Source organism: Megalobrama amblycephala, linkage group LG13, assembly GCF_018812025.1.
Source record: "Megalobrama amblycephala isolate DHTTF-2021 linkage group LG13, ASM1881202v1, whole genome shotgun sequence".
NCBI classification, from domain to species: Eukaryota; Metazoa; Chordata; class Actinopteri; order Cypriniformes; family Xenocyprididae; genus Megalobrama; species Megalobrama amblycephala.
Window position 1 is genome coordinate 37901519 of NC_063056.1, and position 242755 is coordinate 38144273.

The 242755-nt window shown below is 34.2% G+C and overlaps 12 protein-coding genes across 20 annotated transcripts in view; 1 reads left to right on the plus strand and 11 right to left on the minus strand.

Moving 5' to 3' along the window:
• Nucleotides 1-1010, minus strand: part of nod1 (nucleotide-binding oligomerization domain containing 1) — a 16066-nt gene extending 15056 nt beyond the window's left edge. The window contains exon 1 of the mRNA XM_048152722.1: nucleotides 492-1010. Within this exon, the coding sequence (XP_048008679.1) occupies nucleotides 492-665 (174 nt within the window). The 5' untranslated portion in view covers nucleotides 666-1010. The remainder of the gene's footprint in view (nucleotides 1-491) is intronic.
• Nucleotides 1011-3282: 2272 nt separating this feature from the next.
• Nucleotides 3283-7980, minus strand: ggctb (gamma-glutamylcyclotransferase b). The gene is made up of 5 exons (XM_048153494.1): nucleotides 7848-7980; nucleotides 7048-7202; nucleotides 5726-5871; nucleotides 5493-5625; nucleotides 3283-3629 (listed from the first exon to the last, which is right to left on the minus strand). The coding sequence occupies exons 1-5, from the start codon at nucleotides 7918-7920 to the stop codon at nucleotides 3453-3455; spliced, it is 684 nt and encodes a 227-aa protein (XP_048009451.1). The 5' UTR covers nucleotides 7921-7980; the 3' UTR covers nucleotides 3283-3452.
• Nucleotides 7981-14998: 7018 nt separating this feature from the next.
• Nucleotides 14999-36332, plus strand: LOC125243690 (sodium- and chloride-dependent transporter XTRP3-like). Of its 2 annotated transcripts, none has more exons than XM_048153492.1 (11): nucleotides 14999-15444; nucleotides 19144-19284; nucleotides 19382-19473; nucleotides 20630-20857; nucleotides 24018-24128; nucleotides 24220-24461; nucleotides 27422-27584; nucleotides 29133-29337; nucleotides 32298-32457; nucleotides 33079-33244; nucleotides 35662-36332. In XM_048153492.1, exons 1-11 carry the CDS (start codon nucleotides 15321-15323, stop codon nucleotides 35833-35835), a joined length of 1806 nt encoding a protein of 601 aa, XP_048009449.1. In that variant the 5' UTR covers nucleotides 14999-15320; the 3' UTR covers nucleotides 35836-36332. The 2 variants fall into 2 exon arrangements, with proteins under 2 accessions (XP_048009449.1, XP_048009450.1); XM_048153493.1 differs by lacking the exon at nucleotides 14999-15444 and adding an exon at nucleotides 18825-18885 and having other exon boundaries at nucleotides 35662-36331.
• Nucleotides 36333-44961: 8629 nt separating this feature from the next.
• sacm1lb (SAC1 like phosphatidylinositide phosphatase b) lies at nucleotides 44962-62071 on the minus strand. Of its 2 annotated transcripts, XM_048153389.1 has the most exons (20): nucleotides 61937-62071; nucleotides 59758-59855; nucleotides 59053-59127; nucleotides 57234-57361; nucleotides 54647-54796; nucleotides 53994-54053; nucleotides 53786-53819; nucleotides 53504-53605; nucleotides 53345-53430; nucleotides 50790-50876; nucleotides 50224-50292; nucleotides 50057-50136; nucleotides 49873-49971; nucleotides 49640-49778; nucleotides 49286-49355; nucleotides 49130-49202; nucleotides 48948-49041; nucleotides 47009-47101; nucleotides 46600-46657; nucleotides 44962-45610 (listed from the first exon to the last, which is right to left on the minus strand). In XM_048153389.1, exons 1-20 carry the CDS (start codon nucleotides 61963-61965, stop codon nucleotides 45474-45476), a joined length of 1761 nt encoding a protein of 586 aa, XP_048009346.1. In that variant the 5' UTR covers nucleotides 61966-62071; the 3' UTR covers nucleotides 44962-45473. The 2 variants fall into 2 exon arrangements, with proteins under 2 accessions (XP_048009346.1, XP_048009345.1); XM_048153388.1 differs by having other exon boundaries at nucleotides 50057-50292.
• Nucleotides 62072-64116: 2045 nt separating this feature from the next.
• Nucleotides 64117-71088, minus strand: gpatch3 (G patch domain containing 3). The gene is made up of 7 exons (XM_048153777.1): nucleotides 70662-71088; nucleotides 68132-68589; nucleotides 67836-68010; nucleotides 67689-67748; nucleotides 67487-67608; nucleotides 65257-65384; nucleotides 64117-64439 (listed from the first exon to the last, which is right to left on the minus strand). Exons 1-7 carry the CDS (start codon nucleotides 71029-71031, stop codon nucleotides 64253-64255), a joined length of 1500 nt encoding a protein of 499 aa, XP_048009734.1. The 5' UTR covers nucleotides 71032-71088; the 3' UTR covers nucleotides 64117-64252.
• Nucleotides 71089-72349: 1261 nt separating this feature from the next.
• smpd5 (sphingomyelin phosphodiesterase 5) lies at nucleotides 72350-83278 on the minus strand. 3 transcript variants are annotated; one of them, XM_048152180.1, is made up of 9 exons: nucleotides 83067-83278; nucleotides 81970-82075; nucleotides 78854-79946; nucleotides 76791-76866; nucleotides 75862-76002; nucleotides 75645-75734; nucleotides 74682-74745; nucleotides 73389-73548; nucleotides 72350-72913 (listed from the first exon to the last, which is right to left on the minus strand). In XM_048152180.1, the coding sequence occupies exons 3-9, from the start codon at nucleotides 79877-79879 to the stop codon at nucleotides 72812-72814; spliced, it is 1659 nt and encodes a 552-aa protein (XP_048008137.1). In that variant the 5' UTR covers nucleotides 79880-79946; nucleotides 81970-82075; nucleotides 83067-83278; the 3' UTR covers nucleotides 72350-72811. The 3 variants fall into 3 exon arrangements, with proteins under 3 accessions (XP_048008137.1, XP_048008136.1, XP_048008135.1); XM_048152179.1 differs by having other exon boundaries at nucleotides 81958-82075; XM_048152178.1 differs by lacking the exon at nucleotides 81970-82075 and having other exon boundaries at nucleotides 83067-83277.
• A 2573-nt stretch (nucleotides 83279-85851) lies between these two features.
• Nucleotides 85852-90353, minus strand: LOC125243003 (speriolin-like protein). The gene is made up of 4 exons (XM_048152182.1): nucleotides 90117-90353; nucleotides 89418-89591; nucleotides 87422-87546; nucleotides 85852-86244 (listed from the first exon to the last, which is right to left on the minus strand). Exons 1-4 carry the CDS (start codon nucleotides 90226-90228, stop codon nucleotides 85921-85923), a joined length of 735 nt encoding a protein of 244 aa, XP_048008139.1. The 5' UTR covers nucleotides 90229-90353; the 3' UTR covers nucleotides 85852-85920.
• Nucleotides 90354-90398: 45 nt separating this feature from the next.
• On the minus strand, nucleotides 90399-103472 carry grinab (glutamate receptor, ionotropic, N-methyl D-aspartate-associated protein 1b (glutamate binding)). The gene is made up of 7 exons (XM_048152181.1): nucleotides 103317-103472; nucleotides 99421-99727; nucleotides 99214-99326; nucleotides 93944-94144; nucleotides 93729-93857; nucleotides 92309-92452; nucleotides 90399-91912 (listed from the first exon to the last, which is right to left on the minus strand). The coding sequence occupies exons 2-7, from the start codon at nucleotides 99710-99712 to the stop codon at nucleotides 91763-91765; spliced, it is 1029 nt and encodes a 342-aa protein (XP_048008138.1). The 5' UTR covers nucleotides 99713-99727; nucleotides 103317-103472; the 3' UTR covers nucleotides 90399-91762.
• Nucleotides 103473-106854: 3382 nt separating this feature from the next.
• Nucleotides 106855-120472, minus strand: rbm24b (RNA binding motif protein 24b). 2 transcript variants are annotated; one of them, XM_048153986.1, is made up of 5 exons: nucleotides 120070-120471; nucleotides 119305-119428; nucleotides 118933-118987; nucleotides 116635-116694; nucleotides 106855-107376 (listed from the first exon to the last, which is right to left on the minus strand). In XM_048153986.1, the coding sequence occupies exons 1-5, from the start codon at nucleotides 120238-120240 to the stop codon at nucleotides 107040-107042; spliced, it is 747 nt and encodes a 248-aa protein (XP_048009943.1). In that variant the 5' UTR covers nucleotides 120241-120471; the 3' UTR covers nucleotides 106855-107039. The 2 variants fall into 2 exon arrangements, with proteins under 2 accessions (XP_048009943.1, XP_048009944.1); XM_048153987.1 differs by lacking the exon at nucleotides 116635-116694 and having other exon boundaries at nucleotides 120070-120472.
• Nucleotides 120473-123378: 2906 nt separating this feature from the next.
• Nucleotides 123379-215711, minus strand: kif13a (kinesin family member 13A). Of its 4 annotated transcripts, XM_048153982.1 has the most exons (40): nucleotides 215172-215711; nucleotides 214865-214955; nucleotides 187598-187610; nucleotides 178506-178566; nucleotides 173765-173857; nucleotides 171788-171968; nucleotides 170692-170779; nucleotides 169903-170037; nucleotides 168932-169044; nucleotides 166961-167072; nucleotides 166152-166364; nucleotides 164187-164297; nucleotides 163677-163811; nucleotides 162866-162996; nucleotides 160377-160463; nucleotides 159954-160129; nucleotides 158644-158863; nucleotides 158114-158276; nucleotides 156207-156350; nucleotides 155696-155845; nucleotides 155454-155618; nucleotides 153801-153974; nucleotides 153449-153600; nucleotides 152166-152298; nucleotides 149743-149889; nucleotides 148569-148601; nucleotides 144721-144820; nucleotides 140657-140783; nucleotides 140302-140357; nucleotides 140040-140164; nucleotides 139775-139951; nucleotides 137826-137918; nucleotides 137592-137744; nucleotides 137425-137502; nucleotides 137288-137338; nucleotides 137105-137210; nucleotides 134659-134810; nucleotides 131274-131441; nucleotides 127204-128125; nucleotides 123379-125001 (listed from the first exon to the last, which is right to left on the minus strand). In XM_048153982.1, the coding sequence occupies exons 1-40, from the start codon at nucleotides 215224-215226 to the stop codon at nucleotides 124868-124870; spliced, it is 5718 nt and encodes a 1905-aa protein (XP_048009939.1). In that variant the 5' UTR covers nucleotides 215227-215711; the 3' UTR covers nucleotides 123379-124867. The 4 variants fall into 4 exon arrangements, with proteins under 4 accessions (XP_048009939.1, XP_048009940.1, XP_048009941.1 ...); XM_048153983.1 differs by lacking the exon at nucleotides 148569-148601; XM_048153984.1 differs by lacking the exon at nucleotides 131274-131441.
• A 2161-nt stretch (nucleotides 215712-217872) lies between these two features.
• Nucleotides 217873-219944, minus strand: LOC125243558 (E3 ubiquitin-protein ligase NHLRC1-like). The gene has a single exon (XM_048153299.1). It carries the CDS (start codon nucleotides 219640-219642, stop codon nucleotides 218434-218436), a length of 1209 nt encoding a protein of 402 aa, XP_048009256.1. The 5' UTR covers nucleotides 219643-219944; the 3' UTR covers nucleotides 217873-218433.
• A 1673-nt stretch (nucleotides 219945-221617) lies between these two features.
• On the minus strand, nucleotides 221618-240042 carry ptdss1a (phosphatidylserine synthase 1a). The gene is made up of 13 exons (XM_048152696.1): nucleotides 239246-240042; nucleotides 237558-237649; nucleotides 236318-236362; nucleotides 235999-236123; nucleotides 235484-235642; nucleotides 233886-234037; nucleotides 233663-233804; nucleotides 231225-231337; nucleotides 229587-229652; nucleotides 229055-229154; nucleotides 228785-228853; nucleotides 226705-226768; nucleotides 221618-225173 (listed from the first exon to the last, which is right to left on the minus strand). Exons 1-13 carry the CDS (start codon nucleotides 239422-239424, stop codon nucleotides 225085-225087), a joined length of 1395 nt encoding a protein of 464 aa, XP_048008653.1. The 5' UTR covers nucleotides 239425-240042; the 3' UTR covers nucleotides 221618-225084.
• Between the last annotated feature and the right edge of the window lie 2713 nt (nucleotides 240043-242755).

Genomic DNA, 242755 nt, shown 5'->3' on the forward strand with positions numbered 1-242755 from the left:
TTGTGTTGATAAATGGCATGCAATTAATTTTAAAACGTATTGTATGACATAAAACATGTAAATATTAAAGCGATTTGGTGTTTCCATGGTTTCTACAAAATAAAACGGAAACCGAGGGTATGACGCAATAGCAGGCGACTCCTCACACGTCCCGGAGCCTTGGTTAAAATTGCAATTTTCTCACGATTTACAAATAGTTGGAAATATTTGGGATATTGTAAGCACTCAAGTGAACAAAACACTGGCCTAGTGGTTTCTGGATATTTTACTGCAAAATTCTTACATATTTCACCTTTAATTATAAACAAACAAAAAAAGTTAAAAAAAAAAAATGTTTTTAAGTTCTCAAGTAGCATACTTTATTTTGTTATAAATATTGTACTATTTTTGTACTATCAGGATGGTACAGTATTAGATCAGCAATATCAGTAGGCCTACTTTAATAATGAACTAAATGATTGTTATATTCATGTTCCTTCAGACATTTTTACCTGGTCAGTTTTGGTGGTGCTGCGCTGTATAATCTCGATGTCTTCAGTGCAGATGAAGCCATTCATCTGGAGATTGTCCAGAATACACTGTGTGTTCTTCACCTGCTCCACCAGCAGCTCGCGGTGTGAAGTGAGCAGCTTCAGGTGAGACCCCTCCTTCTTGAAAGACCCCATTTTACATTAGGACACTGTAGTCAACCCTAATAGTAATCTAAAGCAGTCTCCTCTCAGACATGCGGACAGGGTGTAACCGGACTGCTCCCGCAGAAATCACGCCATGATCGGTGTCTCTGAGCAAAATCAGCACGAGTCAAACAAATCCTCTCAGATTCAAGAAGACAGATGAGTTTTGCAATGACGCTATGTTGTATTTAAAGAAAGTTTAGCCACCTCAACCTCCTCACTCAAAAGAAAACGGAAAATGAAAGAGGCGACTAACTACAGAAACTTGGCGAGGTTAAACGGACTGAACTGAATGTTGTTTAGTTGTTCCGCACCTTATATGAACTAGGAAGTGAAACTAAAACCATGGCGAAATTAAAATGAACTATGACTGGATAGGTGAAAACCACCCAGGATTTGCTCATTTCTGCTGTGTAAACATTGTTTGAGTAGTTGTGTGGCGAGGTCAGAGAAATAAAACAATCCTTCTAGTTTTGCTGTTGGTTTTAATGTTGCTAGTAGCCTGTATTACCCAGTTGGAAAGAAAAGTACATTTCTATAATATACTTAAAGTGCTCTATTTTCGTGCACTAATTTTGTACTTAATATACTAAAAATTCTTCTTTAGTACTTCTTAAGATCATCTTAAGAACATCTAAGTGTACTCAACTGTGCTATTTTGAGACAGCATGAAATATGAACTAAAATGTGCTTTTAATATACTATCTCTGTTTTTAAAAAATATATTTAGATACCACTTATAATACATTTGAACCCATAGTGTTCTACAAGTGGTAACTAAATACATTTTTAAACACAGAGATAGTATATTAAAAGCACATTTTAGTTCATATTTCATGATGTCTCAAAATAGCACAGTTGAGTACACTTAGATGTCCTTAAGATGATCTTAAGAAGTACTACAGAAGAATTTTTAGTATATTAAGTACAAAATTAGTGCACAAAAATAGAGCACTTTAAGTATATTATAGAAATGTACTTTTTTTTTCACCTGGGTAAACCCGGCCAACAAAAATTTGTTCTACGAACGTTTCCCATTAAGTTATAACACCGTTATTTCTGTATATAACGTTTAAAACATGCAATAAAAACTTAGTTTTTTCTGGTGAACAATCCGTTTTATCATTTTGTAAATTATGGGAACATTAGCCAACTTTAAAGGTCCCGTTCTTCGTGATCCCATGTTTCAAACTTTAGTTAGTGTGTAATGTTGTTGTTAGAGTATAAATAAAATCTGTAAAATTTTAAAGCTCAAAGTTCAATGCCAAGCGAGATATTTTATTTAACAGAAGTCGCCTACATCGAACGGCCAGTTTGGACTACATCCCTCTACTTCCTTCTTTAATGACGTCACTAAAACAGTTTTTTGACTAACCTCCGCCCACAGGAATACACAAGAGTTGCGTTTGTAGAGTGTGTTTGTCGCCATGTCGTCGAAACGCTGTTATTTTCATCCCGCAGTCCAATCACCGGGTCTGATTCCGGCTCAAATTGATAGGGTAAAATTAAAGACATGTTTACAATAACACTGAGCGCGTGCAAACATGAACACATGTTATATTGCACACTATAAACACAATCAAAGCTTCAAAAAACCACGAAAAACGGTTAAAATTTAAATGTTAACGAAACACTCTGAAACAAGTAACATAACAAAAACGTTAGGTAAACATTCAACTGAACGTTTAAGGTAAAACAAAAGACGTAAATAATGCTAACATTTTGAGAACATTATTAAAGACCAGATCATTTTGAATGAATTTTGAACATTAACTAAAGTTCTAAAAATGTTCCCTATTGCTGGGAAGTTTTACTAAACTGCTAAATGTGATGTATATATTCTTACAAAAATATACCTCGTTCATCTTCTGAACACAAATTAAGATATTTTTGATAAAATCCGATGGCTCAGTGAGGCCTCCATTGACCGCAAGATAATTAACACTTTCAGATGTCCAGAAAGCTGCTAAAGACATATTTAAAGGGTTAGTTCACCCCAAAATGAAAATTCTGTCATTTATTACTTACCCTCAGGTTGTTCCACACCCGTAAGACCTATTAAGATATTTTTGTTGAAATCCGATGGCTCAGTGATAGGGAGCAATGCCATTGCCTCTCTCAAGATCCATAAAGGTACTAAAAACACATCTAAATCGTTTTTTGTTTTTTTTGTTTTTTTTTGGCGCACCAAAAATATTCTCATCGCTTTATAATATTAATATTGAACCACTGTACTCACATGAACTGATTTAAATATGTGTTTAGTACCTTTATGGATCTTGAGAGAAGAAATGTCATTGCTCCCTATGAAGGCCTCACTGAGCCATCGGATTTCAAATAAAATATCTTAATTTGTGTTCTGAAGATGAACGAAGGTCTTACGGGTGTGGAACGACATGAGGGTGAGTAATAAATGACAGTTTTTTCATTTTTGGGTGAACTAACCCTTTAAGTCAGAGGGGAATAATGAGTTGATAAGAATATTGTTCAAATCCCAGACCTAATGCTATAATACGATTGGTTGAATCAGATCTATTTTGTTTTAATTCAATTTTGGCACATGACTATCAGAAGTGAAAACAACATAAGAAAAACACAACACAATTAATGCTGGCAAGAAATTACTTTTATGGAATTTCATTGTTTTACTACCATACATTACGAATACTGCACATTTTTCTTGTTCTGCATAAACAACATAACTAACCTGTTTTTTAGCATTGTGATGTGCTGTACATTCTGTAGACTACAGACAGATAATGGTGCATATAGATACATTTATGAGGGCAAATCATCAGATAGAATCTCATCTGTCCTTTCTTTGGATTTTTTCAAAGCTTTCTCCAGTTCTTCCATCACAGGCAGATGTCCCTCGTATTTGTTGGTTTCGATAGACCTGAGTTTCACCTGGTAGTCTTCCGGCAGCCCGTTCTGCTCCGCTCCCATCACAATAACCTGCAAGTATTTGATCGAAAATACAGTAAAAACAGTAATACTGTGAAAAATTATTACAATTTGAAAGAACTATTTTCTGTGTGAATATACACTGCCCTCCAAAAGTTTGGAAACACCCCTGGCAAAGTGTGGTTTTGGACGATATCAGCATAAATCCTTATCATTTTTTGGTGCAAATACATTAAAGTAACTTGACATTATCATTGAAGACCAGCAATAATAATTTTCATTTTGATTACATAATAATGGCAATATATACATGTCAAAGTCAGACATGCCCCTTTGCCAGCTGTGATGCTGGTTACTGGTTTAAACTTGGCCCAGGTTTGTAAAAGATTTTTGGCTCAGCACACCTTAATAGCTTCAACAATTGATTGAAAATTAAGTTTAGAATACAATGAACCAATCAGAACCCAGTTTAGGTCAGATATTTTGATGAATCAAACATTTAAGCTTTTTCTATGTATAAACTGTTTATGTAATAACATATGTTTTCGTAGTTTGTGTTGTCCCTTATCAGTGCAAAATTATCACAAATTAAAAAGGATTCATGCCAATATTGTCAAAAACCCCACTTTTCTAGGGTGTTTCCAAACTTTTGGAGGGCAGTGTATTTAGTATAAAATGTAATTTATCCCTGTGATGCAAAGCTCAATTTTCAGCATCATTAGTCTTCAGTGTCACATGATCCTTCAGAAATCAATTTTCAGCCTCAAGAAACATTTCTGATTATTATCAGTGTTGAAAACAGTTGTGCTGCTTCATATTTTTGGGAAAACTGTGATACATTTTTTTTTAAGATTCTTTGATAAAAAGAAATAAAACAGCTTTTTTTTTTCTAAATTTACATTATGATCCTGCAGTGTCACAAACAAATTTTTACATGCACAAATTGTTTTGTGCATGTGACAAGAACAGTGTTTCCACAAAGAGGCTGTAAATGCTCAGGACAGCAGAGATTTATTCGAAAGCCATAACAAGCACATGTTCTGGTTGCCTAATTCGTCTACTAAAAGTGGCATGTCCAGTGGATAAATATAGAAGTATTATTTTGTGGCAGAGACACTTGTATGAAAATTATAGTGCATATTCCAGATGCTTCAGTTTAATGTGTTGTTTGTTGTGAAGGGCAGTCTCACTGACCCAGTCGCTGGTGGTGCTCTATTGTCTTATACCACACAAAGCGCGCTGGGGTAAACGCCAGAAAAAACACCACAACATTGTCCTTTTGCCAGCAGCACAAATAACAAACTCATTCTGTTTTGAAGAATGATATCAGATTACTCTGTTTAGAGAAGCACAAGTTTCTGTTTTTGTTGTTTTAATTGCTTCGACACACAATAGATGCAGGGAAAACAGAATCGTCTTAATTGATTTATTATTTAAATCCTTTCTTAATTCAGTAATTTTCGGATCTTTCAATGATTCGGTGGATCCAGTTCACAAATTGAAATGATGAGAGTGAGTAAATGATGACAGGAAGTTTCTTTTTTGGGGTAAACTATCCCTTTCATGTAAGCACAGTTGGTTTGTCTTAAGTGAATGTCAACAGGTGGGACCAAAACATTGGATCAGGGTCAAAATATTCAACATGTGCATTAGGACTCGCAGTGTAAATGCAGCCAAAGATCAGATATATTTTTCATGAGATTATAAAGTTAATTTGATAGATAGATAGATAGATAGATAGATAGATAGATTAATTTAATGCTTGTTTAATCTTATTTATAGTCATTAAGAGGCCTGCGTGGAAGTTTTCTGAGGCCCCCTAGTGGCCCCCGGACTCCTGGTTGAAAACCACTAAGCTAAAGTCCTCATAAAAGCCGCATGTTGTGATTTATTACAGGAAGCAGGAGACTGTACCTGTAGATACTGTGGTGAAGGTGGCGCATACACGCAGCTGTTCATGATGTATGTCCGACAGTTGAAATCCTGGTCACTGGTGGACACGGACACCTCCATTGGGCTGTAAGTCCCCATTTTCACATTCTCCTGCCTGCAGAAGAACATATGAGGACCTCCAACATTCATTTCTACTGCTAATTAGGTATTCATTTGTCTTTATAAGTGTGGGTTGTGGGTCTGAAAGCTCCTACCTGTCCAAGGACTCAAGGTCCGACATGTTCATCCTCCACACGACCCCCCACACCTCATCACCTGGGCTGTGCTCAATGGTCGCAACACCACCACGCCAGCGCTGACTCGCTAACCCTTTGTGGTTGCCAAAGACCAGTTTATAGTCCTAGAGAAGTTGACGAGTTAGTAATGGATGGATAGATAGAAAGAAAAAAGGGTGAATAGACAGACAGATAGATTGTGAATAGATAAAAAAAGAGTAGATAGATAAAAAGGGTAGATAGATAAAAAATGGTAGATACAAATTGTAGATAGATAGATAGATAGATAGATAGATAGAAATGGTAGATAGATAGAAAAAAGGGTAGATAGATAGGTAGATATATAGAAAAAAGGATAGATAGATAGATAGATAGATAGATAGATAGATAGATAGATAAAAATGGTAGATATATAGAAAAAGGGTAGATATATAGAAAAAAAGGATAGATAGATAAAAATGGATAGATAGAAAAAGGGTGGATAGATAGGTAGATAGAAAAAAGGGTAGATAGATAGGTAGATATATAGAAAAAAGGATAGATAGATAGATAGATAGATAGATAGATAGATAGATAGATAGATAGATAGATAGATAGATAAAAATGGTAGATATATAGAAAAAGGGTAGATATATAGAAAAAAAGGATAGATAGATAAAAATGGATAGATAGAAAAAAGGGTAGATAGATAGGTAGATAGATAGATAAAAATGGGAGATATATAGAAAAAGGGTGGATAGATAGGGAGATATATAGAAAAAAGGATAGATAAAAATGTGGATAGATAGATAAAAAAAATGTGTATAGATAAAAAAGTGGATAGATAGATAAAAAAAGAGTAGATAGATAGATAGATAAGAATGGTGGATAGATAGATAAAAAAGAGTAGAGATAAAAAAAGAGTAGATAGATAGAAGGTTAAATAGATAAGTAGATAGGTAGATAAAAGTGGTAGATCGATAAAAAGGGTAGATAGATAAAAAAGGTAGATGGATAGATAGATAGATAGATAGATAGATAGATAGATAGATAGATAGATAGATAGATAGATAGATAGATAGATAAAAATGTGGATAGATAGATAAAAAATGTGAATAGATAAAAAAGAGTAGATAGACAAAAGGATAGATAGATAGATAAGAATGGTGGATAGATAAAAAAGAGTAGATAGATAGAAGGTTAAGTAGATAGGTAGATAGATAAAAGTGGTAGATAGATCGATAAAAAGGGTAGGTAGGTAGATAGATAGATAGATAGATAGATAGATAGATAGATAGATAGATAGATAGATAGATAGATACCTTCAGTTTGGCCACACAGTGAACAGTTGCTGATGGGTTCTTCAGCTGCAGTCGCTCCTTCAGCAGGTTACTGCCGTAGGCAAAGTACAGGAAGGTGGATCCGTTCTTGTGGTCAGTGCTGTTGTCCATGGTTGAGGCTTCAGAGGGCAGAGGGACTAGGAGGATGAAGAGGAGGAAGAGGAGGGACAGGGTGAGAAAATGGAAGAGGGACAGATTTCAGTGGAATCAGTCAGCAGGGCTCAGAGCAAAGCAAATGGCGTGACAGAGATGGAAAACACCTCTGTTACAGGACCTTTCAGCAACTCCATTCTCATGCAAATCCATTGTGTCCCATACCACTGCATTCATCTGACACTAATGACTGGAAGCAAGAACTTTCCCAACTGTCCCTCTAGTGGAAGTAGCCGGAATAACATGTAAAGTGGTGAAACGACTGAGCATTCACGCCTTAGAAACCAAGAAAACTGTCCTGTTTCTGGCTTTTAAACACAATTAATATCATAAAGAATTCATTTCAGATAATAATGTGATTTAAGAAGTGATGATGCATTAATGTTGATCATTATGTCTCACAAGTGTTTAACACATAAACGTGCAGAGTAACTATCAGTGTAGGAACACAGTGTTTTAGTTTTAAAAATATAAGAACTGATTTATTTAGAGTTTCTTGGTTTAGCTTTGTTGTTTCTAGACCCAAAATATTAATCATCCACCCATATGCATTTGATAAAAGAGCTTAAATAATGAAAAACTGACATAAAGCAGACCTCTCAAAGTTCATCAAGCATTTTATCACCCACCTGCTGAACACAGAATGATGAATCCAGCAGCGAGCAGCATGAGGCTGATGAAGAGGTTTCCACAGGAGGACATGGTGTTTGTTTCAGGGTTGAGCTGGTTCTTTGTCGATGGAGAGACGGCTGGAGCGGGACATATGGACCAGGGGAGGTTCCCTTCCCTCCCCTTTTGGTCTCATCAGACCCCCGAGGGGGAGAAAGCTTTTGCTGAGTCATGAAAATGTGATCCAGTCGTGTTGATTTACACATCTTCACATAGACAAACATTGAGTCTCTAAAATGGGCTTTGATGAACCTGAAATGCAGAAAGATATGTATTGAATAAACATCAGATATGTTTATATTGGGTATAATATAAATGTGACTGTAGATATGTATTTTGTAATTGATCAGGAACTGTATTAATCTTGATGTGCATTAAAAACAAAACATTGTTCACTGAAGCCAGCTGATATTTGCCTGAATGTTTGTATCGACTGATTGTACATCAAGATTGTAACACTTCTGAAGATTGATAGATACTGATTTGCACGTGCACTCTTGATATGCAATGCCAGTAGATGGCAGTGTTACACAAACATAATGCACTTAAACAATTACAAGAATATAAATGAGACTTGATCAGTTTTTAATGATGAATAAATTGATATGGGTGGCTTTTAACTATAATTATAGAGCTTTAAAGGATTAGTTGACTTTCAAATTAAATTTCCTGATAATTTACTCACCCCCATGTCATCCAAGATCTTCATGTCTTTCTTCAGTCGAAAAGAAATTAAGGTTTTTGATGAAAACATTCCAGGATTTTTCTCCATATAGTGGACTTCAATGGAGCCCAAACGGTAGATGCTCAAAATTACAGTTTCAGTGCAGCTTCAAAGCGTTCTACACATTCCCAGACGAGGAATAAGAGTCTTATCTAGAGAAACCATCACTCATTTTATATATATATATATATATATATAAATTAAAAAAAAATTATAAGTTTTAACAATAAATGCTCATCTTGAACTAGCTCTCTTATTCTTCTCTATTAGAATTCAAGCAGTGTAGACACTGCTAAATGTATTACTGCCCTCCACAGGTCAAAGTTTGAACTAATTGTTATATACTTGCACTATCATATTGAATATGACAATCTAGTTCAAACTTTGACCTCTGGAGGGCAGTAATACATTTAGCAGTGTCTACACTGCCGGAATTTTAATAGAGAAGAAGATGAAGAGAGCTAGTTCAAGATGAGCATTTATTGTTAAAACTTATATATATAAATGAGTTATGGTTTCTCTAGATAAGACCCTTAGGCCGTGTGTCCACCAGAGCGTTTTTTCCAGCTGCTAGCGTACTTTTTCAATTGTTTTCAATGGGAACGCCGCGTTTTTTAAACGGCAGGAGCGTAGCGAGGCGCTGAGCGTGTTTTTCACGCTCAAGCGCTGAGAGCTCTGCGTTTTTACTGGTCGCTTCGAGTTGAAGAATGTTCAACTTTGAGTAAAACGCTGCGCTCATCACTGTCACTTTTTAGCCAGCCGTCCAATCAGAGTGGAGGAGGGGCGGGACAAATACTACACCGGCCAACTGTCACAACATTCTTGCTGTACAACGACATCAACAAGCAGAGAACGGAATAAAATGAATGAGAAATTAATATTGCTGCTCTCCGAAAATACATAGCAAGTAATTTCACATTGTGTCAACATTTTAAGTCTGAAACAAATTACCTGCAAAATCAGTTCTAAGTAACAGTGCCGCAGATATTCCGTATCATAGCAACAAAGCGTCTCAACGAAAAAAAAAACGCTGCGTTGCAGAAGCGCTCTCAAGCGCTCACAGACGGGCGTTTTAAGCAGAGCGCCTAGCGTTTTCAGCTGGCTATAAACGCTCTGGTGGACACACGGCCTTACTTCTCATCTGGGATCGCTCTAAACTGTCATTTTGACCTTTAACCATTTGGGCTCCATTGAACTCCACTATATGGAGAAAAATCTTGGAATGTTTTCATCAAAAACCTTCATTTCTTTTTGACTGAAGAAAGAAAGACATGAACATCTTGGATGACATGATGGGGGTCAGTAAATTATCAGGAAATTTTAATTTGAAAGTGAACTAATCCTTTAATTCTTTTCTTCATTATAATTCTGTAAACAGTTTTTGCTTTAGTTTTTACTTTACTTTAGAGGACGAACTAGTCTCTAGATTTGACTACATTTTCCATGTTAATAGCGTCAAACTGTGAAAGAGTTTTGTTTGGGGCATGCGTTTCTGGGGTGAAGATCAGTCACGTGAATCACGTTTTGTACAGAAAACTGGGGCGCAACGTTTTGCTACGTTTTCCGGGTTGAAGGACATGTTTCCTGGAAACGGTGTGCAACGGGTTTGAGATACGTTTTCTCTTGTTTGGTGGGTGTGTCAGAAATGTCAGCCCAATCAGCGGCAAGATGTATATAAACCACGCGGTATTAAAGAGACAGCTCGCACAATGGGTATTAATGTAACATAAAAATACTATACTTATATATTTTGCTGTTGTATTGTGAAGTGACACTTTCATAAACTTTTCTATACTCTTCTGATTATATAATGGTAAATATTACAATGTCGTAGCGAGACAACAGTGATCAGCAATAATGATAAGCCTAATACTCACAATAAAAATAATATAGATCAACAAAGTCTCGGAGGTAAGAAGTGGATTATCTTTCACCTGAAATGTTTGTCTTTTCATGCTGAAATGCAAGGCAAATGTTGTACCTCAATAATTAGAAGTTTCCACAAATCCCTTCACTCGATTGGGATGTTCTCTTTTATTCTGGACGGCAAGGGCAGTGACTGTAACATCGAGTGTATTTTGTAGTATTAAACACGAATTTATACCGACTTCATCAGGCTCTGAAAATTCTTCAAAAAGAACACAAAGAATGGCCTTCTCAGCTGCCATAGTGTCAACACTTGCGTCATCAGAACAGGGTGTTCAACGCACCACCGTTTCCGTTTAAAAAACGTTTTGCAACGTTTTGTCGGGGATGAACGCAGCCCTGGTTTAGTCAGAGCCAAGCACCAACAGTCGATTTTACAATTTGGCAAACATTACGGGAAAGTTACTTTCGAATGTTCTCTGAACGTTCTAAATCAAAGAGTAACGTTTAAAAATGTTAGAAGAACACGAACGTTCGACAAAAACATTTCAGAAAAGATACGTTCCATGAACGATGGATTTAATGGGTGTTTCTGCAACTACGGCACTTTTGACTCTCCCAAATTTTAAAATTCAAGCCCTGTGAATTTCAAACATCACAGTTTGTAATACATATAAAAAATACATATAAAAATGTACACAAAATTGAATGCAGTCGTTAAGCATCCAGAACATTATTTATTTTTTATGGTTTTCGTCTCTTCTTCTTACCGCAACATTACAATAATGTTAATTTTATACACTTTTCTTTTTTCATTTCTATAAAAATGTAATACATTTACATAGTTACTTTCAATATTTATAAATTTTTGTAAACACTGATATTAAAAAATTATTTAAAATTAGGGGATTTTATGACTTTCTTTGTGCCATGGAAAATTTCGACACTATAAATTGTTTTAATACACGCCAAAGATAAAATATTTCGCATTTTATGTCAAATATTGTCATTTTAATGTGTAAATCATCTCTACTTAAGTGTTAAAATAATTTTTGCAAACAAAAATCTGATTAATAATTAAAATAAATCATTGCTGCAACAAACTAATTTCATACCGTAAAACACCTAAAAATGCTGCCGTAAAAACATGACATTTTTGATAATATTGCTGATAACTGGCAGCTATCAAGGTCTGATACATCAGTTTTTACTTTTAGCTCCAAATATACGTGTATTCAACACTAATATAAATTCATTTTTAAAATGTAGTTCAAAATACACAATTACTAAGCTGAATGGTAAGGACACATAATAAATGCTTATGAAGAAAAGATGATCTTTATTTTAGTTTTCTGGATCTTGAGAGCTCACATGCTTATTTCTGTTTCTATAGAAACTAGATTTGTTTGGTTTTGAACAAATCTCATATTAAGAACTTTTTTCAGTTTTGCAGTAACGATTTAAAAGTGTGGGACAGGTGTATTTAGATGGGGGAAAAAATCATATGAATGAACAGTAAACAAAAAAAGAATAAGATGGTGTAAAGTAATATTTATATGAAACTAATTCATTTGAAATAATGTCATATTGTAAAAGAATTAGCTAATATAATTAGATAATATTAGCAAAAATGGTGTTCGGACCTAAAATGCTTCATAATTTTTCATTAAATCACATTATTCATTCATTATTTTTTATGTCAAGGTGTGTAATGACTTTACGTTTATATTTATAAAGCACCAGATGACAAATTTTAACAATCAAAAATTTTACTACTTGGACTTAAAAATACCCATAGTTGCACTTGAAACACTCATACGGCGTTTTTGTGATATCATTCATCTGAATGAAGGTTTTGTTAACTTTACCTGAAGAATGTTTGCTCATTGTTTACAGTCTCTTCCACTCTGCATGACCCGGGTCAGTGTGTGTGTTCCTGTTCTTGTTTTGTGCGCCTCCCATTGAGCGGCTTGGATCCTCCAACTGTTTAGAAGAATTTTGTTCCAGAACAATTAGCGCGTCATCACTGCGGGACAGAGCGGCTTGATCAGTGAGGCCGCTGAGACATCAAATAAACCTGCACATCGGAGGGTCACTCCTGGAGCAAATAGATGCGTTTGGGTGTCCTACCAGTGGGATGCATTTGGAAAAACAAGTTTACATGCAGTTATACAGCTGTGTCGCCTGCTGCGACCCTCCAGTGAAGCAAGCATCGGTCACACTGTGCGACTGTCCAGTGTGATGAAACGTCCACAGATGGGACGCACCTGTCACTGAACGCTTCCATTGCATTGGGGAGATGTTTCCCTTTGTTTTCTGTTCCCGATTTGACAAGCCAAATACTACTCACATTATCTTAGTAAGCATTTAAAAATGTCAATTAGTAGATTATTAAAGGACATCCACCTGTTAGCTTGGAAATGTTTCCCAGCATGTGTTTGCATTCTCATTATAGATGGTTAAAGGTAAATGAGGTTTTTTGAGGTGTGTTTGACCTTCATGACCTTTGTCATCCTGATGGGGTCGTGTGACACGTGAGTATGTATGTATGTATATGTATGTATATGTATTTATCAGGGAAAGACACTGGTTTGAGGCTTATGTCAACACAATACTGAATACAGGGCAGAGGATTGCTGGGAAATATGGGAATGAATGAAGGTTAGTGAGGACAGCAGATGCTGGATGGTATACGTCACCATAGTTCATAATGTGTCAGCATGTCCATGACACTAATTATATGCATGTTTGATCTACATGCTCTCCAGTAGGCTTTTTGGTCACATGCAGTAAACATTTTGCATTTCAAGACCATGTGTCAGGGTTAAGATAGGTCAGAAAAAAGGTCAACCTGCATTCTGTTTCATTCTGTTTGCATTTTTGCAAAGTGAAAGTGTTTTAATTTGATTTTTATTTAAAATTATTTACTTAATTTTTACATTTGTGTAAAAATGTCACAGAATGAAACAAAATGCATTTTTGAAAAGTGTTTGATTTTGATTGATTGATTTCATTTGTCCAAAATGGAACGTAATATGGAATGCATTTTTGCAAACTGTTTTGATTTGTTTTTATTTAAAATTATTTATTTATTTTAATTTTATATTGGTGCAATTGAATGGAACAGAATGTTTTTTTTTAATTAGGTGTTTTTATTTATTTATTTATTTATTTCAAAAATTTGAATTTGTTTGTAAAAATGTCAAATTAAAATATAAATAAATATTAAACCAAAACAAATCAAAATGAAACACTTATACCTTGCAATAATGCATTCTTGTTCCATGTTCTAGATTATGTTCCATTTTTGCAAACATGTACAATTAAAATAAATTATTTTAAATAAAAACAAATAAAAATAAAACACTTACACTTTGCAAAAAATGCATTCTAGAATTAAAAAAAATTCTGCATTCTGGCTAATTGAAAAAAAAAAACATTGTGACATTCACTGTGACATTCAATTGCACCAATATCCAATATAAAATTAAAATAAATGATTTATTTATTTTTATATGTTTTTTTTTAATTAAGTGTTTTATTATTTATTTATTTGTTTATTTCAAAAATGGAACAGAATCCGGAATGCATTTTTGCAAAGTGTAAGTGTTTTATTTTTATTTGTTTTTATTTAAAATCATTTATTTATTTTAAATGTACATGTTTGCAAAAATGGAACATAATCTAGAACATGGAACAGAATGCATTTTTACTAGGTATAAGAGTTTGATTTTGATTTGTTTTGGTTTAATATTTATTTATATTTTAATTTGACATTTTTACAAAAAATGGAACATAATCTAGAATGCATTTTTGCAAAGTGTACATGTTTTGATTTGTTTTCATTTAAAATGATTTACTTATTTTAATTTGACACTTTTACAAAAATATATGACAGAATGAAACTGAACTTTTTTCTGAACTATTTTAAACTTGACACGTTACTTATACACTATCTACTCATCCATGTAGTGTGTGAATTTTATAAGGTTATTTTGTCATTAAACATCAGAGTCTGACAGCCCCTCCCCCTCTGCAATGTAATTAAAGCTGCGACAGCTGAGTGCATGAAGTGTCCAACATTCCACGCTTCGTTTTTTTCCATTATAATTTAGTGCATCAAATGTTAACTTTTTCTTTTTGGAATTTTCTGTGTGAACGCACTACTCGCACTTTTTGCACTTAAAAACGTCATTGAATAGTGCATAAGTATGCGAACTGGGACACACCAGTTGTCTTTAAATGCAAAATGTATATTTCATGTGACTAACAAGCCCACTGGAGGGGAGGCGTTCTCATTCTACATTTGATTGGACAAAAGTTGTTCAGGATGATGTCATGAATATTTATGCAAGTCAAAAGTTTTCAAGAAGAACAAGATTATACATTTTAAATGGATAAACCCAATACAAATATAGATGAGCCTGGCAGACATTAACTAAAGCCTTGTTTATGCTCAGGTTATTTCCGCTAGCAAGCTTCACTCAGAGCTTGTTTTATTACCTCTGTGTATCTGCTATCACAGTTATAAACTCATATTTACAATATGCACTTGGCTCTTTCATAAACTCTGCAAAAAAGACGTGATAATGAATGTCCGAGGAGATAACACCATGATCAAACATTCACCTGAATGACATAATTAAATTCAGCCAGTTAAACTCTGCGTCCCTCCCTCCTCATTAGAAAACTCCCACTTTACGCTCCAAGTTCAACTTCACATTTACACACTGGACTTTGAAATAATCCCAGACTCTGTCGTTCACTAGGGATTTGTCTGTTTCCAGAGTGCAGTGTGACTGATCTCCTCCTGTTGAAGGACATTATCATCATCATCATCATCATGAGCAAGGAAGCCCGTCCGTCCTGGGACAGTCCCATGCAGTTTGTCCTGGCGTGTGTGTCTTATGCAGTGGGACTTGGGAATGTCTGGCGTTTTCCGTATCTCTGCCAAATGCATGGAGGAGGTAAGATGATTAGTATCTTACTTTTTCTCCTCATGCTTGCAGATTTAGTTCTTGACAAAGACCTTGATGTTCCCTATACTAATGTGTTACCAAAACAACTATACTTTGTTATAAAAAAAAAAAAAAAATGGTTGGTTCTTAATAAATTAAATGTAGATGTATTTATAAAGAATTTCCATGGATGATCATGTATTTTGCACTACACTATATTCATCATCTATATCCTCCTGATGATGCAGGCTCTTCAATAAAAGTTTAATCCTTTTAATAACTTCTTTATGAAGGTCTGAACATTTGGAGATGATATGAAAATGTTATGTGAACAAACAATACTTCATGTGGCAATGGCTAAATGAACTCATTTGTATTTAATAACTAGGACTAAATTGAGCTGAATATATTACATTAATAAAAGTTTCTTTACAAGTTAGATCAGGTACACTGAAAAAATTATTGTTGGTTTAACTTAAAAAAGTAAGTTACCTGGTTGAGTTCATTGAAATAAAAAATTTGAGTTAATACAATAAAGGCAATTGGTTTAATCAACAGAAACCCAAAATATGTTATCTGATCCACATTAATTATTGAAGTTGATTTGACAAAAAATGTGATAGAAAAAAAAAAAAAATTGAGAAAAAATGTGATAACAAATCATGAAAAAAAAATTTTACACTGTATAAATAGTTCATTATAGTAACAAATGGCAATATTTACTTTTTACACTGGTTTTTATATATTATTCATTAATAGCAATTACATTGATTTTTCTCATTTTAGTGTCATTTTAAGTTATAAAATCCTAAATCATGATGTTTGTTTTTATATTTGTGTGTGTATGAGAACATGCAGTTTTTGTTTGAATGAAATAGCAGTAAAATAAGTGTTATAAGTAGTAGTTTCTAGATATTTCTCTCTCGTTTACTGCAGACTGACAAGTGTAAAAGTGACCAAACGTCTCTGGATTGAACTCAAGTAACAGTGTGAGATTGTACAGAAAGTCACAGTGTTGGCGTTTTATCGTCCGTGAACTTCATTGAACATCTCATCCAGATTCTCAGCACATATCAGCTGTTCTACGGTCAGATTTACTGTTGGAATTTTGTGTGGAAGCGGAATGTCAAACTGAGATTTCTGCGTTACTTTTCTGAGGAGAAAACTGATTAGCATTTCTCCTCCGTTTCATTCGTCTGCTAAACGTCTCTGGTTATGCATTCAGTGCATCTTTGAGGAGCATCACCTGAATAACAATTCACAAACCTTTTGTTCACCGTTTAGCAATGTGATCAAAGTACAAACGTAAAGGAGGCGATGTTATGCGCAGTCAGTCACTGCTGATTTGCATGATGCTGTCAAATATTCCAAAATTCCTCATTATCCAGAGTAATCCTGTTTTCCTGTGAGGATTAGAGAGAGTTAGAGGTGCTCAACACTGTTTCATATTTACACTGTATACAAATAACATGGAACGTACCCTAATGTAACGTGACATTCAGTAAATGCACTTTTGTTATTAATCGCATTATGCATGACATAAATGTATTGAGTATTTGCATATTTTTATTTCCAATTCCATATCATGAAAATCATTTCAAAATGGTGATTTCATGAATAATAACAAACTTTTTGTTCATTTAAATCTATAAATTCCTGATATGCGCTTCTTAAATCTCTATTAACCGATTTGTGAAAGTCCTCCAATAATTACAAATTGCTGAAAAAGTCATGGAAATTCTCTGGTAAAAATGCATGAAATCCATACAGTGATATTTTTCAGTATCAATGATATTCTATTAAAGTTTTTGTCAATATTTTGAATTAGATTTTTTTTGTATTTATCTTATTTTTTACTTTTAAATTTAGTTAAAGTTTTGTTCATTTTTATTAGTTTTTTTAAGTATGCCTATATAGTTTTAGTTTATTTTAGGGCTGTCGAACGATTAATCACGATTAATCTCATACAAAATAGAAGTTTGATTTTTCCTAATATATGTGTGAGTACTGTGTGTAATTAATATGTATATATAAATACAAAGACATTCATGTACATATTTGAGAAATATTTACAAGTATATGTATTTATTTATATTTTTATATAATTTATATTATATAAATATATAAATAAAAATATTTTGTACATAAATAACATAGTTCTCTTAAATATATACATATTTGAATATACATACATATATACATATTTGTATATATATATATATATATATATATATATATATATATATATATATACAAATTTGTGTGTATTTATATATACATATTAATTACACACAGTACTCACACATATATTATGCAAACTCAAACTTTTATTTTGTATGTGATTAATCGTGATTGATCATTTGTCAGCCCTAGTTTATTTAGTTTTAATTATTTTAGTACTTCATCTCAACCTAAATTAAAATTAGAAATGCTGCCTTGGCAACTATAGCTGAAATGAAATGTTTGAAGTATATATATATAGAGAAAAATTATTCATACAGTGGATTACCAGTAAAATTTATACAAATTTGGAACCAAAAATTATTCAGACACTTTGACCTGACCATGTTTTGCATGTTATCTGACATAATTAAGATTGATTTTTTCTGACAGTTTAACTCTTGAGATCTTGTCATATTTATTACTATTTTTTAACTATAGTGAATAAACTGTAATAATGAATGAAATGTTCATGGTGTCTGAATAAATTTTGGTTTGACTATGTGTGTTTGTGTGTGTGTGTGTGTGTGTGTGTGTGTATATATATATATATATATATATATATATATCAGGTAATGTTTATTTTCATACCAACTTATGAAAATGTTTTTTTTAATGGTTTTAGTTTTAGATAAGTTTTAGTCCCTCGTCATAAAGCCACGTAAAAGTGTTTCTGCATATAAAATGATGAAATATATAATGACAAAGAGAATTGGTTAAAGGCACCATGAAATCAAAATTGGCAGTTCTTGTTTTTTTATGGAATATTGCAGTAATTATTATAAATTATTTATCCATGCACATCACTATTTTTTTTTTTTTTTTTTTAAAAGGGATCTATTGTGGCCCTTTTACAAGATGTAATATAAGTCTCTGGTGTCCCCAGAATGTGTCTGTGAAGTTTCAGCTCTAAATACCCCACAGATCATTTATTATAGCTTGTCAAATTTGCCCCTATTTGGGTGTGAGCAAAAACATGCTGTTTTTGTGTGTGTCCCTTTAAATGCAAATGAGCTGCTGCTCCCGGCTCATGTTCCAGAAGAGGGCGGAGCTTTAACAGCTCGTGCTTCGGTTGCTCAACAACAACAAAGCTGGAGAATCTCACGCAGCCAAAATGAGGATTGTCAGTAACGGTGTTCAGCCTTACATTGTTCAAACCGGAGTCGACACTGATGGAGAGACTCAGGAAGAAGTTACAACTTTTAGAATGAAACTGGACGTTTCTGAATGGTTAGTGGATGAATTTATGTAGTTGCTGTGGAGTTGATTCAACTCATCCACTAGCATGTGCCGTCATGTTAATCTTTTGTGTTGAATTGACCCTCGTTTGTGAAGCAGTCCGGCGTAAAATGACGGCATGACAACAACACTCTACTACAACAACTCTTCCTCTTCTCTAAGGCCCTGTTTACACTGGGGAAGAAAAGACGATCACAACTTCTATTTCATTTAAAGTGTTTCTCTGAATGTATGTTTGTATTTCTCCAGGTGGGTTTCTGATCCCGTACCTGCTGATGTTGGTGCTGGAGGGGATTCCTCTGTTCTGCATGGAGCTGGCCATCGGTCAGAAGATGCGTCTGGGCAGCATCGGAGCGTGGACCGCCATCAACCCGTATCTGGGTGGATTGGGTGAGTTACCCGTACTTCATTTACGAGACATTTAATGCCATACAATGATCTGATATCATCTTTTATTTATATGATCATCTGCACATGCATTGTACAGGCATTGCAAGTGTTGTGACCTCCATGTACTTGTGTCTGTACTACAATGTCATCAACGCCTGGAGCTTCTGGTATCTCTTCCATTCATTTCAGGTTAGTCTACTGAAAAATAAATGTAGATGTTTATATCCCAATACTGATATTACGAGATGAGGAAGGCTGATGTTTGAAACCGACATTTTATGTTCTTAATTGTTCTGATTATAAAATGGATAGTTCCAGTCCTTGATTCTGATTGGTTGAGCCATGCTTGAAAAATGTTGTAAATTACTCTACAAAAAATACACCTGTGACCTCATTACATCAGTATTAAAATAAATATTTTTATAGACTAGGCATTTTATAAAAGCAATATTCCTATGAATCCGTGGTTTACAGTGAGAATTTTAGGCCCCTTTGCTGTTCTAAATTCACTGTAAACCAGTTTCATGGGACATATTACTTATTTACTACACTTTTTTGACAGCTGAAAGCATTATCAAATCCATCAATATATGTTATGCATGTATATGTTTGTATAATTTAATAATAGTGAATAGGATGCACATAAAATTAAGTGAACATATTTTCTCAGAATGTGGTCAGAAGTATTTGAAAATAGATAAAATGTGCAATTTTCATTGAAAATGTTGCAACTGACATGAGATTTCATTGGCTACACTGCAAAAAGGGATTTTCTTCCTCAGTATTTTTGTCTTATATCAAATATCAAAATTCTTAAATCAAGATACATTTATTTGAGATGCAAAATAACATTTGTTTTTGTAGATATTGATAAATTAAGTGATTATTTACGCTTAAATCAAGAAAAAAAATTAAATTAATTGGATGTTTGTTTAAAACTACATTTTTAAAAAATCTGTCAGTGAATATTGATCAATTTCTCATAAAACAAGACTTCTGTCATTTTGCATCTAAAGTAAATATATCTACAGTACATAAGAATGTTTATATATATTTACTGGAAAACAAGACAGAAATATTGAGGAAGAAAATCACTTTTTGATGTGTAAACCAAACTAAACTTACTAAACTAGTTTATGCAAAAAATGACTAAATAATCTAAAAATCAGCCCAGAATAAAAGTTTTTTTTTTTAGTAGCTTATAACTAATTTCTGAAATGAATTGCTTGACTCTAGTGGAACTACTTCATATAATGAGTATGATGGTGTTGTTGAGGAAGTATTTTCCCCATCTGTAGATCAGAAGTGTCTTCATGTGTTTTATCATGTGTTAATGCGTCTGCAGTCAGTGCTGCCCTGGGCCGAGTGTCCCGTCAACAGTAACCGGACGGGGTATCTGGAGGAGTGTGAGGTGGCTTCACCCACACAGTACTTTTTCTACCGCGAGACGCTGAACATCTCATCCTCCATCGATGAGAACGGAGGCATCCACATGGGCCAGGCGCTGTGTCTTCTGCTGGCCTGGATCATAGTCTACCTGTTCATCGTCCGAGGGGTCAAATCAACCGGAGTGGTGAGACTAACCATCTGATACTGGTGACCAACACAGTACCAAAACTGTCTGTTGTACAAAAGTTAAAGGATTAGTTCACTCCAGAATTAAAATGTCCTGATAATTTACTCACCCCCGTGTCATCCAAGATGTTTATGTCTTTTCTTCAGTTGAAAAGAAATTAAAGGTGCCATCGAATGAAAAATTGAATTTATCTTGGCATAGTTGAATAACAAGAGTTCAGTACATGGAAATGACATACAGTGAGTCTCAAACTCCATTGTTTCCTCCTTCTTATATAAATCTCATTTGTTTAAAAGACCTCTGAAGAACAGGCGAATCTCAACATAACACAGACTGTTACGTAACAGTCGGGATCATTAATATGTACGCCCCCAATATTTGCATATGCCAGCTCATGTTCAAGGCATTAGACAAGGGCAGCCAGTATTAACGTCTGGATCTGTGCACAGCTGAATCATCAGACTAGGTAAGCAAGCAAGAACAACAGCGAAAAATGGCAGATGGAGCAATAATAACTGACATGAACCATGATATCATGATATTTTTAGTGATATTTGTAAATTTTCTTTCTAAATGTTTCGTTAGCATGTTGCTAATGTACAGTTAAATGTGGTTAAAGTTACCATCATTTCTTACTGTATTCACGGAGACAAGACTGTCGTTATTTTCATTTTTAAACACTTGCAGTCTGTATAATTCATAAACACAACTTCATTCTTTATAAATCTCTCCAACAGTGTAGCATTAGCCGTTAGCCACGGAGCACTATCAAACTCATTCAGAATCAAATGTAAACATCCAAATAAATACTGTACTCACAGGAATCGATGTATGCATGACGAACACTTTGTAAAGATCCATTTTGAGGGTTATATTTGCTGTGTGAACCTTGAGTTTATGCTGTTTAAAGGTGGTAAAGAGGATGTTTTGTTTTATACATTTTTTCAATATTACTTGAAACTGTCTTTACTAACTGATAAAAGACTATTTATAAGGTGCACTGAAAGGAATATTATTAATATACATCATCTGTGCACGAGGTAGGGCCTTAAAAACATCAGCCAATCGATTACGTGATCATAGCGTAAACGATTGGCCCTCTGGCTTGTCAATTACTGCCATGACGTTCCTTGTGAGAGACGCGCGGCTGCGCGCTCTAGTAACTTTCCACACTCCGCATGCAATGTTTTTGTCAGGAGACAGGAGTAACAACTGCAGATTATGAGTCACCTAACCATACTTATGACTGATCGCGCTCAAATGCGTCCAGTCAGAGCCAGTTGCTTTCAGTCTGCGATTACAGTCGGTGTTCAAATTCCATGTGAAAGTATATAAATCTGCTTCAGGAGCAGGAAACTATCGCTGTATGTTGAGCACAGTCAGAATGTTTTAGCTAGTCGTAAAATGTGTGCCCGGCTTAATAACACAGCGAATGATAAACACTCGTATTCCGATACTCGTGCATGAGTTTTGGGAGGCGTTCACGTTCTTCCGCATTCGCTCATTTCAAAAACTCAGTCGACGAAAACATCCCCTGTACCACCTTTAAGGCAATCGAGAGCTCGCGGGGGAGCGGGAGCAGGAGATTTAAAGGGGCTGCGCGCTTAATCGGTGCATATGTAATTATAGCTCAAAATAGGCAGTTAAAAAAATTTATAAAAAAAAAAACTATGGGGTATTTTGAGCTGAAACTTCACAGACACATTCAGGGGACACCTTAGACTTATATTACATCTTTTGAAAAGAGGTTCTAGGGCACCTATAAGGTTTTTGAGGAAAACATTCCAGAATTTTTCTCCATATAGCGGACTTCACTGGGGTTCAACGGTATTATCTAGCGAAACTATCATTTTCTAAAAAAAAAAAAAAATTTAAATTTCTATTCTTTTTAACCACAAATGCTCGTCTTGCACTTTACATTACGTAATCATGTTAGAAAGGTCACGTGTGATGTAGGCGGAAGTACCACGGTAGGGTGAAAAATCTCATTTTCTCCTCCAACTTCAAAATTGTCCGACATCGTTGTTTTACCTTAGTCTTTGCACGTTCACTCTGTAGACACTGGATCTGTACTTTAGCCTACATCACGCATGACCTTTCCAACATGGTTATGTAATGCGTGGCGTTTGTGCAACACGAGCATTTGTGGTTAAAAAGTATATACATTTTTATTATTTTTAGAAAATGACCGATGGTTTCTCTAGATAAGACTCTTATTCCTCGTCTGGGATCATGTAGAGCTCTTTGAAGCTGCACTGAAACTGTAATTTTGACCTTCTACCGTTTGGAGGCCATTGAAGTCCACTATATGGAGAAAAATCCTGGAATGTTTTCCTCAAAAACCTTAATTTCTTTTCGACTGAAGAGAGAAAGACATAAAAATAAAGATAAAAAATGGGGGTGAGTAAATTACCAGGAAATTTTAATTCTGAACCGAGCTAATCCTTTAACAGAAATATCCTCAAAATCAAACATTGAAATATATTTAGAATGTTTTAAGACTTTCGTTCATCTTTGGAACAAAAATGTTTCTGAAAAATCTTTTTAATGAAATCTAGGAGCTTTCTGTCCCTCCATTGACAGTCTACGCAACTACCACTTTCAAGCCCCAGAAAGGTAATAAAGACATCATTAAAGTAATCCATGTGACCTAAGTGGTTTAACCTCAATTTTATGACGTGCCACGAGTGATTTGTTTGCACAAAAAAACATAATTTACCACTTTATTTACAAAATATTAATCTCAAACATGCGTCACAAGAGCACCACGACACGTGCGCGATGTATTGATGTGAGAGCAGATGTTGTGTGAACGCGCATCTGAGTTTAATATTTTGGAAATAAAGTGGTAAATGATGTTTTTTGCACAAACCAACTACTCGCATCGCTTAAGTTAAACCACTGGAGTCACATGGATTACTTTAATGATGTCTTACTACCTTTCTGGGGCTTGAAAGTGGTAGTTTTATATTTAAGTTTAGAATAAACACAAATTATTTAAAAGGTTAGTGAATGAGACTCTTTGAGTGTAAAAAATTATAATGTTTTAAAAGGTAAATCTGTCATTATTTACTCTCATTTAGTTTCAAACCATTCTCTTCACTTCCATTCCTTTTTGTAGTCTAGTCTAGTTAAAAATGTCCACTTTCCTCCACAGGTCGTGTATTTTACAGCTACGTTTCCATATGTGGTTCTGATCATCTATCTGATCCGTGGTATGACTCTTCACGGAGCCTGGAACGGAGTGAAGTACATGTTCACGCCCAAGGTAAGAAAGTCCTGCTCGTTGTTTGCTTCTTCATTGATTTTTCTAAATGTTCGGTTGTAGTTGAGTGTGCATTAAACACACGTGTGTTTAGCTGGAGCAGTTGGCAAACCCTCAAACGTGGATCAACGCTGCCACTCAGATCTTCTTCTCTCTGGGTTTGGGCTTCGGCTCTTTGATCGCTTTCGCCAGTTACAACCACCACAACAATAACTTTGAGAGGCAGGCCGTCGTCGTGTCACTCATCAACAGCGGCACGTCTGTGTTCGCCAGCATCGTGACCTTCTCCATCTACGGCTTTAAAGCCACGTTCAACTACGAAAGCTGTTTGGAAAGGTGAGATGCCAGTGATGTTCCATCATGCTGTATGTCAGGTTTAGTCAATCTGTGATCTCATCAAGAGATGCACGAACACAAACCTCTTGGGTTTTATGATGTGCAGAATGAATGATCTCATTATTCCATCAAACATTAAACTGGATGTTGGCTGTAAGATCATTTTACGATCTCTTGGCTTTTCTCAGAATGTCTTTCAGAAAGTTTTAGGACACTAAACTGTCATCTATATAAACTATTCAGAGTATTATCCATTGATTATTCACAGAACTAAACGGAAAGAGTAGAACTTGTTATGAAATCTAAACCGCAATTGCAAAAAATAATGATGGATTTCAAATAGGTTTCCTAAAACACTCCCCTTATCTGTCATTGGACTCATTGACTATGTTTACATGCACATGAAATTCTGTTTAAATTCAGGTTGCAGCCTTATTCTGAATATGTGGCCCGTGCTGGCAAAATGAGTCGGGATGTGCACAGGCTAATTACAGGCAATACAAGTGAAAAATTAAGCAGTAAGCCCCAAGACCCTGTGGTTTACAATGAATTTATAGCAGCTAAGGGGCCTTGTTAGGCACGATGCTAAGCGGAGTAAAACGTTTTTATATATATATATATATATATATATATATATATATATATATATATATATATATATATATATATAATATATATATATATATATATAAAAACGGTTACCACACAATACAAATATTAAAGCCAAAAAATATGTATCAATGCAACTTTCATGAAGTAAACTCTTACTAAAACCCTTCCTTCCACTGGAAAAAATAGTCCCTGACCGTGAACAGCAACAGAAGTTACATTATTACGCCATTAGATGGCGGCAAAGACTGTCTTTATGAGTGAATCACTCAGTTTCAAAGACTTTTATTTTGAAACTTGTTGTGAACACTGAACAAGACGCAAATGACAAATGCTTTGACTAGCGCTGTCAGTGTCAGCGGGGCACGGGAAAACATATTAACTGTTAAAAGGACAAGATCGCAGCGGACATTCAATCAGATTTTTTATTATGAACATAGGACTGACCTGAAGGAAAATGCTAAATCTGAATGCAGGTAATAAAGTCAGTCACTCGATATCTCTCTCTCTCACGATACTCTTCTACATAATACAGTAAGCTTCAATGAACAAGATCAATTGAGAACAAACATGTTGTTAAGAGTGGTTGCTAAGACAGACGCAGCAACATACACACTCAGTGGCGCAGCGATACTTATTTAATGCGGTCAGTTTTCGGGAAGTTTACATCGGCTTCGAATGCAGCTTGAGACCGACCAATCAGAATCAAGGGCCGGAACTATCCGTTGTATAATGCAAACGTAATTACCATCATTCAAGGTCCAGAAAAGCAGTAAAAACATTGTTAAAATAGTCGACATGACTACAATGGTTCAACCTTAATGTTTGAAGCGACGAGAATACTTTTTGTGCGCAAAAACAAAAATAACAACTTTATTCAACAATATCTTCTCTCCCATGCCTTGCTGATACGCTGTTTACGTCCAGCGCTTCCAGGTTCTACGTCAGAACGCCGGCTCAGTATTGGCCAATAATGAGTCAACATTCTGACGTAGAACCTGGAAGCGCTGGATGTAAACAGCAGGCGCGTCCCTGTCATGATCATCAGTTGGAGTGCCCTGGTTGGTCACTAGAGGGCACTCCAACCCGGACTGTTCCTCACCACACTTTTGGACTGCATTTCCCATAACCCACTTCCCGGACTCATTATCCCGTTCATTGCACCCAGCTGTTTTGTGTTTGTTCATTAGTGTCTGTCTATTTATACCTGATTTGTTGCTGCTTTTGTTAGGTTGGTTTCATTTACGGTCACCGATTTCACTGTTTGTTTTCTGTTGACTGCTCTGTGGATTTTTGACCCCTGCCTGTCTGGTTACGTTTTGGATTACCCATTAAAGCTGCTTTTGGATCTTAGTCTCTGTGCATTACGTGACAGTCCCAATTCGCGTACTTATGCACTATTCTATGATGTTTTTAAGTACAAATAGTGCAAGTAGTGCATTCACACAGAAATTTCCAAAAAGAAAATGTGCACTTTAAATAACTGGATGATGCACTAAATTAATGGAAAAAACGAAGTGTGGAATGTTGCACTCAACTGTCACAACTTTAATTACATAGCGGAGAGGGAAGGGCTATTGAACTCTGTTGTTAAATGACAAAATAACCTTATACAATTCACACACTACATGGATGAGTGCATAGTGTATAGTGCATCATTTGGGACGCAACTAGCTTATCAGTAAGCGTATCAGTTCTGATGCTCATGTGTCCACTGTTGGCTCTTTCGGCGGTGGACAGGGGTCAGCATGGGCACCCTGACTGGTCTGCAGCTATGCAGCTGAGATGCACTGTGTATTCTGACACCTTTCTATCAGAACCAGCATTAACTTCTTGAGCAATTTGAGCTACAGTAGCTCATCTGTTGGATCGGACCATACGGGCCAGCCTTCAGTGTTATTCACAGTGTTATTCACTTCACCTGTCAGTGGTCATAATGTTATGCCTGATTGGTGTATAAAACATTAAAACAAGCATATTCCAGAGGTGGGAATCAAAAACTGAGTCAGGCAATCATATTGCACCGCTTACATGACTCAATACTAATATTAATATATTTGCTAAATTCCAAATTAATATCCGAATATTGATGTGCATGTAAACATAGTCATTGGTTGAGTGAGAAGTTGTCATGACAGGCCGCTCAAACAAAACAGATCCATGTTTTGAAAATGTCACAGTGTTTCAGACAGGAAGTCAAACAACAAATGACGACTTATAGGGACTCTGAAAATTAAATTCTGATACAAAAAAGTATTTGATGCTCAATACACAATGCAGATGAAGCTCTTCAGATCAGAACACCCATTTTTTACTTTTTCTCTGCTGTTTGCGTTCCTCTGTTGATCCAGGATGAGGCTGTTACTGCTCAACACCTTCGATCTGTCTGAGGAGACCATCAGCGTTGAGAACATCAGCTCTTGGATCAGTCATTTGAACTACACTCATCCTGAGAGGTTTGCGGCCATCGCTTCAAAGATCGAAGACTGCAGTCTAGAGGCTGAACTGGACACGGTAAACTGACCTGTTTATTACCCACATTACTACACAGCGATAGTGAGATTGGTACCAATTTATCAGATTTTTAGACAGTAGGTTATTGTTTTTTAATAAATTTAAAAATGTGATCAAAGCTGAATTTTCAGCATCATTACTCCAGTCTTCAGTGTCACATGATCCTTCAGAAATCATTCTAATATGATGATTTGCTGCTCAAGAAACTATTATCATCAATGTTGAAAACAATTGTGCTGCTTAATAATTTTGTAGAAATTATGATACTTTTTTCAGGATCCATGATGAGTCAATGAATGATTCAATGAACAGCATTTATTTGCATTGATTTATTTTTTAATTTTTTAACATTATAAATGTCTTTGTCACTTTTGATCAATTTAATGCATCCTTGATGAATACAATACATTGATTAATTTATCTCTTTTTAATCTTATCACAAATGTTTGAATAGTATCATTGTTTCCACAAAAAATGTTAAGCAGCAACATTGATAATAATAATAATACAAATTCAGATTTGCATCACAGGAATAAATAATTTTTTTATAGAAAACTTTTAATTTGTAATAATATTTTGCAATATTACTGTTTTTACTGTATTTAAATAAATGCAGTCTTGGTAAGCAGAAGAGACTTCTTTCAAAACATTAAAAAGTTGTAATGTTTCCAAACTTTTGACAGACAAGTTTACCTATATTTCCTCATACATTTTTGGCCATTTTTAATATATTTTCAATATATTATACATTTCTATATATACTTTCTCCTATTCATGTGTGAAGGGACCTTACCCTTATAGCAAAAACATATATTTTCTGTTATATTTTTAAAAAATATTCCAAAACATTTTTAAAAAAAAAATCAATATGGATGGTACAATATATTTGTATAAATATATTTTGAAAAGTTTACCTATATTTTTTGGCCATTATTTGTATATATTTTATAAATTATAAATATATTTATATTGTCCAAAATACATTTTAAAAATACATTGCATTTAATGTATTATTAATGTAAAATGTATTTTCTTGCCCCTTGAAGTTCATACATTTTGCCATTTGAAGGTTTAAATGAAATCTATTTAAAATGATGTCATATTTTCTCAAGCCATGCTGTTTACAACATGTATTTAGTATATATTATACATACATACATACATGCATGTATACAGGTGCTGGTCATATAATTAGAATATCATCAAAAAGTTGATTTATTTCACTAATTCCATTCAAAAAGTGAAACTTGTATATTATATTCATTCATTACACACAGACTGATATATTTCAAATGTTTATTTCTTTTAATTTTGATGATTATTACTGACAACTAAGGAAAATCCCAAATTCAGTATCTCAGAAAATTAGAATATCTTGTGAAAAGGTTCAATATTGAAGACACCTGGAGCCAAACTCTAATCAGCTAATTAACTCAAAACACCTGCACTTTTTTATATTGTATATAGCATATATATAAATCTCCTTATGTTTCTGCTTCTACATTTTGGCCAAAAAATCAGTATTTTTTGATGTGTGTGTGTGTGCAGGCGGTGGAGGGCACCGGTCTGGCGTTCATCGTGTACAGCGAGGCCATTAAGAACATGCCTCTGTCTCAGCTCTGGTCTGTGCTCTACTTCATCATGCTGCTGCTGTTAGGGATGGGGAGCATGCTGGGAAACGTCACGGCCATCATCACCCCTCTCGGAGACCTCAAGTTTCTGTCACGCACCCTTAGCAACGAGACCATCAACGGTAAGAAGGACACGGCAGACTTGTGTTTAGACCAGCTGGCATTTCAAGATTAATGCTGCTCTGTAACTGGAGCAAGCTGGTTAAGGCCTTTATCTAAACACACCTTGTACTGGTCAGTTATGTAGACTGAACTAGTTTAACATCAGATATGCTGATTAATTGGCTGATATGTGGCCACTTTCAGATTACTGTCAGGTGAAAACATTGTCAGCTTGACTGATTATCAATGTAAAATGTTGATATTTAAAATATTTGTATTGAAATTTGAGTGATTATTGTATTCATTCATTCATTAATTCAATTAATCATTCATCCATTTATTTTAATTTTTATTTAATATTTTTTTTTTTTTTTATTTGATTTGTATTACAAAACCATCCGAATATTCTTGATGTTGCTTAATTCTTCCTTCCTTCCTTCCTTCATTCATACATACATTTTTATTTTTTATTTATTTTTTATTTTATTTGTTTTTATTTGTATTACAAAACCATCCAAATATTCTCGATGTAGCTTATTCATTCATTCATTCATTCATTCATTCATTCATTCATTCTTTCATTCATTTTTTATTTTTTATTTATTTTTATTTTATTTTATTTGTATTACAAAACCATCACGAATATTCTTGATGTAGCTTAATTATTCATTCATTCATTCATTTATTTATTTGTTTGTTTGTTTGTTTGTATTACAAAACCATCCAAATATTCTTGAACCATCCAAGAATTCTTATTCATTCATTCATTCATTCATTCATTCATTTGTTTTTATTTTTTATTTATTTTTATTTTATGTATTTTTTTTTTACAAAACCGCCCCAATATTGTTGATGTTGCTTAATTGTTTCTTTCATTCATTCATTCATTCATTCATTCAGTAATTTTATTTATTTTTTGTTATTTTATTTGTATTACAAAACCATCCAAATATTCTCGATGTAGCTTATTCATTCATTCATTCATTCATTCATTCATTCATTTGTTTTTATTTTTTATTTATTTTTATTTTATTTGTATTACAAAACCATCACTAATATTCTTGATGTAGCTTAATTATTCATTCATTCATTCATTCATTCATTTATTCATTTATTTATTTATTTATTTGTTTGTTTGTTTGTTTGTATTACAAAACCATCCAAATATTCTTGATGTAGCTTATTCATTCATTCATTCATTCATTCATTTGTTTTTATTTTTATTTATTTTTATTTTATGTATTTTGTTTTACAAAACCGCCCCAATATTGTTGATGTTGCTTAATTGTTTCTTTCATTCATTCATTCATTCATTCATTCATTCATTCATTCAGTAATTTTATTTATTTTTTGTTATTTTATTTGTATTACAAAACCATCCAAATATTCTCGATGTAGCTTATTCGTTCATTCATTCATTCATTCATTTGTTTTTATTTTTTATTTATTTTTATTTTATTTGTATTACAAAACCATCACGAATATTCTTGATGTAGCTTAATTATTCATTCATTCATTCATTCATTCATTTATTCATTTATTTATTTATTTGTTTGTTTGTTTGTTTGTTTGTTTGTATTACAAAACCATCCAAATATTCTTGATGTAGCTTATTCATTCATTCATTCATTCATTTGTTTTTATTTTTTATTTATTTTTATTTTATGTATTTTGTTTTACAAAACCACCCCAATATTTTTGATGTTGCTTAATTGTTTCTTTCATTCATTCATTCATTCAGTAATTTTATTTATTTTTTGTTATTTTATTTGTATTACAAAACCATCCAAATATTCTTGATGTAGCTTATTCATTCATTCATTCATTCATTCATTCATTTGTTTTTATTTTTTATTTATTTTTATTTTATTTTATTTGTATTACAAAACCATCCAAATATTCTTGATGTAGCTTATTCATTCATTCATTCATTCATTCATTTGTTTTTATTTTTTATTTATTTTTATTTTATTTTATATATTTTGTTTTACAAAACCACCCCAGTATTGTTGATGTTGCTTAATTGTTTCTTTCATTCATTCATTCATTCATTCAGTAATTTTATTTATTTTTTGTTATTTTATTTGTATTACAAAACCATCCAAATATTCTCGATGTAGCTTATTCATTCATTCATTCATTCATTCATTCATTCTTTCATTTGTTTTTATTTTTTATTTATTTTTATTTTATTTTATTTGTATTACAAAACCATCCAAATATTCTTGATGTAGCTTAATTATTAATTAATTAATTCCTTCATTTATTTATTTATTTATATTTTTTATTTGTATTACAAAACCATCCAAATATTCTTGATGTAGCTCATTCATTCATTCATTCATTTGTTTTTATTTTTTATTTATTTTTATTTTATGTATTTTGTTTTACAAAACCACCCCAATATTGTTGATGTTGCTTAATGGTTTCTTTCATTCATTCATTCAGTAATTTTATTTATTTTTTGTTGTTTTATTTGTATTACAAAACCATCCAAATATTCTTGATGTAGCTTAATTATTAATTAATTAATTCCTTCATTTATTTATTTATTTATTTATATTTTTTATTTGTATTACAAAACCATCCAAATATTCTTGATGTAGCTCATTCATTCATTCATTCATTCATTTGTTTTTATTTTTTATTTATTTTTATTTTATGTATTTTGTTTTACAAAACCACCCCAATATTGTTGATGTTGCTTAATGGTTTCTTTCATTCATTCATTCAGTAATTTTATTTATTTTTTGTTGTTTTATTTGTATTACAAAACCATCCAAATATTCTTGATGTTGCTTCATTGTTTGTTTTTGTTTGTTTGGCAGGGGTAATTATTGCACAATATATCAGCAGATGCTCTTCATATTTCTGCTTCTTTCTAATACCTAATCAAAATCCTCAATGTTCAGCAGTTTATGCGTTTCATTCAGTCGAGTCTGAACAGTTTCTGACTGTAGTTTCCTCTGGTTTCTGGCAGGTCTGGTGTGTCTTCTCTGTTTTCTTCTGGGTTTCGGCTTCACCAGCCGCTCGGGAAACTACTGGTTCACCATCTTCAACGAATACGCGGCGACATTTTCTCTGCTCTTCATCGTGTTCATTGAAGTCGTCAGTGTGTGTTACATCTATGGACTGAGAAGGTGACAAATTCAATGGCTCTTTAGTGTACAGACTTCAATGATGAGGGCTCAATTCACTTTAACAGCACAAACAAGGTACAAAATAGGGTGAAAAACTCCTCAAAAGCAAGTAATTTTCTTGTGTTTTTCTTAATGGCCAGTAAAAGTCTTCAGGAATCCTTCCAACCTGAGAAGGTCAAAATTAATATTTTACATTTATATGAGTAAAACAGCTTCGTCAGGACTAAAGTCTGCAGCATTTAAACTCATAATACACTTACTGTTTCATAATTCTTCACTGTACGTTACATAATCATCTGTAAATGTGTTCATAAACTCTGCACAAATGAAAACTCTTTGAGGATTATAATAATCCTTGTTATTATGGTTGTTTTGTATGATCAATGTGCTTTCAATACTTGTATTTAACCCTTAATATTGTTTGTACTGATGAGAAGACTGAAACCTCAACATGAATGCAGTATATGGGATGTGTAAAATATTACCTATGACTTTACATTTTTTGTTCTTTTTTCTTCCTTGAACCTTGTTAAACTAAAAAAAAAAAAAAGGATTTTCGTGTCTCTGATGGTTTTGATGTTGTAGATGTTTGCACTGATTATTATTGTTCATCATTCACAGGTTTGAAAAAGACATCGAGGACATGTTGGGGCATCGGCCGAACTGGTACTGGAAGGTGATGTGGGCCGTAATCAGTCCGGTGCTCCTCATCAGCCTCTTCATCTTCTACATCATCAACTACATCCAGGGCGGCACACCCACCTACCAGGCCTGGGACAAAGATCTGGTACGGCACCATTCAAACGGGCTTCATGAGAATTTATGAGGATTTATGAGTTGATGACAATTAAATCATGCAAATGTAAAAGTAAAATAAAAGCAATCCAAATAAAAGAATTACTAAACATTGAACAATAAAAATGTAAAATCAAAAGAAATATCAAAATAAACCACTTACTAAAAATTCATTTAATCATGAAAATGTAAAAAATACATAACTTTAAAATAAAAACAAAGTAAAAGACTTATAATAATTAAATCATGAAAATGTAAAATAAATCATTATAAAATGAAACAATCAAAATAAAACACTAAAAATTATTATTATATATTAATATTAAATAATTAAAATGTAAAATTAAAATAAAAGCAATCCAAATAAAACAATTACTAAACATTGAACAATAAAAATGTAAAATCAGAAGAAATATCAAAATAAACCACTTACTAAAAATTTATTTAATCATGAAAATGTAAAAAAATACATAACTTTAAAATAAAAACAAAGTAAAACACTTATAATAATGAAATCATGAAAATGTAAAATAAATCATTTTAAAATGAAACAATCAAAATAAAACACTAAAAATTATTATTATTATATATTAATATTAAATCATTAAAATGTAAAATTAAAAAATAAAAACAATTAAATACACTAACTAAAAACTACTTAAATTATAAAAAATTGTACAATGAAAATAAATAATTTTAACATAAAAACAATCAAAATTAAATGCTTACTAAAAATTAAATCATGAAAATATAAAAATAAAAAATACATAACTTTAAAATAAAAACAAAGTAAAAGACTTATTATAATTAAATCATGAAAATGTAAAATAAATCATTATAAAATGAAACAATCAAAATAAAACACTAAAAATTATTATTATATATTAATATTAAATCATTAAAATGTAAAATTAAAAAATTAAAAAATAAAAACAATTAAATACACTAACTAAAAATTACATTAATTATAAAAACATAAAATGAAAATAAATAAATGTAAAAATAAGACTTACTAAAAACTACTTGAATTATAAAAAAATTGTACAATGAAAATGAATAATTTTAAAATAAAAACAATCAAAATTAAACGCTTGCTAAAAATTAAATCATGAAAATGTAAAATGAAAACAGACATTTACTAAAATTACATAAATTATAAAAATGTAAAAAAATGATGAATTATAAGCTGTAAAATGAAAATAAATCATTTTAAAATAAAACACTTAAATCATGAAAATATTAAAATAAATCATTTTAAAATACAAAAAAAATAGATAGTAAAAAATATTTAAATTGTAAAAACCAAACAAATAAATACAGTACAGTCCAAAAGTTTGGAACCACTAAGATTTTTAATGTTTTTAAAAGAAGTTTCGTCTGCTCACCAAGGCTACATTTATTCAATTAAAAATACAGTAAAAAACAGTAATATTGTGAAATATTATTACAATTTAAAATAACTGTGTACTATTTAAATATATTTGACAAAGTAATTTATTCCTGTGATGCAAAGCTGAATTTTCAGCATCGTTACTCCAGTCTTCAGTGTCACATGATCCTTCAGAAATCATTCTAATATGCTGATTTGCTGCTCAAGAAACATTTATGATTATTTTCAATGTTGAAAACAGTTGTTTTCAGGATTCCTTGATGAATAGAAAGTTCAAAAGAACAGCATTTATCTGAAATACAAAGCTTCTGTAGCATTATACACTACCGTTCAAAAGTTTGGGGTCAGTAAGAATTTTAATTTTTATTTTTTTGAAAAGAAATTAAAGAAATGAATACTTTTATTCAGCAAGGATGCATTAAATCAATCAAAAGTGGCAGTAAAGACATTTATAATGTTACAAAAGATTAGATTTCAGATAAACACTGTTCTTTTGAACTTTCTATTCATCAAATAATCCTGAAAAAAAATACTGTACACAAATATTTTGTACAATTGTACACATTAAATGTTTCTTGAGCAGCAGATCAGCATATTAGAATGATTTCTGAAGGATCATGTGACACTGAAGACTGGAGTAATGATGCTGAAAATTCAGCTTTGCATCACAGGAATAAATTACTTTGTCAAATATATTCAAATAGAAAACAGTTATTTTAAATTGTAATAATATTTCACAATATTACTGTTTTTTACTGTATTTTTAATTAAATAAATGTAGCCTTGGTGAGCAGACGAAACTTCTTTTAAAAACATTAAAAATCTTAGTGGTTTCAAACTTTTGGACTGTACTGTACATAATTTTAAAATAAAAACGATCAAAATAAAACATTTACTAAAAATCAAATCATGAAAATATAAAATGAAAATAATTTAAAAATAAAAACAATCAAAATAATACATTTACTAAAAATGATGTCAGATGAAGAAATAAGCACATAATAGTGTTTGTTTCCCAGGGTAAGTCTGTGGTGAAGGAGTATCCGGTGTACGGTCAGGCCTTCATCGCTCTGCTGCTGGTGTCGTCGGTCAGCTGCGTCCCGCTGGCGGCTCTCTACGCCTTCTGCAGGAGGAAGCAGCGAGGGACGCCGATCCGTCAGCAAAGCGCCAGCGCCGCGTCCTCTGACATTTAAACTCAAAGACTCTTGGGAAATGGACATTTTTGGGACCACAGAGGCCAGAGCAAAATTATTTTTATTTTGTGAGCTGTAGAAATATATGAACATTTTCAGCTTTTGGTTGGTTGTACAATACAGTTAGTTCTGAAAACTAGCTATTAGGACTAAAACATTTTACATTTACATTTCCTGCAGAAAATATGAATATCTGATTAAGGATGTTTAGAAAAGGACTTTATTTTTACATTTCTATGAACAGCAGATGAATATCCAAACACTGAAGACCTGGACTGTGAACATCAAATGCAACCTTATGAAAATGTGTAAAACTATGTGTAAATATCTTTTTACATCAGAGCTTGTATTATTTTAGTAGTAAATAACATTTTGTAAATGTCAAATCAATATTTTTTATTATGAATGTTTTCCCCTGTATGTCATTATTTTTTGCTCTTGATTTTTAGAGATATATATATATATATATATATATTAGATATACTGTATATTAGTGCTGTCAAACAATTAATTGTGATTAATGGCATCCAAAATAAGTTTGTTTTCATAATATATTTGTGTACTGTGTATATTTATTGTATATATAAATACACACACATGCATGTATATATTTAACAAAAAATATATTAAATACTGATATATATATATATCTTAAATGTATGTGTTTATATATATATATATATATACATAATTATACACAGTATACACATATTATGTAAACAAACTTTTATTTTGGATGCGATTAAACACGATTAATCGTTTGACAGCACTAATATATAGTGTGTATATGTGTATATATATATATATATATATATATATATATATATATATATATATATATATATATATATATATATACACACACAGAGAGAGAGAACATGTTCGACTTGTTTAAACGACTGTGTCTGTGGTATAGTTGGAGGAATGAAATATCTATATTCTGAGGAATATCAGTGAATTATTGATAATAATCATTTCTTGCCAAAATGTATTTTAGTGGGCTCAACTGAGTTGAAGTCCTGATGAACTGTTTTTCTGGTCTTTATCAATATCATGTTTGCCAGCATTTAATAAAGAGTTATACAGAATCATATCAAAGAGGGTTCTTGAATTTGTACACTTGTGTAGTTTAATGTTAAATATAAGCTCTTTAGTTCACTGTCTCTTTTTATATTTGATATTTTTTGTATCCTTTTCTGTAATATTTACTTTATTGACAAGCTTTCTGGTCTCTTGAAAATGTATGGAAACTATATGTTCAAGTAATCAAAGGCTGTGCCAGTAAATGAAGCACATCATCACTACACAAAAATCAGAAATAAACTGAAATAAATTTCAAATTTTATATTTGTGTGTAATATTCAAACAAATGCATTTTCATGTTTCATATTGTTTCTTAGCCATGGCATTAAAACCTGTTCATTAAAGTCAACATGAAAAGGCATTTGTAGCAACTCATAACGTAAAAACTGCACATAATGTAATCATTTCTCAAAATGTAGTAAAATCTTGAGCTCATAATGTACTAACAATTTTTACATTATGAGAAACTTATTATGAACTCACGGAAAACGTCATATTTTCATAATTGTAATAGCTTTTAAAACAAAAAATAGTATTCTGTACTTACTGTATGTTTTTAAAAATCTAAATCCAGTCTTAAAATACCTGCGAAATTTAACATTTAAATATTCATGCAATAATTATTATTCTCATATTTTGATTAAACAAAGTATTGGTATTCCTTTACAGTACATTTTAAAAATCTAAATCCAGTCTTAACCTGCCTACAAAATCCAACAGATTACTGATACTACTACTATTATTATTAATATTATTATTATAACTACTACTACTACTACTAGTATTAATATTATTATAACTACTACTACTATTAGTATTATTATTATAACTACTACTACTATTAGTATTATTATTATAACTACTACTACTACTAGTATTAATATTATTATAACTACTACTACTATTAGTATTATTATTATAACTACTACTACTACTACTACTAGTATTAATATTATTATAACTACTACTACTACTACTATTAGTATTATTATAACTACTACCACTACTAGTATTAATATTATTATTATAACTACTACTACTACTACTATTACTATTATTATAACTACTACCACTACTAGTATTAATATTATTATTATAACTACTACTACTACTACTATTACTATTATTATAACTACTACCACTACTACTAGTATTAATATTATTATAACTACTTCTACTACTACTATTAGTATTATTATTATAACTACTACTACTACTAGTATTAATATTATTATAACTACTACTACTATTAGTATTATTATTATAACTACTACTACTACTACTACTAGTATTAATATTATTATAACTACTACTACTACTACTATTAGTATTATTATAACTACTACCACTACTAGTATTAATATTATTATTATAACTACTACTACTACTACTATTACTATTATTATAACTACTACCACTACTAGTATTAATATTATTATTATAACTACTACTACTACTACTATTACTATTATTATAACTACTACCACTACTACTAGTATTAATATTATTATAACTACTTCTACTACTACTATTAGTATTATTATTATAACTACTACTACTACTAGTATTAATATTATTATAACTACTACTACTATTAGTATTATTATTATAACTACTACTACTACTACTACTAGTATTAATATTATTATAACTACTACTACTACTACTATTAGTATTATTATAACTACTACCACTACTAGTATTAATATTATTATTATAACTACTACTACTACTACTATTACTATTATTATAACTACTACCACTACTAGTATTAATATTATTATTATAACTACTACTACTACTACTATTACTATTATTATAACTACTACCACTACTACTAGTATTAATATTATTATAACTACTTCTACTACTACTATTAGTATTATTATTATAACTACTACTACTACTAGTATTAATATTATTATAACTACTACTACTATTAGTATTATTATTATAACTACTACTACTACTACTACTAGTATTAATATTATTATAACTACTTCTACTACTACTATTAGTATTATTATAACTACTACCACTACTAGTATTAATATTATTATTATAACTACTACTACTACTACTATTACTATTATAACTACTACCACTACTACCACTACTATTATTAATATTATTATTATAACTACCACTACTACTAGTATTAATATTATTATTATAACTACTACTACTACTAGTATTAATATTATTATTATAACTACTACCACTACTATTATTAATATTATTATTATAACTACTACTACTACTAGTATTAATATTATTATTATAACTACTACCACTACTAGTATTAATATTATTATTATAACTACTACTACTACTACTATTACTATTACTATTATTATAACTACTACCACTACTATTATTAATATTATTATTATAACTACCACTACTACTAGTATTAATATTATTATTATAACTACTACTACTACTAGTATTAATATTATTATTATAACTACTACCACTACTATTATTAATATTATTATTATAACTACTACTACTACTAGTATTAATATTATTATTATAACTACTACCACTACTAGTATTAATATTATTATTATAACTACTACTACTACTAGTATTGATATTATTATTATAACTACTACCACTACTAGTATTAATATTATTATTATAACTACTACTACTACTACTATTACTATTATTATAACTACTACCACTACTATTATTAATATTATTATTATAACTACTACTACTACTAGTATTAATATTATTATTATAACTACTACTACTACTAGTATTAATATTATTATTATTATTATAACTACTACTACTACTAGTATTACTATTATTATAACTACTACCACTACTAGTATTGATATTATTATTATAACTACTACCACTACTAGTATTAATATTATTATTATAACTACTACTACTAGTAGTATTAATATTAATATTATTATTATAACTACTTCTACTACTACTATTAGTATTATTATAACTACTACCACTACTAGTATTAATATTATTATTATAACTACTACTACTACTAGTATTAATATTATTATAACTACTACTACTACTACTACTACTACTATTACTATTATTATAACTACTACCACTACTATTATTAATATTATTATTATTATAACTACTACTACTACTAGTATTACTATTATTATAACTACTACCACTACTAGTATTAATATTATTATTATAACTACTACTACTACTAGTATTAATATTAATATTATTATTATAACTACTTCTACTACTAGTAGTAGTATTAATATTATTATTATAACTACTTCTACTACTACTATTAGTATTATTATAACTACTACCACTACTAGTATTAATATTATTATTATTATTATAACTACTACTACTACTACTACTATTATTATTATTATTATTATTATTATTATTATTATTATAAATATTAATATTATAACTACTACTACTAGTAGTATTAATATTATTATTATAACTACTACTACTACTACTATTAATATTATTATTATAACTATTAATATTATTATAACTACTTCTACTATTACTATTAGTATTATTATAACTACTACCACTACTAGTATTGATATTATTATAACTACTACTACTACTAGTATTATTATAACTACTACCACTACTAGTATTAATATTATTATAACTACTACTACTATTAGTATTATTATAACTACTACCACTACTAGTATTAATATTATTATTATTATAACTACTACTACTACTACTACTACTACTATTATTATTATTATTATTATTATTATTATTATAAATATTAATATTATAACTACTACTACTAGTAGTATTAATATTATTATTATTATAACTACTACTACTATTAATATTATTATTATAACTATTAATATTATTATAACTACTTCTACTACTACTATTACTATTATTATAACTACTACTACCACTACTTCTTCTTGTAGACATACAGTATACATAATGTTAAATGACAAACAGTGTAAATACCAACACTGTAAAATGCTGTAAAAAAAAAAAAAAACACCATATCAATATAGCTATGAGGTGTGTGTGTGTGTGTGTGTGTGTGTGTGTGTGTGTGTGTGTGTGTGTGTGTGTGTGTGTGTGTGCGCATGTTGCATTTCGCAGGTAGTTTAAGACTGGATTTAGATTTAAATGTACAGTAAGGGAATACTATTTTTTATGTTGTAACAGCTATTACAATTAAGAAAATATGACATTTTTGGTGAGTCTGTAATGTAATAAATTTCTCATAATGTAAAAATTGAGCTCAAGCTTTTATTACATTTTGAGAAAATTATTACATTATGAACATATTATTACAATAATAATGTAATACTTATGTGCAGTTGTTACATTATGAGTTGCTACAGCATTAGCAATACATTTTACTTTTGTAGTGTGACAATTGTGAGAATAACATTATTCAGCTGAGTCTGACTTAAAGGGTAAAAAACAAACAAAAACAACTTTATGCAACAATTTCTTCTCTACCCTGTCAGTCTCCTACACTGTTTACGCTGTAGATGCAGTGAAGTGCTTCAGGGCGCTATGTCAAAACGGCAACTCATTATTGGCCGGTTATTTGTTTTTTGCACACAAAACATTGTTGAACCACTGTAGTCACGATTACTATTTTAATGATGTTTTAATACCTTTCTGGGCCTTGAAATTGATAACGTTGCAGTCTATCTGAGGCTAGAAAGCTCTCGGATTTCTTCAAAAATATCTTAATTTGTGTTCTGAAGAAGAACGAAGGTCTTAATGAGGGTGAGTAATTAATGAGAGAAAATTCTTTTTGGATGAACTAACCCTTTAAATTTCAGTCTGTTTCTCACACAAACCATTGTATGACTTCAAAAGACTTGGACTCACGAATCATAGTAATGATTTATAAAATGATCATTTTTGCAGGTTGACAGAATTGTTCACAATGAATTATCGCTATGAAAACAGCAAAAACAGCATGAATGTACTTAACGTCTCATTTGTGTTACGCAAGTTTGGAACGACTTGCGTAAATGACAGAGTTGATCATTTGCAGGTGAACTTTTTCAATGCAGTAAGATTGAAGTTGACTGGCCATGGAGTTCATGTGGAGAAAGCGCTGTTAATTGGATGAACCCCTGCAGACATGCACACGGGTCAAGCTTCGCTCTCTTGCTTCGGCTGATCTGCTGTGGCATTTTGAGCCTGTTATTCCCATTCAATTTGAGCTCGTTCAAAGCAACACACTTTTCGAAATTCCTACCAGGAATGTCCACAAACATGTTCCAGTCAATGCAGATCAAACTAGTGTGAGTGACATCAAGCGAACAAACTGAACACAGTCCTCAACAGATCTTCAATCATTTTGTAATGCATTTTTTGCAACGTCCATCATTGCAAGAACACTGCTTGTGCTCGGGACGTTCGTTCTTTTGCCCGACGCAAGAGCATCATGATAACTTTAATAACAATAATACACGTCATTTTAACATTCTCCGATAAGCAGGTTCCAGACACGAGAAGAACGTCCTGCAGTGAAGATACAGAGAGATCAAGTGAAGAGCACAGCAAACATAAGGCATCATTCCTCCGCAGACTCGTGAAAGAAACACAGATATGGCACAGCGGTTCAGTGATGGGACGATCCTGCTGTAAACTCCTTTGGCCAATGAGACGCTGGTCCCAAGTAAAGATTCATATGAATCAGTTTTGATTATGAACAGAATCAGTTCATTAAGCTCCACAGAATGCCTCGAATCACTAAATAAACAGTTCATTTGTAAAAGCTCCCAATTCTCTGACTGAGGAAGACCATGATATTAAAGGCGAGGATAAAACGAGTCCATTGAACTCTGGGTCCGTCTCAAATGCTCGAATTCACTACAAAATGCTGAGACATGCAGCTGCCGCAATGCAAAACGCTATGTTTGTCTTGTTTTCCAGTAAAAAAAAAAAAAATTATTAAGTTAAATAAATAAATTTAAGCACTCTCAGAACAAAAAAAATTAAATTACGTGTAATCCAGAATTAAATAATTGAAGATATTAAGATGTTTTTAAAAAATTACATTGATTTTTGTAAAAAAAAAATTCTTGTTTCAAACATTTTCTTACTGAAGCTCATTTCCGCTACTGAATTAAAAAAAAAAAAAAAAAAAAAAAAAGGTAATTTCGACTTTCTCACAATTGTACGGAAGAGGATTAGGGCCTCGAGATTCTTGAGATTAAAGTTTCGAGAAAAAACTTGTTAAATTTCGAGAAAAAAGTCGAAATAAAATGTTGAGAATAAACTCGTTAAATTACGAGAAAAAACTCGTTAAATTTCAAGAAAAAAGTCAAAATAAAATGTTGAGAACAAACTCATTAAATGTTGAGAATAAACTCGTTAAATTACGAGAAAAAAACGTGTTAAATTTCGAGAAAAAAGTCGAAATAAAATGTTGAGAATAAACTTGTTAAATTACGAGAAAAAAAACTCATTAAATTTCGAGAAAAAAGTTGAAATAAAATGTTGAGAATAAACTCGTTAAATTACGAGAAAAAAACTCGTTAAATTTCAAGAAAAAAGTCGAAATAAAATGTTGAGAATAAACTCGTTAAATTACGAGAAAAAAACGTTAAATTTCAAGAAAAAAGTCAAAATAAAATGTTGAGAATAAACTCGTTAAATTACGAGAAAAAAACTCGTTAAATTACGAGAAAAAAGTCGAAATAAAATGTTGAGAATAAACTCGTTAAATTACGAGAAAAAAAATCGTTAAATTACGAGAAAAAAGTCGAAATAAAATGTTGAGAATAAACTCGTTAAATTACGAGAAAAAACCTCGTTAAATTACGAGAAAAAAGTCGAAATAAAATGTTGAGAATAAACTCGCTAAATTACGAGAAAAAAACTCGTTAAATTACGAGAAAACTCGTTAAATTTTAAGAAAAAAGTCGAGATAAAATGTTGAGAAAAAGTCGTTAAATTACGAGAACAAATTCGTTAAATTACAAATTTGTTCTCATAATTTAACGACTTTTTTCTCGTAATTTAATGAGTTTATTCTCAACATTTTATCTCGACTTTTTTTCTCGAAATTTAATGACTTTTTTCTCATAATTTAACGAATTTGTTCTCATAATCTAACGACTTTTTTCTCGTAATTTAATGACTTTATTCTCAACATTTTATTTAGACTTTTTTTCTCTAAATTTAACAACTTTAATCTCGAGATGGTTTTATTTTTTTATTATTGCTTGGCCCTAATCCTCTTCCGTACAATTGCTAGTTTACATCTTGCAATTTTGAGAAAAAATTCTGAGAAAAAAATTGACTTTAGAACTCACAATTGCGACTTAATATCTCACAATTCTGAGAGAAAAAAAGTCAAAATTGCGAGTTTATAATTCTGAGGAAAAAAGTCAGAATTGTGAGATAAAAAGTCGCAATTGTCTTTTATTATTTTTTATTCCGTGGCGGAAACAAGCCATCATATTTTCTCGCTTAAAACAAGAAAAAACGTAAAATTTAAATAAATCATTTAGCGAAAGATATATTTGCAGAGAACAAAACTTAAAATAAGTTTCAGTTTGTTTACATCAAAGTTTCATCAACTAAGAATGAACATTTTTACAGGTTGAAAATAATAGATTAAATGTTAATTCATGTTCATTCATAATATATCAGTTCATTTTAAAAATGCATATGTATATTAAAATGTATATGCAGAAATAATAAATGCTGTAAATGTATTGTTCATCATTCATGGCATTAGCCAATGCTAACATACAAAACCTTAATGTAATACAGAACATTAATTTGTTTACATTAGTTAACATGAACTAAGTGAACAATATATTTTTGAAGTATTTATTATCTTAGTGGATGTTATTCTGTAAAAATATAGTTGTTCTTTGTTTGTACATGTTAGTTCACAGTGCATTAACCATAATGTTAACAGACACAACTTTAGAGTTTAATAAAGTATTAGCAAATGTTGAAATTAACATTGACTAAAATCTGATCATTGATAGTTCATGTTAACTAATGTAGTTAAACCTTATTGTAAAGTGATATCAATATATCTTATTGTGTACATATCTTTATTAGAAAACAAGACAATGATTTTGAGGTGACGGCAGATGTGATACAAATGCGTTTGGTTTTACACAAACAGTCCGAGAGCTGCGACTTATGAGAGCCGGTGGAATATCGGCAGGCGTGTGCGTTTAGACACGGGCGTCTATGAAAAACGCCTTCGGGACGTGTGAACCATGAGGACGGGGCCGAGAACCTCACGGACGAGTATAAGGTGCTTGATTTTCCAGCGTTGCTCCTGTAAAGCTGCCTATATGCAGATGGAATTATGGGATCTCTGTGAGATGGTCCCGCGTGATACGATTCCCGTGTGGAGAGCAGCGGGCGCGTCCATGCGCGTTCGGTCCCGTCCGGCCCCCGGCCTTCGTCCTCTTCCTCCTCGCCGCGCGGCGTCAGTACAGGCTCCAGGCCCGGTGAAGCTGAGAGTAAGACAGGACTGAGGATGAGGAGGAGGAGGATGAAGACTCGGTGGGACCAAGCTGCTTCCCACACACGCAGGTTCAGTCCATCTTCTCCTTCTGCACCAGTTTGGGCGCATCGACGAAGTCCCGGCCGTTGAAGAGGATCACGCCGCCGGTCACGACACTCGCCGAGCCCCAGAACAACACGTATGCCAGAGTCTCCGTCCAGGTGTCGCCTGGGTAATACAGTGAGAAAGGCACTAATGTTAATTAAAATATTAGAATATTAATATTAAGGCAAGACATTAGGGGTGAATGGAGTAATAATAATAAGAATAGATATCACCATGCTTCCACTGTTGATTAATTACAATTGCAAACATTTTTTTTGCATTAAAAGTTTTCTGAAATGTTATGTTGAAATATGCAAATGAGGCATTATCTAATTAAATTAGCACATATTTGCATGTATTTCCAGATTTGATATTATATGGATATCTCTTTTTATTACTCCATAAATCAGAATATACTGTTAACGGACAGAAAACGAATACATTTTCATCATAAAATGTTATATATATCAGGCAAATGATATATGAAGAAACCTTCAGAATATAGATAAGAATAAAACTGTAAAGTTTGGTGTATGTAAAGCTGCAGAAGTGGAGATCTCTTTTGTAAAGACATGTATTTATCATTGAAATCTACAAACAGATAAAGTGCAATAAAATAAACATTTAAAAGTATATTTTGGATGTTTCCTTTCCATTATTGTGAGAAGACATGTTATGGAAACAAAACAGTCCAGAATCTCAAAATTGACAAAACGTGGTTTTGCCTTTAGCGTCGTGCCTTAAAGGTGCAGTGTGTAAATTTTAGCGGCATCTAGCGGTGATATTGCGAATTGCAATATAGAGAAGCTACGGTGGCCAACACAGGACAAAAATGTCGCCATCTGAGACAGCAGAGAGTAGCCAGTCATGCAAACATGCTCTGTAGTGCAGTTTGTCTGTTTAAGGCTACTGTAGAAACATGGCGGCGCAAAATGGCGACTTAACATGTAAGGGTGACATAACACCTGCGGTGTATGTAGATAGCAATGGCTCATTCTAAGGTAATAAAAACATAACGGTTCATTATGTAAGGTCTGTCAATAGATCCTCCTAAAATTTACACATTGCACCTTTAATATTTACGCTAATATTAATGTTAATCAGTGTCTTACCAGCCATGAGGAGACATATGATGCACATTGAGAAAGCAACCACCATGATGATCGGCAGCTGAAAGTGAGGGGTGAGGGGAAAAAAACGTTAGTGCTGATTGTGATCATTTTCAGCCTTTTGACAGTTTTAATCTCAATCTCCATATCAATGCCAAAATGAATACTGATTCAAAATGTTTAAAATCAAGAAGAAACAGAAGTGACAGATATTTTTTCCAAATTGTGACGTACATCGTAGTGTAATTGATTATTGAAAGGAAAAAAAATTAGGATGGGTCTTGGTTCTATCTGTCAGTTGTTGATTGGATGTTGAGATGTGGGCATGACACTCAAAAATGGAGTCTGAGTGGATTGTAAAAACAAATTATACATTAATCTGGCATTGGTTTTTCTCTAATCTTGTTCTTACCGTGAGGAACTTCCAGTCTTTGGGCTCGTGTAGAGGAGTGTTTATATCCGCCTCTTCCACAGCATAGTTCCCCAAGAACAGGTCAATGGAGTCCTGGAGAAAACAAATATTTATTCACAGCATGAACCTCCATATCAGGGTGAGTTTTTGTCTCATATTTATTATATCATATGATATAGTTAAGCAATATCACACAAGTGCTGTTTTGTCTTGAATGGCAAAAGTGCAAATGTAATATTGATTTTATACAACAGTTCAATAAATATGAAGTTAATATTGTGTTATATTTTAGACAAATACTGCCTGTTTTTGCTTAAAGGGGCTCTATGTAAGATTTTTACTTTAATAAAGCATAAAAATACCACGATATGTTTGCAGATATTTAGGAAACATGCTAAGTTCATCTACTTGTTTCTCTGAAAAACAACGCAACAGTCAGATATTCTGCTTTGAAATGTGTGTTCCGTGTCGGAATGTCTGTCTTTGTTTTGGTCTGTGGAAACCGTGTGCTGCAGTTTATCCAATAGTATTTCGACACCACAGGTTGCCAGTTGGCGGAAAACAGCGCGTATTGCAACCATGGAAACCAGCAAACAAACTGGGTCAGAGAATCGCAGATTTTACCTGACCTAAAAAGCCTCTGAATCCATCTAAATATCTCTATGAACAACAGCATATTAAAACAGATAAATTAACTCATCAGCTTACAGTGTGTAAGTCTCCTCAGCTTTCATTGTCAATTCCGCTCCCTACGGTTGCTGGCAACCCGCGTCTTTGAACGAGGGGGCAGGGCAAACAATATTTTGAATTCGGACTGCAGTACCTATTTTGAACACTGGGTGTCATTATTACATCCCCTTTAATTTTGACAATGAAAATATTACCTAAAGCCAGAGCAGAGCTGTTGTGTGTCTCCGAAAAACACACAGCGGTGTTTAATTTCTGAATGAATCCACGTTTTGAGCGAATCAATCGGGTGAACCAATGATTCAATGGCCTATTCATAAAGAGAGCCATTTACTTAATTCCTGAATGAATCATATGAATGACTCAACTTACTCATTTAGACATTTACCGCCACCTACTGGCAGTTTTAATTTCTTATTTAGAGTATTATTTCATTATTATTTAAAGGGTTAGTTCACCCAAAAATTACAATTCTGTCATTTATTACTCAGGCTCATGCCGTTCCACACCCGTAAGACCTTCATTCATCTTCAGAACACAAATTAAGATATTTTTGTTGAAATCCGATGGCTCAGTGAGGCCTGCATTAACAGCAATGACATTTCCTCTCTCAATATCCATTAATGTACTAAAAACATATTTAAATCAGTTCATGTGAGTACAGTGGTTCAAAATTAATATTATAAAGCGACAAGAATATTTTGTGTGCACCAAAAAAATAAAAACTTATTTAGTGATGGCCGATTTCAAAACACTGCTTCAGGAAGCTTCGGAGCGTTATGAATCTTTTGTGTCGAATCAGCGGTTTGGAGCGCCAAAGTCATGTGATTTCAGCAGTTTGGCGGTTTGACACGCGACCCGAATCATGATTCGACACACTGATTCATTTATGTTCCGATGCTTCCTGAAGCAGTGTTTTAAAATCGTCCATCACTAAATAAGTCGTTATTTTGTTTTTTTGGCGCACCAAAAATTTTCTCGTCGCTTTATAATATTAATATTGAGCCACTGTACTCACATGAACTGATTTAAATATGTTTTTTGGTACATTCATGGATCTTGAGAGAGGAAATGTCATTACTGGCTATGCAGGCCTCACTGAGCCATCAGATTTCAACAAAAATATCTTAATTTATGTTCAGAAGATGAACGAAGTTCTTACGGGTGTGGACCAGCATTGAGCCTGAGTAATAAATGACATTATTTTCATTTTTGGGTGAACTAACCCTTGGTTTGTCCATGTGATGCTCACCTGTCTGAACCCATCTGAGAAGTTGTTCTTGTAGTATCTGATCATGGAGTTCCATCCATCCATCAGCAAACCCCACTGGGTTCTCTTTCCCGTCCTGAGGACACAGAGAACCAATCATTTTCTACAATCCAATCAAACATTTACTCTCAAACACAAGCAGAGCGGAAGATGGTCCTGCTTACCGTGTGAAATCAGTCTTCAGGGCTCCTGTGCCAGCGTACTGTTTGGCACACGCATTGGCGTTATCTGCCCATGCTGCAGATAAAGAAGAGAAAGGGTATGAATGAGACAGTCTCACACAGCCAGACTACTGAATATCAGTGTTAGTGTTTGCTTACCATTCTTGTATATTTTTTCAAAATCTGCCTGATCTTCAATCCGTTGCCCCATATGTAAAACTCCCATCCTCTACATATAAACAAGACATGAAATATGTGGTAACCTCACAGCTAACAGACAGGAACTAAAAGCTCATCTAAATGTTTGTGTACTCCTATAAGCTGAAAAAAATCTACTTTTAGCAGACATTACTGACAATTCAAACCGTCTTTCCCATCGGACCACAAATAATGACTAATCTTTTATGTAGGGCTGAGCAATACAGCTAAAATTTCTCAAATATATTTCCATTTTTTGGTGATATTCACAATGATGTTCCCATAGATGATAATAAATCGTCTCATCACACACACCTCTAACTGTGACTGCAGCGAGCGACGGGCCAGCAGACTCTGGATAACATTGGTTCGGTCCAGACAGTCCATGCAATTGCTTCGGAACGTCCCATCCTGCTGCATTTGGACCGACCCATCTGAATCCACCAGGAAGTAGCTATTGAAAAAATAAATAAGAGCATTCAAATTACGCCCAGGAGCAACAGATTATCACAGATAACCATCACTTTTAGCATGCAAACACCACATACCCGAACTCATCCTGCATTTCTGCCACCATGTCCACCAGGATCTGCAGGCGATGCCACCTCATACGGCTGCACTCCTTGTGAAAGTCAAACGCGATGTACCTGCGGAAGAACACAGTCTGTGAGTTCACCATTTGCGCGTCGGTATCATCAATGCTTTATGAGATTTCCCCATCAATTCACTCACTTGATCATGCCGTTGCCCAAACTGCCCACCATCTTTGCAAAGGCCTGTTCCAGTGGCTTTTCTGAGCCTTTCTGATTGACCTGAAGAATAAAAACAGATCTTAATGAGATATTTCCAGCCTGGGAGCGACACCTCAATGTGAACGGAGCAAATACATGGAAACATACCAGGTTCAGAATCACTTGTTTGCCGTATGTGATGATCTGAGAGTCAAAATGTCTCTGAAAACCATCCAGCTGTGAGAGGAGAAGCGGTACACAAATGAAGACACATAATAAATGGAAGATTGATTATTATAAGCAATTTAAAATTGCTTATCTTGGTGGATATTTTTGGTACAGCGCCTAAACAAAATCTAAATTTTTGTAATCTCAACTTCAAATTTGGAACAACTTGTTTAGATAGGGCTTTGATTTGATAGCAATTTCAGAGTAAAAAATATTTGATAAAATATTTTATATAAAATAAATATGTTAAGGCACTTTTGTTAATCACAGGTTTCATTTGCTAACATTAGTTTGCATGAACTAACATTAACAAAGATTAATAAATTGCTCACTATTTGTTTTGTTTATATTAGCCATAAGCCAGTGCATCACTAATACAAAAAAATTAGACCTTATTATAAAGTGACACAACCAGATGTTCAAAACAATATTAAACCATCATGAACACATTGTTTTTCGTCAATGACCCTCAAACAAAACAAAGTAAAGTAAAGAAAGCATCTCACGTGATTGATGCTTTTGCTGATCTGTGGTTTTGGTTTGTATTTGAGGTTGGGTCTCTGAGACCAGTAGAACGGGATGGAGCCACGAGTCTGTGGACAAAGATTAAAGAAATGTACTGGATTATTCACTCATTCATTCATTAGCAGATATGTAAAGAAAAGACAACTTTGTGTTATAAGAAATCTTGTGATCCTCAAGCGACACTGAAAACAAGCAACCTGCATTCAGAATGGAGACAAATGCATGAAAAATAAAACAAGAACCAAGCAACATTCTGGTAAGTTTCCCGACCTCAGGGTCTGAATCTGTTTTTTTTTTTTTTTTTTGCAAAGTATCATGACTTTGTACGGCTGCACATCTATTCATGGATTCACAGATCAAAAATAAGCTTGTATTTATTTGATATCTGTGGTTCATGATCCATCAAACCACTGTGATATTATTCTCCACTGCCCACAGATGCTGTTTGCCTTTGTACCCTTGAGAATCAACCCGAAATATGGACATTTATGAGCGATACCATAAAGATCATGGCTGCATTCTTAATTAATGGTTTCTAAAAGTTTATATAAAGGGATCATATCATAAAAAATTTATTTTTCTTGATAGTTTGAAATAAAGCAGTTTAATGTGCCATGTAGAGCAACATTAAGAGCTCAGTATACACAGTCCGCAGAAACTACACTAGATGAAGAAAATATGTTTGGAAGATGAAGATGTTCACAAAACACAAAGTCTGTGTCACAATTCACATACTATCTGTCCTAAATAGAATTTGAAATTTGAATTAGTGAGTCTCAAATCGTAGTATGTTGAAATAAGTATTCCAAAGAGACACGGATGGTCTCCTTTTTCCGGTTAGATCCATGCACTCTCTAATGGCTAATATTGCCCACAACCCATTGCACGTTAGACAAGGTTTCGATTAGAACTACAAAAATGAACAAAAAAACTTACAAACATGTCAGATGACATCTTTTCGTCGACTGAGAAACCAAAGACTGTTAGTGAGTTTTTGAAATGAGCACATGCGTAAGAACAGCCCCCCTCCTTCACAGCTCATTTTGAGGGAACGCCTCCCAAAACTTGTGCACGAGTATTGGAACACGAGTGTTTACCACCGGCATTCGCTGTGTCGTGTTAGTGGATTCGTTATGTCGGACTCACCGCAAGTAACCCATAATCTGCAGTTGTCACTCCTGTCTCCTGACAAAAACATTGCATGCGGCGCCTGTAGAGTGTGGAAAGTTACTGGAGCGCGCAGCCGCGCATGTCTCTCACAAGGAACGTCATGGCAGTGATTGACAAGCCAGAGGGCCAATCGTTTACACGATGATCGCATAAATAATTGGCTGATGTTTTTAAGACCCTACCTCGTGCACAGATGATGTATATTAATATTATTACTTTCAGTGCACCTAATAAATAGTCTTTTATCAGTAGTAAAGACAGTTTCAAGTAATATTGCAAAAATGTATAAAACAAAACATCCTCTTTAGCACCTTTAAGTAGAGAGATTTAGAAAAAGGGGTTTGGGGTATTAATAATCACTATCTAAACTGATGAAAAAACATTTATTTAATGTTATCCACATTATATTTAATCTGTAACAGCACTGAAAACTTTCATAAATATACATTTTGTCATTAACTTTTAAATGCATCATTGCGCAAAGACATGAGGAGAGACAAACGACTGGCAGATCAGTGTGCTACTACATTTCCCTCTTATACAGTAGGAATTTAAATTTAAAAAATGGATTTGGATCCCATTTCTATCCCATTTTTCTACAGAATTTTAACTATATTCCTGATCATTTCAGTTTGATTGGAACAGTTTTCATTATTTTGTACTCCACTCACAAGTTGACAAATTAATGAGGAACAAAATAATTTTCATGAAAATCGCAGTTTCCTTGATTAACACTTTATCAACAAAAACTGTTCAATTTACAGATTGAAACATCAGAGAGCTAATTGGAAAGTTTCTGTATTGGAAGAAATGAGAAAAACGTAATTCCTGACTAAAATCAATACATTTTTTATGCAACATACATGCATCTGTAATACCACAAAACCATTTTAAAGCCACAAAAGTGTGACTTCTTAAAAACAATATTACAGTGTTTCTCTAGTGAAGTTTGGTTGATTTATTTGACAAGCTAAAACTGTAAAAAAAAAAAAGTAAATCTCACAAAACCCATCAAGAACATGTCAAATATCACCCTAAAATCATAAAAATATTATCCTGCTTAAAGAAAAAGAAGCCTTTTAAAGAACACATTTTGCAATTTATTTATATAATATTATATTGTTTTTCATTGTTGGGGTAAAATGTGACCTAGACAACTTTTTGAGGAACAAGATCAGGATTTTCATGTGCTGTTTTCATGACTATGGCATTGACAAAAACTAGTTGATTTACCGGTTGAACCATCAGAGAGACGTCTGGAAAGTTCCCATATTGGCAGAAATGTGAAAAATGTATTTCCTCAACAAATGGATCCACATAACAGCATGAAAACTGATATATGGATGCTTACATTTCAAAGGCTTACCTGAACAAATGATGCTTTTCCTCCATTATACTGAACAATCTGTTCTGTCTCGACAAAGTTGGCCGCATGACCCTCAGAGTCGATACCTGGAAGAGGAAGAGATCGTTTAGTAGTGTATCAAGCAAAAACAGCCACAGCCTCAAACCGCACCAGCGTTACCTCTGACGTAGTAGCGGACACCAGCGCGGAAGCAGCTCCTCCTGGAAACGATGATCCAGTCAAAGATTTTGCCATTGATGCAGCACGACTTCATAGTGATGACTGAGAGCGGAGATTAAGGACTATATATCCAACTGAGAGAGTTCGGACAATGACATAATTATGAAGATAATGCATCACCTAACAGTGTTCATACACACAAAACATTAAAGGCCCAAAATCACACATCGATGTGATCTGAAATGTGTCAGAGATGACAATGTTCGTCTGGTTAAAGGATACAGCCGTGAACAACCGGGTAGACGAATTTGTGTAGCTATAAGAGAAAATGAAATAATTTAAAGAAATGAAATAATTCCTTCTTTAGATAAAGATTTTTCAACATATAATCAGGTCCAGAAACACGTGGCGTTTCCTGCAGAATTCAACACAATGTCTAAATGAGTTACTCTTAAAATAGTAGCTCGACCTAAAACAATCCTGCATTTACCTCAGGCTGTGCCATGAATTCTCTGAGAAGGTGACCGTTCCACACAAATCTCTGATCCGCCTGTATAAAACAATAATATGAGGCTATAATTACAGTTTCACCTGTCATACCTCATACCAAATTGATGAAACATGAAATAAAAACGGTAACACTTTACAATAAGGCTCCATTTGTTAACTACATTAGTTAGCATGAACTAACAATTAAATGAAAGGTTGAATTCAACATTTACTAATAAATAATTAAAATCAGTTGAATCTGTAAATATTATTTAATGGAACTGAGCTAACATGATCAATGATCAATAAATGCAGTAACAAACAATGTTCATTCTTATTTAATGTTAGTTAATGCATTATCCAACGTTAATCAGAGCTCACTGCGCTTTTCAGAAGGAGGGGCTTCATAGAGACAGGAACTAAACAGAGCGTTACTGACAGACTGGGAAGAGAGGAGCTGCAACAATGTCAAATACGGGGAAAATAATGTGTTTATTGAACATTCAAGCATGAAAACGTATTCTAAACTTTACAAAAGGTCCCCTTTAAAATGAATTGCTTTGTGTATTCCTCATTTGTATGTCACTTTAGATTAAAGCGTCTGCTAAATGAATAAATGTGCATGTAAATGTTGGAAGTGAGCATCTCTCTCACCCGCTCTAGTAAGGTCATCTCCTGAAACTCTGGGCTGGTGTTGGCCAGGCGCTGTAGCGTGTGCGTCAGGTCATAGTCTGTGGCAAAGTAGAAACCGTCTGTATTCAGGACGCTGTTGATCATGGACAGGAAGGCTTTGTTGTCTTGCATCTGGAAGATCCATAGAAATATTATTAGTTTCAATGAGACAGAGATTCGTAGTTAGGCTGCATCTAGGTATATTCTGAGAAAGCAGCCCAGCTTACTTGAATAATGTTTTTAATTCTGCTGACTAAAAGCGATACAACATAAATACACCTTAACCAAGAAAATATTAACATTAAAACCACAAAATGGTGTTAAAGATGAAGTATGTAGTTTCTGCGACACTAGTGGCAGCTAGTGGAATTACAACCTTGTGTTGTGCAAAAACATGTTCTGTGTGATCTTCCCTTTACGCCTGTCACTCGGAAGTCAAAAAATGTTGTCAAATTGAACAGACTGAACAAAGCTTCTCCTCAAGCGGGAATGAAGACAACGGCGCAGCATTTCCGATGACTGACATCATAAAATAAACCGGTATTTTGGAGCTGATGTGTGAATGGTCTCTTAACAGTGTGAAACAGCATATTCGTGTAGTCATTCATGTTTACCCTTTTGGGGGAGATAAACACATTAATGGCATACTAATAGTAGTCAATGTTAAGAGAATGTATTTTAACATAAAAAAAATCGTACATACTTCACCTTTAAAGCCACAAAAGTATGGCAAGCCGTTTTGACTTTTATTCACATCTCAGGATATGAATTCTTGATATCAATAATTCAATTGTTGATATCAGGAATTACATTTCCACTAGTAACAATGGTAATTCTTGACATCAACATTTGAATTTCCACTAGTAAAAGCTAGAATTCTTGATATCTGTAATTGTATTTTCACTAGTGAAATGTCACCATAGGCTGCCATTCAAATTCAAATGTTGATATCAAGAACTGATTTCTTACTAGTTGAAATTCCAATTTCACATATCAGAAATACAATTCTTACTAGTAAAAATCCTTTTTGATATCAATAATTACATTGCTACTGGTAAAATGCAAATTTTTGATATCAAGAATTCAGTTGTCACTAGTTGAAATGTCAGTTCTTGATATCAACAATTGAATTGCTACTATTAAAATATCTGAAAATGTATTTCTGATATCAATATAATTTCAGATATCTAAAATGGCTTTCTTAAGAGTAACAATCTATGGCAAGCCGTTTTGACTTTTATTCATTCTCCGGATATGAATTCTTGATATCAACAATTCAGTTTTCACTAGTTAAAATGCTAATTCTTGATATCAGGAATTACATTTCCACTAGTAACAAAGTTAATTTTTGATATCAACAATCGAATTTTCACTAGTTGAAATGCTAATTTTTGATATCAAGAATTATATTTCCACTAGTAAAAACTATAATTCTTGATATCTGTACTTGTATTTTCACTAGTGAAATGTCACCATAGGCTGCCATTCAAATTCAATTGTTGATATCAATAATTACATTGCTACGAGTAAAATGCACATTTTTGATATCAAGAATTCAGTTGTCACTAGTTGAAATGTCAGTTCTTGATATCAACAATTGAATTGCTACTAGTAAAAATGTTCATTTTTGATATCTGAAAATGTATTTCTGATATCAATATAATTTCAGATATCTAAAATGGCTTTCTTACTAGTAACAATCACATTCATAATATCAGAAACTAACATTGTCACTAGTGACAATCAATTTTTACTAGTACCAATTCAATTTTTGATATCAAGAACTGACATTTCAACTAGTGACAACTGAATTATTGATATCAAAAATTAGGATTTTTACTAGTAAGATTTGTATTTCTGATATGTGAAACTGGAATTTCAATTAGTAAGAAATCAGTTCTTGATATCAACAACTGAATTTGAATGGCAGCCTATGGTGACATTTCACTAGTGAAAATACAATTACAGATATCAAGAATTATAGTTTTTACTAGTGGAAATATAATTCTTGATATCAAAAATTTGCATTTTAACTAGTGAAAATTGAATTGTTGATATCAAGAATTTATATCCTGAGAATGAATAAAAGTCAAAACGGCTTGCAATACAAAAGTGTGACCTCCAAAACAATGTCAAAGTCACATTGAAATTTGGTTGATTTATTTGACACACTAAACTATAAAATGGTGACTCTCACACAACCTGTTGAGAAACTGGTCATGCATCACCCTAAAATCATTAAAATATTAATTTGCTTAAAGAAAAAGGCCTGTTTAAAAAAAAAACACATTTTGCATTTTATTAATATAATATAGTTTTTGTTGAAAAATGTGAGCTGGACAACTTTTCTTGAGAAAAGCCAACAAAAGTATACACGCTCCAAATTTCCAGCAAAACAAAAACATCTCAGCTCAAAATACATTTTGAAGCATTCACTGGTTCAAGATCGTGGTTTGGTTCTGTTTAAATAAAGAGATGCTCAAAAGTCCTATAAATACTGAGGGCAAACATGCAGTCAAAATAACAACTCCCTGCGGTGACACCAGAAACATTCAGCCAACAAACCGACCTGATTATCAGTCAGATGCAGAACTGTCTTCTTGTAGGAAATGATGTCAAACTCAGCTGCTTTCCAGACCGCATGGCCAAACAGGTCACCCACTTTCTTCTTCTTTGTAATGACGATGAGATACGTGCCTGAAAAAAACAGAGAGAGAGGGCTCAGAATGCAGTTTAAGGCAACACTTTATAATAAAGCCTCATTGATACATGATTTAGCTAAGATTAACCAACATTGAGCAATCTATTTTAAAGCAGTTATTAATCTTTCTTAATGTTAGTAAAAATCTAATAGTTCATTGTTTGTTAATGTTAGTTAACATTAGTGCATATAAATACAGCTGTTGATTTTAACAGTGTACTACTAAATGAATTTAACATTAACAAAGATTAACAAATGCTGACAGATTAAACATTACTGTAAAGTTATCCATTTTAAATTCCAATTCAATTCCTTGAATTAAATATGAATTAAGGTAGTGAACAGGAAGTTGAGTAATGATTTAAATTAAGGAAAATGAATTAAAATAGAATGAAATTCATAACTGCTGTAGGTATTGTTATGTCATTTGTCATTATGACTACGAAACAAAAAACTTCAGATGATATTAAGAATAAATGTTTAAAAACACAGAAATTAACAGAAATTAAATAGATGGTCAATAGAATACAATATTTGCAATGTTTTTCATTATAATGATTAAATGAACTTTTATTGAATGGGCCATGGTGGAAGAAAATTGTATTTCCCAGAATGCTCTAATTTACCTCATACTCCTCAAAATGGAGCCGAACATCAATACGTAATCAATAGAGTCACGAGATTTCATTATAGATATTATATATACGGTTAATTGACGAATAAGGTTTTTAAAAGTGTAAAAAACTAATGGAGATATAATTCAATTTGAATTTTTATTAAGTGTTAACAGTGAGATTATGTGGTTTTTAATATCAATTAACACTGCTTTTGTCATTTTTTTACAAGATGGACAAAATGTGTCACCAAAAAAGTAATTCGTTTTAACCAAAATTTTGGTTATACGGAATGACGATATTTTCAAAAAGCGCTAACAGGCTGATATCTAGCTAACTAGCAAACAAAAGGACAATCAAACATTTTATATTTAGTTAAGTTTTTAAAATATTACAACATTTTCCATGTTTTATAGCGGTTGTACCAAATGACCTGATGTTTCGGGACATGCGTATGAAAAAGTGAAAACATGAATTTTTCAAATAGCTAAAAGAGTGATAATGATAATGATGTCACATCCTGTCACATGATACTGACCGCATGACTTGAACCAAAATGGTCCCTTCATATGACATTTTTTCTCATATCAAAGCAACGACTTCTACACATAATTTTAATACCATTTTGCACTATGTTGATTTATGATGTTACAAAATCATGCCAGAATAAAAAATATATACATTTATTACATTTTTAGATATTTTAATCACAAATGAAATGGCTGTATTGGCCTTTGGACGGTTAAACCGAATGACCTTTTGACACTTCAAAATACCTTTATATGTAGGAAAATATAATTAAAACCTTTTGGAGAGATCTAATTGTACTACCTCACATACTTTGTTTTTTATTATTATTATTATTATTAAGGCCTTTGGACAAAAAAAATTTAATTGACCCATATATATACATACATATATATTGACATTTTGTAGCGCTATGTGACAAAGGTACAATCTGTTAATTGTTTAGTCGATACTTCCTGTGTGTTGTGACCAATTTGATTCAAATACACACTTTTTGTCCAACTCATGACAGTCAAACCATTAATACATAAGGAAAGAGATCGTACCGGCCACCAGCCGTATGGTTCCCATGATGCCACATATTGGTCGTGTCACTGCTGAAGGAGGGACGTCCTTCCTCACTGAAAGAGAACAGAACACAGAATATTAAGAATATATTTTTTAATTATATTACATGAAAAACATATATTTTGAATTATATTATTATATTAATTTTATTTTATATAGATAGATAGACAGATAGATAATTAATGCTTATTTTTTATATTATAGGAAAATATATCATTTTATTATATGATATCGCACTATATTATAATATTAAATAATAATAATTTATAATAATGATTATCATCATATTATAATAATCAAAATATATACTTTTAATATTATTTAACATGTTGATGTTGGATATTTAACTGTGAACTATTGACACCCCTGCAGAATGAATTATGATCTACCTCTAACCATTTTCCAAATACGACTTTTTATTTGCATCCTAATTTGGGATGAAAATTCTGCTGACATTTTAAGGAATGACTCTAGAAACACATCATTCATTCAAATGCTTCTGTGATCTCAAAAGAGCCTTCAACTCAAAACATTTATGCAATAAGCACCCTCATAAAATAAGGCAAGTTACTTATCAGCAGATAAAGCCTTCAGTGTGTACAGATACAGATAGTGTCTGTCCTTTTATCAATCGCTACAGAAGCAAAAATTTGCATTTCAGCCGTTCCAGTTCTCATTTGTACCTGTCAGGGTCATTTCTGTGGACACCCTGTCAATGGCGAGGACATCTCCAACACCATCATCACAGGCTTCGATGTAGAACTTCTCAGGGGCCGTGTGCCTGTGGATGGAGAGGAAAGTGAAGATTATTAGACTTAAAAGGTGCAATATGTAAGATTTCTGTCCGCTAGTGAATCTCAACCTTTTTTGAGTAATGGACCCCTGTTATTTTTTGGAACCATCCTCAAGGACCCCAGAATAATATTGGCTCATTGGTATCATTAGTGTCTTTGTGACAACCAAATGCAATAATGTATATTTTACTATTACGTTAGTTGACTTGTCCAATAATCAGTAATATTGTCAGTTATATTATATATATTATCTTCTTCTTTTATGGGAACATGTCAAATGTCAAAATATACAAATATTCATATTCAGATATTTTATAAGGACCCCCTTGCATTACATCAAGGACCACTAGGGGTCCACGGACCCCTGGTTGAGAAACACGAGGCCTGTTCAAAACAAAGGCATAGCTTGATGACGCCAAGTTTGAGCGTGGAATCTTGGGACATGTGGTCTTCACCTCACAGCCGGTGGAAAAGAATCGGGATAGGACTCGGGCAGAAATCATGTTCATGGATGAGATTATTAACGTTACTGTAGTATGAAGCAGAGCATGACGAGTGTTGTGGGAGCTGAACGAGGAGCTGGAGCGATTGATCAACACACGCCTCACGAGCAGCGGGACTTTTATTATGACACAGTCGCCGGCGCCGCTTCCGCTGTTCCTGTCATGAGTATGAGGTGATGCAGCTCTGTTTATCATATTAGATACATTTGAGTGTGTTGAAAATGATGTTATAACGTTACTCTGTGTGTTCGCTCGGCGGCTGCTGTGAGACACTGTTACACACTGCAGTAAGATAGATCGATTTTACAATATCATATTAAATGCTGGATGGCTTGTGTTAAATAATGGCATGCAATTCATTTTAAAACGTATTGTATGATGGAGAAAATGCTGTATTACTGTTACTAAAAATAAAGCTGCATCTGATTATGCTATGTTAGCTACTTCACAAAATAGTGTTTTTCTCTGAGGCATGGTAAAGCATGGTACTCGCAAAAAATCAAGAAAATTAGATTTAAACAATAAGACTAAACGTGTTGAGCTAATATAAAAACAATTAGTTTTCTGTCTATAAATATATCAAAACAGTTGTTCCCTTGTCTATTAAAACATGTAAATATTAAAGCGTCTTTGGTGTTTCCATGGTTTCTACAAAATAAAATCGGAAACCGAGGGTAACGCGGGAATGACGCCATTGACAGGCGACTCCTCACACGTCCCGGAGCCTTGGATAAAATTGCAATTTTCTCACGATTTACAAATAGTTGCAAACATTTGGGATGTTGTAAGCACTCAAGTGAACAAAATATATAACACTGGCCTAGAGGTTTTTGAATATTTTACTACAAAAATCTTACATATTGCACCTTTAATGTACAATGTAGTAAAATCCAGTTTAAGGAACAGGGCGTAACACTCACTTCTCATGTCCATATTATATTCATTTGTACCTATATCTATATATCTATATATATATATATATATATATATATATATATATATATATATATATATATACATATATGTATTTTTTTCAAAGTATGCTGCTTGGATTATATGGTTCATTATTTAATTACTGTAATATGTTGGCATCTGCTTCATCAACAACAACAACAAAATGAGGTAGATGAACTGCTAAAAGGTTCAAGTAATCTACTGCTGACCATCAATAAAACAATATAGTTTCACATTTTTAGTTTAAATTAATTGATTTTTGATATGAATGGACTGGAATCTGATCACCATGATTGATGACCAGCAAAACAAAACGAGCTGTCCACTTACTAACATTTAAGGGAATAATAATGCCTTTACATGCTGTTTAGACAAGCACTTCACTAGAATGCTGCCCAAAAAAGTTGTCTATGTAGGCAGCTCACTAGGTTTTGAGACACAGCCACAGGCACAGACAGGGCGCCTGTAGTTCACTGAACATGCAAGTCACTGCTGCTTCCTGAGACTATTTATAGACTTCACCAGATCAAAGATGAACAATGATATCTCTTCAATTAATCTAATCGATAATCAGTAATCAATGATCATCAGAGTAGTGAATTAATACTCACAAATTGAAGGTGTTGTAGGTGGTCGCCATTTTTCCATCAGTTCGTTCCTGACCTTCGTGACGTGTCAATACGGCAGCGGGAATCTAGCGACAATCAGCGACCACTAACAGGAAATGACCTCTGGAGTATAGATAAAAGTCCCATTTTATAATAAAAGTCCGAGTGTATTTTTTTTTTTTTTTTTTTTTAGAACCTCTCTAGAATGTAAAAAATAAAATTGTTATTAATAGTTATTTTGCACGTCAGGATGTCTGAGATTAGGCTGGCTGCCATTAGATGGTGTGTGATTAAAGTTAGCAAACTAAAATAATATTTTAATTAAACACTTTACATTTATAATAAGGTTTCTTTAGTTAACATTAGTTAACTACTTTAGTTATCATGAACTAAGAATAAACAATACTTCGACGGCATTTATTAATCTTAGTTAATGTTAATTTCAACATTTTCTAATACATTATTAAAGGATTTGTTCACTTTCAAATAAAAATTTCCTGATAATTTACTCACCCCCATGTCTACGGAAGAGGATTAGGGCCAAGCAATAATAAAAAAAATAAAACCATCTTGAGATTAAAGTTGTTAAATTTCGAGAAAAAAGTCGAGATAAAATGTTGAGAATAAACTCGTTAAATTACGAGAAAAAAACTTGTTAAATTTCGAGAAAAAAGTCGAGATAAAATGTAGAGAATAAAGTCATTAAATTACGAGAACAAATTCGTTAAATTACGAATTTGTTCTCATAATTTAACGACTTTTTTCTCTTAATTTAATGACTTTATTCTCATAATTTAATGAGTTTATTCTCAACATTTTATCTTGACTTTTTTCTCGAAATTTAACGACATTTTTCTCATAATTTAACGAATTTGTTCTCGTAATTTAACGACTTTTTTCTCGTAATTTAATGACTTTATTCTCAACATTTTATCTCGACTTTTTTCTCGAAATTTAACAACTTTAATCTCGAGATGGTTTTATTTTTTTTATTATTGCTTGGCCCTAATCCTCTTCTGTACATGTCATCCAAGATCTTCATGTCTTTCTTTCTTCAGTCGAAAAGAAATTAAGGTTTTTGATAAAAGCATTCCAGGATTATTCTCCATATAGTGGAGCCCAATGGAGCCCAAACAGTTGAAGGTCAAATTTACAGTTTCAGTGCAGCTTCAAAGGGTTTTAAACAATACCAGACGAGGAATAAGAGTCTTATCTAGCGAAATGATCAGTCACTTTCTAAAAAAAATTAAAAATTATATATGTTTTAACCATAAATGCTCATCTTGAACTAGCTCTCTATTTCTTCTCTATTTGAATTCCAGCAGTGTAGACACTACCAAGTGCATTACTGCCCTCCACAGGTCAAAGTTTGAACTAATTGTTATATACTTGCACTAGCATATTGTATATGACAATTTAGTTCAAACTTTGACCTGAGGAGGGCAGTAATGCACTTAGCAGTGTCTACACTGCTGGAATTCTAATAGAGAAGAAGACGAGAGCTAGTTCAAGATGAGCATTTATGGTTAAAATGTATATCATTTAAAAACATTTTTAGAAAATGGCAGATGGTTTCTCTAGAAAAGACCCTTATTCCTCGTCTGGGATCATGTAGAGCTCTTTGAAGCTGCACTGAAACTGACATTTGGACCTTCAACCGTTTGGGCTCCATTGAATTCCACTATATGGAGAAAAATCCTGGAATGTTTTCCTCAAAAACCTTAATTTCTTTTCGACTGAAGAAAGAAAGACACACATCTTGGATGACATGGGGGTGAGTAAATTATCAGGAAATTTTAATTTGAAAGTGAACTAATCCTTTAAAATCAAATGTTGTATTTGTTAACATTAGTTAATGCACTGAACTAACAATGAACAACTGCATTTTATTAACTAACATTAACAAAGATTAAACATTGTAACAAATGTATTGCTCATTGTAGGTTTATGTTTGTTAACACATTAACTAATGTTAACAAATAAGACCTTATTGTAAACTGTTACCATATAGATTATAAAATATGACATTGCATTAGAGATTTTTCATACATTTTTTACATTTGTCAATACTTTCTGTAACACATCAACCATTTCATACAGTTGCTACTATGTAATAATGATGATGATACACATCTACACAAAATTCATAACAGTGTAAAGCTTAATCAGACAAAACCAAAGTGTGTTTCTTTCCTTTGAACACTTTTAATACAGAAATCACCGAAAAATCATTTACAGCTCTGTGTAAAAACATTCTTTGACAGATAATAAATAAGCAGTCTTTATAAAATGTTAGTGAATGTCACTAGAAAGCAGCGGTCAGCTGGTTGAGTTAGTGCTGCCCCCTGGCCGCCAGGGTCTGTGCTTCATGCTGGTGCTGGGCTGACGCCGCAGGACTTCGTCACCTTTATCAATGTCTTTAGGTTCATCATAAATTGTTGATATATGAAATTCTTTTCTGGGTTTTTTAAGTGGAAGGAATGAGCTGAGCTTCTCTCCATGGTACCTGCAAAAAAATATATGAAATCAAATCATCAGTGATAATGTATCAGTCTAGCCTAAATGTGTCACAAAAATGTTGAATATAAATCCTTTACTAAGTGGCAGTTAAAATCTAAAAGAATACATTACTAATGTGGGTAAAAAGTAGTAATTTGCAGACTTTCTACACCATTTGACCAACACATTTGCACGACTTTTCCAATAGTTTGTGATTACCCATATATATATATATATTTATTTATATAAAAGTTTGGATATGTGTTTTTTGTTGGATACATCACAGTTTTATGGCTCATATAGTATGATATAGTGAGAATATGGAGTAAAAAACACCTCAATTTTATTCAAAGGCCCAAACTGAGCAAAAATATGCAATTTGGTTCAGATGCTGATATTTATATGGCCAAAAAGATGAAATTCTGATAGCTTGTAATACATATAAATTAGATTACTTACATAAAATACATATAAATATCAGTCGTCACTCTACATCTTAGTAAGACATTTAAATGCTTAGTTTTATGATCAAGCCTCTGTAATTTCAAAACATATAATGCAATGCAATACAATGATGATTGAGAGATTGAAAGATGCTCAAAAGCCTGATGGATCATATTTGATACTTGCATTTGAACAAAAATGATAATGTATGGATAATCAAGTGAATCTAAGTTACTTCAGTAAGTGTTCATCTTGAAATATTACTAACAATATAAAAATTATTGTTATATTTACTTCATAAAAATCAGTAAAGATGCAAAAAGCATCCATTGTGAATAAAGAATAGTAGCAGGACATCTTGTGTGAAAGTCCACACTCACCCAAAGCCTCTCTTACAGTTGGGATGCTGCCCTTCGCTCTCTAAAGCCTCCGTCAATCCCACCTGGCTGTTCCCGAGCCCTTCTCCGTCCTTCCAGCCCTGTTTCTCCATTACACGCCTGCCGAATCCCTACAACACACCAAAGCTTTTTAGCACTGGATGCAACAAAATATTTCACAATTTAAAAGGTGCGACTGATAAATAATGAATGCTTTCAAACATGCAAATAATAAAGTAATTGCCTCATCTTGTACCAATGAATTATGCTACACAAAACAAGATAAATATGATGATTATCTGCTCATGCAACAATCTGGACCTTGTTAAGATGGTGTTACATTCACTTTTAGTTTAGAGACCTGTTTACTTGACAATGGCATCTGAGAGATCATAAAAGCTGTTTTTAATTTTTCAGGGTGACCCAGATTTTTTTATTTTATTTCTAAAAAATTAAAAGTGTATACATATAAAGGTAAGTCCCAATTTCTGAAAAAAATTAATTATGAACAATGATAAATGTAAACATGGTAAATTTAAATTTATGAAAAAATACATTTATATATTTTTTTAATTTTAAATAACTAATAAATCTTAATTCATGAAAATTACATTATTAATGGTTTTATTTTAATAATAAAAATATGAATAAATATAAAATGGTAAATTTAAATTTATGAAAAAAATATATTTATAATTTTTTTTAATTAAAAAAATAAATCTTAATTCATGAAATAACATTACTAATGGTTTCATTGTAATTATTCAATATAAATGTAAATATAAAATGGTGCATTTTAATTGATAAAAAATACATTTATAATTTTTTATTTTAAATACATAAATCTTAATGCATGAAAATACATTAATAATGGCATCATTTTAACTATAAAATATAAATATAATATAAAATATAAATATAAAATGGTATATTTTGATTTATGAAAAATAACATTTATTTTTTATTTGAAATAAATAATAAATATGAATTCATAAATTACATTAATAATAGTTTCATTTTAATTATAAAAATATCAATGTAAATATAAAATGGTGCATTTTAATATATAAAAAATATATTTTTTATTTTAAATAAATAATAAATCTTAATTCATGAAAATTACATTAATAATGGTTTCATTTTAATTATTAAATATAAATATAAAATATTACATTTAATTTTTTTATTTTAAATACATAATTCTTAATTCATGAAAAATACATTAATAATGGCATCATTTTTAATATACAATTATGAATGTAAATATAAAATGGTATATTTTAATTTATGAAAAATTACATTTTGTTATTTTAAATAAATAATAAATCTTAATTCATGAAAATTACATTAATAATGGTTTCATTTTAATTATTAAATATAAATGTAAATATAAAATGGAACATTTTAATTTATGAAAAAAATACATTTATAATGGTTTTATTTAAAATAAATAATAAATATGAATTCACGAAAAATACATTTCATTTTAATTATAAAATATGAATTTAAATATAAAATAGTACATTTTAATTGATAAAAAAATGCATTAATAATGGTTTCATTTTAATTATAAAAATATGAAAGTATAAAAGTACATTAATTTATGAAAAAATTACATTTAAAAAAAATAAATAATAAATATTAATTCATGAAAATTACATTAATAATGATTTCATTTTAATTATTAAATACAAATGCAAATAAAAAATGGTGCATTTTCATTTATGAAAAAATATATATTTTTTTTTATTTTAAATATTAAATCTTAACTTATGAAAAATACATTAATAATGGCATTATTTTTAATATTAAAAAATGAATGTAAATATAAAATGGCATATTTTAATTTATGAAAAAATTACATTTATTATGTTTTTATTTAAAATCAATAATAATAAATATGAATTCATGAAAAATACATTAATAATGGTTTCATTTTAATTATAAAAATATGAAAGTATAAAATAGTACATTTTAATTTATAATTTTTTGTGCCACTTTTGTGAAAATATTGGCAGGGCAAATAGAAATCTGAACTAATGAAAAAGAAAAAACCCTTATTGTAGAGCCCTGCTATTTATCGTTCACACTAGTTTTTAAAATGTTTCTCTATTTAAGGTGAGATTAACGGTACAAAAGTACCGAATGCTTTCAAACATTCAAAATGATAAGTGAAGAACTATCACTAGTCTACAGTGCTGAATTGAGCAGTGAATTATAAAAACATGCAAACCTTTGTAAACCTCTCAAAGCTGCCGATTTTTTGTTGCCGTCCCGGCAGCCCATCCAGACCCTCCCGCAGTCTCCTTTCAGAGCGCATGCGCACGTAATCTCTGGCATCCATGTCGCCTCCGTCTGAGGAGGACCAATCACAGTAATGCATCACTACAGCTTGTGTTTGATGTCATATAACGATCTAATCGTGAAGCGTTTACCTTTATCATAATAGACACTCATATCCACGTCCCAGTCATCCGCTGTTTGCTCATCGAAATCTGGGGAAAAAAATCAAAGGGGTGAAATGAGCATCAACTGGATGGATGGACTATTTTATTACAACTTGGGCTGGAAATACATGGTACCTCCTTCTTCCTCCTCCCAGAACTGAGCGTCTGTGTAGAAGACGAGGCCCGATCCGCCCTTCTCCCACTTGAGCTCGATCTCCTCCTCATACAGCCTCTCTTTGGTGCGCTCCTGGCTGGTGACGTCATCGTGGAGGGCCTCATGACGCTCCCACTCCTCACAGCGGTCATCATCCTAAAGAGGACACGTGTTCAAAATGCAGCTTTTTGATCAAATATGATTCATCTAACTGCAAAAACTATGACATTGTGATATTTCATTTTTTATTTCTACATATCAGCCAGCCCTAACTCACATCATCAGGGCCTGACAGCTCCTCTTCACTTCCTGCTTCCTGTGACTCTTGATTGACAGGTGGAGAAGTGGGCGTGTCCTCGTCTTCCGTTAGTGTGGTTGAGGGCGTGTCCAGGCCGCCGGGGCCCGAGATCTCCACTCCTCCGGCGGTGAACACGCTCTCCTCTGCGGGCGTCACGACTGTGCTGTTGCGATACAGGTAGGGCACGTTGCCGTAGCGCCGATTCGAGCCCGTCTTGGGAAAAGTGAGACCCAGCTTGCGGATGAGGCGCGGCGGCAGGCGACAGGACTGAATGAGCTCAAGGAAAACAGTCACGGGGGTGCCGACGTTCCCCGCTGGCATGAGGGAGGGCGGATTGAGCTCCGGCAGGCCCTTGAGGTCAGTCATGGTGAAATGCTCTGATTGGGCAATGTGGCGTCTCATCTCACTCTTCGTCTTGTAGGGGAATGAATTATGCTCTATAAACAGAGATAAAACATGATGATTATCTGCTCATGCAACAATCAGATGGGTGTTGACTTTTAGTTTAGAGCACCATTGGCATTTTAGACCGATTGTAAGTGACATTTCAAACCGGGTGACCCTTGACCCTTATCCATAATTCCCATTTCCTCTTTGTAATTTAATACCATCAGATGGTTTATGTTCACCCTCTTCACAAACATTTATAAGAACATTTGTTTGTCTAACAATCTTATTAATTTATTTATTTTAATGATAGAAAATACAAATGTAAATAGCATGATAAAACATTATTGAAAAATTATGAAAAAAATAAATGTATAATTGTTATATTAAAATATTGTTATTAAAAATACATATTAATTTATATATAAAATGATAAATCTATTCTAAACATTTATAATTTTTTAAATTTTAATTATAAAAAATGTAAACAAAGTGATAAATCCTAATTTATGAGAAAAATACATACATATTTTAATTACAAATAAATGAAAATAAAAACAATTAGTAATTGTTTAATTTATGAAACATTACATTCATATTTATTTTCTTTCAATTATAAAATATATGTAAATATTAAATGATAAATCTTAATTTATGAAAAAAATACATTTATATTTTTTATTTTAATCATAAGAAATTATAGATGTAAAAAAAATTATAAACCTTAATGTATGGGAAAAAAATCATAATTTTATATAATAAATCTTCATTTATGGAAAAAAAACTAATATATTATTTAACATTTTAATTAAAAAAATATAAATGTATCTTTATATTTTTTAATTAAAATGTTAAATAATATTAGTTTTTTTATTTAATTAATCTTAATTCATGAAAATTACATTTATATTTTCTTAATTTTAATTATAAAATATATAAATGTAAATATTAAATGATGTATCTTTATGAAAAAAATATATTTATTTTTTTTATCTTAATCATAAGTAATTATAGATGTAAAGATAAAAATATAAACCTTAATTTATGGAGAAAAAAATAATTCATAATTTTTAATGTTAATTATAAAATTATACATTTAAATATATAATAAATCTTCGTTTATGGAAAAAACTAATATATTATTTAACATTTTAATTAAAAAATATAAATAAAGATACATTAATCTTAATTTATGAAAATTACATTTATATTTTCTTAATTTTAATTATAAAATATAAAAATGTAAATATTAAACGATGTATCTTTATGAAAAAATTACATTTATATTTTTTATTTTAATCATAAGAAATGATAAATGTAAAGATAAACCGATAAACCTTAATTTATGGAAAAAATAATTCATAATTTTTAATGTTAATTATAAAATTATAAATGTAAATATATAATGAATCTTCATTTATGGAAAAAAAATTATTTTACATTTTAATTAAAAATATAAATAAAGATACATTAATCTTAATTCATGAAAATTACATTTATATTTTCTTAATTTTAATTATAAAATCTATAAATGTAAATATTAAATGATGTATCTTTATGGAAAAATTGCATTTCTTTATTTTAATCATAAGAAATTATACATGTAAAGATAAACCAATAAATCTTAATTTATGGGGAAAAAAATAAATGGATACTTTTTAATGTTAATTATAAATTATACATGGAAATATAAAATGATACATCTCAATCAATGAAAAATGCATTTATGTCATTTAACATTTTAATTTCAAAAATTTCAAAAATTATACAATTATTCATCTTAATTTATGAAATGTTTATATATATATATATATATATATATATATATATATATATATATATAAAACTGTAAAAATTAAATATTGTAAATATTGGTCAATCTTAATTTATGAAAAAAATAATATTTTTACATTATGATTATAAAACATTGAAATATTAACATAAATAAGATATGTTAAATAAATCATTTATAATTTGTGTGTGTGTGTGTGTGTGTGTGTGTGTGTGTGTGTGTGTGTGTGTGTGTGTGTTAGGGCCAGTGAAAACATCAGCAGCAAAGCAGAAATCTGAACAGTCCAAAACATCGTATATCGAGGTACTTTTATTTTGAAAGGTCCCTCACCGGCCTGCTCCGACACTCTGATTCTCCGAATCAAACATTTTCTCCGCAGCCAGTTTCCTTTCGAGTCGATCCACTGGTTCCCTGAATACATCTTGACGAATCTGTCGGACTCCTGCGAGCGAACCGACACCACACAACAACACAAACCCGCTTGTTTCCCAGCAGGAGCATCGGAACCCTCCGCCCGCTCGTTGGCTCCAACGTCTGTCGCGGGGAACGGCACACTCACCTCCGGCCGATGGCGATAATGGAAACACACGAAGCCTTTACTTTCTATAAACTGACTGAAATAGTTCCTCAGGTCTGCGGATCGGAGCCGGGCAGGAATGTTGTTTACAACGAAATACGTCACCTCTTCCGACGCCGCCATATTTGCGACTGTGAAGCCAGAATTCACGCCTCTGATACACCAGGCGGAAGTTGTTTCAAAATAAAAGTTAAAGCAAAACAAAAAATGTGGATATTTTATTTAATACAGGTTATTTTTGTAATCTCCTTAAAAGTATGACTTTGTATGTCATAATTTAGTCTTTTTATCACATAATTATGACATAAAAAGTCAAAACTATTACTTTTTGTTAGAATTAAGATACAAAAGTTATGTGGCGGAAATAGGCTTCCATAGTTCCATGTATTACAGCAAATAATATATATATATATATAAAATGAAACCTTATATTTGTGAGTGTTCAAATATTTGTAAATTGTAGATTTTAAATAAAATATTTAAAAATATAAACCTTAATGTATGGGGGAAAAAAATAAATTTTAATGTTAATTATAAAATTATAAATGTAAATATATAATAAATAATTTATGGAAAAATATATATATTATTTAACATTTTAATTAAAAAATATGAATAAAAATACATTAATCTTAATTTATGAAAATTACATTTATATTTTCTTAATTTTAATTATAAAATATATAAATGTACATATTAAATGATGTATCTTTATGAAAAAATACATTTATATTTTTTATTTTCATCATAAGAAATGATAGATAAAGTTAAAATTATAAACATTAATTTATGGGGAATACAGTTTTATGTTTGTAATCTCCTTAAAAGTATGATTTTGTATGTCATAATTTAGTCTGTTTATCTCATAATTATGACATAAAAAGTAAAAATATTACTTTTTGTCATAAGTTACAAAAGTCATGTGGCGGAAATAGGCTTCCATAGTTCTATGTATTACAGCAATTTTATATATATATATATATATATATATATATATATATATATATATATATATATATATATATATATATATATAAAAATGAAACCTTATATTTGTGAGTGCTCAAATATTTGTAAATTGTAGATTCTAAATAAAATAACAAACCTTAATGTATGGAAAAAAAAATCATAATTTTTAATGTTAATTATAAAATTATAAATGTAAATATATAATAAATCTTCATATATGAAAAAAACTAATATATTATTTAACATTTTAATTAAAAAATATAAATAAAGATGCATTAATCTTAATTTATGAAAATTACATTTTAAAATTGTAAATTTTAAATAAAATATTTCAAACATGTTCTTACAAGAAAGAGCAGGTCCAGGTGATAATACTGTGGTGCTTTTATATAAACATATTTAAATACCATGGGTTTAAATACCCATCTCAGAGAGAACTGCAAATATCACCAAAAAAAAAATGTAAAGAGTGTTATGAAAAAGAATTCTACCTTTTTATTAAAATATATTTCCAAAATCATTTCTGTGTTGTAATGAAAAAAAAGTGTCATAAAAAAACAGAAATTAAACTATGTGTGTAATATCTATCAACATTACTGGCACTGTACAGAGAAGATATGCATAGGAAAGAGTGACAAGAGTGTCAGAACTATTGCTTCCTTTTTCAAATAGTGAATCATAAAGTGATATTTGGTGTTTTCTTTACATGGCAAGTATTTAAAAATGATAGGCCTCCTCTTTTATTGATCCTTAAAAAAAAATAATTCTTCACAAAATGGTTCTCTCATCCCTCATGTTATTCCAAACCCATATGAGTGTGAATGAATAATCATTTTTGGCTGAACTATTCCTCTAAAGCATTCATTACATTATCGTAGATATTTTAAAGTGTCAGCAGCCTGGTCCACTGAAAAGCACACATGGCCTGATGTTTTTACATCTCTTCTGAATCCAGAGAGACAGACAGTCTAAAGCCCACGGGAATGTGATCCGTCAGGCCAGCCAGCTGAGTCACGTATGTAAACTCTTCCACCTCCTACACAGGAAAAAGGCAAATATTTAAATACTTCAGTACAGTTTTCTTTTCCCTTTAAAATCTCAAAGTACTTTTACGGCAAGTGTATTGCATCATTATTTTAAAGGATTAGTTCACTTCAGAATTCAAATTTCCTGATAATTTATTGTCATCCAAGATGTTCATGTCTTTCTTTCTTCAGTCGAAAAGAAATTAAGGTTTTTGAGGAAAACATTCCAGGATTTGTCTCCATATAGTGGACTTCAACAGTTACCAACGGGTTGAAGGTCCAAATCACAGTTTGAAGAAAGAAAGACATGAACATCTTGGATGACATGGGGGTGAGTAAATTATCAGGAAATTTTAATTCTGAAGTGAACTAATCCTTTAACATTAATAAATATAAAAAACTGTAGCAAATGTATTGCATTGTCAAACATTAACCAATGAGACCTCATAGTAAACACAAACACGTCATTATCAGCAGGAAACGCACCGTTTTGCAGTGACTGGAGACAGAGCTCTCTCGATACAGAAGATAATCGATCCGTCGACCCACCCAGGGTTGATCAGGCTCAGGGTAAACCAGAGGAACGCCGTTGAGCGGCACCGGCGGAGATAAATAGTCCTTGCGCAGTTCTTCACTTTCCAAAGTTCTACAGAGAAGATCAAAGACTGATTACAGAATGCTCTGACTGAAGTAAAACCTGTTCAAACAATGCAGATTTTTGTTTGTGAAAGCATCATATCATCATAAACTTGATATACATGAAATCGTCTCTCAGTATTAAAGGTCCCGTTTTTCGTGGTTTTTTGAAGCTTTGATTGTGTTTATAGTGTGCAATATAACATGTGTTCATGTTTCGCGTGTAAAAAAACACAGTATTTTTCACATAATTTACTTATCTGTATACCGCTGTTTCCACTGTCATAAAAACGGGCTGATGACTTCCTTGTTCTATGAAGTCCCTCCTTCAGAAATACGTAACGAGTTCTGATTGTGCCAGCGGTTCCTGTGTTGTGATTCGACAGCAGCTTGAGCACTCCTTGCCCGGAAAGGTCACGCCTCTTACCGTAACGTGGAGATGCATACGCTCAGTGTATTTGTAAACATGTCTTTAATTTTACCCTATCAATTTGAGCCGGAATCAGACCCGGTGATTGGACTGCGGGATGAAAATAACAGCGTTTCGACGACATGGCGACAAACACACTCTACAAACGCAACTCTTGTGTATTCCTGTGGGCGGAGGTTAGTCAAAAAACTGTTTTAGTGACGTCATTAAAGAAGGAAGTAGAGGGATGTAGTCCAAACTGGCCGTTCGATGTAGGCGACTTCTGTTAAATAAAATATCTCGCTTGGCATTGAACTTTGAGCTTTAAAATTTTACAGATTTTATTTATACTCTAACAACAACATTACACACTAACTAAAGTTTGAAACATGGGATCATGAAGAACGGGACCTTTAAATTAAGTTCTTTTTTGCCACTTATTGCACTCAAACAGTCAAATACACACAAAATAATGTCAAAATGCTGGTCTTGATGAGTATTCACATAAACATGTTTTAAGTTGAGAAAGAAAATGCATGTGTAACAGTATAATGATCAGTGCATCGGGTCTTAAAGTGACAGCAGCCTAATATACCTGCTAACAAATTATAAGATAATATTAAAAATATCTTTATGGCAGTTTTTCCCCATGGTACTGATGTCAAAATTGTGGACAGTGAAAATGCTGTCACAATGGCTGGTGAACAAAAAAAGTTAATGTCAATATATCTCACCGCTGCAGGTTGTCTGGGTTCCTCATGTTCTCATCATAGAGCGTTGGCTGTTCCAACAGGGTTCCTACAAATAAAACCACAATACGATTTTAGAAACAGCAGCTTTCCACAACAAAATGTGCATGTTAAAGGGTTAGTTCACCCAAAAATGAAAATTCTGTCATTTATTACTCACCCTCATGCCGTTCCACACCCGTAAGATCTTCGTTAATCTTCAGAACACAAATTAAGATATTTTATTTGAAATCCGATGGCTCAGTGAGGCCTCCATAGGGAGCAATGGACACTTCCTCTCTCAAGATCCATAAAGGTACTAAAAACATATTTAAATCAGTTCATGTGAGTACAGTGGTTCAACCTTAATATTATAAAGGGACAAGAATATTTTTGGAGCGCCAAAAAAAACAAAATAATGACTTATTTAGTGATGGCCGATTTCAAAACACTGCTTCAGGAAGCATCGGAGCACAAGTGAATCAGTGTATCGAATCATGATTCAGATCGCGTGTCAAACTGCCAACGGCTGAAATCACGTGACTTTGGCGCTCCGAACAGCTGATTCGACACAAAAGATTCATAATGCTCCTGAAGCAGTGTTTTGAAATCGGCCATCACTAAATAAGTCGTTATTTTGTTTTTTTTTGGCACTCCAAAAATATTCTCGTCGCTTTATAATATTAATATTGAACCACTGTACTCACATGAACTGATTTAAATATGTTTTTAGTACATTAATGGATCTTGAGAGAGGAAATGTCATTGCTCCCTATGGAGGCCTCACTGAGCCATCGGATTTCAACTAAAATATCTTAATTTGTGTTCTGAAGATTAACAAAGGTCTTACGGGTGTGGAACGGCATGAGAGTGAATAATAAATGACAGAATTTTCATTTTTGGATGAACTAACCTTTTAATTTCATAAAGTGTGTTCAAATGTGCTTAAGAAGCAAATGAGAGCGTTACCAATGACCCAGGGCTTCTCTTTCCCAGGTCCGGCTCTGCAGGGGTCTGTGTATTCCTCAAACACACTATGGCTTTGCTCCAACCTGTCATCTAGTAAAAACACGTGAAAGACACATGAAAATGATGATTTAATAAGTCATTTTTTTTCTGAACTTCCTTTGCAGAAATATTTATCTTTAATCAAGACATACAGTATGTGTTGTTGTTCAGTACATACCAGGAGAGCAGTTATCGAAGTTAAAATCCCCACAAAGCACGTCAAACATCACCATTTCATCTTCTCGTCTGGTCACTGCTTGAAACTCACTGATCCATTTGGTCAACATGTTAAGCTGCTCAAAGCGTATCTCTCCGTCCCCTGATCAAACACCACAAATGTCTTAATATTTGATATGCTTCAAAGCATATTATTAGACACATTTGTGCAATTATATCATTTGCAATTATTAGTATTATTAGTTGTGCAATTATAATTTGTACATGATTCAAACTTACGGCAAAACAATAATACTCAAGTATGCAAAAAACAATCAAATTGAATTGGATTGGATTACATTACACAAATTATCCAAAAATTAATATTCTGTCATTATTTATTCATCCTTATTTTGTTCCAAACCTGTATTTGAGATCTGAGAGCTTTGGTGCAAAAGTGATTTAATTTTTATATAAAGCTATCATATGGCTCGTAATATAAAACACAAGTCATGTGGATGGATGCACTTCTGGTATGATGCTTTTATGGCACTTAAGAGATGTTCACCATGATCTCTTGTTGTATGGCAGAGTTTCTCTAACTGGAGTTTGTGAGTTGATAAAAAGCTAATAACTCAAATTAAATTATGAAAAAAAAGTCAAAAAATCTAGATAAAACACTAAAAAGATAAAATATTTTATGTGTTTGTCTGCATGTAATGCAAGCATTAACTGACATCAGAGAACTATTAACGTGAATGTGTTGTTGAATTGTTGAAATATTATTAAAATATATAGTAAATATTTCAGCTCAAAAAGAGTTTGAGAATCCCTGCTCTAGAGAAGAGACATGTATAAATAACAGTTTGGAACATCATGAATGAATAAATAAACAAACATTATCTTTATCGGTGAACTATTAATGCATCATAACAATTAAAACACACTTGCCTTCAGGAGCGTGCAGATGAGTGCAGTTAATATACCCAACCATTTTCTTTTGACCTTTTTGTAACCCTATTTCCACCTTGTGAGAAAACAATTTTGTTTATGCACACTTTTTAGTTCAGTTAGTTTAAGGCCCTGATATACTTCAGGCAAAATAGAAGAACAAACTGGTGTGACTTAATTTCGAACAAAATCATGCCAAAATACAACTCGTTTTGAGTTTGTTTGGGAGTTTGAAACAAATTCCAAACTAACTTCCCGCTGGTTAACACCTTCGAACTACCACTGGTCCGTGGCAATTACATAATAGGCAGGTGTGGCTCAGATGCGAGTAAAAACATGAACACACTGGAGAGCTGCTTCATAGAAGATGTAATTCTAATTGAAAGTGACACAGAGACTTTTTTTTTCATGTTTAATATTGTAAAGCTGCTTGCTTTTTAAGCAATCTAAATAAATGTGACATGACTTGACTGGAGCATGTTGCTATAATCAGATGTTTTCTTAGCTGCTGTTTTCTCACCGCTGTCATATTAGTTGTGTTTATTTTGTTATTGAGAGGAAAGTGCACAGCACGTATTTCATGTATTGACTCTGTTCTACTGTGAAGCAGCTTTGAAACTGCATTCTGTATTAAATATTCATCAGCGGTAATAGCGTCTGAATGTTCTCAGCTAACAAATATATGTTCTAAGAATGTTCTGCTAATGTTCCCATTAAGTTATGAAAATGTTATTTCTGAATGTTCTCTGAACATTCAAAAAAATCATTTCAAAATCAACATTTGTTTTTTTTCTTTGTGCAATCGTTAAGGAAACATTCCATTTTATCATTCAACAAACATTTTTGGAACGTTACTTCTAAATGTTCTGAACATTCTGAAACAAGTAGTAACAGTTAAAAAGTGTTAGACAAACATCCAACTAAAATGTTTCAGAAAAAAGAAGTTGCATAAACAATGTATAAATAACATTTTTGTAGCCTGACTTCGTCATACTCATATTCTAGGCAGAATGTGAGTCTGATACTGCTCCATTGCACTTGAATTATGGGGCGTGTCTTAACCGAACCAGTAAAAAAAAAAACCTCTGCACTCAATTGGATAGACCTACAACCAATCAGAGCAACGCAGTAAGTGACGTATGTTGAACTTGTACTTAAACTTTTGCCGAATCCCGTTGGAAGGACGGCAAACACATCTTTCCCATCGACAAATGCCTTGATTGCGGTTCTTTGTTCGTCTTTTAAAATTAATGCGCTGCCGATTTCTTTTATTACAGACGTGATAGCGGAATCTAAACATCTTACTTCTCCAGCTGCAGTCATCGTTGGTGAAAACCAATTCAACCCAAGCGCTCTTTGATGACGTGGGTGGTTACATAACCGCAGATAGCCTGTCCATCATCGATTAAAGCCCGCCCTGGCAATTTGATTGGCTCGGCCTTCTGGGAGCCGAGCATAATTACTCCACAATGGATCGAGTCCAGACCGAACTTCCCGTCCAAAAAATGTTGTGGGCGGGGTTCGGGCTGGCACCCAGTTTTGTCTTAAATGTCTTAAATGAATAACGTCTTAAATGAACTTAAAGAGTTCAAGCCAAAAATATGCATTAATGCAACTTTCATGAAGTAACCTGTAACTAAAAGCCTTCCTTCTGCCGGAAAAAAATAGTCCCTGACCGTGAACAGCAACGGAAGTTACATTATTACGCCATTAGATGGCGGCAAAGAGTGTGTCGGTCAGTAGAGAAGACTTTTACATAGAAAAGACTGAATTGTTGTGAACACAGAACAAGACACAACTGACAAATGCTTTGACTAGCGCTGTCAGTCATGGGAAAACCCCTTAACTGTTAAAAGGACAAGATAATACATTGGACTATTAAACAGATTTTTTATTATGAACATAGGACTGACCTGAAGGAAAATTATAAATCTGAATGCACGTAATAAACTAAAGCGAAGAATGAAAAGAACTTTGCCATGAGTATACCAGGGCCTTTCATTTCCAAACCGATATAAAATGTATAAAACATTCTAGATCAAATACTAAACTGAATGCCGTACCTTTACAGCGAGCAGGCCTTTGGCAGCCAGTGCGTCCTCTCCTCGGCCGTTGGGAAAGCAGTGGTACTGAGCCTCCATAACGGGATATCGACTGGCCAGGAGCAAACCACTGTTAAAAAACTTAAAAGAGGAGCAAGTTCCAGCAGGCGGACAGGCGTAAACGCCGACGTCATAGAGAATGTGTCCGTAGAGAGGCCCGAGAGCCCGCGCCAGCTTCAGAGCGGCTCTCTTATCGAAAACCTCCTGGAAGCAAACTATATCCACAGAGGACGGGAACAAAGAGGACACCTCTATCAGCACATCGCCGTCTCTTAGGGGACGAGGCGGATGCTTGTGCTGGTTGGAGTTCTGGTTGCAGTTGGGTTTGGGAAGCTGCTGCTGGTTTGGGCCATTGGCTTCATCCGCTTCAGTCCCGTCCTTCTGATCTGTGACGGAAAAGTCTACAGATCCGTATGAGGACGGGGTCGGTTGCGGGATCAGGCTGCTGGATGGTGTAATGGTGCCGCAGCTACTAGGAGAATCTACGAAAATACGAATGTGCGGGCGAGTGACACCCTGCACGATGCTTTTCCCGATGAACGATGCGCGCTTTTGAGTATACCCGAGGTTGTTGAAGCGAGCTACTCCGTCGGGCAACAGGCACAGGTTGCCTGTCAGAAACCCAAAACTGACCTTCCTCGTCTCCTCCCATCTTGCATTACGATCTTCCGCGTGAACGCTCTGCACCTGATGGTGGTACGAAAACGGTCGGCGTACGGCCTGAAGAGGTGCCCATAGTACGAATCCCAGGAGGGCGAATGGTGTAGAAATTATAAACAGGATGAAGAACAGGACGGAGCCAAAGACGACCTTAAGCGGGTGGAGGTAGCACTCCTGTTCGATCCTCCACATGCGCTCCAGACTGGTGGAGACGCAAACGGCGAGGAGACGGTCCAGGAACCAGAAACAAGGGAAGATGAGACCCCATCCTACAGCATGGAGACCTTCCAAAAAACAGTTGGGGAAAGGCGACTCTCTTAAAGACATGCCTCAGCACCGCACGCCACGGAAAGAAGCTTTCTCATCTCAGATCTTCCACATAACCACTTGAACTCTGTAGCAAAATGACAAATAAGGTGAAAATGTTAGAATGTTTGCAATGTTAGGAAAGTGAAAAGCTATATATTTATTTACCTAATCAACTAGTCAGTGAATTGTATGAACCAGGGTTATTATTGTTAAAGGAATAGTTCACCCAAGCCATTCTAGGTGTATATGACTTTCTTTTTTCAGCAGAACACAATTGGAGTTATATTAAATAATATACAGGCTCTTCCCAGCTTTGTAATGGCATTGAAGTTTTTTAAGCTTGAATAAGCACATCCATCCATCATTAAAGTAATCCATACAACTCCAGTGGGTTAATAAAAGCCCTCTGAAGCAAAAGGTGACCTATAATGCCCCTTTTCACAAGATGTAATATAAGTCTCTGGTGTCTCCAGAATGTGTCTGTGAAGTTTCAGCTCAAAATACCCCACAGATCATTTATTATAGCTTGTCAAATTTGTCCCTATTTGGTTGTGAGCAAAAACATGCCGTTTTTGTGTGTGTCCCTTTAAATGCAAATGAGCTGCTGCTCCCGGCCCCCTTTCTAGAAGAGGGCGGAGCTTTAACAGCTCGTGCTTCGGTTGCTCAACAACAACAAAGCTGGAGAATCTCACGCAGCCAAAATGAGGATTGTCAGTAACGGTGTTCAGCCTTACATTGTTCAAACCGGAGTCGACACTGATGGAGAGACTCAGGAAGAAGTTACAACTTTTAGAATGAAACTGGACGATTCTGAATGGTTAGTGGATACATTTATGTAGTTGCTGTGGAGTTGATTCAACTCATCCACTAGCATGTGCCGTCATGTTAATCTTTTGTTTAAATCCAGAGTTGAATTGACCCTCGTTTGTGAAGCAGTCCGGCATAAAATGACGGTATAGCAATGACACTCTTCCTCTTCTCTAAAGCAGCCCAACGTGGCCTCACCCCCTTTGTTGTGTGTTCTCGGGGGCGGGTTTTATGTAAATTTTGGGGTTTGTGATGTCACCAACCCAGGAAGAAGCTCGTTGTAGTCCCTACCAGCCGTTTGTTGTAGTCCTTGAAAATTGAATTTCTGTAAAAGAAAATATCTCCCTTTGCATTGAACTTTGAGCGTCGTAACTTTGCAGATGTTGTTTATGCTCAAACAGCAACATTACACACTAACTAAAGTTAAAAAAGTGAAATCATAATCAAGGACCCCTTTAAAACTTTATAAAGTATAATCACTGGCAACAGCTGTATGCGTTTTATTTTATTTTAATATAAGACATTTTTGCTTACAAAAAACGTTTTTCAAAAACTCGGACACTATTCAATGCCACTACAAAGCTGGGAAGAGACAGGATTTTTTTTAATATAACTCTATGTTCGGCTGAAAGAAGAAAGTCATATACACCCAGGATGGCTTGAGGGTGAGTAAATTATGGGATAATTTTCATTTTTGGGTGAACTATTCTTTTAACTACATCTAAAACCATAAAAAAAAATTGTTTTACTTGAAATAAAATAAACATTAACTGAAATAAAATACCCTGAACCAGGGTTAACTAAAACCATTAAAAAAATGTGTTACTTGAAATAAAATTAAATTGAACTGAAAATACAATATAAAAAGTTTAGTTTAACCTGAAGTACTAAAATTACTAAAACTAAAACAAAAATAAATAACACTATAGACATAAAAAAATTACAAAATGACAAAATAAAATAAATACAACTATAAAAAAAAATTGAATAATTAAATATAAAAATATTAATAAAAACTATTCTAATAAAACTTAGTATCTCAGCGATACTAAAACAACCCTGTTTCACACAGCAGTCAAAACTTCAGACACACAATTCTGAAAATTGTAAAAATGAAAAACTATAATAGTATCTCAATGATACTAAAATAACACTGGTTTGAAGTTTGAACAACTAACTAGTGTCTTAATGAAAGCTCAGAAAGATAAAGCTAAAATCCTCTCAGAGAAGTTGCGTCTCTCAATAAAAATATTAAAAATGTGAAAAATAATATAGATAAACGAGTAGACCTCTCTATACACCTCCTAATCAGTTGGTGGGTGGCTGGTTGACTATCCCTTTTCATTTCAATGCATTTGTCCCATGAATGGCTTTGACAAACACAATGATCTCCATTCTCCACATAGCCTGTTGAACAGGAGAAACATGTTTTCATAACCTTTGGTTGGATTTTATTTTCATTTGTCTACTCATGTCCGTGAATTGAAGAGGGTTTCAGTTCTCAACTGGCAGTTTTCAAAATGTAGGTCATAAATTTTGTGGATTTATGCATTTAGCAGACTCTTTTTTTATCAATACATTTCCAAAGAATCGAACCCATGACCTTGGCGTTAAATGTAAAGACAAATGTATAAAGCAAAAACATAAACGCCTCCTTCCACTCCACAATTGTGTTTCGACTTTTCACAACTGTCTGTATCAAATATCATGTCTCATGGATTATGTCTGACTCATTGAGTTTCTGAATGAGGGAACTCACCCATATGTCAGCAAAACAACCCTGCCCATAACTACAACAGGATATTATGAAATTTATATTATATTTATAATTACAATACTGTTACCCAATACTGTTATATATATTTATATAACAAATATTTAAGAGGATCTTGGTGCATTTGCTGGCAGAAATGCACCAAGAAGCATCCCTGATTAATTGGTGATGAGTATGTACTGCAGAAACTGTAGTATGCTGTTCTGGAGCCAATAGTGCACTAGAGATTAGAGACTTACAGCAGGGATCTGCAGTTTAACCGCATACTCCACTGGATTAATGCATATTGATGTATTGATCGAGAGCATTTACGACACTAATGCACAGTGATCAATAATGAAATCAGACGCATGTAATTGCACTGCAGGAAACGGGTCAAAACATGCACTGGATTCAATGCCAAAACATGAACTCCACATGTGTGTTGACGTCATCCTGCATCTGCGCGACATTATCATATTATTATCATATCATTCTCTCTCTCTCTCCAGTCTAAACCCTGTTACAGCTTTCTGTAATCTGCCTACAATCACGTGTCACTGGTGACCAGATCCCGGTTAGCAGGGCGGATAATGGCAGCAGTCGCGAGCTGGTAAAGTTTACCTGTCATATCTAGGCACTTACCTGACTCGGTTTGTGGCGCGCGACAGGCTTTCTTTTGAACATGAGCTGCTGTTGTGGTCCGTCCGTGTGTGGTGGACACCTTTCTGATTCAGTGAATTCGGCTCATTTAGTCTCTCTGCTGCTGCTCGTGTGTCCCTCCAGCGGTTTCTACACGCACGCATACAGTATAATGGGTCATGCGCGCGCCCGTTCACATCCCCGCGTGTGCGCGCGCTTCCGCAAAGCCTTTCTGCGGAAACTGACTTTACTTTTTTTTTGGATGTTGTGGTGTTACTGCTTGCATACAGTGCATGAAAAAATACTATAGTAATTTGTAGTAAAATGATAGTGTTTTTGAACCACATTACAGTAAAGTAGCTACTTGAATTAATTTGTTGTGGTAATATAACAACTATATAGTAATATAAACAAATAACTTTACAAAATACTGTAAGTTTTCTACAACTATAGGCTATATTATACTACAGTGAATACACTACAGTTTACTGTAGTAAAAACTAAAGTATACTACAGTGTTTATTACAGCTGATCAGTTTAGTATAGTTAATACTACAGTATTCATTAACAAAGTGTTGTAAATACTATATTATATACCGTAGACTAATAGTAATTACTACAGTATTGTTGTAAATACTATGGTATATACAGTATACTATAGTAAATACCGTATACTATAGTAAATACTACAGTATTGTTGTAAGTGCTATGATACATACCGTAGACTATAGTAAATACTACAGTAATGTTGTAAATGCTATGATACATACCGTATACTATAGTAAATACTACAGTATTGTTGTAAATGCTATGATACATACTGTATACTATAGTAAATACTACAGTATTGTTGTAAGTGCTATGATACATACCGTATACTATAGTAAATACTACAGTATTGTTGTAAATGCTATGATACATACCGTAGACTATAGTAAATACTATTGCTGTAAATACTATGATACATACTGTAGACTATAGTAAATACTACAGTATTGCTGTAAATGCTATGATACATACCATAGACTATAGTAAATACTACAGTATTGTTGTAAATACTATGATACATACCGTAGACTATAGTAAATACTATTGCTGTAAATACTATGATACATACCGTAGACTATAGTAAATACTACAGTATTGCTGTAAATGCTATGATACATACCGTAGACTATAGTAAATACTACAGTATTGCTGTAAATACTATGATACATACCATAGACTTTAGTAAATACTACAGTATTGCTGTAAATGCTGATACATACCGTAGACTATAGTAAATACTACAGTATTGCTGTAAATGCTATGATACATACCGTAGACTTTAGTAAATACTACAGTATTGCTGTAAATGCTATGATACATACCGTAGACTTTAGTAAATACTACAGTATTGCTGTAAATGCTATGATACATACCGTAGACTTTAGTAAATACTACAGTATTGCTGTAAATGCTATGATACATACCGTAGACTTTAGTAAATACTACAGTATTGCTGTAAATGCTATGATACATACCGTAGACTATAGTAAATACTACAGTATTGCTGTAAATGCTATGATACATACCGTAGACTATAGTAAATACTACAGTATTGCTGTAAATGCTATGATACATACCGTAGACTTTAGTAAATACTACAGTATTGCTGTAAATGCTATGATACATACCGTAGACTATAGTAAATACTACAGTATTGCTGTAAATGCTATGATACATACCGTAGACTTTAGTAAATACTACAGTATTGCTGTAAATGCTATGATACATACCGTAGACTATAGTAAATACTACAGTATTGCTGTAAATACTATGATACATACCATATACTATAGTAAATACTACAGTATTTTTTCATATGTTGACATGTCCATACTTAAATTTACATTTTCTCAATAATATTTTAACAATTGTAATGAAGGGACCCAGAAAATGCCTTTAAAGTTTAACATTTATTGAGATTTCAGTTTTGTTTTAGCTAATGGTGGGTAGATAAAATGGACTAGCAGCTAAAAAGTCTTTCAAAATATAATTCATCATATCTTAAAGCATAAGAGCTGCCAAAATGTCTTTATTTATTTATTTATATTTATTTTGGCTATGTATGCCCACATGAAAAAATACTACAGTAATTTGTAGTAAATACTATAGTGTTTTTGAACCATACTATATTAAAGTAGGCTACTTGAATTAATTTGTTGTGGTAATTCTATAGTTGCTGTGGTAATATAACAATATAAACAAAATTATATAATATAAACAAATGACTTTACCCAATACTGTACTAAGTTTTCTACAACTATAGGGTACATTATACAATACACTACAGTTTACTGCAGTAAAACAAATTAAAGTATACTACAGTATTTATTACAGTTGTTCAGTTCACTATAGTTAATACAACACAGTATGCTGTAGCATTCATTAACAAAGTGTTGTAAATACTATAATATATACAGTATACTACAATTTACTATAGTATGGTTCAAAAACACTACAGTATTTACTATAAATTACTATAGTATTTTTTCATGTGGGTGTATAAAGTTTTAGCTGAAACTAAACAGAAAATTCTAGCTTTTTTATAGATATCAAGATAAAATTCATGATATTGTTTTACTTTCAATAGTTTCTTATACACTATATGAGTGAAGAGTTACTATTAGCATGTCAGAACAATGATTTGAAGTTATTCCCATCCAGTTTATGTTACATTAATGTTACATTTAACACCATTCGAACATGTGTTTTCTTTCCATTCACCTCTAGACTCAGTGTTTTCTTGCATTTCTAAGTTGTTTATTTTCAGAAAGGAGCAAATCAGGGAAGGGACGTGTGGATTGAGACATTTCTACCACAGGAACAGACTCCGTCCATCCAGTCGTGCCATGAAACACAAGCAGCTGAGCAGCAGCAGAAGATCCTTCAGCAACCTGGACGGGGCAGTTTCAACAATCACCCTGCGCAAGAACTCGGGGTTGGTGTAGGCCGGTTCCCGGGCGTCAGGCGTCTCTTTCAGGATCCCATAGGTGTTGACGATGAACTCACTGAAGGCAGGGTGGAGACTCATGTTATATCCCAGCGAATGAAGCCTGTCCGTGATCTCTGTGTGTCGCTCCAACAGCTGGAACTTATAAGCTTCATCCACTGTCCCGGTCAGGGGGTGAATGGAGACCTGATGTTAAATATTGAATGAGACACAGCATATACTGTCAAAACATCCCACAGGTTCATCTCTGAATCTAGAGCCACCAAACACTTTGTTTAACATCCAGTGAACAACCACACAATCCCACTTGCATTTGAAGAGGAAATATGTTGTTTCTGCATATTAAACTGAGAAAAAAAACATTTTAAGTGTCACAAAATTACACATTTCAGCTTTAAAGTTATGATTACAAGATTTTGCAATTGCAAGCATGCAGCCACATATAAATAGTTAAATAGTCTGCATGTATAAATATTCTTGAAGCAAATTAAAGGATTAGTTCACTTCAGAATTCAAATTTCCTGATAATTTACATTCCAGGATTTTTCTCCATATAGTGGACTTCAACAGTTACCAACGGGTTGAAGGTCCAAATGTCAGTTTCAGTGCAGCTTCAAAGAGCTCTACATGATCCCAGACGAGGAATAAGGGTCTTATCTCGCAAAACAATTGGTCATTTAAAAAAAAAAATAAATAAACATTTATATACTTTTTAACCACAAATGCTCATCTTGCACTGCTCTGCAATGCTCCACGCATTACATAATCATGTTGGAATGGTCATGTGTGATGTAGGCGGAAGTAACGCAGTATGGCGGAAAAATCCACTTTTCTCCTCCAACTTCAAAATCATCCGGCATCGTTGTTTTACCTTTTTTTTGTAAAGGCCGTTTGACTTAGCCTTTGGACGTTTGCTTTGTAAACACTTGCTCGGTACTTCTGTCTACGTCTCACGTGACCTCCAACATGATTACGTCATGCGTGGAGCATTGCAGAGCAGTGCAAGAGGAGCATTTGTGGTTAAAACGTATATACATTTTTTTTTTTTTTTTTTTTAAATCTTGTCTCTAGATAAGACTCTTATTCCTCGTCTGGGATCATGTAGAGCTCTTTGAAGCTGCACTGAAACTGACATTTGGACCTTCAACCCGTTGGTAACTGTTGAAGTCTACTATATGGAGAAAAATCCTGGAATGTTTTCCTCAAAAACCTTAATTTCTTTTCAACTGAAGAAAGAAAAACATAAACATCTTGGATGACATGGGCGTGAGTAAATTATCAGGAAATTTGAATTCTGAAGTGAACTAATCCTTCAACTTTCTTTTCGTAGTCAGTCTATGTCTTACTATCATGTTCCGCTCACCTGCTCTATTTTATCTCGGATGTTCTGTACGGTGAATCCATACAGTCTAGACTGTTCCTGGAAAACATGTGAGAGGATTCGACGGTCCAGCTGGAAGGCAATTTCACCCAGTAACCTGCTGTGATCTGTGGGAATTAATCAGATTATCCAGGAGTACACAGGAGACCAGATAAGGACTGTGCTAAAGCTTTTTGCTTTAAAAGTTCAAATTCATTTTCCGGGGTTCACTCAGGGTTAACTAGAACTATTTAAAACACTTTACATAAAGCTGAAATAAAGTAGGGTGAATGCAGGTTGATTGAAACACTTTTTGGCATTGAGATGAGTTGGAAAAAGTGTCCCAATCAACCTGAAGTAATAGAAAAATAACTAAATTTGAAGTGATTAAATGCATGAAATTAGTTTTGTAGACAAATATAAAATATTTTATGAAAATAGAATAAATGTTACAAAGTATAATTATTTATTTTTGAACTCGAGCAGTGAAAGAAAATAGTGCAAGCTATGAAGCCCAAATATAAGAGACTTTTGTTTTGATCATTACATCATTTGTGTTATTTCAGAGTTTTCGACACATTACTGTTATTCTAAGATGGAAAATAGTCAGAGTTGTGCGTCTAAACTTTTGTCTGCTGTGTACAACAGTTTTACTATTATAGGTACTATTATTGTTTTTGTTTTTTACTAATATTTTGAATTAGTTTATATTTTTATATTTTCCTAATACATTTTTTATTGGTTTTTGATTTAATAAATAAATAAATAAAGTCTATAGTCTATTATTCACATAGTTATTTTAGTACATTAAAGTTACACTAAATGAAGAGAAATGTTGCCTTTGCAAATAATTGAAATAAAATAATATGTTTATTATATATATATATATATATATATATATATATATATATATATATATATATATATATATATATATATATATATATATAATTTTTTTTTTTTTTTGTAACACTTTACAATAAGGATCCATTTGTTAACATTAGTTAACTACATTAGTTCTACAGAATTTATTAATCTTAATGTTAATCTCAACATTTATGAATACTTTTTTTACGATCAAAAGTTGCCATTAGTTAATTAATGCACTGTGAACATAAACAAATAAATGGGTCAATGACATGACGGGTCATTTTTGGTCCAAAGGCCTTAATAATAATAAAAAACAAAGATATGACATCCAAAGAATGTAAGGTAATACAATTAGATCTCTTTTATTGAATCCAAAAGGTTTTAATTATATTTTGCTACATATAAAGGTATTTTAAAGATTTTGAAGTGTCAAAAGGTCATTCGGTTTAACCATCCAAAAGCCAATACAGCCACTTCATTTGTGATTAAAATATCTTAAAATGTAATAAATGTATATATTTTTTATTCTGGTTGATTTTATAACATCATATATCAGCAAAGGACCACATGGTCATGAAGCAAAGTAACTAACTCTCTCTTAACTATTTGAAAAATTCATGTTTTTACTCATATGCATGTCCCGAAACATCATGAAACATTTGGTACAACCGCTATAAAACATGGAAAATGTTGTAATATTTAAAAACTTATACAAAATATAAAATGTTTGATTGTCCTTTTGCTAGCTAGCTAGATATCAGCCTGTTAGCATTGTTTGAAAATATCGTCATTCGGTGAAACCGAAATTTTGGTTAAACCGAATGAGTTTTTTGGTGACAAATTTTATCCATATTGTAAAAAATGAGAAAAGCAGTGTTAATTGATTATAAAAATCTCATAATCTCATTAACATTTAATAAAACTTCAAAATGAATGATGTCTCCATTATGTTTTTTTACACTTTTAAAAACCTTATTCGTCAATGACCCAAATGCTGTATATATTGCTTATTTTTAGTTCATGTTAGTTAATGCATAACAAATGAGACCTTATTGTAAAGTGTTACCATTTTGTTTGATTTTAGTTCAACATAAATGTTTTGTATGGTAACCCTGTGTGAAATGCACACCTCTGAGTGTGTGGTGTGTGAAGGAGCAGCTGGGCAGCTCCTCGTGATTGACGGCTGAAGCGTCCGTGTGCAGCAGGCTGAGCGGTGAGGACGTCTTATGGGCTCTTTTCAGCAGCTCCTCACTGAATCTGCCCTCATCCACAGTGGTGCTCCATTCAATATTTGATCTGCTGCCTGAATTACAGTCACAGTGACGTTTACAATAAAAATAACGAATGAACTCAAAGTCTAACATACATTTCCCTGGACTGGGTGTAGGAGAGATTAAAAATATGTGAATTTATAAAGGAGGCCATATGCTTTATGATATGCATTATATATTTACAGAATGGCTGCATGATCTATTCAAGTAGTTTCATTAATATTTTGAATAAGCTTTAATTTTTATATTTTTAGTTTTCATGTTAATTTTAGTTATTTCATTTTATTGATTTTATCATTTTTTTAAAATATATTGCTGATTATTTATTTATTTCCAGTTAATAATTTCAGTTCTTCAACTTATTTTTTGCCTAGGCAACATTTTTGTTTTTCAACTAATTTTTTTATCTTAAACAGAAATGCTTTTTTAATAGTTTGTTTTAGGTAACGAACACAACTTTTATCTGCACTATATCAGCTTTGGCTGCACAACCAACATAAATTAAGTTTCTTTGTATATTAAAAACACAATTTTCTATGGGGCAAAACAATTCCTACCAGTTTGAGTGATCAGACCATCGTTTGATGTATATATGTTGGGTTCTGATTGCAGATCAGCATTTTCTTCATTCAAATGATCCATTTCATGCCTCCGTTTCCCAGCATCCATTCTCAATGAACCGTTTTTGACCTTATCCACTTTTACTCTCCACCAGATCAAACACAAATGATTTTACTTCTGTCTTCGACACAAGAATCAGAATCAGAACACTACTATGACGTCATCAATGGAAGCTAAATGTAACTGTAGTTGAGAAAAAAAAATTCCAAAACAACGAATTTGTACATTAAAATGTCTTTATTCCCTTTTCAAAAGTACAATGGAATGTATAAAAATATCAAGAATGGGTAAACAGAAGTGCAGCAAAGGGGAAAAAGAATCAGTGTATTTTCTCAAGATTATCTTAATAACACCGATTGACAGGTTACACAAATATATAAAAGATCATATAAATGAGCACTAGAAGCTTCACATTTTTCTTAGTGCTGTCAAATCAATCACATCTAACATAAAAGTCTGTAAATATATGTGTGTGTGTGTATATTTGAAACTCTAGGGGTCCCATTTTAAGATCTAAGCTCATGGTCTGAAGCACATGGCACAGTTGCAGTTACGGCGTGTCCGAATCCACTTTTGCTAATTTAACAACGCGTAAAGTTGTCGGCGCACCAGATGCATGGTCAAAAAGGGTTGTACCTAGTCTCTTAATGAGTCATGGGTGTGTTTTGAGCGTAACATGCAATAAACCAATCAGTATTTGTCATGTTTGCGCGTCCCTGTGTGTGTAACAAGCAGAGTGTGCTCACGTTGTGCATATAGATGTATATTACTAATGTTCCCTTTAAATAAAAAAAACAAAAACTGCGAGTCATTTTCAGTTGCCTCTAAATAGCAACACACCAACGACGCGCCTGAACACACCTCTTTTTCAGATCAACACGGCCATGGGTGAACAGATGGGTGGAGTGCATTTGTGCTGGACGTGAAAATGATAACTGCGTCGGGCTGAAACAAGCAAAAAACACCTGGCGTCGCGTTGCGCCAGATGTATGATAGGGCCCTAGATGTGCAAGCTGATGGGTCCAATTCATTTTATAGTGATTATGTCATTATCTACATAGCAGCTGATTGGTTGTTGTTGCATCAGAGGCAATTGAACTGCGGCTTAAACATTCAAACAAACACCGGTATGTTGCTGGTCGTAGTGTACAGCACGCTTCAGAAACCCTCCACCTCCCCAGCTCCACCTGCACTCGGGTTAATTCATGTATGTTACATATGCAAGTCTCTGTACTTGTTCTGCAGCAGCAGTGTAGCAGATCTAACCCACCAGACCAAATACATTAACATTGCCATATCCATAAACATGCAATCTCCATTACTCCTGAGAGTTATGACAGAACTATATATATATATATATATATATACAAACTTTTGCGTTAGATGTGAATAATCAGTTCTTTTTTCTTTTTTTAAATGTGACAGCACTAATTGTTATACATTTCAAGAAGTACAAATGACTTAATCATAGTTGTGTCTGCATATCAAACTGGGACACAAGAAAGCATTTTAACATAGAAGAAAACACTACTGCATGTGTTTCTGTACGCACAAACACATGAGGTTCCCATATGGTGGAATTTTAACCACGGCTTCTTCCCAAGATTCGCAAAATGTATAAAAAGATCTGGATGATGTCCATATACAGATTGAGTGCAGCGTAGACATATTCTTCGGGACTCAGGGACAGATTCTTGTTTCCCAGAAGCATCTGTGTGTCCACGGCCAAGAACTGCAATACAATCGTGACGTTATTTCATTTATTTTGTTGTAAGACGTAAGAGTGAAATGAAGCATTTATCTGCATCAGGGATTCCTAAACTATTTTGTCACCTGAACCCTTTTGACCTAAAATACTTTCTTGAGATTTAATATTTAGTAATAGCTTTGTTTGGTTAATATTTGGCATGTCAAAACACCTCCAGGGCCCAGAAAACATTTCAATCATTTAACTTAATATTTAACAAAATATGTCTCCACGGTTCTCTGATATAATGGTCATGACATGCAGGTAAATAAATAAAATAATTCATGTTTTTTAGTAAGTGTTTTCTTCTGATTATTTATTTTAATTGTACATTTTTATGATTTAATTCATTATTATTAGCTAAACAAATCGAGCACTTACACAGGTGAAGATCAGCGCACCCAGCGACGCATAGATGAGGTCCAGAATCCTGCTGTACAGGAAGATGCAAAGGATCCCAAAGAACAGAAAGACGATGAAGCACACGAACAGCACCCCGTAACAGGAAGTGAAGTCATACTTGGTCTGTGATTGGACAGGAGATATTTATGAACATCAGCTTATGTAAATGACAGCACTAACAATAGATATGGGATTCTTAACTATTCTGGTTTTGAATCTTTTATTTCTCTAAAAGATGTGTTTACTAAATAAAAGTACTGAACAATACAACAGAAACACTATTTTAGTACATTGTTCTGTAAACATCAGTGCAGGAAAGCAGACGCAAGGTTATTATTGATAACTAACGCTAAAACCATAAAAATAATGTTACTTGAAATAAAGTACTAAAATAACTAAAACTTAATAAACTAAAACTAAAAAATAAAAAAGGTCACACATTAGTTAGGGGTCCAATTCTCACTATTAAAGGAGACCTATAATGCCCCTTTTACAAGATGTAATATAAGTGGTGTCTCCAGAATGTGTCTGTGAAGTTTCAGCTCAAAATACCCCACAGATCATTTATTATAGCTTGCCAAATTTGCCCCTTTTGGTTGTGAGCAAAAACGCGGCGTTTTTGTGCGTGTCCCTTTAAATGCAAATGAGCTGCTGCTCCCGGCCCCCCTTCCAGAAGAGGGCGGAGCTTTAACAGCTCAACAACAACAAAGCTGGAGAATCTCACGCAGCCAAAATGAGGATTGTCAGTAACGGTGTTCAGCCTTACATTGTTCAAACCGGAGTCGACACTGATGGAGAGACTCAGGAAGAAGTTACAACTTTTAGAATGAAACTGGACGTTTCTGAATGGTTAGTGGATACATTTATGTAGTTGCTGTGGAGTTGATTCAACTCATCCACTAGCATGTGCCGTCGTGTTAATCTTTTGTGCAAATCCAGCGTTGAATTGACCATCGTTTGTGAAGCAGTCTGGCGTGACAACAACACTACTACAACAACTCTTCCTCTTCTCTAAAACAGCCCAACATGACCTCACCCCCTTTGTTGCGTGTTCCCGGAGGCAGGGTTTATGTAAATTTTAGGGATATTGATGTCACTAATAATGAAAGTGAGGTCAAAAATTATGTCAAAGAATCGACTCCAGGCACAGCTACTCAATATGCTGACAAAATTGTTTATAATATTTGAATAAAGGTGTCAATTTTCCTAGGCTGGACATCACGTTTGACCACTACTGTATATATCAATGATACTAAAATAACACTGAGCAGATGTTCATGACTGTCTTCTTTTAAAAAACCTTGCAATTATTCAAAAAACATGTAAATCGAGAAGCGTTTGTTGCACGCAACCAGTTCTCAATTTCCAACCCTATTGAGACGGCAAGATGAGCGCTGACCTGTAGAGAGAAGACCATCACAGTAACGCAAACCAGCACCGTAATGCCGACAGCCATCATCACGATGTCAGTATCGTAGAAGCTGGAAATCACCCCAACCATGTAGGACATCGCTAGAGTCAGAATAGACTGAAATGAAAGAAATCATTCATTACAATGCATGAAACAAGAATTGAAAATGTTCTCAATTTAAACCTGTTACATTAAAGATTCACCAAAGAAATGAGGTTCCACGGATGCTTCCTGCGAAACTCTCCGCAGCAGAGGATGACCAGGTAGGGCACGAGGAAAACCATATAGCCCACCCAGTACGTCCATGTGTTTTTCAACACAAACAGCTTGACGTGAGGTTCAAAAGTGAAGAGGGCCACGAAGCCGCAGGTCACTGCCAGCTGCACACTTAAAACGGCAAAGACCTGAACGCAAGAACAGAAATAAAACAACATCAACAATCACTGTTGGGTTTTAACAGGTCAAATACCAAGGCTAGTATAGTTAACTAAAACTAAAACATAAGAAAAAGAAAAAAATACTACTGAACATTGCCAAAATCCCATAGACTCATTGAGGGGGTCAAAACTAAGCCATCTATCACTAGCTTAACAGCTAGTCATGTGCTAACAACGTGCTAAAACATTCTAGTAACATGTTAAATCATGCCAATGAAGTGTTAAACCAGCTAGAAACATGTTGAAAACTTGATAGCAACATGCTAATTCATGTTATGGTCATGCTAGCAACATGCTAGTAAATTCTTTTCAAATTAAAAGCAAGAGATAAAAAAAATAAAAATAAAATCTATCAATGGACTATATGCACAGTTACTTCCTGGTTGTCGTTAAGCCAGCTCGGTCATTTCCGGGTGAACTCCCAGATAGCTAGGTGACATTGATTCAATGTTGAAATTCTATCAGAATCATCATTTTGGTTGAGATTGAAAATTCAATGCTAAATAATATTGAATCAATGTTGAAATTTCAATGCTTTTCAGTGTTGAAAAAGACAACATTGAATCAATGTTGATTTTTGGTCAGCTTCATCACTGGTGGAACTTGACTATGTCAATCCATCTGTCCCCTCATTCAACACTTTATTCACATTAGCATTCATGCTCCTCATGACCCTTCCCTCTAGTCCCACACAAAAAATAAAAATAAATAAATAAATCCTGCGGGCCCTATTTTAACGATCTAAACGCAAAGTGTAAAGCGCACGGCGCAGGTGCACTCAGGGCGTGTCCAAATCCACTTTTGCTATTTTAACGACGGAAAAACGGTCCATGCGCCGGGGCGCATTTTTGAAATGGGTTGTCCCTATTCTCTTAATGAGCAATGGGCGTAACGTTCAATAAACCAATCAGAGTGTCATCTCCCATTCCCTTTAAGAGCCAGATGCGCTCGCGCCATGGCGGAATTTGTTGGCGGAAAAGCTGAACGCTTTTCAAGCGAAGAAACCGATCTGCTCGTGCGATGAGTCAGTTAAAGGTCCCGTTTTTCGTGTTTTTTTTGAAGCTTTGATTGTGTTTATAGTGTGCAATATAACATGTGTTCATGTTTCGCGTGTAAAAAAACACAGTATTTTTCACATAATTTACTTATCTGTATACCGCTGTTTCCACTGTCATAAAAACGGGCTGATGACTTCCTTGTTCTATGAAGTCCCTCCTTCAGAAATACGTAACGAGTTCTGATTGTGCCAGCGGTTCCTGTGTTGTGATTCGACAGCAGCCCGGAAAGGTCACGCCTCTTACCGTAACGTGGAGATGCATGCGCTCAGTGTTATTGTAAACATGTCTTTAATTTTACCCTATCAATTTGAGCCGGAATCAGACCCGGTGATTGGACTGCGGGATGAAAATAACAGCGTTTCGACGACATGGCGACAAACACACTCTACAAACGCAACTCTTGTGTATTCCTGTGGGCGGAGGTTAGTCAAAAAACTGTTTTAGTGACGTCATTAAAGAAGGAAGTAGAGGGATGTAGTCCAAACTGGCTGTTCGATGTAGGCGACTTCTGTTAAATAAAATATCTCGCTTGGCATTGAACTTTGAGCTTTAAAATTTTACAGATTTTATTTATACTCTAACAACAACATTACACACTAACTAAAGTTTGAAACATGGGATCACGAAGAACGGGACCTTTTATATGTATATATATATATATATATATATATATGTGTGTGTGTGTGTGTGTGTGTGTGTGTGTGTGTGTGTGTGTGTGTGTGTATTGGCACGATTGTTCAATTAATTAGCCAATTTCGTTCATCATTATAAGTAGTAATAGGCTGAATTGAAATAGGTAGCCTAATTCTAATACACGCAATGACTATTCATCATTACATTTTTATATTTATGTAGCCTACACAATAATATTCTTTTACACTGTAATCCTTTTGTTTTTAATATTTGGCATGTTTGTGTGATGCGCATCCCTGTGTGTAATAAGCAAAGTCAACGCGCACTGTGGACGCGCCCAGAGGCGCAGTTTCTACCAACGCGCTCTAACAAAAAAATATTGCGCCATTGACTCTAGACTTTAGACCAGGTTTGAGTTGGTCTATGGCGCAGTCTATTTTGAGCTCCTTAAAATAGCAATGCGCCGGCAATGCGCCTGAACACACCTCTTTTTTAGAACTGACGCAAACGCATTTACTAATTTAAGGACGTGGCGCTGAACGGGAAACGCGAACGGTGCCGGACGCAAACTTTTATTTATTTATTTATTTTTGTTATTGAATGAATAACAATTACAGAACATGAACACAGAAAATACAGGGAAAAAAAAAAAAGAAAAAAGCCAGGGTTAAAGATACACAAATGCAAAATACAAACTGCCGGACGCAATCTAGCAAACACACTTGCGCTGCGCCTTGCGTCACATTGCGTCACATTGCGCCGGGTGTATTACAGGGCCCTGCCAACTGAAGTGTAGATAAACTCCAACCAGTTGAAAGTCAGTGAGATGAAAAAGTTGGACATTATTAATTTAATAACGTTACACTCTTTCAACTTAAACACTAAATTCACAACTACTCAAACATCTCATCTTTAAGGATCCCGCGTCAGACGTTTTTCTGACGTCACGACGCATGAGCGTCTTGAACTTTCTACACGAATCGATCGTTTTTCTCGGACTGAAAGGTAGGTTGAATTTGGAAATTTGTTTTACTCTATATATTAGATAATGCAGCGTTTGAATGAGTGTTTTACAGTTCATTAATGTTGTTTGTGGACATGATTCCTAACAGAATCGTAATTAATCGAATTCAAAATAAATTCCTCCTTTACCGTGTATGCAGCGCGAGATATTGATGTTGAGATAATGATGATCCAAATCTGTAAGTAAAAACATTGAGAGCTAACGTTACATTTGCCTAACTTGGTGTTTTGCTTCGCCCAGGGAAAAATGTTAGGATTTTTTTTTTTAGGATCATGGTCATGATTTTTTTTTAGTAGTAGTAAAAATAGTAGATTATAATAATAGTATTTGCACAACTAATTAATTGACCTGGCAAACAACTATCGACCACTAATAATGCTGTAAGAATGTTTCTCCCCTTAGGACCTAAAGCTTTTCAATGATGTTTGATGACCGAGGACACTTTACAATACATGGTAAGTAATTTCTATAAAAACTGATATAGTTGATAATAGATAATGAATTACTAATGTCCATACCAGATGTTCATTAACTCACCTTTATGCCATCCCAAATGCATGTGACTTTTGTGTTTTGTTTTTCCTGTGTTCCCATGTGTTATTTTTTCATAAAAAAGTATAAATTTGTTTATTTTGAAGTCATTCTAGCAAAAGGCAATTAAACTGTATGATATACATCAACCTGTAATGGTTTATATTAAATAGTCATAAATTTGAATTCAGTGTGTTTTAACTTGAACCATTTTTTTTTTTTTTTTTTTTTTTTTTTTTTTTTAAGTTCCACTTAATTTTGTAGTACATTGTAACAGTCACATTTCCAAATATATATGACCCACCTTCTGTCAGTCATACACTACATTGTGTAATTCTAACTTCCTGTTGGTTTTTGTTTTCTTTAGATGCCTTACATCAAGTGAGGGCTGAAAAAAAGAGGCCTCAAAGTTTGCATTTGCTGTTTCTGCAAAACTGACTCAGTTATGCTCCTGATCAGCTTGCGGGCATTGCTCGTGGTGGAAATCCCTGAGTTTGTCAGAGTATCAATTTAATGAATAAGGACATACTTTTTGCATCAGAAGAGCTTCAATCCTTAAAGCTTCAAGTCCTGAACAGTGAACTGTGGTAGTGTTTCAGTCTGTAGTACTGTGTTTCTGTCTTTGTTGGTGAGTTTCCATTTGTATTTACTTAAAATGTACAGATGCATATTGAATTTATGTTGTCACAGTTTTCCAGGCTCTTTTTCCAATGACTAAAATGCATGTTTGAGCTGTTTTAACTGAAAGTAAGTTGCACTGACATCTTACAATTTGTCTGTGCTATTGTTTTGTCTCAAGATGAATTTTTTTTTTACTGCTTAACCCCTTTCACAGACAAGGCTTAAATCTAGTCCCAGACTAAAATGTATGTCTGAGCAGTTTTAACTGAAAACATATCTTAAAATATCTCACTGCCATTGTTTTGTCTCAAGTTAAACAATTTTCTAAGGCATGTCTATAAAATCTACTTAAATAATTGAACGAAGGTCTGATCCTGGTTTAGCCTAAGCTCTGTCTGTGAAACCAGGTCTATTTGTTTTACAGCCACTTGTTTTTCCTGAATGTGATGTTAATTCCTGTTCAAACAGTGTGTGGTTATAAATGAATACATTTGTATGTAAACTGAAGGAAGTTGTGAATTTTTCATTGAAACCATATTAACTGCTGCCCTTACATTGTCTCTGATTGAAATTAGAATCTTGCTGTACATAAAGCAAGATTGATTTGATATTGTTTCCACGTTAATTCAATGTTAAATAGGTGATTTAATTAAGGTTTATTCAATTAATCTAACTAAAGTGCACAATAAATATTTAATTTTTAAAGCATTTTTTCACATAAAAGTGTGAAAACTGTGAAAGTTTGTGAAACTTGTGTTTGAATAACTAAATGAATGCTATGCCTGACTATTTAAGTGACTATATTCTGATTATAAACTAAGTATTACACTATTGATGCTCAACACAAAAGAAAATTACATTTCACCAGAAGTTTTCGAACTGGCTTATATTATTAATGCGGAAGCTCTAAAGAATGCTCCGTGCATATAGTCCATTAGACAAAGGTCTGATAAAAACTGGTATTATTTCTGTCTCCCTCACTTCTGAAAATGATGGCTACACCCCTGACCCAAGTATAAATGTAGTAATCATAATAGTAAATTAATAATCATAATGCATGAGAACATGATGCTGTTTATGCTTTCCAATGAACCTGAATCTTGTTTCGAGGGTGTTGATTTTTTTTTACTGGTGCTGTCATGAAGGATTTTTCCCATATCAGTGTTTACCTTTCGAATGAACATCCTTCTGACAGATTTATCATCGAGTCCAAAGCTGACGAACTGCTGGTTTTCATAGTCTGGAGGTGGGTCGTTTTGCACTGGATCAACCATTGCCACTACTTCACAACACAAAAAGGATAACTAACTTAGTCAAGAGCTTATTAACAAAAAGCATCTATTAAAATTCCCCTCATGTGAGATTGAATCTCTTACCATATGAAGCCGGTTGTCCGTATGGTCCGGTACTGTAAGGACCTGATTGAGGATACGGTTGCTGTGGATATCCAGACCCTCCCTGTCCGTACATGGGATTCCCAAAAGCAGTTGGTGGTGCATACGGGGATCCAGCATATACAGTGACGGGTACGCCAGGATCCACTCCTCCATGAGGAACACCAGCATCATAAGCAGGAGGCATCATAAAGCCTGGCGGAGCAGGCTGATCCATGCTGGTGACATGCGGGGGGTTATCAAAGCGAGTGTATCCGTCTTTGTTTTGTGCCATGACTGGATCTCAGTGCTGTAAAAAATAAATTATAATAATAAAATACAGCAAAAATATATTTAGAACGTAAAGATTTTTTAAATGTTTTAAATTAAGTCTCTTCTGCTCACCAAGGCTTCATTTATTTGATCTAAAATACAGAAAAAACAGTAATATTGTAAAATATTATTGCAATTTAAAATAATTGTTTTTGCTCCAGTCTTCAGTGTCACATGATCCTTCAGAAATCATTCTAATATGCTGAGTTTCTGCTCAAGAAACATTCATTATTATTATCAATGTTGAAAACAGTTGTGTACAATTTCTTTTCAGGATTATTTGATGAACAGAAAGTTCAAAAGGAACAGCATGATTCTGTCACATGATTCTGAAGGATCATGTGACACTGAAGACTTGAGTAATGATGCTGAAAATTCAGCTTTGTTCACAGAAATAAATTACAGTTTAATATATATTCACATAGAAAACAGCTATTTTAAATTACAAAAATATTTCACAATATTACTGATTTTGCTGTATTTTGGATCAAATAAATGAAGCCTTGGTGAGCAGAAGAGACTTCTTTTAAAACATAAAAAAATCTTACCATTCTAATAAAATGGCCAAAAATGGCCAGAATGGCCAAAATTATTAGAATGGTAAGATTTTTTATGTGTATAAATATATATATATATATATATATATATATATATATATATATATATATATATATATATATATATATATATATATATATATATATACACACAGTATCTCACAGAAGTGAGTACACCCCTCACATTTTTTGTAAATACTTTATTATATCTTTTCAAGTGATAACACTGAAGAATACGGAAGAGGATTAGGGCCAAGCAATAATAAAAAAATAAAACCATCTCAAGATTAAAGTTGTTAAATTTCAAGAAAAACCTCGTTAAATTTCGAGAAAAAAGTCGAGATAAAATGTTGAGAATAAACTCATTAAATTACGAGAAAAAACTTGTTAAATTTCGAGAAAAAAGTCGAGATAAAATGTTGAGAATAAACTCATTAAATTACGAGAAAAAAGTCATTAAATTACGAGAAAAAATTCGTTAAATTATGAGAAAAATGTCATTAAATTTCGAGAAAAAAGTCGAGATAAAATGTTGAGAATAAACTCATTAAATTACGAGAAAAAAGTCATTAAATTACGAGAACAAATTCGTTAAATTATGAGAAAAATGTCATTCAATTTAGAGAAAAAAGTCGAGATAAAATGTTGAGAATAAAGTCATTAAATTAACAAATTTATTCTCGTAATTTAACGAATTTGTTCTCGTAATTTAATGTTTTTTTCTCGTAATTTAATGAGTTTATTCTCGTTATTTAATGACTTTATTCTCAACATTTTATCTCGACTTTTTCCTCGAAATTTAACGAGTTTGTTCTCGTAATTTAACGATTTTTTTCTCGTAATTTAACGAGTTTATTCTCAACATTTTATTTAGACTTTTTTCTCAAAATTTAACAACTTTAATCTCGAGATGGTTTTATTTTTTTATTATTGCTTGGCCCTAATCCTCTTCCGTAGAAGAAGACTAACGAGTCACATGACAATGGGGAGAGAAAATGGATAATTGTGCCCAATTTGGATATTTTCACTTAGGGGTGTACTCACTTTTGTGGCCAGCGGTTTAGACATTAATGGCTGTGTGTTGAGTTATTTTGAAGGGACAGCAAATTTACACTGTTATACAAGCTGTACAGTCACTACTTCACACTCTAGCAAAGTGTCATTTCTTCAGTGTTGTCACTTGAAAAGTTATAATAAAATATTTACAAAAATATGAGGGGTGTACTTACTTCTGTGAGATACTGTATGTATGTGTGTGTGTGTATGTATTTTATATATAGGGGAGAGTGGGGTAAGTTGTCACACGAGTAAGTTGTCACACTCTTCATAACTTCAAAACTAGAGGCTCTATCTCAAAAATCAAATAGCCACTTTGTGTGACAACTTCCTGTTCACATGTGGTTTAGATCGCTCTAATCTGAGGTTAGCACATTTTTCTTATTTTTTGGCTTAAAAAGTAAAACATTTGCACTTTAAATTTTATGCAATACAACTTTGTTAGATATGAATGTTAAAAATTATTATTTTGCACAACATAGAGGAGACAATAACGTGTCTTTTGATACTTTAGCTGACGTGCTATGTTGAGCTCACCTTGACATTTACCAACATTAGCACACGTGTCAGTTTGGGGCAAATTGTCTCAATGACTTTGGGGCTGGTCATCACATGTAACAACTTGCCCCAGTACAAATAAACGCATAGAACATGCTCAAAAAAGAGTTTAAAGTAAAGTGGTCTTGCCACTTAATGTGTTTTGATTGAAATAATTGTTTTTCCAAATTCTCTAGGCATGATTGTTTATATTTCCAGTTCTGGCTTGAATTTAAAAACTAAAATCAATAATAACGATTAAGTAGTTGTGTTCTTATTTTTTAGATAATCTAGTGTGACAACTTACCCGCCGATGGGGCAAAGTGCACATTCTCTATTCAACAGTCTACAACTCCTTAATGAGATAAGATATGAAAATGTAATGAATACAACATATGTGCCCAAGACTTCTTTCTTTCATTTGGTATGACATTTATACCATTGTGATGTATGGTGCTCAGTAAATGTTAGACAGTGTGAAAAGTGTGACAACTTACCCCGCTCTCCCCTAAATAAAATATATATATATATATATATATATATATATATATATATATATAAGGTTCATTAGTTAAACATTAATGTATTAACTAACATGAAATAACCATTAGCAATACATTTGTTACTGTATTTACGTTAGTTTTATTGGTATTTATAGTATTTATTGTTTGTTCATGTTAGTTCACAGTGCATTAACTAATGTTAACAAGATAATACCTTTTATTTTAATAATACCTTTATTTTATATAGCGCCTTTAAAAGTGGCTTTCTCAAAGATTTTAATAATGTACTAGTAAAAGTTGAAACTAACAAAGATTAAAAAGTGTTGTATAAGTGCAGTTCATTTTAGTTCATGTTAACTAATGTAGTTAACTAATGTCAACTAATGAACCTTATTGTAAAGTGTTACCAAAAATGTATATAAAAAAATCAAGTTGAATATTTTCCCAGTATGACCATCAACACTTCATTGTTCACTGAATGAAAATCTTACAGTATCTAGTATCCATACAGCATATTTACAGCATAAAGACGAAATACATTCACAATAACAAGTGTACATTCACTTTTGACATGTTTTAATCACTTCTATGCATTTCCAGGCCTCAAAAATCGCCATTCCCAGAAATTACTTCCCTTTTAACAACGTCAAAAAGTTGTGTAAAACTATAAAATAAATATCTGGTAACACGCCGTAACAAAGAATAATAACGCTAATTAATATCCCAATATTCAATACGAATATATAAATGGTTACAGTAACAAAATAACAATGTAAGAGAACAAAAGAGGCAAATCAGTGTAAATTTGCGCAACATGACACAGTTTCGTTTTTACTTCAGTGATGAAGAAAGTATCTGTACTTACATGAAGCTGCGCACCGAAGAGTATCGTTTACACTGTTAACTAACTTACCTAATCAACTTAAGCTTGTAGATTCTTGATAAAATAAAACCTCTTCTCTTCAGTAAACAAACCACGATTCCGACTCTCGTGAACGCGCTTCCCGTAAAAGAACAGAAAGCAGCGCTCCGCCTCCGCCTCGCGGGACACAGATGTTGCTGAATCGGTTTGAACGTTGTATTTTATGTTTTAATATTATGCATGGGTTTATTTTGTATGTTTTTATCAAAGCGACTTTAATACAAAAAACTATCTAGATAAAATAAATAATGTTGATTATAAAGAATAAACAGTAATTTGACATCCCATCCAGCAGGTGCCAGTGTTAACCACTTGTTGCTGCATAAGGGTTACCTAAAAATGAAAATAATGTCATTAATTACTCGCCCTCATGTCGTTCTACACACGTAAGACCTTCATTCTTCTTCAGAACACAAATTAAGATATTTTTGATGAAATCCGATGGCTCAGTGAGGCCTGCATTCACAGCAATGACATTTCCTATCTCCAGATCCATTAATGTATTAAAACAGTTCATGCGAGGTCAGTGGTTCTACCTTAATATTATAAAGCGACAAGAATATTTTTGTGCGCCAAAAAAAATAAAAAAAATAACGACTTTTCAACAATATAGTGATGGGCGATTTCAAAACACTGATTCATGAAGCTTTACGAATCGAATCAGTGACTCGGATCTCCTATCAAACGGCTAAACTGCCGAAATCACGTGACTTTGGCGCTCCGAGTCACTGATTCGATTCGCAAAGCTCCGAAGCAGTGTTTTGAATTGGCCCATGACTATATTGTTGAAAAGACGTTTTTTTTTTTTTTGCGCACAAAAATATTGTTGTCGCTTTATAATATTAATATTGAACCACTGTACTCACATGAACTGATTTAAATATGTTTTTAGTACATTATTGGATCTTGAGAGAGGAAATGTCAATGAAGGCCTCACTGAGCCATCGGATTTCATCAGAAATATCTTAAATTTGTGTTCTGAAGATGAACGAAGGACTTACGGGTGTAAAACGACATGAGGGTGAGTAATTAATGACATTATTTTCATTTTTGGGTGAACTAAACCTTTAATTATTCAGTCCTTCAATAAATGGTAAAGGCATATTACCTGCTAAGGTTATGTTATACAAAGGTCTTCATAAATCTGTCTTATTAATTTATTATTTATTTTAAATATAGACCAGAATATGATCCAAAACTCTACCATGTTGACAGTTACTACAAAACGGCAACAAGAAAAGGTTAAAGGAATAATCTGTTCTACAAAACTAGTTTTTAGGCATCATACTTAATGCAGAAAATAACTTCAAAATGAAATTAAAGGGATAGTTCACCCAAAAATTAAATTTTTGTCATCATTTACTCAGTTTCAAACCTGTATGAATTTATTTGTTCTGCTGTACACAAAGAAAGATATTTAGAAGAATGTCAGTAACCAAACAGATCTCGGCCCCCATTGACTTCCATAGTAGGAGAATTAAATACTATGGTAGTCAATCTGTTTGGTTACTGAGATTCTTCCAAATATCTTCCTTTACTTTACTTATAAAACTCAATGTGCTTACACATAATCTACCTACTATATTTGGTTGCAGTGAATTACTAATAATAAAGTGTTCTAAAAAAAAAAAAACAGAAAATAAGTGAGACCTGATACTTTTTTAATAAATCATCAGAATTGCTTTTATACACATTTTATCAAATGTCAGTCATTCAATGTGATACTCCAATGTTTTGCAAATACATTTTCATCAACAGAGAGCAAAGTGTAAATAATGACCTACAGGATGACTAAGACAAAGCTTGTTTAACGAAAAGCAAACTTTGTTGCAAGTGGACTGGTGTTGTTAGATATGGCCTTTTAATACACAAATACATCAATTCTGTAGCTGCACATATGATTGCAATAATTTCCTTTCGCCACATTCGTTCCGTTATTAACATAATATTAAATAACACAAAGGCAACAACAAACCCAATTCAATAACATTCACTAAACCATAATGAAGGCACATTAATCCAGAGTAGTGTGATCAGTAGGCATACACTAATATTGAAACATACAGGTGTCTTTCAGTAGTGCTCATAGCTTTCGAATATTTAGTTCTAAATATAAAAATCACCTTTTCGATAACCTCAACCGATGTGCAAGTACAACAAAAATGTCCTATCAGTGATGTAAGGCACAGTAGTGTAAATGCTGAACACTGTTTGCTGTCCTTTAAGGCACTTTGTCTTCTTTCCTAAGTCAAATATATGATAACCATTTCAACAGTCACATAAGCAGGCTCATGAGGTTATAACAGGTCATAGTCGTGAAATGTCAAGGTGCAACTTTTAAATAGCTGTGAGTTTATGAAAATAACCAGGCATCCATCAGCATAAATACAGATGAGGCACAAATATTGGTGACATCTGAAGCATGTGATGCATTAAAGGAATAATTCACCTAAAAATATCAATTCTGTCATGATTTACTCACCCTCATGTTGGTCAGATTTTTGTTCGGTGGAAAATAAACGCAGGAATTTTGAAGATTTGATGTGGTTAGTGCATTATTTCTGAATCTGAATGCAAATGTGAATATGATGGTTTTACTTTTAAGTGTAAATAGCCAAACCAAAAAAATCTCACTTATAACAATATGGTTTCATTAGTTAACTACATTAGTTAACATGAACTAGCAATGAAAATACTTCTACTGAATTTATTAATCTTAGTTAATTCCAACATTTAACAATATATTTTTAACATTAGTTAATGCACAAAGTGAAACAATGAACACTTAGAATTTTATTAATGCTAACAAATATTAAAGGGTTAGTTCACCCAAAAATGAAATTTCTGTCATTAATTATTCGCCCCCATGTCGTTCCAAACCTTCATTCGTCTTCAGAACACAAATTAAGATATTTTTGATGAAATCCGAGAGTTTTTATTTCCCATAGAAAGCAACTGTCATTCGAGGTCCAGAAAAGTAGTAAAAACATTGTTAAAATAGTCAACGTGACTACAGCGGTTCAAACTTAATGTTATGAAGCGACGTAAGACGGGGGGGAGAAGATATCGTTGAATAAAGTTATTTTTGTTTTGTTTTTGCACACAAAAAGTATTCTCGTCGCTTCACTGTAGTCACTTTGACTATTTTAACGATGGCTTTACTACTTTTCTGGACCTTGAATGTGGTCATTACGTTGCTTTCTATGGGAGATAAAAAAACAACAACTCAGATTTCATCAAAAATATCTTAATTTTTGTTCTGAAGATGAACGAAGGTATTAGAGATTTGGAACAACATGAGGGTGAGTAATGAAAGAAATTTCATTTTTGGGTGAACTAACCCTTTAATAAATGCTTTAAAATATATTGCTCATTGTTAGTTCATTTTAGCTAATCAAATAAGACCTTCTTGTAAAGTGATACTGTAAGGGTTTTCAATGACATGAGGGTAAGAAAATTGTATAATATTCCTTAAATGCTGGTACATAAGAAACTTGGTGGCACTGAAGAGTTAATTAACAGCATTGTGTTTGACAAGCTACAGCCTACAGCTTTCTTCTCCGTAATAAATATTAAATACTACAAATAAAATGATGAGAACAGCAATAATAACAGTAACAGAACAATAAAAAAGTATATCAGTTTCTTTGGCTGACACTGTAAAAAGTGGCACAGTCATAAATGGTCAAACGACCAGCTTTTCTTTTCTTCATCTCACTGCATGCGGTCCGTCTGGAGCTGCTGCGGCTGGTATTGACCGAACGCGGCCGCCGTAGCCCCGGGCGCAGGAGACGCGAGAGGCTGCTGGACGTAACCGTAGCCGGTCGTGGCGACGTAACCCGTGGCTGCTGGCGAGGCAGCGTATGGGTACTGATCGTAAGCCGCGGCGGCAGCAGCGGTGGCGGCAGCGGAGTACTGCGCGTAGGCTGCGCCGGTGTAATCCAAGTATGGAGAGGCTGCGGCCGCCGCAGAGGCCGCGGATGGCTGGACGTGCGGGATCACGACGCTGGGCTGCACGAATGCCTGCGGGTACACATAGTGAGCAGGAATCCTGAGGGACAGAGAGATACTGGGATTAAACGGGGAACGAGAAAAGCATTCTGCGCACAGCAGCTGCACTTCAACAGAGAAACAGCACAGTGCATTAAAGGGTTATTCACATAAATAGGATTGCCACAATAGAGCATGCTGGGAAGAGTCAATGATCAGCTGTCAGCAATTCTATCATTTCATATAAGAAGATGCAACTAACACAATATTTTCAGGCGTTTTACAAACTAAAAATAAACTGCCTTTTTGTTTTGTTTTCTGAAACTCACTGCAGATGCTAAAAAACACCAATAGGCCTCATTAATGAAATACAAGCAGAATGAATTTGTCTAAATGATCAATTAAAAAAGTGAAATGATTTTTTAATTGATCATTTAGACAAATACAAGCAGAATGAATTTGTCTAAATGATCAATTAAAAAATCATTTCACTTTTTTTTTAACTTTTGTTAGTGTGTAACGTTGCTGTCTGACATCTGCAAAGTTACGACGCTCAAAGTTCAATGCAAAGGGAGATATTTTCTTTTACAGAAATCGCTTTTTAAGGACTACAACAAACGGCTGGAAGGGACTACAACGAGCTTCTTTCTGGGTTGGTGACATCACAAACTGCACAATTTACATAAACCTTAAGACAACGCAACAAAGGGAGTGAGGTCATGTTGGGCTGCTTTAGAGAAGAGGAAGAGTTGTTGTTTTACGCCGGACTGCTTCACAATCGAGGGTCGATTTAACGCTGGATTTGCACAAAAGATTAACATGACGGCACATGCTAGTGGATAAGTTGAATCAACTCCACAGCAACTACATAAATTTATCCACTAACCGTTCAGAAACGTCCAGTTTCATTCTAAAAGTTGTAACTTCTTCCTGAGTCTCTCCATCAGTGTCGACTCTGGTTTGAACAATGTAAGGCTGAACACCGTTACTGACAATCCTCATTTTGGCTGCGTGAGATTCTCCAGCTTTGTTGTTGTTGAGCTGTTAAAGCTCCGCCCTCTTCTGGAAAGGGGGCCGGGAGCAGCAGCTCATTTGCATTTAAAGGGACACGCACAAAAACGGCGTGTTTTTGCTCACACACAAATAGGGGCAAATTTGACAAGCTATAATAAATGATCTGTGGGGTATTTTGAGCTGAAACTTCTCGGACACATTCTGGAGACACTAGAAACTTATATTACATCTTGTAAAAGGGGCATTATAGGTCCCCTCCAGACATCAATTTTGCCCTCTACTGTACACAGTATGTCAAGTGAGTTTATTTTCTAAGTCTACAGGGACAAACATGCCCATAGTTTTAGATTTATGAATGTTTTACACAGATTCTTTCTGCTTGTGCTTCATGAATGAGGCTTAAATGCCATTAGTGCTGCCACTAACAAGAGTCCATCTTTAGTCACTGAGCTGACCATTTTAGTTTCTAATGATGATTCAAATGAATGCTTTTGTATTATTGATATCATGGCAAACCTATTTCATTTGCAAACTCAGCATTCAATCATGAGTTCACATCCTAATATTGCTTAACCCCCCACTCCAAATGCCAGGGTAAAAAATAACTATGGATATCAAAGCAGATCGATCAATATCACAGCAGAAAAAAACCCTTCCAAAAAAAAGAAAGAAAAAAAGAATAGAGCGACACCAATTCTGCAATCATAAACAGGGTCAATGTTACTGTCACACCAAACAATATTTAAAAAGAAAGAAGAGAAATCCAGTTAACTCACACACGCACACGAAAGAAAAAAAACACACTTGCGTGCGTTCACACGTCACCGCGTCCACTGCACACAAACACAACGTTTGAAGAGTGGAAATCTGCTGCTAAACACACCGAGAGACACCAAATCTAACACATACTACTTCTGTTTGCTGCTGTGCTGATGTGAAAATAAGCAGCAAGCTCTTAAAAAGGATAGTTCACCCAAAAATGAAAATTCGGTCATCATTTACTCACCCTCAAGTTGTTCCAAACCTGTATAAGTTTATTTCTTCTGCTGAACACAAAAGATATTTTGAATAATGTATGTAACCAAACAGTTGATGGTCCCCATTGACTTCCATAGTTTTTTTTCCCCCATAGTAGGGCTGCACGATATATCGCATGAGGTTGTCACGCGCATTTCGTCAGTAAAGCCGGTTCCCTGATTACCGCTAAATCGCCATCACCTGCTTTCAAATGGAGCGCCATTTAATAGACAGAGCCGTAGATCACTGAAAAGCCACGCAATATCGCGTTCATTATCGAAGGCGATTCATCTGCGATATGAACGCGATATTGCGTGGCTCTTCAGTGATCTACGGCTCTGTCTATTAAATGGCGCTCCATTTGAAAGCAGGTGATGGTGATTTAGCAGTAATCAGGGAACCGGCTTTACTGACGAAATGCGCGTGACAATCTCATGCGATATATCGTGCAGCCCTACCCCATAGTATGGAAGTCTAAGGGTACCATCAACTGTTTGGTTACATACATTCTTCAGAATATCTTTTGTGTCTTTTGTATCTTTTGCAGATGAAAGAAACTCATACAGGTTTGGAACAACTTGAGGGTGAGTAAATTATGAAAAAATGTTAATTTTGGGGTGAACTATCCCTTTAAACTCTGTGTATTCAGCATTTTTACACTGCAAAGGCGGCACAAAAGCTGCATTTGAAGTGACATGAAGTATACAGGTAAAACACATTTCACCCCAAAATAAAATGAAAATCAAAACTTTTAAAATTACTTATTTTACATAAAATGTTTTGTTTTACAACAGTGACCTTATTTTCAAGAGAATTAAGAATTAATGCATCTAGACATCTTTCTTAATGATTCTTGTTACTGTAATACAATACAATATATTTACTGTCTTAAAGTATTTTTATTTAAATTATGGCTGCACGATTTTGGAAAAAAATGACATTGCGATATTTTGTTTTTCTGCGATATGAAAATTTCACCAGATGATTTGAATAGCTCTATTTGTAAAGAACTAATTCTTTACAACTCATTCTAGGATGATTGGGGTGATTTTGTAGGGCAGTGCATCGGCATAGAAAATAATAAACAAATTACAACTTAGATAAATTAAATAGAACAAAGATATATATTAAATAAATAGTGCCTTATGTTTTTCTGATAAATCTACCTGTATTTAGGTACAGACATTGAATAATCAAATGTAAAATAACACTGAATAGTCTTCACTGAATAAATTAAAAAGAATTAATATAATTAATTAATACAATTTATTTTTGTTAAAGCAACAAAAGTGATTTTCTCTTTTGTTGTTTGATTAACATTGGTGACACAAACAACTGCGGGTTTATTAGGCTGCTATCACTTTAAGAAAAATGCATGGAACCAATTTGATATGCATCAATTTTCTTTCTCAAATATTTACGACACATAACCAACTGTGTTCATGAGGGTGCTCGCCGAGATGGGCATTTTGACTTAAAGGGTTAGTTCACCCAAAAATGAAAATTATCTCATTAATGACTCGCCCTCATGTCGTTCCAAACCCGGAACACAGTTTAAGATATTATAGATTTAGTCCGAGAGCTTTCTGTCCCTCCATTGAAAATGTATGTATGGTATACTGTCCATGTCCAGAAAGGTAATAAAAACATCATCAAAGTAGTCCATGTGACATCAGTGGGTTAGTTAGAAGTTTTTGAAGCATCTAAAATACATTTTGGTCCAAAAATAACAAAAACTATGACTTTATTCAGCATTGCCTTCTCTTCCGGGTCTGTTGTCAATCCGCGTTCACGACTCCGCAGAGACGCTGCTGATGTAAGACGCTGCTGACGTGTTATCCGGTGCGCCCGAGCTTCGTTTACAGTCTGAGGGAGACGCACGCTGTATTCAAGCTATTCTACATTGTTTGTATTTTGGTATTGCTATATTTTTTAAAATGGTGCGTAAATGTGCATGTCGCGGATGTCCTAATCGCCAAAAACAACCACGGCGACGTAAAAGTGCATTACCAACGCCGACAGATGAAAGGATTCAATGGAATCAATTCAATGGAAAGGATTGCGGAAGAGAATACAATGCTGAATAAAGTCGTAGTTTTTGTTATTTTTGGACCAAAATGTATTTTCGATGCTTCAAAAACTTCTAACTAACCCACTGATGTCACATGGACCACTTTGATGATGTTTTTATTACCTTTCTGGACATGGACAGTATACCGTACATACATTTTCAATGGAGGGACAGAAAGCTCTCGGACTAAATCTAAAATATCTTAAACTGTGTTCTGAAGATGAACGGAGGTCTTACGGGTTTGGAACAACATGAGGGTGAGTCATTAATGACATCATTTTCATTTTTGGGTGAACTAACCCTTTAATTTTGCGTGCACGCATCCGTTCAAGCTCAAAAAGAAGAGAAAGAGAACTGAATTTGTTGTTCTCGTGCTGTCAGCGCGGCTCTGTGCGCGTGCACAGAAAACAGCGCAAATTACAGTCTTCTTGCACTTGATGTTTAAACTGACAGAACTTAAAAACACATGCAAATGATAAACTTTCACTCTATTATGGTTAAACTTTGCAGTTAATCTGACTAACCGATTACTACAATCCCTATAGGTTACTTGACATCGCACATCCTCCTGTGTGACTATCGTGGATGCTATTTCAATGCTAAAACGATATATCGTGCAGCCCTAATTTAAATCATTATAAATTAAAGGCAGCACAGAAAATACTATGGAAGCTTGTTTCCTCCACAGAATGAAAAATAAGAAGAAAAAAAAATAAAATTTGATCTTACAATTCTGACTTTTTCCCAGAAATGCGAGATATAAATGTGTAATTGCAAGTCATAATTACCTTTTTTATTTTTTTATTGCATGGTGGAATTTATTTCATTTAATTATTAATTGATTTATCACAATTCTGAGTTTATATCTCGCAATTCTGAGTTTCGGAATTTTGAGATAAAAAGTCGCAATTACCTTTTTTTTTTTAGTTTTTTTACTTGGTGGTGGAAACAAGCTTCTATAAAATACTACAATGTTTGAAAATAATCATTTTTTTGAGGAACCAAAAAACGCAAATGTCACAATGCAAAAAATAAGCAAATAAATAAATAATATGCTTGAAAATTGATCGTTGATTCTTGTGCACAGCTGTCATTAAATGGGACACACGCTTAGTTTTAGGACAGCGGCCAGCGCTTTTATTTTAGCCAATCAGAAACATTCTTCATCTGTGAATCATTTTGCACATAAGGAAACGAGTCTCACATAGACTTTTGACTTCAGCAAGTCTGGTACACACTGCAGCTATGAAATAAGTTATCTAAATGGCTAAAATTGCTTAAAGGATTAGTTCACTTCAGAATTCAAATTTCCTGATAATTTACTCACCCCCATGTCATCCAAGATGTTTATGTCTTTCTTTCTTCAGTCGAAAAGAAATGAAGGTTTTTGAGGAAAACATTCCAGGATTTTTCTCCATACAGTGGACTTCAACAGTTACCAACGGGTTGAAGGTCCAAATGTCAGTTTCAGTGCAGCTTCAAAGAGCTCTACATGATCCCAGACGAGGAATAAGAGTCTTATCTAGAGAAACCATTGGTCATTTTCTAAAAAAATAAATAAAAATAATATACTTTTTAACTACTAATGCTCGTCTTGCACTGCTCTGAGATGCGCCATGCATTACGTAATCACGTTGGAAAGGTCACACGTGATGTAGGTGGAAGTACCATATAAAAGTATATACTTTTTTTTTTTGAAACTGACCAATTATTTCTCTAGATAAGACCCTTATTCCTCGTCTGGGATCATGTAGAGCTCTTTGAAGCTGCACTGAAACTGACATTTGGACCTTCAACCCGTTGGTAACTGTTGAAGTCCACTATATGGAGAAAAATCCTGGAATGTTTTCCTCAAAAACCTTAAAAAGAAAGAAAGACACAAACATCTTGGATGACATGGGGGTGAGTAAATTATCAGGAAATTTGAATTCTGAAGTGAACTAATCCTTTATTGGACCTTTAATTTGACAGTGTAAAGATGCCTGAAGTCATAAATACTAAAAGTGGAAGGGCTTCATTTCTCACACACACATTTAAAAAATAATACCCCTCTATGTTGCCGGGCAGATTTTATATTTTATTTTTCCTTGGCTAAAAATGAGCCCTAACCAGCAAACATGCAAAAACAACAGGTGTTTGTGTTAAATCTGTCCATAGATTAGTTCAGAGTCTCTAACACACCATTCCTTACTGTCAATCTCCTGGAGTGACAGGACAGGCTGTGGTGAGGCTATTTTCTGCTGCCCTTGCCTTCATAAAAGGAGAGCCTGAGCAACGCTATCAGCAACAGATGGCCCAACACTTTAACTCAGTCCTGAACCCTTCATTGCCTGTAAACACACAGGCATTACTACACACTATAATATGTGTTTGTAAAGACAAAACTGTCTGTGGTAAACAAATTAGATGTAGTAACAACTGGCCACATCTTAAAAGTTCTTTCAATGTACTTAATTATACCGATACTCACTTTACTACAAGAGTTGCATGTAGTGTAACACTTTACAATAAGGTCACTTTAGATTAACTAACAATGAGCAATACATTTGTGACAGTATTTATTCATTATTGCTGACGTTAGTTAATCAAAATAACAGTTCATTGTTAGTTCATGTCAGGTCAGGTCCATTAAATAATATTAACAGACACTTTATTGATTTTAATAAAGTACTAGTAAATGTTGAAATTAACCTAATGAATGCTTTAGACGTATTTTTCATTTTTAGTTCATGTTAACAAATGGAACCTTATTGTAAAGTGATACCGCATATAGTATATAACCATTTTCTTGTTAATGAACAGTGATTTCCAGGAACTTCGATTAGGTTAGATTTACTGTAATACAACATACAATTATGAATGTGGTATAAAATTCGACCTAATTTAGAGCGTGTCATTGTTAAAAATACCCCTGTTACTAAGCTGCGCCGGCAATTTTCTTACTACGGGGGTTGCCAGAGTTCAGGGCTAATTTAAGGTACTTTGTAAATCACAGAAACAGAGGGACTGATCTCTCGGATCTTGTGTCTCTGAACACCTGTTGTCTCGTGGGCGCTCTGAATGTCGTTGTGTTCCAAACTAAAGTACAGCGCCGCAGCTGTTCTCTTTGGTTCAGTCCTCTGTGAGAATATATATTGTCCTTGATCGGTGCGAGTTGACTGAATCTTCCTGGAAGGACAGAAGTAACTGTGTACTGGATCAGTCAGCAGTACAATACAGTGAAATACTGTGGTTTCTTAGGCCCAAAATGTTCCGAACTCACTTTTAGCTATGCAAACTCGATTTTTGTTGCATTCTGAAATGTATAGAATGGAACGCATAACATATGTGTTGCATTCTAAGCATTGCTTTAATAATAATAATAATAATACATTATATTTATAGAGTTCTTTTTAAGTTAGCTTACATAAGATAAAAAAAGCATGTTTGTTGCAACTACCTGAATAATAATATATCTGGTTTAAAGACAGACTAATGTTTGAAATTACCACAGTAATTTACTTTAAGGCAGTATCGCATGCATCCATTGCAGATAAGGCAATTCCAGAGTGCATTGCGACAAGCAATGAAGTGAAAAATGTCAATTATAAATAAAGTAGTGGCCAAAAGTGATAGGATATTTGTTTTTAATGACCCTACAAGTTCGATTAAACCATCAAAATATGAGGAAAATATTTTAGATTTTTTAAAATATTTTAAATATGAGGCAAAAACACTAAACTTAGTTACGGTATTTATCTGACAAAATTATTTGGCAAAATGTAGTGCTGTCAAACGATTAATCACAATTAATCGCATCCAAAATAATTTATAAATAGAAAGTGTGTGTGTGTAATGTGTATATTTATTATGTATATATAAATACACACACATGCATTTATATAGTTAACAAAAAATATGTTATATTTATGCATAGTACACACTTATATTATGTAAACAAACATTTATTTTGGATGCGATTAATCGCAATTAATCGTTTGACAGCACTATAAAAAAAGGCAAACTACTGCGGCAGATTTTATTTTACTATGCAAAATAATGCACAAAAAAACTAAATATACAAAATATACAATATACATTGACTATAACATAATAAGTTAGTTTTCTCTGGTTTTTGCATGTATTTATAGTTCCTTTGTATGACAGCCTGGCCAAAAATAATGTCGGGACAAGTTGGCATGTTTCATTGCGTTATCACAAATAAAACGATTGACTTCAGGCACAACTACGCAATATGCTTACAAAATCTTTAATAATATATGAAGAAAGGGTGAAGATGATGTCTACTTTCTTAGGCTAGACATCACTTTTGGCCACTTCTATATACTTAGAAACTACTATAACACTAGAAAATCTTGTTTTTGTTGTTTATTTTATGCTTATTAGAGAATGTAGACTTTAATTGCATTAAAATAAATTGAATGTCCGGTTACCCGCTATATTTAAGACATACAATTGGCGCTAATGTTTCTAGCCTTAGTCAATTCAGAATGATTGTAAGCAAATGAATTACTTGACATCTATTTTTCACAAAGAGGTTTAGGGAAAAGTGAATGTAAGACACTGTCAGGGGAAAAGCCAAACGATTCATTAGTAAAATAAAAGAACAGAGGCACATGAGATACACTGCAACATGCAAGCCATGAGTTGTTTTGAAGGTGCGCCAGTCAAGAAAGACAAACTTTGACCCCTTCAATACCAAAACACTGAAACGTCTGTTCAAATGAATAAAAATCAGTAAGAACAAGCTGTGCACAATCATCAAGAAAATGGAAAAAGGCGTTCCCAGCACCCCAAGACAAAGATATGACCGTCTCCCCGAATCCTACTATACACTCATTTCTATTAAAAGCACACGGTTTAGCTATGAAAACCACTTCAGACAGGTCCAAACGCACACAAAAGCTACTCTCCAAAAAAACAACAACAACAACAACAACAACAACAACAACAACAACAACGTCCATGCAAGCTAATCACCATTTGAGAGTGTACATGATTGAGTCTACTGGTAGAGCTTATGAATTCTGACTTTGTTCAGCTCGTTCACCTCTTAGGTTATGTTAACCGAAAGCGAGCCTGTCAGATCAGAGAGAGACACATTACATTGAGTCACGCTGGAAAGAGGAAGTGACAGACGTAGACTTTTCAGGAGTTGACAACAGTGCAAATAAAAGCACACAACAACAACAACAAAGATAAAATGCACACACACACCTCATAACCTGGCGGAAAGGGGGAGGATACAGTAATGGGGAATGATCATCCTCACTATCTCTATGACACAAGGAGAACAACATTTTATAACACAGGAATCCATCGAAAATGCACAGAAATCAATACAATTATGCTTTACAGAATATTGCAGCATGTAGGAATATGATATTGTTGATCATCACACATTTATCTTTAAAGGTGAAGTGTGTTATTTTTGAGCATCAAAATAATGAAATTTCCAGTATCTATAAATCATGCTATTGGGTCAATGTTACTACCTAGCTAACAAACGTTTTGCTAACATTCCCATTAAGTTATGAAAATGTTATTTCTGAATGTTTCCCGAACATTCTTGGTTATGTGAATGTTAAAGGGTTAAGTTCACCAAAAATGAAAATTCTGTCCATAATTACTCATTAATTACGGAGACTTTCGTTCATCTTCGGAACACAAATGAAGATCTTTTTGATGAAATCTGAGAGCTTTCTGTCCCTCCATTGACAGTCTACGCAACTACCACTTTCAAGGCCCAGAAAGGAAGTAAAGACATCATAAAAGTAATCAATGTGAGTGCTTTGTTTGCACAAAAAAAATAATTTACCACTTTATTTACAAAATATAAATCTCCAACATGCGTTCACGCAACAAGGTCTGCTTTCGTGTCAACACAACATGCATGCGTTTTGGTGCTCGCGTGTTTGAGATTAATATTTTGTAAATAAAGTTTTGAGGTTAATCCACTGGAGTCACATTGATTACTTTAATGATGTCTTTACTACCTTTCTGGGGCTTGAAAGTGGTAGTTGCATAAACTGTCAATGGAGGGACAGAAAGCTCTCAGATTTCATCAAAAATATCTTAATTTGTGTTCTGAAATTGAACGAAGGTCTTACAAATTTGGAACAACATGAGGGTGAGTAATTAATGACAGAATTTTCATTTTTGGGTGAACTAACCCTTTCAGCGAACATTCCATTTTGTAATTTTGCAAATTTTATGGGAATGTTACTTTTGAAAGTTCTCTGAAACATTAGCAAAAAAGTCCAACTAAAACGTTTTGAGAACATTATTAAAGGCACAATATGTAGTTTTTCGCCACTAGAGGTCGCTTTTTCAAAACAAAGGCGTAGCTTGATGACGCCTTGATTTCGCAGAATCATGGGAGGTGTTGTCTTCACGTCTACAGCCGGTGGAAAAGAATCCGATGTGACTCGGACAGAAATCATATTCATGGATGAGATAATGTATTAAAAATTTATTAACATTACTGTAGTATGAAGCAAGGTGCGGCTGAAAGCCGTTGGAGTGGAACGAGGCTGCTGGAGCGATTGCTAATGAGAGACGAGCGCGACACACGGCTCGAGAGCAGCGGAGCTTTTATTCTGCTTCTTCCGGCACATGTGAGGTAATGCAGTCCTGTTTTATCATATTAGATACATTTGTGTGTTGAAAGTCGTTATAGTGCTACTCTGCGTTCGCTCGGCGGCTGCTATGAGACACTTGTTGCACACTGCAGTAAGCTAGATCGATATTAGGCATGGTAAAACATGGTAATTGCCGTAAATCAAGAAAACGAGATTTAAACAATAAGACTTACTGTGTTGAGCTACTGTATATAACATGATTAGTTTCCTGTCAATGAATGTATCCAAACAGTTGCTCACCTGTCTAATAAAACACATAATGGTGTTTCCATGGTTTCTACAAAATAGAAAATCGAGGGTAACGCGGGTATGATGTGATTGATAGGCGACGCCTGCTTATTTTTCTGGATTTAAACATTCTTGGAAACATTTGGGATAATGTAAATAAACAAGTCAACAAAATATATAACACTGTTCTAGTGGTTTTTGGATATTTTAATCTAAGAAAATATTACATATTGTGCCTTTAAAGATCAGATAACTGAACAAACGTTCTATTAACGTTACTGGAAGAACGTCTGTTCATGACTTGCCAGATTATTAGCCACAGTTCTGAAACTGTTATCTGGGTGTGTTGTGATGCTCAAATAAACAGATCAATGTTTGAAATCATCACAGTCACAGTGTTTCACTCTTCAGGGGAATTAATCTATTAATTATTTACTTATAGTGACCCTTAAGGTGTGATACATGAAAGCATAACAAAAATCACCTTTAAAGCAAGGCAAAGGTAAAAACGGTAAAACTTTGTCTAAGATGACAAAAATCAATGATACAATATCATATTTTTACATAAGAGAACAGATAAAATGAGCCTAAAACTAATCAAACTACACAAAAAATATACAGTCATCAATAGTTTTGTCACACTCACCCATAAGGCCGTTGAATAAACGTGGGGTGTATTTGAGGGACACCAAATGAAAATCCTGTGGAAAAAGACAACCATATTGCATTTATTTTTAGATTTCCATTATACAATCACATACAATGATCAAAATAATAGGCATTGTTTCTACAAAATATATGTATGCCAGCAAACTATGCTTTTTGCATTTTTCTTTATTGCATTTTACAAACAATCCTGATGTGACAATTATACAAGCATTACTGTATTCTCTGCACGTAATCTCAATTTAGGAGCCAACGTGTGATTCTCTGAGCCATGCATGGTTTCTATTACTCTACATAGGTCCGCCAACAGCGTGAAGCTTTCGGTCTGTGGCGAGTGACCGGACCCTCTTACCTGGCTGCATGATCCGTGGTTTGGCCCCCAGGTACGCCAGGTTAACGTTGGCTTTCCTACCATCTATGATGGGGTTTGGGTCCTTACAGGCTCTTTCTGCTGCAGCTCGATCAGCCATCGTCACCTACACATACACGAACAGAGCAACACAAAAATACATGCGGTATTTTCAATGATGTTCCGTGTGAATGGGATGTGTTGATAGTTTAATGTTATAAGCGACTGCAAGCAGTGTTGGGTAAGTAACTCTAAAAAATTAATTAATAACTAGCTACTAATTACATCTTCAAAAGTGTAATTAGATTACTGTACTAATTACACTCTCTCTTATTACTTTCTAAATCCCATATCAACCCTTTAGCAGTTGAACAACACAAGGATAGACACGAAACTGCTCTTTTAATTCTTTCAAATGCATACATTTTTCTTGAGTATTTAAAGGCAGAAGGTTACATTAAAAACATAGAGTTTATCATTAGACTTTAAATTTTGATGTTGAATACACTATTGTTTTTATATAGAATTGTTCTGTGGTCTATTCAGTATGCAATTACATCATGAGTAACTGTAATTAAATTACAGAATAAGAGTAATACATTGTACTTTACACTGTCAAGGGAAAAGCAATTAAATTACAGTAATTCATTACTTAGTAATCCATTACACCCAACACTGACTGCAAGTAAATACAGACAGATAGATAGATAGATAGATAGAGAGAGAGAGAGAGAGAGAGAGAGAGAGAGAGAGAGAGAGAGAACTTACAAAACCATAGCCTCTGGATTTTCCAGTTTGCCTGTCAGTAATGACAACAGCCTCCTCTATTTCTCCAAACACTTCAAAGTATTTTCTGAGGCTTGAGTCGGTGGTGTGATACGGAAGACCTCCGACGAAGATCTTGGTGTATGTGGTGTCCTTCTGAGAGCTGTGCATCATCCTCACGATGGGTCGCGCGCAGTTCAGCGAAAACAAACAAACAGTGCAAAAGTTTCACTACGACTGGTTAAATAAATAACAACTCGTATTCCTGGAAGGTAGCAGTAACAAATGTATATGACAGAGCGCAAATGATTTGATATGAGGTAGAATAAACCACAGCAAACTAGCGCGTCTGTCAGGCGACAAAACTTAACATGCCATATGGTTTTGGTGGCTCTCACTCACACGCGGAGAGACCCCGCCCATTGCCAATTTAACCCCGCCCACGATTATCATTAACCACGCCCACCTCATAGGAGCCTCTCCTGTTCCTTGACCGAGGTTGCTGCTACATTTATTGCTTACTCACTTTCATGTGACTAATGAGTTTGTAGTTTCAATTTCAGAATATTTTTGGTGCCTGTTGCCGGTCCAAATGGTCTATTTTAACTTCAGCAATGATTTAATGCTTTGTCCATCTTTAATAATTATTCGAAGGATTGTTCAATGTTGTTCAAAGCTGTTATTTTATTTTATGCTCAGTGCTAACAAAAATTAGAGGAAACTTTAGGATGTTCTGCCGCTTAACTCCAAGCCATGGGTTTAATCCCTTAAATACAGTGTTAGTTCCTTTAGATGAGAGCATCTGGCAAATGCATAAATGTGTGTTGTGTTCCAGAAGTATTCAGAGATTCTATTTCAGATGTTCTCTGCTTCAGTCTGACACAATGACCTAGTGACCCAGGAACTTAACATGATAATGTAGGTCAAAGTTCAGACTCAGAGTTAGACAACATAATTCTTGTGAAGAGTTGATAAAATCAGCCAGTCAAACACAGCACAGTACTCTTGCCGAAACGCACACCTTGGTAGCCATTTCCTTCAACAAATTATTCATTCATTCAAGATAGTTTGCTTGTCTTTTTGTTGCATGAGTCTAAACCTGAATACTAATGTTCTCAATTCAGTTGTGCAAAGTTACAATGTCCATTTTGGTGTGTGTGTGTGTGTGTGTGTGTGTGTGTGTGTGTGTGTGTGTGTGTAAAATATATAAGATAATCAGTGAATAATTGTAGGGGCTGAGGTTTTGTTTTTTTAAATGTAGCAACAAAATACAGTAACAAAGTCGGAGAAACATTGGTTGCTAAATTTTGCTATGACATGTATTAAAAGTCCCCCTGTTGTCGACAGTTTTATCCCTTAAATCTCATCTTTGATCACCAAAATTACATATTTAAATGTTTTTTCCTTGGAAAAAAAAAAATTTATGATGAGCAGGGTGGGCGAGAGCCATGAGGGAACGGTGCGAGGCCGGTGGCGCGAGTGTTAATGAGCGTCAGCTGCGCGTTGCACCGGTCTCGAATTTCTCACGGAGGAGCTCCGGAAGCATAAAAGGGGAGCGACGACAGTGAAGGACGAGAGAGGACCAGGCCTGGATTTTATGTTATGTTTTATTATGTTTGTGTGGCCGGCAGATGTCCGTGAGGGTTCTGCTAGCATTTACTTTTGTTTTGTATTTGTTAATTTTTTATATTTAAGTTATGTTGAACGTTCGCCGGTTCCCGCCTCCTCCTTCCTGTATCTACAAACATTACTACAGCCTTACAATAGCTTAAATGTACACCCTTGCCTCATTTAGTATATGCGGTTCTATGAATATGCAAATTAGCCCCACCTCCACTCACGCACACCAGCTCAGAGATCCACTTGTTAAAGCCCCGGATATACTTCACTTTCCGGGCCCGGACGCATCTCGCCGCGCAGTCGTGTCTGCGCATCTTTCAAAGTATACTAAACCACGGATGCACGTGGATGACTGAGATTGACACATGTGCAGTACAATTTTTTTCTATATTTTTTCTACCAGACATCGTGTCATCAACCGGACATTCGCTGGGCAGGATCGGAGAAGAAAAATAGTGCATCCACCATAGCAACATAGTTCAGAAGATACACCAAGAGAAGAAGAATCAAAAACGATGGAGAAGGCATGCTTCTGAGTTTAATCATCTTGTTTTTGACGACTGCAAATTGTACACAGTACTGTGCGTATTGCCACCTAGTGGACTGTTCTGTCCTGCTTGCGCATGCGCTATTGCACGCGCACCGTCCTCGCGGTCTCGAAATTTGGGCTGCATGCGGACGGGGTGTGCGGCCGGCCAAGAGCCCTCCGCATAACGGAAATTACGTCATGCGGATGGTGCACGAACGCTGACAGCCGAAGTATACCGGGGGCTTACCGATCACACGTTGACGTGATTGGTTACAAGGTAGTTTGGCCCTGTCCCAAATGGCACCCTAAACACTTGCGGTTTTCCCACGTGTCTGCACTTTCATGATGTAATGCCGCTTTGACATCTTGTCTGCTGTGGAGCTTGCAGCAAAAGCGCGCATCAAGGGCGCATATCGACTGCAAAGGGGGCGCTCGCGAGCACCCTTCTGAAACCTAAAATTGACAAATGGGACACCCTATGGTCTCATGGGCTTAACGGACACACGCACGCAGCAGCCATCGTAAGTCCACATTTACCTAAAGGGCTATGAAGTGTGCCATTTGGGACAGGGCCTTTGTAACATCACGTTTTTGAGACCGTCTTTGGTTCACTGCAGTTTTAAAGATGCAGTGTGTAAATTTTAGTGGCATCTAGCGGTGAGGTTGCGAATTGCAATATAGAGAAGCTACGGTGGCCAACACAGGACAACAATGTCGTCCTCTGAGACAGCAGAGAGTAGCCAGTCAAGCAAACGCGCTCTGTAGAGCAGTTTGTCCGTTTAGGGCTACTGTAGAAACATGCCGGCGCAAAATGGTGACTTAACATGTGTATGTAGATAGAAATGGCTCATTCTAAGGTAATAAAAACATAACGGTTCATTATGTAAGGTCTTTATACACCACTGAAAACATAGTTATGTATATTATATTGCATTTCTGTCAATAGATCCTCCTAAAATGTACACAATGCACCTTTAAGGAGAAAATACTCAGCAATGGTGTTGACTCATGAATTTGCACATGGTTTGTCTTAAAGCATATTAAAAACAGCACATAAACATTAAAAGCTTGATTTTCACCACTGGGGGACTTGAAATTAATAGTTCAGATAAGCAAATCTCTCAAATAAAAAACAACCAATATAAGAACACACAAAAAACAAGTGTTTGTAAACGTTCTGTAATCTACAACATCTTTGTACCAGCATCTGCAGAGATACAATATAAATACAATTCTGTACATTTTATAATATTGTAAATACTATGTTCATACATTTTATGTACAGCTCCTTGTCAAGGAGAGCAGCTTTGTTTTCTTTTAAGTAAGGTCTTGGGTTTTTATTTTACCGTCTCCAATGACAGCAACAGTATTCACTTCTTATGAGATCCACAGTTCTTCAGGTAAAACAGAGCAATAATAACAGCACTGGTCATGGCACTAAACATACTAGCATTATTCAGGCTATGTCCCATTCCCCGATATTGCCCGTCTCCCATTTATACCTATAAAAAAAAAACATTAATATTGGCTTTAGTATCACAAACTAATAAAATCTTACTTAACAGTCAAACACACATGGATTTAAATGCTCGAAAGCTTCATTATTAGGCGGGTAAACCTAGAAGTCGACTATCTAAAAAGTCCCCGTCCATGTGGGGCTTGTGTCAGTACTTTAGGGCATTTCTTGTCTATAGCCGATACAAAGCAGATCAGATTATCGTCATTTTACAATAATACCGGCAAGGGTCTGATAAAGAAAACAAGGTGCTCTCCGCATTAGGTGACCACAAGAGTTAGTCACTTCTGTCAACCTCCTGAGAAGCGTCAAATCAGTATCTGAAAATGCGCAAAAATTCGTGCATTATGTAACTTAATGTGCATCCAGGATAAGTTACTCCAGTGCAAGCGTTCAGACAACTCTGTTAATAGAAATATCGGCAGTCCTTTAACAGTTACAGTACTCAACAAGCCAATTATGCAACAGAGTACGAGCAAGAGGCTTGCCGTCCGTTCAAAATACCATTACACTCAAAAAAAAAAATCAACCACAAGTTTGAATTTCCGATGGACATGTTGGCCTTCCAATCAGAAATATGGCACTTAGCATATTAGCATAAATCAGTCGAACAAATATTAAAGTACACAAGCATGAAACTCATGTTGCCAAAGTAAGTTTGCACAGCAGATTTGAAAGGCTATGTCTTTGGTAATACCTGATATAATCACACAAACAAAAATGTTCATAAACAGTAGTACATTCTTACCTAGAACAAACATCCAAATCTCAAACTCACTCAAAGTATATTTTGTGTTAGGCATTGCTTGATTAATACATTTAGTCATATAAGAAGTGGTAAATTAATGAAGATGGAAATTAGTATTTCAGCTATATCAAAGCTAACATGATATATAAAACATGTTTGTGCAACTGTGCAACTCTCGACATTCAAAGATGATACTGAAATGAGCCTATAACTTCAACACAACACACACAGGTAGTGTTTATTGCCACGGAATAAGAGGAATCAGTGAATCTCTGATGTGACGAACAAATCAGAAGGATGGATTCTGTTAGCACTCGGTTTGTCCAGGCGGTTGCTGGTGCTGGTGTCGAAGAGATCGTCTACCAACTATTGGGTCAATGTCCTGCCCCTACTGGAGCACAGGTTGAGGTTCGGTGTCTATGGACGGAGGCCCTCGAGTCAAACAGGATGGCTTCACGAAGACGCCATGACCTGTGGCACACCGGAAATACACCCTTCCCTGGACCGTACCATTGTGCTTGCCTTTGGAAGGATGAGAAAGGTCTAAGGTTACAAGGATTTTGAGTTAAGATTCAATTCAAGGGCCCTGTTTACACCTGGTATTAAAGGGTTAGTTCACCCAAAAATGAATATTATTACATTATTAAAACACAATGGCCAATCAGAGGTGTTTAAGAATCTGCTCAACAGCGGTATCGTCAAAATTTTTTAAATTTCAGTATCAAAGTCGGTACTTTTGACAATCCTACCGAGCACAATGTTCTCTAACCATTCGTTTCTCTCACTGTTCGGCATGGTCTTGCGCTATCAAGAGCAGAAATGAAAGCTGATGCTCTCTGTATATTTTTCCATCATCTGTGCTTGTTCACATATACAGTGCTCAGTGTAAATAAGTAAAGTAACATTTTAAACAATATCTCAATGAACACAAAAACAATTTCCAAAATGTTGACAAGATTAAGTTTTATATAACATCTGTTTAACTTATAACATGAAAGTAAGGTTAATAATATAACTTCGAGAACAGTTTTACTCAAATCAGGGTGATGCAAAAATGAGTACACCCCACTGAAAGTCTCTGGAGCAAAGCTAAATTTTAGACTACAAATGTCTAATTTAACAAGAATTCAACCACAGATGAGTCTAATTATTCATTACACAGGCGTCCGGCAGACAGTTGACTATAAAAGGGTGTTAAAACCCCTTCCCATTTCATGCTGTCAGCAATGGCACCACATGGAAGAGAAATGTCAAGACCTGAAAAAGAAAATAATTTCTTTACACCAGAAAGGTGAAGGCTACAAGAAGATCAGCAAAGCTTTACTTATCAGTCAGAATACTGTAGCAAAAGTGGTACAAAAATTTAAAAAAGATGGAACTGCAGCGATCTCACAGAGACGTCCAGGTCGTCCACGGAAGTTAACACCTCGACAGGAAATCGGCATGCAAGTTCACTGCAGTTATCTAAAGAAGTAGAAAGCCAAACTGAGGTGCCTATTTCCCATGACACAATATGGCGTACACTGTAGAGGAATGGCATGCATGGGTGTCGTCCATGAAAGAAGCCTCTCCTAAAGCCCAGGCACAAAAAAGCCCGCCTAGAGTTTGCCAGGGCCCACGCTGACAAAGATGAAGACTACTGGGACTCTATACTCTGGAGTGATGAGACCAAGATAAATGTTTTTGGAACTGATGGCTTCAAAACTGTATGGCGTCGCAAAGGTGAGGAATACAAAGAAAAATGCATGGTGCCTACAGTGAAACATGGTGGTGGCAGTGTCCTTATGTGGGGCTGCATGAGTGCTGCTGGTGTCGGGAGCTGCATTTCATTGATGCATCATGAATTCACGGATGTACTGCTCTATACTGAAAGAGAAGATGCCACCATCACTCCGTGCCCTTGGTCGTCATGCACTTTTCCAACATGACAATGATCCTAAACACACATCTAAAGCCACTGTTGGATTTCTGAAGAAGAACAGGGTGAAAGTGATTCAGTGGCTCCTGATCTGAACCTAATCGAACACCTATGGGGAATTCTGAAGAGACAAGTTGAGCATCACTCTCCATCCAGCATCCAGTCTCTAAAAGAGGTCATTCTTGAAGAATGGAAAGAGATAGATGTTGCAAAATGTCGCCAACTTGTTCATTCAATGCCTAGAAGACTTGGTGCTGTCATTAAAAATCATGGAGGCCATTCAAAGTACTAGATGTAGTAGTTTTTGTTGTGGGGTGTGCTCATTTTTGCATCACCCTAATTTGAGTAAAACAGAAAAATGTGTAATCGAAGTTATGTTATTAACCTTACTTTCATGTTATAAGTTAAACAGATGTTATATTAAACTTAGTCCTGTCAACATTTTGGAAATTGTTTTTGTGTTCAATGAGATATTGTTTAAAATGTTACTTTTCAAAGGGGGTGTATTCATTTACGCTGAGCACTGTAAATTACGCAAGCTTATTTCATCCATTAGATCTAGGTATATCTAAAAACCCATACATTTACCCACCCATAGACCCTCCCCTTGAAGAAATCAGGACAAAAGTGGTTGAAAGTGGACAAAAAGAGACTTATTAAAATACCAGGTGTAAACGGTTATGTCTCTCTCGTCTACTTGTGATCCGATCTACCAAAACGCATCTTAATACCAGGTGTAAACAGCGCCAAGTTCACAAGGATCTTGAGTTGAGATTCAGCTTCAAAAAACAAGTAATTTCACTTACCTACAGCAAGGTCCAACTCCACTCCAACCCAGATGCCTTTGGCAAACTCTACCCCTCCAACATAATGCACCATCCCACTGCGTTTGCCCACCCACACTTGCTCACCAGGGGCCATCCAGTCCGGCAACTGAGTAACTGGTGCATTCTCGTCCTCATTTGAGTCTACTGAGAGTTCTGCATCCTCAAAGAACTCAAGACCTCGAGTTGCTTCCAGCTCTGGGTTGGCATGAGGTACAGGAACACTGTGAGACTCTTTTCCATTGTGGAGATGGCACTGGGACGGAGGATCCATGTCTTGCGTTTTAGCTGGGGGAATTGATTCTGCCTTCCAACTGAAGTTACAGATTTCGTCTACTCCTACACCATCATCTGCACCCTTAAAGTCTGTGAATTCTTGACTGATGCTCAGGATACATTTGCGGGGAAGCGGAGGGGAACAGTCCTGGTCGGTGCAGAGACGGGAACAGTGCTGAGCGGGAATGGTCTGGGCTGGATAGGAAGATTGTGAGGGAACGGCCTCGGTTCTGGAAGGATGTAACCCTCTTCCGTGCTCCTGAGAGTCTGCGGCTTCTCTGTTGTTGAGCTGGTCGCAGCTATCGCTGCCGCTGAAGAGCACATCGGACAGTGTGGCATTTGAGGCACTATGGGAGAAGTAGCCGCTTGTGCAGCTGCTGGCCGTGGGACTACGGGACACTTCTTTATCCACGACCCGTGTCCCTGTTAACGCCCCGATCCCGGGCGCCAACTCCCCTCGCACACAAACAGTCCCCCCCTGGGGCTCAAGACTGGCGTTGTACACCTCAAAGTTGGCAAAATCCTCTGGGATGTAAGGCTTGAAGTTTTGGAGCTCCAAAGACCCGAGACCTGGAACACTGGAACGGGTGAAGGCTGAATCCATGTCGGGATCCTCCTCCTCTGAATCCTGACAAATCATCAATGACCAGACATGAAAACAAACAGCAAAATAGTGATCAGGAGGGACTGTACTAACCCATGAAAAAGATCTGCAACTTTGTGTCTACAACACTGGATCTACACTTGATATATGTGTGTGTGTATCTTATAAAAATTATAGGTAACACTTTAGTTTAGGGTTCAATTCTCACTACTAGTTGCTTATTAGCATACAGTACAGTCCAAAAGTTTGGAACCACTAAGATTTTTAATGTTTTTAAAAGAAGTTTCGTCTGCTCACCAAGGCTACATTTATTTAATTAAAAATACAGTAAAAAACAGTAATATTGTGAAATATTATTACAATTTAAAATAACTGTTTTCTATTTGAATATATTTCACAAAGTAATTTATTCCTGTGATGGCAAAGCTGAATTTTCAGCATCATTACTCCAGTCTTCAGTGTCACATGATGCTTCAGAAATCATTCTAATATGATGATCTGCTGCTCAAGAAACATTTAATGTGTACAATTGTACAAAATATTTGTGTACAATATTTTTTTTCAGGATTATTTGATGAATAGAAAGTTCAAAAGAACAGTGTTTATCTGAAATCTAATCTTTTGTAACATTATAAATGTCTTTACTGCCACTTTTGATTGATTTAATGCATCCTTGCTGAATAAAAGTATTAATTTCTTTAATTTCTTTTCAAAAAAATAAAAATAAAAATTCTTACTGACCCCAAACTTTTGAACGGTAGTGTATAATGCTACAGAAGCTTTGTATTTCAGATAAATGCTGTTCTTTTGAACTTTCTATTCATCAAGGAATCCTGAAAAAAAAAGTACAGTTTTCAGTTTTCATGTTTTCAACATTGAAAATAATCATAAATGTTTATTGAGCAGCAAATCAGCATATTAGAATGATTTCTGAAGGATCATGTGACACTGAAGACTGGAGTAACGATGCTGAAAATTCAGCTTTGCATCACAGGAATAAATTACTTTGTCAAATATATTTAAATAGTACACAGTTATTTTAAATTGTAATAATATTTCACAATATTACTGTTTTTTACTGTATTTTTAATTAAATAAATGTAGCCTTGGTGAGCAGACGAAACTTCTTTTAAAAACATTAAAAATCTTAGTGGTTCCAAACTTTTGGACTGTACTGTATATATTACTAGGATTATTGGCTGTTTATTAGTACTTATAAAGCACATATTAATGCCTTATTCTGCATGACCTTATTCTGCATCCTTTAATCCTCTCCTAAATTTAACAACTACCTTGCGAACTATTAATTAGCAGTAATAAGGAGTTTATTGAGGCAAAATTCATAGTTAATAGTTAGTTAAAAGTGAGAACTGGACCCTAAACTAAAGTGTGACCAAATTATATATAATTGTAAAATGTTAACATTAAAAATATCTGACTTTTTTCTTCATTGAACAATTATGAGTTTATATCATGCAATTCTGAGAAAAAAAGAATTGCGAGATGTAAGCTCACAATTGCGAGTTATAAAGTCAGAATTGTGCAATAAAAAGTTGCAATTCCCTAATTATTACTATTTTTTATTCAGTGGAGGAAACAAGCTTCCATATTTAACTCAGATGATATATATATATATATATATATATATATATATGTATATGTCAGTAAAATCATTTTAATTAAGAAATATGTGGAACATAAAGTGGCTGGATTAGCACAACAGCACATGAAAAATAGAAACGGGAACCCATCAACTGAAAGTGTGTATCGTATCGGCATTTCCAGTGTAGACAACTCTGCTGACTATAAAAGGAGTGATCTTGTTTTGTCACGGCACACTGTTCACATCTGGTTACACGGTGTAAACAGTTTATTGCTTTGTAACTAGCAGTGTGATATGTGATGCAGTCAGTGAGTTAAACACAAGCTGAGGGATTCATGCACACACTCATCATAATGAGATACAATGAGATGCAAATGATGCGGAGATGATAATGATGACAATGATGAGGCAGTATCATAAGCTTCACTCAAAAAGAAACAGTTTTAAAGGCATGCAATGCAGAAATTCAACCTTCCTGGACATTTGTATGAATTGTTTGCCTGTGTATGTAATGAATTTGGTTCTGAGACCTTAGAAAGAGACCCCGCGCCACTAGGGGCAAAAAAAAAGATCTGATCTGATTTGTGCCCTCTCAGTTTCAATTTGTGCTCCCAGTGTGTTCATGTTCAGTTCAGGTTAATACACTACAAAAAATATATTTTTAACTCAGTATTTTTGTCTTGTTTTCCAGTTAAAATATCATGGTTTTCTTAAATAAAGATACATTTACTTGAGAAGCAAAATGACATAAGGCGTTTCTGAAAAAACAAAATTAAGTGAGTTTTTTTTCTTAAAACAAGAAAAATATCTGCCAATAAGTCAAGAAAAATAATCTTGTTTTCCATTTGAATTAAGTGTATTTTTCTTTCTCTTCTTGTTTTAAGAAAAAACTCACTTAATTTAGTTTTTTTTTTTCAGAAATGTCATGTAATTTTTCTTCTCAAGTAAATGTATCTTGATTTAAGAATGTTTAGATATTTGTTCTGGAAAACAAGACAAAAATACTACGTAAGAAAAATCTTTTTTTTTCAATAACTAATATCAAGGTTTGCATATGTGGGATTCTGTCAATTACTTGTCTATAAGTGCAATAATTATGCAAAAATAAGTTTGAAGTTTTGCAATAGCTTTTATTATTTAAAAACAAGTAAAATGCATATAATGCATATATATATATATATATATATATATATATATATATATATATATATATATTTTTTTTTTTTTTTTTTATAAAAATATGCTTAGCATATTATCAAATTTGCTTGAAAAGGGTTTGAAATTTCAAAAATATACAACACAAATAAATACAAAAGTGTTTTGCTTTTTATTGTCTTGGACAGATTTATTCATCATTGACTGTTATATAATGGATTGAGGGGGTTGAAAATGATTAATGGGTTGAAAATGATTTCTGTGGTATTTGATACACACCACAGATGTTGTACAAAAACCCAGAATATTCCTGTGTTTTAACAGGACCATGCCTAGTAGTACAAACTAGTATGCATATGCACGCCTGTCCAGGTAGCGACATGCATCAGGTTGGTTATGCGTGTGTTCACTTACAGCAGCGTGTGGCAGTGTGTGAGTGAGATCAGTGCTGAGTCTGGGCTGTCTGTGATTGGCCCTGCTGCTGCTGATGTCACTGCTGCTGTGGCCCTCGCTCTGAGCCCTGGGTCTGGACCAGGGGCCGATGGGGCCCAACACGCTGCTCTCCACAAACCAACGCATGCTCTGCAATCAGGTCACAAAAGCACACTTCACACGGGCCATGCAGCACAACGAACACTCACACAGGCTGTTAAGTTAGACGTTATCATGTGTGAGGCAGGCGAGTGCACATGCGCTAGATGAGGTCGTCAGCCATAGATTCAGCTCTTTTAAAGGAATAGTTCACACAAACGCTCATGACATTCCTTATATTATTATTTTACACAAATACAGATGTTGTGTACAATGTCAGAGCTGCTCTTTTCCAAATATTGCTAGTGAATGGTGACTTAAAAAGCACACAAGTCATATAGACATTATGTGAAAGTAAATAATACTGCATTGGAACGACATGAGGGTAAGTACATGAAGACAAAGTGAATTCACATTTTTAGGTGAACTATTGCTTTAAACTCAGATTTCTGGTTAACAGGTTCAGTATCATGTGCAGGTCAGTCGGAATAAATTTGTGGTTGTATAAATGAACAGGCTTGAGGGATTGAGGCATGCTGGGTACAGGGTCCTCCTACATCATTCCATTTACATTTGGCCACATAAATGTGTTTTTGCAAAACGAGTTTAAATCCGATCTTCAATTCCCACGCTATATGCAAATTTAACGGAGTTCGCATCAGCGAAAGCCACAGATATGAGCAGCATTTTATCATCAGCTAATTTCAAGATCAAAGACCGCAATAGGAGAGAGAGCGGCATAAGCACTTATAAGATCGTTTAGTCTCACTACTTTTAATGAAGACAATTGTGTATTGAGCTTCAGGATGTGATGCCAAACTTTCAGCTTTGTTTGCACATCAGATTGCTGAAAAGATCTGCGGCGATGCATGTTGCATGTCATATCTGGCTCCAGTAGCCGGTATAACACGATCTCACACCTTGTTTTTTTTTTTACAGTTTTGGGAGGATTACAAATTTAAAAATGTGGTTTCAGCAACCAAATGCATTTACACTTGTCCAGTTTTGTCTGGAATGTCTCTCAAACCACATCCTGAAGTGCCTATTTACATCTGGTCACTTGCTATGTGAAAATGCCAGGTGTATATGCCCTCTGAAATGCTTTCCAGACAGACTTAAATCCACACTTCAGGATGTGGTTTGAGAGACATTCCAGACGAAACTGGACAAGTGTAAAGGCATCTCGTGGTTGAATCCACATATGTAAATTTTACTCCTCTCAAAATGGTAAAAAAACACAAATGAAACTGAAAGTTTGGAGTTGCAACCTGAAGCTTAACACACAATCATCTTCATTGAAAATAGCGAGACTAAGAGTGTGTTCACACTTGGCAGATTTGGTTTGATTAAAATGAACTCTAGTGCAATAGAGTGCCTCAGGGATGACGTGTTTTTGTAGGCAAAACCCGGAAGCGAGTTAGCATTTTAGGACTTCCGGTTCCATTGCCACAAAGTCTTTGAGTTTTTTGAATGGGTTTTTACTAAATCGCCTGAAATAAGGTCTGTGGTTAACAAGGCCTCTAAATATTTTTATGTTTTGATCTATGACATAAAACACACCAGTTAAAACCCACTTGTGATTATTTAAACCTTTATTGTGTCTTAAAAACGGCGGTTGCTAACAAGTTGCTAAAAGGGGCTATTTCCTTTGGCGAGGACTTTAGACGTCATCATAAACAGGACATTTGGACAGCATTTCTCATGAAAAAGTGGATAAATATTCATAATCAGCGAGTAGGTTTTTAAAAAAAGTTGTTTTTTAAATAAAGTTTGAGTAAGCTTGGTGGTGACGACGTTGATCCGTGACCATGGTGTGCTGTAGTCCGTTTATAGCCTACTGTTAGCTTTTTATATCTGACGACTTTATTTAGGCTTCAAAATGTATAAATGTTGTGTTAACTTGTAAAGATTATCTTGATAGACAAAACGTGTAAGTGTCATAACCCTTTGTTAAACACAGAGCTTATTTTCTGCGAATTTCCAAAAGTCTATGGGAAAAATGCATAGGCTTTTGTTCGAGGGAACCCGTGCGCCGCTAACTTCCGGGTTGGCCTACAAAAACACGTCATCCCTGAGGTACTCTATTGCTCTGTTAGTGTGGTTCAATTGAATAAGTGTGAACGCTGCCAAACAGACCGAGACCGCTGAAAAGACGGGTCTCGATCCGCTTCCAAACAAACTCTGGTGCGGTTCGACTGACATATGAAAGCAATACGGACTAAAAACATCTAAAGTAACCAAAAATAGGACGTGATGTCACAAGATGTGTCACTAAAAAGGACAAAATGCCAAGCACACTTGTTTTTAGGGAGCTACAGTTGTGTTTAGAATTATTAGCACCCTTGGAAAATATGATCAAAGGTGACTGTAAAAATAAATCTGCATTGTTTATCCTTTATTTCATAAAATTAGCAAAAATATAACCTTTCATTGAAGGAAAAGAATTGAAAGTGGGGGGGAAATCACATTATGAAATAAATGTTTTTCTTCAAAGCACATTGGCCACAGTTATTCTTTGTTCATATTTACCAAGGGTGCCAATAATTCTGAGCACCACTGTACGTTGCCCATTACAGTTCGGTCTCCTTGCAGCAGATCTTCGTTTGTGTGCAATTCCTTGCACTGTTTTGACTTCTTCACACATTTTATAAGCTCTTCACAAGTTTTTCACTGGTAAAAATACCATCATACTGTAAGTGCGCACATTTAGCCCAGAAAACAGCACTGTTTTGGATGTTCGCTAGGGTCTGTCTCAAAATATATGTCATAAAAACCAAAGTTTTTGTTTTGTATCTTTAGGTTCTGTCTTAAAAATGACTGTGAATGCTAAACAAACCAGGACTAAATGTTTTGTCTGGACCAGAAGAACCAAGAGAACCCAAGTACAAGTGTGAACACACCCTAAATGATCTTACCAGCGCTGATGCCACTCTCTCTCTCTGATTGTCATCTTTGATCTTAAAATTAGTTGATGACAAATAAAATGCTGCTCATATCTGTTGCTCTCAGTGATGAACTCCATTGAATTCATCAGCGTGGGAATTGAACGAAGATCGGATTTATATTCGTTTCGTTTTATGTGGCCAAGTTTTAACAAATCAGATAGCTATCTGATCAGTAAAAACGCATCAGAGCCTGGAATCATTGTCAGGTCATAAAATATAATGAAACTGTGTGTGGAGGGTGGAAACACAATATGAGTGATGTGTGAGGGTGAGACACATAATGAGAATGAAGCATCATGTGTTTGTGTCTGTGTCTGTGTCACCTCCTGTCCCAGAAGTGGCCGCGACTCCAGAGAACGCTTGACTTTGTTTTCCTCCTTCACTGGCATGAGCGATTTGAGGAACTTGGGCGGTTGAGGCGACAGCACTTTAAATGGACTCGAGTTGAAGAACGTCGGACTCTCTGGTACCGACCCTGAGGAGAAAGTGTGCATGAAATGATGCATGAGACAGTTTAAATGTAAAGAAAAATGTAAAAGGTCTGGATGGCAAGCCTACAATGGAGAAATCATGGTAAATTTAGCATTTCAACCCTACTGAAAATAAAATGAAAAATACACAATATATTTTATTAATATTATTAATTTTATTATAAGATAATTGTTAATAATCATAATTTGTATTCAATTATACATTTTTAGAAGTTTTGAAATGTTTTTTCTTTTTTTTGAAAGAAATTAATACTTTTATTCAGCACAGATGTGTTTTGATAAAAAGTTGATAAAAATTGATAAAAAGTCATAGTAAAGATTTATATTGTTAGAAAATATTTATATTTTGAATAAATGCTGTTCTTTTTAACCTTTTCTTCATCAATGAATCCTGAAAAAAATCACAGGTTCGAAAAAAATATTAAACAACACTACTATTTCCAACATTGATAATAAGTATCAAATCATCATATCAGAATGATTTCTGAAGGATCATGTGACACTGAAGACTGGAGTAATGATGCTGAAAATTCAGCTTTGATCACAGGAATAAATTATATTTTAAAGTATATTAAAAGAGAAAACCATTATTTTAAATTGTAATAATATTTCACAATATTATTGTTTTTTTCTGCATTTATTATTAAATAAATGCAGCCTTAATGAGCATAAGAGACTTTGTTCAAAAACATTAAAAATAGTAATGTTTCCAAACTTTATTTTATATATATATATATATATATATATATATATATATATATACACTATCGTTCAAAAGTTTGGGGTCAGTAAGATTTTTTAATGTTTTAAAAGAAGTATCTTCTGCTCACCAAGCCTGCATTTATTTGATTAATAATACAAACAAAAACAGTAATATTGTGAAATATTATTCCAATTTAAAACAGCTGTTTTCTATGTCAATATATAGTAAAGTGTAATTTATTCCTGTGATCAAAGCTGAATTTTCAGCATCATTACTTCAGTCTTCAGAGTCACATGATCCTTCAGAAATCATTCTAATATGATGATTTGATGCTCAAGAAACAGTCATTATTATTATCAATGTTGAAAACAGTTATTTACATTTTTATTTCATGACGCTATGATGAATAGAAAGTTCAAAAGAACAGCATTTGTCTGAAATCTAAATCTTTTGTAACATTAAACACTATCGTTCAAAAGTTTGGGGTCAGTAAGATTTTTTAATGTTTTAAAAGAAGTATCTTCTGCTCACCAAGCCTGCATTTATTTGATTAAAAATACAAACAAAAACAGTAATATTGTGAAATATTATTCCAATTTAAAACAGCTGTTTTCTATGTCAATATACAGTAAAGTGTAATTTATTCCTGTGATGCAAAGCTGAATTTTCAGCATCATTACTCCAGTCTTCAGTGTCACATGATCCTTCAGAAATCATTCTAATATGCTGATTTGATGCTCAAGAAACATTCATTATTATTATCAATGTTGAAAACAGTTATTTACATTTTTATTTCATGACGCTATGATGAATAGAAAGTTCAAAAGAACAGCATTTGTCTGAAATCTAAATCTTTTGTAACATGAAACACTACCGTACAAAAGTTTGGGGTCAGTAAGAACTTTAATTTTATTTTTGGGGGATAGAAATAAAATTAATCAATACTTTTATTCATCAAGGATGAGTTAAACTGATCAAAAGTTATAGTAAAGACAATTATAATGTTAGAAAATATTCTATTTTAAATAAATGCTGTTCTTTTGAACTTTCTATTCATCGAAGAATTTTGAAAAAAATGTATACACAACTGTTTTCAACATTGATAATAATAATGAATGTTTCTTGAGCATCAAATCATCATATTAGAATGATTTCTGAAGGATCATGTGACACTGAAGACTGGAGTAATGATGCTGAAAATTCAGCTTTGATCACAGGAATAAATTACACTTTACTATAGATTGACATAGAAAACAGCTGTTTTAAATTGAAATAATATTTCACAATATTACTGTTTTTGTTTGTATTTTTTATCAAATAAATGCAGGCTTGGTGAGCAGAAGAGACTTCTTTTAAAACATTAAAAAATCTTACTGACCCCAAACTTTTGAGCGGTAGTGTATATATATATATATATATATAGTGATTTAATTCTAAATATTCAATTATTAAATTATTTAGTAATAATATTCAACAATTTCATATTTTAAAAACTAGAATGCTTGCTTAAAAAACATTTTTGTCTTTCAAATCCTCCCAGGAGAAAGAAAAGTTCACCATTACACATAACTTTACCATGATTCTCTTTGTTTTTTACAGGCGTTTCTTTCGAGAGAGAACTGTTGAGTGAAGCTTCATGAAAGTTGGATTCAGTGACGTCCACATGACTGTCGCAGTGAGCCTGTGGAAAAGGAGTCAAAACTCAGACAGACATTCACAACAACACACGGGCTGTGAACGTAGTAAGTGTTCACTAACCTTCAAGTCTTCATCCTCACATCCTGTCCCATCTGATTTACAACACGAGGTCTAAACAAATATATATTACAGATTTGCTTAACACAATGAAAAGTGTTTTGTTTCTATACATGAGCAAAGAGTAGATCAGGTCTTACGTGCTGGACGTTTGGCGTGCTGAGACTGCGCCGTATGTGTCTGCCTTTAGCAGAGAGAGCTTCCTTCACCGTCACGGCCTGAACGAACACATAAACACACACTAAACACTCCAGCTGCATAAAACCAGCAGCTAGTGAGTGAAATCTGCCTGAAGGTGAAGCCGTACCTGCCGGAGTCTCTCCAGACACAGGATATTGTCCACCTCCAGCACTCCTCGGGTGTATTTCTCGATGTACGTCTCTCCATCGAGAGTCTCCTCGCTCTCTCCTCGCGCTGCCATCAAGGCCAGAGTCTCACGCTCCTCCGGCTCTTCAGACGCCTGTTCACAAACACATGTGTCTATCTGTGTGCTCGGTGCATTCAGAAAGAAGAATATGAAGAGAAAACAATGAATTTGTACCTTTGGTATGTTAGACACAATCTCATACGTCACTCCACAGGAGTACAGGATGTTCCTCAAAGACATCCGTCTCTTCAGACTCTGAGTGAAACTCTACGAGACAGATATAGTTATTTATTTACATTATTAACATTTACATGCTAATCATACATCTCATTAAAGCAGTGGTGTAATGTAACAAAGTAATAATACTTCGTTACTGCACTTTTTTGGGAGAATCTGTACTTTACTTGAGTTTTTATATTTCTGTCAACTTCTACTTTTACTCCACTACATTTCCTAAATAAAATGTATACTTTTACTCCGATACATTTTTCCAAAGCATTTTCGTTAAAATAAAGTTGGAAGAACACAGACTGCAAGCAAGCATGTGCAAACAAATGCTCGCACAACCGCGGTTGATCTTATTTTCCAGGTTGCGTCCGTTGCTGGAGCGTCGGAGAAGAGTGCGCTGTCATTATACAGTATGAGAGCGACCTCTAGAGGCGAAATAAAAACTATCACTGATGCCTCGAAGAGTTTGTTTTGACACGTGACGTGAGGCTGCGCGCTGCACAGAGCGGGACACTTCAAAATTGATTTAAAACCGACAACAAAATGGCATGTTATACAGTGTACACTACAGTACATGTTTTCATATCACTATAAAGTAATTAGTTTGTTGACTAGATGCTGCATTAGCGGAGAACAGTAGTATGTTTGCCGTCGAGGCTGAGAGGATGCTAACATTAGTAGTACCTCAAGCGGTTAAAACAATGTGACAAAAACACCAACTGTTTAATGTCACGATTGTTACCATTCATTTGCATTAGTTTATATCTCTTTGTTCGCTGTTATGTATTCATTATCCAGCGAAGTTTCTTATTTAAACTGTATTCTCATCATGCAGCGACAGAAGCATAACAAATCAGAAATATATCCAATTTCAATTCTTTTTTTATCGGCACTGTAACACATATTTTGATTAGATAATCATCAATTTTTCTAAAATAGAGCCAAATAATGTGTGAAAGTATACATATAATAGACCCATGCTATGCCTTTGTGTGTAAAGATGGTCATTTTTAAGTTTGGATTTATATGAAATAGTAACATTCTACAATAAGAGTACATTTGTAACATTAAATAAGGTTAATAAAAGTATTGTTCATTTTTAATTTCAACATTTACATTTTAACATTTTAAAGCTGTCTCTTACATTAGTTATAATGCACTATGAATTAACATGAACAATCAATGTATAATTAATAAATTAGTATTTTTATATTTAAAAATTACAATAAACATTTAGCCATTTTTTTAATTCAAAGAAACAAAATGTAAGAGAGTTAAAACTGAACACAATCTTGCTGCTCAAACTGTGTATAGAACATTTTCATTATTCTTATTAATTAGATTAACATTACCATACTTTATTTGTCCTAAAATGAAAATAAATAAATAATAATAATGATGATGATGAGAAGAAGAAATAAAGATATAAATGTAAAAACAATACTACCAAACTCTGTAAATTTGCTCAAATTAAAGAAGTTCAGTAATTAATAATAACAATACTTTATGGTACATTTATTTAACTTGGCATATTTTTTTTTAAAGTACTCTACCATTAAATCGTAAAGAGATGTTCTAATCCTACACATTAATATCATGGATAAAGCAGCATCTTAAATATCAGTACCATTTAAAGACAATGTAAAACAATTTATAACCCATTTTCCGTCAGTAATGTGAGACTATTGAGTGAAACAAAACAAATACCAAAAAGAAATGTGAGACAGAACTTGATTTTATCTATTGGGAATTGACTGGAAAGAAGGCAGTGTGAGTTGATTTGAAAAATCATGAAGAATCAATGCACAATAAGACCAGGTAGAAGTTTTAAGAAAGTGATTAAGATCAATCACGTTGACATTAACGTACGCAAGCTGTTTGACTGTTTTCCAGACCTGTTTGTTGTAGATGTTGACGGCGATTCTCTTGCGGAGGACCAGCTCCATGGAGGCTGGATGACTGAGCTGCACCGTGGCTTTCACGATCAGATAGATCCGTTCGTTGGGCACCGTGATCCGGTTCAGGTGGATGGAGTCGTGGATGGACGAATCCCAGGAACACACAGCCGACACCTGAGAGTAATCGTGTGTACGTATGAGAAATCATAATATATAGACTCTACAAGTCATTATTTCCGTTGTTTTCCATAATATCCATTACCTCGTCATCGCTGTGTCTGATGATGGGAAGGTAGAAGAACGGGCTGCCGTGCTCTTTGGGAAGAATCGAGTTCACACCTGCGGCGTGAGGACCTGTCAGCTGATCATTCACTGTCAGGTTATCAGCTGCAAAACAGACATTACAGCTAAAATAACAATCACACACAAATGCCTCCTTTACAAGCCTAAATTATTGATGTAACAGGGGCATGCAAATCAGCAAAACCTTGAGCTCTTGAAACCTGAAGATCAATATATCTCACCGTTCAGATCCAGGAACAGCACAGGAATATGAGCTTCCATGCCAGCAGGAGGAACCCTTGAGCAGCAACAACAAAGAGTTTAATATCTAATCTCACTTTTCCCTTAAAATGCTTATTCAATAACAGGTTTTCATCCTTGCTGACATGTTATGAAAACAAAATAGCCCACAATTGACCAGTGCATTAAAAACACTGGTTTCACCTGTAGTGTCTGGCCTAAATAACAGCTAGTAGACATATAAGTACAAAAGCCTGACTGAGGAAAATTTCATTTTTAAAATGTGTTTCTCAAATAACTTGGCTCCTGAACTTGCTGAGGTTGAGTAGCACTGGTTTGCAGTGGTTAAGTTCTCACCAGTGCGCCGGGGCCCCTGGGATTCCACTGCCAGGGGCCGGAACCAGCACTGCGTTCCTCTCCTCCGTCAGACCCACCCACTGCTCCACCAGTCTGGCCTCTCTTTCCACGTCCTCCTCGGACTTCTCTGAAAGTCACATGCACAGGCATGAAACTATCACCATGATGCAATGCAGCCCATTATATAATAATAATAATACTACATTTTGTTTATAATGCACTTATCACATACCCAGAGCGCTACAAAACAGATAATGAGAGGAAAGGCCTAATTCTGGCAATTTTGCTGAGGTGAGGCACTCTTAAGGTTCTAAATAGAATCTTCACAGGATCTCTCAGGCACTTCATATATAGAACCTTTTGGGGGTTCCATCATGGAATCATTTTATGGATTTAGTTTTAAAATTAATCAATTTAGTTTTTTTATTTTGATAAAATTTGATCAATTAAGCAGCACATAAACGCACTTTATCACTATGAAAAATGGAAATAAACCTGTTAACCATGAAAGTATTATGCAGTCATTTAAGACATTTCTCCTTATATTTGAGTATTTGGAAACAGTGATGATGTTTCTGTGGGCGGAGCCTACCTGGTAGCAGAAAATGACAGTTCTGCAATAACAATCTATGCAAGCCATAGAATAAAAGAATTAAAAAAGGTAATTTCAATCTCACAATTCTGACTTTTGATTCACAATTCCCAGTTTGTATCTCACAATTCTGAGAATAAAAATCAGAAATGTCTTTTTTCCTCAGAATTGAAAGTTTATATCCCACAATTCTGACTTTTCCCCCTCAGAATTGTGATATAAAACTCGGCAGTTGCAAGTTATAAAGACCGAATTGGGAGATATAAACTCATAATTGTGAGAAAAAAAGTCAAGAATTGTGAAATAATTTAAATATTATCTATGTAAAATGTTATGCGTTTTAAAGGTGCCCTAGAACTTCTTTTTAAAAGATGTAATATAAGTCTAAGGTGTCCCCTGAATGTGTCTGTGAAGTTTCAGCTCAAAATACCACATACATTTTTTTTAACTGCCTATTTTGGGGCATCATTAACTATGCACCGATATATAGGTTGCGGCCCCTTTAATTCTCGTGCTCCCCCGCCCCCGGAGCTCGCGCTTGCCTTGAACAGCATAAACAAAGTTCACACAGCTAATATAACCCTCAAAATGGATCTTTACAAGATGTTTGTCATGCATGCTGCATGCATACATCGGATCATGTGAGTATAGTGTTTATTTGGATGTTTACATTTGATTCTGAGTTAGAGGCTTTGCTCTGTGGCTAACGGCTAATGCTACACTGTTGGAGAGATTTATAAAGAATGAAGTTGTGTTTATGAATTATACAGACTGCAAGTGTTTAAAAATGAAAATAGCGACGGCTCTCTTGTCTCCGTGAATACAGTAAGAAACGATGGTAACTTTAACCACATTTAACAGTACATTAGCAACATGCTAACAAAACATTTAGAAAGACAATTCACAAATATCACTAAAAATATCATGACATCATGGATCATGTCAGTTATTATCGCTCCATCTGCAATTTTTCGCTATTGTTCTTGCTTGCTTACCTAGTCTGATGATTCAGCTGTGCACAGATCCAGACGTTAATACTGGCTGCCCTTGTGTAATGCCTTGAACATGAGCTGGCATATGCAAATATTGGGGGCGTACATATTAATGATCTCAACTGTTGCGTAACAGTCGGTGTTACTGTATGTTGAGATTCACCTGTTCTTCGGCGGTCATGAAATGAGATTTATACAAGAAGGAGGAAACAATAGAGTTTGAGACTCACTGTATGTCATTTCCATGTACTGAACTCTTGTTATTCAACTATGCCTAGATAAATTCAATTTTTAATTCTAGGGCACCTTTAAATATTTCATGCTGCAACTGTAGGGCTAATACATTATGTCCCCTATGAACTGCATGTGTGAATATTATGTGGACCTATTATTTACATCAAATTCATACTTTAATAGTAGACTTCATCAGTCCAGTCTGCGGCTTGCAACCATAAACGTCTGCGTTTAGCTTCAAAAGACGTCTTTGACAGCAGCATTCTATAAAAATGAAGACTTTTTTTGCACTCAGATTTTGACATCCAAAGGAAAGTTTTTTTCTCTTATTCTGTGGATTTTGCCTGTTTTCGTCCACTTGTTACCACAGTTTTTCTGCCATCACAATGCACACGCAGATGCAAGTTACGTAATTGTGACGTCTGCTCCCAAATGGTGTATATATATATAGAAACGTTTTCACATAAAGGGCTATTTAAAATTGAGTCAAGAACCTTAGGGTTCTACATAAAACCATTTTTTTTAAGAGTATAGAATGCAGATTTTGAGATACTCCTAATATGTGCATCCAGTACCAATGAACATCAAAACTAAAGCTTGAGAAGACAGCAATACCAAACTGTTATCCAGAGTCTAATTAAAGTTTCCATCTTTGTGAGTAGCTGCTGGTGTACCAACAAGAAGAACAGTAAAATCTATTTATCAGTCTTCCATGATGAACACATGCTTTAAATTCCTTTCAAGAAAGTTTTATTGAAAACATTTAAAGGGATAGTTGACTCAAAAATTCTGTCAACATCTACAAACCCTCAAGTTTTTCCAAACTTGTATGAGTTTCTTTCTTCTGCTAAACAAAAAAGAAGATATTTTGAAGAATGTCAGTAACCAAACATTGACTTCCATAATATTTTTTTTTTTTTCTCCATACTATGGAAGTCAATGGGGTCCATGAACAGTTTTTCAAAATATCTTCTTTTGTGTTCAGCAGAAGAACAGAATTCTTCTTAAAATATTCCCTTTCTTATCAGGCCTGTTTTACATTCAAATTAAAAATCTATTGGGGAATAAAAAATGTAATGGTGAAAATATATTAAAGGTGCCCTAGATTCAAAATTTGAATTTATCTTGGCATAGTTGAATAACAAGAGTTCAGTACATGGAAAAGACATACATTGAGTTTCAAACTCCATTGCTTTCTCTTTCTTAAGTAAATCTCATTTGTTTAAAAGACCTCCGGAAAACACGCGGATCTCAACATAACACCGACTGTTACGTAACCCAATATTTGCATATGCCAGCCCATGTTCCCAACATTATGAAAGGCATTAGACAAGGGCAGCCAGTAACGTCTGGATCTGCACAGGTGAATCAACAGACTAGGTAAGCAAGCAAGAACAACAGTGAAAAATGGCAGATGGAGCAATAATAACTGACATGATCCATGATAGCATGATATTTTTAGTGATATTTGTAAATTGTCTTTCTAAATGTTTCGTTAGCATGTTGCTAATGTACTGTTAAATGTAGTTAAAGTTACCATCGTTTCTTACTGAATTCACGGAGACAAGAGCCATCGCTATTTTCATTTTTAAACACTTGCAGTCTGTATAATGCATAAACACAACTTCATTCTTTATAAATCTCTCCAACAGTGTAGCATTAGCCGTTAGCCACGGAGCACAGCCTCAAACTCATAGAGAATCAAATATAAACATCAAAATAAATACTTTACTCACATAATTCGAATCATGCATACAGCATGCATGATGAACATCTTGTAAAGATCCATTTGAGGGTTATATTAGCTGTGTAAACTTTGTAAATGTGCTGTAATATAATCGAGAGCTCGTGTGGCAGGGAGCACGCGAATTAAAGGGGCGGCGCGCTGAAAAAAATCAGTGCATAGTTAATGATGCCCCAAAATAGGCAGTTAAAAAAATTAATTAAAAAAAATCTATGGGGTATTTTGAGCTGAAACTTCACAGACACATTCAGGGGACACCTTAGACTTATATTACATCTTGTGAAAAAGCATTCTTGGGCACCTTTAATGCATTACAATTAAAGTAGAAAAATGGAGGCAGATTTCATCAAACTGTTTGAGAGGTGGTATCTAATTTGTTTCAAGTTCTTTAAGCCATGATTTGACGTTTTTCTTCAAAAACAGTGATAACAGCTTTGTAAACAACAATAAGCTTAGTGTATAAGGTCAGAAAATCCCAGAATGACACGCTTTAAACTCCAACCTGACTTGTTGATGATCTTCTTGATCTGCTCCTCCAGATATTCCCTGCGCTTGATGAGGGCATCAGACCAGCGTTCCCGCACACAGTTCAGGTCCTCTTCCTATTCACATACAGCAGAAGAACATTGAGACCTCAGCTAAACTGGATTTTCAGACCCCCGTTTAATTTGCCATCAGTGGGCGATTAACACCATTAGGCTCATTTCAATTCAAAATTTAAAGCGACTGGAAAAGAATCTGAAAATCGGAAGTACATCCCAATGATCAATTCACTGCAGAGATCCATCTCACACCGTGTCTACAGTAAATGCGAGCGGCATGTCAAAATGAAACAACTCTTTTAATATAATCAACAACTCCTATTATACGGGCCGTGACACACCAATTTGCCGTCGCCGGTGAGTGTCTGTCCGGGCTAGTTTTTGCAGTGTGTTCCTTAAGTGTGTACTTAAGTATCTTTTTGGCTACTTTGTAGTTGTATTGAGTATCAAAGATATGGGCAACTTTTACTCTCTACTTGACTACATTTTTGAGCAGGTAAATGTACTTTTTACTCCACTACATTTGTGATTAATAATGCAATTACAAATTACATTTTTCATGACACCTAACTTTTTCTGCAGCAGTTTGTTTCTGATATAAAGAAGATATTGCCATCTAAGTGCATTGAAGGTACTATATCTTGTGCATTTTGTCTTCACTCCCCCAAAACTTGGATACTTTACGTGAATGTGAGTGCATCAGCAGGTAGTTTCTGATCGCAGGTGTTTGATTTATTAGATGAGGAAATGACTGCAGCTGGTGATGAGGCTCAAACCAGCACATACAGTAGACTTTGACTATTTGATTTTACTTAACATTGTTTTATTTATCCGCTATATTGACAAGACCGTTTTGAAGGATATTGGTTTACTTATGACCTTTGTGTGCACTTGAGCTCAACTGAGACTTGAGAGTTTGTAGACGTTTAAAAGGTTGTTGTGTCGACTGTGATTTATTGCATCATTGAGGTGTTCAGTTTTATTTCGATTTTAGAAAATAAACTTGATTTCTCATCTTACAAATCAATTGTTTCTTATTTTCACTGGCATGTCTCTCAGGACTAGTGCATCTCTGAGCCTACATTCAGCATGAGTAAAATACTTCAGTACTGTTAAAATCAGATAGATACTTTAAGACTTTTACTCAAGTCGTATTGGAATTGGTTACTTGTAACTTGTAGTGGAGTCATTTTCACAGTAAGGTATCAGTACTTTTACTCAAGTATGGTTTTCAGGCACTCTTTACGCCTCTGTTCGGGAGTGAGATCACTCTGATTGGCTTTTTTGAGTTTGGCGAACGATTCCGTGCATGAGAATAACAGCAACAGTGATGAAAGCAAGAAAAGAAGTCAAGATGGTGTCATGAGAAATCGGAATCGGGTCTCCTTTAGGATCCAGGCAGTAATGCCTGATTAAAAGTTGTTATCGCAATGTCCTGACTAATTATAACCTATTTCACTATTATATGATGTTTATTACATTAAGTGCACAAACAACATGCTTGAAATATATTGCATAATAAGACAAACTGGAAACACAACCATGCCTAATTTTTTTTTTTTTTATAAGGATAAGGATTGTTGCAACATACTATGTTCTGTAAAAGTAATTTAATATTAATTTGACACAATAATAGCAATGTGGTATAGTATATAATAATAATAATAGGTCCCACTTTATATTAAGTGGCCTTAACTACTATGTACTTACATTTAAATTAATCAATTGATACAATGCACTTATTGTGTACATACACGTTTTTACATTGTATTTATAGTTTAAAAACACCTGCATGTAATTACATCTGTAATTAATTTCTGTAATTACATTTATAATTACACTGTTGACCCAACCCTTACACCTTACCCCTACCCTTAAACCTACCCACACTACCAAGGCTTTCCCTAACCTTACCCGTATCCAACTCAATAGCAGCAAAAGTGATTTGCAATTCAATATGAACCCAGTAAGTACATTGTACCTATTTTTTGATGTAAGTACTTAGTAGTTAAGGCCATTTAATATAAAGTGGGACCATAATAATATTATAAGAATTTTTTTGGTTACGTTTATTTTACAGTGCCGTAGTTACATTGTAATTACCCAAATAAGTAATGAGTAATTAACTACATGTACTTACTATAGAATTACATTTAGGGTTTGGTTTAGGGTTAGTTACTTGTAATTATGCATAATTTACTGTCATTACTATAGTAAGTACATGAAGTAACGTGTAACTACGACACTAAAATAAAAATGTTACCAATTTTTTAATAAATTTTTAATAAATCATGCTAAGTACACACAAACATCATTAATTTGAAACATGTAATTGGGAACTATATTGGAAGCAAAAAACATACCTAATATAATATAAGCTAAGCTAGCAGGCTAATCGGGTAGATGTATGCAATGCTAGTATATAAGCTAACTAAAAAACAGTAAGAATGATAAATGCTTGATTTCACAACCTAAAGCTTCTGTTAAATACTAGTATATGAACCATGTAATTTAAAAGACATTAATGGTCATTATAATGCATTTTAAATGATATAAATCATAGCGTGATTTTGCGGGAATTATAATCAGGTGCTTAAAATATCAGTGGAATCACTCGGGGAGCTAAACAAGACCCGATTCCTGGGGGGACTCGATTTATCACCACAACGGCACAGACTGAATTTTACTTCATCTTATTTGAGCATTCCAATACTTAATAATTTTGATAACAACATGAGTCATCTTGAATGAAGAAAGTGATCAGCATGATAGATATTTAAAATGGTAATCAAGCTCTGCTTAGTTTACAGATTGCATATCAGCAATCCTAGTTTTGGTTTCCATTTTTTACTGACGAATATAGACTATTGATACCTGTTAGTTGACAGTCATCTGTAGTCCTTCTGGTGTGTTTCAAGCACATCTTTTCGGCTTGGTGTGTCACGGCCTTAAGTCTACATTAGATAAGAATGTTGCTTCTGTTGACAGATTTTCACTCTCTAAAATTACATAATTTGTGCACATTTATTTTGATCTTTTTTTTTTAAATTGAGCATTTTATCTGTTCCTATTATTACTATTAAATTAGGCATTTACTTACTCCAAAATTGTCTTGGCCTTCAGTGCATCCAGCTCTATAGTATTTTGAAGTATTTCAGTAACATCTGAGCATTTGATCAAGATCAACATATTTCTGGTTTCTGGTCTTGTTTTTAAGCGTATGTATGGACAGTTGTAGCAATACCTACATTATGTACTATTTTATTTTCAGTCGAAAATAAAAATGTTACTTTAATTTTACTGATTATGAGTTTCAAGCTCACAGCTGATTCTGATACAGCCGCCTGTAGCATCCAGTGTAGACATGGTGTCAGGTGCAGATTTGGAGCCAAGCATCAAATTTTAATGTAATACTTACACAATACCAAAATAAACAAATAAATTGCATTAATTAATAAAGGCAGATTAAATCCAGTGTGCCGTTTTTACACTCAAACCCACACAGATAAAGCCGCAGCTCCATCTAGTAGGGTTCAAATGGATTTCAGCATGCAGAAATCATGCAGCCATGCACTGATCATGTGACAGGTAGCCGTGTGTTAGTGCAGGAATCTCCACACTTAAGGGTTTAGGATCTCACAGCTTCTTTGGAAGCATTTCTCAAATTAAAATCAGCAAAATTATAATATTAGGCTTTCAGACACGGATTATTATTATCATTTCATCCAGGTGACCCATGTACTGTCCTGTCTGAAAGCACATGTTCTGTCATCATGCGTGTGGGACAGACAGCAGAAAGTCAGAATACCTGATAACTATCCATATCGTCGTCTTCCTCCTTCTGCCAGGAGAGAATACAGTCTGTCACACACTCCGCGGAACTGACTCTCACATGACTCTAAACGCCACGTCTTCACACAGATGTTAAAGTGCCCCTATTATGATATTTTAAATGTTCCCATTTTTGTTTTGGAGTCTTCTACAATAAGTTCACATGCATCCAAGGTCAAAAAACACTTTAATTTTCTCATAATATACATTTTATCTTCACCTCTTTTCTCACAGTGGTCCAAAATGGTTTGATAAAGTATCCGGTCTCTCTAAACCCCTCCTTTCCGAGAGCCTGTTCTGCTCTGATTGGTCAGATGGCCCAGTCTGCTGTGATTGGTCTAAACGAAGCTCCCATTACCATATCTTCCTCAGCACTTGATAGGAACCATAACAATGGTGTCACCTTTAGCGTATCAATCTCATTCTTTAGAAATGCTTGCAAAGTGGTTTTGCCCTCGTAGCGCAGAAAACAGCATCTTCTTGACATGGCATTATGCACATTTGTAACAAACCTATGTAGGTTTGATCAGGAAGTACGTCTGGAATAATTGACGACTCGTTTCAGACACTTCAGAACCGGTTCTTTCTTTTGGAAGATAATAACTCCATTTAAAACTTCACAAACAGCTATATTACACACACAACACAGGCAATAATCATAATAGGGGCACTTTAAAATGAAGCAATGCATCCCTACAAAGTTGAAAATTGATGATGAAAGGACAATATAACAACTGATCAATCAAATATAACTTTTTTGGGGGTCATTTTTCTAGAACCGCCATTCAAGAAAGATGAAGACCAGCTATGAAGATCAGCAAGAGATATAGTGACAACAAACAGGAGCCGCAAACAACAAAGATATCAGCAGCTTAACTTTCATACCCCATGTGAAGGGCTCCACAGGGATGCATTGTGTCATTTTAACATGTTGAATCAGCATTGAACTAAATAGCTGAAATTGAAGGTTTCATAGTTGATGAACTTTGCGACACTGAAATGAACTGAATCAATATCGAATTGAATTTGTGTTTTTGTCAAATTTTTGAAATATGTCCATATAGTTCAGTTTTAGTTTTCATTTATTCAGTTTTGATAATAGCCCTGCTCCAGATTCTGCTCTAGCAGTGTGTTGTGTCAGTCGTACTGACCTGATAGCTGTCCAGAGGTCTCTGTAGTTTTGTGGAGCGAGCGGAAACACAGCCGATAGAGACGGACAGGACAGCCTCCACCATCAGCGGCAAAGTCCCCGAGTGCTGGACCGGCTGGACGCACACCTGAAGCCTCCGAGAGTGACCCTGAATTAAACAAACACACATTTGCATGCTAAACTTTGAGCATCGCAAACAGTCGCTGTCACTATTCAAAGTAAATCACTTCGGGTCACTTTGGCTACGTCTACACTAATCCAGATACATTTAAAAATGCATCTTTTTCTGTTTTGGGCTGTCTTCCACACTGAAGCAGTGAAAAAAAAACAGCTTTTTGAAGACACTCTCCCAAGTGGATAAATTGCAGTGTGGCCTGTGAAAACAGGTATTCAAAAAATATTTTGTTTCTTTTATATAACTTTTATATGTTTTGTTTTTGTGCACATATTCTTGTCAATTTGTAACATTAAGGTTGAACCACTGTAGTCACGTTGACTATTTTAACAATGTTTTTACTACTTTGAATGTGGTCATTTCGTTGCTTTCAATGGAGGATAAAAAAAACTCTCGGATTTCATTAAAAATATCTTAATTTGTGTTCCGAAGGTGAAGGTCTTACGGGTGTGGAACGACATGAGGGTGAGTAATTGATGACAGAATTTTCATTTTTGGGTGAACTAACCCTTTAAGCTCCATCCGCGTCTGGGTTTTATTCGAATATGGATACAAATACTTTTGAGATTGCTACAGATACAGATATTGGCTCTGCTGCCCACCCCTAGAACTTTATATTATCAGTGAGCTTTTATATTTTGTATTATGCAGTGGTGTATAAAGTACTTGAAAACCATACTTGAGTAAAAGTACAGATATCTTACCAGAAAATGACTTTGGTAGAAGTTAAAGTTGCTGTTTAGAATGTTACTTGAGTAAAAGTTTTAAAGTATGTGATGTATACGAAAAGTATTTTTTTGATATTAAACGTACTTAAGTATTGAAAGTAAAAGTACAAGTAAATGTAAAATATAAAAGGAGCAAAAAAAAATTAAAAATTGTTCTATACAGTTTGAGCAGCAAGATTGTGTTCAGTTTTAACTCTCTTACATTTTGTTTCTTTAAATTAAAAAAATGGCCAAATGTTTATTGTAATTTTTATACATAAAAAACACTAATATATTAATTATACATTGATCGTTCATGTTAATTCATAGTGCATTATAACTAATGTAAGAGACAACTTTAATATGTTAAAATGTAAAAATGAACAATACTTTTATTAACCTTATTTAATGTTACAAATGTACTCTTATTGTAAAATGTTACTATTTCATATAAATCCAAACAGTCATGCTTAAAAATGACCATCTTTACACACAAAGGCATAGCATGGGTCTATTATATGTATACTTTCACACATTATTTGGCTCTATTTTAGAAAAATTGATGATTATCTAATCAAAATATGTGTTACAGTGCAGATAAAAACTGAAATTGAATAGGCTACATTTCTGATTTGTTATGCTTCTGTCGCTGTATGATGAGAAAACAGTTTAAATATGCAACTTCGCTGGATAATGAATGCATAACAGCGAACAAATGGATATAAACTAATGCAAATGAATGGTAACAATCATGACATTAAACAGTTGGTGTTTTTGTCACATTGTTTTAACCGCTTGAGGTACTACTAATGTTAGCATCCTCTCAGCCTCGACGGCAAACATACTACTGTTCTCCGCTAATGCAGCATCTAGTCAACAAACTAATTACTTTATAGTGATATGAAAACATGTACTGTAGTGTACACTGTATAACATACCGTTTTGTTGTCGGTTTTAAATCCGTTTTTGAAGTGTCCCGCTCTGTGCAGCGCACAGCCTCACATCACGTGTCAAAACAAACTCTCCGAGGCATCAGCGATAGTTTTTATTTCGCCTCTAGAGGCCGCTCTTGTAATGTCTCGTAATGACAGCGCACTCTTCTCCGACGCTCCAGCAACGGACGCAACCCGGAAAATGAAATCAACCGCGGTTGTGCGAGCACTTGTTTGCACATGCTTGCTTGCAGTCTGTTTTCTTCCGACTTTATTTTGTAGTAAGTAACGAAAATGCTTTGGGAAAATGTATCGGAGTAAAAGTAGACAATTTATTTAGGAAATGTAGTGGAGTAAAAGTAGAACCTGACAGAAATATAAAAACTCAAGTAAAGTACAGATTCTCCCAAAAAATAAGTATTATTACTTCGTTACATCACAATACTGGTTTTATGCATGCACATAAAATGGATGAGAAATTTTTGCAAAACACTAGTGTAAATGGAGAGCATTTAGAAACGAAAAGGCCGTTTTCTAATGCATGTGGATTAATGTAGACGTAGCCTTTGTCTGCATCTTTGTGAATGAGGTTGAAGTGACAGTGCCGCACCTGCCGCAGCTGAAACACGCCTCCAGTGCTGATGTCTTTGTTGGGATGCAGCTCTACAGACGAATACTCGCCCTGCTCATTCAACTCCTGTATGGAGACCCACAGCTCTATCCTACGAGACACTTCACTCCACCTGTCAAACACACACACACACACACACGTAGATGAACACAAGTCTACATGAATGAAAATGTTGACACAATACCAAAAGTTCAGTAATCGCTACCAATACCAGTAAAATTGTATGGTCCTCTGTATCAATTTCGGTACCATTGCAAAATCTATAGTTTTTTTTTAAAATAAATATATTAATTTATTTATTTATTTAATGAGGGACAATACATATTAATAATACATGGGGGAAAAAAGTAAAATGTGCCAGATTTAGCCACACTGGCTAATTTTCATCTGTAGTCCCTAGTTTAGTTAATATAGTTTTAACTATTTGAAAATAAAAATATTAAATTATTAAAAATATTAAATTCGATATTAATAGTAAATACTACATTAAAACATTCGTGTGTAGCCTTCAAATATTGTTCAATTGCATTAAAATGATCAGTAACACCTTACAAGTTCTCATTAGTTAAAGCATTAACTAACAATAAGCAATACATTTGCTACAGTATTTATTAAGCTTTGTTAACATTAGTTAATAAAAATATAGCGGTTTATTGTTCGTTCATGTTATCTCAGGTCCATTAAATAATATTATCAGATACAGTAAATGTTGAAATTAACATTAACTAGGATTAATAACTACTTTTTCATTGTTAGTTCATGTTAACTTATGTAGTAAACTCATGTTAACAAATGAAACCTTACTGTAATTCAAATTTATTACAACTTTTTTATATCAAATATTAATGGGAGCATTTGAAAGGTAGGTTTTTTGGAGTCACAATGAAATTAAAATTGGCAATTCTTATTTTTTTATGGAATAATGTAGTATTTTTTATAAATGATTTATCTGTGCACATCGTAATTTTTTGTAATTCACGTGTCCTTGTAATCTTTAAATAACTTCCCGTCCCTCTTGCAGCGACATCTCTTCTCTGATGGTGTATTTACTGGCATGAGGGCGGGGCAACCTGTCACTCACATGAGATCCACCAATAGCAAACCACAACCATCCAATCAATTCCCCATGGACAAAATCAAGCCCCGCCCTACATGTGTTCTTATCCCTGAAGCTGTTTCACACAGATATACATCATAATAGGGAATGCTGACACTAGTCTACATGCATGAAAAACTGTGACCGTATCTGTAAGTAAATGCACCTGTCTCTGAGCGTCCGCGTCTTGGCCTGCAGTGCATCGAGCTCCCAGACGGAGTGACCGTTACCCGCGTACCGGTGACCCCAAACCTCGATGGCCAGAGCTCCATCTGAGATGAACTCCAGAAACTCCTCCGTCACATGCACCACGAAATCCTGCCAACATAAGCAGAACCTCACTAGAGTTTTACAGCTTCTGAAGTGGAAATGAGAGCTTGATTGTACAAAACTTGATGCTACAGTGTTCTGGGTGCGTTGCCAGGGTGTCCTATTCAAAATGTCAATAAAAACTATAATAGTATCTCAATGATACTAAAACAACACTGCTTCTTTAGTAAATGTCTGCTGTTTTTTACCCTGCAGTGGTCAAAGCGCACAGTGAACTCGGCGTCAGGGGTCCGCGGGGAGGGCGTGTCTGGGCTGACCATGGGCGGAGCCACAGTGGGCTCTGATTGTTCCCAGAAGGTGTACTGACAGAAGACGAAGTTGGACAGGTTAAGAGGCAAACCTGACGCCTCTCGGATCCGCACCTGACACAAGTAGACCGCTACAGTGAGTGTTTATGATGACACAAAACCAGGGTTACTATAGTTAACTGAAACCAAAACCATAAAAAACATTTTGTTGCTGAAATAAAATAAATGTTAACTGAATAAAATAAAACATAAAATACATAAACTTATTTTATTTTAGCTAGTTCCCAGGGCAACATTTTTCATTTTCATTTAGTTTAACTAAAACATCTAAAAGAGATAAAAATTAACCCCTTAAATGTTCAAAGATCGTAATATAGACTATACAGACATATTAACTATATGCAACTATATAGACATTTAAAAAAAAAAAAAAAAAACATTTAAAAAAAAAAGACAAAAACACACAAAAAAATGATTAAAAATCCAACTAAAATTAAAATAGAAAATATAAAAATAGAAACTTTAACAGTATCTCAATGATTCTTTCTATTAAAGACAGGACTAGCAGATCAGATTTGTTTTATTTCACCAAAAATATGATCATATTTTTGTATGTATAAAAATGATTTTCATTAAAAAGCTATAATTAGACATGATATTCACAATGGCAGGTTTGCTGTGCTTGTTTATAGGGCTGCACAATTTGGTCAAGAAATATATACATATATACAGTATGTATATATTTCACTATAATATTATTATATATTATAGTAAATATTATTATATTTATATATTATATACAATAAGTACTTAAGAAAATAATATTTAATATATTTAAATATATTTAAATATAAATATATTTATTAAATATTTAAAATTTAATAAATATATTTTACAGCAAAATTGTAACATTACAATACAAATATTTATGGCTGTTTTGATTTCTTAATTTTCAATAATGTTAAACCATCAACCTTTTATTTTGGCAGAAAACCGCAGGGAGCCCTTAAAGAAATTTTTCACCTAAAAATGAAAATGATCCCATAATTGACTCACCCTCAAGCCATCTGAGGTGTATATGACTTTCTTCTTTCAGATGAACACAATCTGAGTTATATTAAATAATATCCTGGCCCTTCCCAGATTTATAATGGAATTGAATAGTGTCCGAATTTTTGAAGCTCCAAAAAGCGCATCCATCCATCATAAAAGTAATCCATACGACACCAGTGGGTTAATAAATGCCTTCTGAAGTGAAGCGATGTGTTTTTGTGAGAAAAATGTCCATATTCAAAACTTTATAAACTATAATCACTGGCTTCCGGCAACAGACGTATGCGCATTCACGAGAGAGGCGACCTCTGACCCGATGTATGACGCAGGAAGTAGGCATAGCATAACGAAACTCTCTCGTGAACGCTCTATTATTATGGGATCATTTTAATTTTTGGGTGAAACATTCCTTTAAAGCTTCTCTTTTGTTGCCAACAGCCGGTTTATATGCACTATTCATTACAATTTTGGGAAGATGGCTGTCGCATGTTGCGTTCCCAAATGCACACTAAAGTTTGATCAAATAATTGAGCCCTTTACCCTGCAGGTGAGTTTTTTGGCCATGTGGACGATCTCTCCATTATTGTCCATGACCTCATATCCGCTGCTCTCGCTGGAATTCTCAGAGGAATCGTCTCCTCCGGCCAGACGCTCGGGCACGACTCCACTCACACGGACCAGCTCCACATGCAGCCGACCGGCCACCTGCCAAAAGAGCACGACGGGTATGATAGATGCCGTTCAACAGCTAGATCAACAGGTACATGTAGACGCCTGCTCACCTCTCCCTGCTGGCTGATGATGGGAACGGCATACTGCAGCTTGATGTCATGAAACAGACACTCCAGGAAGACGTTTGCTACGCCGATGAGGTTGTGATTCTCTTGTGCTTCATAGAACGGATCTCCTGCCTTATTGTGCAGCCGGTTAACCTGAAAAAAAAGTGATTTTTACAGAAACGTTCAAAAGTTTAGATTGTGAAATATTGTTGAAAGAATTGTTTTCTATTGTAATATGTTTTAAAATGTCATTTATTTTCAGTATCATTACTCCAGCCTTCAGTGTCACATGATCCTTCAGAAATCATTCTAATATGCTGATTTGCTGCTCAAGAAACATTTATGATTATTGTCAATGTTGAAAACAGTTAATATTTTTGAAGAAACTGTTATACAGAAAGTTCAAAAGAACAGCATTTATTTTTGGGGAACATTATAAATATTTGTACTGTCACTTTTGATCAATTTGATGTGTCTTTGCTGAATAAAGTATAAATTTCCTTCAATTTCTTACCACTTCCTGTGTGCCTTCCTTCCAGTCCCTGTAGTGGTCTCTCATGTCCACTAGTTTGTTCTCTAATTTCTCGATGGTCCACACCTGTGTTCCCTTCCCTTTACGTCGCACCTGGATCGCTGGTTCACTGACTATAGCGCCACGCTGGGGTTCAAATAAATACAGTACATCAATATAACATTACAGATGAAAACAATACAGCGACTGCTGCACATATGGTTTGTTTTTAATATAATCAACATGAACATTTTATGTACTGTCATAATGTATATAAATGTATAACAGAAAGTGTACAGCAAACAGCAGAGTGTGACGCTAACAACGCCAAGGTCATGGGTTTGATTTCCAAATAATGCATGAACTGACGAATGTATACTTTGAATGCAATTCAAGTCACTTTGGATAAAAGCGTCTGATAAATGCAAAAGTGTAACTGTATATTTTAAGGTGCTTGAACTGGTTGATCATAATTTTTAATCCATGTTTTCTATTTATGTGAGATCATAAAACTGCACGCCTAATAATGATAAAAGAATTATAAAATGTTGTTTAAAATAATTAGACACTCCTGTCATTGTTAGTCAACTACCTATTAAGGGCTCATCGGTGAAGACACCGCTAATGCACAACCATAAATGAAAGCGCTCACTATAACTCCTATTTATCTGTCTAAAAAATAAAAATAAATTAATTAATGACAAATATTAATAAATAAATAAATAATAATTTAGTAAATAAATAAATGAGAAAAATAAATAAATAAATCAGTAAAAAAATAATTACAAGTAAATGAATAGTAAAATAAATAAGCAAATAAGTAAATAAACAAACAAATAAATAGTATAAATATGCAAATAAATGACTATAAAAGAATAAATGAATGAATTAAAATAAACAAGTAAATAAATGAGAAAAATAAATAAATTAGTAAAAAATTAATAAGTGAGAAAATAAGAATTATAATTATAGAAATAAAAAAATAAATAAATTATAATCAAGAAAAAAATGAGTAAGTAAACAAATGAATAAATACAGTAAATAAATAAGTATTGAATGAGTAAACGAATGAATAACTAAGTAAATAAATGAGTAAGAAAACAAATGAGTAAATCAAGTAAATAAACAAACAAACAAAAATAATTTCAATAAGTAAATAAATGTGTAAATAAAAGAATAAATTAATTAATTAAAATAAATAAATAAATGAGTAAATACGAAAAATAAATTACAGAAATAACAGCTAATAAAAATAAAATTAAATATAAATTATGAATAAATAAATAGATAAAAAGCAAGCAATCAAATGAATAAAGTAAATAAAATAAATAAGCAAATAAATAAATGAGTAAAAAAAATGGCTGGTTTTCTCCAGAAAAGAAACACTTCCTTAAACATCCTTAAATTTGAGATGCAAAATTGCATAAGGGTTTGTTTTCAGATAAAATATTCAGAAAATATACGTGTTGCATTGGCAGATGTTTTTTCCACATGTTTGTACTTAAAGATTATCAGGTAAATTTAAATAATTATTTTATATATTAAACATAAATTATCAAATAAACAAATAAACAAAAATAATGTCAATAAGTAAATAAATGCGTAAATAAAAGAATAAATTAATTAATTCAAATAAATAAATAAATGAGTAAATACGAAAAATAAATTACAGAAATAACAGCTAATAAAAATAAAATTAAATATAAATTATAAATAAATAAATAGATAAAAAGCAAGCAAACAAATGAATAAATTAAATAAAATAAATAAGCAAATAAATAAATGAGTAAAAAAATTAATAAATGAGAAAAGATTATAAGAAAATTATAGAATTAATATTAGCAGACGCTTTGGATAAAAGCGTCTGCTAAATGAAGGAATGTGAATGTGTGTGCTGCGTCAGCTCTCACTTTGCGGTTGGCGCTGAGGTTGGCGGCCGGTATCTGCAGCGTGACCTGGTAGTCGGTGAGTTTGTGCATCTCCTCGGACAGGAAGTTGGCCTCTCGCACCAGTGCGTTTGCTCTCACCACCTGCTCGCGCAGCCGAGACAGACTCTGGCGGAACAGCTCGTCCCTGAAAAACACAGAGGCACATTCACACGAGCCCTTCACTGAGACGGTGCCACACTAGAAAGCGTGGCTGGATGAATGGAGCAAAAATGTCCAGGGAATGTTAAATGTGAGTGTTATAAGGATTCGCTTCTCTGTGTGAGAAAGTGTGTGGATGTTTGGGTGAGATCAAATGTGAAATGACAGGTTTAAAGTAGTTTCATTTTGTAAACAATACGGATCTGCTCCAAAACCTAGTGAGCTGCCTATGTAGACAGCATTTTAAGGCATCATAGGCACAATCTCCAACATGAAGGCCGTTTCAAAGTACCTTCTTTTGACCTATGCATTGACATGGGATCAGAATTGAAAGGCCGGCTCTGCGTTCTCACCTCTCCTCCGTCCACAGCCGCAGTTTGTTGTGTGTGGAGTGTGTGGGGAAAGGCAGGCGGTCGCTGCTGCAGCGCTGGTGCTGTGACACCTTCTCCGGAGAGAGCCGTTGCCGCAGGGACTGAAGCTCCCGCTCGTACATCACTCGCTGCTCCTCCAGAGCCAGACGCTTCTCCTCCAGATACTGCTTCTCCAGCACCTGCACCACGTTCTGCATGGGGTCTGTGAGGAGACACGACAACAACAGCTTTACAGACACACAGATGCATTTTGTAAATGTATACATTTGTAGATGTAAATGTATTTGGACACATTTAATAATGAGTGTTACTAACAATTCAAACTATTAAAAACCCTTTCTGTTAACTGAAATAAAGCTGAAATATAAGAAAATGTAAATATGAGATGTAAAACTTAAACTTAAATGGACATTAGGAAAAAAAAAAAAAGTTAAATTAAAACTGAAATAAAGATAAATAGAAATATTTTTATAAAAACTAATAAATATGGCACATAACAAAATTACTAAAAGTTAAGTTAAATTTAAAGTATAAAAAGTAAAAGCTAATTCAATATATATAAATAATAATAAAATAATACTGCTATTAATGGCTGGTTTTCTCCAGAAAAGAAACACTTCCTTAAACATCCTTAAATTTGAGATGCAAAATTGCATAAAGGTTTGTTTTCAGATAAAATATTCATAAAATATACATGTTGCATTGGCAGATGTTTTTTCCACATGTTTGTACTTAAAGATTATCAGGTAAATTTAAATAATTATTTTATATATTAAGCATAAATTATTATTTATTTTCATTGCATTTTCATACTAATCAGCAATGAAAATACAAGCAGATACATTCATTTTGTTATAGGGATGTATAGATGTGAAAATAAGCTAAATTAAATTTAAATAATGATTTATTCATAAAAAATTATATATATATATATAATTTTTTATGAATAAATCATTATTTAAATTAAATATATATATATATTATTTTAATTAGTTAATATTAACTAATTAATTAATATATTAGCAAAAAAAAAAAAAAAAAAAAATATATATATATATATATTTATTTATTTTTTTGCTTTTTTGCATTTTCATAACAATCAGCAATGAGAATACAAGCACGTCAATTCATTTTGGTATAGGGATGTATAATTCTGAAAATCAGGTCAATTTAAATAATGATTTATTTATTTAAAAAAAGGATTCATCTTGTTATAGGAATGTATAGATGTGTTTCATATTCCATATACTGACACTGAAGTATTGTGTAGTAAAGTAGGCTCTAGCGTGTACCGTTGTTCCCCAGAGCTTTCATCATGACCTCCATCTGTGCGAACTCGTAGCTGTAGTCCTGCTCGGACGAAGCCTCGCTGGCCGTCTCCACGTCAGCCTCCACGAAGCTCTCGCGGGAAGAATCCCTCTCCATCTCCTTTAACCGGTCACGCCGCTTGCGCTTCGGCAGGTTGATTCTGAGGATGACACGTTCATTCTGATGAGTCTGTACATGTGAAGGCTGTGACATGCCAAGCCGACGTAAAAGAACTGTCTATATCAGTGGGTATCATAGTCTATATATACAATCTAGTTTTCTCTCTCACTGACGGCACAACAGCGGTTCAACATGCTCAATCAGGCAAAATAGCCCAGATGATGTCCAACTAGTGCCAACGTTGCAGAACTCAAGGAGACGCCTGGATGTGCAAATCTGCAGCTTACCTGAAGAAGTGGTTGTTTCCCCACAGGATGCGATCTCCATGCCACAGGTGAACCTTGGAGAAGAGCATTGTGCCATTCACGCAGGTCCTGTGGAGGAAAATGAGGTCCACAATCAGAATGAAACACAATATTTGATTGGAAGCGAAAAGTATTTAAAACAAAGGCCCAAGACTGTGTTCTTGAATTCCTTCATAAGGGAATGAACATCCCATAAAGCACTGCAAACGACATGACAGAAAAAAAAAATCCAATATAAAATGCATATATATTTATATATTTTAAAGCCACAGTATGTAGTTTTTCACCAGTAGAGGTCGCTTATTCAAAACAAAGGCGTAGCTTGATGACGCCTTGATTTCATGGAATCATGGGAGGTGTTGTCTTCACGTCTACAGCTCTGTTTTATCATAATAGATACATTTATGTGTTGAAAGTTGTTATAGTGCTACTCTGCGTTCGCTCGGCGGCTGCTATGAGACACTTGTTGCACACTGCAGTAAGCTAGATCGATATTAGTCATGGTAAAACATGGTACTCGCGGTAAATCAAGAAAACAAGATTTAAACAATAAGACTTACTGTGTTGAGCTATATAACATGATTAGTTTTCTGTCGATGAATGTATCCAAACAGTTCGTCTGTCTATTAAAACACATAATATATTAAAGCGTCTTTGGTGTTTCCATGGTTTCTACAAAATAAAACCGGAAATCGAAGGTAACGCGGGTATGATGTCATTGATAGGCGACGCACGGACACTTATTTCTATGGATTTAAACATTCTTGAAAACATTTGGGATAATGAAAGTACACAAGTCAACAAAATATAAAGGTGCCCTAGAATTAAAAATTGAATTTACCTTGGCATAGTTAAATAACAAGAGTTCAGTACATGGAAATGACATACATTGTGTTTCAAACTCCATTGTTTCCTCCTTCTTATGTAAATTTGATTTGTTTAAAAGACCTCTGAAGAACATGCGAATCTCAACATAACACGCTCATGTTCAAGGCATTACACAAGCCAGTATTAACGTCTGGATCAGTGCACAGCTGAATCATCAGACTAGGTAAGCAAGCAAGAACAATAGCGAAAAATGGCAGATGGAGCGATAATAACTGACATGATCCAAGATTACATGATATTTTTAGTGATATTTGTAAATTGTCTTTCTAAATGTTTTGTTAGCATGTTGCTAATGTACTGTTAAATGTGGTTAAAGTTACCATCGTTTCTTACTGTATTCACTGAGACAAGAGAGCCGTTGTTATTTTCATTATTAAACACTTGCAGTCTGTATAATTCATAAACACAACTTCATTCTTTATAAATCTCTCCAACAGTGTAGCATTAGCCGTTAGCCACGGAGCACAGCCTCGAATTCATTCAGAATCAAATGTAAACATCCAAATAAATACTATACTCACATGATCCGATGTATGCAAGCAGCATGCATGACGAACATCTTGTAAAGATCCATTTGAGGGTTATATTAGCTGTGTGAACTTTGTTTATGCACCGTTTTATAGTTGAGAGCAATGGAGGGTTGCAGGGAGTGTGAGGATTTAAAGGGGCCGCAGCCTGAATTGGTGCATAGTTAATGATGCCCCAAAATAGGCAGTTAAAAAAATTTATTTAAAAAAATCTATGGGGTATTTTGAGCTGAAACTTCACAGACACATTCAGGGGACACCTTAGACTTATATTACATCTTGTGAAAGAACGTTCTAGGGCACCTTTAATCTGAAAAAACATTCAGAATTATCAGTGTTGTCATCGTTAACAAACTAAAAACATTTATATTAATTGATATCAATGATAACAGAATTAAAACAAAATAACTTAAATTTGTATTCTATTTCAGTTAGATGGTTGCCCAAGGCAATATTTCTAATTTTCATTCAGTTTAAGTAGAAGTACTAAAATTGCTAAAACTAAAACTGAAATAAAAATATGAATTATGTGGAAAAAAGTAAAAGCAAACAAACAACAACAAAAAAACAAAACAATAAGCACACATCAAGTTGACTAACTAAAACGAAAATGGAAAATATAAAAATAAAATATAAAATACTATAATAGTATATCAATACTAAAATAACCCTGAGAATTACACAAAAAATGGAGTGTGTACAGAGACAATTTTGTCATCTGCAAAGCTTCGTGTAATGCGAAAAAAATACAAAAATATAATTTTTAAAAAAGCATGATTTACTTTCTGCAAAAAAAAATTTTTTTTAGTTGATTTTGGGGTGAAATGTGACCCAGAAAAACAATGTTTTATTATTATTAGTTTTAACTTCGCCTTCTTTTTTATCTTTATTTGTCAATTACAACATATTCTTTATTTTTTAATTTTTATATATTTCTTTTGTTGTTTTAACTGTACATCTGCATGCAAACGCTTTGGCAATACGAATGAAAAATATTTGTCATGCTAATAAACAGAACTGAAGAAACAGGACGTGTGCTTGACAGGTTTCTCTTACCTGGCGTTCTCCAGCGGCGTGAGCGTGACGTCTCCATCGGACGTGATGTCCAGCACACAGTGCTCAGACTGGATCCCGATGCCGAACAGCTGGATGTCCTGAGACGTGTCGGCACCCACACGCGTGTGATCCTGAACACACAGAATGAGCCGCTCTAAACTACACAGCACCACATCTGTAGTTGACAGTAATAACCCTGTTCCACATGAGGTTTAACACAGTCTCTGTTCTCAAACCTAGTGAAGCTGTCTACATAGGGAGCATTCACGGCATCAAAAGCCTTCTAAGATATCTTGTTTTTGCCAGTTTGGCAGTATCGCTTGCATCTTTAACATGAAGGTAATTACAGAACACATTGTGATAATAACCCCGCCCTAAATAACACACGTCCAGATCGTCTTCACATTATTTGACACAATAACAGCCATCAAAGGAAGGAGTAAAGAGGGCTGTGCGTGTTTTCATACATGTGGGTTCAGTTACACAAACATTGCTCTTCCAGAGGGATGTTGTTCATGCCCACAGCTGCACTATTCCTTTCACATTAACATGCTAATTCAACATTGGTATGCCAAGCCGACTGGAGGCGGCAGACAAAGGCCTGTTGTTGGTGCAGACGAGGCCTGGCTGCTGTTCTCACAGGTCTCCATCAGAGCTCAGGGCCGCCGTACACGAGAACGCACCTTATATTTTATTGAAATATTGATTGACTCGTTCTTTTGAGTCAGAAAGAATCGGTTGCAACCGTCCAATGAAAACGAATAAGCAAAAGTAACAGTGAAGCAGACCTCACTGTGTATGATCAATGTACCTTCAGGTAGTAAACCAGAAGTTCATTAAGAGCAGGATCAGCGTTCAGGTTGACCAGGAAGCACTTGTCCTCTCCGACCTTGATCCCTGATGACTCCAGAGAGATTCCCATGCTCTCCAGCTGCTTCTGACGCTCCTGCAGAGAACAATGACAGCTGTCAATCAAATCTGACATGTTCTGTAAGGATGTCAAATGTGCTCTTTCCTTTGTCTTGTTTCATTTCAATCATCTTTGTCTCAGATATTTCTCCTAAATTTAGATTGAAAATGACTTTTTATTGAGATCTCTGACTTTTGATTGTTGGCAAATCATTCTTGACAGCAAAAGTTCTCCATTTCATCTCAGTCTAGGAGAAATGACAGATATTTAAGAGAACTCATTTGATGATATGTCTTTTCTAAGGAAAACTGAGACACAATAAAATTCTACACCAGTAATTTTTGACCTTGTGGACCTTTAGGAAAACAGCCTATAAATCATTCTAAATGCATGAGTGTGTGTGTGGCACACCTGTGCAATCTCCTCTGTTTTCCGGAGTTTTTCTTCCCAGGTGACCGTCATTTCCTGAATGAGCTTCTCTGACTCTTGGAGTTTCTCCTTCAGCTCAGGAGCCTTCAGAGACTGACAAATATAATACAAACATTAGCATTAAAAGTCTAATCATCTCCCTATCAGTGTTATTTTAGTATCGTTGATTTACTAATATTTTGAAGTAGTGCTTTCATTTCCCATATTCATTTTTTATTTTAGATTAACTTTAAAGTATTAGTGTTTGTATTTTTTTTTTAAATATCTGTATAGTTCTTATTTGTGTTTATTTCAGTTTTAGTTTCAGTTTTAGTACTTCAATTTAAACTGTTTTAGCTGAAATAAAATAGGTTAAAACATAGTTGACAATAATAACTGGTTTCCCCATAAGGTTTAACACAGGCTCTGTTCTAAAACCTAGTGAAGCTGTCTACATAGGGAGCATTTTAAGGTATCTAAGGGATGTAGCATGATGCCTTCAAAGATATCTTGTTTTGGCCAAATTCCAAGGCAGTATCACCCTGACTATTTCAATATAGACTGATGCTACGGGGTCCATGAAAAAGTTTAGAGAAACAGTGTAGAAAAATGTTAAAATAAATAATAAAAAATAAAATAAAACAAAAATTTGTTTCAAAATAAATAAATCTATTTAAAATATTTGCTTAAAATATTTTTTAAATATTTTATAAAATATTTTATATAAAAGTTAATATATAAAACAATATAAATAATTTACATGAAAAATATTTTTAATATTATTTAAAAAAATAAATACATGAAAATAAATAAATAAAATTAAATAAATAAAGTGAATAAATAATGCAGTATAGTATTGTAGTGAGTAGAAAAAAAAACATGTAATGTAATAGAAACTAAATATTTTATATATACAGTACAGTCCAAAAGTTTGGAACCACTAAGATTTTTAATGTTTTTAAAAGAAGTTTCGTCTGCTCACCAAGGCTACATTTATTTAATTAAAAATACAGTAAAAAAACAGTAATATTGTGAAATATTATTACAATTTGAAATAACTGTTTTCTATTTGAATATATTTCACAAAGTAATTTATTCCTGTGATGCAAAGCTGAATTTTCAGCATCATTACTCCAGTCTTCAGTGTCACATGATCCTTCAGAAATCATTCTAATATGCTGATCTGCTGCTCAAGAAACATTTAATGTGTACAATTGTACAAAATATTTGTGTACAATATTTTTTTTCAGGATTATTTGATGAATAGAAAGTTCAAAAGAACAGTGTTTATCTGAAATCTAATCTTTTGTAACATTATAAATGTCTTTACTGCCACTTTTGATTGATTTAATGCATCCTTGCTGAATAAAAGTATTCATTTCTTTAATTTCTTTTCAAAAAAATAAAAATAAAAATTCTTACTGACCCCAAACTTTTGAACGGTAGTGTAAAATGTTACAAAAGCTTTGTATTTCAGATAAATGCTGTTCTTTTGAACTTTCTATTCATCAAGGAATCCTGAAAAAAAAAGTACACAACTGTTTTCAACATTGAAAATAATCATAAATGTTTCTTGAGCAGCAAATCAGCATATTAGAATGATTTCTGAAGGATCATGTGACACTGAAGACTGGAGTAATGATGCTGAAAATTCAGCTTTGCATCACAGGAATAAATTACTTTGTCAAATATATTTAAATAGTACACAGTTATTTTAAATTGTAATAATATTTCACAATATTACTGTTTTTTACTGTATTTTTAATTAAATAAATGTAGCCTTGGTGAGCAGACGAAACTTCTTTTAAAAACATTAAAAATCTTAGTGGTTCCAAACTTTTGGACTGTACTGTGTATTTTCCAAATTGTGTTTATATAGCTGCATTTCAATTTGTAGCTCAAACATTTGTGTCAGAGATTCACGGTGTGGTGTTATCTCCTGATAATCTCCCATAATTCTCTGCTCACCTCAGCCTGAGAGAGCTGCACTTTCAGCTTCTCCACTTCCTCCCGGAGCTCTCTGATGATGCGAGCGTTGGGATCCTCATTGACCACGGCGTGGTTGACGATTCTCTTGGCTCGGTCGGCGTACCGCAGCGTCGACAGCGTCTCCTCGTAGTTGTCAGCAGCTGGGCTGATGGTGGCGATCATGGCCGTCTTACTGTTGCCACCGAGATTGTCCTGTAGTGAGAGTGAAAAAACTCATTAATTTTCTCCAGAGGGAAATAGATTTGCAACAACAGCCTTTAAGGACAGAACAATTATGAGCTGTGAGGTTGTAATATTAATTAATATAACATTATTTTAACTTATTTTTTAAGTAATCATGTTTAACAGCTGAATTCATTAAGTTCACAGTCTTGTACTTTTGTGTTTTTGTCTGATTTTTAAACACATTTTTGCTTCAAATCAAAGTTTGAAATGTGATGAACCTTGGCATGGTTCATGGCTTATAACGCTTTAACAAAGACTTTTTAAAAAATCCCTATGGGAAAAATTAATGAAAAAAAAAAAAAAACTTCTGGAATCAACAATCAAAAAGTGGGAGGGCACAAATGCACTCTATAGAAGAAAAAGTCTGAATTTGAGGGTACAGACGACAACTTGTCAAAACGATCCCCGTTCACACGGACCCACGAAAACAACTAAAAATGCTGTATTCTGCTGCCAGGCCAGTGGTTGGCGATGTCACTTTGTAAAGAGCATGCTTATAGACTGAACACGTAATACACATGCACATGTCATTGTAGTTCACACAGAGACGCAGACATACTCACCTTGAGCAGCCACGTCAGCACTGAGTCTCTGTAAGGCACAAACTTGCTCTTGCCCTTCCCTGCAGACTGATCAGCCAGAGCAGAGATCACACAGCCCAGCGTGGTCAGAGACCTGGAGACACATAAAACACCAGAGAAACATCTCATCAATGGGAGGGTCACAAATAGAGCTGGTAGGCTGATTATATGATTTTTTTTTTTTTTTTTTTTTTTCCCAATTAAAGTAGGGATTCCCACACTTTTTTTGTTGAGTTAAAATATTTATTGAAGTATCCCTGAGACTTAACACATTTGCATGGCTACTGTTCTCTGATGTCGGAGAGTGGTCACATGCCATGCAGGTAAACAAATAAAATTATTTTTAGAGAGTATTTTTATGATTTATAAGTTTTTATTGTTTTTATTTTTAAATTATTTTAATTTTACATTTATGATGTATTTTATATTTAGATAGTATTATTTTTTTTAATTGTTTTTATTTTAAAATTATTTATTGTAATTCAACATTTTTATGATTTATTAAATTCTTATTAAGTGATTTATTTTTAAATTATTTATTTGAATTATTTTACATTTTTTATTTAATTAACTTTTTAGTATTTTATTTTGATTGTCTTTTTAATTATTTATTTTAACATGACTTAATGTTTAGTTAATATTTTATTTTAATTGTTTTTATTTTAAATTACATATTTAAATTCAACATTTTGATTTAATAAATTCTTATTAAGTGTTTTATTTTGATCGTATTTTATTACTTATTTTTATACGGAAGAGGATTAGGGCCAAGCAATAATAAAAAAATAAAACCATCTCGAGATTAAAGTTGTTCAATTTCGAGAAAAAACTCGTTAAATTTCAAGAAAAAAGTCTAGATAAAATGTTGAGAATAAACTCGTTAAATTACGAGAAAAAAACGTGTTAAATTTTGAGAAAAAAGTCGAGATAAAATATTGAGAATAAAGTCATTAAATTACAAGAAAAAAGTTGTTAAATTACGAGAACAAATTTGTTAAATTATGAGAAAAATGTCGTTAAATTTCGAGAAAAAAGTCGAGATAAAATGTTGAGAATAAACTCATTAAATTATGAGAAAAAAGTTGTTAAATTACGAGAACAAATTCATTAAATTACAAGAACAAATTCGTTAAAATATGAGAAAAAAGTTGTTAAATTACCAGAACAAATTCGTTCTTTCTGAACATTTTATCTCGACTTTTTTCTTGAAATTTAACGAGTTTTTTTCTCAAAATTTAACAAGTTTATTCTCAACATTTTATCTCGACTTTTTTCTTGTAATTTAACGAGTTTTTTCTCAACATTTTATCTTGACTTTTTTCTTGAAATTTAACGAGTTTTTTCTCGTAATTTAACGAGTTTTTTCTCAACATTTTATCTTGACTTTTTTCTTGAAATTTAACGAGTTTTTTTCTCGAAATTTAACAAGTTTATTCTCAACATTTTATTTTGACTTTTTTCTCGAAATTTAACAACTTTAATCTCGAGATGGTTTTATTTTTTTATTATTGCTTGGCCCTAGTCCTCTTCCGTATTTTTATTAGATTTTTTTACTTAATTTTATTTTTTATTTATTTTAATTTGACATTTTTATAATTGAATTAATTATTCATTTTTCCATCAACTCACTCCTTGCAGTTCCCTCACAAACTGGGAAACCCTGAAATAGAGGATCCATCATTGCACATGATGCAGTTCTTTCATACAGAATCTATTAACCTTCATTTGAAGATGCTCTTATTCATGTAGGTTTGTACAGACGCCTGCTTTATTCTTTTTGTTGATCCAAGCGGCAGCTTTTATCCTGTTATCCTTTATTCTTTCATCCAAGCTGAAGTTCCCAGATTCTGCAACTTGTCAACATCTTATTCGTTTTTCAATTATTATAAGCAACAGACACATTTCCTTTGAAAATGGCGAGCATCTTCAGTCTGGAGTCAAAGGTGCTCTTACTTGTTGATGTTGCTGCCTTCCTTCAGTCTCTCTCCAGCAGCTCCAGTCTTTGACACGCGCTCGCTGCCGGCCAGATCAACCAGACTTATCTTGCTTACCTTCTCTCCAGAATTCTGCATTCACACACAAACACAGACATAAAAGCAAGTATTACAATCAACAACTTCCTAAATCGGCACAATTCAGCCCAACATGTGTGTCTGGTATAGATCAGGGCCCAAAATTTACACTTTCCAAGCATTAACTGGATATAAAACTTTATTAGGAACTGCAAATAAAATTACTGCACTGTTTAAATCATATTTAAGAATGATAAATCTGATGGAAGTGATGTGAGCAATTGAAATAAAACTGTCTACTAAAGAAATTACGTCGAAGTTAGTGAAGTTAGGATGAATGACATGTTTTTGTGACTGACTCATATACAGTAGAGGCCAAGAGTGATGTCCCGCCTAGGAAAATTGACATCTTCACCCCTTATTCAAATATTATAAAAGATTTTGCCAGCATAATGCATAGTTGTGCTCTGAGTCAAGTGTTTTATTTGTAATAACACAATGAAACATGCTAAATTATGCAAACATAATTGTATTTATACAAAGATATTATGAACACATGCAAAAACTGATTATGTTGTAGTCAATGTATGCTTTTTCAAGTCAGCTTTTTGTTTTTCTATGCATTTTTTTGCATAGTAAAAAAATTGCCTTTTTTGACAAATAATTTTGTCAGATAAAATCCTTAACTAAGTTTAGTGTTTTCTTCATCCCTCATATTTAAAATATCTTCCTCATATTTTGATGGTTTAATCAAACTTAAAGGGTCATTAAAAACAAATATCCCCTTGGGACATCCCTTTTGGACACTACTGTATGTGAAAAGCATGTCACAAATAAACATTAGGGACAAAATATATACTGTAATAAAAACAGCGTAAGTTTCATTGCCATATTTTTGAGTGAACCACTGACCCCAGACTGCAGGTCATACAGCGTTTGTGTGACGATGACGCTGAAGACGGCATGCGAGCGACTGCTCTCCTCGTTCATGTTGGTGGCGGCTACTGTGCGTGATTTATTCCCCTCCGACATCAGAGATTCAATGTCCTGCGTTGGTGGGAAATGAGAGAAAACATGCAAATAAATCATGTGCTGGACTCACAGAAAACACGGAATGTTCTCAGAACTTTGGCTAACGTTCTGGCAAGGTTCTCTCAAAGTTATGATCAAACGTTCTTCCAGTAACGTTAACAGAATGTTCAGTCAAAGTTCTCAAAACGTTAGCACAAAAACATTATTTATACATTGTTAGTGGAATTTTTTTTCTGAAATGTTTTTTTTTAAATGTTACTACTTTTTTCAGAATGTCTAGAACATTCAAAAGTAACATTCTCATAATGCTTTCAAAATGATCAAATAGAATGTTGATGTTCACATAACCACAAAAAAGCATTTTTAAAACTTTTAAAAAACTAGGGGTTATGTCAAATGTCACATATTTTACTGTAAGTGGAAAGAGTGATTTCTAATCACACAAATGTGATTTGGTCTGTGATTTTACTCTTTTTTTACAAAGAAATTTGCCTGTCTGAATAAAGCCCATACGACACTGTCAGGGACAGACAAAGGCTTCCTACAGAATTTTGAGAGAAACATCTAAAACAAAGTTGAACCTTAAATGAATCAATGAAACAACTGAGACTTTCATGAATCTCCTGAGGTCCGATTTCAGAAGAAAACTGCTTCATCAATCATGTTTACCTCAAAGCTCATCACAGCCAGCTGAGAGAGCCCGTCCACATACGGACCCAGGACTTTATGTTCTCTGACCTTCAGAGATTGTCTGCTCCTGTACGCAAGGAAGAGAAGCCATGTGAGAAAATACCATTGCAGTTTCATTAGGACCTTATTAAAGGGGACCTATAATGCCCATTTTTACAAGATGTAATATAAGTCTCTGGTGTCTCCAGAATGTGTGTGTGAAGTTTCAGCTCAAAATACCCCACAGATCATTTATTATAGCTTGTCAAATGTGCCCATATTTGGGTGTGAGCAAAAACACGCCGTTTTTGTGTGTGTCCCTTTAAATGCAAATGAGCTGCTGCTCCCGCCCCCTTTCCAGAAGAGGGCGGAGCTTTAACAGCTCACACTTCGACAAAATAAAATTTAAAGATTAAAAAAAGTAAAACAAATAATAATAATTCAGGTAAAAAAGGCAAAAATCAGAATTGAAAATTAAATAATAATAAAGTTAATTGCTATAAAAATGGAAAAAATAAAAATAAAAGATGTAAAGTATAAAATTATAACAAAAAAAATGCAAAACAATTTTTAAAATTAAACTAAATAACAAAATTAAGATTTTAAAGCAGGACATGACATAATTTGCTAATTAAATTATAACTATTAATTAATACAAAAAATATATAGCCCAAAATAAGAAAACAATTAGAAATGTTGATTTATATAAAATGTAAAAATTAATTTATTTAAAAAAGGCACAAATAAAATTATAAATATTAATAAATAAATAAAAATATATAGCACAAAAATTGTAACAAAAACAAGAAAAACTTGATAAATTTAAACAAAAAAATTATTGAAAATGTGTAAAGCCATAAAAAAGGAAGTGATGGACTTTAAGTTAACTGAAAGTGTGAAAACAAGCGCTGTAAACTCTCACTAGATGGTGCAGACGGGCTCCACGCGTCAGTCTACGACAGATCAATGACAGCCTGCAGATTTAAAGACAGCTCTTGTGGATCATGTGATCCTCTACACCTGTGTGAACTTGAGGAAAACTGAGAACTGAACGTTTGTGCTTTTTGTGCCCACTGTACATCATGAATCCGCTCACCCTTTGGGATCCAGCAGGTCTCGGACTTTTTCGTTGTAGATCTCCATGAACGAGACCTCCACCTTGAAGGAATGGGCCTCGTTCTGCTCTTTGGAGACCCTCTCGAACAGCGAGCAGCAGAGTCTCGGGATCAGTCCTGGCTGCTCTCCATTGCCCATCATTGAGAAGGATTTCCCAGAGCCTGCCAGACCACCAACACAACGATTCAAAGGTTAGAGGACATTATCTCACCCAGCAGGCGTGTTCGCACACGTCAGCCCACATGTAACGCTTGTGTCGGAGGACAAAATGCCGGCCTGAGAACTAGGACAGGAAGGCAGAGGAAAGACACAATGCGGTGTGTCTGCGGAGGAAAGACAGACACTGAGCGATTCAACAGTATGATTGGAAACACAGAAGCTTCCTGTTCATGAACGCTCAAACATCAGGCTGATATTTACTTATTAAACGTATATGCTTTTAAAAACATATTTTGATTGAAATACTTCATTTTTTATTCATTTTGATTTATAGATTTGAACAGCACAAATAAAACAACAATAAAAAAATCCCAAATGAGCCCGTTTATTCATTACAGGTCATTTTCAACTGAAGTGACTGGGCAAGATAATATAATTAAAATAATATAATAAAAAATAATTAAAAAAAAAAAAACCTAATAGATCTGAAACAAAGGGAAATATTTTTTAATTATTTTAATTTTTATTATTATTTATGTAATGAAAAATAAGATTCAATCTTTTTGTCTTAAAAAATGTTTAGACTAAAAGAAAAGATAAATTGTAAATTATTTTTCTCTTTACATAAAAATAATTAATAAAAAATAAATTAAAATAATAAAAAATCTGAAATAAATCTTAAAGGTCTGAAACAACAGAATTTTTTTATTGTGTTTTAATTAATTTATTATTATTATTATTATTTATGTAATAAAAATAAAATAAAATATTATTTCTATTCTTTGTTTACTGCTTTTTGTCATAAATGTTTAGACTAAAAGTTAAAAATTAATTTTATTTACATAAAATAATTATTAAATAAAATATAAATTAAAATAATTAAAAAATAAATACATATGAAATAAATCTTGAATGTAAATGCTTAGACTAAAAGAAGAAAAAAGTATAAATTGTAAACTTTTTTCTTTACATAAAATAATTAATAAATAAAAATAATAATAAATAAATAAATATGAAATAAATCTTGAATGTAAATGTTACAAAGTAGAAAAAGATAAATTGCAACTTATTGTTTTCTTTACATAAAACAATGAATAAATAAAAATAATTAAAAAATAAATATGAAATAAATTTTGAAATAAATCTTAAAGATCTGAAACAGGGAAAAAATATTTGATTTTTTTTATTATTTGAATTATTATTATTACTTATGTAAGCAGAAGTAACTTATTTTTTCTTTACATGAAAATAATTAAATATAAATAAATATGTATTTAATATAATTATTAAATATAAATAAAAAAAATCCTATGTTTCAGATCTTTAAATGTATCTATATTTCATTTTTTATATTTTTTATATTTAAATTCAGGATGAATTTTATTACTTTATGAATTTCCTTAGAACTAACTAGAAATAAAAATGACAGAAAATGAGAATTATCATTGAGAATAGTATGAATTTGAAGTCAAAAATATGCTGTGTCATAAAAAATGCAAAAAACATCAACAAATGTTGACATGAATCATGACCTGGACGTGTTTTTGTGAGATTCATCAGTCCACTGTAAAACTAGGTGAAAGTGGGGAAATTCCTTGTCGTGTGATTAACGTGTGAAATATGTTTGTGTACTATAGTTATGTCTCACAGGCCTCTTTTAGGGTAATTACCACTGCTCTCATGCCAATGAATGAGCATCTATTCATGTCTTTCAATGAAACGGATGTCACTATCAACAAAAAGCACCCTTACAAAAGACCATATATTGTTTCCTGAACGTTTCTCTCTGTAACAGTACCTGTTTGTCCATAGGCAAAAATGCAGGCGTTGTATCCTTGAAATGCATTTTCAAGTATTCCCTCCCCAAGGCACTTGAACACGACCTCCTGACCTACAAGACACATACATGCAATCATGAAAATCACATTAAAATGCAAATAACATCTTCTCAATCTGATTCCCATACTGTACGAGAAATAACAATTCACTGCTGAGCAACAAAAGGATCTCCACATTTCTCATTTCCTTTCCTTTCAAAAGAAATCCCTCGAGCCCTCCCACAAAAACCTCCCAAATAAGTGAATGTGAAAACGGTCCGCATGACGTGTTCATGCTTCGGTGAAGCCAAGATGCACAGTTCTCCACATTCATAGTGAATCAGCCAGCTGTGCAGAGAGCTAAATGAAGACGGACCTCAAGCACTTTCACCCGCACAAATCGCCTGTTGTTTCTGAGCACCAATGCAGCTCAGTGCATTTAATGCACAGGAATTGTCACACAATGTGTCTGAACAGCGCTGGGACATCTGATGCATGAAACCCTTCAGACTGGAGAGCTTTTGTTGATCGTCACAACTCATTAACCCTGTTTAAGCAACGAGTAATTGGGCAATAAGCAATTACATTTTCCATTCACTTTTTTATCACAGATAGAGACAGAGCACAAGAAGCTTTTTTCGCAAGGAAATTGAATGATGGAATTTAATAGAAATACACAAAGCATCAAGTTAATTTGGTTTTGGAGCACCAAAAAAAAGGTTGTGAAAAAGCAGAAAAAGTGTAATTTCCCAAAGCACCCATCATTAATTTTACTAAACATGTTATTGAGTTTTCTACTCTTCCGTATACAGGCCTGTATAAAACCCTGTAACTGCACATTATCCTTCCTAAAAGACTTTAATAACCAGTGTGTCTGTGAGAGTCAATATCACACTCATTCCATCAGCAGCTTCATGAATACAACTTTATATCCATTAGACTGTAAGATTGACACATGAAAGAACACAAGCAATAACCATCCATGTAAGAACATGTTCTGCTTGTCAAGTCATCAGTTTGTCAGCCAGCTTTATTTTGGCAGACTTAAACAGAGACACCTGACTTGAAGAATCATGTCGATGTGCTACATTATAGTGTGGGGTTTCAGATGAATTCAGACGGATCGTTCACTGAGCGACTGATGAAACATACATACAGAAAATATAGCTGCGGGCAGCAATGAACAGGGTTCAAATTATCCCATGATTTACTCACCCTCAAGCCATTCAAGATGTATATGAATGTCTTCTTTCAGACAAATACAATCAGAGATTGTATTTAGCTCTCTATTATTATAAAGCATGGAAGAGCCAGGATATTTTTTAAAGGTGCCCTAGAATTAAAAATTGAATTTATCTAGGCATAGTTGAATAACAAGAGTTCAGTACATGGAAATGACATACAGTGAGTCTCAAACTCCATTGTTTCCTCCTTCTTATGTAAATCTCATTTGTTTAAAAGACCTCCGGAAAACAGGCGGATCATTAATATGTACGCCCCCAATATTTGCATATGCCAGCCCATGTTCAAGGCATTAGACAAGGGCAGCCAGTATTAACGTCTGGATCTGTGCACAGCTGAATCATCAGACTAGGTAAGCAAGCAAGAACAATAGCGAAAAATGGCAGATGGAGCAATAATAACTGACATGATCCATGATATCATGATATTTTTAGTGATATTTGTAAATTGTCTTTATAAATGTTTCATTAGCATGTTGCTAATGTACTGTTAAATGTGGTTAAAGTTACCATCGTTTCTTAGCTGTATTCACGGAGACAAGAGCCGTCGCTATTTTCATTTTTAAACACTTGCAGTCTGTATAATTCATAAACACAACTTCATTCTTTATAAATCTCTCCAACAGTGTAGCATTAGCCGTTAGCCACGGAGCACTATCAAACTCATTCAGAATCAAATGTAAACATCCAAATAAATACAATACTCACATAAGCTGATGCATGCATGCATGCAGTATGCATGACGAACACTTTGTAAAGATCCATTTTGAGGGTTATATTAGCTGTGTAAACTTTGTTTATGCACTGTTCAAGGCAAGCGAGAGCTCTGTGGGCGGAGAGCGCGAGCAATTAAAGGGGCCGCAGCCTGAATCGGCGCATTTCTAATTATGCCTCAAAATAGGCAGTTAAAAAAATGAATAAAAAAAAATCTATGGGGTATTTTGAGCTGAAACTTCACAGATACATTCAGGGGACACCTTAGACTTATATTACATCTTGTAAAAAACATTCGATGGCACCTTTAAATATATCTCCGATTGTGTTTGTCTGAAATAAGTCATATACACCTAGGATGGCTTGAGGGTGAGTAAATTTCATTTTTGGGTGAACTATCCCTTTAAGCACATGTGTAAAAAGGGATTATGTTTTATTTAGCAAGCCTGTAAACACCTAGATCAGATCATAGATTGAAAAGACCATTTACAGCCAAAACAGGCAATTTACTAAGGAAGTATATGTTTTAAAGCTTTGTTATTGAGGTCGAGCAAGAAACCTAGGACTAGTTTGCAAAACTAGGTTTTTAAAAATCTAAAATACCCGAAGCTTGACCCAAGGATTCCAACAATATAATACACTTGAGTCTGTGGTTTAGGAGTTATGAACCATTACGTACCTTTGACCGCTGTACCGCCACCATCAGGCTGATTGGGATGCGCTTTGGTGACATGGTAGTCGGGGTGGAAACTACCATCCCTCAAAGTTTCAAGTCATACAACTTATGGTTTGGTCTGCCGGATCACTTTTAGGGGATAATGCTGATTCTTGCAAAATTTAACAATTACAATAGGGTTTCTGCGCTATGCATTTGAACCAAGCGGCAAACTCCCTCCAATATAGCAGTAACTTAAACTGCAATTCATCGACTGGCCACTAGGTACAGGTTTCAAAAGAGAGAATCTCATTGAGCCCCATGTTAAAATGCACAACTTTACAGCAGAAAGAAACATGTTTACAGCCTGATATAAATTGTGGTTTTGGTCTATACAGCTAATTTTTCCTTTCATGATAACTCTGAGGAGGGTGAATGTTTTTATAACTCATCCGTTTAAATTATGTTAAGCCTTAAAGTTCTGCATAATTAAGGGCGTGGCCACTTGAATGATTGGATTGCCATTGCCGTCACCACCGTTGCCGTCACGTCACTCAGCTCCACTCACGTCCCACCTCTTTGCCCTTTTTCTGTTATCCTGGAGTGACGCGCTGCCAAGATGGCAGCTTTAAACCACTTTAGGTTTCAAAAATGCTCTTCAGAAACCCACGGGTGACGTCACGGACACTACGTCCATATTTTTTTACAGTCTGTGGTTTGTACCCTTAATGACAAGGGCGGCTGAAATGAGCAGTTATAATGTGACTGGTATGTGCTAATAAAATGATATCAGGTTGATATGATGACCATTTTTAGGAAGAACAAGTCATGAATTTTGTTTGAGGCACTGTAGTAGATGCAAGTAAACTAGATATTCACCAGCAGAACCAGTGTTATTTTAGTAGTATTTATAAAAAATCATATTATTTATTCATATTTTGAACTTTCATTGTACATTTTCTAGTTTAAGTTTTAGTAATTTTGTTATGCGCTTTTTGTTTTTAATTAATATTTCTATTTAGCTTTATTTTTATTTCAGTTTTAGTGATTTTAGTACTTCAACTTATTGCAGTTAGTTGCCAATGCAACATTTCTATTTTTTTTTTTAATGTTTTAAAATATTTATATTTTGTCTTATTTCAGTTGAATTTTAAATGGTTAGTTCACCCCAAAATTAAAATTCTGTCATTAATTACTCACCCTCATGTCATTCCACACGCGTAAGACTTTCATTCATCTTCAGAACACAAATTAAGATCTTTTTAATGAAATCTGAGATATTTTCATTGACAGTCTATGCAACTACCACTTTGACGCTTCAAAAAGTTCATAAAGAGATCGTAAAACGAATCCATATGAATTGAGTGGTTTAGTCCAAATTTTCTGAAGACATGGTCACTTTATATGATGAACAGATTGAATTCAGGCTTTTATTCACATATAAACATTCTTCATTGCACACATCAGTTGTGAGAAACGGAAGCTCAAGCATGTTTGCGAGAACCAATGAGGTGCATTCTCGTGTTATGCAGCACGTTTGAGCTTCCGCAAGAACCAATGAGCTTTGTTCTCACGCATCAAACAATTATGTTCGCTGATCAATGTTTATATGTGAACAAAAGCCTGAATTCAATCTGTTCATCATATAAAGCGATCGAGTCTCTTCAGAAAATCCGAACTAAACCGCTCAATTCATATGGATTAGTTTTATCTCTTTATGGACTTTTTGAAGTGTCAAATTGGTAGTCAGATTTCATCAAAAACATCTTCATTTGTGTTCCAAAGAAGAACGAAAGTCTTACAAGTTTGGAACGACATGAGGGTGAGTAATTACTGACAGAATTTTATCTCCAGTTTTGCGTGATATATGAATCAGAAGGTCAGCGAACACCAGCATAAACAGCACCAAGTCTAGACTAGCCTGGGAGTTTTGTGTGATCTAAGCGGCTCAGATCCCACCCTTGGGAACGGCACATTTGTGTGTCCGTGTCATTTCCAGGGCTTTCCATATCACAATACCAAATATAATCCATAATTATTATGCAGGTGTGACTCTATCCAGCACATTGAGGGGAAAGTGGTTCTGTGTGGACGTGTTAAAGAGTGACTCACCGGCGTACTTTGGGATGTTGGACTCATCCATGGACCAGAAGCAGTGGTCGAAGGCAAACACCTGCAGAGAGAGAGAGAGAAACAAGTGTGCCTGTTATGACACGTTCCTCTTGATGCTGGACGAGTCTCAGACAGACAAAAGACTTGATGTGTTTTATACCAGACACACACAGAACATGATGGTGCCTGTCTTGAACACACTAAATGAGAATGAGAAAACAGCCCTCATCTACTTAGAACCATTCTAGAAGGCTTCTGTCAGGCACTTCATATGATATATAGAACCTTTTACAACGTGTCCAAACTGCACACAACCCGACGCCGCGACACATGATAAAAGGTATCTTTTCCCTGTTTAACCCTCTGGAGTCTGAGGCTGATTTGGGGCCTGGAGAAGTTTTGACATGCCCTGACATTTGTGCTTTTTTCAGTTGTTCATAAACATATTAATGGAAAAAGTGTCATTACACTGTATTCAGCACAAACTAGGCTACAATAATATGTGAGGAACATGTATGTACATGTTTGTGTTTTTGAAGGAATAACATTTATGCGTGGTTATTGAAAAAACAAAAAACTTAAGTCACTGAAATAAGGCCAAAAAAAGTATAGTAAATCTGTGTTTACAATACTTTAGGGTTTTGGAGGTTGTAAACTAGAGTTTTTGCTTCAAAATTATGTAAAAATTATGCTGCCTACTCCTTCATATAAAACAATATATTGATTTAGTTTTCGTAAGACACTTTTTGCCAAGAAACACAGTATGCGTGGAGGCGTGAATCACCACTGAATAATGGGCCATTCTCACCTGAGAAGACAAAAGAATTGCATAGTAATGAGCTGAAATGACTTGCATATTAATGAGGCATTTCAGTCAGGTAGGCTGTGAAAAAAACCTTCTGTGATGTCTCAAGCTCATCATAATATATGAAACATACAGAAAAATATTATTACAATATAAAGTAATGGTTTTATATTATACTTTAAAATATAATGTATTTCTGTGATGCAAAGAGTCTGAATATAGGCTTTTAGTTTAAAAGCATGCACATTTGGAGAAATATTGGATTCTCATATGCTTATGTCAATTTTCTATACAGAGGAGTTATATTTATTTAATATTCATTGTCATTACTATGAGCGCTGGTGTTTTCAATTCATACTTGAAGTCGGAGGGCGCTCTCTGTGCATTTTTAGTCCACAAATTCATCTAAAAGAAGAAGAGGCTATTCCATGAATGGAGTTTCCAATTCATACTGCAGCCGGAGGGCGCTAAAGAAACAAAAACTCATCTAAAATTCATCTATAGAAGAAAAGAAAACAGGAACTAACTGCATGTCTTCTAGAGCTCGCTAACCATGACTTTTACATCCAGATAAACACTTTTCAAGACAATAAATACACGATTGAGACGATGAATGCATGTATTGCCTCTGAATTTGCGTCTGAATAGACCAATTTGGTGTTTGCAAACAGCGATGACGTTTTTTTATGGGCGGAGCCTACCTGGTTGCAGAAAATGACAGTTGAGCAGTAGCAGTCTATGGAAGCCACGAAATAAAAGAATAAAAAAAAGTTAATTTCTAGTTTATATCTCACAATTCTGACTTTTATTTCTCGCAAACCTGAGTTTATATCTCACATTTCTTACAAAGAAAAACAGAATTGTGATATATAGCCTACTCGTTATCCTGTCTTTTCTGAATTGCAATTTATCCCGCAATTCTGACTTTTTTCCCCTCAGAATTGTAAAATAAACTCACAATTGCGAGTTATAATGGCCGAACTGGGAGTCATAAACACGCAAATGCAAGAAAAAAAGTCAAAATTGTTAAATAAAAATTTTATAGACTATGTTTAAAAGTGATCTATGTAAAATGTTATAGGTTTAAATATTATTTCATGCTGTAACTGCTATGTATGTATGTCCTCTGAACTGCATATGTGAATATTATGTAGACTTACTGTTTACTTCAAATTCCTGCTTTAATAGTAGACTAATCCTTGCAGGTGTCATCAGTCCAGTCTGTGAAACGTCTCCGTTTAGCTTCAAAGGACGTTTTCAACGATGGTTTTCTTTAAAAATGAAGACTATATTTTTTTGCATTCCGATTCCAACATCCAGAGGCACAACAAAACGTTTTTCTCTTATTCTGTGGATTTTGCACATTTTCCTCCAATTGCTACTGCTATTTTTCTGCAACCACTATGCGCGCGCAGCTGCAAGTGACGTAATTGTGACGTCTGCTGGCTCCGTGGGCGTGGCCGCATTAGCAGATAATGAGCTGAATCACAGACTTCTGACATGGCTCTCTTTTCATACAGATTACATAAACACAGAAGGTTTGTTTTCGATTTGACTTACATGATTTAAAACCTGACATCTTAACGTTTTTTTAGACATAAGTGTAATTTTTCTGTGATTAGTATTCACTAAGTTACAGTTCATGTTCTGAGAACTATCAGATTGGACTTCCTTCAGAGGGAGAGGAGAAATCACGCATCATGTTAGTTTTCTTTATTTTACAAAAAGCACAACATTTTGTTTTTACTCTGAGTGTATACAAATAAAACAAGATATTCTATAGTTTCAATTTATATATTACTTATGTCTCTATGACAAAAAATGACGGAGTATTTTAAGTCTGTTTTGCTGCAATGTGAAAAAAAACCTGCAAAACGCGCCGGCGCGTTTTCAGACCTCACAGAGTTTTTGTCCTAAACAGCCGCGATGGCATCACGCCACAATTCTATTTTAAAAACGGTTTCTATTTTTCTACAACATCACGGCTGGAACAACAACATAAAGCGTATAAATCAACATAATGATAATTTCGGGTACTGTTTATGTGCTTTATTTAATGTTAAAAGCGTCTCATGTGAGTTTGAATATCTTTTATAATCATACTGAAAGCAACAATGGACAATTAACCTCACATAAAAGGAAACAAGAACGTTCAAACTGTCAACTCAGTGTGAACAGACAAGTGTATTCTATGATAAAGATTGTTTTCACTAGAAAAAAATTAAAATAACCCATTAAACGTAAAAGTATTATGAAATAATTTAAGACATTTCTCATTATATGGAAACTTTTTGGCATAAAGGTTCTTTAAAATTGAGTCAAGTTCTATATAGAAGCACACTGACCCCTTTTTTTCTAAAAGTGTAGCAGTTCTTTTTATAAAGGGTTTTGTATGATTTTAGAAAATAAATCTTTTTAAAGTCAATATCATTGATATAAAGTGCTAACCTCTTTTTTATCACCAAATATCCTGTTTCACTCAGAAATGCATCACATTATGGAAGTAACAAGGGCTGCAAAATGCATTTCACATAAAACTTTATATTCATTCCTGTAGCTCAAACAGTAGATCATGGATGGCGCTTGCAACACCAAGGTCATGGGTTCGATTCTTAGGCAATGCGTGAACTGATAAAATGTGTACCTTGAATGCAATGCAAGTCACTTTAGATAAAAGCGTCTGTCAAACGCATAAATATAAATATACGTGTTTATCCAAGACAGAACGAGAGTAAATGGTGAGCAAATGATCTCTAGTAATCTAATTCCTCAGTTCTCAAACTATTTCTCAAAAAGTACTTTGTACCTAAAGTTTGTGATTAAAAGTCAGAGATCTCTATATGAACTCAAACATTTCTCATTAAATGATATGAGAGCTTTACACTCTTACTGGATGACAGCTCCACTGTAAAAAGTGATATTTTTAAAGTTGGATTTAATTCAATGTTTTACTTTATAATGTGTAATTAATTGTGAAATTTACTAGCAATTTCTGAGAGAAATTGTTTCTATACCAAATGTGTTTTAGTGTAATGACTCATTTGAGTCTGTTTTTAAGGCATTTTAAAGCTTAAACTTTAAGGAAACATTAAAAAACTGCTCTAAGTCTCCTAAGCTATAAAGGAGCAACATCTGAGCATGCAATGAAACGCTCTCTCCTGAGACACATTCTTACGGTGCTTGTGAATAGCAACAGTCTTCGTGAAGACACAGTTAATTAGATACATAAATCTGGAGACAGTGGAATAAATTCCTGCTTTGGTGGCACATGTTTCCAGAGCGACCGGCCCTGTGGATCCGTACAGGAGCAGGGATACAGGCCTGCTAGTAAGAGTTTCCTTATCTCATCCTGAACAATGTGGAATTGTAAATGCATAAACTATTTTCACCCTCGTTTTACAATAAACTAAATCTAAAAGTTCTTAAACAAGATAAATTTCCCTGATAATCAATGTTGCATTAGATTAAACAGGACCTATTATGCCCTGATCTTGTTTTTGGGTTCTACTAGAATAGGTATCCATGTCTGATTGTTGAATAAACACATTATTTTCCACATATTTGACATTGTTGCAACACCTCTCTTCCCAGTCTGTCAGTAACGCTCTGGGGTGCATTTCCCAAAGCGAACTATGGCCACAAGTTCCGTCGTTACTAATAGAGTTCAATGGGAAAAATAAAAATGTATATACTTTTTAGCCACAAATGCTTCTCTTGCACTGCTCTGCGATGCACCACGCATTACGTAATCACGTTGGAAAGGTCATGCATGATGTAGGAGGAAGTACCGCATTAGGGCGAAAACCTCTTCAAAATCGTTTTACCCTTTTTTGCATGTTTGCTTTGAAGTCACTGGATCGGTACTTCCACCTACCACGTGACCTTTCCAACATGATTGCGTAATGCGTGGCGCATCACAGAGCAGTGCAAGATGAGCATTTGTGGTTAAAACGTATACACATTTTTATTTATTTTTTTAGAAAATGACCAATCGTTTCGCTAGATAGCACATAAAAACGTTAATTTCTGTTCAACTGAAGAAAGAAAGACATCTTGGATGACATGGGGTGAGTAAATTATCAGGAAAATATTATTCTGAAGTGAACTAATCCTTTAACTATTAAATTCATATTGTTTCCACATTTTTACTGAATAACAGAACCGATCTTGATTAAGGATGAGCTTTTAACGCGTTGCGCAGGCATGCAGTGCGACATGTTTTATGAGCGCATGAGTTTTCTCGCTCTCTGGAGATCACTGGGAAACAGACAGACTCTCTCATCTGTAAAATCAGACTGACCCAAATGTTCTCTGATTAAGAACAGAAAGCAAAAACACTGTGAACACGCTTCACATTCGCAGCATTATCTGAACTTCAATCTGAAGAGGAGGAAATAACAATAAATATCTAAAATTATCTGATCGAATAAACTTTTCTTTTTTCAAGAATAGTTCTGCAATTACATATTCATTCAATTCAATAATAATAAGAATTTAAGGCTTGTTTTTGTCATTCCAATGTTTAATTTTTTTCACCTGTTTTTCTAATTTATTGAAGTGTATGATTAATCAGACAATATTTCACATTCTAATGCACAACCATTCAAAAGTTTGGGGTCGGAAAGATTTTTTTATATTTTTGAAAGAAGTCTCGCCAAAGCTAAAAACAGTAAATATTGCAAAATGTTGTTACAATTTAAAATAAGTGTTTTCTAATGTAATATATTTAAAAACATAATTTATTCCTGTGATCAAAGCTGAATTTTCAGCATCATTACTCCAGTCTTCAGTGTCACATGATCCTTCAGAAATCATTCTAATATGATGATTTGCTGCTAAAAAAACATTTATTATTATTATTATCAATGTTGAAAACAGCGGTGCTGCTTCATATTTTTGTGAAAAAACAGCATTTATTTTGTATGGAAGAGGATTAAGGCCAAGCAATAATAAAAAAATAAAACCATCTCGAGATTAAAGTTGTTAAATTTAGAGAAAAAAGTCAAAATGTTGAGAATAAACTCGTTAAATTACGAGAAAAAACTCGGTAAATTTCAAGAAAAAAGTCGAGATAAAATGTTGAGAATAAACTCGTTAAATTACGAGAAAAAAGTTGTTAAATTATGAGAACAAATTCGTAATTTAACGAATTTGTTCTCGAAATTTAACGACATTTTTCTCATAATTTAACGAATTTGTTCTCGTAATTTAACGACTTTTTTCTCGTAATTTAATGAGTTTATTCTCAACATTTTATCTCGACTTTTTTCTCGAAATTTAACGAAATTTTTCTCATAATTTAATGAATTTGTTCTCGTAATTTAACAACTTTTTTCTCATAATTTAACAAATTTGTTCTCGTAATTTAACAACTTTTTTCTCGTAATTTAATGAGTTTATTCTCAACATTTTATCTCGACTTTTTTCTCGAAATTTAACAACATTTTTCTCATAATTTAACGAATTTGTTCTCGTAATTTAACAACTTTTTGTCTTGCAATTTAATGAGTTTATTCTCAACATTTTATCTCGACTTTTTTCTCGAAATTTAACAACATTTTCTCATAATTTAACGAATTTGTTCTCGTAATTTAACGACTTTTTTTCTTGTAATTTAATGAGTTTATTCTCAACATTTTATCTCGACTTTTTTCTCGAAATTTAACAACATTTTTCTCATAATTTAACGAATTTGTTCTTGTAATTTAACGACTTTTTTCTCGTAATTTAATGAGTTTATTCTCAACATTTTATCTCGACTTTTTTCTCGAAATTTAACGACATTTTTCTCATAATTTAACGAATTTGTTCTCGTAATTTAACGACTTTTTTTCTTGTAATTTAATGAGTTTATTCTCAACATTTTATCTCGACTTTTTTCTCGAAATTTAACGACATTTTTCTCATAATTTAACGAATTTGTTCTCGTAATTTAACGACTTTTTTTCTTGTAATTTAATGAGTTTATTCTCAACATTTTATCTCGACTTTTTTCTCGAAATTTAACAACATTTTTCTCATAATTTAACAAATTTGTTCTCGTAATTTAACAACTTTTTTCTCGTAATTTAATGAGTTTATTCTCAACATTTTATCTCGACTTTTTTCTCGAAATTTAACAACATTTTTCTCATAATTTAACGAATTTGTTCTCGTAATTTAACGACTTTTTTTCTTGTAATTTAATGAGTTTATTCTCAACATTTTATCTCGACTTTTTTCTCGAAATTTAACGAAATTTTTCTCATAATTTAACGAATTTGTTCTCGTAATTTAACGTCTTTTTTTCTTGTAATTTAATGAGTTTATTCTCAACATTTTATCTCGACTTTTTTCTCGAAATTTAACAACATTTTTCTCATAATTTAACGAATTTGTTCTCGTAATTTAACAACTTTTTTCTCGTAATTTAATGAGTTTATTCTCAACATTTTATCTCGACTTTTTTCTCGAAATTTAACAACATTTTTCTCATAATTTAACAAATTTGTTCTCGTAATTTAACGACTTTTTTCTCGTAATTTAATGAGTTTATTCTCAACATTTTATCTCGACTTTTTTCTCGAAATTTAACAACATTTTTCTCATAATTTAACAAATTTGTTCTCGTAATTTAACGACTTTTTTCTCGTAATTTAATGAGTTTATTCTCAACATTTTATCTCGACTTTTTTCTCGAAATTTAACGACATTGTTCTCATAATTTAACGAATTTGTTCTCGTAATTTAACGACTTTTTTCTCATAATTTAATGACTTTATTCTCAACATTTTATCTCGACTTTTTTCTCGAAATTTAACGAGTTTAATCTCCAGATGGTTTTATTTTTTTATTATTGCTTGGCCCTAATCCTCTTCCGTAATTTTGAAATAGAAATCTTCTGTAACATTATAATTCTCTTTACTGTCACTTTTGATCAATTTAATACATCCTTGCTGAATAAAAGCTTTAATTTCTTAAAAAACAACAACTTTTGAGTAGTTTAGGCCAATAATCATTTCTGTTTAGCCAGTAAACAGTAATGTCAGTTGTATAATATCACTGACTTCAGTGATAAAGTGCAATCTATCTATCTATCTATCTATCTATCTATCTATCTATCTATCTATCTATCTATCTATCTATCTATCTATCTATCTATCTATCTATCTATCTATCTATCACAGAAAGGAGGAGTATTTGCATTAAAATTCATGTCAATGACTTCATTTAAATACGCAGGGCACAGTTTTAAAGACAGAGCCAGGTTTAACAGTTAGTGCAGCAACTGAATTCAGTATATTTTGAGTAATTTCCTCTCTCTGTTCACTGGTGTAAACGAAGAAAACGCTTTCCAGTAATCGGCACACCGCTTCAGATCGGGTCACTGGCTGAAAAAAGAAAATCCTCCCGAATCATGGATGCACAGCATTAGTCTGCACTGCAGTCTGTCTGCCTGCCAAGCACAACGGCAGCGCTCCGTCTGCGAGCGAGAGGGGGAGACGGGTGCAGCAACAATGCAGCTTTGAATGGGTGTACACTGGCCCTGTGTGTCCCTCCCTGCCTCACACATTGTAGCTCTTTGTGGTTGTTCACGAGATCTTAGAGGCCTGACACATTCACACAGACGCTTATCCCCGTCTGATGACCCACCGGAAGGATGGAGGAGCTGAAATGCATCTTTGACTGCATGTGGAAACACTTTAATATGAAAAGCGTGTCGTTAACCATGTAAAGCCTGACATATGTCAGAAAAATCTCATTTGTTGAAATGAAATATTTGTAAAAAAAAATCTAAACAAAAAAGTTTGCATATGTGTTTTTTTGTTGAGTATCATGTTTGATACATCAGGCTTTTATGGCTCATATAGTGTGATAAAGTTAGATTATGGATTAAAAAACACCTTGATTTTATTTAGAGGGCCAGCTTGTAATGTAAATCAATGAGATCTTTATATAACAGACTACTTACATAAAATGCATATAAATATCAGTCGTTAATCTATATCTGCCAATAATGTCTTAGTTTTATGCTCAAAGTTCTGTAGTCTCAAAACATATAATGCAATGCAATACAATGATGACTGAGAGATGAACAAATAACCATCTCCAAAATCCTGATGGATCATATTTGTTTAAACTCACATTTTAACATGATATATGGATAATCAAGTGAACCTAGGATGACACCTATTCAGATGAGATCTGAATATTAAGCAATTCACAACCATGTGAAAATTGCATAAATGTTAATATGCACATAAAGATGTGCATATACGATTATATACGAAGATACGCTTTGTCTTACCTTTGGCTGTTTTCTGAGTGTGAAGAGGTGTTAGTGGCACATCAGGACAGGAAACAGTTTCCATAAAGACAAATAAAGAACAAAGGACACAGTTAACAGCATTATTTTACAAGGCAACACAATGCATTTAGAATTTTTTTTTGTCTTAATAATTGACCCAACAAAACTACTTCAGAAATGGCTCATTCAGCCAAAAATTACACTCAAGGCAACTAGTTTGGTGGTTTTTTTAATAACCAGAAGTACACTTTTATTCATCAAGGATGCATTAAATTGATGAAAAGTAACAGTAAAGACATTTATAATGTTACAAAAGATTTCTATTTCTAAACTTTTTAATCATCAAAGAATTCTGAAACACAATGTATCACAGTTTCCAAAAAAATATGAAGCAGCACAACTGATTTCAACATTAATAATAATAAGAAATGTTTCTTGAGAATCAAATCATCATATTAGAATGATTTCTGAAGGATCATGTGACTCTGAAGACTGGATTAATGATGCTGCAAATTCAGCTTTGATCACAGAAATAAATGACATGGTAAAATATGTTCACAATATTACTGTTTTACTGTATTTTTGATCAAATAATTGCAGCCTTGGTGAGCAGAAGAGACATTTTGTTCACATTTTGTTCAAATGATCAATTACCAACTAAAATAAATTCACAAATGCTTTTCTATGACTCTTAAAAAAGAGAATCTCTGCTTCTGAAGAAATAAGTGATAATACAGTATTTTAATTTCTTTTTTAATATTTTAGTTTCATATAAATGCATGCAGAATGCAACTCTTCACAACACTTCTCAATAGTAGCGAAAATCAACAATCATGATGAAATGAAGATGAGCTTCAAACATCACCACACAAAAAATAACTAACAGTGACAAAAACACCACCAACCACATCATAAATACAGCCACCAAACAGCAATGCATGATGGGTGCTCTTTTTTTTAATGTTCCTAGAGTGTGATAAATTCATTTTTAAAACTCCAAATATTCCAAGTAGTTACTCAATTAATGTGAAGTCATAAAATCTGCATGCATAATATTTATAAAAGAATGAGAATGTCAAATTTCCAAAAGTATCTTTTTTTTATATATATAGTGTTCAGTTCTTAGTTCAAGACAAAAAAGGAAGAAAAAAAAGGAAATCCTCTATTAATACTGGCAGGTACCCTGAACTTTTCCCAGCACATTCCACATTACGTGACACTGACCTTATTTATAGGTCATTTCTTTCCCCTTCAAACCTCGTTAATGACTTGATTAATGGAGGTCTTTACTGTCTCCTTGCATTTACACTCGTGTTCATCGAGTTGTTCAGCGGTATTTCCTGACTGATGAACATGTGAATGGACTCAATGCACAGAGATTTAAGCCTGAATGTCGCAATAGATCTGTTGTGTAAACTTCAGTAAAGCTTGTGGATTTACAGCTGAGGTCAGGTAAGGGTTACATCTCCCAAAACCTCTCTCTCTCTCTCTTAAATGCAATGCAACAAGGAAAATGGATCATATGCAGGAACCACCTTTCCAAAAAAAGAGTGGAGGAGAATGGAAACATAAGCTCTAAAACCAAGTAAGATGATCGTTGCAATGCATTATGGAATTGCCTTCTCTTCTTTAGAGCGCATCTATGAAGTCTACGTAAGCAGCTCACTAGGTTTTGGAACAGATCTCTAGTATTACCAACACGAGAGACTAAAATACTCCTCCGTTCACCACAAATGTTTTCCCAAGCTCCTTCAGTAGAACTAAAAAAAACTCTCAAATTACTTTCCCATACACATTCGATTTGATTTCTAAAAATGGAGAAAAAAAAAAAAAGAAAAAAAAAATGAGCTTGAATCTTGAAAAAAGTGAAACCAGAGCCAATGCACTGTTAAAAATGATCACAATTTTAACAGTAAAAACCTGTAAACTAGTTAGCGATAAGTTCCCTTAAAAACTGTAATAGATCAAATGAGACATTTCATGTAATTTTACTGTAAAATTTTTGTTTTTGGAAGTGAAAATCATTTCACTTTATAATTTACAGTGCAAAAGCAGTGATGTTCCCAGAATTCATTTACATTTACATTCATTCATTTAGCAGACACTTTTATCCAAAGCAACTTACAAAAGAGAAACAAAATGCAATTCATCACAGAACCAACAATATTCATAATATACAAACCCAGGTTTATTAGACTGTGTGACAGCTCACATTTGATAGTTTTTCATTTAGCCATTATGTTTCTTCATTAGGGTTTTATGTTACATCTTAAAGGATTAGTTGACTTCAGAATTAAAATTTTCTGATAATTCCAGGATTTTTCTCCATATAGTGGACTTCAACAGTTACCAACGGGTTGAAGGTCCAAATGTCAGTTTCAGTGCAGCTTCAAAGAGCTCTACATGATCCCAGACGAGGAATAAGAGTCTTATTTAGCAAAACGATCAGCCATTTTCTAAAAAAATATATATATATATATACTTTTTAACCACAAATGCTTGTCTTGCACTTGCACTACTGAGATGCGCCATGCTTTACATAATCATGTTGGAAAGGTCACGTGTGATGTAGGCAGAAGTACCGCGGTAGGGCAAAAAACTCTGTCTCATTTTCTCCTCCAATTTCGAAATCATCCGACATCGTTGTTTTACCTTTTTTTTTTTTATCCAAAAACTGAAAAATGCTGCCTTCGAAGGACACATTCCAAGTTAGGAAGGCATCATGACACAAGATATTGTTAGCTTCACTTCCTGTCTCCTGAGATGCCTTCATCTGGTCATTTTTGAAGTCAGCATAGATGTATCCTTCGATGCCTTTGATATCCCACAATCCTGTGTTTTCTGTTCTGTGACATTTGAGCTAAAAAATAAAGATGGCATTTGAAAGTTGCGGTTGGCCAAGTCAAGTCACCTTTATTTATATAGCGCTTTTTACAATGCAGATTGTGTCAAAGCAGCTTTACATTGATAAAGCTGGTGGTGGTCAGTTTGTATGTAAATGTATGTTTTTGACCAATATTTTCCACTTTTGATGTAAAAGTGGAAAATAGCTTGCTCTTTTTTGCTTTATATCGTGAAACTGTTAAGCTGACTCAGAAGTCTGTCCGAAATCAGTTTCGTGAGGTGCTTTCTTGCGCAAACACTGCCTGCAAAGTCACTGCCTGATGGGGCAGCGAGGCAATAAGTCAGCTGTCTAAATTTTCGGATGTAGCCATAGTCTTTGCACGTTCACTTTGTAAACACTGGTTCGGTACTTCCGCCTACATCAGGCGTGACCTTTCCAACATGATTACGTAATGCGTAACGTACATAATGGCACATTGCAGAGCAGTGCAAGACGAGCATTTGTGGTTAAAAAGTTTATCATTTTTATTTTTTTTAGAAAATGAGTGATCGTTTCTTTAGATAAGACCCTTATAACCCATGTAGAGCTCTTTGAAGCTGCACTGAAACTGACATTTGGACCTTCAACCCGTTGGTAACTGTTGAAGTCCACTATATGGAGAAAAATCCTGGAATGTTTTCCTCAAAAACCTTAATTTCTTTTCAACTGAAGAAAGACAGACAAACATCTTGGATGACATGGGGGTGAGTAAATTATCAGGAAATTTGAAATCTGAAGTGAACTAATCCTTCAAAGGTGCCCTAGATTATGTTTTTAAAAGATGTAATATAAGTCTAAGGTGTCCCCTGAATGTGTCTGTGAAGTTTCAGCTCAAAATACCCCATAGATTTTTTTTTATTAATTTTTTTTAACTGCCTATTTTGGGGCATAATTATAAACGCGCCGATTTTATGCTGCGGCCCCTTTAAATCTCGCTTGCCTTTAAAGCTCGCGCTTGCCTTGAACAGTGCCTTAACAAAGTTTACACAGCTAATATAACCCTCAAAATGGATCTTTACAAAGTGTCCGTCATGCATGCGACATGCATGCGTCAGATTATGTGAGTATAGTATACTGTTATATTGTTTACTTCTGATTTTGAATGAGTTTGAGGCTATGCTCCGTGGCTAACGGCTAATGCTACACTGTTGGAGAGATTTATAAAGAATGAAGATGTGTTTATGAATTATACAGACTGCAAGTGTTTAAAAATGAAAATAGCGATGGCTCTCTTGTCTCCGTGAATACAGCTAAGAAACGATGGTAACTTTAACCACATTTAACAGTACATTAGCAACATGCTAACGAAACATTTAGAAAGACAATTTACAAATATCACTAAAAATATCATGATATCATGGATCATGTCAGTTATTATCGCTCCATCTGCCATTTTTCGCTATTGTTCTTGCTTGCTTACCTAGTCTGATGATTTGGTTGTGCACATCCAGACGTTAATACTGGCTGCCCTTGTCTAATGCCTTTCATAATGTTGGAAACATGGGCTGGCATATGCAAATATTGGGGGCGTACATATTAATGATCCCGACTGTTACGTAACAGTCTGTGTTATGTTGAGATTCGCCTGTTCTTCAGAGGTCTTTTAAACAAATGAGATTTATATAAGAAGGAGGAAACAATGGAGTTTGAGACTCACTGTATGTCATTTCCATGTACTGAACTCTTGTTATTCAACTATGCCAAGATAAATTCAATTTTTCATTCGAGGGCACCTTTAAGATGTTCAATGAATGTTTATTGCATTATTTTAGTGTAATGTGTGTTACCATGATGGAGTTTTGTTATGTGTGTTTATAACACCATACACCTTCCACATATCAGTATTTACTTCAGCTTGTGGAAAAGCTACTTGTGATGAACTTTGAACTATTTTAGTACTTTGGTATATTAACATTATTAGTGTATGAAATATCTTTTTTTTTTCAGCAGATTTAAGTTCCATCTATAAAACTCACGATGTTGCTACTGTACCATACTATACAGGAGATTTCTGGTAACCACAGCAGCTAGTTTTTTTTTTTTTACCATAAATTTCAGGGATTTTTAAAGTGCAGCAAAGGGTGATAAATGTTACTTGTATAAACTAAAATGAATAGAAGTAAATCTTAAAGATTGTTAACTGTTGCAATGGAGCTAAAAATACATTCAGTATGACTGAATGTTTCTGGATTTTGCATGAGGACACTGGAAAATACCTCTCTGATAATGTTTTACTGCACTAGCTGATAAGAATTCAAGTGTGTACCATTCAACTTCAGCAGGACTGGTCCGGTACACACTTCTCTGTGCTGATGAACGTACCTGAGCTGTACGTCATTACGCTCCCAGCTGTCCTTCAGCCACGGGCACTGCCCGTCTGTGAGAGGCACACGCTGGCACTCATTCAGCCAGATGATCATCACCTGCTCGCAGGATTCATTAAAGACCTGGACTGGATCTCAAATAGACTAGAAAGCCAAACCCTCTCTAGTATTCCAGCACTCGCCGCACTGCAGCCTGTCGACCTGCCAAGTACTAGTGTTGCACTGTGATACGGATACGGTACTACTGTGTTACGTCAAAATACCAGCACTGCAACAGTTTATTCTTTTTAGAACGTAGTAATGCAAATCCCACTGTATGTACAGCAGTTCATTCAAAAACATAACAAAAATATTATTTATATATAAATGCATATATACACGTGTATTTATACTAAAGTGACAGTGTTTAATATCTGTCTTTTAACCAGTCACTATATATATATATAGTACAGTCACTTATATAATGATATTTTCAATCTATGGCAGTACTGGGATGAAGGAGCTCCAGTGTTAGAAGATCTCCTCAGCATCGGGGATGATTGTGATCATATGTGGCATTTCTGTGTCAGTGTGCACATGCTTAAGGCACATGTCGTGACGGTTACATGTGTTTCCCTGTTACAGATCAGTGGGTAAAATGTAACTAGTTAGCACTAGTGCATGCAGAATTTAAACGCCCATCATTGATTAAGTTGTGTATTTTTGCTCTAACCTATCTATGTTAGTACTCTCAGCTCACATGACATATCCTTTCTGCAGATTTTCCCACAAAATCAAGTTTGTAGAATCGCCTGGCCCTTCAAGTTAGTCATGTGTTGTCTAGGGTCATGTTTTCCTGTTCAACCCTGAGTTAAACTCACTGTATTTTGTTCTGATGTTTCTGACAAACACTCTGTATCTCATACTATGAACACACGTAAAAATACGTGCACATGCATTTTGCTTATTGATAAATGCAATGTACTATATGATAATGCAATAGAGGAATTGCAATTTGTTGGTCCTGCAATGCCAAATGTCTAATGCTCACTTAAATTAAAATAATATAAGCATGCACTGCTATTAAACATGCATTTTAAAAATGTTTAAAATTAAGTGATAATAAAGTATAGTATTTAAAACTTTTTAAATGTACGTAATCAGTGACAGAAAGTGTGTTTTAACATAATTCTGTAATTTCAGCTAAGCAGAATCATGAATATTTCTATTATTTCTATCTATCTTTTTATTCAGGACCAAATTCATTTAATTGTATTTTTGTGAACCTTATTTTGTTTATCATTTGTCTCAGACGTAATAATTAAAATGAGCTTCTTATTTTGGCTTTGTTTAAAGTATTTTGAGATTATCATATTGTGAGGTCAGTATCACGTATCAAACCAAATCATATCGTTACACCCCTATTCGTTTTGAGTGCATGTTTTTGCAGTATATATTATTTGCAGAACATGGATCTTAAGAGTTTGAATTGAATTTGATTCATTGAAACTGATTCAGATGGGTGAGGCGGTTCTGGTCAGAGCTCTACTGGTTCTGTCAGCTCTGATTAGCGGCTGGACGTTACACTAGTTAGTGGCCCATATTCAGTCTCTGGATGTCTGTCATGCACTCTAATGAGGGGCTGGAGGCACAATGGCTCTGCTTATAAAAAAAGATTAGCAGTGGCACAGAAAGTGCAAACTAATATTCAAACCGTATGTGTTCTTTTGCCACAAAGACTTTCTGTCTGCATTCGTAAGTGATTCTGGGCAAAGATTGATGTAATGTAGGTGTATTGTGTTTTGCTTGATTGGGTTGTGATGTTACCTTAATTATGACTTCTGTTGTTGTTGAAGTTCTTTACCGTTTACACCAAGATATTATCATTTTATTAGTATTTTATTTACATTTTAAATTGTATTATTTGTGGTTGATGCATAATGTGTTTGTGTTTATCAACACAAAGATTTTATGTTACTATTTACTTGAAAAAGTGTTAAACACATACGCATACATATACAGATGCATATACATTATACCACTTGTGTTTGCAGAATTTAAATGGCCATTATATATACTGCTCAAAAAAAAATTAAAGGAACACTTTTTAATCAGAGAATAGAATCAAGTCAGTTAAACTCCTGGGATATTGATCTGGTCAGTTAAGTAGCAGAGGGGGTTGTTAATCAGTTTCAGCTGCTTTGGTGTTAATGAAATTAACAACAGGTGCACTAGATGGTCAACAATAAGACGACCCCCAAAACAGGAATGGTTTTAAAGGTGGAGGCCACTGACATTTTTTTTCCTACTTATCTTTTCTAATGGTTTTTCACTAGTTTTGCATTTGGCACGGGTCAGTGTCACTACTGGACTGGACTACTGTGTCTCCCAGCACAGTCTCAAGAGCATGGAGGAGATTCCAGGAGACAGGCAGTTACTCTAGGAGAGCTGGACAGGGCTGTTGAAGGTCCTTAAACCATCAGCAGGACCGGTCTCTGCTCCTTTGTGCAAGGAGGAACAGGATGAGCACTGTCAGAGCACTACAAAATGACCTGCAGCAGACCACTGATGTGAATGTCTCTGACCAAACAATCGGAAACAGACTTCATGAGGGTGGCCTGAGGGCCCTACATCCTCTAGTGGGCCCTGTGCTCACTGCCCGGCACCGTGGAGCTCGATTGGCATTCGCCATTGAATGGGCAGGTCCGCCACTGGTGCCCTGTGCTTTTCAGATGAGAGCAGGTTCACCCTGAGCACATGTGACAGACGTGAAAGGGTCTGGAGAAGCCGTGGAGATTGTTATGCTGCCTGTAACATCGTTCAGCATGACCGGTTTGGTGGTGGGACAGAGATGGTCTGGGGGGGCATATCCATGAAGGGACGCACAGACCTCTACAGGCTAGACAATGGCACCCTGACTGCCATTAGGTATTGGGATGAATTCCTTGGTGAAATTGCTGGTGCAGTGTGTCCTGGGTTCCTCCTGGTGTACAACAATGCCCAGCCTCATGTGGCGAGAGCATGCAGGCAGTTCCTGGAGGATGAAGGAATTGATACCATTGAATGGCCCCCAACGTCACCGGACCAAAATCCAATAGAACACCTCTGGGACATTGTTTCAGTCCATCCAACGGCGCCAGGTTGCTCCTCAGACTATCCAGGAGCTCAGGGATGCCCTGGTCCAGATCTGGGAGGAAATACCCCAGGACACCAGCCGTCGTCTCATTAGGAGCATGCCCCGACATTGTCAGGCATGCATACAAGCACGTGAGGGCCATACAAACTACTGAGTACCATTCGGAGTTGCTGCAATTAAATTTCAGCAAAATGGACAAGCCTGCTGCATCATTTTTTCACTTTAATTTTTGGGGAGTCTTTGAATTCAGTCCTCTGTAGGTTGATCATTTTCATTTCCATCAAACGATGTGGCATAGTAGATATCCAGCATGATATTTTTCCCCATTGAGATCTGATGTGTTTTCAAAGTGTTCCTTTAATTCTTTTGAGCAGTTATATATATATGTAGTGGTGTAACCTATGCAGCGCAATTGAAAACCAAAGTGACACATTTCAGAGGAAAAAAAAAAGATTTTAAAAAAGAAGACTAAAATAGCTCAACTGCATAGATGTGCACAACCTTTTATAATTGGGTTTGTGGCTGTAATCATCAAGCTCTTGTGAAATAGTACACCTGTCTTCACCTGAAGTGACTCTAATTAACTCTAAATAAATCTCAGCTGTTCTTGTAAGATTTCTGACATCATCTTTGCTGAGCCAACGGCCACAGAGCTTACGAAGCATCAACGGGATCTCACTGATAAAAGGCAAGGCTCAGGTGAGGGCTACAAAATTATATTTTCAAGGCATTAGATATACCATGGAAAACAGTGAAAGCAAGATGCAGTGGTTTGCATACTATTGTTTCAGCATCGTAACATTGGGAGCTGGATTTATGGGAAGTGGGACAGTATGCTATTCATGATGCCAGTATGAAGCAGAGCTGCACAATTCTGGATAAATTGAGAATCACGATTTTTTTGTTTAAAATAGAGATCGCGATTCTCCCACGATTTTGAATAGACAACTAAACAAAATAACGTAATTTACTACAGGTTTTGACAAAATGTAAAAAAAACCATTTATTGAATTATTTAAAAAAAAAAAACAGTTTGAATGAATGATTTAATGACTTACTCAAAGACTTCACTTGCTTTATTACTGGATGAATCAGCGTTTTTAAACGAATCTCTTGAATGAATGATTCAATGACAAATACATTCTTTAACAGTCACTTGTCACCACCTAGTGGTGTAACAATGTAATTGATGATCTTTATTTGAAGTGTCAAGTTACTTTCAAAACGTGATTTACTCTATTTTCATCGCTACCATGACATCAGTGTTTATATCCAAACTATGATCTTTTATCTAAAGATAGAACGATATATCGATTTACCGATATTTTCCCTGATATTTAAGCATTTTACCAAAATCTGATATCGGTTTTGTTATAACAGATTTACGATAAACGCCGCCATCTTGTGGGTGTGTTGAGAATTGCGCGCAGGATCGCCATTACAGAGCATCTGAGGGGAGACGAGACAACGGCGTGCACATGTAAAGTATACTTACCTGCTTTGCTGTAATTAGTAAACTTTATTTAACATAACAGCCATTAATGCACAAATTAGATGTGTTACATAAATGCCTGAAATGTAGCTAGTTTATGCAGCTTGTCTCTAAGAAATAGAGACAAGCTCACAGAGCCACGTAAGATAATCTGTCATGTCCTGTTCCAATAAAGATGCGACTTTGCATGAATTAAATAATACAGCCATGAATGAGCACATGTTGGAAATAAAAGCGCTGAATTTAATTCTCTCTCTGTCGTCTATGCTCATCATGAGTCTCGTGAAGTCGACTGCATTTTGCTGTTCACTCAGCGGGTTGATGCTCAGGAAATGCTCCACGGCCACCGCATTTAACTTTTAACAAGATTCACTTGTTTAAAACACCGTAATTATATAAATATTTACTATATAGCCATTAATTCGCTAATAAACATCCAAGTAAACACTGCTCTATGGAAAATAATTATTTATTATCTGCGCAAGCGATCGCAGTTTGAGTATAGTTCTGTGTAAATGCATAGATAAACAGCGCTTTTTTCAGCAGAGATTTCATAATCTAGAACGACAAAAACATTATTAATAATTCTGATATAACATACCAGTTAAGAAATGCAATAAAATACAATGTTTTGTTTGTTATATTCCAATATTCCAGAGAATATTATTCAGTTATTTAACATTATCCAGCGAATTATTCTTCACTCTTTAGCCTATTAAACAGCTTATAAATCTACTAAAACTGTAGTTTAAAATGAAGTATTACATTTCTACAAAGCTCCATATTTTGTCCATTTGAAAACATTTCATTTAGTTTGCTTATTGTTAGCATTAGTGTTGCTGCTGATGCTTTTTATAAATAAAATTATTTTGTAATATGAAGATTAAAATTAACATGAAAGACTACTAATTTTCAACAAAAACAGTTTAGTAACAGTGCACTTTTTTATTTTTTGCACTTTCTAACCCCTCTATTTATTGGTGTATAAATAAGATTTTTGTTTTCTATGCAAGGAGGGAGTGATTGTTATAAATAAAATGGTTTGTTCAGTTCAGTGGTGTTGTAATCGTGTCAAAAACAGAAGTATAACAGTAAATAAATATCGGTTCTGCATATCGGTTATCAGGCACATAAATACACAAATTATCGGTATCGGTTCTAAAAAACCAATATCGGTCAATCACTACTTTTATCCCAGTACTTCTGTGTTAATATGAATATTTGTAACAATCTTTTAATGATCAAGTTAAGACGCCCAGAGACTTTACATCACGAACACAAAGAACAAGTTGGAGTGCTTATTAATTACAATGTTTTTCTTAGGTTTTTATATAGGTGCATGTAGATATGGGCCTTGAAAAGTGTAGTTTAGTTACCGACTTGTTCGCAATCAAAACCAGAATCTTAAAATTCCTTCCAATTCCTATCTAACTCAATCACTTCTGCACTCAAACTCTCACAAAGACAGAATAATGAATCGGCTTTAGACTCACAGCAGATGCTGAACCTGCAGGAAAAGCTGCACAGAATCACTGCAGGAATTCAACAATTTGGAATGTTCCGAAAAAAGTCTCTTGCTACAATGTTTCCAGTCACAATTGGCAGAACTTTTGACACTATGGAAACAGACCCAAATAAAAAAAAAGGGAAAAAAAAGAAGATACATGTTGTAACATCACATTTATGTTCTCCAGCACTGACTAAGATTGCAGAGATGAATTACTGGTTGTTTACTGAGCGACTTCATGCAAACCAAAGTCATGCTGGTATGGAAACCATTAGGAAACCATACATTTCACACTCCATTTTTAATCATCAAAGCATAATAGTACAAAGTCCAGCATGGGGAGGACATGACAAGCCACATCAGGAAGGAAGCAACTTGCCCTTCCCATAGAGCAATCAGTCTCACATCTAAAACAAAAGCTAAGTGTCCCACCCAACACTCAAAACTCATGTCTAATCCACAGCAGTCTATAACTATCTATCTATCTATCTATCTATCTATCTATCTATATCAACCAAGGGGACCAAACACAAGCGATAATGCAAATATACAATGCAATCCAAGAAGAAAGCCGCTGGAGGAATCAATGTCATGTTCTCCAAATCCTCATATTAATTGATTTAGGGATAGAGTCAGATGGGACAGTGGAAGAAATGTCGCACCAGATGTTTTAATAACCCCCCCAAAAACATGAAACCTAATGAGGGCGTCTCTGGTATTGGAACATCATCGTTCTAGACTGTTGTTGGTCGCTGGCAGCAGCTGTCACTGAGCAACAGATCAACAGATCAACATTAAAAAAACATCAGAATCACTTGCCTAGTGAGTCAAAGTTCCTAAATAGATGATTAAGCTCTAACATAAGCAATACTGTGAATGTAACAAAACCTAGGGAGATGCTTTCTGCCTACTCTCTACATAAGCAACTACCTTCTAAGACAACAAGCTAACTGAAATGGAACCTTATCGGAACACTCAATAATTTTTTTAAAAAAAAAGAGGCGATCCAGTATGCACATTAGGGCTGGGTATTGACACAAATTTCACAATTCGATTCGATTTCTATTCACAAGCTTGCAATTCGAAAAAAAAGTACAACATTATAGCCCAATTTATTAGCATATTGAAGGTTAAAATTAACTGATTTGTATACAAACACTTAAATTATACACAAGGAGGTTTTTTATAATATTCCAGTTACAATACTATCTTTAGTAGCATAAACAAAAAAAATTAAGTTGATAAATCACAAAAATTAAGTTGCTCCAACTAATTACAGACAATTTCAATGTCAAACAGCATTAAACCCTTACAGGACTTTCCCTTTACTTAAAAAACATAAAATAACACTTAATTTCAACATTTACTTCTTATCCAGTCCTAGACAAAGCATGCTGGGAACTCAAAATCCACTGCTCGATTTTCAAAGTTAAAGAAAATTTCATTAATTTATTTAAAAAGAAAAATCATAGGGTGTACGACGTCCTGCGTCATACGTCAGGTCAGAGGTCACCCTTCCACTGGAAATCAACTCTCTCGTGAACGTGTGTACGGCTGTTGCCAGAAGCCAGTGATTATAGTTTATGATGTTTTAAATATGGATATTTTTCTTACAAAAAACCATCGCTTTGCTTCAGAAGGCATTTATTAACCTACTGTACTTCAAAAACTTGGCCACTATTCTACAAAGCTGGGAAGAGCCAGGATATTATTTAATATAACTCTGATTGTGTTCATCAGAAAGAAGAAAGTCATATACACCTAGGATGGCTTGAGGGTGAGTAAATCATGGGGTAACTTTCATTTTTGGGTGAACTATCCCTTTAACATTTTTAATGAAATCAATAAATTAGAATATTTAGCCATGCATTTAAGTATGCTGTGGTAACAGATGCTCTGAATTTCTTTTTAGAGTGTAAATGGGCTCTAACTGGTGAAGTGCATGGAAAACAAATTGCTGATAAGCTAAACAAGGGAATTCTCTTAACAAATAAAGCCCTAGAATTTGACTAAAAGAAGGTGTTTCCTTAAAATGTTGGCTACACAGTGCGAAAAAACCCTAACCCCAAGAAAGAAGAATAGCAAACCTAAAAAGATAAAAGCAGCAACATCAACATTGTAGAGTTCAGCAGGAACTCGTCAAGTTCATAAAGATGTTAAATGTGGTGCAGTTTCCTCCCAAAAGCATTCAACACTGACATATTTACTGCAGTGACCCATCCCTCCTGACCCGTCCTCTCTGACAGACACCCCATTGACAAATAAAGACTCGTGCTGGGAAAATCTGCCGGAAGCATTAGACATGCTGATGTCTGTCAGCATCAGGCTGTAATCTGACAGATGTGTCTTGAGTGTTTTTGCACTGAAATCATCACACTGACCTCACTCTGTTCAACAATAATCACCAAGTGTTTACACTGAAACTGAAGCTTACCAAGCTAAAAACTACTGAGAATTCAAGTTATGCTTTAATTAAGGCAAAACAAGCAACTAGAAATTATTCTAGAAATTATTGTTTTCTTATTTAAAAATCTTTGGCACAAAAAAAATTGTCATTAAAATGTTTTTCTAGAAATTAATGTTTTCTTAAAACAACCTTTACACAAATATCTTTTTTTTTATGTCATTTATATTTTTAATATTATATATAACATTCTTATAAAAAATCATATTTATGTCATATAATATTTAATAATGTTTTTCTGGAAATTATTTTTTAATAAAAAAATCTTTGGAGCAAAATAGTTGTCATTTAATAATGCTTTTTCTAGAAATTAATGTTTTTTTTTAAAACAATCTTGGCACAAATATCAAATATTTTATGTCATTAATATTTTTCTAGAATTTTTTGTTTTCTCATTAAATAAATCTGGCAATAATTTTGTCATTATATAATTTTTTCTAGAAATTAATGTTTTTTAATAAAATATATTTGGCACAAAAACATGTCATAAATAATGTTTTTCTAGAAATTAATGTTTTTTAATTTAAAAAATCTGGTGCAAAATGGTTGTCATTTAATAATGTTTTTTTTCTAGAAATTAATGGGTTTTTTTTTAAATATCTTTGGCACAAAAAAATGTTATAATGGGGTTTTTTTTAGAAATTAATGTTTTCTTAATAAAAAAAGAAATCTTTCTTGGCAGAAAGATTTTGTCAATAATGTTTTTCTAGAAATTAATGTTGTTTTAAAACAATCTTGGCACAAATATCAAATATTTTGTCATTAATAATATTTTTCTAGAAATTTATGTTTTTTAATTAAAAAAATCTGGAGCAAAATGGTTGTCATTTTAATGTTTTCTTTTAGAAATTAATGTTTTTAATAAAATATATTTGGCACAAATAAATTTCATAAATAATGTACATTCTAGAAATTAATGTTTTCTTAATAAAAAAAATCCTTGGCACAAAATATTATGTCATTAATATTGTTTTTTTTTTTTCATTAAAATCTTTGGCACAAAATTAGGGGGAATTAAACAAACATAAATCAGCACTAAATGCGACCGACAAAACAGAAATAGAAATGGATTTACTAAAATGAACATTATCAACATATGAGAAGAGAGAACAGTGGCATGAGAGAAAGTGCATTTGATTAAAGCTGTGATGTGAAATACAAGCCTGGTTTCACAGACAGGGCTTAGATTAAGCCAGGATAGGCTTTAGTTCAATTAGGACATTTAAGTAGCTTTTATAAACGTGCCTTAGAAAAAACATTACTGGTGTGCATCTTGAGACAAAACAATGACACTGACATATTTTAAGATATGTCAGTACAAGTTACTTTTATTTAAAACAGCTCAAACATGCATTTTAGGGCAATATCTCAAAAAGCACTTCATTAACTGTCCTCAATGGCAAAAACTGCCTGCTGCTGGAATAGTTTCAGTTTTAAAGCAGCTGAGATTCTGTCATGATACTAAAACATGTGTTTTACTTTCTAACACTACATACAACAGTCATCTAAATGGCCTGGCATCTGTGCCACCGTTTTGTGTGATGCCAACTTATCTGCATGGAATTACCCACAATTCTCCATCACACTGCCCTTTACAGACAGTTAATCAGTTTAAGCACCCAGCAGTGAAAGTGGAGCGTTTCTGTAATGGTAGACTAGAGGAGTGGGAAAGTGCAGTCTAATAAATCAGCTGTGAAACACTAAAGAGGGACATTACTGTCGCTTTCCGTCACTACTATCTGTGCTGTGGTGCAGAGGAGAGATTTACAAACATCCCTAAACCACTTCTAGGTCAAGATGTGTATCTATGTTTTCTATAAACAGAGCCGCACCTCAAGCACAAAGGACAGGAATCCTCGAGGGAATGCAATTGTTTTATCGCTGCAATGCAATTTTCCTCCAAAGGAGCAGACGGATAAACTCAGAAAACAGTCGGCCGGGATAAATTTAGAGAAACATCAGCCACATTCCCACTGCAGATATATACATACACTATACTGTTCAAAAGTTTGACTTTTGGTCACTACAAATCTTTTTTTTTTTTTTTATGTTTTTCTTTTATTCAGCAAGAATGTATTAAATTGATCAGAAGAGACAGTAAAGACATTTATAATGTTACATTATGTTCGGAGCGTGTATCAAACTGCCAAAGTCACGTGATTTCAGTAAACGAGGCTTTGTAACGTCATAAGTGTTTCGAAATTTCAATGGTTCACCACTGGGGGGCGTGACTTTGGCAGTTTGATACACGCTCCAAACCACTGATTCAGAACAAAAGATTTGTAAAGCTTCGAAGCTTCATGAAGCAGTGTTTTGAAATCGCCCATCACTAGATATTGCTGAATAAAGTTGTTTTTTTTGGTGCACAAAAAGTATTCTCGACGCTTCATAACATTAAGGTTGAACCACTGTAGTCACATGAACTGTTTTAAATATGTCTTTAGTAGCTTTCTGGTCAACTGAATGTGTTAATTATCTTGCTGTCAATAGAGGCCTCACTGAGCCATTGGATTTTATCAAAAATATCTTAATTTGTGATCTGAAGATGAATGAAGGTCTTACAGGTGTGGAACGACATGATTAATGACAGAAATTTCATTTTTGGGTAAACTAACCCTTTAAGGCTTGTCATTAAACGCCACTGTTATGATTGGTTAACGTCACTGCATAGGAAAAGTATTAACGCCCACTCGCTATTGCGCGAGAGTTAGTGTTTTGAAAACATTATCCATATAAAAACATCATTTCAGACAAAGCATTATGATCTCATTTACTTATGGTTTGTGATGCAGCTGCTGTCAGACCCAATACAGCTGACTGCTTCATCTGCTCTCCATTACAACACGAAATGCTCCGAACAAACATAAAATCCTCCAACATGATCCAGGACACCATTAAAATAAATCATCCAAAGCGAACGTTCTTTCACTCTTTTATTTGTCCTGTTGTCGTCAGAAGCTGAACATGCATCTACTGTATCCAATGTAGACAGTGATTATAATGGCTTCTATTTGCTTTTGACGTGACGCGAACATCCAGTGTAGGCAAATGTCAGCCATTAAGCAACTGAACGGCAGTGGGCGGGGCCTTTGGTGTGAAGATGTATAACTATTCGTCGATGTCCTGATCTGGAGGCAGTCATATGCAAATATATTTGCCCATGTGACGTCACAGATCACACAATATCAAAACAAGCCATTTTTGAAGCTTGATTAATTAAACGTTTTGTTTATAATGAGGACGACGTTTTAAGCTCTAAAACTTATTGTTTTAATGGTGCAAAGACATCTTATATGTCAAAAGATCAAGGCAAGTTTGATTTCTCATGTCATGATAAGTTTTGTATCTTATTTTATTTCATTTAACATCTATTTTAAGTAAAGCAAATGTAGTTTTTAATGGTTTTAGTTAATGAGATCCCTTGTTCACACAGAGTTCAGTCATTTAAAGAAGTGACAAATGTGTTCAACAACTGAATTCACTCGCAAAAAATTCAGCTAGTGACAACCAATTTTTGTTTCTTCATTAAATGACATGGTTAAACTGCATAAAGTGGAAATAAAACATGCTGCCTCTGCTGGAAGCAGTAAAATGTTACAAAAATGGTTGATGATATGTAATGGTTGCAAATAATACTTTGGTCAAAAACAGCTAAGATCAAACTACAGAAGAGGATTAGGGCCAAGCAATAATAAAAAAATAAAACCATCTCGAGATTAAAGTTGCTAAATTTCAAGAAAAAACTCGTTAAATTTCGAGAAAAAAATTGTTACATTTAGAGAAAAAAGTCGAGATAAAATGTTGAGAATGAACTCGTTAAATTACGAGAAAAAAACTCGTTAAATTTCAAGAAATAAGTCATTAAATTACGAGAACAAATTCATTAAATTATGAGAAAAAGTTCGTTAAATTTCGAGAAAAAAGTCGAGATAACATGTTGAGAATAAACTCGTTAAATTTCAAGAAAAAAGTCATTAAATTACGAGAACAAATTCGTTAAATAAAGAAAAATTTCGTTAAATTTCGAGAAAAAAGTCGAGATCACATGTTGAGAATAAACTCGTTAAATTTCAAGAAAAAAGTCATTAAATTACGAGAACAAATTCGTTAAATAAAGAAAAATTTCGTTAAATTTCGAGAAAAAAGTCGAGATCACATGTTGAGAATAAACTCGTTAAATTTCAAGAAAAAAGTCATTAAATTACGAGAACAAATTCGTTAAATAAAGAAAAATTTCGTTAAATTTCGAGAAAAAAGTCGAGATCACATGTTGAGAATAAACTCGTTAAATTTCAAAAAAAAAAAATCATTAAATTACGAGAACAAATTCGTTAAATTGAGAAAAATTTCGTTAAATTTTGAGAAAAAAGTCGAGATAACATGTTGAGAATAAACTCGTTAAATTATGAGAAAAAAAATCGTTAAATTTCGAGAAAAAGGGAGAGATAAAATGTTGAGAATAAAGTCATTAAATTACAAGAAAAAAGTTGTTAAATTACAAGAACAAATTCGTTAAATTATGAGAAAAAACGTGTTAAATTTCAAGAAAAAAGTCGAGATAACATGTTGAGAATAAAGTCATTAAATTACGAGTAAAAAACACGTTAAATTTCGGGAAAAAAGTCGAGATAAAATGTTGAGAATAAAGTCATTAAATTACGAGAAAAAAGTTGTTAAATTATGAGAACAAATTCGTTAAATTACGAATTTGTTCTCATAATTTAACGACTTTTTTCTCGTAATTTAATGACTTTATTCTCATAATTTAATTAGTTTATTCTCAACATTTTTTTCTCGAAATTTAACGAGTTTTTTTCTCGTAATTTAACAAGTTTATTCTCAACATTTTATCTCGACTTTTTTCTCGAAATTTAACGAGTTTTTTCTCGAAATTTAACAACTTTAATCTCGAGATGGTTTTATTTTTTTATTATTGTTTGGCCCTAATCCTCTTCCATATCAAACAGACTGATGGCCTCAATGTTTCTTGTTTACAGCTGCTAGACGGTCAACTATCACAATTTCAGGAGTGACTCCTGTTTTACATATTCACATGAAACAAGACTTTAATAGATTCACTCCCACATTTAAATGTGCTTGTCATTCCTAAACCTCTGCAGTGTGTACGTGGCCGATGTCGCTGAATGGAAAGGCTGATTATTCACACACAATACACTGTGAAAACATGCAGAGACAAAAGATGCATTCCAGAGGTTGACCGCTGAAGCCTGCATTGTCATTTCAGGAGACACAGTTTGGAAAGGACAGACACAGATGAGTTTAAATGATAGACACACTTGTTTATTCGCTCTGTTTATTCGACACCTTTGCATCATGAGTCTCTATTATGAAGCAAAGGGAAACAGAGGCTTCAGAAATTACCAGGCAGGAATTCAGGTTAAACCAGCAGCTTATTGTGTTTAATAAAACAGCCATAACAGCAATATAATAAAAGCCATCATTCAAACAATTCTTCCACCCAGTGTTATTTTACTGTTATTTATATACCATTATATTAATATTTTGAATTAGCTTTTATTGTTTTATTTTCCATTGTATTTTAGTTTATTTTAGTTGAATTTTTAGTCATTTTATGTAGCGCTTTTGTTATTTTTATTTTTTTATCTTAGTTTTAACTTATTTTTATTTCAGTTTTCGTTTAGTTTCACTTAGTAATTGTAGTGCTTCAACTCAACTTTTTCATCTAATATTGTTTTATTTTATTTTAGCTTTATTTCAATTAACAACATGTTTTAGTTGACAATAATAACCCTGCTTCTGCCTAACTGAACATTAATATTTTCATAATATTTTCAAATATTTTTATAACTTATATGTTATATAATATACAACATGAATAAATGCTAATTAAACTATTCATATTATTATGCTCCACAAACCGTATATGTTAAAATTACACATCATTGATAGATGCAAACATGCTTTACCCATTTTTCCCATCATCCTCTGCAGTGCTCAGATACCATCAGAACGTTTTAGGCAAAAGAAATGACTTTACATGTAATTGGTTGCAAGAGAGAAGATGCCAATTACAAGTTTACAAGTTTAAGGAGGAATTATCAGATGAATACACTCTCACACTTATCAGCTCATCAACCTCATATTAAACTAAGAAGAGGCGGGAAACAGGAAGTAGAGGTGGAAACCCGAGAGGGAAAACTGAACTGCTTCCTCTATCCTGTGATCATCAGAAGCCTATGGCAGCCAAACCCAATGTACCAAAACTGAATTATATTTCAATGGTTTCATGCTCTTAGAAGCCAATAACTCACCACACGAAACACACTGTGGTCAAAACAGACCATGTTTATCCTCACTGCAAGTCAAATCACATTTATTCCTATAGTGCTTCATTCAATACAGATTGTTTCAATGCAGATTCACAGAAATAAACAGGAAAATAACATCAATACATCAACAGCTGTACAGACAATAGTGTCATTATTCAGCTCAATTCTATTTAATGTTAATTTCAGTTCAGTTCAATAACAGTATAAATGTTGCAAAGTTTTAATGTTGTTATTATTCAGATCAATTCAGTTAAATTTTGTTCTCATTCGATAGTTTCAGTGCCGGTAAATCGATAATATTACTGATAATATTATTCAGCTCAAAATACCCCAAAGATCATTTATTAAAGCTTGTCAAATTTGCCCCTATTTGGGTGTGAGAAAAAACATACCGTTTATGTGTGTGTCCCTTTAAATGCAAATGAACTGCTGCTCCCGGCCCCTTTCCAGAAGAGGGCGGAGCTTTAACAGCTCACACTTCAGTTGCTCAGCAACAACAAAGCTGGAGAATCTCATGCAGCCAAAATGAGGATTGTCAGTAACGGTGTTCAACCTTACATTGTTCAAACCGGAGTCGACACTGATGGAGAGACTCAGGAAGAAGTTACAACTTTTAGAATGAAACTGAACGTTTCTGAACGGTTAGTGGATAAATTTATGTAGTTGCTGTGGAGTTGATTCAACTCATCCACTAGCAAATCCAGCGTTGGATTGACCCTCGTTTAGGTCAATTCGTTAGTTGTATTAATGCAGGTGTACCACTGCATTACTCAAAGGCCTTATACACCAAAGTCATACTATTTTACAAATAAATAAATTGAAATTTAAAGATGAAATGTGATTTCTGCACCAAACGAAAATGCAATCTGTTTGTGTAAAAATATCATCTTATCAAGCAATGAAATCTTCCTACTACAGCTCTCATGTAAACAAGAGTTAGAGGAAAGATGTCCTCTAAAAGAGCACTTTGGTATTCCGAGGTTTTTCAACAAAACACCCTCAGGTGCTGTTCCTTTTCTCTGTCATCATCTCTCCGTTCACAGATTCATATTTCAAACTTCAAGAAGCTTAAAGAATGGAAACTTGACTCCAAAAGATGCCCTAAAGTCACGTCTCAGTCCAATTATGAAATGAGCTCAATGCAAATGTACCGTGAGAGCTTAAGAAGACATAAGACTATTAATCCTGGTGAGACTCATTTGAACTAAAAAGAAGTTTACTGCAAATCTTGCTTGTTTTAAAAAGAAAAAGAAGTCTAAAAAGTGATTTTATACCCAACAAAAAGGCTTGTATTTTAAGCATTCAATGCACTGAAGAGACATCGTCTTTAAACAAAGACAAAACTGCTCTAAACTAGAAGGTTTTACTGCAAATTCAAAATTCAGCCCACACAACACTTCACTTAACAACTCACAAGGTCTAATCGGCTTTCCATGACTCTGCCCTGTAGGTTTTTTGGGTGCAGCTGACATATAAACCATAAAATCTGACATACATCAACCCTGAACAGGTGCCCTTACAGCCGCAGGGGAAAGTCTGGGTTTTTTTAAACTGACGTAATCACAGTCTGGGAGGTATAACGTTCCTGCAGCATTTCAGAAAAGCTTTGTTACTGCACTACAGTAAGAAATTTACAGTAAGTACAGTACAGAGACCTATGGAAGCTTTTTCCATCACGGAATAAAAATATAAAATAGGTAACTGCAACAATTTATCTCACAATCCTGCTTTATTTTTTTTATTTAAAATTCTGAGGAAAAAAGTCAGAATTGCGAGATGTAAACTCATAATTCTGAGGAAAAAAATCAGAACTGAGAGATGTAAACTCGGAATTCTGAGGAAAAATTTAGAATTGCGAGATGTAAACTCAGAATTCCGAGGAAAATAGTCAGAACTGCGAGATGTAAACTCAGAATTCTGAGGAAAAAAGTCAGAACTGAGAGATGTAAACTCAGAATTCTGAGGAAAAAAGTCAGAACTGCGAGATGTAAACTCAGAATTGCGAGATGTAAACTCAGAATTCTGAGGAAAAAAGTCAGAATTGCGAGATGTAAACTCAGAATTCTGTGGAAAAAAGTCAGAACTGGGAGATGTAAACTCAGAATTCCGAGGAAAAAAGTCAGAATTGCGAGATGCAAATTCAGAATTCCGAGGAAAAAGTCAGAACTGCCAGATGTAAACTCATAATTCTGAGGAAAAAAGTCAGAATTGCGAGATGTAAACTCATAATTCTGAGGAAAAAAATCAGAACTGAGAGATGTAAACTCGGAATTCTGAGGAAAAAAGTTAGAATTGCGAGATGTAAACTCAGAATTCCGAGGAAAATAGTCAGAACTGCGAGATGTAAACTCAGAATTCTGAGGAAAAAAAGTCAGAATTGCGAGATGTAAACTCAGAATTCTGAGGAAAAAAGTCAGAATTGCGAGATGTAAACTCAGAATTCTGAGGAAAAAAGTCAGAACTGAGAGATGTAAACTCAGAATTCTGAGGAAAAAAGTCAGAATTGCGAGATGTAAACTCATAATTCTGAGGAAAAAAGTCAGAACTGCGAGATGTAAACTCAGAATTCCAAGGAAAAAAGTCAGAATTGCGAGATGTAAACTCAGAATTCTGAGGAAAAAAGTCAGAATTGCGAGATGTAAACTCAGAATTCTGTGGAAAAAAGTCAGAACTGGGAGATGTAAACTCAGAATTCCGAGGAAAAAAGTCAGAATTGCGAGATGCAAACTCGGAATTCTGAGGAAAAAAGTTAGAATTGCGAGATGTAAACTCAGAATTCTGAGGAAAAAAAGTCAGAATTGCGAGATGTAAAGTCAGAATTCAGAGGAAATAAGTCAGAATTGCGAGATGTAAACTCAGAATTCTGAGGAAAAAAGTCAGAACTGAGAGATGTAAACTCATAATTCTGAGGAAAAAAGTCAGAACTGCGAGATGTAAACTCAGAATTCCAAGGAAAAAAGTCAGAATTGCGAGATGTAAACTCAGAATTCTGAGGAAAAAAGTCAGAATTGCGAGATGTAAACTCAGAATTCTGTGGAAAAAAGTCAGAACTGGGAGATGTAAACTCAGAATTCCGAGGAAAAAAGTCAGAATTGCGAGATGCAAACTCGGAATTCTGAGGAAAAAAGTTAGAATTGCGAGATGTAAACTCAGAATTCTGAGGAAAAAAAGTCAGAATTGCGAGATGTAAAGTCAGAATTCAGAGGAAATAAGTCAGAATTGCGAGATGTAAACTCAGAATTCTGAGTTTCAAAAAGTCAGAATTGCGAGATGTAAACTCAGAATCTCAGGAAAAATGTCAGAATTGCTCAGAATTCTGAGAAAAAAATGTGAACTTTGACATTCAACTTGCAAAACTCAAAATGTTAATGCCAGAAATTTGCATAATTGCTTTGAAACATGCCGTTCCAGGTAACTGAATATCAGATAGCACTAAATATGTGCTAAATATGAGCAGTGCACCTCATGCTTGACTACAAATTGCAAATCTGCTGATTAATGGACTGGGCCAGCTCAAACATGGATATTTAATTACCCATATTTGAGTTAATCGCTGCATGAATAAGGCCAAGAATACTTGGACTAACACTTTCATTGCATGGAAAAGTGCAATATTTCCATAGAAGACTTTTTCCAAACCTGTGCTTCCTCAAACTGTTAAATTGAACGTAATGATCCTCAGCATTTCCTCTGGCTATTATTTCCAGCTTGACAGTCGAGTAAGCTTCATTAAGGCCCTGATTGTTTTCCATTTCACATCCCGAGTGTAAGACGAGATGATGCTTACCTGTTCTTTCTCTAGCAGAAGCTGCGCACCCGCCTGACCGTGTAACCGTTGATGCATGCTGGACTGCCTGTTCACACAGTTCTGGCTACATTAAACCATCTGCTATTGTTCTAGCAGATTCTCTAACCTTGAGGCAACGTGAACTGAGAGGACCTGATTGAACCCAGTTTAGAAATCACAAGATCCAATAGCTTGTGATCCACAGATAGGTTGCCCTTGAAATAATGCGACAGCCAACAGCTTACTGTAGGAACTGAGAAACACTCAACCTGACTAAATGAGCAATGTACTGCAATAAAATAAGTGCTTCATTATAGTTTACACAACTTGTGTGACTAAAATTAGGCTATAAGATGCAATAACCACACTCAGATGGAATGTGGACTTTTTAAATATTTTTCTATGCTGTTTATGAGAAAAACACTTCAAAAATAGTAAAATATGTTTTCTGAAGCTGAAAGTTCATATTGCTATAGCTGAATGCATCAAATCAGCTAAAATATTTGTGACCCTGGACCACAAAACCAGTCATAAGTCACACGGGTATATTTGTAGCAATAGCCAACAATACGTTGTATGGGTCAAAATTATCGATTTTTCTTTTATGCCAAAAATCATTAGGATATTAAGTAAAGATCATGTTCCATGAAGATATTTTATAAATTTCCTACCATAAATATATCAAAAATGTATTTTTGTTAGTGGATATGCATTGCTAAGAACTTCATTTGGACAATATTAAAGGCGATTTTCTCAATATTTAGATTTTTTTGCACCCTCAGATTCCAGATTTTCAAATAGTTGTATCTCGGCCAAATATTATCCTGTTCTAACAAACCATACATCAATGAAAAGCTTATTTATTCAACTTTCATATGATGTATAAATCTCAATTTCATAAAATTGACCCTTATGACTGGTTTTGTGGTCCAGGGTCACATTTCATAAACAATCTAGGGGCTGGGAATAGAATTTAATAAATGTATAGGCGTTTCCGTTCTGTCACAAGTCGTAGGTGTTAAAAGGAAACGAACTACCACACCAGTGAAACATTTCAAACATATTTCACTAATCATCTTACAATCCTGAAGATCATATTCTCATTCACCACTTGAATTGTTTATATCATTTAGAATGAAACCAAAAGAATCAGAACAAAGAAAATGATTGTGAAGGCTACTTTAAAGTTGTGCTAAGCCTATGTTCTAATGAAAAAAAAAAGAGAAAGAGAAAATGGGACATGCTCAAGGCCAGGATGACTGGATATATACATCTGCAGACTTATATACTGTTTGGATTCATTTTAGTTTTTCTAAGGATATAAGGCCAAACCTGAATCCTTGAATCTGTCGTGGGAAAACAGACACACTCTCTTCAGCACCTGCATTATTCTGCTATTACAAATCTTCAATTACAAATATGAAACACAACATTTGTCCCTGATATCCTTTTAATTAGTGACAGACCATAACAATCAAAATAGGCCAAAATTGCACCAGCCGATAATTGCTGATTGACTGATTTACCAACTTACAGAAGTGCTGCTCTCCCTTCTAAAAGCTCTAAACTTTACCAGCGGCCTAGTCTTTGCCGGTCATTTTTTTCATCCAAAGGCCTTAATAATAATAAAAAACAAAGATATGACATCCAAAGTACGTAAGGTAGTACAACTAGATCTCTTCTATTGAATCCAAAAGGTTTGAATTATATTTTCCTGCATATAAAGGTATTTTAAAGATTTTAAAGTGTCAAAAGGTCATTCGGTTTAACCGTCCAAAGGCCAATACAGCCATTTAATTTGTGAGCAAATATCTTAAAATGTAATATAAATGTATATATTTTTTATTCTGGCATGATTTTTTGTCATCATATATCAACATAGTGCAAAATGGTATTAAAATTATGTGTAGAAGTTGTTGCTTTGTTATGAGAAAGAATGTCTGGAAAAATGAATTTCATTGATGTCATTCGGCGTAACCAATATAAAGGAACCATTTTGGTTCAAGTCATGCGGTCAATATCATGTGATAGGATATGACATCATTCAGACACCTGCAAAGGACCACATGGTCCTGAAGCAAAGTAACTAACTCTCTTAACTATTTGAAAAATTCATGTTTTCACTTGCATGTCCCAAAACATCAGGTCATTCGGTACAACCGCATCAGGTCATTCAGTACAATATAAAATATTTGATTGTCCTTTTTCTAGCTATCTAGCAATTGTTTAAAAATATCATCATTCGGTATTACCAAAAGCATAATTCGGTAAAACCGAAATTTTGGTTAAAGCGGAACTCCGTAAGATTTGCGAAGCTCCCCCTACAGGTTCCTTCAGTGAATAACACTGTCGTAAATACTCCAAGCGCAGCTCTGGACTACAACGACTACAACGCTCACCAGCGCAGTAGTTTTGCAAATACAATACAAGAAATCTCGATGGAGGTGGGTAATTTTAGAAATTGTCTTATAAAGTGAGGTCGCTATGTGTATATTGAATTAACGTAAAGCATTTTGTCACTCTCGCGTGAACGTGAACATGAGGCGAGATTGTGTCGAGTCGGCGCAGCTAGATTTGCAAGTGCTGTTTTATGGTGTAGACGTGCCAGAGGGGGTTAGTGCACGCCTCAAACACACCACTACAAGTCAATTAAACATCATAAGGACTTAGAAAACTATTTATGAAGGTAAAAAAGTTACTTAGTTCTGCTTTAAACCAAATTACTTTTTGGGTGACAAAAAAAAAGACAAAAAGCAGTGTTAATTAATTGCTTATAAAAACAACATAATCTCATTGTTAACACTTAATAAAGCTTCAAAATTAATTATATCTCCATTAGTTATTTATTTACACTTTTAAAAACCTTATTCGTCAATGAACCATATACTACTAATATTTCTAATATAATATATTATTCATCATTATTTTGGCAATCCTGTTTTGTAGTTATCGATAATGGCAGGAGCCACTGAAAAGCTCAAACTGTTCGAGCAAAAACATGCAATGGCATAACGTGAAGACATCTACTGTACGGCATCTCAAACTTCAGCACCGCCGAACATGAGGCCTGTCCAGGAATTTCACAGCAGCGCAGAAGTTTCCCCAGCTCAGGCCACTGCGAGCACGCCCAGAACGGGCCCTGCACTCACTTCTGTTACTCTTGCATGAAAACAAATGCAGTAGACTTAAAACATCCTCTCTGTGAGCATGCATTTGACCATAAAACTCTTCTTGGCAGCAAAGAGCCCTTCTGCACAGATAAAATCTCAGCAAAAACACAGGAGGGGGATCAAACTGACAGCTATCACCTATAATAAGGAGAAACATGGCTTAAACATGTCACATGAATAAAAGTGCATGACCATGAAATGATTTGACTGTACCTGTTTTCTCCTTTTGTATTGGAGGGCGGTGGGTGCAGTATAGTCTGGTTTTCCTCCATCTCAACCACACATTTTGTGCTGAGCTCAATCTCTGCAAGCCAAAAGTTGTTAAAACTTGCCTAAGAAGTTCTTATACGTGCGATTTTCGTGTTAAATACTAAAAAAAAAAACTTAAGTAAAATGTCTGAAACATATTAAAATATAGAATTCATAACAACCTTGCCTGAACTGTAGCAACTTATTACAGCTGAAAACAGATTTAACCTTTAAATATTAACGCTCATGTATACTTTAAAATGTCTCTTACCTCTCCGGTTCATTGGTCGAACTCGAACCGCCACTTTTACCTTCGTATCCGACATTTTTGCACAATTTTAAAGGGTTTAAAGTGGAGGAGAAAGCCGCTAGCTGCTCCGCACAGCTAGCCGAATAATAACATGAAACTCCCCGCAAAGTCTCCCACAGAAACGTCTGAGGTGCTTGTATCCTGGTAAAATACTCCAACAGCGCATACCCGAGCAGAAAAGGCAGTCGAGATTAATCCAGATGATAGTGTGTGGTTGTGTTGTATTCGGGTTAAATGAGTGTGGTTATAAAGGATCCTCCGCCGCGGGCAGAGCAGCTCCTCTCAGCCAGCCAGCAGCATCCAGACCGCCATCTTCCGCTGACTGACCCCAAAAACACATACAAATGTGCAGTGTGCATGAATATGCATGAAAGAAACGGCATGGACTGAGTTTAAAAAAGGCTGGATGAATCACAACGACCTGATGTAGTTCCTACAGGGCGACAAAAATGATCGAAGAGGAGGAGAAACAGAGAAAGAGCCTTGTGCTCATTACTCATACTCCTCATGTTTCTTCTGTAATTTAGGCTACTCCTTTTATTTGGATTTCTTGATTTTTTTACTGTTCATGCAGAAACATCTACATTCTATTCAAAAATAGTATTTAATATGAGTGAATGACCAAATTACACGAATTAAAGTAATTGTTAAGGGTAAGATAAAAGGTATAGCTGATCAATTTAAAAAATAGACTAGATATGCCAGTTATTATAGACATTTTAAGATGGTAATATCCTGTTACACTCTTTAAAAATGGGTTTTTGCAGCAATGCAATAGAAGAAAGCGGTCAAACCACAAAACCAGTCAAGGGTCAATTTTATGAAATTGAGATTTATACATCATCTGAAAGCTGAATAAATAAACTTTCCATTGATGTATGGTTTGTTAGGACAGGACAATATTTGGCCGAGATACAACTATTTGAAAATCTGGAATCTGAAGGTGCAAAAAAATCTAAATATTGAGAAAACCGCCTTTAAAGTTGTGCAAATGAAGTCCTTAGCAATGCAAATCCACTCACAAAAATAAATTTTTGATAAATTTACAGTAGGAAATTTACAAAATATCTTCATGGAACATGATCTTTACTTAATATCCTAATGATTTTTGGCATAAAAGAAAAATCGATAATTTTGACCTATACAATGTATTGTTGGCTATATTGCTTCAAATATACCTGTGCGACTTATGACTGGTTTTGTGGTCCATATTTGATTCCCCAAAGAACCTTTCTTAAGAGAACCATTTTTTCTTAGTGTAAAGAACATTTTAATAATCTAAAGAACCTTTTTTCACTATAAAAGAAACTTTTGTGAAATGGAAAGGTTCTTCATGGAACCACATATGTCAGTAAATTGCCTTTATTTTTTACAAATGCACTCCCAAAACATGCATGCCCCAAAATGTATTTTACTTGTAAAAATATCTAGCAATTTAAATTTTATTTGTAAGAACATTTGAACTATTGTTAGTTTTTTATACTTGCACTTCTCATTGTATATGCAGCTAAAATTCAAACACTTAGCGATACTAATGCACAGTTTGTCATGACAATAAAGCACATTAATCTGATTTTCTCTAGTGAAAGTGCGGGTCATTTTCAGTGAGATGTGAGTTTCAGTAAGAAGTGCTTTATAACGTGCTGTGACGACAACCCTGGTCTGGTAGGATCAAGGGAAATGGAGCAGAGTAGATTATGGGATTCCCCTAGGGTTGCTTTAATCTCTGTGGATTCAAAATGAAGAATTTAATACAAATTTAATGCATGCCATTTTAAATAAGTATGCAGACAGTATGTAACAGTTACACAGGGCGTTTACTCACTTAAAATGACTTTGATTATAACCAACTTTGTCAATTGGTGCCAATGTGGTTCCCAAACTTTTTCCCATATTTTAGGTTTCAGGACCACCATGAAAAAAAGTATTTGTGCGTTATGTGCAAAAATCAAAGCATAGGCTGTATGCATTTCAACTACGTCAATGGACAATTTGGTTATTAAAAACCCATTGAATGGCATGCCAATTCATATGGGAACCAGTGCCTGAATTTATTCAGCAAGGAATATCAGGTGTGATGCACATACAAATGATTGAATTTAGAAAATGTATGCATTTACAATCAAAAGGTAACCATAATCAGTTCATCTAAAAAAAGAAAAGTAGGCATGGCAAGTAAGCTCTAGATTTAGCATACATTTGATTATTCAAAACAACTTACAGTATACTTATAGGAAGTTAAGGACAACCCCACTGGAGCAATGTGGAATTAAAGGGACAGTTCACCCAAAAAAATGAAAATTCTGTCATTAATTACTCAACCTCATGTCATTTCAAACCTGTAAGACTTTTGTTCATCTTTGGAACACAAATGACGATCTTTTTAATGAAATCTGAGAGATTTCTGTCCCTCCATAGACAGCCTACACAACTGAAACTTTGATGCTTCAAAAAGTTCATAAAGAGATTGTAAAACTAATCCATATGAATCAAGCGGTTTAGTCCAAATTTTCTGAAGAGACTCGATCGCGTTATACGATGAACAGATTGAATTTAGGCTTTTATTCACATAAACATTGATCAGCAAACATCAACAGAAGCTCAACCGAACCTCACGAGAACATATCTGTTGAGGAAGCTCAAACCTGCTGCGTAACACGAGAATGAACCTCATTGGTTCTCGTACGCGTCAAGAAAACACGCTTGAGCTTCTGTTTACCACAACTGATGTGTTTTGAAGCTTCAAAGTGTCAGTTGCACAGACTGTCTATGCACTCAGGGACAGAAATCTCTCTGATTTCATTAAAAAGATCTTATGAAGGTCTTATGGGTGTGGAACAACACGAGGGTGAGTAATTAATGACAGAATTTTCATTTTTGGGTGAACTAACCCTTTAAGTGCATGAATCAATACATATACAACATGTACATGCACTAGACATTTGTCAATATACTCAAGCATGTATATTTTGTGTAATATTTATATGACATGCTTGCAAGTCAAATTCCACGTAAGTATACAACTTACTTGACCAATAAACGTGAACTCTGATTGTGTTGCTTGAAACTTTCCATTTATTAGCTTTGAGCTTTAGCCATCATGCCATGAAACACCATTTACACAACATCAACTCACAACACACACCAAAATCCCATCATCACACCTCAATCCACCTAAACAACATACATGGATTCGAACACACTAGTTGTGTATTCACACCTCTCATTTTTTATCACAGTACAAGTCATCTGTGTCTGCAGCATAGAACTTGACTGCATGATCTCCACCGTCCAAGACGACAAGCACATTCAGTGTTGTCACAGCCAATGCCACTGGACGCCGCAGTCCACTCACTAGTGGAGTCAGCACAGGGGTTTTCTGCAGCTTTCCCAAACTCCAGACCATCCCGTTCTGCACATCCCCTACAATCACATCTCCATTTCGATCGAAAACCACTGAAGATATAGACAAACTCAGAGAGTTCTTCAAGTTAAGAGCGAAACTGTCCACCTGCGTCAAAGGAACAAAGTCACTATTGAATATTCTCAAACACGAAGCAGTGAATCCGGCCCGAAAACGCTCCACAACTGCGATGTTTCCCGTTGATTTGCATGAAGCTACTGTACGTGGACACGTCAGATCTTTGAAAACCACTCTGTTAACTAGGACTACCCCACGAGAAAAGTCTATTATGACCTGGCTAAGTGTTCCCATCTCAGCGTCGGTCACAAAAACACATCCACGGGTGTCCACATCAACACCCCACGGCAGCCGAAACGAGTCTCGGATGGCCACCACCAGACGGCCTTTGGAAGTGAAGACTTTGACTGATTGGTCACCACCATCTGTGACCAAAACATGTCCACTTTTGGTCAACGCAACATCAAGTGGGTGACATAAATCAGACGGGTCGTGTCCATAAAGTCCAAAGCCGTCCAAAAGAGTTCCTTGCGCACTAAAAACGGCAACTCTTTTCTCACCATCGTGCACCAAAACAATCTGTCCTGATGTTTCAGAAACAACCATCCCTAAAGGGTTGACAATCGTTCCCCATCCTCCAAAGGCCGAACGGAGACGCAGCGTCCCAGATATTAAGCTTTCAGTCCATCCCATGACCCTATCATACAACCTGGGACAAGCTTCTGACAGCAGAAGCTCCTGGAGATCGGTGAGCGCACGGCATTCAGAAGTGCTGCCGACATCCAGCAGTTTCCTACAGAAGGGACACTCCAGCCTTTGGTTTACAGGGTGGGAAAGAGCACAGATGCATTTGAGACACAGCACGTGGCCACAGGGAAGATTTCGGGGTGTGTGGTCTCGCTTCTGAATGGAGAACTTCTCAAAACACACTTTGCACTCCAGCAGGTTTGCTTGGATCTCTGCTAGGATGTCTTCTGCTCTCATATGTGGTTGGACGGGTGTCTCGGACATGCTGTTGATGATCCTGGGCTTTATATAAACACTGGGCTAATGACTGGCGGGAAGAGTAGAAGGATGAGAGAGGGTTTTACGACAGCAGCCTGCAATGGATAAACATGATCACGTGACCATATTAACATGAGCTGAGGGTCTGTACTGCCCTCCAGTGGTGAGAAGGAAAAATCACTTTATATTTGAACAACTGAATTAAATAATGTCTTATATGCATCCAAATATATTTCATTTACCTTTTCATTTATAATATCTATCGAAGACTTGCTGATTGAATATTATGATTACAGCAACGATACCACAAATATATATTTTAAAACATTTTTTGAAGTAAAAATACTTTGGTGAATCTCAAAGAATTTTTTGTATTCTGTTTCACCTCAAAATCAAAAGGAGAAATCATATTTAGCATAAAATATAAATGGTCTATATTATTAATTATAATTTAACATTCACTATAATTATAAAATTGTGTAATAGCAATTAAAATCTAAATTATTAATGATAAAATAATAAGAGAGCATTACAAAATCAAGAATTATATATTTTGCATAAAGAAAATTGTCTATATAGTCACTTTAATGTGACATAATTCAGTATAATTATAAAATTGTGTAATAGCAATTAAAAAAAGTGAGCATTTTATATTGTTGTTTATTTTATATTAAAGAGAAAACAGGATATATACTTATAATTGTACTTTTGTACGTCATTATGTAATAGCAATTCAAATTTGTATTATTATTACTGATAATAATCATCATCATTATAAAAATTAGAATTTAATGGGTTAGTCCTTAATTGTCATATAACTTGCACCACAATGCATTCTCATAATTGTGAGATATAAACTTACAGTTGCATGCTATAAAAACTTGCAATTGAGGGGGAAAAGTATAAATTGAGAGAAACTTGTGATTGCGAGAAAAAAAGAGTTAGAATTGCGAGACAAACTCGAAATCGCAAGAAAAAGAGTTGCAAATTTTTCATCTTGCAATTCTGACTTTTCCTCAGAATTGTGAGGAAAAAAAAAGTACAATTGCGAGTTATAAGTACTTATATAGTTATAAAAACTTATATAGACTTATAAAAACTTGCAATTGAGAGAAAAAAAGTATAAATTATGAGACAGAATCTCTAGAAATTGAAGAAAAAATTGCAAGGAAAAAAAAGAGTTGCAAATTTTTCATCTCGCAATTCTGACATTTTTCCTCAATTTTGGGATATAAACGAGTTAAAAAAAACATGTTATTGAGGGAAACAAATATACACTTGGGACTGCGATAATAAATTTAATATAGTACAAGTATAATTAACTATATAAGTATAATACAGTATAATTATAAAATTGTGTAATAGCAATTAAAAAAAGTGAGCATTTTATATTGTTGTTTATTTTATATTAAAGAGAAAACTACCAGGATATATACTTACAATTGTACTTTTGTACATTATATAATAGCAATTCAAATTTTTATTATTAATACTGATAATAATCATCATTATAAAAATTAGAATTTAATGGGTTAGTCCTTAATTGTCATATAAATTGCACCACAATGCATGGTCCTAAAGTAGGCTTCATTTGTGAAATATGACCTGGATGTTCCTGACAGGTTTTGTGAGGTTCAGCCTGTTTGAAACAGAGTTCAACACGTGTCTTTGCCGACTATTTTTGTCCGCACTGTCTGAAACCTGAAGCCATTAGTTAGTAGAGTTGGTTAAATGAGCTCACCGTCCACCAATGCAGATCACAGCTGAGGTCAAGCCCAAACATTCTCCTGCACCAAATACAGTGTGAAGTGCATCAGTTATTTCCACCAGAGCGCATAAACTCTCTGGGAACCAGCAAATTAGAATGATTTCTGAAGGATCATGTGACACTGAAGACTGGAGTAATGATGCTGAAAATTCAGCTTTGATCACAGGATTGCGAAAAACCGAAATAATTAACAGAATATATGAAAACACAAAGTCACAAGATACAGATGAAATTTAATCTTAAAGTTCAGTTACATCCCAAGTAGTTGCATGTAAATTCTGAGCAAACAAACAAATGTCATATATTGAAAAGCTGCAAAGTTCAGTCACATTGTGCCATTCTTCACCAAAAACTAGTCATTTAATATTAATGAAAAGACAAACACTGATTCATTTACAATTTATGTGAAATGTACAAATCAGAAACATGACAAAAAGGCATTTAAATGTTTCACAGTGACTAAACAGACACAAAACAAATGTTTTGGCAAATGGATATGTAGCATCACGTGATGCTCCGACCGTCCACGATTGTCATGTAGGACATTAATACGGAAAACTCTATGCCGTCTGAACACGATGAACACACAGGACATGGTGTTGGATTATGAACACTAGTAATGGAAGAATATATATCAACCAGGTCGATAAGTCTACTAACATTTTGAGATTATCGGCATAGCTGATAATCACGCGATTAACGGAAACGTCAGCTCAATTTCACTTATTAATTATTTTGAATCGAGTAAACAGTGAAAACAAAAACTTGAGTGCAAAACATTTCAGTCTGTGTATTTTACAATAACTGCATTTAAATTGTATGATACTACATACATCGGCCACACTGCTCTCTAGTTGTCATATCAGGAAGATACACTAATGTACACAACACACACACACACACAAAGCAATAAAGTTAACAAGTGATAGTTGTTAAAACATGCATGCAGGCACACGATATCTGTGTTAAACGTCAGTCTAAAAAGGCTTGAATACTGGTTTAAGGGTGTGTGGTGATCAGGATCATTTTAAACTAACGCAAAATAAAAAAAAAATAAGGTCATTGCGACTTTTTATCTCAATTCTGACTTTTTTCCTTGCAATTCTGAGTTTATATCTCACAATTCTGACAAAAAAAAAAAAAAAAAAACATCAGAATTGTGAGTTACAAACTTGCAATTGTGAGAAAAAAGCTAGAACGCTGAGCATTTCAATCTCAAAATTCTGACTATTTTCTCATAATTGTGAGATATAAACTCACAATTGAGGGGGAAAAGTATAAATTGAGAGAAACTTGTGATTGCGAGAAAAAAGTTAGAATTGCGAGAAACTCGGAATCGCAAGAAAAAGAGTTGTAAATTTTTCATCTCGCAATTCTGACTTTTCCTCAGAATTTTGAGAAAAAAAAACGTACAACTGCGAGTTATAAGTACTTATATAGTTATAAAAACTTATACAGACTTATAAAAACTCGCAATTGAGAGAAAAGTATGAATTATGAGAGAATCTCTAGAAATTGAAGAAAAAATTGCAAGGAAAAAAAGTCAGAGTTGCAAATTTTTCATCTCGCAATTCTGACATTTTTCCTCAATTTTGAGATATAAACGAGTTAAAAAAACAACAACATGTAATTGAGGGAAAAAAATATGAATAGTGAGACTTGGGACTGCGATAATAAAAAAGGTTCGTTTTTTTAAATTTTATTTAAATTCTAACTTTCTCACAATTTTAACTTTTTTTTACAAGTTTCTTACAATTCTGATTTTTCCCCCTCAAGTTTGTCTGACTTTATTTTTTCAGAATTGTGAGATATAAACTTACAATTGCGAGTTCTAAAAACAAGGGGGAAAAAAAGAGTCCGAATTCCGAGATGAAAAATTTGCAACTTTTTTTTCCTTCCAATTCCGAGACAAAAAGCCATAATTACCTTTTTATTTTTATTCCGTGGTGGAAACAAGTTTCCACAGAAACCGATACAGATAATTTTTTTTACAGACATGCAAAACCAAAAATGCCTCTCAGGTGAGAACATTAAAACGACAGCAGCTGTAGAACGTCACTGGAGAAGCAGAAACACTAAAAACAAAAGTCACACGTTAAAACAGCAGTGAAGCCACTAAAAGTGCTAAAACCCTTGTGCTTCTATGAGGTCCAGGCCAATGAACCTGCATCCAATCTCCAACACGATTCCTTCAAAGCAGCTTAACCGAATAACATTCAACTCATGTCAGATTTAGTAAGTCTGGATTGAGTACTGGCCTTTCCTAGATAGAGTCAACATGAAATGATGCTTGCAACCGTTTTGCTTCTGTAATCTGATATACACAACCGTTTAGAAGTTTAGGGTCTGTAAGATTATTATTTTTAAAGAAATTAATACTTTTCTTCAGCAAGGATGCATTAAATTATGGAAGCTTGTTTCTGCCACTAAATAAAAAAAAAGGTAATTGCAACTCTGACAGAATCAATTCTCGCAATATCTTGCAATTCTGACTTTTTTCCTCAGAATTGTGTGATATAAACTCACAAATTGCATCATATAAAGTCAGAATTGTGTGATATAAAGTCAGAATGGAGAGATATCAAGTCAGAATTGCAATATAAACTCTATAAATTCAGATTTTTTCTCAGAATTGTGAGTTTCTTTCATGCAATTGAGAGTTATAAAATCAGAATTGTTAGATATAAACTCGCAGTTGAGAAAAAACGTCGTATTTCCCTCGCAATTGGACATTATAACACACAAACACACAAAAAAAAGAGTTTATATCTCACAATTCTGACTTTATATCTCGCAATTTTGAGATAAAAGTCGCAACCTTTTTTTACTTTTTCACGGCAGAAACAAGCTTCCATATTAAACTGATCAAAGTGACAGTAAAGACATTTATGTTAGATAAAAGATAGTCAGCATATTGATTTCTGAAGGATCATGTGACACTGAAGTCTGGAGTAATGATGCTGAAAATTCAGCTTTGATCACAGGAATAGATTACATTTTAATATACATCACAATAGAAAACACCTATTTTAAACGGTAATAATTTTTCACAATTTTACTGTATTTTTGATCAAATAAATGCAGCCTTGGTGAGCACAAGAGACATAAAAACATAAAATCTTACCATCCCTAAACTTTACATTTACATTTTAATGATGTTTTATTTTAAACCACATGCACCGGTGAAACATGCACAATAAGACCAGGAACATGTTTTAAGAAAGTAAAAAGGGTAATTTTTGATTTCATGTTGACTTGATCTTTTGTATACACATTATGATATGAATAACATAATTTGAAATCGCTAGCATATAATACACTGTTGAAAACATCGGTGACATAAAATACAGTGACAAGTAGCAACACTCACGAGTCACGCATGCTACTGAAGAACACGGTGATGCACAGCACTGCTCGGGATCTAACGTGGTTAACCAGTCTCTGTGGTTCAACAGGTAAAGTGAGCTCGCCCTCTAAACTCTCCACACACACAGTATTGCCTATTCAAAGTGTTTCGCAGCATTGCAAACCGTTCTGACTTCTGAAATGTTCGGACTAAACCTGAGACAATCTCACCCATCATAATCACAGTCATCTGATGTTCCCTCCATTAACAGGAGTGACACATGTGCAAACGCTCCCGTCTGAGGAAAAGCGGTCAAAGCCTTCCAGAGACGGACTTATTTCTCCATCCCGTTGATGGTTTTATTTCCAGAGTCCCTCCGTTTCCTGGTAGAAGAGGAAGTTGTGCCGTCCATCTCACACTCCCCTACAGCACAATTGCATTACAATGTGATTTGAAACACTGAAGCAAGAATGTTTGAGTTCATGCACAGAAGCAAAGTATAATGCATGCACATTTAATAAAATCTAAGCCTAAACATTTAACTCCACTAGATATATTCAAAATTGCATACTGATTTTTTTTTTTTTTTTTTTTTTGCAGTATATATCATGCATACTGTGCACAGCATGTAAAATATGCATTGACTACCTGGATGAAGTGTTATTTTAGTTTAAATATATATATATATATATATATATATATATATATATATATATATATATATATATATATATATACACACATTTTTTTTTTATATTAATTTATTTTTAATATTAATTTGAACTTTTTTTTGTATGTTTTCAAGTTTTCATGTTAATTTGTTTTAGAATTATTTTGTATAAATAATATTTTTTTTCTCCAATATATATTGAATATATATTTATACATTAATATTTATTTTGAATAATAATTTTTGAATTTTATTCGTATGTTTTTAGTCATGTTAATTTTAGTTTACTTTTTAGTAATTTTGTTATGCGTTTTTCATTTTATTAGTTTTCTGTTTTTTAAAAATTATTGCCATTTAGGTTTCATTTATTTTTATTTCCATTTTAATTATAGTTTTTTCAAATTTTCATTTAATAATTTTAGTGCTTCAACATAAAACTTATTTCAGTTTATTGCCGAGGCAACATTTCTAATTTTCGCTTAATGTTTCTAATTATACAAACTAATATTTATATTTATTTCAGCTTTATTTCATGTTTTTAATAGTTTTAAGTTAACAATAATAACCCTGTCTGGATGATCTAATACTTTTGACAAAATGCACAACAAAAATATGCTTGACCTTCCATTTCCAACGTGACAAATTCACTTATATATACAGTCCAACCAAAATTTATTCAGACACCTTGAACATTTAATACAGTTTATTCACTGTAGTTAATAAAATGTTAATAAAATGTGACAAGATCTCAGAGTTAAACTGTCAGAAAAAATAATCTTAATTATGTCAGATAACACTTAAGCAAAACATGGTCAGGTCAAAGTGTCTGAATAATTTTTGGTTCCAAATTTTTATCAGTTTTACTGGTAGTCCACTGTATGAAGAATTTTTGGGTATAATATGTTAGTTTACTTTATTTTGCTATCCTCACTTACATAAATGAACTATAGTGTCCTGCGCCCACTAGTAAAAATATATCATAAATTATATCTAGTGTCTGAATAATTTTTATTATATATATATATATATATATATATATATATATATATATATATATATATAAAAAAACACTAGTATGCAATATAACAGTACATACTGCGCAGTAACAGCAGTACTCTAGTATTAAAAGTATTAAAGACGTTGCCTCGTCTCAGAACTTATTACCCATGTGTCTTCTGCTCGTTCTCCAGAAGAGGTCACAACACTACAGGTTAGACTCGCTGAAGCTGTCATTAACATCACAGGAATCAACATGCTGCATAGTGTGAAAGATTTAGTTTTTACCTTTGCATTCAGACACGGCATCACCTGGCTCAGAGTAATAACTGTCGTCACACTCAGAGAAGCTCTATGGAGGTCAAACATCACATGATTTAGATTGTAAAACTCTTAAGATTCACTTCAGCACTGCTTGTATAGCCTGCTGTAAACATCAGGTTTTTTATGTACATATAAATGCAAATGTTTGAGAAAAGAAAGAGAGACACAAAATGAGACGTTCTATTCAATGCAACTAAAGTGGATGGTGATTTTACGTGCTTGAGCATCAAAATCACAAAAATACAGCCTAACAGTAATATAAAAAATACTGGAAAACTGTTCTGAAGTCATACAATAAGTGTTGTTTGAGGGGGGAAAAAAACAAAGACAAAACAAAATTGACTAAAATCACTGTAAAAACATGATTTTCTTCCTCTGTATTTTTGTTCTATTGTCCAGCTCAAATATCTAAAAATCAAGATACATTTACTTGAGAAGCAAAATGATTTAAAGGGATAGTTCACCCAAAAATGAAAATAATGTCATTAATTACTCACCCTCATGTCGTTCCACACTCGTAAGATCTTCGTTAATCTTCAAAACACAAATTAAGATATTTTCGATGAGATGGATCAGTGAGGCCTGCATAGGAAGCAATGACATTTCCTCTCTCAAGATCCATTAATGTACTAAAAACATATTTAAATCGGTTCATGTGAGTACAGTGGTTCAATATTAATATTATAAAGTGACGAGAATATTTTTGGAGCACCAAAAAAAACAAAATAACGACTTATTTAGTGATGGCCGATTTCAAAACACTGCTTCAGGAAGCATCGGAGCACAAATGAATCAGTGTATCAAATCTGCTGTTCGGAGCGCCAAAGTCACGTGATTTCAGCCACTGGCAGGTTGACAAGCGATCTGAATCATGATTCGATACACTGATTCATTTGTGCTCCGATGCTTCCTGAAGCAGTGTTTTGAAATCGGCCATCACTAAATAAGTCGTTATTTTGTTTTATTGGCGCACCAAAAATATTCTTGTCGCTTTATAATATTAATATTGAACCACTGTACTCACATGAACTGATTTAAATATGTTTTTAGTACATTAATGGATCTTGAGAGAGGAAATGTCATTGCTCCCTATGGAGGCCACACGGAGCCATCGGATTTCAACAAAAATATCTTAATTTGTGTTCTGAAGATGAACGAAGGTCTTACGGGTGTGGAACGGCATGAGGGTGAGTAATAAATGACAGAATTTTCATTTTTGGGTGAACTAACCCTTAAGAAACAAGCAAAAATATCTGCCAATGGGATCAGATTAATAAACTTAAGTCAAAGGAAAAACAAGCTCATTTAATTTAATGCTTCAGCTTGTCTGCCATTGGCAGATTTTTTTTAAATTGTTTTAAGTATAAACTCACTTAATTCTGATACAGTTTTCACTGAACAAAACTTATTATCTTAAGTCATTTTGCTTCTCAAGTAAATGTATCTTGATTTAAGAATGTTTTGATACTTGAAATGGAAAACAAGACACAAATACTAAGGAAGAAATTCATTTTTACTGTGATTAAATGAAATGAAAGTTCTGTCATCATTTACTCACCCTCATGTTGTTACAAACCTGTATGAGTTTCTTTCTTCTGCTGAACACAAAAGAAGATATTTTGAAGAATATGAGTAACCAAACAGTTGTCAGTAGCCAGTGACTTCAATAGTATTTTTTTCCTACTATGAATAAATAGCTACCATCTGGTTACACACGTTCTTTAAAATATCTTCTTTTGTGTTCAACAAAAGAAAGAAACTCGTACAGGTTTGGAACAACTTGAGGGTGAGTAATTGATAACAAAATGTTCATTTTTGAGTGAACTATCCCTTTAAGAGCCCGAGTTTGAACGTATGCATGTGTGCATGAGATCTGAGAGTTTTGGCGAAGTCACATGGACTCCTCTAAGATACTTTAATGTTATTTTTTGTCCTTTTTGAAGTTTGACAGCCCTTTGGTCACATTATGTTTCAGTTGTGTGCGCTTTTGTTTTTTCGGGGACAAGGGTGAGTGTGAGTAAACGATGACAAAGCCGTGACTCACCTTCTCTCTGGGCCCGTAGTTTTCAGCATACCAGACCATCACATACAGACACAGGAATGTGATGAAAGCCTTCAGACGCGAAAGAGAGACAAAGACTCCGTCAATTCCACATCAACATCCTTTGTGTTCACACAAAAACACTTCCTCAAAAGACTATTTTGAGGAAATCTCCTCCCACAGATGCCAAAAAAAGCTGAACGAGTAGAAACCAAACAATCATAATGATGCTATGAAAAGCTCAAAGTGAAGACAAAAAGTGCAGAAACTCACCAAACACACGAGCCACAAAATCACATAGAGAATTTGCGTCTTGGAAAACAAGTCTTGTCCGAATTTAATGCACGCTAACGCCTCCAGGAAAGCTATTGCCCTGTAGGAAAGAAAACAAGAGCGTTTCTACTAGACCTCGATTGTGCAACTTAAAGCTGAAGGGCGTTACGTGAAGTCTAGATGATCTAACCTAGATGTTTGAGACGAGATAACCTGAAGTGCACAAAATCTAGGTTACTGTCGTATATCTTAGATAACGCAAATGACAATAGAGCAGCGAAGCCCACCAAAGCGCTGCAGTGGAACACAAGCATTCATGCGGGTTTGTGGTTAAACGTTTGGCGTGTGTGCAAGTTCATGTGAATGAAAAGCCTGCAAGCCTTTCACCTCAAACACTGGTGTGACATGCATGAACATCAGCGCACGCTGAAGAACAAGTGTTACTGATAACACGCTCCGTTACTTGTGCATTACGGCGGATCACATGGGCGGCAGCCTCACACTTGTGTCATTTTAACTGGTTTAAACTCACCCAAACACCCAGCATTGTGTCCCGACCCGTTTGCACTGTGTGTCCGTGAGATACGCGTAATACTGCCTGTAGAGCAGACCAGAGAATTCATCAGTCAAAATGATTTTAATACAAATCGCACACATGCTATTCTAACTGTCTTCATACTGTTTTACATAAGTAATTCGCAAGCTTTTTTTTTTATCAGCAAAAAATATTTACTCCTTTACTACTTTAAGTTAATATTTCACAAAATTTAACAACACATTCACATTTACACACTGGTATCAGTTAATGGTCACATGAGATGCACATAAACTAATTAAATATTTTATCTATTTTATTTTTGACCTTTTTAGTGTTTTATTTTGATTAAAAAAAATTATACACACACACACACACACACATATACATATATATATATATATATATATATATATATATATATATATATATATATATATATATATATATATATATATATATATATATATATATATATATATATATACACATATATATACATTTTTTTTTTTTTAATTATTATTATTATTATTATTATTATTATTTACATTTTTATGATTTAATTAAAGGGTTAGTTCACCCAAAAATGACTTACAATTGTGACCCTGGACCACAAAACCAGTCATAAGTCACACAGGTATATTTGTAGCAATAGCAAACAATACATTGTATGGGTCAAAATTATCAATTTTTCTTTTATGCCAAAAATCATTAGGATATTAAGTAAAGATCATGTTCCATGAAGATATTTTGTAAATTTCCTACCATAAATATATAAAAAATGTCTTTTTGTGAGTGGATATGCATTGCTAAGGACTTCATTTGCACAAATTTAAAGGTGATTTTCTCAATATTTCGATTTTTTTGCACCCTCAGATTCTAGATTTTCAAATAGTTGTATCTCGGCCAAATATTGTCCTAACAAACCATACATCAATGAAAAGTTTATTTATTCAGCTTTTATATGATGTATAAATCTCAATTCCAAAAAAAATGACTCTTATGACTGGTTTTGTGGTCCAGGGTCACAAATGAGAACAAAAGAAGTAATCGAACCAACAATAGTGCAACAATATGCAAGTGCTGCGATTAGTCCCATTGGTTTGAGCTTACGCAAGAACAAATGAGGTTTGTTCTCGCGCGTCAAGCAAGTACGGTTGAGCTTCTGATCAATGTTTATATGTGAATAAAAGCCTAAATTGAATCTGTTCTTCATATAAAAATTAGGACTGATCTGCTCAATTCATATGGATTAGTTTTACGATCTCTTTATGAAGTTTTTGAGGCGACAAAGTGGTAGTTGCGTAGACTGTCAATGGAGGGACAGAAATTACTCAGATTTTTTGAACGAAAGTTTGAAACGACATGAGGGTGAGTAATTAATGACAGAATTTTCATTTTTGGGTGAACTAACCCTTTAATTATTAGCTTTTCATCAGTTTACAAAGCCCAATTTGGGAAACCCTGGATTAGAAAAATGTAACAACTTTTCTTCAATCATTTTTATGATTTTTATCCATTGGGAAAAATTTCTCCATTCATTTTTTTTTTCATTTTAGTAAAAACAGTTGTGAATGCCATTTTGTTATATACTGCACTAAATACAAGGATAAAGCGTGTTTGGCTGGCACCTACCGTACGGTGGGGGCAGTGATGATACCGATGAACAGAATTCTGCACCAGCTGAGAGCGTGGCATGCTGGGAACACAAAGATGTGCTTCAGGAAGAACGTGTTCAGCTCTGTCAGCTTGAGTGAAAGAGAGAGAGAGAGAGAGAGAGAGAGAGAGAGAGAGAGAGAGAGAGAGAGAGAGATTATTCTATGCAATAAACCAAAATTAAAAAGAGCTTTTTGGAAAACCTAAATCCAATGACCCTTGAGAACTGGGACAGAGACACAGCAGTGAATTAATAAACTTCTGTGAAATGTTAGAAATGTTATGCAATAAACCAAAAGAAAAACTAGATGCAGTTTTGGGATTCTTAGTTTTGGAAATACGAATTTCAAAAATAATAAAGTTTTATGTAATAAAGGATTCATTTGAATTCATCTGTTAATAGATTAATTTGTCTTTTGGTGCGACTGTCACATCAAACTTGTGTTACAAGTAATGATAAATTAAGCATTCAGTATTGATAAAGAAATGCACGGATGGTTTTAAAAACCTACTGTCAAGTAAATATTTGTATAGCGCCTTTCACAATATGCATTGTTTCAAAGCAGCTTTACAGAAAATCATGACGTTAATGTTTCTAAAACCTTATTATCTTCATGTTGCATTTAAGCACATTAGATTTTTCACGTTTTGCGATGATAAAACAATCAAGCATTTGAAATTTGTTACTGAATAGTCAGAAAATCTAATAAAACAACATTTAACACAAATCATATTTTGCACATCACATGTATTAAATGCAGCACTCATTCTTTTTTATGGTGCTGTTGTTTTAACCTGAGCTACTTAAACAAGGCAAATGATCTAAACCCCCAGAGTGGGAATATGACTACTTCTGAAACAAGAATCAGTTCAGATTATGCTTCAGAGATTCACAGGACAACAAAACCAGTATTCAATTGTCAACTAATTTGGTCACAGTCTCTGAAGTGGAAATGGAGGCTCAGACTCCCCTCCTCCGAATTCCCATTTCAAAGACATTTAATTACTACTTAAAGGGCCCTCAATAGGGAGCGAAGAGACCGGCCTCCCTCTCGCACAATAGAGAATGAAGAGCGTTCTTTCATCGCCATGGAAACGAGTCGGCCGCTTCTAGTCTGATTGCCCGTTCTCTCTAGAGAACCCAAATGACCCACATTTTTGAGCTAGTTAAAGCTAGTTAAATTAATTATTTTTATGCTGACAATAAAAAAGTGCAAATATTTCACTTTAGGTAGTACTTTAACTTTTAAGTAGTTTTAACATTTATAATATAATGTGGTATTTAATTATTATTAAATCAATTATTAATTATATTTATTAAATGGTATTTAACTTCATACCGTGGTCTGTCTGAATACTTGATTCTGATTGGCTGGAAGGTATACATGAAACCTGTTCAATGCATAGGTAGTTCCAGTCAGTTTAATTACCCTTCTGTATTAATGCACTGCTTTCATTGAAACACACACGCAAAACACATACACACCACTTGCACAAACATACATTCAGGAGCGCAGAAACTCATCAACACTGCCCTGTGATTTTATTATTAAATTATCTTCAATACTGAATCGCTACATAATATTTCTCAGCAACGAGGGGGTAACAGCACTGGTTTTGAAGTTTTTGAAGCTCAAACTTGTAGCTTCACTATTAGTAGAAAGATGCTGCACAGATGCAGGTAATTAACACATGCATCCCTCTCTCGATAATTAATTCAAATAAATGCTATAATTCATTCAAATAAATAAGATGTTACCGCATTACTTTATCAGTGTCTGATTCAAAGTGGGCAGAATGCTAGATCTAATAAGCCGTAACTGATGAAATTAGCCGTCATTTTTACCGTTCCAGTCAAATAACAGCTTTAATTTGCCAATGCTGGCAAATGACCATGGTATAAGCGTGATAATCCATGGCTAGCTGTGCATTTAACAATTTGAATGCATTTCATTTCGCATCAGGTAGCTCTTTGCGCTCACGATTTTGAAGTCCAAAAAAGTGGACCCAACCATCATAAAAGTAATCCACACTATGCTGCAAACATCAATAACAGCTTTAACTTGTCAATGCTGGCAAATGACCATGGTATAAGCGTGATAATCTACGGCTAGCTGTGCATTTAATGATTTGAATGCACTCCATTTTGCGTCAGGTAGCTCTTTGTCTCCACATCGTGCATTAAAATCATCTAATGCACAGGAAGCTGTGGAAAATCCCTTACATATTTATCAATATTTCTCATTATATAAGAAGAATATATATTTATAAATTCTCACTTCGTCCTTCATCTTAAATGCATTTCACAATGCATTCTGGGATTGAACTAAATTAATTAGGTTTTGAATCAAAACTAAAATGTGTTTTATTGTCAAACATTGGCTGATGAAGACGCAAATCGACTCTGAAAGACTAACCTGCCATATGATCATGAACAGATAGACTCCTGTCACCCTCTGCAAGGAAGACTTGGGGTCGAACCAGCGCACATACGTCCAGCTGGCAGGCGTGAACTGTAAAACCGCCCGTTTGATCTTGCCCGTGGTGCTGTGGATGTGTCTGTGCGGTGGAGAAACACGATTCTTCACCATTTCTAACCACTGTAAATGCTGCAAAATTGAAATGAATCAGAACTCTTACTTGATACTGGCCCAGTGATACGTGCGCATCTCTAAGAAACGGCAGACGGTCATTCCCAGCCAGATGCCACCGCCGTTACACAACAAGATATCCAGGATTACTTGATCCCACCAGCACTCCGCAAAATTAGGAAGAAGATGCATGAAGAACAACTGTAGGGAGAGATTATATTTGTGTATTATTGTGCGACTCTGTGTGTTTGCGCTCTTCAAGAGACTCAATGATTTCAATTTTTTGTTTCTAACTAACAATGTAATACTGTAATTTGCATAAAAACACACATCAAACAACTAGGGCTGGGACGATAAATCAATACTCAATCAATGCAATGAATCTGGATCGATCCTGATATTTTTTTTCTCGAATCGATTCTGAGCTTAGTTTTAACAAACAACTTAAAATGGAGGATGAAGTGAGAAATACTGATAAATTCTCACTTTGTCCTTCATCTTGGATGATTTGTTTATCACTGAGCATTTCACAATGCATTCTGGGATTGCTGAATTAAAGGATTAGTCCACTTTTAAATAAACTTTTCCTGATAATTTACTCACCCCAATGTCATCCAAGATGTCCATGTCTTTCTTTCTTCAGTCGAAAAGAAATTAATGTTTTTGATGAAAATATTCAAGGATTTTTCTCCATATAGTGGACTTCAATGGGCACCAAACAGTTGAAGGTCAAAATTAGTTTCACTGCAGCTTCAAATTATTTTACACGATCCCAGATGAGAAATAAGGGTCTTATCTAGAGAAACAATCACTAATTTTGAAAAAAATAAATACAATTTTATACATTTTAACCATAAATGCTCATCTTGAACTAGCTCTCTTCTTCTTCTCTTTGAATTCCATTAGTATAGACACTACTAAGTGCATTACTGCCCTCCACAGGTAAAAGTTTGAACTAAATTGTAATATACAATATGCTAGTTCAATAGTATATAACAATTACTTCAAACTTTGACCTGTGGAGGGCAGTAATACACTTAGCAGTGTCTACACTACTGGAATTCAAAGAGAAGAAGAAGAGAGCTAGTTCAAGATGAGCATTTATGGTTAAAACGTATATAATTTTAATTTTTTTCAGAAAATAAGCGATGGTTTCTCTAGATAAGACACTTATTTCTCGTCTGGGATCGTGTAAACAATTTGAAGCTGCAGTGAAACTGTAATTTTGACCTTCAACCATTTGGTCCCCATTGAAGTCCACTATATGGAGAAAAAACCTTGAATTTTTTCATCAAAAACCTTCATTTCTTTTCGACTGAAGAAAGAAGGACATTGACATCTTGGATGACATGGGGGTGAGTAAATTATCAGGAAAATTTTGTTTAAAAGTGAACTAATCCTTTAAAGGGATAGTTCACCCAAAAATAAAAACACACCAGACCTTTAAATGTAACAACTTCTTTTATATTTTGGCAAACATAATCAAACTGTCATTAGCTGTGAATCATCATATATTGTCTTCTACGAATAATCGCGATGCAACAAAACTGGATTGCTCTCATTATCATCAGACGCATGCTATAAGTGAAGCAATGCATCAAAACAATGTAACGAACAGCAGGAATCCCATGAGTTGCAGACGTTTACCTCAGTGAGCTCCCAGGTGATGCTGATGGTCCAGCACAGGCCGTATGAGCGGATGAGCAGAGCCTTCATGCCCCATCCCCAGAAATGACTGAAGGCGAAGATGTCAAAGTGGCTGAGGATTCGCTCCCATGTGATCACATGACAGTTCACCGCATACTCCTGTCAACCATCACAACACCAGACGGACATCAGTGTAGTTTAATATATACACACATATTCATAATATATATTTATATAGAGAGTTTTATTCATCTTTATTTCAGTTTTATTTATTTTACACCATTTTAAGTTAAACTATATGAAAACAAGAAATGTTTTTTTTTTTTTAATTTCATGTAACAAAAATATTTTTATGTTTTAGTTTTAGTGAACTATAATAATCCTGGTTTTTGAGCTCTGGCAGAAGGGAATTATTTTGTCCACTTTAGGGCTTAATCATAATGACATCATTTTCATTGATGGGTGAACGACTTCTTTAACAACACAGCCGAGTCAGATTTCCCTGAATCACTGACCATGATGTCAGCTTCCCGTTTGGCGTAGCGGAGATTGGGATCCAGCCAGTACATGAGAGACTTCACCTGCTCCCAGTTCAGGAAGATGATGAAAACGAGGAAGAGGAAGTACAGCACACTCAGTCCTGCACAACAACATAAAACATGCACTTCAGAAAAGATGAAGGTGGAAAATCACATTAACATACACTTAGATCTCAGACCTCAGATCTGCCCTCATCATTTATTCATGTTTAAAAATCATCTCACAGTGTGTGTGTGTATCATTAAGCTTCATAATTGGCCATCAAGGTCACATAAACACATCTGATCCACTCACCGAACACTATACGCCATATTGCTGGATGGGGTCTAGTGAACGGACCTGAAAAGAGACAGAAGTTATGAATATGGCTGCGTCATATTGGGAAAGCATGACTTTACGATATTTCGTTTTTCTGCTAAATATATTGCGAAATGGAAAAAATACAGACATTTTTAGCAGATGACTTGATTAGCTAAATTTGGAAAGAATGAATCATTCTAGAGTGAGCTGTGCGATTTTGTTGGAGAGTTCAAGTGGATAGAAAAAATAAAAATAATAATTAAATTTTTTAAGACTTTTAATGGCAAAATCCTTCTAGGGCTAAACAATTGGTTACACTTTATTTTGAGGTCACAGTTACATTGTACTTTGAGTACTGAGTAATATTAATTAACGTAACATGTAGAACTTATAAAGATATGGTTAGGGTTTGGTTTAGGGTTAGTTACTTGTAATTATGCAAATTACTGACAATGGAAGCCTCACGGATTTCATCAAAAATATCTTAATTTTTGATCTAAAAAATATCTTAATTTGTGTTCCGAAGATTAACAAAGGTCTTACAGGTGTGGAATATTTTTAAGTTGTAAATAAAATAAATTATTGGAGTGCATGTTTATTTCCATGTTTAACTGAATGCCATTTCTTTGTAATTAACTGTGAAATTTACTAGCAATTTCTGAGGTGAAAAAAGAAATTCTAGTGTTGAAAGCGTTTTAAAAAACATTTTCATATGCCACTTTCCCACTGTTTTTGACCAATTCAATATGACTTTAAAATAACATTTTTATTGTGATTATTATTAAATAGAAACATTTAAATAATATTGTTATACTGTAAAAATATAAAAAATATTTAATACTATATAATATAGTATTAAAATAATTTTATTTTAGTGTAAAATCACAACACTAATAATCAATCACTTGATTTGATCATTTTCAAAAGATAACCAATCGAGCTATTATTTTGACGGGTTGCCAGCAAATGAAAATACGCACTGGTGGTTTCAGAGTGAAGCTGTGTTCATTTACACACGTGCAGCTCATGACATCAGGTGTGTAAATGCCGCGCTTTGCTCTGAAACAGGTATCGCATATATTTATTTAGTAAATCTGCACGATCACATTAAGGCATATTGCAATGCAATATCAATTTTATTCAATATCACGAAGCCTTAATTATGAAACTGAACAGAACCATGTGACCATGATCATAAAACACCGAAGCTCTCAGATACCAGCCCGACTCTTACCGTTTGGGAAGGCGAGAACGCTGATGACCAAGAAAAACGAGATGACCAGGATGAGACCCACCCAGAGGTTGTTGTCATGGTTTCCGTCATCTCTGTAATGGAAACATGTGGTCATACACTCAAATACACCCGGCACAAACAGACCATCTTCCTCTTTCTATTTTCATCAGTTTCATATTTCATCATACGCACAAAAAAAAAAAGTAGATGCATGCAATCAGACACATCATGCAATTTCATTTTATTGAACATTTCGAAAACATACATTTTTTATGTTTTATTCATTGCCAAATATTTTCCACGTACTCTGCTGTCATGATGAAATAAAAGTTGTGACAGATCTTTTGTTCCGTATTGTGATGTAAATCCATGCGTAATGAATTATCAGAAAAAAATGCAACGCGGGGATTCGGTTCTCTCTCTGTCATTTGTTTCATTAGATGTTGAGATGCCAAACATGGAGGCAGATCTGAATGCGAGATTGCATTGGCAGGGTTTAAGTGAACTATCAGATTAGAGAAGTGCTGCATACATTAACAGAGAGAAGTCTGATGCTTTCCCTGGAAGACTCAGTTCACAGGTCACAAAAAAGAAGAAGAAAAAAAATACGAAATGCATACATGGATGAATCGTTCACAATAAGATCAATTCATTTCATTCCAACTTTGAGAAAATTCTCAAATGACAAAGGACACGAAAAAGAAATTGCAACTAATTTTACTACCGTATATTTAAGTGAAACGCTACTGAACAAGATTAAAACCGCAAGACAGAACTTGATTTTATTCATCTCTTTTTAACTGGACTGTAAAAAGTGAGCATTGCTCACTGGAATGGAGGCAGATGTGCATGCAACAAAATGGCTGAACAAAAAAAATAAAAATGCACAGATGAATTGTTTACATTAAAGACCAGCAGTATGCATTAAGACAATAAAAAATGCCAACTTAATCACCACCATAAAATTCAAATTGAGCATTCTTATTTTTTAATGGAATATTGCAGTATTTATTATAAATAATTCATCAGTGCACATCATCATATTTTTTTAATTCATGTGCCTCGTAGTCTTTAATCAAAATAACTCTTCTCTGATGGTGTATTTACTGGCATGAGGGCGGGGCAACCTGTCACTCACATGAGATCCACCAATAGCAAACCACAACCATCCAATCAATTCCTTATGAACAAAATCAAGCCCCGCCCTACATTTGTTCTTGTTTGAGAAGCTTTCACTCGGATATACGTCACGATAGAGAAGAAAAGACTATCGCAACTTCAATTTCTTCTCGACTTTTAAATATCCTATGAATATAAGCATTATAATTTGAATAGTCTCCTGTTTACATCATATACATGAATTTGCTACTCGCTTACTTATATAAAATGGTGGTATGGGGGGAGGGACACTGTCTTTATGAAAAGCATTTCATTGAATAAAAATGTCCTCGAGTGCAGGATGACGTAATCAATATTTTTGTCCGTTTTCCCGGAAGTGAAATGCGCACTTTGATATAAGGTCGTTTTAGTCGACTTTAGAGACACACACGCGCACATAGGTGACCTCAAAACAACAAACACGCATTAAAAGCCACACATTTCAGATTTCGATTCGAAACGACGTGTTGCTATAGTAACATGCTGTTATTGCAACTCTTTGTGTGGCTTTAGGGTTGTGCGTCACTCACCGCGTAAACGCGAAGTACATGAGGCTGAGCACGGTGCATGTCAGCAGGGTGATTGTGTGTGGCTTGTAGAAGAACTCGATGGTGATGTCCTCCACCTGCTGTTCGTTGATCATGCGGAAATGCATTCTATAATTCACATCATCTTTACTGAGTGTCCGAGAGCCGAACGTTGAAGCCATGCACGGGAGATCAGCAGATCGGCGTCTTTCCTCTCTGTCCTGGATTCACCTTTGATTACCGTGATGTTAGCAGCTCTCTCTCCCTCTCTGGCGTCTGCTGCAAGAATGCAACCCGGATGACGGCCATGCATGTGTGCTCTCCGGCTCTGCGCGCGTCAATTGCATGTACTCAATCCGCTGCTCAGAGAGAGCGATGCATGCACCAAGCAGAAAGATGGCAGACACTTTAGGTGAAAACAGAAAATTCCGTGTATTTTCATTGGTGTGCATGCAGTGCCAGGAGTACAGCCGCTATGGCAAGCCGGGTGGGCCAAACGTTCGAGTTTCTCACGCGCTCAAGGTCACTCTGTTGAGTGTCACACACATGTGTGTGTTTTGGATTTACACGCAAACATTGGTTTATATGTCATAAGTTATAAACAGTGGCCCCAAAAAGTGGATACTTAAAGAATTAAGAGTTCGATTTTAGAGATGTATACATAAAAACAGCATTGTCCAGTCACAGCTGTTTAATTCTGCATGAAATGGGTTTCTCCAATATCTCTTATTTTATCTGTCTGTCAAATATTTTGTGTTTGCGAGCTTTCTTTACAATAAATGATTTGATATTTGTATGTAATCAGTGTTGGGTGTAATTCATTAAGTAATTACTGTAATTTAAAGGGGCTCTATGTAAGATTTTTACTTTAAAAAATACCCCGATATGTTTGCAGATATTTAGGAAACAACACTACAGCCAGATATTCTGCTTTGAAATGTGTGTTCCGTGTCGGAATGTCTGTCTTTGTTTTGGTCTGTGGAAACCGTGTGCTGCAGTTTATCCAATAGTATTTCGACACCACAGGTTGCCAGTTGGCGGAAAACAGCGCGTATTGCAACCATGGAAACCAGCAAACAAACTGGGTCAGAGAATCGCAGATTCTACCTGACCTAAAAAGTCTCTGAATCCATCTAAATATCTCTATGAACAACAGCATATTAAAACAGATAAATTAACTCATCAGCTTACAGTGTGTAAGTCTCCTCAGCTTTCATTGTCAATTGCACTCCTTATGTTGCTGGCAACCCGCGTCTTTGAACGAGGGGGCGGGGCAAACAATATTTTGAATTTGGACTGCAGTACCTATTTTGAACACTGGGTGTCATTATTACATAGAGCCCCTTTAATTACTTCTCTCTTGAACACTACGCTTAATTTTTCTGCAATTGAATTATAGTTACTTCTGATGCAATTGCATTAAATATGTATTGACTACAGAACAATTCTATATAAAACAATATCAAAATTGAATGTTAAAATGTATGTTTTTAATGTAACCTTCTCCCTTTAAATACTTTGGTCGATTCAGTAATAATTTTCGTAATTTTATATTATCTATTTGAAATAATTAAAAGTGTTTCACACCGTTTTCAACTAAAAATTTAAAACTTTTTATACATTTTGGCCATTCATTTACACGACAATGGCGTTTTGGGGTCCTGAAAACAAAAACTTTTGAAAACTATATCATCTCTGTTTAAACAACAAAAACACAATTTGTGAAAATAGTGATGTCATGCACATGTGTATTGTGTTGAGTCTATAGGCACATAGTGTTTTCTTTACAAAGTGACATCGCCAACTACTGGCCTGGCAGCAGAATACAGCGTTTTTAGTTGTTTTCAAAGATCTGTGTAAACGGGGATCGTTTTGACAACGTTGTCCTCTGTACGTGAAAATCACAAAGGAAAAACTTTTGGTTTTAGTACATCGCTGTTGTGTAAACATACCCTTAGAAAGTAATTAGTAATAAGTAATGTAATACTGCTAATAGTAATAGTAATTACTTTTTTTACTTAAAAATACTTACTCAACACTGTAATGCAATGGCATTCAGACATTAAAGGGGACCTATAATGCCCCTTTCACAAGATGTAATATAAGTCTCTGGTGTCTCCAGAATGTGTCTGTGAAGTTTCAGCTCAAAATACCCCACAGATCGTTTATTATAGCTTGTCAAATTTGCCCCTATTTGGTTGTGAGCAAAAACACCGTTTTTGTGTGTGTCCCTTTAAATGCAAATGAGCTGCTGCTCCCGGCCCCCTTTCCAGAAGAGGGCGGAGCTTTAACCGCTCACACTTTCAGAAGCCTCTCACTGCTGAACACTCGAGATCCATGGGGTGGAGTCGGGTTGGTTAAGGGATATGTAAAGTGGGAGGAGTTGGATCTAGATCTAGACCCTACCCCCTGGATCTTGTGTTCTGCAGTGAGGACCATCTCCGCACTTTGGATGCTCAACAACAACAAAGCTGGAGAATCTCACGCAGCCAAAATGAGGATTGTCAGTAACGGTGTTCAGCCTTACATTGTTCAAACCGGAGTCGACACTGATGGAGAGACTCAGGAAGAAGTTACAACTTTTAGAATGAAACTGGACGTTTCTGAATGGTTAGTGGATAAATTTATGTAGTTGCTGTGGAGTTGATTCAACTCATCCACTAGCATGTGCCGTCATGTTAATCTTTTGTGCAAATCCAGCGTTGAATTGACCCTCGTTTGTGAATCAGTCCGGCGTAAAATGACGGCATGACAACAACACTCTACTACAACAACTCTTCCTCTTCTCTAAAGCAGCCCAACATGGCCCCGCCCCCTTTGTTGCGTGTTCTCGGGGGCGGGGTTGATGTAAATTTTAGGGTTTGTGATGTCACAAACCTGGGAAGAAGCTCATTTGTTTGTTGTAGTCCTTAAAAAGCGATTTCTGTAAAAGAAAATATCTCCCTTTGCATTGAACTTTGAGCGTCGTAACTTTGCAGATCTTGTTTATGCTCAAACAGCAACATTACACACTAACTAAAGTATAATCAAGGACCCCTTTAAGTGTGACTGAAGTGTCCAAGTGCTTCTTGAGGTCAAAAAGTTTATGTTTGATAGTGGTGAGATGTTTTTTAGGTGTGAGTTATATTTGATGTAGAATAAAATTCTGCAAACCGCTAGACATCTAAAAGATATTATATAGGTGTGATCGAGCAGCTAACAGGGCTGATGCACAATGGTTTATACATTACATCCTCACCATGAAAAATAATACAAAAAGCCTCAACACCAAATATTTTTAACTACTGTACTTTTCATGATGTTTGAAGATTATTTTGCTGCATTAGAATCTGTTGTGGTTGGTTTTCATATTTTAAGGCCCCCTGAACTTCACACATCTTCATGGTCAGCAGCGGCAGAAGCTGTGGTTTAACTAAAGAACTCACAAACATGAGACGAAGGAGCAAATGTCTTTCACAGCCGGATGTTCAGTGATCTTGTATTGAAACCCTACTTTCTTGTAAGGTTAATATG

Bases quoted from the DNA above. Each gene is read 5' to 3' on its own strand.
- LOC125243003 (XM_048152182.1), bottom strand. From the start codon at position 90,228: ATGGATGCTGGGAAACGGAGGCATGAAATGGATCATTTGAATGAAGAA. The intron at 87,547-89,417 runs GTGTGCATTTCA...TAATTCCCACAG, and splicing joins CACACACCACACACTCAGAG to ATCACAGCAGGTTACTGGGT. The intron at 86,245-87,421 runs GTGAGCGGAACA...ATTTAACATCAG, and splicing joins TCCGAGATAAAATAGAGCAG to GTCTCCATTCACCCCCTGAC.
- smpd5 (XM_048152180.1), bottom strand. From the start codon at position 79,879: ATGTCTTTAAGAGAGTCGCCTTTCCCCAACTGTTTTTTGGAAGGTCTC. The intron at 76,003-76,790 runs GCAAGTGTGTTT...GTGTTTGATCAG, and splicing joins TCATCTGCACGCTCCTGAAG to GGGACGGAGAGATACGCTTT. The intron at 74,746-75,644 runs GTAACGCTCTCA...TTTTATTTGTAG, and splicing joins AGAGAAGCCCTGGGTCATTG to GAACCCTGTTGGAACAGCCA.
- LOC125243558 (XM_048153299.1), bottom strand. From the start codon at position 219,642: ATGTCCGAGACACCCGTCCAACCACATATGAGAGCAGAAGACATCCTA.
- LOC125243690 (XM_048153492.1), top strand. From the start codon at position 15,321: ATGAGCAAGGAAGCCCGTCCGTCCTGGGACAGTCCCATGCAGTTTGTC. The intron at 24,129-24,219 runs GTAAGAAAGTCC...ACGTGTGTTTAG, and splicing joins AGTACATGTTCACGCCCAAG to CTGGAGCAGTTGGCAAACCC. The intron at 24,462-27,421 runs GTGAGATGCCAG...CTGTTGATCCAG, and splicing joins TACGAAAGCTGTTTGGAAAG to GATGAGGCTGTTACTGCTCA.
- ptdss1a (XM_048152696.1), bottom strand. From the start codon at position 239,424: ATGGCTTCAACGTTCGGCTCTCGGACACTCAGTAAAGATGATGTGAAT. The intron at 236,124-236,317 runs GTGAGTGGATCA...GTTGTTGTGCAG, and splicing joins AATATGGCGTATAGTGTTCG to GACTGAGTGTGCTGTACTTC. The intron at 229,653-231,224 runs GTAGGTGCCAGC...TCTGCTCTACAG, and splicing joins ATCACTGCCCCCACCGTACG to GCAGTATTACGCGTATCTCA.
- rbm24b (XM_048153986.1), bottom strand. From the start codon at position 120,240: ATGATGCACAGCTCTCAGAAGGACACCACATACACCAAGATCTTCGTC. The intron at 118,988-119,304 runs GTAAGAGGGTCC...CTTTTTCCACAG, and splicing joins ACCACGGATCATGCAGCCAG to GATTTTCATTTGGTGTCCCT. The intron at 116,695-118,932 runs GTGAGTGTGACA...CTTGTGTCATAG, and splicing joins TTTATTCAACGGCCTTATGG to AGATAGTGAGGATGATCATT.
- sacm1lb (XM_048153388.1), bottom strand. From the start codon at position 61,965: ATGGCGACCACCTACAACACCTTCAATTT. The intron at 57,362-59,052 runs GTACGATCTCTT...TGTTTTTTTCAG, and splicing joins AACCATACGGCTGGTGGCCG to GCACGTATCTCATCGTCATT. The intron at 53,820-53,993 runs GTAAATGCAGGA...TTTCTCTTATAG, and splicing joins AATTCATGGCACAGCCTGAG to CTACACAAATTCGTCTACCC.
- ggctb (XM_048153494.1), bottom strand. From the start codon at position 7,920: ATGTCCTCCTGTGGAAACCTCTTCATCAGCCTCATGCTGCTCGCTGCT. The intron at 7,203-7,847 runs GTGGGTGATAAA...TCATCCTCCTAG, and splicing joins CATCATTCTGTGTTCAGCAG to TCCCTCTGCCCTCTGAAGCC. The intron at 3,630-5,492 runs GTACAGTCTCCT...AAATACTTGCAG, and splicing joins CTTCACCACAGTATCTACAG to GTTATTGTGATGGGAGCGGA.
- gpatch3 (XM_048153777.1), bottom strand. From the start codon at position 71,031: ATGGCGGCGTCGGAAGAGGTGACGTATTTCGTTGTAAACAACATTCCT. The intron at 67,609-67,688 runs GTAAACGCTTCA...GGTCCTCCTCAG, and splicing joins GAGTGTCTATTATGATAAAG to ACGGAGGCGACATGGATGCC. The intron at 64,440-65,256 runs GTGAGTGTGGAC...ATTTTTTTGCAG, and splicing joins AACTGTAAGAGAGGCTTTGG to GTACCATGGAGAGAAGCTCA.
- grinab (XM_048152181.1), bottom strand. From the start codon at position 99,712: ATGGCACAAAACAAAGACGGATACACTCGCTTTGATAACCCCCCGCAT. The intron at 99,327-99,420 runs GTAAGAGATTCA...TGTGTTGTGAAG, and splicing joins CGGACAACCGGCTTCATATG to TAGTGGCAATGGTTGATCCA. The intron at 92,453-93,728 runs GTCAGCGCTCAT...GTCCAATCACAG, and splicing joins TGATGGTCTTCTCTCTACAG to ACCAAGTATGACTTCACTTC.
- kif13a (XM_048153982.1), bottom strand. From the start codon at position 215,226: ATGTCGGATACGAAGGTAAAAGTGGCGGTTCGAGTTCGACCAATGAAC. The intron at 153,975-155,453 runs GTAAAGGGCTCA...TACTTGTGTCAG, and splicing joins CCAAAAAACTCACCTGCAGG to GTGCGGATCCGAGAGGCGTC. The intron at 137,919-139,774 runs GTCTGGAAAACA...TCTGTCTCGTAG, and splicing joins TCAACATCTACAACAAACAG to AGTTTCACTCAGAGTCTGAA.